Source organism: Corvus cornix, chromosome 10 (genome assembly GCF_000738735.6).
Source record: "Corvus cornix cornix isolate S_Up_H32 chromosome 10, ASM73873v5, whole genome shotgun sequence".
Taxonomy (NCBI): domain Eukaryota; kingdom Metazoa; phylum Chordata; class Aves; order Passeriformes; family Corvidae; genus Corvus; species Corvus cornix.
Window position 1 is genome coordinate 18017366 of NC_046340.1, and position 261000 is coordinate 18278365.

Genomic DNA, 261000 nt, shown 5'->3' on the forward strand with positions numbered 1-261000 from the left:
TGTGCCAAGGCATTTGACCACTGGACTCCTATTCATGTTACTGAGGCTCATTCCCAATGTCCTCTTTGTAAAAAAGGCTGCTCAGCAATGCCTGGGAACTAGGCTGGTCCATGTGGGAAAGTTGGTCCAAAGCAGAGTTGTTGTCTGCAAACCAGAGGTATTGACACCTCACTGGAAGACAGAAGAGGATGGCGAAGTGAGAGAGGACCATAGTCTCAGTCTAGATGTATATTGAAGCTGAAATGGGTGTCAGAGCAGCTTCACCTGGTACTCCAGTGGTATAGCTTTGAATCCCTTTCTTTTGAGACCGTAATTTTGTTACTTTTGTGTTTGAACAACCATGATTAAAATTGACAAAACAAATTGATAATTCTATAAAAATCATTCTGCAATAGATTTAATTGATGGAGGCTGTCAAGTCATGATGGATAGTTGTGAGTCAGTGGTGAATAGAATGCAAACAGAAATACTGTAGGAGATGGTTTAGTTGAATAGGCCCTGGATTCCTGCATACTATTCCCCCCAAATGGCTTGCTGTGTCTTTTTTATATATTCCTTTGCCATGCTGTCCATCAGTTCCTGGATCTGTAGCGTAGCAACTAATCTCTTCTTGTAAAGTGCTTTGGGACCAGCACAAAACTTGCACTGTATTTTCATGGTACTTCTGGTGAGTGAAGAAAAAGAAAACCCTTTTAATTGTGAATAGAGAACAAAACCAATGTAACAAGTACAAATTCTTTAGGGAAGACAGACAACTGTGCCTAAGAACTAGTCTTAGCTCAGTGTTTCCGATTGCTGATTTGCAGGAAGAAGTGATTAATCACAAAGTGAAATCTGTTCAAGATTAGCATAAATTGCAGAAAGTTGTAAAAGACTCCAGATGGATTTGAATTATTTGAAAAAAAAAACCAGACAAAAATACCAAAGGGAATGTTGAGTTGGATGAACACAGACTATATCCTAGTAAAAAAAATAAACTAAATATTCTTATGTGAACATCCAGAATTTTCAAAAGTCAAGACTCTAGGCATGGACATGTCTGCCCAGGACAAGCAAATAGGGTGCTGATGGGCTGCAGATGAAATACATTCTGCCATTTCTACAGAATGCTGACACCCTTACTCCTAGCCCCTCAGCCTGAGCCGAATCACCTCAAAAACCTCCAATAAAAAAGGTCTTGCTCACAGCAGGGAAGAGAGCAGGGCTGTGTGCTGCAGTTCCTACAGAAGGAGATGTTGAGACTCCAAGGTGACGATACAGGGAGAAATGCTTCATCCACAGGGAAATGATTTGAACAATCCATTGCTGCAAAAGAGCCAGGGATGGTGACGCTCTGGATGGTATTAAAACATTTGTAACTAACGCCATTAAAAACATTTGTCATGTAGTATCCCACAACATCATCTGACTTCCTGTTGCACCTTCTTGTTTGAAGCTGAAGCACACCCTGGTGTCCTGTGATTGCAGCTTTAGCAATAACTCCTGTACAAACACAAACACATAAGATGAAATATTAATATGGCAGAACATAAAACTTTTTTCCCCAGTAATATAAATAGAAAAAAGTTTTGAAGGAGACTTTCTTCCCTGGCCAAGAGAAGCTGCGTGACTGGCTCACAGGTTATGGGAAGTTCCTTTTCTTTTCATCATTGCGGTGGTGGTTGTACAGTGGTGGACTACTGGCCCATTTCCAACAGTAACTTGATTCAAATTTAGTGCCCATGTAGGAAGCAGGAGAATTTTATTACCTTGATTTAATTCTTCATTTTCTTTAGAAGAACATTTATGTCCTTCTCCACTTTGGAGAGGTGCAAAGTTAATTGCTTGCTTCTTACAGATAAACTGCAGGGATTTCATGTTTTTTAAGGTTAATCTGCTATTCACTGCAGTTTATCTGGACCATTAAGACTCCAATGAAATCAGGCAAAACCTGGCATCTGACATGAAATCTGTAACTGCCCCCAGCCCCGGTGCACACAGGTACTGTCCCTGGGGCTATCCTGTCTCTCAGTGGCAGCACTGTGCTGTGCAGGGGAGTATGGGCTCCTCCCAGCACCTGGCAGCTGGAGAAAGGAGTTTTCTATGGATTGGTTGTACTAGGGCTCCTGGCTGGTACCAAAAAGAGCAGACAAAGGTAAATACCTTAGCAATAAGCCTCCCTATTCCCATTCCTTCTCTTTTTGGAGGATAAGAAATAGAGTTTTGTGATTTTACCTTACATTATTGTCTGTTACTTCCAGTGCTTCCTTCTGTGCATGTCCTGAGTCTGCCAGCTGTGATGTAACAAAAAATAACACCCTAATGACAGCAAAACAAAGGGTGAGAACAGGAGATGTAATAGAAAATGCACCTTCAATAGCTATTATTTTGAGCTCTCTGATTTTATATAAGCAAATCTGCCTCAGAGCCTCCAAGCTGTTCTCCCAGTGACTCCCCTGGTGTCTGCCACTCATTTGAAAGCACTGAACTGATGGCAAGAAGCCTGCACCCATCTTACATGGGGGTGGGCTAAGCACTAGGCTCTAGTGCTGCCTCCTGAGACAGCAGCAGCACCAAGGGAAGTGCAGTAGATTGCACTAGCACTTTAAAGTGTATCTTTCTCCACAGAGCTACAAGTCTTAGCTCAGAATTGAAACTACAGCCTCTCTCTGCAGAGTAGGTTGTGGCAAATATTTCATTTGAGCAGTTTGCCTTGGGAACCACTTCCATCTGAGGCTGGTTAGAAGCACCTCTGGGTAAGGAGGATGGTGTGATTCCTGTGGGGCACCACAGAACCTCATTAACTGGGGCAAAAGCAGCAGCCTGCAGAGCTCAAGTGATGCAGGGATGTGTTCTACAAAAGAACGGTTTATCATGTAGAACATAGCTTTACTATTGGGTGAATTTCTGAGTTGGTGAAAAATCTGATACAGACATTTTTGCATCAACCGAAACCAGGCATCTGTTCCACTTGTGTTCATGTCTGGCACAAGCTGAAATGAGAATGCCAGACTGCGACCACTTAAGGATACCCACAAGAGAGTTTGCACTAGAACTAAATTAATTTCAAACAGATTTTAGTTAAACTAGTATAATTATCATGTCTTGACAAGGGTTCAGTTTGTTTTTGCATATCTTTTCCCTGCAGAGTGATGATTGCCACTGACAAATGGCATAATCGAACTCTGTTTAGCTTAAGTCCATGGCACTTCGTTGAAGTGAACAGGGATTACTCTGGCAAAGCCAAAGTATCTGTCAGGCTGTTAAATGTGTTGTGTATTTACTGACACCTTTGGAGTCAGCTAGCTTTGTATTTTTCAAAGGGATGAGGACAATAACTTAAACTGTTTTTGAAAGGCTTTCAAACAGTGTCTAAGGAATAAATGTGTAGGGCCGGTAGTAGTTACACTTTAACTAATTCTGATCATTGAAACTGATGACATACCTGTGCAAAGCCACTGTGACTGTGGGTAGAATAGAGCCTGCAGGCTGGTTTTTTGGGTTGTTTTTATTTTTTCTTTCAAGAGTATCTGTGAGCAGTGTGATTGTCATGCAGAAGCACGGCGCTGCTCCGACGTACATGGTGTCATCTGTTCTATGCTAATAAATTAGCATCTGCAGCTACCATTGCTGCCTGTCAAATTTGGGTACAAAATTGAGCTGTTTGATCTCAGTGCCACTGAAGTGTGTCTGCACGATTGCAGAAGATGCATATTATCCCATCTGTTTTCCACAGACCCTCCATCAGGTTGGATGCTTCAAGGTAACGGATCAGACGCAATGAATTCCACTGCAGACAACTGCCTTGGAGGCATCCTCCTGCTTTGTCACTGCATGTAAAAATTTGACTTAAGAGTAATTTTATTCCTTCACAGCAGGTCATTTAAGCCCTGTCCACACTAGGGAAATTTCTAACTTTGGCTCAGCTCCTTACATGCCAAGGGTTGTCCCTAGCGTGGCGGTTGTCATTAACATGCCAAGTCACTTCTCTCCAAGCAGGCCTTACAAGACACTGGTTCAATCAACAGCAGCCACTGGTGGCCGGTTTATTTTTGGGCTGCTGCTGCCACTTGTCCAGATGGAGCTGAAATAGTACCAGCCATAGTGAGGCTTCTGGGGAAAATGCAGAGGTGGGAGGTGGGGCAGTGTCTGGAGCACTGGCAATTCCTGCGGCTGGGATGCCCGGCCACTGCGGTGGCAGCCTCCTTGACCAAGTGTGCACATGCACTGCTGCTGCAAACCCAGCTGTTCTTGGAATAAAATCTTTTGCTGCACTTGCCACATGCATTTGCCTCAGAAATACATGTTTTTGTCTAATTACCTAGGAAGGGAGAAAAATTAGGTAACTGCAAGTTTGATTTTGAGTGTAATAAAACTAGTTTTATTTACACAGTAACATGAATGCCACAGAGTACACAGCAAAGTACCACAGCAAACCAGAGTGTAACTGCCCCTGATCACAAAGGAAGGCTTGAAGTTTATATACTTATTTATATAAAAATGTGTAAATATCAATATGAAGCACCAGATAAAGCAATGCAACCAGGAATTCCAAATACAAATTACCCACAAGAATGGAACTGAAAAAAAAAAAATTCCCTTATTCAAGGCATTTAAAGAAATCCCATTTATAAAAGTCCACTGATTTTGGAATCCCTAATTAAAAAATAAATTTCCCCCTTTTATTAAAAACAAGAACATATTCTTAAATGCTCAGCATAATTAAGTTTTAAAAGAAAAAAACCCAAGGATTTCAACCGCAAAACCTTCTAATACCAACAATCCAAAGGACAAGGAAACAGAAGTTTTGAGTCGTTTTTGAAGAGGTGTTATTTATGAAATGACTATATTAAAATTTACACACTCTTAAATATATATTATATATACAATATATAATATATATATTTTCAAGCAAAAAGGGGCAAAGAATACTTTTGGGATACAAAATTAATATACATACATATATATATTAAAACATGCCCACATGCACTCATATATATATGTATGTATATATATATATATATATTTATGAACAAATATTTCTTCCATATTAAAAAAGCTCCAACCTCTTCTAAATCCCTGAAATCTTCCCCTTGGATTTATGGAAAAAAAAATCTTTATAGTCTGAAGTACAAACCAAATTCTCAAATTCTGCAGAGTGGTAAAATGCTTATGTACAGGTAAGTTGAGTATTTCATTTCTCACTGGCAACTCTGCTTGATCTGAAAGCATTCTGTGGTTTCCAGGTAAATGCTCAGTGGAGCACCAATGCAAGGAGACTTACAGGAAATTATTTAAATTACATTCTACACCTACTCAAAATCACCATCCTTCTAATACTGCATCCAGGTGAATGAAAAAATCCATACAAATGTCTACTAGAAATTCTCTGCAACACAGCAGGGAAAAAGACTTGCTCCTTCTTTCGGAGTTGAGGGTGCCTTAAAGAAATTTCTCCCCAGTGTTTTGAAAAGTATTTTTTGTGTATTCTTCTCTTGAAGTCTTTGTAATCCACATGATTGTTTACAGAATATTTCCACAGGTGTATTTTTATAGAGGTATTTAAGATTCTATGCTGTACTTCTCTGATGTTATCTTACTGCATAACTAAATGATAATCACATCTCGCTCTGCGCTGGCTGAAGGGCTCTGATTGTGCTCTAGGTTTTACAGGAGTTTTAGGAGAATCAACACCACTTCCAAAAATCAGAATAAAGCTGATGGTCTAGCCATGCAGTCAAGTACAGTTTGTACTGAGAAACAGCCAATTTGGAGAAAGGGGGAAAAGAAAGTGCATTAAAAGGTCTGACTCAGTTTCTATTGTATCCCTCAGAAAACTTAAAATTGATTTAAATAAAAACAGGACTATTTAATTTATATTTACATATGGATTTGTTATTACAAACAATAAAAATTAATTTAGATGGGGAATCTCAGCACAAGAATTAAGAAACAGGTACATTTTATTTCAGCAGCAAATACATGTTAAAATTAAGGACCTACAGTGTGAAGCTGCTGAATAAATTCTGCAAGTAGCTGAACCCTAACACACATAATTTACTTAAATAATACATTTTTCTCTATAACACATGGGAATTCTCTTGTGTTAACATGTCAAGATCATCCATTCATACCTTGTGGGTGGGATGTGTGGACCATAAAAGATTTAAGGTGGAACATTTTGTAAATGCTACCTGCACTCTTGTCTGTGGGGCAGCAACATGGTATCCTGGCTGGAGTTACTGATTTCATCATGTCTGAATACTGAAATGAGACCAGGCTTCTATATTGGGACATTCCAGGGACTCCAGAAGAAAATTCTGGATTCTCTCATTCCTAAAAATTTGTAGGCAAGCTTTCACTAGTAGAGTCTCTTTATATTCACCTGGTTATGCATATTGACTGGATCAGATCTGAGGTTTGACAGATAATTAGTAAAAAGTAATTCCCATTTAAGAAATACAAAACTAACCCACTTTCCATACCATCTCAGGAGTAGTTCTTTTAGCACTCCTGTTTTACCAGAGGTTTGCATTTCTCACAACAGACCAAAGGTGGTGTGCAGCACCTCCACCACCTACAGCAGGAGCAGCACATTTTACCCTCCGCGCTTCTCCCAGACTAACACAATCCCTCCCCTCCCCAGTGTGGAGTGTCTGCAGCAGATTGTCAGAGCAATAGGCTTCTCCTGATGCCTGGTCAGTCTGGAACAACTGACTTGTTATCCACTATTACTCTCCCAAATTTGAAAGCCCACAATTTTGTTACTTCAGGTTTATGCTGTACTACAAGCAACTTAAAGGAATCCATTCACACAAATCTTATGGAATAGATCAACCCAGTATCATATAAAGTACAGCATTTAATTTTGTAAAGTCTTTTGCATCTTTACGTGGGCAGTATTATTTCTAGGGCTGTTATGAAAAGAATAAGATTTCCACCAACTGACCAGCTACATTTCAGGTTTTTGACAAGGCACTAAACATTGTGAATCCAATCACTGTGCTCCCTCTGTGATATTAGAGAGGGTTTTAATGGCTCTAAAAGGATCAGAAACCACTCATCATAATTCTTCAAACAAGCATTTGATTTTTCCAGAAATAGTTTCCACTGGAAAAATCTTTAGAGTTCATGTTAAAAATATTTGAATGACAGCTTTTATTAATAGAAAAATATATATTTACAGTCAATACTGTTATCTTAGATTTGCAGCTCTTCCTATTTCTTGAGCTCAACTGAAAGTGCGACATTGCTAAAAAAAAAATTCAAGATCTGTGCACATATTCAAGTAAGTTCTAACATGCACAGCCAGGGGTTTTGTTCCTGCCATACACAGGATCCTGTTACAAACAGAGCGGGTTTTTTTCCTTTTGCTTAGCAATTATGCTGTAGCATTCTTAGGATTTGTTTACAATCAGTTTAATGCATACATTCTTGTGTATTTACGTGGCACAATCTGGTGCCAGGATGGAGAACCACCACAAACACAGTTGCAATTATCAGTTATGGGCAGATCTGCAAAGTCAGTCTCAAGCTCCTCAAGGAAGAGCTCAGGCCAGATCAGGTTCGACTACATTGACCATTCTTTTTTTTTTAAAGAAAAAAACCACACAACATTACAAATTGCTAAAGTTTACCCAGTGCTGCACAAGAAAGAGGTTGGTAGTGAACACCTATCCATGCTTGATTATACTGCAGAGCTAGAATGAGTATTGGTTCATCACAAAAGATACAAACTGAAATTAGATAGCTAGAGATACAAAGGCGTCGGACCAGCTGCATTAATACGTACAGTTGTACAACATTCAAAATCCAACTTTGCATGTGCGTGTTGACATCAAAGCGACACTGGGAACACGTGTCCGTAAACACGGGAACACCCAGAGGCTTCAAGGGATCACCCCACTGCAATGACAAGTGGTCCAAGAGTTACTCCTATGCCTATATGAGTTAGCTGAGAAGTCAGGTGCACACACACTACAGAGCGAACACAAAACCAGACCATAGAGAACAAGAAGCCCTACTCGCAGCTCAGCACACTGTCACTAATAGCTAGTAGGTAGTACACGAGTGACTTGCCATGCTCGGTGTATGTGAACTATGGGAGCATTGCCCTCCTGTGTCCAGATAAAGCAGGGCTGCACTGAACAGGAGATTGTAAAGGATCTTCTATGAGCTGCTCAGCAGTAGTGTAGAAACTTTCTTTTCTGATGTAGTGGAAGTATACTTCAACTACATACATTGCACTTGGGCTTTTAATGCACTGTCCTGTTTTTCTGCATCAATGCCACCATCCTAACCTTTTTGCCAGAAAGAGAAAGAAAAATATACATATCACATTGAAATATATTATCCTTATCCTTGCCTGATCCTTCACTGATACAGGTGAATCAAACAAAAGAATAATCATCAGAAGTTCAAAAAAAATCTTTAGAAAGGTCACAAAGACAGTCTATACTACGGCACAATCGATGTAGGCTTCCACACGCTATTCAGCTTAGCTCTGAGAGGTGCCAGAGAAGAATAATGCAGACATGTCAACCCCTTGATGTAGGCCGCGGATCCAGAGCTACTTTCACTGACTTTAAGCCTGCAGGACTGTTTGTTCAGTTTCCATGCATCTGGTCCAAGAATACATATGCTGTATAAAGTGGCTATTTGTTTCAAGGCTGAATTGATTCCTCACAGTTTTAACAATTAAAATGAAACATCAATCCATAAAAAGAACACATGGATATCTGTGCATTTATGTGCCAGGAAAGTAAAGGAAGGTACTGCAGATCTAGCATCGGGTAAAGGCTGGTGTGTAAAGTGAACACTGTAATGTACAGCTTTAAAAAATAATACAAGAATTGCACATAGATCCATAGGAGAGAAGCACAGGCTCATAACTAGGGCTGTCTGCTTTCCATCACCCGGGTTAGAATATTCGGAATCGCTTTTTCCCCTGCATCCAGATCCATTCTTCAGAGCAACTCAGGAAATAACTCCTAGCCTAGCAATACTGAGCAAAGATATTGTCTGTACAGAGGTTCCATGGGAAGCAGCTGTTAGGGCATGGAAGGAAGTCAGCAGTGCCCTCTAAAAGTGAAAAAGCTCTTTCAAGTTGAGTTTTTAAGAATTCTGACTCTTCAATCCTCACTAATTCCTGCTCTAGTCCAAAACTCTGTCTGTTATGCTCTTTGAGCTCTTCTGACAACATTCCATTTTTAGGGTGTTGTCTACAGCAACATTAGAAAACACTGGTTACAACAGACAAGAGATGGGCAGCCAAGCACTGCTGCAGGAAATGTGGATCATGATGCTGTTGGTCATGAATGCCAAACTTCACAGCTCCCTCAGTAATTAAATAAGTGTTTTTCCCCCCTTGTTTCTACCGTTCAGAGAACTGTGTCTGCAGTAAAAGTGTCTCCATGTTGCCTGTTATCTAGACACAGACAAGCGCTAAACATTTCCATCTCCTGCCAACAAACCTGCAGAGCCAATTTCAGTCTCACTTTGCAGTATGGCACAAGTGACAATAGCAGACCAAAACAAAACAGAAGAGGTGGCTTTTATTTTCATCCCTGATTCATAGCAGTGATTGTCAGAGAGGGTTATGTACATCCTATCCATTTCAAGTCAGGCTTTAGTGCTTTTTGTGATGGAAGGGGAATGTCAATGGCCCACCATGTGTTGTATTTTCTTGCATAAATGTGGTTATGGCTACAGTACATCAACAGTTCAGACTGGTGAAAGTTGCCTAGGAAATAGGATAGACAAAGTGTGCATATTCTGCTTTTTAATGCACCAGTCTCAAGCTAAGGGTAATGGTCTGATTAAGGCAGCATTGATGAAATCATGGATCCATGGTTAGAAAGGATATGGGTAGGCAGTGAGGCAGAGGAGGAGGGAAGAGGACTGAACACAGGTGCTTACCATTCACTGACTTTTGCCATGCTCAGCAGGAAAACCACATCTTGGGATGTGGGAAAGTACAGATGGTGTAAAGTGTAAGAGAAAGATCAGAACCTGTTTAGTTGAGACCAAAGGAAAGAGGAGCACAGCCTGCTTGTGGGGGACTGACTATGCTGAGAGGAAATGCGTGGTATGTGGAGTGAAAGCAAATGAGTGTTTTGTGGCATGGTGGATCATTCATCTCACATTTGCCGCTAATCTGTCTCTGCTTATCGTCACTGCTATTCACTACCAATGCTACATAGGAAATGACAGAAGCTACCCAGAAGAGGAGGGCAATTTGTTTACTGCAGTGGTAGAAATAGTGGTATCAAAGTTTGCTCTCCTTTTCAGCCAGATATGAATCAAGTTACATACTGTCTGATCCAAATGCAGTCATGTGTACGAGATCAATCTCTAGCAGGCCTGGCAAAAAAGTAAAGTTTCTGTCATGCTTGGTACAGGATGAAATTTTCCAATTAGAACCTATTTGCTCAGAGTTGCTGGCTTTGATATCTAGGCTGTTTTGTAACAATTGTACAAAGCGTGAGCCCTAGTGCAGGCTGGAATGAGGGCTGGGGCAGAGGTGGGGATGCTTCATGAAAAGCAACAGGCTCTACAACTAGTGCTGCTTCATGAGTCTCACAATGCGATGAAGTGAGTCTGTAGTGGCAAAAGCCAGATATTGACAACAAAGCCAGTCTTCCAGAATAATTCCACAGTCCCTCTCCAAGGACTTCTCTGCAAACTTGATCATCAGCAGCGTCCTTTTTATATCAAGCCAGTTCTGAAGTATAGCATCTCTCCGTGAGGGGTTGGAAGATGTACTTAGAGCATGGAACAAATCCTCACGCGGACCCCAAAGCAAACACTGAAGGATTCCTTTGGCTTCTGATATCAAGATCCTCTCTGAAGGATTGGGATTCAGCAGGCAGCTGGCAAGTTGTTGAAGCCCTTGAGAGTAGAGGGAACGGCAAGGAATCTTGGGGAGATCAGCACAAGTGTACTCCTTCTCTTTCAGCTCTGGATTCTCATCAAAGGGGTTGGGTAAGTGCAGCATTTCATAGATGAGGATGCCAGTCTGGAACTCATCACACTTCTTGTACTGTGTTGCAGTGATGATTTCTGGAGCCAGGCGGGACTGATCCCGTAGGACCTCAGGATCCACCATATGACTCTTCTGCTTGGCCTGGGAGAAGTTGCTCACTATTAATCTGGCTGGGCAGGCAGTGTTGGGGCTGGGTTCTGTGGCCTCGGGGCTCAGGGGGCTGCCTCCCGCTCTGGAGTGAACCAGCAGCAGGTTCTCTAAGCGCAGGTCACAGTGTGTGATGTGATAGGGTTTCAGGTGCTCGAGGCCCAGGCACAGCTGTAAGAGGAGCAGACACACCTGTCTCTCATACAGGTCGGGGCTCTTGGTGTGGCGGGGTGCGGACTCGCGCACAAAGTCGGCCACTGTCAGGTGCGGGACCTCCCGTGTGATCACCACCACGCGGCTGCGGGGCTTGCTGATGGTGCCCTGGCTGCTGGAGCTGTCTTTATGGGAGGCCTCTGTGGTAGAAGCAGTGTCTCTGTTCTTCTGCTCAGGTTCTTTCTCCTCTTCTTCCCGCTCTTCTTCTACATCTGGTGTGTCGTCATCCTCCCATGGAAGGAGACGAACTGGCACTTCAGCAAGGAAATGGCCACAGTCTTGTTGGATGTTGAAGTTGATAGCCAGGCTCTGCCGGATAGACAGGCTGTGATAATACTGCTGGGATTCCTTAGCCTTGCTCTTGCAAATCTGGGGGGAAAAAAATAAACAGAAAAGACATAATTCTTAAATTTCCAAATTCTAGATACTTTTTTTAATATGTACTTTGTTGATGGGATCTACAGTCTAGGCCTAAACACTTGAATGAACATTTTTTTAATGAACTTACCTTGGCAGACTATCTTAAGGCACCCAAACAGTTTTCACTGGCTAGTAAGCAACTGCAGAGCAATACATGTGGGCATCTCTCCCTCTGCATAGATGATCCAATGGAAAATACAATTCTGTTTTTTAATCAGAACAGCAGCTGATATATGGTAAATGGACAGCAAAGCTTATTTACAGTTACTTGTTTATCCATATCATTTTATTGGAAGTTCTCTCAGCTTTGTGTGAAGCTTGAACAAGATAAAAATAATCAATAGCAATAGGGGATACAAAGAAATATGCATGAAGTATTTGACCAAATGCTTGCACATGGCTGAGCAAGCATGGCATAACAACCCCTGTCAGTTAGGTGGCTGATGTTTGCTCCTTGCCCACTTTAACTGGAAACTGAAATCCATGAGCTGCAGCAGTGTGTCTGCAGCAAGGGGTGTATGTATGCATAGCACAGGCTGCTGCTAGGCAGAACTTGGCTCAGGTGATGAATGGACAATCATTAGAACATGGTACCTTAATTACTTTCAACCATTTGTCAAGATCCAAAGCATATGGTTTGGTTTTTTGCCACATAAAGCTGTATTTATGTCCAGAAATATCTTATTGATATATACATTATCAACATAGTAATTATCCTTATTAATTGCTTGCACTGCCATAACAACTGGCAGCTCCAACCCCTGACAAAAGTCACTGGACAAGCCCTATTAGGGCCTCTTTTTCTAAGGCATTTACTGACTAAAATTAAAAAAGGCACAGCTGTGTTGACCTTTGCATATTAACCTTAGTTCTACTAAATTCAGAGAGATCATTCAAAGCATGTAAGGTTAAGTGTATGTTTTAATCATTTACATGGTTAGAGTCTAAATATTCACTTGCTGTAATGCACCAACAGGTCTTAAGTGCAAAGCTCAGAGAAGAAAAGAGAGGAAGACATCTCTCTCCAGATGAAGTTACAGCTTTCCTTAGCTCATCTCTGAAATCAAGGAAAGCCAGATAACTAAGGTTAGTACAAGTCAGCACTTGTTATACACAGTCACCACCACCAAGAAACCCAGATCTCATCCTAGCCCTAAGTGTAAGCAATAGGTGACTTTTCTTCCTGTTTCTCATTTTTCCCCTTCTCAGAACTTCTGCAGGTAAGCTATAAACCTACCTTCCACTAATGCACACACACAAATTTTTCATATTTTACATGCTTCTGTGGCTAAGAAACATATAATTGAATGGGGGATTTAATCTTTCATGACAGTTCATCAGGAAAGTGCATTGTCAGATAACCACAGGAATTCAGAGAAAAGTTGTACCAACATTTTCATTGTCCTCTTGTCTTTGAGACTGTGCATATTTCCATACTTCACAACCATTTACACTTCCCTACCCATTACGTACACTAAAACTGCCTGTTTAAAACTGCCATGAACATGCAAAACAGATTTGAAAAATGCATTTTCTAGTCAATTTTATTTATGAGAGGAATGTTGATCCTAACCTGGTTTATACAGTGGCTCTTGCTTATTTAAATTTTCAAATGTATTTCACCCTGTTAGAGGTGAAGTGAGTTCTCAATGGAACATGTTGCCCCCTGTTCCCTTCTCTCAAGTGTTATAGAAATTTAAACAAAGACAGCAAAAATATGGCAATAACCTTTGAATTATATAGGAAAAGAAAATGCCAGCTGATTGTCTTTGAGACTAAAGTCCCCAGATTGATTAAATACTTAGTACTGCACAGAAGACAGAACTAGAAAAGCTATACAGACAGAGCCATATATATGTGTTGAATGTACACACATGGTGTGTGTATCAAATCTGACTGGGCAAAGAGCTATTAAGGAAAACAAAATTGTTCCATCTTCTACGCCCTTCAAGTCCATGGCCTTTTTCTTGCACAGCCAGCCATGGGAATATTCAATTCCAACTGTAGAAAAGGTTCAGCATGTTGTAATTCAGCCTTTAGTTTTAAAAATACTTAAGTGACCTAATAAAAAAAACCCCAAGCCTTATTCTGAAAGAGTTTAAAATTAAAGTCAAGTTTACTTGTTGATAAAAAATGTTGAGAACCACACTTGGCCTTAGCTACCGCACTCTATTTCTTCATCCACAGAGGATTTCTAGTGCCACCAGTCAGCTAAAACTGATATTCTATTAGGAATATATAATCCACAAAGTATGTGCTCTGAAAACAATATACACTTCTCAGTTTGGTAAATATAAGGCTTTTTAAAAGGTTTATGAAAAGGATTTCTCCTTGCCAACAGAAAAAGAAAAGCAAAGGAATCAAGACTTTTTCCTTGTTTCTAATTTTAGCCCTAGGCAGCCTCTTTTTCCTACTTACTTCAGACAATGTTCTCAAATTGACTACTGGCATTTCAGTTAAAATTGGAGATAGGATCTGTACCTCTCAAAATGAGCTTTGGTTCCCTCATTTTAGAAAGCATGGCCAATCCCAGAATTGTGAGAGTACAGAAGCACACTTTCATCCATGCTCTGTGGATGTGGTAATGCTTCCTTCTAATTTAGAAATGACTGGCCATGCACATCTGCACCCAGAGGCATCCAGCTGTTGGTGCAGAGGATGTTTTTCCTGAGCCAGTGGCACTGGCCTGCAAGGCCAATCTCATCTGTTTGGCCATCCCTGAGAACCGCCCCTCCAGCCTACTAAACCCATCCCAAAACAGTTATGCTGCTCTGTCTTCTTTGTCTTTCTTCCCACTATTCAATCCTAAGTAAATTTTACTTAAAATTAAAGTGACTTCTCCTTGCTGATTGGCTAAAAATTGATTCCTGATTCTCATCCTTGAACATTATACCTTTACAACTGGGGAAAACATTAACTTTTCCCACCTTCTTTGTTTTAATTTTGAAAATACCCAGCCCTTACTTCTCCTATCTTTATTCCTAATCCTCTGATTTCTGTTGCTCTTTTTTGGATTCTCCCTATGTATTACATCTTTCTGAAGACTGGTACCCTATAATGAATACAGTATTCCAGCGGAGACCTCTCCAGCATCCAGCAGAACAGAGCTTTGTATATAAAGATCCTTGGAACACTTCACAGGAAGAACAAGTTACATTATTAAGTCCATGTGTTCTTGAAAACATTCAGAGCAGTGTCCATTCTAAAGTATGAAGCCACACCAGGGCCAAACTTTCCCCATATCAGTTTTTTTGTTTCAGACTCTTCTCTTTATATCAATAAAACAGAATTTAAATTATCAACAAACCAGACATTAAATACTAAATAGTATCATGATTAAAACCAATACCAAAATGACTGCATTCATTAAAAGAGATTTTCCCTCCTTATTGTGCTGTTAAGGAATCTAACCAATATAGGGAAAAGATCTCTAGTCCCACAAATGGTCAATAGTGATGGCTTTTGGACACTTCCAGTTCTCTTAATACAAAGCAGTAGATGGGTACATGAACCTGAATTCAATATCTACAAAGACAAGAGAGCTGAGATCTGATTAGAGATGTATTTTCTGCTTCTTGCTTTTTGTTTACAAACACCATGAAGTGAGAAGTGGAAGAGGCAGCTGGGTTATTTCAGGCTGATTAAATTGCTAGTACACAAACACTAAAATTTGTACACTGGACACTCTGCAATTGTCAAGAGGAAGGGAAAGCTGTGCTGTCTGGAGGCAGCACCCAAACTCAGAGTGTGATAACAAAGCAGACACCTGCCTGAATTCATAAAACAGTTTCTAGAAGACAGACCTTCAGTAATCTGATGTCCCTGTAAGTGTCTGGCTACTCTTCAGGTAAGTCCTGGGGTTTTACATTGCAGTGTTCAGATTCTTTTACATTGCAGCTTCTGCTCAGGACTCTACTCCATACTACCATTTTGCAACAGCGTAGTGAATGCTGGTGTCCAATACCACCAATGGGTAATAATTCTCAACCAAGCATTTTGTCCTGGAATAATTCCACTATCACCTAAAACTATCATCTGAATGACCAAGATTTAAAACTTTCAAAATGGTTTGAGTTAGAGTCTAAGTTATGTGACTAAACTCAGTATTTAGATTTGAAAAAATTTAGGGAACAAATGGTGAAATTTGTTGGCCTTCCTAGCAAGTACTTTCAACTGCTGGTGATGAATTGCTAAAGGAGTACACACAGAACTGCTTTTCTGCTTGTGGTGGTTAATTCTGTGTCAAAGCTGGGAGAAAAGATACAGCCTAGTTTCCTTCGCATTTTTAAAGCTTTTGTCTGTTCCAGTCATCTACTCAAAAATATGGAAATCCTGTTGCCTTTTACATATAGAGTATGTTGAATGCCTATTTTTTGGCACAGGAAGAAAAGGTGAAAAAACTTTGACTAAAACACTAACACAAAAAGTAGGATCAATCAGTCATTTACCATTTGCTTTAATGAAATACATCCAGCTGAGCTATGAAGATATGGTATGTGATAACAGCTGAAAGGAAGGTGTTGATAAGGCCAGCCTTATTTCATGAGCTGATAAAGAGCTGGTTATTCAAAAGATGAAGCAATGTTGGTGAAAAGCCCTTCCATATGATGCAATAAAGCAATGAGAAAAAAGGAGAGTACAAGCAGGAAGGAATGCAATGTATCCATCTTCCTTTTCACTGGAACGCACTGTCATCATGTATCTTTTCTTTAATGCAGGAACTAAACGTCTGTCACGTTTACAGGGACAGGACAGGTTTCTTTATATCCTGCCATTTCAATTTTCCTCAGTGCTCCCAGCGCAAGAAGCAAGATTTGAACATTTCAGAGCTTCTACAAAATGTTCTGCATTAGCTTTTCTTTTTCCTTTATGAGTCCCATAGCTTACTGTGCCATCAGCTGACTCTCACTTTCCCAGCAGGGAATCTCATTTCCACTCTGTCCTATGCATTTTACAGGGCGTCAGTGAACTTAAAGCACGATGAATATTGTGGGAAATGAATTTACAAGTGCTGAAAATGAGAAACACAGAAGATCACAAAGACTGTACCATCTGTGCCACTTTGTTGTATTGCACAGAGGGACAACTGCAAATGAAATTGTGTAGAATGAAAGCTTGCTAATCCCAAATTGATAGCTTGTTCTTGGCACAACCTTGTTTTCCAAGGAGGCCAGTTTGATCTCTGATTGACCTCATTTTCTTGATCTGACCTTGGAATAGAGCTTTGGCTTTTTAACGAGGTGCCAAAACACAGAATTCTATTCTGCTGTGACTGAACTGGGAGTGGGCTGGAAGTTGTATGTACATTGCTTTGTTTTGATCTGAAGCACGAAGTTTTGGGACAACCTTTAATAACGCTTCTGACAGGAAGCTCCACTAGGAAACCGAATTACCAAATAAAAACACCTTAGCACACTAAACATGACTAGAAAGTAATTGTCAGCTGCAGTACGAAACTGCCAGCCAAGTTCAGCCCAGTGCTGCCTACTTCTGCATTGCTCTGCTTTATACCTGGGACACAAACCTTACCAGGAATCCTAAGGTTTTACAGCTAGGAGAACTTCTGCTGCCTTGCAGCAATCAAAGCAATAAATTTGAACTGCTCCTTTTGAGCTGTTTGCACCTTTGCAATTCCTGTTACCCCACCTGCCCAGCATTGCAACATGTGCCTGTGGCCAGAGCCAGCTGGGTTTTATGCCTATTGTTCCGTGTGGACTCTGACTCATGGCTTCTATGATTCAGCCTGTGATACTGGACAGTGTTTGCTTTGAGAGTTTAATACTGAAAGTGGAAGTAGTTTATGTCACTGACACAGTTATATTGCCTGTTATTCATTCTGAGTAATCTAATTTATTTATTTATTTTTTAATAAAAGAAGTCCCTGCCATATCAGTGCCTTATTCAGTCTGTGTCAGGACACTGAGAACAGAACTCATCCAATCTGCTGTGTACAAAGAGCTGGTGCTCTGTGCTGCTGTTAACTTGGTGTAACATTTTTACCACATATTTGGAATTACTGATAAGACTGTGGTTTCAGGGGAATGTTTATCCATATTACCACAGATCTACCAACTACTTAGAAGGTGGTACTGCACTTAGGTGAAAGAAAAACACCTCGGGGTCTGGAATTTTATGGAAACCTTTCTTGAAAGGAAACTTACATTTTTCCATTTGAAAAAGTACTTTTCTGATCACCACTTGTGTACTGGTTTTATTTCTAATGTTTCAGCCAAAATAATTTCCACATAGCTTCCTGCAGCTATTTTTGCACTGAGTGTTTAGTAGCAGATTAGGTGAGAGTTGAATCAAAAAGCATAATACAGTGCTGTGAAACAACACACCCCTATGAATGTTTCCTCTTATATCCACTCCAACAGAACAAGTTGTGCTCGTTCTCCACCAAATTTATCAGAGCATCCTTTACTGGTGAAGCCGCCAGAATGCAAAAGTGCGCTGGTACATTCACGTGCACAAATCATTCATTGTTCTAAATTAAATTCAGCAGTAGTCAAATGGTCAAAGCTGAATTTTTAGCAGCGCTTTTGTAATTCTATTTTTGGAGATAGAATATTAAAATGCCAATTTTATGTATCAAGACTATTAGCACTGTTTGGGGTTGAATCTCTAATTTTCTATGAAGAGAATAATAATTTAAAAAATCTCATTATGACATTGTTTCTCACATCTAATATTAAAATCATAAAACCTTAGAACTGTCTGAATTGTTAGCCAGTGTTGCTTAGGTAGTTCTACAAAACTCAAAAGAGCTACATTAATTTACACCATCCAAACACGTGGCTCCATATACACTTTCAAAGTGTATTTCTAAGACTTGATCCAAAATAACAGGGAGACTGTATTTTGGATTCAGTAGGCACAGCAGTAATTTTCAACTCACTACATTTTCCATCCTGTTTTGGGGACGAGGGATTTAAAGTGGCAGGAAGACATAGGTTATTTGATGAAGGTAGATTACTATGTAATTTGGCTCACATGAAAAACACCCATGGTAGTAAAAACCAGCATGTTTGTTAAAGTGAAATTCCCCAAATCTCTGTGTAATGTAACAGCAATCTGTGCTTATGAGCTTGTGGACAAATCTGATCCTGGGCCAATGGCTTATAAGTCAAAGATCAACTTGGCCAACACCTTTCTCTATCACATTAAGTGCCAGGGGGCTATTTTCAAGAGGAACTTTTCCTCTCATCATAACAGCACAACAGCTCCTGGTGACCTCCAGCTCAAGGATATTTTGTGGATACTTCACTCACATCTATTACAATGCAATAAACCTTGTTAGTCTGAGAACTATTTTTAAGACACCTGAATTACAAAAAAATGAAAATTTAGCACATATTTGACCATGTTACACTGCTGTTCTTTCTTCTCTCTGCCTTTCTACAAGGGAAATACATTTTGGAGAACAGGATAACAAAATGGATAACAAAACAATCACATAGGTCTTGCCTGCCAGGGAATACTTTAAAGGCACATCTGTGATGTGCAAAGAGGTATCACATTAATGATAACTCAAACCTGTCTATATAGAAAAATACCACTTTGGGGCCTAGAAGCAACCATTTTGCATCATTGTATTAAAGCAAAACCCTCCAAGCCAGCAGTGAGCAATGCCAGATGCTGATTCTGGACCAGAGCTGATTGCCAAATACATTCATGGTCTGGTTCTTCCTTGGCTGCTTTATACCACTGGACATAGCAGCTCCAAGACATCCATATTTCATTTCACATCTTTTCCAATAAGAAGTGCTTAATAATTAATGAAATAGAAATGGTTAGGCCCAGAAATCTGCATTAAAATGATACCTTTTCAGGTCTCAGAAAAACATATTAGCTGCACCAATCTTACCTTTCAGTTTTTTATATCTTAATTGTAAACAGTCATGCAGGAGTGGTAACAACATTTTGTTCCTGTAAAGCACCACCCTTGTGAGAATGTCAACTATAAGGAATAACAGCTCAGGCCTCACACATCTGTGTCAGGCAATAAATGTTTATCTCAGTTTCAACAAGGAGGAGTCAGAAGTTCAGTGATTTACTCAAGGTCACACAGGAAGCCTGACAGTGCTATGAGTCTCAGCCGTCCTTCTCACTATCTTCCTACCAGATAAGCATCGAGAAGTGCAGAGATACGGCACTCAGAAAGAACTAGCTATATAAAAGTCCATGAAATAACAATATCTGGTGAGATAGCTGCCAGCTAGGCATTAATATATTAGCAGTAAATCTAGTAAATCTTATTTCTTTAATGTGTTAGCTGAAGAATTTATAAGGCAAACACTGATGGCTAGGCAGAGATTTTGAAAGGTTGGTAATGAACACTGGTGAAAATCTAAGACCTTGTATGGGAACAAAAAGAACTTACCCTAGAATTTACATTTGAAATTACATGGCTTTGAAAATGGAGAACTTTTCCATTTTTTAGGAAAACTTTCCTAACTAGGAGTGATGATTTAATTTCCTCTGCATGCAGGTGAATCAAAGGATTTTGTTATTGTGAGTTTCCAAAAAACTGCTGACACACGTTAAATAATACAGCTTTTCCTTCAAAACATCATTAAGCAATGACCATAGTATAGACTAAGATGTGTTGATTTTCTTTCAATTATTTTGGAGCTGCAATAAAAACATATGCAATTAAACAGCAGATACCAATGCCACACATGGATCTTGACAGAAGGAAGAGCTTGTATCTTGGGAATCCTACTTCTCACACATCTGCCAGCAGTAGGCCCTATCACTACGGGATGTGGTGCAAAGTATGGCTGTTGTCACATTTTGTCACAGATTCCTCAGATCACCATTTCTCAAGCCCCTCTTACCTTGACTGCATAATTGTTGAGAGGATCTTTTGCGTAAGACGCTGGGTAGTAAACGGCATCCCCCGCCTCGCAGCACGGCTTGTCGCTGGTGAGCCTGAAATCTGACCAGCTGTCCACCCCGAAGCGCAGCTGGTCCTTCTGCCCAGCCATGAACAAGTCTTCACATTTAAGTGCCAGCTTCTTCAGCGAATCAGCGTGAAGGCTCCGGATTTTCCCCACCACCTCCTCTCTGTTTTCGATGCCTCGATAAAGTGCTTGTCTCTGCGGCTTCTGGATGCCTCGGCCCTGCTTGGCCTGCGAGAGGCGCCTCCCCGTCAGGGACTCCATGCTGTTGGAACACCGGTCCTTAATACTGATAGTGGTTAGGCTGGAAACACTGTTAGTTGCTGAGGTGGCTGCCCTTAGTTTCTCTGTTGGCCTGTCCAAGGAATCTCCTGACTCGTTGTCCAGGACCTTGAGCTCCAGGCTGACTGAAGAGCAGGCGCTGCTTGCTTCCCAGTTGGTGTCAATGTCATAGGTGGGATTGGCCATGATGCACAGGTTGTTCTCCAGAGCCTGCTTCTGGAGATCTCGGGGAGTTGGCTCTGTGTTAGCTCTCAAAATTGTTTTCTTTGGCAGTGGAGGTGGTGTTGGCTGCAAGTTGTTCACTGTCTCCTGGTCTGCCAGTCCTCCAAAGGCAATGGCATCATCCAAAGCTCCCTTGGGTTGCCTTGGCTGTTTTGGAGGGATCATGGCTGCTCTGGACTGTCCTGTAGATAAAGATAATAGTAAGAGAAGGTTAAAGTACTTTTATGCGCCACTCCTGTTTGCACTCTGCAAAGAAGTTTAAGGCAAAAAACCCCCAAAACCCTGACTAGGAGCCCCCCAACATTTCAAAAAACCCTAGATACGTTTATGAAAAGATGAACTTATTAGAAAGTAAATTACCAAATCAGCATCACATATATTTAATTACATCCAGCCAGTCTTGATCTGACCTTGGCATATATATTGAAATCAGTTTCGGTGCTAGCAAGGCTGCCATTTTATCAGATCAATGACAAGAACTACAAGCAAAAACCAAACCTCAATTTGACACTTTGGCCAAGTCCAGTTTCAGCAATTACACCCAGCATCCTGTAACTTCTTCTGCAGTCAACTGACTGTAATATTATTCCTTACTTTCTATTCAAATGTGATAAAACTAAGGGTGGATAATAGTCCATAAAACAACTGGGAAATGCACTAGACAGGCTGAAAATCTTACTTCAGAATGGAACCCAGAAACTGCCAGACACAACACAGATGAGATGGTGGTCACATCAGGGAGTCAGGATTGCCCCAGGAGATTCACACAGTGAAATCAAGGAAGTTAAGCCAACTTTCACTCAAGCTGACAGGTGTGTTGCCATCAAGAGTAGGATCATATTTTGACAGCAATAGTTTCTACCTATTAAAACTCACATGCCCTCCCCCTGACTGTAACTTCTCTAATGCATTTCCCTTCCTTACTTGCCATGGGTACCTTTGCTGGCAGTATTACATTCAGAGATAACCAGACCTAGTTATTACATTCAGAAATAACCAGAACTTGAGAGATTCCAAATGGCAGGTTACACACACACAAGCATGGAATTTCTAGTTTCAGACTTCTGTGTGAATCCAGGGAAGATAAACTTCCTGTCATGTGTTTTGGATGGCTTTTATAGAGAGCAATTATGTTTTATAAGTGCCAGAATCCTTGGAAATGCAGAATAAATAAATGACAATAATATAATGGAGAATAAAAACTAATAAACACACAATACAAATGACCAACTTGCTGCTCTGGGACAATTCAACTGTTGTTACTCATATCAAAATGAGATCTTTCCACTCTTAATAATCAACTGCTATTTTCAGAGAAATTATTTTATAAGCTTTCTACTACTCCTGGGAGGTTCACTGACTATCATAGTAAGGTAGGAAGCCAACTCTGACAATTGAAAATGGCAGACCTGAAATGGATGCTCTGAATAATTGCAGCTGAGCATCTTTTCTAGTAAGGGAACAGACACTGTAACTGTTTGACTATTTATAATGTGCTGAATCATAAAATCATTTAGGCTGAAAAGACCTTTAAGATCAGAATCCAACTGTTAACACTGCCAAGCCCACCAAATCCTTGTAAAGAGAGGACTAAACAGGAATGCTGAACCAGACTAGTGGGATCTAAGATTCCAATCTGGATTACATCACTTCAATTAATAATTAATAATTAATAATTAATGAATTTGCAGTTTGCAAAAAGAGAAAAATATTAGCTTCCTTTGCATTTTAAGATATGTTGTTACAGTTTTTATGAATACTACAGAACCCAAAATCCACATGGCCAGGATGTACCAAACCCTGGAATGCAGGGTTAGAATGCTGAAATACACTTTCTAATTTCAGAAGATCAGAGAGGATAGTATTTTTATATGTATCCACAAACAGAACAGCCTTGCACCCTGCTGTCTTAACAATCATTCTCTTTTCAATCATTCCAAGGAGACAACATCACAAATGAAAGTTCTATCCCTATCTTTTGTTTAAGCTCCAGCAACCCTCAGAAGAGCCTTATGGATTTAATGATAAGCCTGGCTATTCCAGCGTTTAAAAAACCAAGTTTTGAGCAGGAAATTCTATCAGTTTTGTACATACCTGATATTCAGGGAAGACACTGAATTGTTGCAAAGGTTGCTAAAAAAAATTTAACTCTTGGGGGACTCAGGGGGCCCTATTGCTCCTTTGTATTGCAGCAAGTGTTTGCTGTGCTGCAGCATTCAATTTTGGTGCAGCGGGGCACTACAGGAACTCTGTCACGGGGGTTCCTTTTGCAGAGGTAGAGTGTGGTATGATTCCAAGTCAAAAGCAGAATTGATGTCTGCATGCCAGACACACATCCAGATGCCTTTTGCTTAATCCTGAGACAAGTTCATTTCTCTTTTGTATGCAATTGTCTTACTCATCCAAACGTGTCCTCTTCCACAACTGCTCACTCTTACAAAATCCGTGACCTATGTACTTCTCCCCAGCAACATTCTGTGCTAAAGATCACTTGCCTATTTTCTCCTCCTCACCCTCTTCCCCACTCTTCTAAGACAGCCTGACTGCTGGGGTTTGACAGAGACGCTATTCAGGAGGCAGTTTGCTAACGTGCCTTGCTTGTGGGACTTGCTAACCCAGGGATGCACAGGTACTAGAGGGAAACAAGGAAACAAATTAGAGCAAGATGAACATCCCGAGCACCAGCAGGAGCTCTCTCCAAGAAAGGTAAGATTTAAAACAGTGTTACTGCTCAATTCTCTTATTTTCTGTCTGCTTTAATGGCTCTGTCCTTCAAAAGCCATTCACACAGAGGAGAGTGTTGAGACTGCAACCAGTGTTGCTTTTGCATAGCTACTGGCACTGTGACATCCAAGCAGAATTGGAGAAGGTTTTCGTAACGAGAAGTTGTTTTTTCAGATGTCTGGAGGGGTGGCAGGATCCAGAGAACTGAATGTACAAGTCATTCTGTAGTTACTGTTTCAAGTACTCTCAGCTGAGAAAAATGAGTTTGTATAACCTGCTATGTTACAGTATAGTTTCTTCCCACAAGAACAAGTTTTCCATATTGAAATCTAACCATCTGTATTACACAGTTGAAAAGTTTTGTGTCTGCACTGTTTCTATGCCAAGTTCTTAACACTGTACATTTCTTTCATAGCTATTGGTCCTGTCTTTGCAGCTCAGCTTTCTCCAAGCATGGCAGGAAATTACACGGCCCAATTTTTACAAATTCATTGCCTAGCAAGAAAAAGGTTGTCTTAAATGTTGTCCCTGTCAAAGGCACAAGAATGTCCTTTTGCACAGAAATACTGGCATAGCATTTATTTCTTTTTCTTACCTATCCTTTCCTTCTCCCCTTGCATGCTTAAAACCATCGTTTCCTTACCTACTGCACAGACTCTCCAACATTGCAAGTTCAGCCTGAGCCACACTTTTGGGAGGCAAAATGAAAAGGAAGAACAGGGACAATATTAGGCTACCACTTAGAGAGATCTTTGAAGTGGATTCCAGACTGCTCAGTGACAGAAAAAAATTTAACTCTTTACAGACAGCAGATTTCTAGAGAGCTTTAAATAATTCTACAGTTCAATAAAATCTTCCATTATAGAATCTCACGACACTATTTAAATATTAATGCTTAAGTCCCCAGGCACCATGCAGAGTTCTGAAACTTTGAAAGACCTTTGAGAAAGGCATTTAAATTTAATTTTTCTGAGTAACTGATTTATCATCAGACTTTGCATTGCAGCCTATTTATGTTAGATGCTGAAACTATCAAATCTGACATCTTAATAAACTTAATACACTTAATAAACTCTTATCCTGGCTGATAAAAATAACTGAACCATGAAAAAACCCCACAAATGCATCAAGTACCTTCCAACCACTGCAAAAGCTACCAGCATGCTTCATAGCCCCAATTCCATGTACACCACTATTCTATAAAATTGTCCTGTACACAGATTTGCATTAAATCCTGCATTGTTTACACATTTATTGTTAATTTAATATATAAAAATCTTACCAGAATGATGATATATGTTACAGAAAGGAAAGCTAACATTTGTTAAGTAATATTGGTGATGCACCTCCAGTGTCTCAGCAATAATTTGAGACTGGGCACAGGTCTCTTCTAAGATGCAGGAAAGAGAAGCTTCACCTTGTTTGCTTGGTGACTTGACAGGTCCTGCTGCCCACCCTCTATTATACCATGTTAAAGACATTACCTGTGTAATTATATATTATACAAGATGCACCAGACTGATGCTGTAATCCCTGTCTGTCACTGAATTGTCAGTTTTACTCAACAATGATCTCATTACCTTATTTACAGCCTGGCTAAAGCACTGTTTACTGCCCTGGTCTAACTGACTGAGGCATGCCCCATGGCAGATGCTGTGATTAGGATTTTTTTCCAATGTCAGCAATCACAAAGCCTGGAAACTTAGTCTCCTTTTTTTCCACATTTCTTTAGGTGTAAAGAGGAAAACGGCTGATAATGAAATAACCTATTCTTTTTTCAATTGCAAAAATACTATCCTGAGTATATTGAGAATACCTTAATCTACTTACAGCCATGCAAATTCAATCAAGTCAATTTCCCCAACAAATTCAGACAAAGACAGAACAATTTGAGGATTTGTAAGAGAAAGGCTTTTCATTATCTGGTCAATTGTCTTCCTTATCACCAGCTACAGGGCTTACCTGAATTAACTTCTGTAACAATAAAGGAACTCCTTACAAAAGAAACATCTAGGCCCTACCTTACACATTTGAACATTTGCTTCTTCATCTTGATTCAAGTGGCAGCCTCTGGAGTTTGTTAAATAGTTGATACCAGAGGTATCTCTCATCACAGTTCTGCTCACCACATGAGCACCCACACTAACTGATTCAGATTCTGAATTAGTCCCTATGAAGTGCTTGCCACAATACCAGGCATTTGCAAAGCTTTTCTTTAGAGCCTGTACAATTTTTAAAACGTTCTTCTTAAACTGTGGGCACCAGGGCTTGACTGTGACTATGGCAGTCAAGAACCTCTCTCCTCCTATTGAAGTTTCCTCCTATTTCTACAGCCAGGAACATACCTTATCCTATCATTATGGTGGGATCTCATAAAAGACCCAACACTTTTATGTTGTAACTGATTCCCGGAGGAGAACCCTCTGTTTTGTAGGGCTTGTCCCTTGGAAGGCCAAACCAAATATATTTGAGGGCAGTACCTGATATAAACTATTACCTGACTGCAGATGAAAATTTACCAAGGCTTGCAGTTATTTCTGTTCATGACATTTCACGTGACATGTCAGAACTGAAGATTAGGTGTTTATCAAAGTAGAGACATATGATCTGCTTTTTAATAAAAAACATAAGAGTATGTATCAGATTAGTTTAAAAAGTGAACATCATGCATTATGCTGCAAATTGAGATGTTCACATGATGTATTTTACAAACTACAAACTGTAGCATGTAGCTCTAATTGCAGCTGAGGCAAGAGTCAAACGTGATGTAACTTCTCATATTATCCTTTCTTCCAGTTTCACATACCAGTATTTGTTAATTCTACCAAAGATAAGATTTTGCTGCCTAGGTGATGCAAGATGTGAAAACAAATAGGAATAATTCTCTGTCCCTACCTAGAAATCTCTCTGTTGCCATCTGAATTGGAAAGTGAGGTTGCTTGAATAAAACAGAAAGCCTTTGAAGGGCAGCCAGGGAGCTCAGTGCCATTTAGGGAAGCATTGCTCCTACCAACAGGCAGCTCTCCCAGCCAGAGCCAGGCAAGCCCTAGAGCTAACTTAACTCCTTCATACCAAAAGGTTACTTTGGAGACAGCAAAGCTCAAAGTGAACCAAGAATGAGGAGATGATTTTAAATAAAGTGCTAAGGGGTTGACTTTTATGGTTTTAAAAAGGAACATTCAAACTTAGGAACAGCACTAACACAGGCCAGGACTGATGGAAGGGATCTCTTGAGATGGTCAGGCAGTGTCAGCTGAAGCAGGTTGTCCAGATCATCTCCAGTTCAGGCTGTGAGTATCTCCACAGACAGAGATTCCATAGCTTTTCTGGGCAACCTGCTCCAGTGTTTATAATGGTATTTTGCTGCATGGGATAAACATGGTACAAGTAGTTCTGATGTATCTAGACCTTAACTGCCTGGATTCTGTCTGCAATGTCGCTATCTTCTAAATACACCAAATACAGATATGTATGTCACTAAATTGAAAATAATTCACTAGATCTATGAGTAATTCACCATACAGGTTTTAGTTTTCCTCCTTAGAGGAAGAGTTTCTTGGTAGACATTAGCATCACGCTTGGATGGGATATTTTTCTCCCTTATGCTTTATAAACAATACCTCATTAATGTTTTAATAGCAGAATGCACTAATAAGCTTCCCACTAATTCACATTTAAGCAAAAAAATGCAACGCTCTCACCGAATATCTAAGGAATGTATGCACCTGAGGGTTTCAAATTTAGCCTTGATCCCTGAAACCTGTGTGGACATGCTAAACCCCTTGTACTCGTGAGCCATCTCAACACAACCAGTTTACTCTTGGCCAAATGCTTAATACGTTGGTGTGTTTACAGGATTGGGATGTTAACAAAAAATGTGTATTTGGATATCCTGGAATATAAATAAATGAGACATTTTGTTCTCAAAGACCTGGCTGTAGGTATCCCTGAATTCACAGTACTTCAAATCGAAATGCTTCAGAAAATTAGGCTGATAATATTGATACTGTGCATCAGGAGATGCTGCTTTGTCTTGCTCCCTTATCTTCCAGAGAAGCCCTGCATCCATGTATCTCTTTAATGAGGCAGGAATTCAGTAATCATTGAATAGTACCTTCAGGACATTCATATCTCATTGGGAAGGAGCAAAAGTAAACTCTCAGACTAGGATAAGAACAGTTTCAGCCAACAAAAGATGGGTACAAATGTTTTAGCAGTTATTGATACTCTAAAATAATAACTTCTGTCTTTTGTTGAAGTTTAGAAAAATACTGAATTCTACTTATTCCTTCTAAAGAAATTAGGTAGCTTGCTCTGCATTTTAAAGCTCTTTGACAAAAATTCCTCCAAAAAGATAAAACAATGTTTCTTTTAAAAATCATTTGAGATATTTATCACTAAGGACAATTAAAAGACTGTTTTAAATTACAGGAAAACAAACCTTTGAGTTTGTTGAATCGTCACTTTCTTGGTTATCATCTCTGAATGAGACAATATATCTTTATTTTCTATAAATCAATATTAAACAGGCATTAAAAGCTACCCTTATGAAGATGTATTAAGCTGTTCAGAAGAAAAGCCTCTTCACACCCTGGAAAGGTATCCAAGATCTCATCCAGTTCCTGTGTTTTCCTGTGAGAGTTCACTCACCCAAATTGCTGTACGTAGCACTGCAGGTATTCAAGTCAGGAGAATTTGGAGCTACTTCTTTTTCTTCCTCCCCCGGTGGCCCACGGCTGGAGGACACCACCGGGATGACTGAGGCGCTGCCCCCATTGTCCTGCTTCACAAACACGGCTCTGGGGACACGAGGGGACAACTCGTCCAGGGTCGGGTCATCAGGCACTTGACTGAAACAAACAAAACAACATCACCTGGAGACCCAAGCTGGGTACTGGATCCTGCTGGCAGAAATGCCAGGTTAGGCACTAAGAATCTTCAGGAAAGGGAATGAACTGGTAAAGACGTAAGTTCTTTCACCCTCCTTTTCCAAGAACAATTATCTACAGTTTTTATTTTCCCTAATGAGAAGAAACAACTTGTGACTGAAATAGTAACATGTTAGTTACTATTATCATGAGTATAATAATACATATTATATAATAGTTCATGCCTTTGATATAGAAGGTGCAATAAAATGCTTTACAGCTTGATTATCATCAACATCTGTACTCATAAATATGTAGGCATGATTCTGAGTAAAGTGTATGGGACTCAGGACAGCAGCAGAGTTTAAGGTGCTTTTTACCAGTCCGAACAATTGTGTTTCAAACAAAGATAAGGAGGTATAGCAAGGGGGATTAAGTCCCAATAAATGCATAAAACTTTAGTGATACATTTTCATATACTGGTAGGATTTTGGGAACTGACACTCTGGGAAACAGACCTCATTTAGGCCAGTAATCTCTTTCCCATATAAAATTCTCCACCATTAAAATCCATCTGCATTAGGCCAACTGCAAAAGGCACTGAAGGCATTCCTCTGTGCCTGCTCTTAGCTATGAAGTTTTAATCAAACTGTGATGACTTATAGCACAAAACTCTGAAAATCGTGCATTCAGTTGGTTTCCATGGATATATTTATTGCAGTATAATTTTAAAATTATGCATTATATACATGAAAAAATGCCGAGATTTAATAAAACCCCCCAATCATACTGAAAATATAGCAGCAATTATCAATAATATGCCACAAAAACATGTCAGAGCAAAAATATTTCCATGCCTTTATGTTCTCTCACTTGCAGAAACAAATACTCATTACAGGCCAAATCTCAAGAGCATATGTGCTGTTTGCTAGTTCTCATTACTACAGCCTGATCAAATACAACAGCAAGAATTTTAACTACTTGTGACTTCCATTAGGGACAGAAGTAACACACTTCCATCAAAAAATGATCAGCACATCATGTATCTGTAGAGATACTTATTTTTTGTAATAAGGATTTAAAACTTCCACAAAGAGTTAACATAAATGATAGGTATATGTCTATGGCAAAGCCAAAATCCTGAAAATCCTGGGACACAATCTTGTAGCAATCCCCGAGTACAAAGATTAAAACATGCCAATGCTCTGCATGACAAGACTCAGGACAGTGCAGTGTGCACATGCTGTTTCTGCTCAGACTCATGAATTTTAACTGCAGGCTGACACAAACCAAACTCATTAGAACTTGTTAGTAAAAGAGAAAAAATGGCGTAAGTTCAAAAAGATGTAATCTTTAATCAGCGTAACATTTTTTGTTCAATTTTAGTACCATGCATAGGAATGGCGTGAAGAACATTCCATGTGCCGTAAATATATCCACATTAAAGAGTTAACCTCTGTAATTTCAGAGTAAAGCAGACATAAAATTAAAGCAGTAACAAGGCTCTCAAGATAATTTAACTAAAGACTTGTAGTTGCTGTAAATAATATACATACCTGCATTCCTCAACAGGAATGTTTTCTTTAAGAAGAAATAGATTCTAATAGCTTCACAGTTCTGTCATTGCCACAAACCAGGAATTATCACATCTCAAGTAACTTTTTAGTATCACTTGGCGAGGTAAGAACATACTCATTCTCCAAACCAGACACATGCAAGCACATACACTAAACCTAAGCTCAGAAGCATTTTGCCAAAGTAAACCAACAGCTAGAAAGGAAGAAAGAAAAAAATACCAACTCACCCACTGTACTCACTCACACAATTCCCCATTAAAGGAAATTCTTTCAGGGCCTTCTTGAGTCTTTTAATCATGTCTTGAAACTCTGGCGAGCCATTGATTCCACAGTGTTCTGGTGTGCTACAAGTTGTGCAAGCTGTGAGCAAGAGGGCTGAACTCTGCACAGAGTGATACACCTACTGCACCTTAGTGTTTACCTTCGGGGGCTGGGCCCTGCCAAAGGCCCCAGGAAGCCAGGCAGATCCAGCCCTGCCTTCTTAACTCTTGCACTGCCTTCCTGCAGGGAACACAGGGCACAGGCTGCTGCATCACTGCTCTGGAATGACGGCTATGGCCTTAGTCATGGCTATTGCTCCAGGAAAAGCACGTTCAAGTCTCAAGAGGAGTTTTGGGAAATAACACTAACCTATTGTTAAGAGTAAGACAGTATCTCAAATCTGTATTCAGTGCCTCAAAAGAATACATTTTAAACCACAGCAATTAAGAGGTCAGGTCATGAAATCCGTGGGGAAATGCTTCCCAGTATCTTAACACTGAGGACAAAGAGATCAAGCCTATGTACACAGTGCAAATGTCAACCCCTTCGTTGGCGTTGGCAGGACACAGGAGGAACAAAAGGGGGAACCATTCTCACTCAGGGAGCTACAAGAACCAAATCCCCAGTTGCTCCATGAACTAAACAGTAAAAATGACATCCCTTTTCAAGGGAAGAAGAGCAGCTGATAAACAGGCAGTTCCCTCAGATTAGAACCATTAAAGCCTGATTTTGTATAACTTTCTATCTGCTTGTTGGTAGCAAGTCATACTTAAAGCTATCTCCTTATTTGGGATATTTATAGATATTTTGCCAGGATGGATTCTTTGATGCCTTGCATAAGAGCACATATTTAGCATCTACCATAGTGGGCGCAGCCTCCTCTGTCCAAGTCTTTTTCTCTTCCCTTTTTTATTTCAAAAACAAACTTCATAGAAATTAATTATCTTAGAGAACTCTGCTCCTCGGGCACAAGTGGCTGAAACTAAACAACTATTCAGTTAGTGGAGGGAGCAGCCCTCTGCACGCAGAGAACGTTTGTTTTCCTAAGAAGCTGAGATTATGTGAAGCAAAAAAACTTGCCATAAAAATGACTGTCCTTCAGACAACACCCCACTGAATTCAAGACCCGTCATTCACGTGTGCACAGGCTCAAAACTGTTTAAAAAGTGTTATTTTTTCTGCAGGGACAAATGCCTCTAAATCTTTCCTTCAGGCTCTCCTCCTCCACAGTTTCTGGAGGATAGCCAGAAGATGATGCGGTCTAACTTGCCTGGGTCTTTTGGGAACAGTAGGAACCAGAAAGCTGCCTGCGTAGCGTGTTAATTTTGGTGAGGACACTGGAATCACAGCTCTTGTGTGACCTGTGTTCTCCTCTATTCAGAGCACGCCTGCTCAATTAGAGTGATTAATAAACAGCAATGAATATGAGGGAGATAAAGTGGAATGCTTATAAGAAGTGATTGTGAGAGTGTATTCCTGAATTAAGGTCAGATCCAGAGGTCAAGGTAAGGGAACAGAGTTCTGTGCAAGACAACACATAATCCCAGTGGCAGGAATCAGTGACAGAAACAGAGAAAAGCTGATGTGGCCTTAGAGCCAGCAGAGACTGTGATCTCCTCCCTGAGTGGACATCAGCAGCAATCAATGGCAGCTGTATAGTTGGAGATGACAAGGAAGATGACTTCGTACACACACAAACCGACTGTGTCATTTGTAGCTATATTAGTTTCAAAGACAGCGCTTTGAGATGCCCTCAGGCCCTGTACTTTTAAGCTAATAAAGCCAATATAAAGCCTAAACTGACTGAATAATGCTTGAGGAAAAATGCAGAGGTTAATGGAAGGAGGGAGGTCAGAGGCCATCTCACCCAGGAACTTCTCCTCAGAACACAGACTACTTTATTCCTGCAAAACACTCAGCAGAGACAGCCAGTGCCCAGGTTTCAGTCAGAGGGCACTATGGATACAGAAAACATTCCAATGGCTCCTGCAGTTCAGTCCCTCCTCACCACCACAAATAGTCACTGAAGAGGAAAGTGAAACAAACTTCTCAAATGACAACCTGAAACAACTAAGCCATGAACGTCATGTTCATTCCTAATGCTCATTATTGAGAAGCTGGCTTAGTCCTGAAGCATGAGAATTTTATTTTTTTTTTTAGATCTTGTATAATGCGATGTTTGCACGGATAACAGGAGTACACTTGATAATCCAGTAAAGACATCCTGCTAAGCTCTTTAGTGTCACTGAAACTCAATGACAATGAGTTTCACAGATTAACTGTGCATTATAAAGAATGCATTTTTCTTTATCCATTTTAAGTTCTCAGTCTTTCCATTTTACAGACTGTATTAGAGGAGTTAAGAACAATAATACATGATTTACCATTTCTTAATCTAAATTTATAAAATAATAAATGGTAAAGTCCCTTCTACTTGGATCTTTTACAGTGCTTGGTGTTTACAAGTTCTCACATAAAATGGTACCAAACTTATTGCTTAATGCACATGCAGAATTTCCAAATCTGTTAGAATTGGAAAATGGTCTAGAGAAATATCTCAGAAGTTTTTAATTGATGAAATGGTAGAAGATAGCTTGTTAATACTTTTAAAAGCACTGCTAAGCACTGCTGAGTAAGGTAGATAAAGCTTGCTGATACCTAGATTAAAAAAACCCTAACATGGATTTGACAAGAAGGGAGAGTTGATCTACTTTAACTTTTCCAGGAGAATTTCTCCTATTTCAGTAGACTTGCTCAAGCAAGAAATTTCTTTTCATCTATAACATCCTTGAATTCTCATCAATTTACTTGGGCTGTCCCTAAAAGGTTTTGGATTCACGTGAGAACCACACCCCAAGAGTTATATCAGAAGCCCTACAAACTCGGAAGGACTTTGTTTTAAACAGAGCCCTACTGTGATTTGACAGATTTTGTTATCTTCCCAAGCAGTTTCTGAAGCAGCTGTGGAATCTGCAGGACTGGATCAGTGACAATGTGAAAGTGGAATGTGGCAGTGGTGGTTATTCCTGCCTGTCTCTGGATGAAATCCTGATCTTAATGTATGGCTACATTTTTGAAGAACAGTGATTCCCATTGTTTCTACTGAGTGATCTGTCACAACATTCATATTCCTCTATACAGAGCTCAGATCTATCAATTATGAGCTGAAATGCTTTTGCAAAAATTAACACAATCTTAGGAATTAGATTGGTAATCACAAATTTAGCTATGAAGAAAGGCTTCCTTATCTGAACCAGAACAAAATAAATATACAGACCTCACTACCTGAAGGAAGTATTTCAGGAAAAACAGAGTTTTATCTTCACTTCGTCCAAGACTGGCCCAGAGATCCCATAAAGGAAAGTTATGGCTGACTTGCAGCTGTGAAAGGAAACTCTTGAGTTTAAACTGTAACTGAAATGGAGATGGCTGTGCCCAGATCAGATTAGTTCAGCTCTGATGTACTTTATGAAGACAGCCAAGGAAGCAGCAGGACACTGTACCGCACTTTGCTTTTAGGAAATGTCTCAATCTAACAAGTTGCTGCTGGGTATGAGCAGTGATGTCTCAATGAAGGAGAGGAGAAGCCTTTATCTTGTGAAACTCCAGCAGCAACGCTCTGATCTCTAAGATAACAAAGCCTCTGAAGGATCTTTTTATTCAACTTGTGATGAGTGGATTGGATTGCACACTGTGCTGTACCACGTTCATCAGTTACAGTGACTCAGGCCAGAAATATCATGTTATCTTTTGGTCAATTTTAGGTTTTGCCTCAGAACAACTGCTGCTTCATGAACTACAGGTGTTCTCATTCTAATTAATGATAAAGCTGACATGACTGCTGATTTTTAGCAAAATTTAATCTATCTACAAATTTTTGGTAAATTTATCATTATTTGGTAGCTCCTTTTGAACCAGCATATGTGCATCTTGCCATCAAACAGAAACAATCACACTGAGAAATCAAAACCAAGTTCCTTTGTATAACAGAGAGATAATTTTCAGCTTTCCGAAAAACTGGCTATTTTGCAAGTGCTGTTCAAAGGGAAAACTGACCTTTCTAGTGATAACTTGAAATACCTTCAGCTGTTTCGTGGTTGTGTTATCAATCTTTAGCAGCTTTGTAATCCACTGCAAAGTAAGGAAACACTGTATGTTCATTTAATTTGCTTTCAAGACCCCCCAGTAATCTGACATTTTTAAAGCTTATCTTACTTTCCAGGTCATCAGTTTGTTTTTTCAGAGAGCTTGCTTTCTTGGCATTCTGAGTCAGAGAAGTGTCCCATTCACTGATTCTATCTTCAGGTCTTCCATTCTCCTCTAAGCCTCTGCAGGCTTAGAACATTCTAAACATCTTCTTCATGCACATATTTTAGCCTGAATTACAGCTAACTGTGTATTAGTATCTGGAGGGTTAACACAAAACAAGCATAGCTTCTCATGGGTCATGCCTCCTGCTTGTGCAAAAATGGAATTTGGAAATCCTGATTCTCACCCACCAGGATATTAAAAACAAAAGCCAAACCCCTTAAACAAGAATAAAAACCCCTTCAATTTTGTGGTACTATAAGGTTTCACTTGGTCTCTTTAACAACATTAAAAAGTATTTTAAAACCCCAAATAACTCAAGGCACCAGGAATATAAGAACTGAAACATAAAGCTACCCACTGTCTAGTGCTCCCACAACTCAACACCTCCGTGTAATTTCTTTGAAATTTGTAGAAACCAGGGAACAATATTGTCAGAAAGAAGAAATTCTAATTCTAACATTTGGAAAATCCCAATTTTCACTGGGGAAAATTCTGAGATACGGCTTTAACCAGTATCATTGTGACTTGAAGAAAACTAAAGAGTAAACATGCTTTTCGGAATAAGTGAATGAGAGAACAGTGACCCACTGCCTTCAAAAGGAAGGGCAGAAGGTATCCCAGTCGCAGTGCAAGAACAGGACACGTTCCAACAGCACCATCTCCAGGGCAGTGCAAGAATCCCTGACAGGCTGTTCCTGCCCTCTCACCACCCGGAGAAGCAGCTGCTCCTTCCTGCCCCAGCCCCTGTCACATCAGCCAGCTGACGTGGCTGAACAATGACTGCGAAGTTCTTTCGCACTTGGATCTCTGCCCTGGTCTGGTTCACCAGAGCACAGGAACTGTCTTGCCAGCACAAGAGCAGGGCACTAGAACAAGAGAATCTCCTGATGGCACTGTAACCTACCTCACCTTCTTCAGCTTCCCCTGGAGACAGGACAAAAAACTAGGCTCCTGTAAAGGGGGTTGAGAGCACAAACTCCTGCAATCCTTTAACCTGCCCTCTAAAGGTAGCTACTTCTCACCAATTAATTTAGGGTAAATCTAGAGAGACTGCACTCCTATCAAGGGTTATTCTAGCACTTTTCTTGTATAGACAATGGAGAAAGAAAACCAAGTTGTTTTACTTTAGGACAAGTGGCAGTCTGTTTATGGTGACGTCTAACTATGCTCACACAGAGATTTCTATTAGCTTAAAACTGTTTTAGCTAAAAAACACTGCAGTTTTCTTGTACAGAATATAGAGAAAGAAAACCAAAAAACACTGCCATGATGCATTTTCTGGGGCTCACACGTCACAAAATTTTCAATTTCCTACCATTAGGTTGTTGTTATAATTAATTAAATAATTCAAGTTTGAGGCTACTTTGGAATTGGTATGTGTAATAATATTGGAAGACAAATTCTAACACATCCACAGCTGTGGTCAGCAGACAGGGAATTTAACTGTGCCCACGTTACTGACTTCAACTGATGCGACCAGCTCTGCTGGATCCAATACTGTCAGGGGACAAAGCACAGTCACTGCCAAAGGCCTTGCAAGACAGAGATAAGACTATTGTATAGGTACTCTAATTCTGTGATTACTTTTTTACAAGGTTTATTTTGGGAGTGCTGCAGTGATGTTGCAGTGTGGTTAATTAGCATTTGTCATATTCTTAGGCATGTGAGGTAAAAGTTAGCATAGCACCTTCCATGAGTCACAGATCTTTTAATTTCTGTTGTACTTCTCAATAGTTGCCTTCTATTTCTGCTGAGAAATTCTGAAGTTTCCCATAACATAGAAACACTTTCTTAAAGTAGAAATTCAGGAGAATGGATCTAATTCAATGGAACATGGCTATTGTGACATATTCTGGAAGACAAACTCTAAACATCAGGTACTGCTTCTAGTAAATGTTTTACATCTTTTCTGATATCTAACGTAACAGAACAATTTTAAAATACGCTTTAAGTTACCTAAAATAAATGTACTTTGAAAAAATTGCTTTAATGTAATAAAACTCCTTAGTCTCTCCCTTTTCAGCAGCATATACAGGACAGTTTGCAACTGAGTAAGTGACTAAAAAAGCTGAGTGGTACCTGGGGATTTTCTTGGGAGCCTGAGGTGGTGAGGAATGGCTCACTGTGTTCTGTTCCGAGCTCTCTGGAGGCTTTTCCTGTGTTTCTCCCTTGTCTTTCACCAGTGCCTCTGCAATAGCAGACTCCACCCCACCCTTGAGTGGGAGCTCAGCCTTTGGCTCCGCTTGTGCTGGTTCACATCTGTACATGAAAACGATTGACGGCTTCTCGCTGGAGTCCGACTTAGCCTCGCTGAACCAGTGGTGCCGCTGGACTGGAGGAGGGGGGAGCATGTGTATAACAGTTCCATCCAGACCCACCAACTTCCCTTTCTCCCTGTCTTTCTCTCTTTCTTCCTCATCGTCAGCTTTCCTGCGTCGGAAGAAGCTCTTGAACGATATCCAGCGTTTGGGTTTCGCATCGGGACGCCGTCCCTCCGAGTGCAGGATGGACTCGGCCTCTGTCGACCTGGTGGGGCTGTTGGGTTTGGTCCAATTGCTGAAATGCCTTTGCAGCAAGTTGCTGGCATGGTAGGGAGAGGAGGTGGAGCGTGGAGGGGGGAATGGCGGTGCCTGCTCTGCCTGGGGACTCGTGGCACTCGGGGTGGCTCGTGCTGGCTTTGGAGAGGGAGTGGCAGCTGCCTGTGAAAGTGGATCTTTCTGCATTTTAATGGCTGTGTTTTCCGTCTTGGAGGACTCCACTTCAGGCTGTGACGTAAACAGAGATTTGGGTCGTACCAAGGTGCTTTTAGTAGCATCTCCCTCAGGGGGTAAGGAATACAGTTCTTCTACACTACAGGACTTGGGAGCAGACTGAGGTGTTTCTGGAGGAGACTGTGGAGGCTGGATAGAAGCCACAATCTGTGAGAGCACCGTGCTTGCGTTCTCTCTGCCGCCGCTGCTGCCAACAGAACCCTCCGGGGTTACATCTGGTTTTGCTGCAGGCTCTTGCATTGCCTTTTGAACTCTGGATGGGGAGCTGTGGTCAGCACTGTGACTCCTCTGTGGGGATATCTGGCTTTTACTGAGGCAGCTGTTGAACTCTTGGACTTTTTGAGCCACAGAGCCCAGCCTGCGCTCGGAGCTATTGGCCACCCCCTTTGCTTGGGACAACTCAGTGGGTTTGCTGCCTATGGCTTCAGTCGCTTTACTTTCAGTTTCTATTTCTTCATAGGTATGGCTTATCACACTTGTAGTTTTATCTTTGATGGACAGCTCCCCACTGGTCCCTAGAAAACTTTTATAGATTGCCAGGTTATCATACGCATTTGGATTGATTACAATAGGAACTTTAATAGCATTTTTAGAACTCTTAGCATAAGTGGGCTCATCATGAATGATAATAGGAAAAGGTGGCATGCCAGCATTGTTGTAACTGTTGAATTTTATCTCAGATAAATTAGGAGACTTAACTGGGATAGTTTTCGAGGAAATGTTTGTAGCTGTAGGTGAAGTAGGAGCTGACTTGTGGCTTGTCTTCCTGGGAGGAACAGAAGGTCCTGAGCTGTTTCCAATCAGTTCCACCTTAGGTATCTTCTGTCTTGGACTAGTACTAGAAGTCCACACTTCTTGGTATCTGATTGCACTGGATTTTTTCAGGTTAGCATGTACACGTACAGGTGATGCTGCAGAAGATGCAATAGGTGTGCCTGGGGTTACTGGTGAGCTTGGGTTAGATGATGCCTTTTTGGTTTCTGAGGTTTCAGTCTGATTCTCTTTACATTCACTGGTCATGGCAGCTGATACATCCACTACGGTGTATGGCTTGCACACTGGTTGTTCCATATTCACCACCCTGTAAGGTTTAGCTTGCTCCTCCACAGGCACCAAATTAATAGTTACGGCTTGACCAGCAACATCTGAAGAACTTTTATTCTCCGGCATATCAGTCTGCACAGCAATTTTGCCATCCTTCTCCTCCAGGCGAAGCGCAAGGACTGCCTTGTGAGTTTCCAGACTTTTCAGAGCATTTCTGGGTGCTTTTGGCACATCCTTCACTTGTTGATTGTCACAAAGACTTTCATATTCTGGTTCAATCACTTTGAGGTCCTGAGGAGTGCTAGGAGATAACCCTCCATTACAGAGCTTCTGGGAAGAACTGCTGGTTGTCCCAGAACGAGACTCTTCTGTCAGAGAAGAATCAGGAGATGTAGAATCAGAGGATACCATGCTCTGCATGCTCTCTTGCCCATAAAGAATCACAGTCTCTTCCCCGTAACCATTTAAAATTTCATCATAACTGTCGTCATAATCCACTGCACAGATCCGCTGGAGAGACTTGTTCCGAAGGGGCACAGTATTCCATTTTTTGTCAACACAGAACGGAACAGGAGACAGGGTGTTAGCTCTGAAATTAGCAAAGCGAGGTTGGCCCCTCATGCGGATTTCCATTGCTAACAACTCTTCATCACTTTCATCCCAGCTCTCATGCTCTTCCTGCATGCTGCCAAAAAACGTGTCATCCTCACTCTCATCTCCACTAGAGAACTCTGGATAACAGAAACGTCCACCTTCATTACTTATGACTTCAGTGCTTCCACTCAGAATAACATGCTTACTCTGTGAATCCTTCATTCCACCCACCATGCAGCTCGGAGGGATCTTCCTTTCTAATGATCTTTTGTAACAATTATTTATCCTTCCCAAGAAGGTTTCTCTTGAGTTTGTTACATTTCCAGTGAGCTGAGGTGTGGTATCCAAACCTGCAATCTCCTTCAAAACTTCTGTCAGTCCATTATTATTGTTATTTGGTATCTTACCCACGCCCTCGCTGTTGCCATAAGGCCTAGGAACATGGCTGTAACCTTCGATCTCCTCCTCATTATTATTGTTCAGTGGTTTTTTGTTCAAGACTGCCTTGTTCCGGTTCCACCCCGCAGGCAGGGGTTTGTTCTCGCACTGATCCAGCATGGTGAGCTCGCCACACAGCCCCTGCCCATCTGCCACCATCATGGTGGGTTTCACAGCTATCGTGGGCTTCTTGGCCACAGGTGGGCGGAAGCTGCCGGTGTTTCTCCCACGCTGGCTGTTACTTTGGTTCGCATTGGGTTTCAGGTTTCCATGCGAGAGGGGCTTTTTTTCCGACACCGGGGGTAACTGGTGCAAGCTCTTGGGCTTGAAGCAGTTCTTACATTCACCGGGTTTCCAGACGTGCTCAGTGAAAGTGTTGCAAGCAGACATTTTCCCAGAGCTCGATGCCGTGCTGCTCAGTGCATGGTAAGAGTCTCATCCATGTGGTTCCACTCTGTTCACATAGTATGGACACTTCTTTGAGCAGTGATCATGCTGGAAGAACACAAAACAGATATCATTCTTCTCATAAAGAATTAAAACTTTGGCAGCTAAGTCCTATGTTACTGAAAGCAGAGAGAGGGAAAAATGGCAATGACTGAGAATTTAGAGTAATTCTCTTGACTAGTTCAGGACCATTGACCTTTAATTTTGTCCAATAAAACAAATGCAGGAAGAGGATATAAACTCGAAGATTACCGCACATTATGTTTTCACCGTAACTACTCAAACATGAGACAGAAAAGTAAGAGTATGTTTACTCTCCTAAATGCAATTGAGATAATTTGTTTTAGCTTTGAATGTGAACAAGCTGAGCTTAAGTGAGAAAATATGTTCAAGCAATTCCAAACTCTGCCATTTTAGCACTTTTTCCATCAGAGTCAAATGATAACTGGAGAGATATTTTGGCTGAACAGATAGGCTGTTCTGATGCCCTGGAAAAGCCAGATAAAAATACAGCGGAAATCTTTCTAGAAAGTAATTGTTTTTTCTCCTTTTGCTTACCACTGCGGCAATAAACCATTCTGATATACTCAAAACAAAGCTAAGGATTTTTAGTCCCTGATTTGTTTCACATGTAGCTTTCCTACCTAACCCCTCCAGAAATAACAACTGAAGAAGAACTGAAAATCTCTTTCGAAGTGAATCTTTTTATTTCCTGAAACAATGAGCCTTAAGTAAAAATCAAACACGAATCTGCTGTGCTTTATAGTCACTGGAGTATCCAGGATTTGAGAGTTTCATGAATTAATGCCTGAAGATTTTAAACCTTCTGAGCCAAATCCGCAAGTCTGTTCTCTTCGTCACTGTTGCATAACTCAAATTATCGGAGACATTTTACTGAGGTGAAAGAATCTCTATGTCCACTGCTACTTCTGTAAACAGAGGCACTGGAAATCAGTAATTTTCAATTCTTACAGGCCTTGGGGTGCAAATATCCTTGCTGCTCACCCAGGTACACGGCGAGGGCATTGATGACCCTGTGCAGGTACAGATGCAGCTCCCCACAGAGCCCGTGGTGGGAGCTCAGCAGCAGGGAGGCTGTGCTGGAATTCACCACAGGCACCACTGGCTTTCATCAGTGTGGCGAACAACAGGATCATTCGGAGAGCTGACACCAGGAGGGGTTTGTCAGTCTCCTCACGTCCCACTCTGTGTTTTGGCAAGGGCTGTCCTGTGCTGGCAAACCAACAGAGCAATCCCGATCCAACAGCAGATGGGGCTGAAGCCTAACTCTATTAGTGTCTTCAGACACAGCCGTGCTACCAGGGCTATCAGATTTCATATGCTGACTAAATATGTTTCCAGACAAAGCTTTTTGCCAAAAAGCCACTGCCAAAAGCTTTCTCTGTATGACTTAAGAGATAGAAAGTCTGCCAGACTGAGATCTGCCCAAACTTTTAGACTTTGTTTTACATATACAGAGTAAAATGCCTTTGTATGTTTCTTGATCTCTCTCATGATTTGTTGCTTCAACACTTTACAAGGCCATACACTGTAAGCAGAAAAATTACATTAAGAAATAGTTCTCCTAAAGCCAGAGAAAGAGCATGTACAAGAATTTTATACTCTGGTTAGCTCCCTCTTTTCATGTGTTTAACAAATAAAAGGAGTAAAGTTACATTAATGGGAATCTAAACTAAATGCTTTCTTAGAAAATGTATTTCTCCATCACATAAAAGCTCTGAACAACCAATTTAAACAAAAGGGTTAGTGCTTGTGTGTAGGTTTTAAGATTTACCCATGTGATCTTATTTCTCTGAAATTGCATAAGCTGCACTTGCTCTAGAATCCCATCACAAGGCAGGCAGCTTTATGGTGTTCCAGGTTAAGCATTTTCTGCTAGGAACAGGGGAGCACTGAGAAAGCTCTGCACTGCCTGCCTTCCTGTGGCTACATCCTGATGTGTCACCACTGGCTGTGTCACAACACACTGTTCACTCTCCTTTGCTCTGACACTGATGCTGACACTTCCTCTAAGCCAAAGGAGGGTTACACTCAACATGAGAATGGGAACTACAGGAAACTCAGGAGAACCACAGTTCTCCAGTGGGAGTCACAAATACAGCTCTGTACTTGATCCTAAAACACTCCCTGCCATGTAGCAGCAGTGCTGCCTGCAGCAATTTACCTTAACAGTCACACACCTGGTGATTGTGGAAATGCAGATGTGGAACCTGTACACAGAATATATGTAAGCCATGTGTAGTTATTTTAGCTCTTTTGGTCTCCAATAGCCAATAAAACTGGTTTGAACACAGCCTTGATCCCTAGGATGATTTGTGACAGTCTGGAACAGAAGAGTCACTGACTTCCTGGGTCTGTGAACCCCAGCTGGGTTTCCAACTGGCTCGGGCACAGCAGGACAAGCAGTTCCTGTCGTCTGCCCTGAAACTGCCTGCAGCTGCACCACAGAGGAAACAACCACCTTCCAACAAGAGGAAATGGATCTTAAGGAAACAACCCAAACAATTCCAACACTGTGCTACTTTTGTACTTTGAAATCAGAAGCGCTCCTACGCTATTTCAAATTAAACCCACAGTGACCTTTATATGTCGAAGCAAGCATTTGCGTTCTAAAAAAAAAGTCAGTTTCTTCCTTGCTGTACAACTAAAAGCAATCTTTCTGCTGCTTTCCTCTCCTTTAAAAAAGAAAATTTACTTTTTCAACTACAGATTCCCTATTATGAGTGGTAATTATGGTGAGAGTGATTAGGAGTGATAAGAGAAATGAAATCTTTCAGTAGGCTGTTGTTCCCATGGCTGTCACCAGCAGCTGCAGCATGGCAGGGGGCAGCAGAGGCCATCGAAGGGACTGAAAATGCACACAGATACAAGAAGAAAATCACCCTGACATTGTTCGTTGCTGGATTCCTACACTATTTCCAAAACAAAGCAGGGCAACGAGAGACCCAGGCAGTCACACCTCAGATCCCTTCAGCTGCAAGTGACCAAGTATCTTTTCTTCCCTAACTTCCCTGCTTCCACTGATGTTCCATGTACTTGCTAAGGAACAGGAATGTGCTCCCTGAAGAGCTCCTGGCTCTTCTGAAATGAGTAGTTCAGATGACAAAACTTATTTGAAGACACTCAATCTACGCAAAAGCAAGGCAATGACAACTGCAGATGTTACTTACAAAACAGCATTAGACTTGTAAAGAAAGTATTAATAGCAAATCCGTAACATCAACAGTCTGCATTTCATCCCTGTATCTCAAAGCCTTTTATGTAAGTTGATAAACAGAACTATTGACAATTTATACAGGGAACCACTGCAGTGCTGTGACGTTAAGGAACTAAAATTCACCCAGTGAGTCAGTGTCAGGAGCAAGAACAGACAGACAACTTCTGCTCCCAACAGCAGATCGTGATACTTCATTCACTAAATGGTTGAATCAGCACAGATAATTTATCAGCCTTAAAGGCCAAATCATCCTTTGTGTATATGAGACTAATGCTCCTCATTCCAGCAGGTACACAACTGTGCACAGGAGGGCTAAGCCTGGCCCTGGTTGAGTTGGTATCAAGCAGTCAGGAAGGCAAAAGCATATTTTAGTTTTTGGATCAGAGGGAGAAGATGACAGATTCGGAGCTGCAGTGCAAAGATGAAGCAGAGATCAACTGAGATACCCTCATGTCAGGGAGCTTGCACAGCAATGCAGAAGTGTTTCTCTGGCTCTTTTATTTGTTGACATCATCTTTGCTGAGTGCATGAAGATAGTAATAAACATGCATTTCAGGCATTTTGCCTTTGTTCTAGGTAATTTCAGGCTGGCAGGTCTCCTTTGGATGCATGCTGGCTGAATCACAATGAAGGCCTTCTCCAGTACTACTTTATACTAAAATAATCCAATTAAAAGGAACTTAATTGGTGTGCAACATTCCCTACAATTTCAACATTTTAAAAATGAATAGTCTTGGTAAGTACCAGATGGTGACATGCACTAATTAATCAGGCCTGCTCAATGAACGAGCATATGAAAATGAATGCACCTATTAGACATGTGTTTGCAATGCGGTGTGCTGCGGAAAACTCCCCCCACTGAAAAGCTGGGATTTTCCTGAGCTGGTAACCAGCACCCTCTGGTCTTTTCTGGGATCACCACGTCCTGACACAGGTTTCCTTTGGTTTGTCCTCCTCCAGGGAAAAGCCGTTTACCTTTAGTGCTGCTGTCCCTGACAACAGGATTGCGATTTTTATGCTGCAGGATAAACTGCATTGATCAGCCTTCTTCGGCACCAGTCCAATCAAGTGCTGCTGCACAACCACAAACCTCTTGCCACTGCCAGGCATGTCCTCAGACTGAAAAAATCAGCAGTGGGAATCCAACCTGGGTTTCCTATACAGGAGTGCCCAAAGGCCACAAAACCACCATGGCTTTGTGGTTTGTCTGAACCACTTACAGGCATCTGGACAGTCACTGATCATCATAAACGATAGTGCACATCTCCCATAGCAGGGAGAAAGTGATGTTATTCTTTGCCAGCATTTGATTTCTGTTTCTTTTAAATTTTAAAGTAATCATAAACATTTTCACAGACTGTTTTAAAAACTGAGACTCATGCAGGTCCTGCTTGGGTGGCAATGGGCTGTGGAAATGCTCCCAGAGAGTGTCAAGCACTCACTTCACTCGTGGTATGCCAGGAAAACCCATGAAACTAAAGAATAGCAAGCAGCATTATGGATTGGCACAACTTTATTCCCAAAGTGAAGGATATTTGCTAAATATCAGCTCATTGCAGTACCAAGCCAGAGCTCTGACTCTGGCAGAGTGCACAGATGGACATTTCCATAAATGCTGGGCATTATCACTTTTGTTAAAAAAGAAAAGTTTTATCTTGCTGTAGATAGGGTTATTTTTCCTGTTTTAATGTCTCACACTGTATTTTTTCTCCTTTAAAAAGAGTTCAAATGACATAAATATTCCATAATACTAAGTAAGGGAAGGAAACCTTTAAATGTGGGGTTTTTTCTTCACTAAAACTTGCAAGGATAAAAAATAATAGAAATAACCAACAAACTGGAGCATAAATCTGCCCAGGGCTAGACAATCTGTGATGCTTTAGAAGAAAACAGGCATTTCTTTGCAATTTACCTAACCCAAAGAGATAATGCCATAGAGCAAGGAAAAGGCAAGGAATATCCTCGGGATCTGCCCAGGTAATCTGAATAGATTCTACATCATCACACAGGGAACACACGAAGCTGTAATGAGGCCAAGCTCTGCCCTTTGGTGCTGGGGCCCAACGGGCCAGCCAAGGCAGGTGTTTGAATATGAACTCTTTTGAGTCCCAGTAATAAGAATTCTTGACATTCTTAACTGGAGAATTTTTTTTCCTTTTGGGGAAAAAAAAAAAATCATCATTTAGCATTAATAACATTTTAAATTTATAAGGTCCATTTAGACATATATAAATTCTTATAATAATGATCACTCAGACAAGGCTGTACAGTATCTTCTTTAGGAATACTTTTTTATTTACATGGAAAACGAATTTTTATTTTTTACTTTATGAAAAGTGAGGTAAGCCAGACTATAAATTGTTTGCTTTCTAAAAATGGCTGTACAAGATTCTAAGACCTAGCAGCAAATTAAGGGTAAGCGTATCAGCTGACAGGAAAAAGCACAATAATAATTTCAAAAAAATATCCTCAATTCCAGTGCATTTCAGTTTCTCCCAACTCTATTTAAGGAAAATGATGAAAATTAAGCCCTTCACAGCATCTTAAAAGTGCACCTGTATGACTATCTCTTGACCAATCTAATTATCTTTGATTTACCCTTCCTGGGCTCACTTGAAATTCTGCCCTTTGATCTTTTTTTCCTTTTCTTTAAGCACATGCAAACACTCATGTGGAGCAGAATGAACTTTACCAAACCTCTCCAGAATGTGCTCACAACACACAAAAAAGCAATTACCTGAGAAACATTATAGTGCTTTTATAGTCAGAAACCTGGTAACAGTTGGGGTTATCCTTCTGCTGAGCACAGCTTGAGAAGGAAAAGAGTGTGGATCATCACTGGATTGTGGAGTCCAGCAATTCTGCAACTTCTGTTTGCTTAAACCTTTCTCCCTTGCACTACTGCAGCCCCTGGCTCCAAAGATCTTAGTGCTGAACAATCTGATGCAGCAAAACCCACAAGTGCCAAACCTGACCCCTCCCCCCAATCCATTTCAGTTTCACAAATAACTTGTGGATAGCAAAATACAAAATGGCATTGGAAAGGATGGGAAAGAACTGACTAAAAAGTAGCCAAAGACACACTGGTGGTGTCAGGGCAGAGAACTCAGGAGGGAGGGGCTGGCTCCCAGCCAGGGTAAGATCAGCTACAAGACGGAGGGTACAGCACAGTGGGCACCCTCCAGTGGTCTCAATCCCCCCAGGAGCCTTAGGAGTCACTAAATAAAGACTTGGCAGAATTAAGTTTAAAAATAAACCACAATGATGCATTATAAAAAAATGAGGTATTAAAAATACCTGATAAATTACAAGCAACAGCACAGCAAGGCTGGACTGTGTAGAGCCAAGAATTGTGGAGAAATTCAGGAATCAGGTGGCTGAGCTATGCAAAGTTATCCAGTCCTCTATCAGAACCAGGCATCAGTACAGCACAGGGTGAAGGGACGTGCTTTTTATCATGACTTCTGGGAAGGAAACCTGCTCTTCCTACCAAACAATGAACCAAAGGGCAAAAGAGAAATGGCACAATTTTATTTTAAGCTTTGAAGAAGTTCTCTCCAATTTCTAATGGCAGGACATGCAAATGGTGTCACAGAAAACGCCAGGCAACCAGCAGATTACATGCTTTCTGTGTGAGAAAATCAATGACATGACTTACTGAGTATTGTGCTCAGTTCTATTTATGACATCTCAGGAAGAAATGCTGCATAAAACAGCCACAAAAATATTTTAATATGGAAAGCTTTTCATCCCTTCAGTGAAACAAAAAGATTAGGATAGTTTAGTTCAGATTTGAGACAAATAAAATAATGTAATAGTATATTAAATGATCCGTCACATAAAGAAGACAGACTGGGTGTTCCCATTTAGTGTCTATCTCAAAAAAAGGCAATAAACTCAATGCAGCATATTTACATCTCCAAAAAGAAAATGATTCCACATAAAATGCTTCCTGAAACAAGCTGGCACTGAGATCAAGGGGTCAATGGATTCAGAGGAACAACCACACATTTATACGTGGGATGAGCCACTGACAGCTCTATGAGGTGGGGTAAACCCAAAGCTCCCCATTTCAGTGCTTAAAAACAGCATTAACCATTTCAGTGGAGCAGAGGATTTGCTCATTAACAGATTGTTCTCGTGCTGTCCATTGGAGAAGTCTGGGCAGCAGGGACTGCTGGAGGCTGGGCCTGACTGCTTCTCCTCTTATCAGATCCTGCTCTTTACTTCCAGTGGGTTTAGTTTGATACAGCAAAACAACCAAATGGCGCAAGAACACTGATATCCCATCATCTCTCAGTGGTAAGGTCAGGCCTTTCTCTCCTCCTCCCACACCTTGTCACTCTTGTCCCAGACTTATAACTCAGTCCTGGATCATTCCTTGTCTTCTACCTTTTGTGACTTCATGATCATGTTTGATACTGGGCAGCGGGGGCCTCAGGCTGTCAGGTACCTGGGCCAAGGGACTGTGTCACACCAACAGGTCCTGCAGGGATCTGGACAAATCCACAGCAATACCCAAGGCAGGCAGTGGTAATTACCAAGGTAAGGAAGACAGATGGAAGTCTTAGGAAAGATTAGTAGTTTGAAGCTCGTCACACCACAGGATAGAAAAATCAGGGTAAGGTTACAGAGGAATGAGAGAGAAGGGATTTTTCTCTAAAACTAACCTCATCAATCTAACTTTTGAAGACACATACATTACTAGTTTATGGTGGAAAATATAAATAAAAATAAGCCCTATACTGCTAACTCATTCACTATGTGGTAGAGCAATGCCTGGAAAGGGCCTGAATCTTTGTAAAATCTCCAGTTTCCCATTCCACAGCAACCATCTCCTCCCACTGCCATCTGCTTGGTGCACTCGTTTTGCCTTGTTCCTCACATCTATGATCAAAGACACATTCTAATTTGAGGGCCTCTTTGATAATCTTGAGAAACTAGCTACAGGTAATTTTTTGACCATCAAAGCTGGATCCAACAGCTTACTCTCACTCAGGCTACTCTTCTAATTAGGATGTCATTTATTCATCCCAATAAGCTACTTCACCAGGCAAGATGAATGTAAGAAATTTTAATCTGCAGTCATAAGCCAGAGCAATGAAATGAGTGATGAGCTCCAAGTCACAAGGTTAAAGATATTAATGTTTACTAGTGTTGAAGTTTACAGCAGATAATTTCTTTGCTTATTTTCCTTATGCTTTGCCTAAAATCCATCCCCATAAAATGGCAAGCCACCACTGATAAGAATGTTATTAGGGATAAAAAGCACCAGCATAGATGAAATTCAGAAAAGGAATTAGGAGGTACTGGCATTGGATGCTTTTAGCATACATAATGAGAATTGATTTTTTCCTTATTCTGATGATTAAGTGTTGTGCCTGCCAGTCCACAACACCCCAGTGTTCCAGGCACATCATGGGGGCTCTGTGTGCAGCCATTTCCCTTCACAGTGACAGAAAAGGACTAACAGCCAAACCCAGGACATCTAACAGTCAGTAACCAGCTTCTAAGGCTACCAAAAGAGGCAAGATGTAGGGCAGGAAAAAAACCCCAACAAAACCCCAGTAATTTATTCTAGTTCCCAAAATCTGATTCCATACTTTAAAATAATCCACACACGGAAGAACTATGCAGTGAAGGCATCATTAAATATAATCAAGGACAGAATCAGAAAGGAAATGCAACAGAAATCCTGTGTTAGTTTTTATCTTTACAGTCAATGACTGGTTTTTGCAGCTGGGGAATTTGCTCAATTTACTCCATGAGAGAAGAAATACCCTGCGTTTTCACAGACAGATGTTTAAACCTATCAAGTGTGTAAACCTCTATAATTTTTAGCCAGTGCTGTAAGTGGAGCAAAGGGGAAGCAGGAATTGCTTGCTGCTCCCAAGCAGGCTGATTCAGGCAGGAAGAACCTGCCCTGGGAGCCCATCTGCTCTGTGGGCAGCAGGAGCAGCCAGCTGCATCCGGCACCTAAAAACCAGAGGTGGCTTATCACAGAGCCACAGCAGCAGAGCCCAGCCTGGCACGCCCCTGCAGCTGGTCCTGCCACCTCTGCCCAGCCAGGCTGTCCCACACTGGGCACTAATTAAGAGGCTGCTCATCATACCTGGGAACGCCAAGCTTGCAGCCCAGCCAGCGCTCACTCCTGGATCAGGACACAGCAGGAAACAACAAAGCTGAAGCACAGCAAATGAGCTCTAGCAAAGCAAAGAGAAAGAAAATCATCACCAACATTCAATTCTCTTTCTTTAGTTCCTCTTTACAGATAGAAATGTTTTCCTAAAGGAGCTGATTGCCAAACATAAATTTTGCTACTTGTGCTTGACAGAATCCTGAGAATGCAAATCTTTTTGTAGCCAGAAAAAACACAATGTGAATTTTCTACTCTTGTACTGCTGAGATGACTCAATACCAGTCCACAGGGGTCTGAAGGTAAAAGCAGAACCACACTCATCTGAATTCCTTGCCTTTCAAAATGAGATTTTTATGACAGAATACTTTATTAGCAAACAGGGCTGCTACAAGCCCACACCAGGAACCACACCAAGCCCAGGGCAATTACGTTTTGTCACTGCCATTCTGAGTGAAATGGGAAAGGCTGCTATTACCTGCTCTCTTGGAGGGTCTTGAGGGAGGTTTATTCCTGCCATGTGCAACACTGTGGCATTTGGAAGTAAATTGTTTATAATAAGAAGCAGTCTGAGACAATAGCCACATCAGCAGCATCAAGTTGCACAGCACCAGGAAAACTGCCCACTGCTCCTTGCTGAGGTCCTGGGTCTCTACAGACTGCTCAGGAGACAACACCATATTCCACTGCAAAAGGAAAACTGCTCAGGAATACAAATCAGGCTTCCTTGCTACTGCTTCACCACCACTCTGCAAACAAAGGTGAATTTTATGCCGGGTCTCCCCAGGATGGTCATAGAAGAGACTCCACACTCTCTGTAGTGCTTAACCTTGCAATTTATACAGGAAAAAAAGGAGGTAATGGCAGATTTCAAGGTTATGGGCTCAACCTTGGCTTAATTAGTCGTGGTGCCATATGTTATGTGATGGTTACATAAACAGGGGATGGGATCCCAACCAGTGGCCAATGGGTTGCCATGGTGACTGTGACAGCCATCAACGCTGCCGTTACTCATCGCTTGTGCCCCCATACTTCAGAAGCACTACTGGTTCTACTTTGCTATTTTAAAATCGAAATATGAATAAACTGAGCTCTCTAGCCTTCTCTGGAAAGAAAGCTGCCCAAACCTTTAACCACAAGTGACTTTTGTGAATTGTTAGCAGCATCCTTGGGCTGTTGCTCTCTCAAAGACAATGCAGTGTTTCTGAAGCTTCACACTGGGGACAAACACAACAGAACAAACCCTGCCACTCGTGAAATAGATCCCTCCACACATGGAGTCCAGGCACTGTCCTTTTCAGTCCAGACTGTTAGCCAGGACTCATGATAATGGTGTGCTCATGCCTTCCACAAGCTTTTGAGGATCTTCACTTCTCTCAGTGCAATCAGGCAAGCCTGGCCTGAACTCTTCTATTCCCAGTTTACAGTCATACATAACAAATAATATGTATTTCCTCCATCTTTTTTTTCCAGTATAGCCAGTGCATTTTTCTGCTTTCAAATCTCCTACTCTCCCTATTTATATTTTCTTTCAGACTGTTCATAAAAAACCCTGACTAATTTTAGGACAAAGATTAATACAGAGCATCCTGCTCAGTAACAGCCTCCTACCTACCACCAGTTTCAGACCTGTCACCCATAGCCAGGCCTAACCCACAGAACATACACTGCATTTTCATCATTTTGGTTTCTCAGTAACAACACAGAAAAATGAAATTAAAACATACTAGATTTAAAAGTTAACTTAGCCTTTTGTATACCTGTTAACCAAGTTACCTATTTATACCTCACTAAAAATCCAGCATCTGCAAAGACAACGTAAAGAGGCACAAGGACGACAGGAAACATGGTTTTTCAAATACAATGAATTTGTGTTTTATTTTAAAGCTGTTTTAAAAAGCAAGCCTTTTGTTTGCAATAGTATCCAGCAGTTACTCGACAGAAAAACCAGTCTGAGTAATCTGAATAAAGATTAAATTCTAAATTTTTTGGATTTCAGTGATTTGCAGAAATAATTTTTGGCATGACCAGAAAATGAGTCACTACTAACTTCACCTTCTATGACTGTTTCAAGTACAAATCATTTCTCATCTGACAATCACTCAGCTTTTAAAGTCAGCTGTTTTATAAAGCCTTTTGTTGAAACCTGGTATGTTAACAGGGATCCCAAAGCCTTAATTTTGAGAGAAATTGCAGTATGTCACACTCAATAAAGGCAGAAGACTTGTGTTGGGATGCCAGAATGCAGTATGTAAAAAAAAAAAAAAAAAATCAAAAATGGTGAAGATTCAGTAACATGAGATTTATCAGCTGCCTGGATATAGGTATAGGACTGGCCTTCTTGGTTGCTTCCTACAGCAGTGCTGAGAAACTGAAGCAGATCTGCTCTGTGCTGTGCAGGTCTTCAAAATACATGTTAATACAAAAATTTTTGCTACATAAAAATATTTGTTTCTCCTTCCTTTCTTGAGAGAGCAAAGTAATTTCCTTACTTCCCTATGGTACTGCAGGAACAGGAAGAGTAAAGAGAAAAGTGGAGAGACAGGGGTTGTAAGGAGCAGTTCTGCACGACTTCCACTCACCTGTGGCTGTGCCAAAACAAGGTTTGGTTGGGTTCCAAGAGAAGCCCCTTCCCCTCCCCTCCCCTGTCAGGACGCAGGTACCCAAGCAGCCACACTCCAGCCCAGCGCTGCTCCTGCTCTGCTGCCAGCCCCAGCCAGTGCCAAACACCAGGCAGCCCCAACACACTGCACTGCTGCTCCAGCCCAGAGCTCTTCCAAGGCTGAGATAATTCAACACACTTAACAAAAGGATGGGCCCATAATGCTAATTAGCATTGTGTAGTCAGGAGATAGACTGGAGCCTATAGCTCTAATGTCCTAAGTTAAATCTGTTCTCTCCACATAAAGACCGCTACATTAACCATGTCTTATTTTCCCATTTTTCTTTTCAGGGAGCCTGGATGAATTGTAATGCACATGGATAGACTGAAATGCTCAGCAGATGATTTTGCTTAAATCTCAAGTAAGACAAATGTGACGAGATCTTCAATCACTGCCCTGGGATGTGTGGGCGATGTATTACATTTTACAAGGAACAGCATTTGGAAAAATTCCGTTTTCACTCCTCAGCCACTGCACTCTTTTAATTACTTGCTAAACTTGGAGAAAGAAGAACTGGAAAGGAAAAGGGCAGAGGAGACTTCACCAAGATAATGAGATGGCTGCCTGCTGAAGTGAGGCAGCAGCATCATTAATGCCTGAGCTAAAGGAGGCAAAGGCAGATCCCTCACCCTGCCCAGTGCCTCCGTGTCAGCAATGGGGTGTCTGCAGTCACTGGTTTTCAGTAAGATATGAAGCTATAGCAGCAAGTTCCCTACTTGAGTGAGGGGCTTTGTTTCATAGGGTATGATGGAGGATTTCAGTTTGAGGCTCTGTAGAAGTAATAAAATAAATTCTGCCTCAAATCTCCATGAACCTTTAATATGCCAGGATCCAGAGACAAATGAAAGTCTCTAAACGTCCCTGGAACTTTTACCACTTGATATGCTTATGCATTCCCTGGTGCACACTTCATTTTTACTAAAAATTCAGTGCAAAGAAATAAATTAGGAAGAGCTGTAATACTATTTTTTTTTTAAAACCAAATTTTGATCTCCCCTATGAAAAATGTGATTTGAAAACTCTTGTACTTATTATTGTCCAAGGACTACAGTTTTTTCATCTGTTTGGGTGGATTTGTTGAGATGCTCCACACCAACGTGGACAATACCTTTGTTTCCTTGTAGATGCAAACATGGGAGCGTTATCCCAAAATCCAGCATCATGTCTGCTGCTAAACACACTCCAAGAGTTCTCAGGTGAGTACATACTTTTCCTACAGAGGTAACCAAGTTCTGACTCTCACATGCTCAGAGGTCATGCATCAGGTTCAACAGTTTTGCACAATTAAAGCACAACTGAGAGCATTATTTTCTTTCAATATTATTATTGTAATATTGAATGATAAATGTAATACCACAAGTGTACAGCTTTAATTGAAATGTAAACCAAACTGTTTGATAGTCTCCTTCAGTTGTCCTTTGCTACTTATGAAAATAATTCTAACAATTACTGTGCCCAAAAAATCTGAGAAGGAGATAAAAATCACTATCTGAAAGTTAAGTAGTAATTCAGGGGTTAAAGTCATATAAATAGTGCCTTCTTTAAAAATACACCTCTATAGTTTGCATACTGCTGTAGCAGAGAAGTACATATTAGACATATTTATAAACAAACACCCAATGGGAAGAAAATACAAGTATTAGATCTGTTGGGATATTCTGAGATATTCAGATTGAGAACTACGAAAGACATACACATCACAGGCAGAAAGCTAAAGTAAGTGTGACCAGATAAAAGGGGACCTAAAACTGAGAAAATATGATTACAAAAATTATACTATTAATGAATTCCAGGAAGAATAAACTTAGCCAGTTTTTTGAGTGAAAGATGTTAAACTCCAGACTGTTTAAAGCCATCCCATAGCAACCTGTCAGAACCTACTGGGGAGGATGTGCTAACACCCAGCCAGACCCTTCTGGACACCTGCTCTAGCAGACTCCACAGGAGATCACGGGCCTTTTCCCACAGCATTGGCTTTGGGAATGATTCCCACGCTGCCCTTGAGTGGGTCTGGTGTACCAGCCCTAGCACTGGGGGCATTTCACCACCCTGTTTGAGACGGTCACCACATCACACAGACCCACATATCATGTACAAAATTCCAACAGGTAACTTCCAATCCAGATAATGCACTCCATCTTTTAAAGAAACACTGTAAGTCTTCAATCCATATAGTAACCTTGTGGACGTGAGAACATGCAATTTATGGCAATTATTTTATAAGGGAGAAGGAGAGAGGTTATAACAAGATTATGAGCAACGAACTGCCAAACCCAGTTCTAAAATTATCTTCAGCTTTAACAAATCACAACTCTAACCCCCTCTCCCTTCTGTTTATTCCTAAAGCCTTTCTTCTTTCTCCTCTTGTGCTTAATCTGATCTAAATTCTTTCAGGATGTCAAGGGGATAAATCTGCTATTAAGAGCTACTAGTTTCCATTTGCTTTTTAGAAGTGGGTGTGTGACAACACTCTGAGGCATTACACAGGCAATTAGGTATGCACAGGATGCCCTGCTCCACAGAGACAATACGCAGAGAAGTGGAGGCTAAAACACTTCTGCATTAACAGGAGGACCCTTCAAGTGCTTTGCAGAGTGTGCTCCAGGGCCACTCAATTGTCCCACAGTGTCAGTATTCCAAGCAGAAGACATTTAACTCTGTTCCTTCCGAGACCAAAGTATCAACACAGGAATAGGGTATTTATGCAATGCCAGTAACAAGATTTCTACCTAGCAATTTTCTGCAACTTAAATGTAAATGATGCATGAAAAATGTGTTCTTATGAGGTATTAAACACAAGCCAAGTGCTTTAACAGAAAAGTAGGAAACACCCCAATGATCTCTGTGTTTTGTCATCATCAATGACTGCAGCCCCAAGGAGCCTCCAGCTCCTGCCAACCCAGTAGCAAATAAGGACTCAGTGCAGCTTCGAAGAAATTATGGTACTTTCTTATGTGCATTCAGAAAGAGACAGTCATGAAGCATTGCCTCGCTAAATGTTATGAAAGTTCTTATAAATATTCATGTGCAGCATTTGTACTCTGAGTATTTAATCATTTCTTTACATGAAAGGAACAGGGAGAAGGGGAGAGGAAGAAACTACTGTTTCTTCAATTCCAAAGAGATCAAGGCAACAGAAAAGGCAAACTTGTGCACAGGTGATCTATAAATTAATCAGCACCAAACCCAGAAACCTACAATAAAAGAGAATTTTTTCAGGTAGATTTTCTGTTTTCATTCCATCTAAAGCTACACGATAGTTTGCAGGTATTAAACTAATGATTTCTTTTCATCATTTGAATTACTTGAATTTTGATCCTTTGAATTTTTACATCATTGGCTTTTAAAAAAGAAGACTGATCTGTTGCTTCTGACATTTGCATGAAGACAGATTCAGCTGGCTGCACTCTGCACCTCAAAGCCCATTGTCCAGGTAAACCCAACATCAGAGCAGGAGCCAAACATGGCTGCCTGGCTGGAGAGGCTTTGTGCCACTGGACACTCGATCCATCCCCTCACAGCTGCTGGGCACTAAAATAGCAAGACTGAAAGCCCTGTCAGCATCCTGTGCAAGCACTGCATGTTGAGCTCCATCCATTGCACACAGCCCTTGATCGAGCCTCTCAGACCTAAAGTTTATCAATACTGCTGAGAATGAATATAGATTTCTGTAATACATGCTGACAATACAAAAGCCTGTTCACAAGTGGCTTGTGCACAAAAGAGAAAAGATATTGCAAAACAGCTTTGACATCAAATTATACACCTAAGAGAAAAGCAAAGAGATGTGGAGCAACAACACCTGAACTGCTCAGAAATCACCCAGCAGAGACAGCAGTGAGGGCTCTTGCCTTGTGATGTGGCCTCCAAGCCAGACCAAGAAAGCCCCTGACATTCTTTTCCCTATCCTTCTGCACTGGGAACACCAATTCTTGCTGGAGACACGTGTTACACTCAGGCTTTGGGTACGAGTGCCTTTGCAGACACCACACTCTGGACGTACCTCCCATCCAGGATGCTGTAGCTCGAGGAAAAATTAACAACGTAAGATGTTTATTACTGCAGGCCCAGCTCCTTCACACATACCTTGGCTGGCAAGCAGACCTAGTGCTGGCTGAACAAGCTGGGACAGCAGCAATTACAGTGGAAAAAGCTTATTGCTACGGTGCTTCTGGTTCCCTATTGTATCAGTCAAGGCAGATTCCTGCCAGCTGTACCTGTCTCTGCTCTCAGGTGTATTGGACCAGTCTCAGTGGAGTCACTCCAGGCCCATACCATGTTTAGAATTACAAAGCAAAATGAAAAGTGGTGCTGCCTTTTGCTTCCCTCAGGAAAACTGCCTCTCGCAAATGGTTTTATCATTTTCATTATATCCTGTTTGATTTGCTTTACCATCTTGACTGGAACAATAGCTAAGACATAATAGAAAAAGATTTTTCCACAGGCTGGTTCTAATTACATTAAATCTCAAGTGAGATACGACATTTAAATAAGAAACAACAACTGCAGAGTCTGAGATAATGACATACCGAGATACCAGGCTTTTTGAGAGTGCCATTAAAATGATGCATGAAGCATTACAGTTAACTCCAATTGGGTTTCAACATGAAAACCATTCCTTCTGTGGCACAGTGCTGCAAAGAGAGGTCAGCATTTACTGCACTCAATGTGCAACTCAACAATTAGGAACCATTATCCCCTATGCTGAAGTTGCAACACAGACACAGGCTTAAACTTCTGTATGAGGTGAGGCAGTTGGGAAGGCAGGGTCCCTGGGATTAATCACCTCATGAACCACAAAACAGAGCAGAAGAGGTTCTGAAGAGCTCCGGGATTTTGCTGCAAGTTGTACCTTTAACATTTTGTCATCATAACTGAGTTCTCTTAAGTTTCCTGGAAAACATATCTTTAGATTGGCTGGAAACCACTGAAATATAGACATGCAAAATGGAGACTGTAGCTGTGTGTCCTACAAACACAGTAGAACCTGTCACAGTCCCATTGCTCATTTGTTTAACCTTAGAGGCACCGCACAGCTGTGCTGCCAACACTGGTGCTTATGGGGCCCTGCAGCAAAGTTCCCTGCTGGGAATCAAAACTGAGGGAAGGGAACTTCTGTGGGGAGAAAAGGACTTCAGTCTTTCCCTGTGCCTCCCTTTCCTTTGGCTACTAAGTGCTAACCCAGGCTAAAGGGAAGGAGAAGGGTTGGCCTGAGGGGATTGAGGGCACCCTCAGTCAGGTCACAGAAAACACTAAGTTGGGTGGGAGTGTTGATCTGCTGGAGGGCAGGACGGGCCAGATCCATGTGCCAAGGCCAGCTGTATGAGGTTAAACAGGGTGAAGTGCTGGGTCCTGTCCTCAGGTCACAACAACTGCCTGCAGTGCTACAAGGCTGGGGGCAGAGGGACTAGAAAGCTGCCCAGCAGAAAAGGACCTGGGCAGCAGCTGAACGCGAACCCAGGTGTGCCCAGGGGGGCAAGAAGGCCGATGGCACCTGGGCTATTCCAGCAATGGTGTGGCAGCAGGACCAGGGCAGTGACCATCTGTCTGTGCTGGGCACTGCTGAGGCCACACCTCAGGTCCTGGGGTCAGATTTGGGCCCCTCACAACAAGGAAGACATGGAGGGGCTGGAGCGCGTCCAGAGGAGGGAATGGAGCTGGGGAAGGAGCTGGAGCACAAATGTGGTGAGGAGTGGCTGGGGGAGCTGGGGAAGCTCAGCCTGGAGGAAAGGAGGCTCAGGGGCACAACTCCAAGACAGGAGGGTACAGCCAGGTGGGGTTTGGACTCTGCTCCCAGGCAACAAGTGCCAGGACAAGAGGAAACCACAGTGATGAGCCACAAGCTGTGCCAAGGGAGGCTTAGGTTGGGTATTAGGGAAGATTTCTTCCCTGATAGGGCTGTCCAGCCCTGGCAGAGGCTACCCCGGGCAGTGGTAGAGTCACCATCCCCAGGGGAATTTAAAAGCTGTGTGGATGTGGCACTTGGGGACATGGGTCAGTGGTAGACCTGGCAGTGCTAGGTCAGTGGTTGGACTCAAGGATCATAAGGGTCTTTTTCAACCCTAACAATTTTCTGATTCTATAATGAGGGGGAAGAATTTACCAATTGCCCTTGCTCATAGCTTGTCACTAGGCTGAATAACATCAAACCATGGCTAAGTGCTCCTCTGCTGTATGGCTAGAGCTGAAGCCCGTCTGTACATACACAGTGGCTGTCAGTTTCTTATCTGTCCAGCTGGTTTTGCATAGCTGTCATAGGAAAGTTTCAAGGAAATTAGCAAGATACTGAGGGGATTAAGACACTTTGTTTCAGTCAATACACAGAATCTGTGATTCTAAATCCTATACTCAGAGAATATACTTTCACAGAAGCAGGTCAGTAAGTAAAGCATTCTTGTTGAAGTAGCAAAATATTGATTCTCTATTAATAATCAAGTGCACAAAAGAAAATTTACAAAGTTTATTTCAGCACACAAAATAAAATTATTTTCTTGAGTGTATATCCCACACTTCAGCCTTGCCCCACTGAAGTGCTCTGACACACAGATTGTCTGTGTTCACCCAGTGCCAGGGCACTGCAGGATGATGGCTCAGACACAGCTCAGTACTTGCAGTTCTATGACCACATGGCAAAAGCATTTGCTAAATGCAGCTCAGGTATCTGCACAGCCACTGCTGGAGATGCCTGTCTGGATAGAGCCAACCTGAATGGAAAATACACATGCAACTATTACTACTTATGACAATATTTAATTTGCATTAAATAAAGAAGGAATTTAACGGGTACACCTTTCCCTGTCAACTACTGTTTTGTTAACTTCCTTTAGGCACTTATGCTTATAAGACATTTGTAAGCTAAAATTAGATGGCCGTGCTCACCTTCATGTACCCTCACCACTTCTCCTGACACCTCTGAACAGCCCCAGCTTTCAAACTGCAGCAAATCCACCTGTGGGAGGGGAGGAAGGGTCGATTTCTGTCAGGTCAGGGAGCTGAGAGGGCTGATGAACATCAGCAGTGAGCACCAACACTCAGCCCAGAGGAACAAGGCTGTGAGGCCACAAGGGAGGCCATCGGAGCTCTGTCTCCCTCTGCTCCCCAAGAATTGTCAGTGGAGGTTTCAGCAGGTGAGGAGCAGCGGGTTTTGTGTAGCATCATGGCCTGAACAGATCCTGTTCTAAAGGTCTTGGGCTCACACTGACTGTCCTTTTTTCCCCCCAGTTCTTGGCATAGACCTTCCACACTGGATCCCACTGAAATGCCAACATGCAGTTTTACATGGAGACTACACAAAAGGCTGTTTCTTCCCCAAATAGAGGAATAATTTGAAAACTTGCCAGTCTTGCTCATGAGTTGGAATAGAGGCTGGTAACAAGAGGCTGCACAGGTCACGATGACCTGAGAACTGAAGGGAGCTGAGGAGTGTCTCCCAAAGCCAGAACATCCCTAGGATCCAATGCCAGCACTGCAGTGCTGGTAACTCCGCAGCATAAGGGCAAAACCCAGAGCCTGAATTCAGCAAATGGGCTGTGATCTGTGGCACTTGCAGTGCTGTATCCCATGGCTCCTCATCAACTGTTCTGTCACATACACACCTGATTTGCCATCCAACTTCCTTCCTGCACAGGCTGGTGGTCTCTCATTAAGACCAAAATTTACAGAGCCGATTTCAGCTTTTATAGAACCCACTGTGCTTTCTAAAGATCCACCTTTTCTTCCAGTCAACTGAAATAACACTTCCTGTCTATGGCTCCTGGGGGTTGTTTTACCTTTTCATTTTTTCTAAAATTTATTTAGAACTTGCAATGCCTATTTCTCAGCCAGACTGTCACGGATGTTAATGAGATTTATCTGCACAGTCTCTCTCACTATCTGCCCCCTTTCATTCCTTGACATACAAGTGCTTTTATGTTGCAGGAAATGAGGACAACAGAAAGCTGCAGATCCCATGAATGTAAAAATTGTCTTGAAGGCATGGAACAATCCAGCCCTAATTACAGCCAGCTGGAGCCTGCTCTCTTTGCACTGATACTTAGATAATTAACTGAATACTGACTGATGCAAGACTCAAGTATGTCACTACCACTCAGATATTCAAGGTTAATTTTTGTATCCATCACCAATATCAAGTGTAATGGATATTATCAGCTAAACTCTTGAAAATCAGTAACACAGAGTCATAGTCAGGCACGGATTATTTCTCCTTCAATGAGCTTGGTGCCATCTTTCTTTAGCTGCATGTCTTTTTCATTAACAAGGCAACCTCATAAATTTTGATTTATTCAACACCTGTAAATTCACTCACTTAAAGCCCTAAACTTAAATACACTGAAACAACACTGATGTAATAAAATAAATCCCAAACTGTCCCAGTGGGCATTACTGGAGTAATACCTGTTTATTTCTCATAGTATGGCATCTTTAAATTGGTGGGTGTGTGTATCCTCCTCAGTAAGCTTTACATGGATGTTGAAAGCAAACAGTACTATGCCAAAAATCAAACACCCTTATTTGACTGTCAGTGCATATATCTGAAACTATTACAGGCGAGGACAGCAGAGAGAGTGCTCAAGAAGTCTGAAATGTCCGTAAGTCAGAACTGTTGATGCACTTATCCTCCCGCATGCAACAATGCATGTTTAAATTGTGAGGTACCTGAACTGTGCTTTCAGCAGAAAACCTGAAAGAGGAAGTCAGTACCAACAAGAGAAAGTTGTGTGTCTTAGTTCCACTTTCAGCAGTGCTTTCCCTGAAAACAGGGATTTTTGGACAGATCCAATCCCTCTGACTGGTTTACAGCTGCACTGATAGGAGAAAACACGGTGTCACTGCTTGTTACCAAGTGGTACTTTTATTTTTAGTTGCTAATTCAAGAAATCACTGTGAAAAATTTGAAGTATTTTAACCTGGTAGAGATGTTCATAAGAACAGCAATACAGCACAGTAAAGGCACAATAAAAGAGAAACATAACTAATCAGTAATTGTTGGATCTTGGGTAGGGCTATACAGCAGATAACCAACATGCATCTCAGCTGCCAGCAGTGCTCTCAAAATATCTGGGTGGGGAGGCAGGAATCTAAAGAATCCGGAATAGGGATTCTTTTTATTTTGTATTTTATTTGTCCTTGCACCTTCTTATCTAGTAATGGAAAAATAAACAATCCCAGTTATGTTTGCACATGGCCTACCACACTCCTTCAGTAGGAAAAGTCTGAATTTTGTGAAGTATCTTTGGAATGCCACTGTAATATAAATCACAAAGCACTGCCACCACAGTGCAAGTTAAAGTGTAACCTGCAGTTTTCCCCAAGAGAATACACAGAATTTATATCACCAGAAATGGAAAGCAACAGAACAAAAATAAAAGCTTAGCAAAGAAAGTAGGTTAACTCATAGAAAGAATGATCCATAAGACAAGGCTGAAAAAGAAAGCAAGGCAGGTATTTTTGGAAATATTTTGAAGTCTCTTTAAAGCCCTGCCTATTTGCCTGTGAAGTATTTCTGCTTAAAATATAGATATGCTAATGTTCATATTTAAGATAGAGATGATTGGGCTCAAAGAACGCCTGCTTTGGAAGAACAAAGGAAGAAAGACTGTGCACCATCAGCAGTTGGTTCTGAGTGCATTTTCTGAGTTATCCTGGGGAGAGTGAAGGAATCACAGAATCGTTAGGGTTGAAGGGGTCTCTGGAGGTCATCTAGTCCAACTCCAGGGAAATGGATGTTTGAGAGGAAAAGTTGCATTCTGGATAAATTGAAGAAACCTTCTGAATCTGAGAAGCCTTCAAAACTCCAATTATTTTGTGTTAAAGGGGGCATAAGAAGTGTTGCTGCAGCAACTCGCTGTATGAGGTGGGTGCTGTAGTACCCAAGGAAATCCAACACCGCCCAGAACCTGGGGACAGTGGGACTACCTGCACGGAAATGATTATTGCCTGCATCAGGTTCAAGTGTTGATTATATTTTTCACCTAGAAGTTCATAGTTTTCTTAATTAGCAGGATCTGAACTGTATGCAGGTTTTGGCTGTGGGGTTTTTTTTTTTGGGGGGGGTGGGGGGGGGGTGGTTTGTTTGGAAGAATGGGAATGTGTTTCTTGCCAAGGCCACATCACATAATAACAGACTAGAGAAAAATGAAAGGACCCAGTATAAAAAATACAATGTAATTATCACCAACTGAGCAACTGATAAAAGAAATGACAGAGTAAAATACACAAGTTGCACATGATGGAAATTCAGGGAGAGTGAATTTGTTACAAAAATGGAGCAAATGAAAAGAGGAGACCTCACCATAAGCAAAACCTCTCACCTCCCAATCACTGAAAATTCCCTACTCCTGCAGTAAGCAACTGCCATCCCATCACAAAAGGAGCTACAAGACACCCAGCAGCAGAGCTGCTTGGATGTAACTTACAGGAGCATGTCCAAAATGAAGAGCGGGAGCCTCACACACTTAGAAGACGATTTTTCCATTCTGTCCTGTTTAGTTGAAATTTCCAGCCATCACACCAGCATGAGTTCAGCAAACACAGCATCAGCTGCCTTCTATCAGCTAAACTGACAAGGACAGTATTTTTAACATACCTGTGATGGGCAGATTTCAGAGATAAGTCTAAGTGAAAACAGAGACTATCACAAGCATGAAAAATCTGAACTGCCCTCTGGAAAGAAGTGCATATAGGGACACGGAATAAATATTATTAAATTATTATTGCTTAGTCTGTCAATGTTTCCATTTTGAATCAGCCTTCAGCCATCAAAACCTCAGCTGGAGAAGTCTGGTTGAACCTGACAAATGAACAAGGCAGGTCTCAGGAAGAAAGAAGTCTTTTTTCCTTACCCCGCAACCCAAACACATCCAGACTTCAGTATCAGCTTTTTTTGAGATAAATATCCTCAATTTTGCATCTTTCTTTTGTACACATATAAGTGCAGCTAAAATGCTCCCCTATCTGTTCCCTGTTTTAGCACTCTAATTCTTTGATTCCTGCAACCCTGACAGGGAAGGCAGCTGGCCTGTTCCTCACAGGGAGCACACACAGCACAGTCCTCTGTGCCCAGTGCTTCTCCAAACTACAAGCACACAGAAATTGATACAGCAGTTGGAGTCTGGAAAACTGTTCAGGAATGCACAAAGGAAATGCACTATAGAAATGTAAGATCATCAAAAGAATGTTATTATGGTTATTATCCTAAAGAACCATCTAAGCCAGTAGCCCCTCCCTGCCCCTGCAGATACCTCGCTTTATCTACTGCTCCCATAGATCACAACAGGCTCCTCTTCAGTGCCAGTATTTTCTGCTCCTTCCTTGTTCTATGTGCCAAGCCAAAGAGAGGCAACAAAGGCTGGTGTTGTTCCTGGAAAAAAAGGGGTTCTGCAGGAGTCAGTGGGCAGTTTCCTTTCATGCACACACAGGATCGTGTTCTGTATGGTGAGGCAACCTATGCAAACACGTTCCTGGTGCGATGTCTTTTCAATGGAAAGCATCCCACGGAATGTGTGTGGGTCTTGCACGTGGGACACGAGCCTGAGAAGGGTTTCAGAAGAATCCTCTGTGATGGCAACTTGCTGTGTGGCTGCAGAGCCAGGCAGGCTGAGGTGTGTTAGCTGCCCACAACCTCCCATTGTCCCTGGGAAGGTGGCGACTTCCTCTTCATAGAATCTTTCCCCTTATTTTGCTCTTCCTTCCTGATGATAAATGCATTTTCTATTATTCCAACCAATTCAACATTACTTTTAGAAATTTTATCACTCATTCAGATTTCAGTCAGTGAGTCAAGCGGAAAAAATGTATTCTCAAGCTGAGAGAAAACCCTCCCATTCAAAATCCCCGAGCCAAGAGCACCTCCCAGGCAACATCCTCCAGCTGTTCTCAGAAACAGAAAGAATATGTGCACTCAGTCAGTTCCCACCTAGACCACTCCAGAGCATCTCCAGCAGGAAGGAGATCTATCTGCCCAAAGCAGAAACCCGTGGCTCTTCCCAGGCTACCCAGCTCACCCAGCACTTCCCTCAACTACAAAAACCCCTTCGTGTTCAGCTGATTAACATCTTCCTGTGCCAGCAGGAGAATCTATCCCATAGCATTGTTCTCCCTGTTCCTGGGTCTCTGATTGTCACTTTTATCAGCTAAATAATAGTAATTTGAAGGCAGAAACAATTATGGGAACCTGTTTCCTCAGCTGAAGCCCTTGTCCCCAGCAAATTTACAGTTGGTGCTGTTTTGTCAAAGGCTGGATGCATGAAGAAGTTGCTCTGCCAGGCAGGGATGTACAAGGAACAAACAAAACATCACTTTCCAATTTTTTAGAAATGTTTCCTCTAAAACAACAGTGGTTACAATCTGTTTGTATCTTCTCCTGACCTGCTGCATACAGACAAGCCAAAGTGGTGCATTTTCCTTAGTAAGAATGGGCAAGAGTTTGTGACTAGGACTGCTTTTTAACTTGTGCTGCTCATATTTCTAGCTCTAAAGTGGCCTACAGAAACCCCAAATCCCACTGAAGTGCTCCAGCTCCAAAACTTTCGCAAAACAGACATGAGAGCTGGAACTGTCTTTTTCTTGTTCTCATTAGACACATGAGTGAATCAGATCTAAGGATCTGTGCACACCTTCAAAGAGAAAGGACTGCAGGACTGCAGGGAACAACAGAGAAAAGGCATTAACAAGAGCACAGTAAATCTGAAAACTTGAAAGAAGAAAAACATTTTTCTTTTAAGTTCTTTTTGAGCTTCATTTGTCACCACTGCAGACAGATGGAATCTGCAAGCCCTCCCTTCCTGCCAATGCAGCAGAAGACACTGACACAATATAGAAACAACTCTGGCAATAAACCAGACAACTCCTAAAGATGGGAACTCTGTGAGGGAAGAACCTGGCAGCCTTCTGAACACCTGATGCACTGGCTGAGCTCTAAGTTCTTGGTAGTGCTGGCCTGAGTGTGCTCTCACAAGAGACACAGAAGCCTTACTGTGGATTACAGACAGAACTGTGCCATTATTCTGCCCATTTTCTGAAATCCCACCCTTAACCTCACAGAAATTAGGACAAAATCCTTCTGGGGCACTGACTGTTCTCCCATTGAAGTTCTAACGCAGCCTACGATACGGGGGTGGAATGAATATCTTACCTGGACTGGTAAATAAGAACAGGTATATTTGTAAGGTTCAGAAATGCAGGTCTAATTTTTCTACCATTGGTCATATAGAACTACTGTCAGATCTGTTCACTCTCCCTCTAAAACACAGAGGGTAGAATAAGAAAGAAGCATTTCTAACAAAATCACAACATGTAACAGATTTCCTTTGTTTTATTCATGGCAAATGAAAGAAATGTGGTGAGATGCTGTTTTTCATAGATGCAGTTACGTTACAGTTTTCAAACTAAGGCAGGTTCTATTCTGCTGGGGTTCTGTGAGGCTTTGAGGAGAGCATGAACACCTTTCACTCTCCTGTCTCAAAAGACATGGAAACATCATCTTGATGTGGTACCAAAGATGTGGTAATTCCCCTCTACCCTTCTTAAAGCTTCTGTTTTTAGTGGCCAGTTCTACATTGTTACAGAGGCACAGAGCCCAAAATGGGATAGCAAGAAAGAGCTGGGGGTCTTTCTGCTCCCAATTTAACTTTGAAAAGTAGCACAGTTTTGTATTCCTGACTAGTAAACTGACCCTAGGAAGACAGGCATAAAAGTATTTCAGATGTTTAATACCCAGTTATGAATGGCAGAGAAAAAGATAAGCAAATAAGAACAGCAAAGAAAAGAAGAAAATGGAAAAAGATTTTTGAGGAAATACTCAATGTCAGCAGAAACAAACAAACTTCCTAGTGTGCCATGTAAGTGTGTCTTCCCACATGTTTCAGGAGTCACATGAAGTACTTAAAATGTAACAAAAAACAGGGACAACAACAGCTTCTACAACCTGTTCCAAACTGCAGTTTGCTGGGCATTGGGTAGGAAGACAGTCAGTAGTGGAGAAACAACAAAATCTCTTTTTGTTTTTCAAAGATGAAGAGATGGGATGAACCCACTGGAAGAAATTTCAACTACTGAATAAAGCACCAGATACTAAAATTCCAACTTTTTGCTAATGAATGAAGCTCACAAAATCGTATGTTTGGCTCTTGTAAGATTTCTCTATTTAAACTCTGGTAGTAGTCAAACAATATCCTCTATAATCAATACAAATTATCCTATGGTATCGTATTGGAAATAAAAAGATGACAGAAAAACGAGTTACCGCTTAAGTCCGAGGCATTGAATTCATTCTCATGTCAATGGCTGGCTTGGCTTCACCTCCTGCTGAAAATTTCAAAACTTCCCACTTCTCCAGACAAATTCTCTTCACCCCCTTCTCTTCATGACTGCCGGTCAGGGCAGCAACATTTTCTGTGAAAGACAGACAAGAAGGTTATTTCAAATCGAATTTATTGTAAATTTTCCTTCTTGAGTGACCTTCTGATCTCTTAAATGCTATGAGAGCTGTGCAAAAAGACACCTGAATTCTCTTCAGAATTCTGTCTGCATAGCTGGCACCCCAGACTTTTGTCCTCGTCCTCAACATTCCCATTTCTTTTCCATTCCCCAGGAGGACACTGCTGCAGCCTTCCTTTAGTTTTATCTGCCCAACAGCCAAGCTGCAGCTTTGCAATGATAATGGGCTGGAGGCACAGGCTGAGGAACAGCCTGTAGAACCAACTGGAAGAATTAAGGACTTTTCCTAGGAAAAGGAGCAGAGCTCTTTAGAGTTATTCAAGGAGACAGCACTGTCCAGTTCTTCTGGGGTTTTGCTTGTGGGGTTGTTTTTTTCCCTCCTCTGGTATTCTGCTTCTTGGGACTTCAAGTGTGAACACATTTGTGGGTGACAAAGTTGGCAGAAAGAAAGCAAACACAAATTATTTGTATAACGGAAGCCACAAATAACAAGGAGCAAAGCACTTAAACTTCTGTGCAAAGCAAACACAGCCTGGTGAGGGCACAGACTGAGCAGCACAACCAAAACGCCTTGACAATGATAATCACCACAAAAGGACTTTTTAGGACATTTGAAAGGAAGATACTGAAATAGCCCTGCAGATGAGTAGCAACAAGTGAGATGAATAAGAACCATCCTAACAGAAAACACACATCATGTGCTTGGAAACGGACTGAATGAGAAGGGTGAATACCCTAGAAATGAAGGCAGGGAAGGGAATAGCCACTAAATTAGACTTCAACTTGTGGCTCATTGTCTAAATGGAGATATTAGAGATGAGTCAAAAGCTTACTCTGGACAGAGAAGATTGAATCTTCTCCTAACCCAGGTGTTACCAACCAATTTGCTTTTGCAGATGGGATTAGCCAGAAATAGGATGCAGGAGAAGAGAAGGAATGAGAATGGAGCCCTGCAAAGCCTCCAGAAAGAATGTGGAGAGAACACCACAGTCCCTAGCAGTTTTAAAAACCTCACAGAGAAGCAGAATTTTTTTTTGCATATTATCAAGTTCTTTGAAATAAGAGAAATAGCCCTGAAGAAAAGAGAAATCAACCAACACTTCATGGCATGGAATGGCTGCACTGAAAGATTCTTTAAAGTCTCTACATAAGGAGATGTGTTTGTGTAAAATTTTAACCCCTTCCAAAAGTTTGAGGTGGCCCCGGCTCCAACAGCCTGCAGTGCCTGTTCCCAAACTGCGGGCACCTCTGGGCACGTCTCTGTAGGGAACAACAAACCAGGAATACATTGCCAGTGTGTATCTATAGAATAAAATACCAACAGTCACACTCATTTTTTAATTTTAGCTGCATGCAGGCATTTATACTTAGTCCTAAAATTCTGCAGGCTTTGCCCAGCAAAGGGCTCTGCTTGCCATTTGCCTTTGCTTGTGGAGCTGCACTCCAACAGCTCTGGCACAGCTGGAGATAGCAGAGATTCACTGCCACAGCTGTATATAAATCTGGTGTTCCTGTGGCTCGTGAGGACCACTGAGGTGTTTTATAGGTGCCACAGAAAGCATTTTATCTCCAACATCATATTGCACATTAAATGGTAGCTAAGGCAACAGGTGGTACAGAGATTACAGATACAGTTGTCATTGTGCTCACAAGCAGCACAGGGACTTAAAAAACACAATCTACCACTCTAAAAGAAAAGACTCAAAGCACTCCATATTCACTTCTGTTCCAGTGCCCAGTACTACAGATGAATTTAAAACATTTTAAGTTAATTGATAGAGATGATGTGCAATCCTTTTTAGCTGCCGTTCTAAAGAGGCAATTAACATGGATGGAGTAAATGAAGCTGCAGATGAGTCCCTGTCCGTTTTCCCCTTGGCTTTCCGCAGAGGCTCAGGCAGGAGAAGCTCCGGATGAAAAGAGCTGCCCCGTGACTCGGTCCCTCCGCGCTGTCCTCGCAGCACAAAGGGCGAGGAATGCTGAACCAATGAATCACAGGCCACTGCTGCAAACATCCCGAGCCGCAGCAACTGCCAAGGCTGGGAGCAGCTCCCTGTCCTGTCAGTCTGAGCGACAGCCAGGGATAAAGGGGCACCTCTTCACAAGATTAGGAACAGGAAGACTGTTCCAAACCCCACCATCTGAATTATGGTTGCTGACTGTGTAAGGAGGCAAAAACGGAAGCAAATCCACAAGGAAACAAAGCATCATTTGGGAAAGGTTTCTCCTATTCGTGTTGGTTGCAAGTGAACTCTTCCCGAGCTGTAAACAACTGGTGATGCTTTAGCATTCAGTACATGGCCTGATTTTATCATAAAACCCCCTCTTTGCCTTCAGCTGGCTGTTAGATTTGCCAAGCTGGTAGGATTCTGGCAACACTTGTGCTGTTTAATGTCTCAGCATGTTGTATCTTGGACACGAACCCCTGCAAAAATACTTAATTATAAATATTCATGTTCGTTATCCTTTTTGCATGATACAGTAAAGAGAGGGGGAACAGATTTTTTTCCAAATCGACTGAATCAGCAAAGCATGACAACATCACACGGTCAATATCCACGACAAAGCATTCCATTAAACCACGGGATCCCCTTCAGTGGAATTCCACAGGCTCCCCACACACCGTGTGCATGACAGCTTTGCCGAAGAGGCTGCAGGGATCACCTGGCACAGAAAACACTGCACACAGGAATTCCCAGGCCCCCCGGGCAGCGTGAGGACACTGCTCTGGGGTTGTTGCTGAGCTCTGGAGACGCCACTCAGGTGGTGGCATTTTGAGGTGGCATTACCCATTGACCAGGCAGTGGAGAGATGTGCTCTGTTTTCAAAGTAGTAACTTCTTCGCTTCAAAACTGGGCAAAGAAATGCTGCACACAGAATATATCCACTCTTGAAGGAGATAGGGAAAGGGAATGCATCAGTACAGGGAATGTGCAGCCCTTGACAGATATGTTTTTAATACAAATTCATAGAGGTACACAAGAGACTCCAAGAAAGTTTAGAAGTAAAAACTTCTTATACTTTTAAAAATATTAAATACATGATGACTGTTTAAAATAGAACTGATTCATGGGGAGAAAGGAAGTACTTAATGACTTGCTCATGCTTAAGGACTCTTCAATAAAACAAGTAAGTATCTGTTACTCATGTGTTTGAAGGATTTGCTACTCCCGAACTACTGATTTGAAAAGCTTTTGACACAGCAAGATGAAGACACATCCCAAGGGCTGCTGTGTAAGCTGAAAGCCTGTGAGCTCTCAAACACTCTTCCTTTCATTGAAGGAGGGACAGATTAGCAGGATGAAGAAAAAAATAAAGATTTAATTGTTTTGGCTTTGGAAATGAGGTGTCAGTAAGATTTTCTGGCCTGAAGAACCACCAAAGAACCCCAAATTATCATGTCAAGAAGTAGTGATTGAATTTGAGACCATCAGAGACTATCCAGGCCCTCAGCCGCATCTCTCCTACTGCAATTGCCGGCCTAATATTACAGACCTAATACCACTCAGTAAGAGGAGAAAATTAGCAGAAAAGACAGAAATTACTACTAGTCACCCTTCATCCTTATGAATGAATCATGTACTACAAACTTCAAACACAGGGTTTATCAAGGCTTGGCCAAAATGGACTTTTGGCTATGGGATAGCAGGCAGGAACAATGAAGCAACACAAGCCTCTGCTCCATTTTTACTGCTTTGTGCTCTTAACAAGCACAATTTCTTCTTTCAACATCTACTGAAAACCTTGACTTTTAATGGTATTTCACATTCACAAAAATCCTATGAATATTTGAATGTGGCTTTCCAGAGGAGGGCTCTTGGCACAGCAACACAAGCTCAGGTAGCAGCATGGACACAGGGGTACAGGGAGAAGAAAAAGCTGGCAGTGCAGTAGCAACAGGAAAAACTGAGAGCAGCAATAAACTGTCCCCAATCCCAAACCCTCACATGGCTGTTTATGCGACTGTCTTTCACAAACTAATGCCAAAACTTGCACTGGGATTACAGTTTGCATTTCAACCCATTCTCCCCCACCCCCGTTTGCTGTTTGCCCAGTTTTACTAGAACCATCTGCAAGATCCTCCCCTTCCAGTTTCTTGTGTTGGTTAATCTGGCAGCTGCACTTTCTCATCTATTCAAAAAAATCTTTGTTTCAAAGTTGTTGAGACAGAAGGTCTTTGACAGGCTAAAAATTATCTTGAAAATCAACACAGAAACCACATCATATGCTGCTGTGCTTTACAGATTGAAGGGGAAGAATGGAAGCTGGAGAATATATATGTATTTTTAATGGAAAGATAAATGAGGGTTTTGGGGATCAAGAAAAATTTTACCAATTTGATTTATCTGACAAAAGCCACAATTTACTGAAGTACTGCAAGTTGCCACTGCAGAAGAGTTTCAGGCTCACTGCATTCAGAAATGCAGAGAAGTATTTCCTTACAGCAGCTCTTGGCAAAAGATAAGCAAGGGGAGTGCTAAGGAAAGGAGGAATGTTGGTTAAGTAGTAGAGTTTGTATCATGTTTAAAGAAAGTCATTCAAATATTACAAGTTTTTGAATATAACGTGCTTGCAATCCCCTTCGTTAGCCTGTGCATGGTGCTGCTTAAGTTTCCATCTTTCTCTGTAACCCTCCTGAAAGATCTTGGTTCCCTTCTGTGTACAGATAGCCCTACTGTCACCAAGCTGTCCATCCCCATGGGACAGCTCCTGCTGCAGCACAGGGCAGGGTACATCAGCACTGCTGAAAAATGGCACAAATCCTGGGCCTTTAACTGGTTCCGATATTTTTCTTCTCCAAATTGTTTCTGCAGAAGCGTTCACCTTGTTGCACAAGAATGGACCAACCTTCGCTTTTGGAGATTAACAGAGAATTCTCTTCCAGATTTCTCCAAATGATCTCTTAAAACATTTCTAATAAAGAAAATTCGCTTCAAGTATGAACACAAAATACTTAAGGAACATTACTCCTACTGTCCAGTTTAGATTAGCACCAACAATTTCTTTCTTTGTTATGTTGCTGCTATTTAAAAGGTAACAAATAACTACAGACAACATTGAACTGCCACCAAATAATGTTTGTACATGTGCAAATCTGAAGAATCTGTGACATGAACTGAATGATTTAAAATCTCCCCAGAGTTCCAGCAATGCTGGAAATAACTTTCTCCACATATGCACATGAACTGCCTTCAACTATCAATCACATCCAAGCCCTGCTGTCATCTCCCATGACCTTTCTGATTCTGTTTTATACAACCTCCAGCCCACATCTTCCCTAAGCAAATTCCTAATTCCTTGTTTAACTAAACAAGACCATTTAAAGTTTCTCAAGCACTCTGACAAGACTTCTACAGCTTCTACATTGGGATATGCCATTTTCTTCCCACACTTCCCTTTCAATCCTAATAGACCATTTTAAATAAAAGTATTAAGCAGGATTTCAAAATTGCCATGAACAAATTGGCTTATCTTCTCCCTTGAACTTTATCATATAACACAGACAAATTAAAGTGGTTTTAGTTGCACAGGTTGTAGAAAAAGAGATGCAAATGTAATAATTTGAGTTGACAGATCATGCAAGGCAGACTTTAAAAGTATTTTCAGAAGCACTGGAAACAGCATGATCATAATCTAACTTTATATGCAAATAAAAAATTAAAAACAATGCAGACCTGAAAATATTTAAAGAAAATCCATATATTTCAATGAATTGTATAAAAAAAGTAGATCTGCTCTTGAAAAAGTGTCCTGGAATCTCACAGGAGAATTAATGGAGTAACCACAGAGTTTGTGCATCAGCGATCAACTAGCAGGAGAGATTTTTATTGAAACACTTAACAACACTTTTGCATATACTTCACTCCAGTGACTAGAAATTTTGATAAAAATATTACATCTTGTGAAAGTAAGAAAACTGAACAAAACCGAAGTCTGAGAGAACAAGTTTGAAATTTCTCTTCCCACCCTCCAATGTATTGCAAAAAAAAAAAAAAAAAAAAAAAAAAAAAAAAAAAAAAAAGATGAATAATCTCTTCCAAATCGTCTTTCCCAGTCACTTTTGATCTTTACAGAATATATACATTTATATAAGCCAGAAACAACCACAAAAGCAATTTCAAACCCCCATCTCCATGCATATCCCTATTTCAAGGTATCATGAATATATTAAGCTAAAACTGCAAACAAAGGAATGCTTGGGATCATAAAAAAATATTTACACCCTGCTGTAAATGCTATTTTTCTTGCTCTTGAATGCATGATGTCGATTCCCTGGTTTCCATTCAAAAATAAAGCTGTGAAATGGCAGTGGATTTCCTGCTCCAAGTCCAGGCCTACATCCAAACAAGCCTGACACTAAAACTGTGGCTGCCAGCCTCAAATATTCGCCCCCACAGGAACAAACATTAACAGATATACAACAGAGGTTATCAGAAAATCGTACTGATTTGGGATTAGAGGAAAAAGTGACAGATTGAATGTGTGCATGGCATTCTCCTCATGAAATCTGTTCCTATAAAATGAAGTTCCTGAGAGCAGAGGCTGTTGTGAGCCGCTGAACAGTTTAATGCCATGGACAAAGGCAAATCAAGAGGCCCCAGCATCAGCGGGACTGCAAACTTCTGCACAGCTGCAATAAGAGCCCCAAGATAAGCTCAACACGAATGCCACCCCTCCTGCCTGGGCACACCACTTACCAAAGGGCAGGGGGTCAATGCAGCCTCTGCAGCCCCTGTAACTTGGGGGGATGCCATGAGGCTGCACCCCTGTCCTGGCATTCACCCACAGCTTGTTCTTTCCTGGGCTAAGGCAGAGGATCCATCTCTTGACCCTCAATTCTGTACTCTCAATTATGAGCAATGACCTCGATGGCTCTGTCAGAACAATCCTGCCATTTCCCTGGCTTGCCAAACACCACCCCTGCTAAAACACAAGTATCTAGCCCAGGAAGCCAACTCAGCTTGAACACAAACCATCGCTGGAGTCCAGAGCCAGCATGTCCCGGGAGAGAGGGCTCACGGCCGCAGGCAGAGTGGGAACAGCATCCCAGACAAAGCTGGAAAATTCCAGAGATGTGTGGCACTGAGCTCTTCCCACAGCTACAGCCAGACAAAGACAACTTACTTCAGCAGGAAGCTGCAGAGAAATGCTTTAGCTGAATTCTTCTCATCGCTCAAGTCAGAAATGCAATCTTTACTTAAATGTTAAGCCATATACATGGGCCATTAGTCAAAGTTCCTTTTTTTTTTTTTTAATAGTTTTACCAGGTTTGACATTTTGTAATGCTATTATTTTAAGTCTGGTCTGGACTAGAATTCACGTATTAGGAAAATGATTTTCAAAAGACTGTGCTAAAATATCTCCCACATATTGCTATCATTTGTCAAAGTTTTGCTTAAAAGCAGGTATTAAGATAAACGAAATGGATCAAAAATGGAATACTTCCAGGAACATAAATGATGGTTAAATTAAGCTTGTGACAAGAGCCAATCCACACATTTTGACTTCTCAATGAAGTACCATTTGACCTTGCAATGAAAAAGGCACTCATATACTATGTAAATCTAAAGGAAGAAACTACATCAGAAAGCAAACTGAACTGGTTGAAATAGCCAGAAGGCAAAAAAAGGCAACAAGTGGTGAAGGTGAGAGAGAACGTCAGAAATCAACCATGAGATCAGTGAAAGGGCCAGAACTGCAGGTCAGTCAACAGAATAAGCAGAGCTTGAAGACAGGTCACAATGTACAGTGCTCTGAATATAAAACCTGACTGACCACTGGCAAATTTAACAAAACCAGGACTATTTGCTGAAAAACCTCCTTAAGGCAAACAGCACTCAGGGTGACAGTAGTGCTCCCTTGCAAAAGCCTGAGGGGATGGGAAAGAGGCTCTGTGATTCCTTCCTAGGCTATTTCTCTTCCTCAAGTACTTAAGGCATTTTCCCTTGTTCTGACTGCAGTTTAAAAATACTGATGGAAAACAACTAGAGCTGTAACAGGGAACTTCAAGCAGCACTTAATATTTCTGAAGTATTAAGATACAGAGTATGCATTTAAATAGCACAAAATTCAGCAAGTGTTCAATGGTTCCAGATTTTTTTCCCCAGTTATCTGAAATTCTCCTGCCTGAGCTGCATACATAGCACTGCACTGCTCAACACCAGCCATTTACCCACTCCACCATAGCATAAGATTGAATGCACCAGGCAAACTACATCATAACCCAGAGCATTTCCATCTTTCAAAACACTGAAGAAAAGGAAGATTATTTCTTTAAACTCTCTCTTACTAGAGACAGGTTGGGTATTAGTGGTTTTGGCAGCTGTATAAAACAGCTGCAACTGGAAACAATCGGTACTAAGCCATCGGAAAGAGGCAAGGACAGAGGATAATACACTGCAAGCATTGCTCCAGTTCTGGCTTGTCATTAGACACATAAGAGAGCTTGCTGCAGCCTCACTTCTACAAGGGCAGAGCATTTGCTTAAAAAAAAAAAACCAAAACAAAACACACAGAAAGACAATAAGACTGAAATTTAGCTTCAAGATCAATGTAAGAGTTATGCACTTGCATTGATAAAGTATTGGTATGGAAAGGGAGACTGAGAGGCTTTAATTCTAAACTCACTTGCCAGAGAAAAATGGTTATTTGAAACCTGCAGTTAAAGAAAAATGAGGCAAAATCAAAAGAGGGTAGTAAAGGACTATTAAAAGAGTAATGCAAATGGTGACACTTGCCAGGTTGGTGCAGATCACAGGGCCAAAGGAACATGGTTCCGTGTGCTAAAGCAACTGTCCAGGGTGCAGTGACCTCAGTGAGTGTTGTACTTCAGTAACAGTTACCAAAGCTACAGAGGAATCTGTTAAATGCTCCTCTGGAAAATGATTTTATATGTTAGTTCAGAATAAAATTCCAAACTGAAAAGGCTGAAGCAGCAAGTTACTTTTTCAAATATTTTACTCCTGAACACAAATTTAAGGACAGAGGAGTCAACTGCCCTGGAAAAGCAGGAGTGCTCCACATCTGTGCAGGATAAATTATAGACTTCATCTGAGAAGGGAGGATTCGATTCAGCTGCTGACATTTGAAACAACAGAGGTAACAAACTGCAGATTAAGCAAAGTTGCCAAATATCAAAGATGTTGAGAAGATCAGAAGGATCATAAATACCCCAAAGAGAGCCCCAGAGAGGACAAAAGTGGTTACAGGATGCCAGCAGCCTGGCAGATGAGCCCCAAATCCAGCGTGTCCATTAGGCTGCCCAGAGCATCAAGGCATGAACAGCACCACTTTCTCCAAACTCGCTCCCATCTCCAGCCATTTGCAGCTTAGAGAGTTCCTGTAAAAGAACTGGGGTCTCTGTACTTCATAGTCTCACATGGAATTTTCCTTCATAAATTTATCCAATTACCTTTTGAACCCATTTACAATCCCGTATCCAAAACATCCTGTGGAAGGACATTCCACAGCTTCTCAGCTTTGTGCTTTTTTTTTGAGCTGCCAGGTTCTTGTCAGAAAAAAAAGAAAACAGATAAGAAACTTGGTTCCTTTATCACCTCTATTTACTTTTTCCTGTGCCATAACGACTTGTGATTTCTTTCACAGGCCCCCCTCAATCTGTCTTGCAGGGGGAAGTGTCCTGTTGTCTGTATTCCTGCCGAGTGGATGCTGCTCCATACCTCCAACTCCCCGCCCTGCATTCCTCTTCTGCATTCTTTTCAAGTGAGACTGTGTGTCATATTCAGAAGCTTTTGAGAAGAGGATGAAAGAATTCTAGAGCAGTGAGAACAAAGAGGCACGTTTGATGGTAGAGAAAATTTATTTAGGGAAAAACCACAGGAAATAAAAGAAGGTTCACTGTGATTCTACACATTTGTAAGGAGAACTGTTCACGCATTATTAAAAGATATGAAATAGGGAACAAACTAAGATTTATAGTGGAAATCACTTATTTTTCTGTGCCTTCATGCTTTACAGAGCTGAAATAATTTCAGTGAGGTCTGTTTCCCCCTCAAATGAGCATCTCACTGCCGTTTGTAACTTCCTACCTCATCTAAAAAGGGGCACCCATGCTAGAGACAGACACTAATGAGCCTCTGTATTCTAATTGTATGGATATATTGAAAGAATAGAAATAAGGGCAGTGAAACAGATTGCAACGAACTGGACAGTGGGTGGTGGTAAAGGAGGCTGAAGAATGATTACCGGTCATTTTACACTTTTAATGTTGTAGGAGTAATACCTGGAACTCAACTTTTATTTTTCAGTGTTAAAATCCAAATGGGATCTTCATCACTCACTTCCAAAAGTACAAAATATTCCTGAAACTCTGGAGCAGTATTCTGATCCAGTACCCAGGTCAGGCTCCCCTCAGGCGCCACTGAAACACTTTGGAGCTGCTGTTACAGGTAAAGTTGCTTTTCTCACCTTATTACCACTACCTGGCTGGACACTGGATCAGGACAATGGGGGCACAGCAGGAAACAGATCCTGGCAACATTTCTTTACTAAAGGAGTAGTCAGGGAACCCCAGCTGAGGGCAGGTAAGGTCACTGCAAGTACAGTTCCCCTTGGGGAAAACATCTTGTATTAAAAACTGCTTCAAACCACACCCAGTCAGAGCCCTGCTCCTCTCTGGAACTGCTCCGAAGATTTGGTCAGTCCAGACATGGACATTGTTTATTTGCTGCCACAAAAAGTGTTCTATTAAAATTTTTGAGGAACACCCCACTTCTAATCTCTGGTAAGCATCTCGAATACCAAAAACAGTATTATTAAAAAAAAAAGGGCAAAAAGAAAAATCCCACAGGAGTCACACATGAAACATTCCATGTTATTGCATCCCTGGGCTGCACAAGCCCACACAAGAATTTTAGAGAATATTTTTCCAGATCACAAATGTGCTTGTAAATGCTGTAAGTAGCATTAAAAATGTTGGCTTCCATTATTTAACAAAAAATCCCTGCAGGTGTCATTCATGAGAATATTTAAATTTTTGTAGCCTGCCACAGCAATCTCAAGTTTTTTGTTGTTAAGTTACACCAAGTGTATTTTAGGTTTTCCTAAGACAGAGAAAAGGGAAAAAAGGTATTCCAGGGCTATTCTATATATGCATATAAGAGCTTTCCTGCTTAGAAATTCACTTTATAATTGAATTTTGGTGGCTGTAAAATTTTTGCCTTCTTCATAAAATCCTTCTAATTTGGCAGAATTATGAAGGTTTGAAGAAAAAACCCAACTTTGTTTATATTTTCAGTACATCATCTTAAGTGTTGATAATATCTAGTATTTACTAAATACATTTCAGGACACTGGAAACTAGGGAAGGGGTATTTGCCCTCGATTATAAGACTGGAAGAAACACAAGGTCTTCCACATAGGAGTGTACTTGCAAATAGGCACATAAACGGGAGAAAGCCCACTGATATTTGCACATCATGTAACACTTCTGATATTTTAAAACTCTTCAGCATATATGACTTCATAGACTTAATGCTACTATGAACAGCTACAGGCAGTGGAAATAAAACGAGTGCTGTGCTGGTTTGCAGAGGGAATTCTTCCCATCTCCCTGCTGCCCACTCTGCATAAACCCATCAAAGTCTGATGCTCTGCCATGATTTCCCCACTGTAATCTGCTGCCTATTATTCTCTCAAACCCCATCTGCAGGTCATTTTTCTATCAAATGAGCTGGTTAAAATTCCTTCTCCCTTTTTATTCAAACCTAGGGGAATTTCAAATAGTCCAGCACTAACCGACAGGAATTTATTTTAACCATTATTTAAAATACCAGCAGCTTTGCATTGCTACAGCTTAACAGCTCTGATGGGTTTCATGCAGTCTCCCTTCACTTTATCTCCTCTGACACAGGCATTAGCATCCTGGGAGCCCAAGGACAGCTCAGAGAGACATTGCCTTTATTCCCTTTTAGGCTCAGACCTCTTTCCACACAGAATTTTGAGCATTACACAAACTTTCTATAGACAGAAAAGCATGTACTATGGTGGAAATAGCTCTCTAACAAGTAAAAATATTTAGAAATGTATACTAAGGTAAATCCTCTTTCCCTTTATAATTTAAGAGATCTTGAAGTGAATTTTCCTTACGTAACGGGAGCAAACTGATTATTCCCTGATCTTTGAGGAAGGTGATACTTAAGAGTTAAAATTCTGTGTATGCATTTTGAACTGAAGTTTTTTCCTCTAGGAGATACCACTCTGAATGAAAGCATCACACTTGTCAGCACTTTCCTCCATGCCAGAGGGCTGAGAGGGAGCGTGACCTGGATAGGATCGCTTCCTAAAGTGTGTATTTAAAGTAATCTAACAGGGCACTCGGTCCCGTGCAGACTGACTGGTTCCACACAGGCTGCCATGTACACTCAAACCTTGCAGTCAAAAAGAAGCCGTTTAGTATATTTTTGCTGACTACAGTTTGAGAACCTCTTGTAGGAAACCAACAGAACAGAAGACAATGGAAAAGTGTTGGCTGTGACGGGGCTTACAAATAGTAAGTTTAACATCTCTTATTTTTCTTGTTTGTGTGATGGAAGAGAGGCAGATGAGAGCAGCATGATGGCTACTGCTATCACAACATGCTTCCCTAAAAACCACCTTTGGAGCACTGTGACAAAGCCACCTAACCAAAGCATCAGGTGTCTGCATTTCACTGCTCATTGCATATACTTATTGGTGAGTTTCAGAAGTTACACTTAAACTACAGGTTCATGATTCAGCACAAAAATCAATCACCAAAAACACCCAGTACATGCATCAGGGTCCTCCTCCTTCAGCAAAATGCCCTTAAGCTGTGGGTTTGTAAGCTAAAGGGAAAGTAATTTTTCCTTTTTGAATTCTGAGCTATGCACAAGCTTACGGCTGTGCTGCAGCTTGGTTGTGTAGCTTGTGCTTCTGAGGTAAAAGCCTCGAGCTGATACCCAACACAGAGCAGTAAAGGCGTGAGCAACACACAGCACTAATGCCACAGGCAACGCTCCTTATCTGCATCACCTGTGCCACTAAGAGCGAAGTCACACGAGGCTGTCCTGACAGATGAAAGACAGGATTCACTCCTTTCCCTGCCTCTGCTGTCAGCCATGTCATTCTGCTTCCTCTTCGTGCCCACCCACTCCCTAACACAGCAGGGCACTCTCTGCCCTTGCCAGGTTCTGTTCATGAGTTACTGCATTAAACTGGCTGCAAAGACCTGAGGTGGTGGCACCACCGTGGGTGGGGAGGAAGGAGAAGGGCAGCGTGCTCAGCAACTGCCCTAGCAGCAGCAAGTTCTACATTGGATTATGTCCTTACAGAGACCTTGAGGATGCTCTCCCAATTGCTCTACTCTAACTGGATCACTGCTACAAGCCACACCCTGGTACATACACACCAACAACTGCGCAGCTGCAAGTTTGTCTCTAGCGTTATAGAAAAATAAAGGGAAAACCAAGTGGAATACTTGATCCATGAGGAATCCTTGTCTTCCTCATTTGCCCTGACAGACCCAAAGCTGAGTCAGTGGAGCAATGTGCACATGGACATGGGACACAGAAGCTGCTGGTGTGGGTCAGGGGGCTGGTCCTGGTCCACAGGGGCTGCACAAAGGGTACCAGTGACCAACACCTGCAGGTCAAGTACCACCTTTTACCTTGCTCCTCAAAGAGGCTGCAAGCTGCAAACCTGGCTCACAGAAATTGCGTCAAAAACCTCATTACACGGAACTTCAGCAGTCAAGTCATTTGCCTGAGCCTCATCAGCATCACTCGTAGTGATATGCTTTGACTTAATTTATCTTAGTAAGGACCTGACCTGGGCTAAACCAACATAGAGATCTGAAAAAAGAGACCCTGATGGTGTTGTCTCTTTTGCTGTGTGTGTGCCATTTACATATCACTTATTTTTAGGCAAAACCTGAATTGTGGAGGCTGTGGCTCCATTATAACTTTTTCAGCAGGAGAACAAACTTAAACAAATCCCACCTTTTTTCCCCCAGCTGTTTGTTCCCATGCCAGCCCAACCACCCAAGACCACATGCATTTATGCTGGCAGTTGTTCTTTTTGGCAGGATTTTCCTTCTCCAGCTGAATCACTTCCCTGGTTGGGTTCACCAGCATGTGCTGGCATGGCACAGGAGACAGAACAGAGGGGAAAGGAATGACCAGGAAAGAACAGAAGTCAAGCTTTACTGGGCTGCAGTGCCACCACAGATGCAATCCCAGCTTTGATTTGCTTTCTGTTCTACACATGAGATAAGCTACAGAAACATTAAGAGATGGGAAAGAGTGATATTAAACTAAAGCTGAGGGAGGGATACAGCAATGACGAGTAGGGAGCAGATTTAGAGTAGCAGTATTTAAATGGTTAAATCTTGAGATGATATCTTTTAATCATCCCCACAAGTCACACAAGTTCTGAGCTCCATAGGGAATTTAAACACACTTCACTTTGCCAATGCAAATATACTATTTGGTATCAGTCTTCAGAACAGTGCCATACGAAGTTGCCCAAACTAATGATTTACTACTCAGTGCCCAAAAACATTTCTAGGCTTTGTTAAATTCCAAGTTTGGCCACATTATCCTCCCAAATGTACAGAAAGAAATATCTCTTTTGTCAATAATGCCATTACTGAATGGTATCATTCCAAAAATCCATGAAAAGAAATATCAACTTGGGTAAACACCAGAGTTCATGAAAATGCCTTAATTTACAATAAAAAGTGGCTTTGGAAGAAGATGGGGATGGGTGTGGATTTAAGTATTTTGTATTTTTGGAGACAATATGCTTTGGTGTTTGCAAGAATGTTCTTAGGGATGCCAGAGTGCTGGCTGAGTTACAGCAGAGCTGAGCAATATCCTGGCAGTTGCTCCAGGAGCAGTGAAGGCCGTTGGAGGCCATTACACACCAGCAGCCCGTGAGGGAAGGGTTTCCCAAGTTTCCAGTGACTGTTGCCATCCACCGGGAAGGGTGATGGGGACAGCTAGCTGCCTGGAAGCCAGGCTGTAAGAAAACCCTTCCCAGTCCTCAACTGTCCATTAGCTCAGAAGTCAAACATTTCCATAATTCCCTGCTTCTCAGAAGGGCTGTGTGGCCCACAGCTAATAGGTACGAGTTACTTTGGCTTAGGAAATCATCTAGCAATAAATCTAGGCAGAAATCCTTCACAGTCTCATCTAAAGTTCAACATTAAAGGGACTCCAATGAGACATTTGGACATCATGACAATCTTGCAGAAGCTTTGCAGAACATGTCTGACTGCTGAGCTGCACAATGATAAATATGGCTGACAAGGAAAACCAGACACAGACCAACCCGAATGCCCCATATCTGTTAGACACAGCCATTTTGCCAACATATAAAACCAATAAACATTGAATAAACATCAGCATTTAGCATACCATCTAAGGTGTGTTGTCCAAAAAAGCGGTCATAAACTACTGAGTTTTATGCTAACCCTAAGTTTTGATGACTAATCTGGTTCTTTTATTCCAGCAAACTGAAAGTACAATGGACACAGTGGCTGATTGCATGCTGGAAACTACAGCTCGTCTGTGAACTAATCCTCGGGATCTCAGCAGTTCTAAGCAGACAGAGAGGGAAGGTCCCATGCTTATGACTCATGCTACCGTTTTTCTCTCCTATTGTTTTGCAAATTCTCTGCTTAATCTAAAATCCATTTCAACTAGAAACTTCCAGGCTCAGCGGAAACTTAAAGATAATATATTCCAAACAAGTGATGCTTCAAAAGGGTGTGGATCTACAACCCTTTAAATCAGCCTGAACCTGGGCTGGCATAGCCCTGCCCTTGTCACTGGCTTCTGAGCCTCTGCCCCTTCCTGTGCTCACATGATCCCACAAAGAGCAGATCTAGAAACTGACCAAGCTGGAAACCAAGCCAGTGCCACCACGAGGAACCAGAGGGAGCGGGAGTGATACAGGACATGTCTCAAGATAAAGTTGTGGCAATCCAGATTTAGACAGGCCTAAGTGGAGGTGTACCACTAAGAGTTACTAATCATCCTGAATGAACCATGTCTTAAAGGAAATGGGCATTCTGAGCTTTGGGTTTCATTTTAAGGTATTGATTTATGTCCCTAAACCATTTTAAATCTGTACATTAGCAGAAAAGTTATCCTACATATACTGGCAATATATTCTCTTAATGGAATACATAGTAATGAAATTTTGTCTCACTCGATCTTTAAGAGCAGATTCAAACTTCAAGGATTATGAGTTCAGGCAGGATAATGCCCGTTTTCTCTGCCTGATGGCTGGCAGTAACACTTTGAAGCTGGTTTTGATAATAGGTAGGATACCACAGTAGCCACTCTCAACTTTAGAAATCTTTTCTACTTCATTGCTTTAGCTTTGTTTAACAGCCCATTTTTGAGTGGTAAAACAGTAGCAGAAATGGCAATATATTTATGAAGACACGCTAAATAAAACTGTATTGCTTTTATAAGAATACACTCCAGATTATATCAAAGTTATAGCAAAAATCTCATGGGTCTGTAAGAACAGTGAGAGCACTGCAAGACAGGATTCCATCAGCTTCCCAGTGACAACTTTTCATGCTGGGTACCCCATGGCATGAGGCCAAACACACCTTCAGAAATAAATGCACGAAGTGTCAAATCTTTCAACATCACCTTTCTATGCAAAGCATTTCTATCAGCCTACCACCCTTTTCCAGACAGGGAAATTCCCACCAAGTCATCAATAATACATACAGGCAGCCATCAGTCCACCTACTAATGAGCAGTTTTAGCACACAGCACCTATTCAGAGAAAGCAGGCCTGGAAGATGAGAGCATAGCCCTTAATAATTTACAAGGCTTACAAATTTACAGACCTTATCCCAAAAGCCAAACAAAAAGAATGCGATATCTACTCAGATTTCCAGAACAAACCAAGACACAGCATTTCAGAAGCCATTAGGATCTATCAGTCAGTAATACTCTCCAAATGTTCTTCTGTGGAATAACCTGTCAGCCAAAGACCCATCCGTCTCTAAAAGCCTGTATTATTAGAGATACAACATCAGGAACCTTAGGAAACTTGCACTGCTGAAAATTAGCTTGAAAAGGTTTGAAAATTATTCAATATGGCAAATGCTAAAAATCTTTAGAATTTGCTGTTTGAAGTAGACAAAACTGGTCTAGTCTGGTTCTGCATAGAATAAATACCAGCCCTCTACAAATGTCAAGCGTGCCCAGGGACAGAATTCACATCCAACATCAAACACTCACTTTGGCAGCACAACACAGAGAACCAGGAGCAGGGGAAAAGACAGCCCATGGTCTTGTCCTGGGACTAAACACTCAGTTCTGTACCTGGCCAAGCAGGTAATCCATATTCCCACCAGCCATTAGTTACACAGGCAACACAGGGATTGGTAGGAGCATCTGGGAAGGAATTATGATGATGCAGTTTGGTCTACTTATGACAGCCAGATCTGGAGTTTATATCTGAAAACCAACAAAACAACCCTAACACCAATTCCTTGATTTTCTTGGTGTCTCCTACTACAAATAAACACCTTATTGCTGTAAAACTGCTCTTCTCTCTGCACCAGTAGCTATGAGGGTTTGCCTCCAGAAGGAAGCTCTCCAGTTACATGTCCTCTTGTACCTGATCCCGCATTCAGTTACCATATTCGTGAGCCTGCTTTGAAGTCTTCCTAAAGGAGATAATCTAAATGCTGGAGGAGCTGGCTGCAACACCCAGTCATGCTCTGTGAGAAAGGAGGAGGTCCTGTGTTCTTCCCTGGCTCTGCTAAGCAGGTGTTGGAACATGAACTGGAAAGCTTTAGGTGCTCCACCTCATTTCTCACTTCCTCTACACTGATCATGTGGGTCTTGGAAGGGATTTTTTCCAGACATTGTAAATGAGCTGCTATACCTTCCCTTCCCTATCCACATGACCAGTGAACTCTCCCTTCCACCTACAAAATCAAGATGCAGAACTGCTACATGATGTAGGATAAAAACACTTAAAAACCACATGTGCTTCTTAAAGCCCATGTCTATCACATTCCCTCGTGAAGCAGGACACAAACCAACATTTTACTGTCGATCATTCCAAAATGACAGCAATTAAGGAACATGCTATTTCCCTAATTACAATTTCCTTTATTATAAAATGCCCCTTTACAAGCAGTGAAGCACAGCCCTGCGCTGCCTTGTCAAGGCTGAGTGTGTCTGACACTTGTTCTTTCCTAAAGCTCTCCCTCACCAAATTAACACCTTCCCCAGAAGGCTTTCCACAGTGGGCCATATCACAGGGAGTATTCAACTGTTTGATAACATTTTGGGACTACAAGGAGAAAAAACAACATTTAAAATAAAACAGAACTATGAATTAATTCAAACAAGGAATGGGTAACTATACATTCCATAAATAGTCAGCGCTGACAGAAATTATCAAAAGAATAATCGTTATCTTCCTGTAAACAGAGTTTTTACTGAGGTTTCATATTGCATATTCCTTTGAAACAGGACACAAAGATGAAGGAAGAGGTGGTATCTTTTCAAACTTTCTTTTGCAAGTAGAGTGTATCCTTAATGCTTAAACCTAATTAAACTCAGAACAACTAATTCCAGGCAGTAAAAAAAGCCCCATCTTAAAAGAAAGGGGATCTGATAGGGCAAAATTATTATTTCAGTGCATGATCTGGAACATGCTGAAGATTAAATATTAGCAGCATATGTTCATGGAAGGAAAATAAAAAGATGGCATGTTAACAAATACAGTTTTTCCTTCTGGCTTTCATGAGGTTACATCAAGTTCATTATATATAAAAAACTTAAATACTTCAAAATAAAAATTTGTATGTATTAACTTGTCAGACCAACACAAAAATGTCTCAGCCTATAAACAGCACTCCCTGACCTACACAGTTCTGGCTAAATAAACATTATCCCTGTTTCCAAAGAAAAAGATGCAGCTCTGGATGATCTGCAGTGTGACTGGGGCCAGGCTCCTGACAGCATTCCTGACTGCTCAGCTGGGGCACTCACTCTGTCACACCTCCTGAGATGAGCATACAGAGTTAGGGTGATCAGTGGATGAGGTATAAATACTGTAAGAAAAGCAAGTGTTGCCAGAATAACACTGGTATTGTAAACAGTAAGACATCTCTAGGGTTACTTTTAATCAAAATTAAAACCAGTAACTGGTGTAATTTATCTGGACATAAGTTCAGTAGTGCCATATTTCAGTCCCAACATATCTTTCTTCCACAGAAAAGTGCTTTTCTAGTATCCAGAATTAAAAGAATTTTTGAAAGACCATTCTGTCTCCAAAGAGACCATTAGGATCAGTTTTCCATTCTAAACAGAAATTCCTGTCTTCTCAAACAGCTCCAGCTCCTCCAAAATAACCAAACCATCCTGAGCTTTCTTGCGTACTCACCTGCCAAAAGCAACAAACACTTCTAAAGGAGGAACAGCAGAAAACCAAGAACTATTCTTTAATGGCAGTGAAGTTTGAACGAGTGAAAATTATTGTTGCTTTTCCTGGAATGACAATTACCAAAGGTTTAGCCCAGAAATTCTCTTTTTTTTTTTTTTTAATTAGGCAGTAAGATGTGCTGCCTTTCCCCATTTGTTTTTTGTCACAGATCTTTAAAGACCTGCTACCAACAAGTTGGAGATTATCTATGTTAACACTTTAAAGATTCATATTTGTACATGCGAATGTTATCCAGAATTTTCTAAATCAGTATTTCCCAAAGTTTTGAGGTTTCTACTTCAAAGTCTCAGTCCTCAGTAAATATTATTTGCACATCCCATTATAAAGTTTTTAATTTAAAATCTTAAGGCAACACAGTCCTGTGAGGCATTTCCTAACATAGTGACAGGCCATAAACACCAGGTATTTTGTGGTACATGCCGTCAAGAAATGCACATACCATATCTGCTTATTGAGAACGGGGTGTAATTATGCACCAGGGTATCTCACACCTTGCCCCTTCCCAGCCTGCACACTGCTCAGCAGGGATTTGTGCCATTGGGAACCTTATTTTTCACACACGCTCCTCTCCTCAGGCACTAAAGTTTTAGAACAACTTTCTCATTCATAACAGGTCAGAACATTTTGCCTACAGACCACACACAAAATGCTCAACTTGACAGCTCGGGTGTTTTGGAGGCTGCTAAGACGCTGCTGTATAAATTACAAAGGCCATGGCACTTTCAGCCCCCCTCCAGGACCTGCCCAGCTGAGAATGCCAGAATCCCCTCTTTGAGTCCAGCTGCAGTGGGAAAAAGGGTTCCCAACGCACATTTATTGTCCTGAAAGTTACAGCACAAACACATTAACTTACAAGGGGCACACAGAATACAGGACATAAGTTATGCCTGAGGAGCCCCACGTCTTCTTATAGACAGGTGAGAAGGATTTCATGGACAAATTACTCTTTCAACTGGCCTTCAGGTCAGTCGTTTTCAATACTAACTTTTTATTAGATACTTCATTAAGTTATTGACAATCCTTATTTTCCTTTCTGAAACTGCAGAGATTTAATTTATTTTCTTAACAGGACAAGGTATGCATTCCCTGAGGATCTTAAGTTACTTCATTGCTGTAAGATTAGTTTTCTCTAATCTTACTCCTTTATAACTCATTCCTCTGTTCAAGAGGTTTTCTCTCCCCATGAGAAACTAATACAACATCAAAGCTGCAATGCTGTGCTTTTCTCAGTAGTAAGAGAAAATGATATGAGATACCAAATTTTTTGTACTAGAATTTTGTATCTTGTGATATAATTTATGGCATGAAACCTTACAGAACTTTGAAATTTTCTATGTTTTATGATTTGTAGTTACTGTATATAGCAACAAAATGAAATATATAAAATATATACCCACTTGATAAAAAAAATCCAATGTTAATTTCTCCATTTTAAACATAACACAATGTAAACTCCTCTGCAAATGCCAGTCTGTCTACTGTAGACACACACAAGCTCATCTCTGTACTGCTGCCTCTCTCCTCTATTGAAGTAAACACTGAATTCAAATAGGAAACATTCTGAAGCACAATTGTTGAGCTGTTCCCAGGGGATAGTTACAGTTTCATGGCTTAATCACGCCAACTTTCCATTTTGTTAATAACATAGTTGAATAAAAATGATCTGATGCTACTTGTGCATTCATTTTAATGAGTCCTTGAAAGAAATGCCTACAGTGAAGCATGCCCAGATCTCGTGAATCAGTGGGAAAAGTTCTGCACAAAGATTAGAAACATCTTCAGCTTCTATACATCAGTAACATCTTTTTGATTCTGAATCCCAATTCTGCTCTGAAGAAAAAGAAGTTTTAGATAAAGTTTTAGTTAAATATGAAAATCAGTGCCTGAGCTAGCATAATCCTCCAACCCCAGCTTCCCCTTCCAAATCTTAGCATATTAATCTCCTTTCCTTTTAGCTGTTCCAGTTCTTGCACAACAATGCCATTTCCTGAATTCAAATCTCCACAAATAAACCTCAAAGCTGAATAATACATTATTAAGCCCTATGAATATTCCCTTAAGCAGGGCATCCTTAAAAAACTGGGCTACACTGTCACAATTCAGCATCATTTTCTTCGTCCTTTCGGGGTAAAAACAAGAAGCACTGCAGCAGCCAATAACCTAAAAATCCTACTGAAACATAAAACTTCTACTCTCTGCAGAAGAGATTTTTAATAAGCTACTAATGCTTTGTTTAAATCCTCATCCCTCCATACAGCAGTCATTTATTTCTCTGTGGATATGTGATTTGCACAGGCTCACAGGGAAATCCTGGACCGGTGTTTTCAGGGGAAGGAAAAGCATCCGCACCTTCTGGTACAGCCCCAAGCCACACACCTTTCCCAAGTGTTCAAACTATCAATGCTCAAACATTAACCTAAATGATTGTTTCTGCAATATGAAAAATTTAGAAGTATTTTACCTAAGGATGCTCAGTTTTGATGTGCCTGCTCTCTCAGTTTTGATCTGTTCCTTTCCTAGTGCAAATGCTCACTAGAGGCTAAAAATGTGTGTAATTACTGTGTTCAGGGTCCAACCTGAGCACAGGCTGGAGACTCTCTGCATTAGATATTATCTCAAATCAGCTCTCTCAAGTGTGACTTGCTGGATGAGGAGGATGACAGCTGATGGCAATGCAGATTGCACATGGACATGGTCCACAGGACACTTTTCACTAAAAATCTATCTCAAGCAAGGAAAAAAATAAATCATCTTGAAGAGCAGCTACTACAGGGGAAAAATGGACTGGACTTCAGAGGGCAAAATTTATTTCACAATTAACTCCATTAAAGCAAACTATTCATTATCACTGCTGTATCATCCACTCAAGACCCATGAGATACTTTTCTCAAAAGGGTTGGAGAATACAAACAGTATTACTAAGAGAAGATTAATTACCTGTTGTAGGCTAAATATTTTAAAAACGTCTTTGCAGTAATCCCCAGTGAAAAACACTGACGAACATTCAACAGGAGAAGACAGTGTTTCTCACATTGAAATTAGACAAGTTCATTACACAGGGAACAAGAAATAAGGAATTGAGAAACAAAGGGACATAATCTCTCAACTTAAACCATTTTTCAATCATCCACACAGCAATATGCACACAGCCCTGCCCCTGCGTGATGGAGCAAGTGCTCAGTACCTTTATCAGCTCAAATATTCAGTGCAGCAAGTGAATGCTGAGCCTGGAGCATGCCTTGGCAAGATGAAATGCCAAGCAGTGAAAAGAGCTGAGCCAAAACCACTCTGTGCCAGTCCAGCCTAAGCAGTGCTTTCCTAAGGAAAAAGGAACAGAAACCAAAGCAATTTTAAAAAACTGATCCTGAAAATTTACAAACCAGGAAACAGACTCACAGCTCTTGGAGTGGTGCCACTATCACCAGCATCTTGTCACCTCCCTCCCCATGCCCTCTAAGATACGTCCTCAAAAATGTCTCTGAAAAATCAACTGAAATGGAAGTGAAGAATCTAGAATGACAGACTAGATCTTAAGGTACAGCTATTTTAAGGAAAAAACAAAACCAAAAAAGGAAGCCTGAAAACAAAATCACAACTTAATCCACCACATTTCAGTTCACTGTGTCACACTGACACCTCTAATTCCAGTATTTTACAAGTCTAGACATCTGTCTCGAACTTTTAATCTGAAGCTAAAAACTGGGCAAAATTTATGCAGTTTGAATACAGCAGTGTACCAGACTTTATGAAGAACAGCCCTTTTTACATTGCTAAGGTACAAGACATGGTTACAGGGTATTCTGCTCCGAAACATCCAAATTTACTCAGTAGTAAGTTTACTCACAAAATGATCGATTACTCCCTACCCAACTGCATGTAAAGCAAAGCTTCTGGAGCTTTGTCTTTCTCTTTAAATAGTAGGGAAGCAGCGGAGCCATCCTGAGCCCATCTGCATGTTAACAAAACATTTCTTAAGGTGCAGATTTACAATCTGTGTAAGAAGATAAAAATCTGCACTTTTGGTCGAAGGGACTATCCCTGCACTTCTCTGGCAGCTGTAGCTGATGAAAGTGCTTGTGGGTTGTGTAATCAGCCTGATAGATGTGCTTCCTAAGCTGGCTGGAAGCTAATCCCCCACACAAGAAAACTTCCAGCCAGATTGGGAACTTCAGCTTCATGCTTTTCATATTACTTCAGTTCAAGATTATATACAAGAGGCAACTCTAATTTCCTAGCATGTCATTGCTTTTTTTTTTTTTTTTTTTTTGGTAAGTAATTTCTGACCATGGAAACACATTTAGAGAAAGGCTTTTCCAGAACTGCGGTAATTCTTAGGTAAAAAGTTGAGTTGGGCATGATGATATAACATTCTCAATAAACTCTAACACTTATTCCACTGGACTAATTTCCTATAAATTGCATGTCCGTACTGGTATTCTAAGAAAATGAAGTTTATTGCTATGTGCCCTCCCTTAACATCTGCCAACCAAATAAAAGGAGGGTCTTAAACTCTGCAGATTTTGCCAGGGGGAAAGTACCACCTAGTAAACAAAGACTGCTGAGGAAGGCTTGACAGTTTAAGTTCTGTCCTTGGCAGATGCACTTGGTGTGACAAGGGGATGGTGGTGGTAGAACAGACTAGGACAGGAAAATGAGGAACCAAAGGGAAAGTGCATTGGAAACTAAGCTCTCTCCTCTACTCAGAAATGGTTAAAAAACACCCACAAACCCCAGTTTTCCAAGAACTTGTTTTCTGCCCCAGAGAGGAGTAAAAACATTTTTTTCAAGGAAATTAGATATTCCACAGCTTTTTTTCAGTGTTGTGCTTACACAAAGTGATACCACTACACAAAACAATCCAAAGTCAACAGGTTCAACAAAATATATTTCAACTCATTTGGAGAAAAAAGGGAAAAAAAGTGTAAAGTAGCTCAGGACAATTAATGCACTTCTGTGAATTGTTCTGGTCATAAAACTGACACTTTCCACTTCAAAAACATCTATCCACCTTTTCCAAACACGAACAGACTTGTATTTCTACCATAAATCTTATCTTTCCACCCTAACACTGAAAATTTCCCACTGACCTCAAGGGCATCCATTTCTCTGCAAGTCCCAAAAGGATAATCAACAGCATAAAAGCTCCAGCTGAGCAGATACCAGATCCATTACTGTAGAATGTATTGGGTAACTGATCCATAACTATAAAATATTTATCTACATTTGGCATGTGGCTATCAAACACCATCAAGTTCATTAGGCAGTTTGGTCCAAGGACACATTTCTTGCAAGAATTATTCCCAGATTTCACAAGAAGTTGGGGTATGTTTTCAATCACCACATCTTACTTAGAATATAATCAATCTATAGAAGAATAATTAGTTTGCAGATCACATAATCAAAAAGTTCTGACAGAATCACCTCATTAATTCCTCTCTCCTACACACACAGAGTAAAAGTCACTGGAAAAAATGCTCACACTGTTTTAAATTGGTCACTTCAGCTTTGGTTTGGGTTTTTTTTCATCCTGAATAGAAAAATGGAAGTAATTTTCTTAGGCTGGCAAGAGCTTGTCTCTTGAATCCACATTAATAGTTGGCTTTCAGCTTTGAAGATCAGATTTGATTAGTTCCCTGAACAAAATCCAAAAATCAGCAGCTAGTCCCTAAAGAAACCTTCTTCTTTTGGGGAGAGATTTTGTCCCTTTTTCCTCGAGCCTCTCACAAAAAGGATGCAGTCATTACCAGACACAGGATTCCAGACTGGCATTTTTTTATGTGGCTCTGAGTTTGGACTGATTTATTAGAGTAAGAGATTCACTAAATCCATCTCCCATATTAGCTAAGCTGAACTTGCTGGAAAATGACAATTTAGCACCTGGAAGCAGGTGGAAACTGAATTTCTCAATATATGGATAAAGGACAACCTATTTCTATTTATGTATATCTAAGAACCAAGGAAGGGAAGAAAAAGAATAGCAAGTTACCAAAATACAACTGCTGTGCTACATTACATAAACAAATATTTACAATCCTAGCCAAATTTATTTGTTAATATGTGACTGTATTTGACACATCAGAATGAAATCACTAAATAATCCTGCCAAAATGTTTTGGAGACAGAACTCCTTCTATGAGAACGTGGTGGTAAAGCAGACAGGCTTTTTATTCTGCTTTTCATTAATAATGCAAACCCAGCAAGAACCAACCAGAGACTGCAACAAGTTACAGCCTCACTCGTTACAATGAACCATTCCCAAGACTACAGAGATAATCAAAATCATCTGATGGACAATGCAACCTGGGAGAAAGAGTGGTTTTGTAGGCAGGGATTACAGTTTGACAAGTTTTACTTTTGTTTGTAGACAGCACAGGAGAACAAGTTAAAGGTACCCCAAGAAGCAGTTTTCTAAGTTTCTAAAAATAAACAAATCTTTTCTGTTGTACTCCTAATTCCATGAAAATGAAACTCCTAAAATTTTGAATTGTTTTAAACTCGCAAAACCTGAACAAAAATGATTTTTCCAGAACTGCAGCACCACTTGCAATATACTCAGAAGACAAATTCTGCTCATTTTCCAGCATTAAAAAGCAGATGTTCTTCCGTGCATTAACAACACTTGATTATAAAATAAATTTATCCTCTATGCAAAGAGGAGTGAACATAATGGCTCCCTGAAGGCACAGCTTCGAGGTATGAGGGCTATTAGTTCAATTTCTTTTTCAAATGCTGCAGAGAAGGATGACAGAAAGAAAGCTTCCAGTTGTGATTCTCCTAATCCGTCTGGTCCGTGGATGCCTTCACTCCAGATTTCCCTAATAAGCTCTGTTACAGCACAACCCTGCCCTGTCCTCACAACACACAAACTGCAATCTGTGTGGTCTAGTTATAATAGTTCAGGGAAAGCATTTTGGGTTTCCAATGATTATTTTTTTAAAACCTGGGATAGCAAGAGAAGGTCATTTCATTTAAAGAACCCACAGGAATCTCATAACATTTCAAATATTTTTATTTGTGTGTGAAGATAGACATTTGTGTGGGATGTGGAAGGGAAACTTTGGGTTTATATATTAGTTTATTTGGGCAGAGGATGATTGCTGGTTTCCGACGAGTGTTTTTGCTAAATTCCTTTGCTAAACTCTCTATAGTACTGATTACCTGTTAAAAATTTAACGTGTGCAGTTAATGAAGCAGAAGTAACACAGCAATGTAATCAGTCAACAGCAAAAATTCTCAAAAGGGGAAGCAAATCTGTGGTGTTTGGGAGTGGGAGAACAAGTACCACTGGTACATTTAAATAGCAGAGATACATTGAGGGAAATATATATGCAATCAACCATATAAGAGGGAGGAGGAATACCAGGGAAAAGCATAAAGGGCAGAGGAATGAACAGAATGAAGCGTGATTGAGTAACAACCCATGCAAAGAGGACCATCTTGGAGAGATCTGCTCTAACTGCTACAAATTCTTCTGCAGAGAACAGATAGCCTTTACAACAGTCCACAGACTTAAAATTCAAAGCATGCTGCATCACTAAGCCCAAGTTCTACAAATAACTTTATTTTAACCACATCCTATAGGCTATGTTTAGCCCATAAATGTTTCATTGCATTTTTGAACAACCAGTTACTGGCTATACCTCCAACTTTTTCAAATAAAAGCATCAGAAATGTACACAATGTGGGAGTATGGGTACTGAACATTTTCTTTTGTGACAAACTGGACTTGGAACAGTCACCTCCCCACCCAGCTCTCCCAGTCTTGCTGCTGCTGTTCTGCAGATCTGCTGGTCCACAGGCACCTCCCCAGTCCAGGTGCTAAGCCCACAAGGCTTCCATGGCCTCCTTTCCAGTATAGCCCTATGAACCTGTTTTCTGCACAAATGAGAGAGCAACACATTCGTGATAAGCAGATGGAATGCAATATGGCCAAGGGGCTGTAAAAAAAAAGGTCTGACATAACTCATTCCTGCTGCTGCTGACATCCTTCTGTACGGCCACAGGTTGAACTCATCTGGGTAAACAGAAACTCAGCAAAATAAGCACTTGCCTCATTTTTTCTGGGACCCATTTCTGGACAGAGGTACATGAGTACATGTGCTAATGTAGCATGAAACCAAGAGACAGGACAGGAGGTGCAAGCAGCTCTTTAAAATGGGTTGTGCAAGACATCTGCCAAAACACTACTCTGATCTGAGGGTTTGGGTAACAATTAAGGATTACATGGGGAGGGATCCTAGAGCCATTCCCTTCTCTTCTGGCCCCACAGCATGCTCTGTTACCTTCTCACATGCCTCAGGATAAGCTCTTTCAGGGACAAAAAGCAATACAAATCTTTAACAAAAGTTATGGTTAAGCAGAATGAAGAGTTTACTGTAATTTCCTTGTGTTAAATATAGAGATACTGCACAGATCCCTCTCCCTTACCGTGTTCCTGGTGCCAGTGTGGCCCCCTCCTGTGTGCTGGTCCTGATGGTTACAAGCCTCATCACTGAGCCAATTTGAACTGCAAACCTAGTGTCAAAACTGTCTTCTTCACTGAAGTAACTCTGTTGCTTTAACAAGTTAACTCAAATTCAGTGGAGGGCCCACGGGTGCTGGTGACAGGGGAAGAAGCAGAAGCAGCTGGGGAGAGGAAGGAAGATAGGAGGAAGAACTAAGCCATTATTTTTGGATTAATTTAGGTGCTGTTCCATGCTACAGTTGAGAGAGGGAAAGGAAATAAGACCTATAAAGAGAAAAGTACTGCTGCTGGGTAATTAAGACCTAGGAGTAAACATGCCAAATGGTGTTTGCCACATGACAACAAACAAATGTGAATCAGAATGTGAATCAGTACTGAGCAGAGGAGGGAATGTTTTCTCTGCTATTTAGGAAGCACTTCAATTGTTTAGGAAAGGTGTGAGTCATTAACTCTCGCATGTACAAGTGAGACATCCAAAGCTATAAATACTTGACATACTTCAAGGGCTCTTTAGAATGGAAGAATGGAAATCTATATGTACTTTTTCAAAATTACAGAAGCGTGAAGCCATGCATCATTTCACAGATTTTGGTTTGTTGTGTTTAGGCTCTTCTGAATTGCGTTACCCAAGCATGACGAGCTCTAACCTTGAAAGGCCCTGCTTTCTTGCTTCTGATGCTCTGGGTAGCTAAACAGTTCTTTGTGATAAAAGATGAGAGGTGCACAGGAACTGGCAGAACGCTATTTTAACGCAGCACTTTTGTATGTCTCAATTGGTAGCTGATCACAGCCATTAAGCAAAATTATCTTTCTGATGGCAACCAAGAATCTCATGGCAACAGTCACATGCCATAAAAACAACCCTCCTCCTCTTTGATTTCGCATCTGCTTGTAGGAGCTCAGCATGAAGGCAGTAAGGAAGTTTTACTGCCATCTTGCAACATTGACTTTTATGGATTCTTCAGACTATAACACACTGAAACTCTTCTTAACCTATTTCTAACTCCTAACATAATTTATTACTTTTAGACAGGTAAAAAGGCTGGTTGGGCTCCAGCAGGGTTTTCATTCCCAGCTGAAACCCACCACAGTAACATCAGTGCAGTGGGATTATCAAGTCATGGCAAAGGGCTTGGCTCCTGAGCTAGATTTAGCCAGTCTGGCAGCCTAATGGCAAATATTACTGTAATAATCCAAGTATAGATCCCATTCCTTCAGATATGCAGCTTTCACATTTTTCCCTATGAAAATCATCAAGTTGAGATGGTATAAACGCCTACACAATCCTTCTAAAGAAAAATATGTTTTTTTCCCCATGATGTGTTCTTCAAAACGATTCTTGCACTGCCTTTTACCTTGGGGTAAGGGATTCCAAGGAATACTGACAGACTGTACAGGATTACACTACAGGCACCTTCCAGAAGGGAGTAATGAAATTCCCCAAGAGTCCTGGCTAACCCAAGTTCAGGGAGTAAATGCATTATTCCACTGTGACTGACAAACTCCTGGGAAAACTGCACAACAGGAAGAGGGTAAAACAGAGCTTAAGAGCTTGGACACACATGAGTCATTCATTTACCCCAACCCTGAATCTCAGAACAGAAATACACAAGAGGAACATAAGAAGAACACTTGGCTCTGTGTAAGCACATGGAAAGTATGATTTTTTCAGTATCATAAATATTTAATTATACTTCTAAGGATGTCACTAGTTACATTCTTAATTCAAATTCCTTTAAAAATTCCTGTTAACAAAACTCTTTAAAGCTATGCTACTATTTTCCTTAATTTGATAAAAGAATTACGAAAAAATATTTTTATGAAGAACTTATTTTCTCCCAAACACATCTAAGTTCTCTTGTCCTCAAGAGAGACTGATCAGGTATTCTTCCAAGCCAACTGATCTGTAAAACCTTTGATGAAGAGTTTTTAGAATGTAGAAGTCTAACTGCCCAGCCTACGGCTGCCTTTAAAACGCTGCAGTCTGCATTAAATTGGTGCTACATCACACCCAACTTCCTTAAAGTTGGGAAACCAGTGTAGTATGAGGTGATATCCCTTCCTTTGCTAGCAAGTTCCAAGTTTTATTAAATTTGCTCACTCATTGCAGGCTTTCAGTTGTTGCACACTTGGTATTACAGTCTTTTCACAAAGTGACCAATGCTCTATAGAAACCTCCCATGTTTTAAAAACCTACAGGTCTGAAACAAATATTCCCACTTACTGCTTCAGAGGAGGTAAATCAAGAAACAGGAGCTCATCATGAAAGGTTCTGCATGCCAGAGCTGCCCAGACTGCAATGTGATAACACAGAGCTTCACAACTACAGCTGCATTACTCTGTTGATGTATTTATGCAGTCACCAAGGCAATGCTGATAATTTATGTAATAAAAGACACTAAAAAAAAAAAAAAATTAATTACCTTGTACTGTGCCATTGGTGCATCTTCTCTCCTCTGTCATCCCAGGAAGCAGAAGCAAACTGCTCCTGCCACAGTTACCTGTGTCTGAAGGACAGTGAGGCTTAAAGAGCTGCTGCTGTGAAGTCACGAGCTACATTTGCAGCACAGTACATACAGTGGTTCTCTAACATGGCAGCAATAAGAAAAACATTAGTTTGTCTCACTTTCAAGAAGTCTAAAGTAGCAGTAGGGCTTTCCAGGCTGGAATCACAAATCACTTAGCACTGTGCAATTTAAGAAGGATCTAGGGGATGCAGGTTTTCCACAGCAGGGCCCCGTCAGGCTGCAGAGCCAGCCAGCAATCAGCCCTGATCTCCCTGAACACGCATCCTTGGACTAAAATGCACAGAATGGAAAAAGCTAAATATGCAAAGGAAGAGACACACATGTATAAACACATCTAAGTGTTTCAGAGAAGTTGCTCCTGAAAGTGTCACTCAAATGAAGGTATCATATTAAAGTGATTCTTCCCAAAGACACCTAGCCCAGACGTCCCTTCTGGGGTCATTCAGCAGAGGTTCTGTCCCCCAGGGGGGCACAGCCAGCTGCTGCTCCCTCAGCCTAACAAATTCTGTCTTAAGGAGTGGGGCTGACATTTTACCACTGCATCCACATATTCTTTTCTCACATAAGCAGACATCTGAAGAATGGAAAAAAAACCCACCTCATTTGTGAGTGGGCTGAAGGGTACCAGTCAAGAAGTAAAAAGTTGCTCTTGTCAGATAGAGTGATTTATCAAGCTGCTGTCTCTCAGCAAGAATATGAAGAATGCCTGTGCAAGCTCACTGCAGTGCAAAGGAAAACAACTTAGATTTAAGATGTTTAAATTCCTAAGAAAACTAATCAGCTTCACTCTGTATTGAAATCTAGTAAGAGGTATTGCAGCTCTGTCCTGCACCGTGCAGGCAGGGGCAGTAACCTGTAGCTGAGGGATGACTGACAGGTAAGGGACAACATCCCTTTCATGGATTCCAACTTGATCTAGAAAGAATTTATCAGTCTGCATCAACAGAGTGCTGAACAGAACTGAAGGAACGTGGCTGGCAGGTCTAAGGACTTCCTAAGCTTCTGAACCAAAAATAAAATTATCAGTGTATGAAATATTCTAAAAAAATTTTTGTTAACCAAATTTTTTTTATTTTGGTAAGTACATAGCCTCATTTTTAGAAATAGTAGTGGCAATGAGACACTCACAACGGTCAGCAGAACTCATCCACAAGGAATTTTTGGGAACTTATCAGTGTTCCAGGCTCTCAGCTCTGCCCCATTCCATTTTCTCTTTGATGTCAGTAAGTTATTCATCTTATTAGTTCAAGTTTTATCTTTTGATCGAACTTTTGTAATACATAATTTGGAAATTAGTTTCTTAGAGGGACAAGAGCTGTCAAATCAGATCAACCCCAACAAAGCGGTAACAGCTTAGGACAAGTCAGAGCTAAAGCTGGAATTTCAGAGCATACGTGCAAGTTATTATTTTCTAAAAACCACAGTGTTGACATTACAAGGGAAGAAAAGAGAGGAAAGATCCTATCTCCTGAGCCCTTGATCAAATTACTTCATAATTCACCCACTAACCCTATCCCCTGGTTCCCATAACAGACAGCAATCTGAGACAGAACAAGCCTGTGGATTTTAGAGCATTAAGGGAGAAAAGGGAACAAACTACAACATTGCAACTAAATCTCTAGAGGATGTAGAAACACTCAGAGGTGTTTTAAACAGCAGAATAATTTTATGGAACCTTGCAGATATAAAATACGGGGACAACTTGAAATTAGTCACAGTCCATGTGCAATATACAAAAAGTAGGAGCCCTGAACTATGCAATGTCTGCAGTTTCCTATGGTTTCTTTCAGCAAACTTTTTTCAAAGTAATTGTCAAAGATATTAGATTCCAGTATTTCGAAGATGGTATCTACTAGTTCTTAATTTATCCTAGCCTCTTATCTTTGAAGCAATTCAGTTTCTGTCTCAGTGCCTAATTTCCATTTTACACATCTTATAATTGTGTTTGTCCTTTTGTCCTTTAAAGTTGACTTCTAAAGATTTCCATCATTAACACATCTACAAGGAACAAACAACTTGCTCTTTCTGTGTCCTTTGGTTGAGATCTAATTATTAAAGTTATAATTACTAAAATATGTAAGGAGAAATAAGTTGGAAATTGCTTTAAATTGCTCTTTTACTGAAAGCTGTGGGCTTGGACATTTCTTTCATTAGGAAGGGATATGTGCTTTGCAGAGGTTTCAGATCCTTAACCTGTAAACGAACTTGTTGCATGAGTTACTTGTTCACTTTGCCTTCTATCAAGTCCTGGTTATTTCTAATCATATTTAGTTTCCCTTTGCATATTTAGGAACTACTCCTCTAAGCCCAGAAATTTTATGCAGTGTTTCTAGAACTATTTACCAAGATTTTAAAACATTTCACCTTCTCTCTCCTTTCTTCAATATCTATCTTCTTAATGGGTAAAAAGCATGAACTTTATCTTCTTAGGATATGGACATGCTAACAGTTTTTAACATGTAAACCCAAGAGCTGGCAAGCCCTCTCCAAGATTAAAAAAACATGAAAAATAACTGACAACACTGAGCTATGCTTATTTCATGATGCAGACTCTGTTCTATACAGCAAAGTATAAATAGTGTCCACAGCTGTGCAATTTATCCTCAGCCATTAAATGTCTCCACAGTTTTACAATTTCTAAAAGTGTCTGCACTGCCTACAAATGAGCTGCATTAATATAAACAGCGTGTGAATGTCCAGAGAGCCTATAAAACAAAAGCCCTAGGAACAGACCTTAACTAAAAAGTGGCACTTCCAGATTTAAAAATAAGAGCTTGTAAGTATTTCACCATTGATCAATTTGCCAAGAACCCTTTCCAATGTTTTGATCCCTCAATCTTGAATCCCTGGTTTAGATGCCTCGAGGGAAAACGAGAGCTTGTTTGAAAAGGATGGAGCCAACCATCCCCTCTGCACTGTGCCTAAGTGCTGGGACACCGGGCATCCTGCTCCAAGTCCCAGAACTGTCTGGTTTCACCAAAACATCCAGCACCCACCAGACAGAGATGATGAAATAACCTGCAAAGACTGACAGATTCAAACAAAGGATCACTAACAGGTATGCACAGGAAACACAACTAAACATGGGTTCACTGGCTCAAGTCCTAAATAAACAAGTTCATGATATAGATATATATTGTTAAAAATCCAGCACTGTTCACTTACAGCACTTTGCAGAGGAATACGTGAGACTAAAATAAGCTGTAAGCTGTATCTTATCTCCATTTTAAGAATGAGCAAGTTTCTTAACCTCTTTGTCTCAGTTTCCAAGGCTACAAGTGAGGCATGACAAAAGCAGGAAGAAAACCCAGATATTTTTTGGCTCTCAGTTTTTTCTTTTTCTTCGCTATTCAGTCATCTTATCTTCTTAAACTGTGGGATTTAGTTATTTAAGCATAGATATTATTCTATGTTCAGCCTGGTTTTTTGGTGATTCTAATCAGTTTTTCTCTATGCAAATCTGGCCAATTGTTTGGTGATTAAATTTGGTCACTTCTTGCTTATATGCACGTAGAAATAATCAAGGAAACAATACCCTGAAGAGCACTAGTGGAGGAAAGGACAGATTCCTATAAAATAAAGTTAAACCAAGCTGTTTTTAAAGGTATGCAAATGACGTAAGAGAAGACAGGAAACCACATTTAAAGTGTAAATCAAACCCGTTGTTTTGTAAAATTTCTGGAAAAGCTTTGAAAAATGGCTTTTTCTACTTTTCTCTTGCAGCATTTCTTTGTTCACTACAAAAGAAAAAACAAAGCAACAGAAAATGAAGTGATGTTCCTCCTCTGGCAGAGAAGTAATGAAGTCTCCTCCCCCTTCCAAAGTGGATCACAGTTTGCCAGCTTTGGCAGCCACCGTAGTATTTAAAATAGAAATGAATCCCAAAATGTGATTTGGCAAAGACCCGCTGAAATATTCACTAAGTCTGTTTTCCCTCTTTTTCACTTCCTTTCTACCATTCTAATAATATCAAGAGATGTTTTTGGGCACCTCGGGGATGAAAAGCACCCGTGGCTGACACCCAGACAAAGAGCCCCATGAACTTTAACACACATGGAACACATGGATCAGACAGACCAGCTTTGTACAGAGAGGGCTCCTTGTATGGCCACGGCCCAGAGCGCTGGGACACTTCCAACAGCTGCTCTTATTCTTACACACAGCTTGAGTTCGATGGAGGCACCCTCTGTGCCTCCCCAGACCTGGAAGCATCAGTTCCTCTGGCACTGGCAAAAGCCAACACCCAATTCTGCCACAGGTTCCAGCAATTTTTCAGCACACACAGACAGAACTATGATTTTCATAACACTTTTGTTTTCACCTACATCGAGGTGAATCCTACAAGCCAGAACACACAGTATTTTATAGATATGCTGTGCTGAAAGAAAACAAAGAAAATACAAGTGCATAAGATGAGAGATGAATCAAAGATGTGAACCCTTCACAGGGATATCTGAATCCACTGCCAGACTGAAGCATGCTAGCTGGAGTCAGTATGCAACAAACTCCACTCAAAACAATTGCTTTGGAAAAAAACTTACTTAATATGAAACACCACTTGGCACTGGGTGGGAACAATAAGCCAGTTGTCACAGATGCTTGAAGCAACAACAGAAAGCATGTTTTATTAATGGAGGTACTAAGCTCGATATGAGGGAACCATGACAGTTCAGCTTTAAAGAACTGTCTTCAGCAAGAGCAGCAGATCGTGTGGCACCTATAACCACTGCTTCATTGGGCTTTAAAACTACTGACTTCTCTCTAACTAGGAAGTGCTGTATATAAATTAATCCATCTTATTCATTCACAGCATAAAAGCAATTAAGCATCTCTGAACCCACAAAATGTTAGCTTTAACATGCAAGCAGCCAGCCAGCTGACTCATTCATACAGTAGTTTCAATTTGAAAGGTGGGCAAAATGTCTTCAATATATTTATGCAATAGCACCACATTACCAAAGTAATCCTGTTCAGGATCTTGTGACATACCTCCAGAAAATGTCAGGACCAAAACTCTCTCATTCCAAGGGTAAAGAAACTTTCCAAGCATCAACATTTTGTCTTCTGTATGTTTTAAGCTTTAGAATTTTTATAATCACATTCCAAAGCCTGAGTCATTTCTACTTTGCCATCAATGAAACTGTTCAAAGGCAGCAGCAGGAAGACTCAAAGATTGATTTCACAGATCATTGGTCCAGGCAGTGTTTGTAAACTGCTGACCCCCAACCATGGAGAATTACTGGGGCCTTGCAGGTCGAAGGGAGACTTCCACCCTGCTAGACAGTTTAAAACTGATTTGAAACCTGAGGTTAGCCTGTCAGTTTTTCCTAAAAAAAAAACTTCTAAAGGAGTTCATTCTAAATGAGTCATATTAGCCCACACAAGCAAATCAGCACATTGTTCTGATTTCCCCTCCCTAAAATGCATCGTGTCCTCAGTACAATGCTACTGCACAAATAACTCAGGACTTGCCAAAAGCTACCACCAAGCTTTGATTACAGCAGTCCTATTTTGTATATTCTCAAATCAAACAAGAACTAAATCAGCCTGCTAAAAACCAGCCAGTACTTCAAAATCTCCAGTGAAGATTAAGAAACAAATCTCTGCAATAACGCATTAGCCAGCTCAGAAAGAGCCTCATTTTCTCGCTTCACGATAAGACTGTGGTACACATGAAAACCACTGTGCAAAAGAAATGACAAAAAGCACCAATTAATTGTACCAAATTATTTTAATGCAGATCATTGCTACTAAATGTTTCAGACAACAGTATTTCCACTTTGCCCGTTTGGCTGCTCTTTCCAATTGATTCAGCTCCACAAGTGAGAATGTTTGCATTGTCAAAGCTTTTGTCACCATTTTGTTGAGAACACTGTGCCCCATTTTAGATTTCAGTATATTTTACACAAGAGTTAAAAAAATTGTGAGTGCATGTCATTTTGCTAATCATTCTCCTCTTATTAAGCTTTTGTCATGGTCTGACAATACCAAAAGACTTGAATGCATTTTACTGTTTTGCAAGCAGACTGCTTTATCTCTTGTCATAAATGATGGAAAATGTGATCCTGAGGTCAACGAAGAAAATTGTAAAAATGAGGCTTCTTTACTTACAAGTATTTATTCAGTCTCTGACTTGGGAGTTTAAAGGCAGGATCTTCCATGCTCTAAAAATAGCAAAAATCTGTTTTAATCCAAAATTTCAATTTTTAGATGGAAGAAGAGCACCTGGATTAAATAATCTGAAAACTGAGCAACAAACAAAGCATCATCCCAGTTTCCAAGTTTTTTCCCATTGCTGAACAATACAGAAATTAATTCCAAAGATGACTCCCAAATTACATGTTAAGTATTCGGCCATAAGAAAAGCAAATACTCATCAACAGGTTGGGCTGCAAGCTTCTGATATGCAAGACAGCTCTTAGAGCTCACAGAGAGAAATATTTAACTGGCAAAATGTACGCTTGCTCTGAACTGACTGTAACACATGACCTGGCATGTGCTTTGACAGCAAGTTGTTCAAGAAAGATGACAATACAACAGAGTTACAAAAACAAAACACAGCAGTGCCAGGATAAGCCTTTGGAAATACAATTTGTGATGTAAAGCCATAAATCTTTAACATTCAAACTAAAGACTTGAAGTTCTTAGAAGCAGCAGCCTAACTGCTGAGGTTAGAAGACATTCCCATACTGTATTATGGCAACTAAATAAATATTTACCATGGCTGTTTTCAAAAGGCTGGGTTAGCAAAGTGAGTAAGACCATGAGAGTGTTCTGGGTCCTCTTTTAAACACTAGAATAATTGACTTCAGGCAAGCCAAGCTTTTACTTCTCTTATTTGTAAAATCAGTAACTTATGGAGTTCTGCATTTTGATAGGAGTTGACTTAAAAAGCCATTTCACTCTGCTGCCTCCCTGCTTCCAATACACAGACAGCTGGGATGCTCGTTAAAAGTCTCCTCAACCAGCACTTTAAAGGAAAAAATACTTTAGCAAACCAAAGCCCCAGCAAATTTCTGGAAAGATGAGCACTGCAGTCACACTCCCCAGACAGTGAAATGTTTCTAAATCACCACTACCTTCTAGTGTACTACTCTGAAGATAAAAATGGACTCTTCCCAAAACATGAATATAGCAGAAGATTCAACATTAATAGCTGCTTCAAACAAATATATCTGTAAGATATACATATACACGTCCAGATAAATCTGAGCAAAGACACACACTATTCTCAGGATGACAACAGAAAATGCCTCCTCTTTGAATGAAAGTTTATACAACATTTTTCCCCAATAACACTAAAAAGTTGATTTTGAGATAGAAATAATTTTTAAGCTGTAGATTTCAGAGCAACATAGTGTAGAGTGATCACATTTGTCCAAATCTTCATGGCCAAAGATATTTACAAAGAGTCCTTTTGAACTGTTGACAGAAATTTTATAGCTTAACTTCCACAAATACTAAAATTGATCAGTCAGTAACTGTTTTCTATGGAACTATAAACTCATTTATACACATAAGATATGTAACAGTGGAAGTTGGTGCATGGGAATGCCAGAACTGACTTGTCTGCAAAGCCAAACAACAAAATAAACCACAGCACCTAGAACTGTTTCTTCAATTCAAGCACTTTTTTTTCTCCACCCAAAAGACATACTCTTTTTTTCTAAGTGACTCCCTTTTTGTCAGATTCCAAAGCAGGCCCTTCAGCCCCAAGTTTGCTTTGTCCACCAGCCTCTAATTATGAGGTGAAAGAAGAAATAAAGCAGAGAAAATGAGTAATTTGAACACAAGTTCCAAAACCTAACAGCTTCCACAGTTTGTGCCAGTATTTCTTCAGAAAGTCATAATTTTATACAGAAGGAATTCTATAAGTACTAAAGAAAATATTTGCTACTCAAAACACTGCAGTTAAGCCTCCCAAACAAACTGTGGGGGACTAGAGGTGTTACAGAGCTAGAATATAGGGAAATGCTTTTACATGGCTACAAGCAGCAAATACTTTGTGAATGCAAAATAAAAACTTGAGGTCATGCTCAGAACTTAAAAAAATTAAATGTTATGTAATAAAAAGCACAAAGCTCAAGAGAGTTGCTCATCTGAAAAATATGAAAAAACCCTTTCAAAACAACGTATTTATTCCAACACATCTTAGAGAGGCAGAAGAGACAATGTTCCCTCTCTTTACACATTGTGTACAGCTTTTCCAAAAGACAATGTTTATCCCAGGTCCCGGCACATGCTGTGAAACAGTGCAGACACATTAGGGTGACACCAATTAGCAAAGCAGCATTCAGAAAGACCATTACCTTCATCACGAGATGCCTTCACTTTCCTCTCTCATGGTAAAAATAAAGAAGGCAGACTTCTATTTCAGTATTTTTTCCTTATCTAAAGGCCAGATTTCTGATTTTTCAGGTGCAGCACAATTAACTTCAAGATTGACATCCCTTTTGTTCTCTGCATATTCTGTTCTTAAATGGCACTGTCACACGCACCCAAGGACATGGAAGTGATGAGTTCACATGGTTTACAGAGTGCATTCCTTATCAGCCTGAGGAAGGCACTTCAGGAAGATACAATTTTCCATTCTCCTATTTTTTAAGATCTCAGAATACCAACTGAGTCTAGTTCATCTCTCAAATTAATGAATAGAGTGTCTTTTTTGTGGTGTGACAGCTCTCCTTTCTAACCTCCATCATACACCCACTACCAAGAAAACAGCAAGAATGTTCAAGAAAAACTTACAAGTGCAGACTGATGACTGCAAGTGCACCTCTGAGACAACAAATCCCTTCCCACTGGTCTCAGGAAGGATCCAGGAGCTGCCCAGGCTTTGAGCTGTCCTCTGGCTGTCATTTTCAGAACTTTGTAGCAGATTATGCAGCTGGGGCAGATATTTTACTTTGCATCATCCAATGAACATTTTTATGTCTGATACACATTTACCTTGCCTGCAGAACAATTACTCCAAGAAGTCATGGAAAAATAGTGATGGAAAAGAAACCTTGACCTGTGTGGCAAAGTGAATTAAACTAAAAGTAGCTGAAATATATGAATTTTAAAATACCTTAGAGACATTTGTAAACTGGTATGTGAAAGCCAAATCAAAATTACAAAAAAAACCCTGCTATTGCCTCACATTCACAGTAGGAAGGAAACAAAGTTTTTAAATTATAACTGTTTCCATGTAGTTTGAAACACTTGAATGGACAAGCATCTTGCTCATTATCAGCAAGAGAAACTCAAGACGCCACATCCATCTGCTGTAGAGAGACAGCTGTGCTCCTCTACAGTGTCTACAGTAATGACAATGCTATCGTTTTTGGAAAAGCAGAGCTTACCTTTGTTTAGAAACTGAGACTGATTTTCAATTATTTCACTTTTTCAGTAATTTTTATCCACAATGCAGGTATTTGCATCTAAGCACAATCACTGCAACTATGAACTGGGTACTGGCTGCTTATTTTTTCAATATATTTTCAAACTTCTATTGTGATTACTTAATTGAAAAAGTACACCAACTCTTTTAGTCAGCAGAACACAAAAAAATATTCAATGTGTTATCCATGCAATACAATTTAGTGACTATTGACTGAGCTTATAACCCCCTCAGTAAACAGCGATTGCTGCTGAAGACAACAATATTCATTATATGGATTCATATTTCCTCCTGTGTTCTACAGATTTCATTCCATTTGGGTGTTTAAAAACTTTTCAATGAAAGCACCTCAAGTTAGCTTACTATGTAGACACTCCAATATTTAATATGCAAAGAACTGCAGAAACTGAACTCTGGGGGGAAAAAACCCAATTATGTAACATTTGATGTATTAAATCTAATTCCCACTTATTTAAATGCTGTTGCTTTGGTATATCACCTGTTTACTGTTATTTCCCCTGAGAATTATTATTATGCATGAACCTTCCAGCTGTGAGGGCAGTTGTGTAGGAGTATTTTAGAAAATGCCATTATTCCACAGCATTTCCATCATCCCCTCTGGGGGGACTGAGCAGAACTCCCTGATAACCTGTGCCGGTTATCTTTTCCAACATGTTTCTATACAACACTGTTTCTCGCTCTGCAAATTTGGCTACAGAAGGTCTGTCTGTTGCTATCTCCACTGTTCAGGAACAACACTGTTGATTTACACTGATAAACAAAGATAATGTACAACCATAAGCAATGAAGTCAATCTGCAAAGGACAGAGTAGAAAAAAATCCTGCAATGTTATCACTGTTGCATACTATAGAGAAAAGTTACAGTCTTGTGGAAAAAAGAAAGATGAGGGGTGAGAACTGGGCACCTTTTTTATGCACCACTTCTTGCTGTTTACAACATTATGCAATCCAGTATGATTTGCAATTGTGTGTGTAAAGAATGTAGTTACTGAATCCCCTTCTGATGCTGATGGCAATGCCCATCAGAATGGAACCTGATTGAGCTTCTCTCTTTGAAAGCAACAAACAATCAAACACTTCCCACACTCCAACAAGCAGAACAATGGAGAATTATGCAGAACACGGGAGAACTCACCATGACTAAAGCTCCAGTGAGGTTGAGGAATCTCCATCTAAACCACTCTGCAATCTCACCTTAATGCTGTTGCAGGAGGTTTTTCATGGCAACTGTTACTAACAGTGTCTCTCTATCACTTGCTAAAAACAGGTACTTTATGTACCAGAGTGCAACACTCCTCCTGATGCACCAGTTACTGAACAACTTGACTAAAAGAACCACCTTTGGAAGAGATTTGCTGCTGCTCTGAGAAGGTAAGTGGGTTAACTTGTAAGGAACCATGACCCAGCACCCTGCCTGCCAACAGGTTCATGGAGCAAGATGCCAATTAGGATATGGCAGCTGGAACTGACACAGCTCACAGGGTAAATGAAATACAGGGGAAGCTCTCAGCTCTGCTTGTACTGACATTTTCTCTCACAGGGGTGCTGCCTTTGCTGTACAAGAAATACTTACCAGGCAAAATTCAGAGGCACAGGAGCCTCAGCAAGCTTTGCCCTAACACGCCTTCGTTTTTTGCGCTTCCCAAACAATCTTCTCTAGCCAAAAATACTGTGCTTTAAATCTGAATCTGTCTCACTTCAAGGTCTGCAATAACACTTTCAAATTTTTGTTGTTAAAATTGAAAGGTATGTTATTGACAGCTTCATTAGCAGCAGAGCAGGTTTGAGACTTCCTTGCTAATAATATGATATTCCAAATTAAAAAAAAAAAATCACAGTATGAAAATACAATTCTACATATATAAAGTCCTAAAATAGTAAGCATTTATGAGTTGGATGTATGTTTAACACCAAGTTCATTGAATTCTTCCACTGACTACAACATACCACAAGCTGTTGCACAATCACAGCATGTGTAACTGATCACGTTGGCAGCTTTTATGCGCCCCTCACTCTCTACATCTTTACTAGGAGCTGTCTCCCTGCTTCTAAAAACTGAAAATGTCTACAGTTTACAGAACAAAAGTCATTAAATAAACTATCGCCTCCAAAGATCATTCCAAATGGCAGGAGTCACACTCCTTAACCATATAGTTACAGACTTAAAAGTCTGAGACTGGGGAATATTGTGCAACCTGTTTTTAAGGAAAACTACCCAATCTAGATGAGGAAGGCCCAGAAGGACAATTAGCAAAGTTTAAAGGAAATGGAAAAACAATTACACAACATGACTTACTCCCCCGTGGAAAACTCCTGGACTAATATTTATTCTCTCTGAGCTTGTATATATTTGCATTAAACTTCAAAGTTTATTAAAGCAATATTGATGCAACTCTGAGCCTTTAAAGAAGGAATCAGTGATTTTAACAGGATTCCAAACAGGCTAAGAGGGCACTCTGCAGAAGACTATTTGGGGCTAAAACAAGGTAGAGAGAAAGGCAGAACTGAGGGGCGGAAAAAAAAAAAAAGGCGCTAAAACAGTTACCCAAGGACAGCTTCAGCTCTAGAGCCACTGAAATTTTAAGTGTCTCTATTACCTTCAGCCACACATGCTTCTGAATTTCCCGGCCAATTTGGGGAAGATTACATACTTTTAAAACTGTTCTTCCTTCTTCTTGCTGCATCACAAAAGCCCCCAGAAAGGACACCAACAAGTATAAAACCAGAACAATGATACTCACTGAGAGGAAATTTGGCAGCTGAGACAACAATAAGAGCATCTGTGATATGTACAGAGACTTACACTAAGAGGGAATATACATGAAGTGTGGAAGGATGTCTATATTTGTTCATGTTTATAGCATAAGATTTAAATGTCTTTTAAATGTGTTTGAAGGCTTTTCTGACAGTAAGACCCTCAGAGCTGGAAGACTGGATATAAATATATACATGCAGAATTTACATCTCCTGTATTATAGACTGTCTTCCTCCTCTGGTGAGCTTTGTAGGGAGGCCTGTATAAATACAGGCATGCATCCAAGAGGGAACATTTTAGTATTGAGATCAGTTTTACAAAAACATGGAAGGTCAAACTGTGAACACTAAACAGCTTCCTACAGAACCTCTATCCAACAATACAATAACCCAAATCTGCTTGAACACCAATAACGTTGCATTTGGCAAACTCTGTGCTAGTAGCAGTATTTTCTGAAATAGCACTAACTTTATCAAGTCAGTGATCTTACTTTTTAGCGCCACACTGAACTGGCATCTCAGACAAGATGTTACTAAAACAAGTATTGCTAGGAGCCTACAATGTTTAGCCTGGCATGATTTTTATCCATTTGTTTACTGTGATTTCAAAAACTTTGCTAAAAATGTCTCCTGCAGTCAACAGTGACTGCATTAAGACAGTTGAGCATTTTTCAGCATTTATGTTTAAGCACATATGAGGCTTTTTAAATTGAAATATTACTCTTAAGGAAAATGTGGGATAAAGTCTACAAATGGAAAAATGCCTTTCCCAGATATTATTTATATTTTTTGTACTTTATATGGAGAAAATACTTTTTTCCCCCATTTCCCCAGAATCAAAGATTTTAAAAAGGAAATCCATTACAGACTGATTACAAAACACTTCTCCAAGTGGTGTGATTTAAAACTGATTTTGTCCTTATCCTGCACAGCAATATGTGATTACTAAAAGGAGATAAATGATGAATGAGGCTCCCAGGGGTTTGAAAATTCTGTTGTTCTTGTTGTCATCTGAACAGACAAACCCCAAAACATTTGTGGTAAAACCATTTTGTAACTTGCTGAGTTCACATGGTAACTTTTGTAATAGCTGATGGGGTCCCAAAATAAATTCAGTTTAAAGAAGGTGATCTCAGAGTTACACTCACTGTGTAGTTTTCCTCTATCCACATTTTGCACTATCAGGCAATCTCAAATCAACTCAGTCCACTTAGAGAGACATGGGGAAAGAAATTGCTTGAGTCACTCAGCTACTTATCTATATCAGGAAAAAGGAAGACTGAAAATTTCTTACATGGTTGATAATTTCTGCTTATGATTTGGAAAACACAGAGCCCACAGCACTAAACCACAATTTATGGAAATTGCAGCTCAAATATTGGACAACTAGTTAGAATTGTTACCAAGTAAAAACAAGTCATTTATCCTTGTCACTGATGTCGAAGAAATTCTAAAGCTGTCACATTCTCCTCAGCGTACACTGCTTCACTTTACCCTGCTTTAAAACAGTGAAAGTCAACTAGCAACTCTTATTCCAGTTTGCAGCCTGTATTTTTCCACTCTAGATTTAAAACTGTATGGTAATGGAAATTCTGCATTATTGTGCTGATCCACGTGAAACAATGGAAGCATTTCAGCCTTAGGCCAATGTAAACCCCAGTGCAACTCTCAGTCCTTACACAGCGGTTGTGTGTGGGAGCACAGGAAGGTGGGAAGACTGGTAATGCCAAGAAAGGCTCTGCAGACAAGGTCCCTGCACCAGCCTGTCACAAGTAACACGCTCAGAACATGGCACGACACTCCATCCATCCCTCCAGGTATCACAGCATGGAGAATCCAAAGCCTTTTACTGTGGGTCTGGGGCTGCACATGTCCTTCTCCAAAATCCATGTTACTTTACATACATAGAGAGTGGAACTTCCCTCACTGGCAATTTTTGGCTGCCACTAACAGCAAGGAAATGCTACATATGGCTGCAAATAACTTGACATTCTCTCTCTGAACTTTGCTTCAACTACTAAACCAAAACATGTTCTACAGATTATTATTTTTGTACTCAAAGTAGGTTAAAAACATCTGGAGGTGTTAATAGCAGAAAGATAAGATTATAAATTACATTTTCAGTTTCCCTCTCAGGTACTTTCTTTACAATCTCCCTTCACATCACAGATATTCCACAACCTTCTCAGTGCTTTTCACCAGCGCAGCACTATCTCCTCGTCATAGCCGAGGCATTTGCATTTCAATACCCTGCCCGTACCCGAATGTCAGCTCCGACACACCGACTACACGGGAGGGAGCAGCTCGGCAGGATTCCTCGGGAGCTGCAGCAGCACAGGAAGTGGGAACAGTGTGGAAGCTGGCAGGAGACAGACCTCATCTCGGAGCCGTACCTAGCAATCCCAGGGTGGACTTTGGGGGCTCTCTTTTCAGGAGCTGGGCAAGAGAGGGTCCAACAGCCTTACATACAAAAAAAGAAAGAGAAAGGACTATTAACACCGCCTGAAATCCAATCTCATCAGAAAGCAATCAGAACAAGAGAAGCAGTGACAAGGAGAAAAGCTGCAGATCCCTTCAGAGAAAAGGGCAAAGAAAACATGGGCAACTAGAAGGGATGGGAGAGTGTGATTCTAAACTGGGATGAGGAGCAGCTGGAGGGAAAAGGGAGCCTAAGAGCAAAGACTAAACAGGAAAAGGGAAAAGGAAAGGAGACACACAGGAGTGTAAATTCAAAACAAGGTAGAAAAAAACATGTTACAACTTGTTAACTTAGAGTAAGCTTTTCACACACGTTTTTTCTAGCATGATACAGAAGGTTAACAGTAATTGTCAATGTCTGTGGACCCTAATCAATAGCTTACAATAGTTATCCTAATAGTTTACTATCCTGTTTGGGGGGGGGGGGGGGGGGGGGAAATCAACATTTAAGAGTCATTTAGCCAAATAGCATCCCCCCTTTTTTTTTCCATTACATGGCTGATTCCAACCAATTCCTTTACTTGAAAAGTAAACAGAAAAGAATACATATTTTGGTAAACATGCCTGGAAATAGATTTCCTAAAGAGCTGAAAAGTCAGAAACACGAATTACCCAAGAAGTTGAAATGGTATTTTGCCTCTTTGATCTCTCTTTCACTAAAACAACCATAAAACTTGCAGATACATAGGAAATGCTGTTCCTTCAAACTCACTGTACGTTTCTTTATATGTATGTTCAAAAGTCGAAGGAAATGCAAACATTGCATCCATTATGAACTGCAGCTGGGTGAAAGTGCCTACCTGCAGCCAGGCCAGGCAGCCAAGTCTGCTGGCTCCTTGCTCTGCAGCTGGTGCCTCCTGCCCAGGCTCAGGAATCACACCCCACCTGCCACTGCTGTTCAGGTGAGGAAGGTGTAGTTGAGCCAAACAGATCTGACCAAAAAGGTAATTTAGGAAGTCTGTGAATTAAGTTATCTACATGGGATATCCTAGCAATAAGGTAAAGCCATCAAGAAATGAATACATAAGATTAATCATGGAAAGTTACTCATGGAAAAACTGGTAATGCCTTCTTGCATAGTTCTGTATTTTAGAGAACAAAATGAGGTTTTCCTGAAAACACACTGAGCAGTAACTGCCAGGAAGATGCTTCGTCTGGATAAAACATCTTAGCTACTTTACAGACACAACCTTTTAAGCCAGTGTGAAACTAGATTAAGAGCTCTAGCTAGTCCAAACGACCAAATCAAATCTCCAGAAGTATTTGCTGCTCTTGCTACACACCTTGATTCAGACTGTCTAGATGAGGTTGTAAGTCAAACAAAATTCACACAGTAGGAAGTAAATCTAGTTTGTCACAAAGGTAGCTGTTCAGCTAGCAATTTTAAATAAGTTAAAGTAAACTTTCTAGCTATAGAACCTAATTATTGCAATTCCATAAAGTCTTGGTTCCTAAAACAACTACGTGTTCTTTCCTTCCTGCCCATATATCTCCGTATATTATTTTTTCTGTAAATATCCGAGAATAAAGTGTTTTAGCAGACATTAGACAGCCTTTAAGCTACAGCAAGTAAGGGGAAAAACTTTGGAGGCACTTATGAAGCAATTAAAGAAGAAGGAAAACCAAGCTCTACAAAAGTAAATGGCAAAAACCTAAAGTAAACAGAAATTATGTTCTCTGAAAAGGAACCCCTATTAAATTCGAGGTCAGAGATCCACCAGGCAATGCTCCCCCTCGCCCCTGTGCTCACCTCGGAGCAGCCTGGCCGTTCTGCATCAGGTATCAGCTGCTCCACAAGTAACCGACCACTGCAAAGTATTCACATTGTTCCACTTGCTGTCCCAGCGCAAATCCCAGCCTTCCCAGCCCAGCCTAAACTGGCCGCAATAAAAACTAGCAAACAGACCAACCCACCTACAAGTCCAAAATAACCTTCGAGAGAAAAGGAAGGACCGAGAGGAGGATGGAATGCAGCAACACACGTACACGCTAACACGTAAAGCCTTTCAAGTCAGTAATTCGTAATAATAACAGAGCAGGGACAGAGCCCCGGCAGGAACAGCATCCACCTGGCACCCACAGCGGCTTTATCCCGGGAAATTCCTCGAAGGTGTCAACGCGGCGGCGGCAGGCGCTCCCCAGCAGGGCGCGGGATGGCGCCGCACGCTCCCAGCCGCGGTGCGGGCTCGGGAAGCGCCCGGGGCTGCCGGCGAACACCCTGGGGCCCAGCGCCGCGACCGGGGGCGAGGGCGCCGCACGGCCCCGTGGGGGCCCCGGCGCGGCTGCCGGCGCCAGACGGGCTCTGCGGGCGCCGCTGCGACCGGGACCGCGGCGGGGCGAGTGGAGCCGGGGGGACCCCAAGGGAGGGAGGGACGAGCAGGCGACGGCTGCTCCCCCGCCGCCCCCCCACGCCACTCCGGGGCCCCCGCCCGCGGCCCCGCTGAGGAAAGCTGACCATCGCCGCCGCCCCCCGGCCTCCCCTCACGGCGCGAGGGGCCGTCACCCCCATATCGCACCTCACCTAGCAGGGGCTCCCCAGCCCCGCTGCGCCTCCCGCGGCGGCACCCAGGAGGCCCCGTGAGGGCTCCAGGTCCGGCTCCCGCTCCCGCCGGGCCCCGGCGAGGACGCGGCTCCCGGGACGGGGCTGCGACCGCCGCGCCCGCGCGCAACAACCAACTCCGGACACCGCCCCCCGCGCGCGCACCGCGCCGCGAAGCCCCGCCCCTCACCGCCCATTGGCTGTGGGTGGCGAGGGGGCGTGGCTCCACCGCGGGGCGGTGCGAAGCCCTCAGGGGGCCAGGGCAGCCGCCGTGAGAAAACTACAACTCCCGGTGTGCCCTGCGCGCGGGCCTTTAAAAACGCGTCGTCAGGAAGCGCGCGCGTGTTGAGAGAGTGTGTGCTTCTACCTGCGGTGGTGAAGTAGTCCCGGTGAGTGGTTTGAGCTCTAGCCCGCGCTGGGCCGCTGAGGGGAGCGGGACAGCAGACGCTGAGTCGCGAGTGCTCCCGGCTCGGCTGGGCCTTCTCCCGAGGGGCTTCTCTGGGGTAGGCGAGAGGGCCGCGCTGAGGCGGGAGCGGAGGGATTCGAGCAGGCGGGGCTCTAAGGTGGCTGTGCGCGTGCGGGAGGCGCGGCGGCTGCGCGGGCTGAGGGGACGCGGCTACCCCTGGCGACCCCGGCCCTGCGCGGGAGCCGCCGCCGGCAGGTCAGTAGGGATGGCCGCGGGCCCTCCGCCCCTCCTCGGCCGCGGCGGGCAAGGAGTCGGCGGGCGGCTGTGGGTGCTGTGGCCCACCCGTGAGGGGGGCTGGGGGAGCCGCCGGAGCTCACGGGGGGTGAGGGGGAAGAACCGGGTGAGGGTCTAAGTGCTTGGCTTTCGGTGTTCTCCATTACATATCTTTCCACGGTTCCCCCAAAACGATTATGTTTCGTGGCGTCTTAGTTCTATTTATTTGTTCTTTCTTTACGTGCACTTAATGTTCCCTTGTCAAGCAGGTGATTTTCCATAGCGTGGTTTTCTGATACCTCTGTCCACGTTTCCACATTCAGTTGCCTGTTCCTGGGGAACTAAAGTCTCTTTTTTCCAGGTGGCAGAAAAAAAGCCCCGACCCTGGGGTTGAAAACACCGGGGCCACGTGCCTTGTGAGGCGCCATTCATTCCAATCCTCTGGAAAACCAGCGCTAGAGTGGAAAGGAGGAAGGGCAGGGCAAATTTATAAATAAAAGAGCTTCTGCTCTCTAGGGGAGTGGTCTCCAGCTTTTTTGGCTGCCCATTCCTATCAATAAAGCACACTTTTTATGATGCACCTCTCATATATGTAAATTTATTGATTTACCAGTTATATACAGGTACTAATGTACCGATATGTACGTTATAAAACATACTCAGACATAGAAATTGAGAAAGCATAAGACAAAAACGAAATAGTATTTTAAAACGTTTTTTCTTAAAGCTACAAAAAATGGTTTTTCCACCCTTCAGTGAATTGCCTTGCGTGTGACCCCCTTGAGAGACCACTTTTATAGCACATGTATGTTATTCTGAAGTGATCATTCTTAATTTCTTAAGAACATAGATATAAACAGCTGAAGAAAACGAATATTTTTTTTTTATCGGGTTTGTTTGTTTGTTTTTTTGATCCTGGCCATATGTGTAGGGGCACAACCTGTTTGAAGATAGTGAAGTGCTGGCTGTTTTATCTTCTCTTGGTTTTTCTCACACCTAGGCATATATCATCTACAGGCAGGTATCATATGCCTGTTAGAAGAGATATTCAGTATTTCTAGAACTATATCACTTGTTGGCAAATACTGTAACTTCAGAGTTTGGGAGATTGAGGGAAAGTGACAATTTTTTTTTCCTGTGCTGTCCTTAGAAATCTGGCATGTCTTGAAATAGAAGCTGAGAAGTTTCGCTTAGAAATGGTGCCTAAAACAGAGTGTTTGAATTAGCCTTTAAAATCCTAAATTAGCTTTTGTATAGGATCCCAGCAGTTTTCAAAACAGAAAACTGGGAGATTGTATGATCTGACCACACTGTCTTGGTAAGGTAATTGGTGCACCTTCTATGGCTCAGAAAAGGGAGAAGAGAATCATGTTTCTTAGTGATGCTTCTTTAGTACCTGAGGGTTGGGTCCAGCTCCTGTGTGTACCTGACTGTTAGAAGGTGACTATAATAATTTCTGGTACTTCGTAATAAAGCGACCACGAGGAGAGAGATTCTGACTGTCTTCCACCTGCTGCTCTTGCAGGGTGTCTTCCCTGGCCAGGCTCAGTCTTCCTGTGTCTGATGGCCAGGACTGCCCCGAGACCTAAGGAGAGGTGCTGATTTCCCTGGTGCTGCTGGACTGCTGAATGCAAGCACTGACTGTGAGCCGTGGTTTTGCTTATATCACATTACAATGTTACTCTAAGTGTCAGAGCACAGAAATGGAGAAAATTGTACGCTAATGTGTTGGGGTTAACTTGTAGTCTTTGTTAGTGTGTCTGTTCACAATGCGTTTAAATAAAGGGTCACTCAGTATCCAGGTGTTCCCAATTAGCAAGGTGTATCTCCTCACCTGCCAAGGCAGGCTCAGCCTTCCATACTAATTGCTTCTCCTTGATTAAATAAGAAGTGTTTTAGGACCAGTTCTTGAATGACGTTTTTCTCAAGTTTACAGGCTCATACAAGTTTCTGAATTCTTGCTGTACTTCCTGCCCTCTCCAGGCTGTGGTTGAAAAATTTAAGTATTCCTGCTCATCATTGCTGCAGTGCACACAGAGCTGTGCTCGTTTTCTTAAGTGCTGTGGAATGTACTGTGAGAAACTGTTAGAGCACAGGTGAAGAGGCTGCACTTAAAATAATGGAGACACTCTTGACAGTGATCTGTGGGAGAGATGAGTAACTCAAGGGAACATGCTTTTACAATTTTGAGGACAGTAGGTGAATACAGAAAGGTTGTCTTTTTTCTTCTTTCCAGTTGTTCATATGCCTTTAATAACATGCTGTTTCAGTCTATAATCTGATTGGCTTGGGAGTCCCAAAATGAGGTTGTTTTCTGCATTCCTTCTAGCTTTTTTATTTTTTTACTTCCATTATTTCCATTAGAAAGAGAGGGGGAATGTTTCTTGCGTTCATGGGAGCTGTTAAACTTCTGCTATTTTAAGACAAGAAGAGTGATCGATAAAAACACTTCAACACTAAGTGTTCACGAGGTATGGATTACTAAGAGTAGTTTGTTTTCAGAAACCACTATTTTTTTCAGGGGATTAGTTTATGAAAGCAGCTAAGGCTAGCTGATGGCTGTTTGAAATATACAGTCAAGTGGTAGCTAAAGCTTTTATTAGTAATATATATTTGAAATACACAGTCAAGTGATAATTAAAGCTTTATTGGTGCAGGTCAGGTTCTGTTGGCAGGATCTGCAGTGTTGCTGTCTGACTCCAGGAGTGACTTCTTCCTGTCCAGTGGCATCAGCAGCACAGCTGTTGGCTCTTATGGCAGCTGGTAGTTTTTACTGGGAGCTGGACTTGGTGGTCCTTGTGGGTCCCTACCAAATCAGCTTATTCTGTGATTCTGTGGTGCAAACCTGTATTCTGATACTGGATCTTGCATTCTGAGGGCAAAACAGCCAGATCTGAGTTTGTCCATGCACTGCCAGTGTTACTGCCAGTGGGACAAGTCGGGTGATAAGCATTTTATTGCCAGACTAGTCTGTTTTAATCTCTTGCATAATGGGATTGTTGGGATATATATGTTAAAGCTTTTTGTATGCGCATTAATCCCACAGAGGGTTAATTCTTATTAAAGGAATAACTTGCACTGTTCATAGCTGTTGGGGGCAAAGCTGAGACTGACATTTGGTTTCTGAAGGTCTACTTGATACCAGTTTGACAAGGACAGCTTTTGATGAATTGCAGCTACAGCTACTTTGAGTGACTGTGTTTATTTGGAGACATCTTCATTCTGTGTTACAGGGAAACAAAACCACTTAGTGTGGAATACCTGGATTTCTTCCAAGTTCTGAATTTATTAGGAAATCTTTCTTGTTCCTTGACCTTACTTTTTCAAGTTCTGATGTACTTGGAAAAAAACCTATCTTTCAGAAACATTAGGCACGTTATTGGCTAGAGTGTTTCAATAGTAAATATGTTAAAAGGAAGCTGTGCTGTGTTGTCTTTGAAGGTGGCTTATTAACAGTTTTAATCCTAGAAACAAATAATCCTGCACTGTTTTGCAGGAGACTGTGGCAAGAGCTGACTTCGGCTGATTGATTTCAGTCTTTTGGACAGTACTTCTTACATACAGTGATTGCAAAATAAACCTTATATTTCACTGTTTCTGAAATTCTTATGACTTGGATTGTTTATACTGTTTCTTCATGTAAAAGGAAATGTAAATCTAAGACATTGGAACGTGCCTTTTGTGCATCATGGCTGGGATAAGTAATGAGGTAAGCAGTGGACACCCTTAGCCTGCAGTTCAGGATACTGTGATAGCATGAAAATGGCAAAGCATCTTTCAGTCACAAGATTGAGTGGCATAAAGCTTTGTTCTGACAATAAAAATGTGTGAAGTGCATAAGAGAATGAGGGTAGTCAAAGTGTTGGTTATTAGTTGACTTCTAGAGGCGTAAGACTGACAGGATTTATTTCTAGATCCCTTTTCCATTTTTTCTCTTCCACTAACAAGTGCAAAACACAGAGGATTTCTTGGCAATGTAGTGAATTACCAGGGGAAAAGTCTACTTTTGTTTTATTTTTGTGTTCAAATATGAAAAGATGATAAATTCATAGCTTTAATTATACGGTGGTGTCTGAGGGATTGTTTGCAGCCAAAAGAAACTCAACGAACTGTCTTCAACTGCCCTTCAAAATGTCATCTACAGAACTTGCTAGGCTTTATTTGGAGGGGTTCTTAGACAGTCTTAACCAAATGGTGGTTAAAGCAGATCTGACTTAGCTGTGTCTGTTCTGTACTTCCTTTTGTTTCAGGTAAATGGTATGGCATGAATTAGTGGCAGTTTTGTGAATTTTTGTGTTTGTTACTTAAGAAATAAACCATTTGTTCCTCTTGGAGTTCCCTTGGCTGTTTTGAAGCCTTGGACATAAGTTGGTGTGTTGTTTCTTAACTTTGGGGTATTGTTTGCTGAAATCTAGTAATTGACAAAACATTTAGTAATGGAAATGAAGGATGTTTTGGGAGAACGGACTTCATCACTTGTATAAGAAGAGGCGAAGTAATCTTAGGCTTGTGTCTGGGCCGTAATTACATGTTCATCAAAGGCTGAATTTCTCATGTAATGGAGTTTGTCCCCCATACCAGTTTTGAGGATATGCTGTGCCTAACAATATATGGAAAGTGTCAGTCTCCACGTCTGGAAAAGCAATGGAGAGAGAGCTGTGGCAAAACAAGTTCTGGTAATAGTATGAGACTGTACAGGAGAGAAAACAGATCAACACTGAGCAAAGTACTAGAAGCAGTAAACTGTGAATCTTCTTTCACACTTGGAAATCTGGAGTTTGCTAACATTGCATTTCTGCCAGGAAAACTGGGGAGCAAGGGGCGTGTTCCCAGTGCAGGATAACGGCACACAGAGGTAAGAGAAGAAAGCCTGGAGTACAGTTTAGCTTTAAGGGTGTTGTTGTCTTACTTGCATTCTAGAGATTTTCTGTGGGTACGGTGCTGCTCTTATGTCCCAGTTTTCCCCTGCTTACTTTAAGAATGGTCTGCCTTGTTTGCATTTTCACTTACCCAGAACATTGACAAAGATATCTTCTGATACCTAAAGGATAAAAAATGTAAGACTTCCTAAAGAAGGATGTTCTGTTTAAAGCTACCATCTCTTCAAATATGCAAGCATCTTGTTGGAATATCTCAAGAATCACAAATTCTGTGGGATTTCTAGAACAGATGAGCAAATCCTCAGAGTCTCCAAAAGACCTGAAATACAGGCATATTGGAATGCGTTTTTTTCCAGCCCTGACATCTAGTCAGTAACTATCATAGGTCACCTACTAAAATCTTTTGGAGCAGAGTGCTGGCTCAGGGTGCATTTACTGCAATATGTTTTAGCTGCTATTGCACATGACTCATGCTGCTGCTGAAATGAAATCGAGATAACCAGTATTTGACTGAATCCTCACTGTTTCAATATGTGGGAAACAGGACAGAACAGACTCCAACTACTCTTTGCTGAGTTTGAGATAAGAAATTGCTGCAATTAATGTAAGATATGACAAGCCAGTGTAATAAATAATAAGAAGAAATGAATCAGGATTGTAGAATTGAAGTTCTTTTTCCAGACTTATGGGGAAGAATCTCATCTTTCATCAGGGGAATAAATGTTTAGCTTTAGATTGGAAAGGGGGAAAAATAGTCATATCAGCTTATGATATTCTAATTTTTTTCTGGTAATTGTGTTTTGTCCCACTTAAGACTATTTTGGGGCCCTCTGTTACTGGAATAGCTTCAAATGTTCTTCATTTCTGGCAGCAGTAAAATTTTAGGGGGAGTTGAATTGCAGCCTATGGAGTTATAGCAATGTACATCACTAACTCCTGGCTGCGTTACTTCCATCCCTTTTTCTTCTGCCAGCTGCTTCTTGGATCCTTTGCTGAGCCATTTCACCCTTTCATTTGGCATAAACTAATTTGATAAATGAACTAAATGCTCTTCTGTTTCTTCAGCATGCTGAAACACCATGTGATTTGTCCAGGGAACAGGTGCCGGGCTGAAAGATGATGCTCTAGGAGTAGTTGGTAGCTCAGCAGGCTTAGGCTGCAATGAAACTGTAGCCTTAGGCAATGGACAGCTGTTGTCTGCACCTTCCAGCACCTGGCTTGTCTTTATGCAGGCAGAGGACCTTTCTGGATGCTTCTCTTGATATCTTGTGAAAACTACAGCCCACTGCTGGCAGAATGAATCCAAAAAGTTACCTTGGGTGATTGGAGGTGGCTCTTAAAGCTTAATATGACTTTACCACACATGACAGTGGGAGTTTCCATACACATTCTTTTTTAATAAGCTCTGGTATTTCTTTGAGCCCTTCCTTTCAGCTATGTCTAGTTGAAGATACCCAGCCTCCTCGCTTTCCCAGGATTCTCCCAAAGAGAAGAGTTAGGGAGTTAAATAGCTCTATAAAATGTCCAGTAAGCTGTGGAGATTGCTGTAACCAGCTGAGAAAGGAGGAGAGAGCAAGACCTTCCCCTTTTAGCAGCAGCAAGTTACTCCTTTGTAAGTTATCCTTAAATCTAGGTTGTATCAAAATATGCAAAGCTTGAGTATTAGAGAAATACAATTTCAGGCCTCTTCCAACTTATGCAACCAGTATTTTGCCAGTTTCCCATTCTGTGTCAGTTGACAGCAGTATATAAACCATTGTGTGACATCACCAGGATTCTGTAAATTGTTCCTAACACCAAACATTTACTTGAAATGTAGAAGCAGAAATATTTTTTCTTAAAGCTCTGAGTATAGGAAAAAGAAAATGCGAGAAAAGCTTCTGAATCATATTAGTTTGATCCCTGCTTCTTAAATGTCAATTTCAAGTAACAAATAGTGCATGATTCATACTGCTTGCTGAAATTTGATGGTTTTGAACAAAATGCCATCAATTTAAAACTTCTTGGTTATTTGTGGAGAGGTAATGTGACAAGTGCTTTTTCAGTAGTTGTGGTTGACTAACCTGGTTCAGCTTTTTGCTTTTAAAGAGTGTACTCAAGCAAACCAGACTTGATATTTGGTCACATTAAAACTAGTATAGCTCAGGACGGGTGTAGGCTGGGAAAGCCTCCTTGGGAGCATTGACTTGAAGAGGTGTTGGAGGTGACTGGATAATCCAGCTTGGGAACATTAGCATTTAGTGAAGCTTGAGCAGCTAAGCCTTAGGTATAAATAAGAGTACAGAGGAATCTTAACAGGCAAGGTATAACACGTGTCTTCTGCAGCTGGCACTGGCACTGCTACAGCTGCTTTGGAATTCAGAAAGGGTTGCTAGCACACTGGAAAAAGGATCAGTTTGAACATGAGTTTAAGGCATATTTTCACTCCTAAAAATAAATGCAGGTGCAGCTTTGTTTAACTTCTTGAAATGATACATTTATCAAATAACAACTTAATCAGAGTTTTTTGATACAGGCTCTTATCTTACAGGGTTTAACCTGTGAAATCATAACAAAATCTACGTGACTGCTGCAGTAAGAAGTTGTACAAATTTACTGTGTGCATAAAAGCCATGTGGGACAGCTGCTGCAGTGATGCTTCTTACTGTTAGTCTTTAAAACAAGACTGGATAATCATGATGTAGGTTTGAATTCCTCTGTGTTTCTGTTTTTTAGCAGAGAGTAGTGCCTGGTGTTAAATGGGTCACAGTGATCACAGTTATCCCCTCTAGCCTGTGCCTGTACTGCAGCTTTTTTATAAGGAAATTAGCTTTTTTGGTTCTAGCCCAGGAGATTTTTGGAAAGTACAAAAACTTTGCAGGTATTTGTATTAGACTAACCCAAGTTGTCTTTGTCTTGACATGAGATTTGATTGCTCTTCTGTTTACATTTGGATATAAAAAGCTGTAGAATTATTAACTGCATATTGGACTGTGAGAGTTTATGTGAATTGTTTTGAATGTGCAGTGATGTGAAAATTGTCCAAATATCAAAGATACTTTTCTTACTTGAGAAATCTTTTCTGTTAATGTTGTTTTAACCTTAAAAAACTTAAAGTTCATTGCAAGTATGAAAAAATGTGAACTCTGTTACAGATGGCTTACTTGCATTTTCTCTATAGAAATACACTTTACATGTCTGGAATTTTTTAGGCAAGTTATTTATATAATTTTATCGCTACTTGTAAAAACATACATTCTGTCCCAAAGTCATTTCCACAGAGTATTTCTCAAGGGAATTACAGAACAGACATTTATCAGGAGGGGTTTGCAAGGCACATAGAAAATAACTGATCACAAGGTACTTTTCAGCACATTCCTTGAGTTTTTGTTCTCACGTTGCTGTTACATGGAAGAGTCTTGATATTCAAATAACCACACACAAAGGATTTGCACTTTTATAGTGAGGAAGAGTGGGAAGACAGATCTCAAATCCATAGTAAAGGCTGGAAACTTTTTTTAAAAGATTAACTTCAGCTTTTACCTTAGTGCCTTTATATTACAGACATCTGGGAATTACATTAGAAAAGTTTTTTTTCTTTATGATGCACAGTTTCTTATTCTCTAGTCTGAGGTCACTAATGTTTGTCAGCTAAGTGTCTATAATTGACTTTTAATGGAGACAAATGATTTGAGTATTGCTATATAAATGTAGGGACCTACTGGTCTTCAGCTCTCATGCATGGTTGGGTTTTTTCCTTCCAGCATGTGTGAATGTAGATCAGTGACTGATCAGTAGGGGATTCTGGGCAAGTGATGCGTCAGGATTGTGGTAATGCAGCAATATATTCCTCCAAAGTTAACCTGGAAAAGGTCTGTCATGTAGATAAATTTTACTCAAATCAGTTGTCAGTGTGGAATAGGAAATGTATCTGTCGTATTTGCAGTTTTGAGGCTTGAGTGTCTTGGTAGCATCTCAGTTCTGTGGATGTATTTGTATACCATTGTAATTAAAAATACAGAAATTTGAGCAATTGGAGGTTTTGCAGATCAGATAAAGGGGTTTCCTGGCATTTGCTGTGACTTGCTGCTGCTAAATAATTTAGTGTTTAAAAGGTAAATGAAATGCAAAGAAGCACGACAGCATCAGCAAACCCAGACAGGCAATTAGAATGGCAGTTTATTGAAAGAATACAGAAGTGTCAAATCAGTGAAATAGTTGACAAATCAGTTGCTTTTTGGATGTTGAACATAGATGGGGGGTTGCAAGTGTGTTAAGTACTGCAGTGGTTATTCAGGTAGGGCTTGAGTATCACTGCAAAGATGGTTTCATGCTGCTGGTGGCAGGAGTGTTAGTTGGTGATTCATAATCCAGCTTTGGCACAGAATGTCTCTTCAATTTTTCATGTAGTGCTGACTATTTCTTTTAAGATTTAAAGCCCTTTTGTTATGCAAATAACAGTATATCCTCTGTCAGGCTAAAAATGAGAACTTCTGCTTATATGTGATGAAGGGCTTGATGTTACAATATCTTCTTGGTCCCTCAGTCATCTGTCCCTATAATCTTGTAAAAATGTGTGCAGTTCATTTGGGTGTGCCCTCCACTTGAAGGACAGAAGATACTGAACAAGTGGACTAGTTAGTGGAGTGGCAAACACAGCAGCCCTGAGCTAAGGTCTCCATTTGAAGAAAAGAAAAAGAAGCTGCTTAAAGCTGCTACTGAATTAAACCTACTTGAAATTGCTGGAAGTTGCATTCTGTGAAGTGAGCCTAACACAGAACTCCTCTTGGAAATGGCAGCTTGTCATTGTTTTTTAGTTTGTTGAAGTGGTTTGAGTTGGGGTAAACACTGCTTGTTGTACTCGGAGTTGAGAGTAAATCTGAGCTTAATTCGAAGGGTGAGGGAATCTTTGATTCGGGGCTGTATTGGAAGTCCAGCTCTAGCTTCACTAATGGGAAGAGAAGATCCTGGATTCCTTGCTAAGGTTGTTCTTGATGGATTTTCTGGTCAATAGATGAATAAAGTGAAAACTTTCTCTCTGTTCCAGTGTCCTTTTACTCTCCTGTCCCTCCAGCTTTGTCAGGACTGGGGGAGGTGTTGTCTGATACACCTCCGTTCCTGTGGCCATTTTAAGGGCTTTCTTCAAGTGCCTTTGTCTTGTCTTCCATCCATCACTGCCTGTGTCCTGAGAATAAGCAGTGCTTATTTCTTTAGGTCTTGGTAACCTTCCTATCAAAAAACCAAAGCAGTTGAGGGCATTTGATGATTTAAATCAGTGTTCATCAGGATTTGAGCCAGACAGTGTAACATGGTGTCTGCCATAAAGATGATCTTCACCTTGGTTTTGAGTAGGTGTTGGGATCAAATGACCTCTAGAAGTCACTTCTAGTCTAAACTTGGAATCATGAAATGTGAATGATGCCAGAGATGTATTTCTTGACTTCTAGGAGTGTGTTTAATTCAGTATAGCAGAAAATGTGGACCTTTCTCACATTGTTTCCTTTTTTTCCCCTGCAGCCAACAAAGAAACTGTGGTGACTAGACACATGCTTTGCTGGGTGGATCTTAATCAGCAAAACTGGTTGGAATCTTCAGATTTTTTTGTATGCTTAGGAAATATTTATATATAAAATGTGTAACTATTGGGTGATGTCAGCAAGTGTTACTGAGAAAGGCGTTTTAAATAGCAATACAAATGAATCCATGCTGATTAAGACATGGATACTTGAGTAGAAGAAATTTTCATTGTGAAGTGAATGAATGCTTTTGCTTCTTGTTAATTGAACAGTTAGCTGTAAATGAAATACACTTCAATTGTCAAAAGCCACAATTTTTACAAACTAAAATTTCACACAGGGCTTCCTATTCAGCTTGGTTACTTGGCACAGTTTCAAGTAATAAGCTGCTTGATTTTTACATGCTAAACTCCAAGACCTGGGCTTGTTGTGCTGTGGATGGGAGGTGTTAAGTTGAGATTGGTGCAATTTCTACTCTCCCAGGATTCTTTATTTACACAGTGCAACCTGCTCTGAGGTTTACTCATTGCTGTTACTGATCAAGCAGCAATAGGACTGGTGATTGGAGTATTTTGGGAATGTGTTCTCACTGCTGAGGGATGTGTGTGTTACTTAAAGCAGCCAGGTAAGGCTTTACTCAAGACTTACTTAACACTTTCTTCTGCGTGTCTGTTTTATCATGAAAAACAAAGCTCAGCTGAGATGTGAACTGAACCTGCTGAATTCTTTTTGGTGATCTGACCATGGAGCTTTGGAATGCTATGGCCATATTTTGTCTAGAGTTATACATAGATGACCCTTTCTAGAGGTCAGGAAACAGTTCCAGGGTGGGAATGAGCTGTTTTGGGAGACTGTTGAAGACCAGGAAAAACAAGCTTCCATTACTATAATAAATGTTTTATCTTGGGACATCTATAAGCTCAAATATGATTGAAGTTTTCATAAAATCTGAAGACTTTTTATTTTTAAAAATAAAATGCTAATAAAGCAATATTATGCTTTTTTTCCTTTGTTTTGGGATATGTAGAGAGGAGCAAAATATAAATGAGTGCTTTTTCAGAGGAGTCTTTTTAAATGAAAAGGGAATGCTGGTGGCTGAGAAGGCAGTTGTCTAACTCAAAGCCCTTGAGCTAACTTTGGGGATTAAATGTGGTATTTGATCCTCAGCTAATCTGTGTGCCTACTTCTAACAGACTGCAAAAGGTAATCAAAGAAAGTAAGTTTTCTGTGCTTGCACTTCTGTTGTAAAATGTTTAGGCTTCACAAATCAAAAAAGACAGCGGTGCCTGAACTCTTGTTTTCCAGCAGTTGGCTTTGTCTGTTTCTGCTCAAGGCAATGAACTTCAGGTTATGATATTATACTGAGGTGAAATCTATGTTGTAGCCCTTTTGAAAATAGAAATGTTTTTCCACTTTCCCACTATTTAATGCTGTGTAAACCAGAGTGTTTCTGACCTTTTGCAAGGATCACAAAGACTTTAGTTCTTATTTCTCTTTGCAGTAAGAATTGCATGATGTGTGTTCAGGTCAGAGTCTCAGAGCGACTTCGAGATCTCTGAAACCAAGCAAAGACTAACAATTAGTTGAGATGTCTAAAATAAAGGTTAAGATTGGTAGTGCTTCAAAGTTTGTTTCTGAAGTTTGGTTTTATTCTTAGCTTTTAGAGATTTCCTTTATGACCTTTAAACCCACTATACATCTCTACCCATATATAGGGGTGTTGGGATAGTATTTCTGCTTTAGCTCAGAGGAACCATATTTACTTAACAAATATATATAGAAATGAAATCATGCAAAAGAAATGTAAAAGCAATATAAATCTGCTGTTTGCTAAATATGGTAAATACTCAAACCTGAATGCCAGATACCTTTCAGAACACTTGTAACTAAACATAAATTAGTAATCTTTTCAAATGTAAGTGCTTGAAGACATTGTGTTGTGTGAGACCTCCATCCTCATGTCTGTTCAATCATCAACCTCTTTGAAAAGATTTACATTCTCTTTTAGGGTTAAATTTATTTAGTGCATAGATCAACACTGTTTTTCAAAGCTTGTGTGTGTTTCCCACCTGCAGTTTCTTGTTTCCAGCATATGAGGAGCAGCTGTGGAAGAGGGAAGTTGGAAGAGCAGATTGAGTCCTGGAAGTGCTTTTCCCAGGTTCTTCTTTGCTCTTTGGCTGCAAGCTCTAGGCAGTGATACTCTACTCTTAGGGTTTTTCCCTCACTTCTTTTGCCTTCTTGCCTATGATATGATAGGAGATGCACAAAGAAGAGGTTGCAAAGTCAGTAAAGGAGATGGTGGGAAGAAGTTAACCTCTGCCCTCAGAGCAGTTTCTTTGGGCTACTGGAAACAGTTTGAGGATCGGATCCAATATTGCAAATGTTTAGTTGTTGTTCCAAGCACTCAGCCTAGGATATTTAAGCACACTGCTGGCATGGATGCTTTTTTCTCAATCCTACTTCAGCTCCAAAACAAACTATTTTCATTACATATGCTACAGGTGTTCCAAAAATGCCCTCTGCCTGCATATTCCCATCCCTCACATGCACCTCTGGATCTCTTATGTATTGCTTAACACTGGAGAGCAATCAGACCACTCCAGTGGGTTTATGCTTTTGTGTCGCAGCGGGGATTACTGCAACAAGTATATTTCAAGCCAGGAGTCCTGTGGAAAGCGAAGTATATATGGACAGATTTGTGGTAGATGTTTCAGAGACGTTTATTTCTCCAGCCGCATGGCCGGGGCTCAGCTCAGGAACTCTGCAGTCACTGGACCCGAGGGTCCTTGGTGTTATCAGGGAACCCAAACCAACCAATGGGGAACGAGGCTGAGCAGGGGCAGGGAAACCCCGTGTCTCCCCTCAGGGCCCCTCTCCCAGGGCTCCATGGCAGGGGAGGAGACCCCAACACTTTTGTTGCTTTTTTCCCCTTGTTTTCCATTCATGATGCTAAATATTCTAATTTCCTCTTGCTTTTGGATGCAGATGAGTATAGGGAAAGCTTTATTCTAACTTGTCTACATTCTGCTGTTGATTTAAGTTAACTGTTTTATGGAGCCATGGAAGTACGTGGGTTTTGTATGATTTTAAAATTTTTCTCCCTTTGGTGCTGAGAGGGGAATCCTGGTATGTGCCTAGTTTAGAGCATAAAGTTTCTTTTTAAATTTCCCTAAATTTCCCTAAATTTTTAAAGTAGTCTTTTACTCTAGTATCCATTTTAACACATTTTGTCTGTGGACTCAGACAGCTTTCAAATCTTGTTAACAGCGGTCAAAGGAGCTGTCTGCTGTTCCTGGAGAGAATGCTTTGGCAGGACTGGGCTGTCTTTTCTGTTTCTTTTCTTTTCAGGAATCCAGACAAGGTTTTGTAAGCAATGTCCACTGATGTATTGATACTTACTTGAACCTTTGTCTGTTCTTTTGTGCTCACTTTCCTTATTAGTTTTTCCATCAATGTGTTTCCAAGGTCTTTGCAATTTTTATCCTGTGATGCCAGTGGTACCATGTGGGACTGCAAGCCTTGGCTGAAAAGGGGTTTTGGTGCCCTTTGTGCAATGTTCCTCCAAACTTCAATTTCTGATAGATACTAAACTATTACCAGAGAGTTTTAAGACCAGATTAGAAACAAACAGCTTAACCCAGTTCTTCACTATTCTTGCCATTAGAAAGGATCTGCTAATAGCAGTTCTTTTGTTCAGGTTTATATGCCTGTTATTTTGCGCATCTAAGGCTATCTAAAAAGTGTGATTTCTTCTACGTGACAGGTTTGAGTACTCAAACTCACTGGCTTTATGTTGGAATCATGCATGGCAACAGCAAGAATATAAGAACAAAAATGTATGGAAGCTGATGTGTCATATTTTTTTCTAAAGATGGATCTTCTCTGAAAACAAGCAGAATGAGTTGCTTGTTTTGTGTGAGAATCACTGACTCTTCCCACACTTCATTTCCTCTAACCTTTGTCCCTGTGCCCATATCAGTGCATTTAAAATACCCAGTTCCATGCTGTCTTTGTGGCTTTTGAGGTCAGAGTAGATGCTTTTGTGTTGGGTCATGATGCCTGTGGTGAGTCATTCTTTTAAGTATATACTCAATCTCTTTCTCAGTATATTCTCACATCCAAAGTATTTGACCCCATATTCTGTAAAATGGCTGTAATGACTTGTTTTGGTGGCTATGTGCATGAAAAATTCCAATCTGTATTCCTCTGTGGCAGCAGCCAGAGTTTCCTCTTGCAGAATATAAGTAAGCTTGGAGTATATGCTGTACTCCTTTACCACTTCTGTGATGAATAAAGCTTTGAGGGAGAGCAAAAGTGCTAAAATAGCTTTAAAACTATTTCAATCTCATCAGGTGTATGCAGTCTTCAATTATTTTATTTTCAAATATGTAACTTTGCATTTCACTGGCCAGTCACAATCAGGATTCCTTGACATTCAGTTTTCTCTAGTTCAGAGTACTTGTTTGGTATTTTAAATCAAAGTACTCCTCAAGCATTAATTAATACTGTTTCTTGTTTCACTTGTGTGATGCTGGTAAATGTTTGAGCTGGGTAAACACCATGAAAAACTTCAGTCTGTTCATTTACATTTTTTAATAAACTGCTTTGCCTATGGCACTTTTATGTTTGCATTGCACAAACAGTGAGTGATTGAGTCTTACAGACATAAATGATCAGAGGAATGGAACTTCAGTTTTGGGAAGTAACCATCTGCTCACTGCTGGGGAAGTTACCAGGCTCTGGTGAGGTCTTGGGTGATTTACAAGCGCTGTGGTTTGAGAAGTGTCTGTGCTTCAGGCGCCCTTTGTGACGGTACGTGGCTGCTGGTTTGTGGGGTTTTATGGGGTATCCCTTTTACCTTGTTTATGTGGAAGGAGCTGATGGAAAACTTTGTCCTGTGAAATATGAGATCCTCAGATCCCAGAGAAATTTTCAAATGGTAGGTGAAGAAGTAGGCTAAATTGCCTATAGTAACTGGAAATTCAGAAGACGTTTTTATGGGCAGATTACAAAACCCAGTCCCATCCCTGGTAGTCATCTATTGGACTTTAGGTAGAGTGATTAATGAAAAGTAAAAAATTCTCAAGATTTATTTTGAGAGTTACTTTTTGTGATTGGAATGGTTTCTGTTTTCTCAAGTGAGATCTGTAACACGAGAATTAAATTAATTTTGTAGAATTGTATGTGTTGATGGTATTATCTTAAATGGCAACTGAAGCTATCATGAGCAAAGTTAATTCAGAATAAAATGAACTGTCCTAATCCATAGGTATGTAATGCCTGCAGTGGAGGGCTAGATAGCAAAGCCTTCCCTCTGGGTACCAGAGGTAACCACAGTTACTGCTTTTAGGTATCCAGGGATTACATACACATATATGTCTTGTATGTGCCTCATCCTAAAGCTTTTATATGACTGAGGGTAGAATGCAGAATTGAACACTTGTGTTTTTAATGTACATGTTTGCAGATGTTTGACAGGTGTTTCAAAGGTCAGAATATGAACAGCTTTGTTAGTGTTTGCTGCAAAGACCCAAATAAACCTAAGCTTTACATCTTTCCCTTCTTTCCTTAAGCTGCTTGGAAATGCAGTGGAACTCTGGAATTTTTTCCGGCAAGTCTCTATTTTGGTCTGTAGTGTTTCTTTGTTTTTACTGGCAAGAAGTAAAAATAAAAGCAGTTGGCTGTTCTCTGGTATATATTTTCTAGTTTGACAGAAAAACCTTCATCCCATTGGGTTGAGCTTGCAATTTTCCTAGTCACAAAGACCTTTGTCTAATGAGTTGCCTGTAGGGAAAAAGTCAAATGTGATTTTCTGCAGCCAAGTATGTTGGATAACATGCTTCTGCTCAGCATGATGGAAGAAAATGCTCTGCCAGAGGGAATCTGAACTTCCTCTGACTGCTCCAAAAGCATTGTGGTTTTAATAGAAGATGGACTTACTTCAGTTTTGTTTCTGATGTTCTGGCTGCATGTGGAAAGGCAGAGGAAGTGATGGTTCTGTGGGTTTTTCTCTCAGTAAATCATCTGAATTTAGATTGTTTGCATTCTGAAGTGCTTGGACTCTGATGCTGAGATAAGGAATACTGTGGCTCTTCTGTGATGTAGCAGATTTTTTTTTTAATCTGTTATCCTCTGAATGGTAAAATTTGGACTTATTTACTCTGGCAAAGGGGGATGAGAGACTTCAGGAGAAAAATTCTTCACTCAGCAGTAATGTTTCTAAAACTAGAGCTGGAGATGAGGTAATTGGAACTCCTGCAGTGTTTTATAATCAGCCTGCAAGTTGGATTTCTGATGCTGACTTCATATTTAAATACGCTTAACTGTAATAAATAATATGTACTTATAATCTTACCTTGTAATTGTATGGCTAAAGAGTTTAGTAATTTATTTTTTTTTTATTCTTAAGATTATCTGTTGTAATGTAGTCATTGAAAAGGCAACATTAAGGGCTGTTCACCCTTTTCCCAGTGTTCAGGGGCATCTTAAGACTCGACCTGGCCTTGGAATGAGGAGGATGTCAGTCTGCATTTGACAGTGGCTTATGACATGGCCAGACCTGTGCAGACACTGCAGAGCCCAGCCTCACATCACTCAGTTGTGAATGACTGTACACAGGCAGAGCAGGTTACGTTTTGTGGAAGCAGTGAACATTTTGGACAGTGCAGTGATTGCTTTGCTTAGGCTCTGGAAGAGATCTCACATGGGGCCAGCCACGGGACAGGAGTGCCCGGTGGGGGAGAAGAAATGCTACCTGTAGCTTGTGTTGGGACAGTGCGGCCATGAACTTGTGCTGCTCTGACTTGAGTTGGCTCCTGACAGATAAGTGCAGCTGTGCTATGCTGAGGTCGTCTGTTTCATCCTTCTGTGTGTATTGATGTGTGTAGTAGCATTTGGATCTTTATGCTGTAGAAGTTTTTCTTTCATTTCCTGAGTAATTCTGTCAGACCATGTTGGTTCACTCTGTACAATTTTGTACAGGTATGATCTCTGGCATGCAACCAAAATGTCCAGCTGAAAAACTTGAACTGAAAGTTATGAAATACTGTTGTCCACTTTCTATATCATGAAATCATGATTGATGAGGGAAGAGAGGGAAAGAAAATGATAAATTCAGCCACATTTTTGATAGCATAGGATCTTCTCTAGGCTCATAAAGAAGTGTAACTAATGCTAGTGTATGTGTTAGTTGAACCTTTGAAATCCTATCAGATACTGCTCTTAATGAATAAATCAGTCTCTCTATTCCTGCTTAGCTGATTGCTTTCTTGAGCCAACACAACCAGTAGTGTAGCAGTACAGTGAACTCAGAGCTGCTCCAGTTTCAATTAGTTTTATTTGGAGGAGATGCTTCCTTGCATTGAATTGTAGGGCTGGTAGGGTTTAGAGTTTTAACAGCAGTTTCAGTTTTCTTTTTGCATTTGGGTAGAAATAGTTAAAAAATGAAAATAGGGGAGATGTGCAAGCCATTAGAAAACTAAGTGTACATTGTTTCTTTTGCCCTGAATTTAGTTAACTGTGTTTCAATAAACATGTAGCTCTGCAGTGGGGTTGAAACTAAGTGGATAGCGATTTTGGAGCAAAGGTTCGGAGCAAAGCAGGGAGGGCTATCCCTGAGAAATGGGACTGAAAGACTTGTGTAGGTTCCCATCTGCTCTCAGTGAGCTTTAGGGCAACTGTTTTGTTTTCTTGCTCTCTGGAACTGATTAGAAGCCATTTTAAATTCACTGATGTTACTTTTTCTTTAGGATGTGGGTCAGTGTCATCTGAAAGAGTTACTATCTAAAACATATGGGATAAATAAAAAAAGTGTATGGTCTTCCCAGCTTCCTGTGTTCGTGTTCTGTTTATATGTTGTTAAGGTTGGTGTCCAGCTGCCTCCCTGCAGTTTGAAAGTGAGCTTGGGTCAGATATGAGCAGACAGATCAGGACCTGGTGAGAAGGTCACAATGGGCATAATTGCTTAGGCTTCCTTTTTTAAAAATCATAATTTAAGATTTTTGATTGATGAATACTGTGTAACATGAAGCAGAACTTAATTTCCCTGTTAGTTGATAACTGCATGAAGCAATTTATATTGTATATTTAGAAGCTGTGCTTAAACAGCTTCCTGGACATCAGTGAAGAGCTTAATTTTCAAATTAGTTGAATTTTCAGATTTCTTGTGATACATAAAGTCCCAGCCTTGATGTAGTTTCTTTTCTATGTGTGTAGATTCTTTTCTATGTGTGAGGAAGTATTGTTTGCACTGCCTTCTTTAAGGATTAAAATAATATTTGTTTCACCAGAGTATCTCACTACTTTTCTTAACAGCATTATATTATTTGTCTTTCTTTTCCTATCAGAGATGCTAGGATTTGAAAAAAAACCCCGTAATGTGGAGTTCTGATTCATAGAGCTGCAGATGTTGCTTGCAAGGGACATCTGGAGGGAGGTCATCTTAGTCCAGCCTTCCTCTCAGAGCAGGACTATTACCAACACTAGTTTAGGTCAGTTACAGCTTTCAGCATTTAAAATCTACCAGGATAGACTCCACCTCTCTGGGAACGCTTCCTGGTGTCCAGCGTGAACCTCCAAAGCCAGTATAACTGGCAAGAATTTGGTTCTGCCATCTCTGCCACTGCCATCCAGTAGCTTTAAGCTCTGTTAGATTGGCCCTTGGCCCCCTCTGCCAGACTGAGCAAGCCCAGTTTCCTCACCATTCCTTATCAGGCCAGGTGCTTTAGATCCCTGAGCATCCTGGAAGCCCTTTGCTGGTCAGTCTCCAGCTGTGCCACAGCTCTAAGGCTGAACCCCCAAAACTGTATTCAGTCCCTGGTTTGTAATGGCAGCACAGGAATTTGATTTCTTCACTCCTGGGTGAGCCTTTTCTATACACAAGTAAAGGTGTTCCTCTGCTAGAGATCAGTGTCTGTACCACCATCTGCTTAGCTTTAATTATTTTCTAGATAAGGAGTCAGGATGATAGGATCCTTGAGGATGGTTTAAGGATCTCAGCAGCTGGAAAACGGAAGAGAAAAAGGGTGAATATCATCCATGTCATTCTTGTGATAGAGATCTGCAAAACCTATAGGATGTAAGAAGCAGTAACCTTTGTAGAAAAAACCTCTATGTTTGGACCTGGGGTGGGATGTGGGAAAACACATATAATATTAAAAACATGGAGCAGGATTTTATGTCTCAGATCAGTTGGATTTCAGTGCTGAGTGGAAAGCACACCAAGCCAGGAGAAAGCAGTACAAGATGATAGCTTTCCTCAGCCCCTTGAGGCCCAAAGCCCGAGTGTACTGGCCGAAAGGGATAGCAGTAATCAAGTTGAATATCTGCTGCTCATCAAGGGTGACTCCTAAACTGAAGGAACAGGAATTTAAGTAGAGTGGCCCTTCAAAATGGCCTAAACTGGCGACTCATAATCGTGCAGTGAGTTTGTTAAGGGTTTTTGGTTTTGTTTGGGTTTTTACCACTAAAATACAACAGTTTTGTATTTTAGTAAGGAAGGGGATAAATAGATTGATTAAGCTTTGGGTTTCATCTCTCACATTAAATTCCCGTGACAGGCCACAAGGTTACAAATGGAACTAATTCTAACTTGGGGGCAGTTGGTAGTGCTTCAGTAACTGTTCTATGGGATTGAAGGTAAAATACTCTAAATAGCTGTGTTCTCTTACTTAGCACTCAACTGCACACATAGATTAATTGTGAAAATCTGGACAAGGAATTATTAGTACAATCTTAATTTGAAACTTCAGGGGGGACTTGGTTTCAGTTTTTTTTCTGGGGTCAACACAAACCTGTGGTGAAGGGTGCACAGTGAAGAATAATCAGGCAGGTGGACTGGAAGAGCAGGATCTACCTACCTTTCTGCTGAGTATGGTGAACGAAGATTTATCTTGAGGGATAAAATAGAATTGCAGGAATTTCCAACAACACTGTGGCGTTGGCACAGGGCTCAGTTAAAATGGAAACCTGGAATTGAAGTGTCATTTACGGTCTTTGTGGTCTGACCTTAAGCACATCTGCCCTCAGGATCTGTCCTGAAGTCAATCAGCTATGACTGGCCAACTGGTTCATGGGGTAAAAAATTTGTGGTACGTTATGATGTTTGAGTTGAAGTGCTGCTGAAGGGTAACAATGACATAGTTAGCCTTTTTTACCTGTATTTTTTTTCCCCCCAGAGATATGGAGAACTTGGTAGCTGGCTCAAATCTTCCTCCACTTTTTACAGATGAGGATGGAACTAAGGAAGGTAGTGAAATTAATGTAACTGGGTAAGCAACTCCTTTTTCACCTTTGGCTGGTAGATACTATCTCTGTACTTATCAAGGAAATTGTTTCAGTGGGAGGAGGGCATTCTCAGTAATTTCTAAAAAGAGAAATAAACCTGACAAAATTCAATCTTGCAACATTCCCTTGGCCTTGATAGAAGTTCACAGGATGCTGTTTAGGAGAAACCTGAACTCATCTGAGCTGATGGAAGTGGTCACAAACTGTTCTTTAGTATCTCTTAGCTTTAAAAGGTAAATCTCTAGGATTTTGGTCTTAAGACAAGTGACTTTATGGGGACAGAGTGGGAGGAAGCATCTGTTGGTCATAGTGGTCCCTGCTAAGTAAATGATTTCAATTAAAGACATACTGTTCATCACTGATCTCTGAAACTGATGTCTGAAACTGATCACTGAGACTGATGTCTCATTTTTGTCAGTCTGACTCTGCTTTTGCAGACTGCAACAATGGCCTCTTAAAATCACAACGCCGAAAGAAGTTTTCTTTTAAGAATACATGAAATTCTTGCTGCGTTTTGATAATTGAAACTTCTTTTCTGTTTTGTAAAGTACCAAGAAGTAAAATTCAGACTTGGCAGTCAGGTAAAGCCCTGTGAAAATGAATGTGGACACTTTCACTTCAAATGGGCCTGAATTTGGATTTACTTATCTGGGGCTTCAAACTTGTTGGTGCCAAATTAAGTCCATGTTCCAATTAGGCTTGTGTTTAAGAGGTATTAGTGTTTTGGCTGAGCTTTCATGAGTCGTTTGCTGCAAGCGGTTGCATCACGTGAAGTTTTTCCTGTAGGTATAGTTTAGAGAGCTTCTCTGCTAAGGGGGAATGGAGAGGAAAACTGAAATACTCTTCAAACCCTAACAGCTGCGCTGTTCCTATTCTTTCTGACAAACTCCAAATATAATTAACTTATGGGAGGGTGTCTGCTTTGTTCCCTTGCTCCCTCTCTAATTGTCAGTAATATGAACTTAATCTGGTGTCTCGAAGTCAGGCGTGGATCTCACCAGCCGTTGTGTCTTTACCAGTAATTATGTCACAATTGCTGATTGTAGTGAGTAATGAAAATATGCTGTTCTCCCTGAAGACAGATATTCCCATGGGCATTCAAATAACAATTCTGTTAATATACATCAAATTTTTATAGCTGTATTCTACATCAATAGGAACAGTTATTTTGAATATTTAAAATTTGCCATAGACATGAGTAGCTTTAGACTGGTATAAATGAGCAAAGGAGACTTGAAGCATACCCTGCTGTTAAAGGAATTTTCATGACTGTAACTGGGCAAGGGCAAGTAATCTTTAGCCTCAAGAAGGGTTTAGAATCTGAGATTAGTCCAGAAATCTTATATTAACTTGCCCACTGAGCACAGTGCTCAAAATGTCCGGGGGGTTGTTGCCCCAAAATGCGTGTCCATCACTCAAGTGTACCTTCAGAAGTATTTCTACATGTTTGGTCTTCTTTTTTGCCTCCAGACATCTCGCCCTTTTTTGGAGTAAGGTAGATTGATACAGCTCTTGCAGCAAAATTAAATAATGGCCATTCTGGAGCCTGTTGGGAGCTAGTCATGTGTTTAAATACCCATATGTATGAACAGCAGATTGTGTGGACTGAAGTTCAATCCAAGATCATACACAACCACAGACCTCTAAATGTATTTGTGGAGAAATACATTAAACACATCCAGAAAGCTGTATCTTGGTTGATGATGAAACTTTTAATGTCAAATTCCTTATGGTATTTTTGAAGAAGGGTAGATTCATGCTGTCTGGATTCTGATCCAAACATACACTTGCCTGAAAGTTGTGTAATCAAATGCTTCACTAAAAATGAAACAAAATACCTCTTTAAAAATCAAACTGGGTCTGAACGTCCATAGGCACTGTGGTAGTTATAGTGGTTGCTTGGATGGAACTGCCAGTTCTTCAAAAATCACTTTTAAATCCCCTTTTTTCTTACTAGTGTGAGAATGAATATATTTGCAACATTTTTGCATGTTTTAGGAGATTAGGGAGGAAGTGATATAGGAAAGATGATTAAATTTTTTGTTCTCCTCTTCTGTGCTTTTTCAGATTAGCTAATTCGGAGAGTTCATTCGGTGGTGGAACTTCGCAGCCTGTGAATAACCCAGATTTGGTGGAGGACTTGTCACAGGCTCAGCAGCTGCAAAATGAGTCTTCTACTGCTGCTGAAACCACTGAGCAGAAGCCTGAGGAGGAGGTGAGATGAAATAATAGTAACTATTCAGTGAAGCAAAGGCATGGAATTTTGTCATTATATTTGTCTTATGTGCTCATACTTTTTTTTAATAGAATCACAAATTTTTATCCCTTTGCCATTTTCTTCTTCTGATTCCCTAATTTTCTCCTGTGCTGCACAGCTGCACACAGATAGCTGGCAGTTGGAATGTGCAGAGCACAGCACATGGGTCTCAGCTTAGCCAGAGGGGCCCACAGGCTGGTGCTGCATTCAGGACTGAATGTTCAACTGCCACAACTTATTTTCTCTCTTGTGAGCCAGCAAAGTGAGACCATTGTACTGTTCTGGTAGTAACTGATGTCTTTAAAACCATTATGCTGTAAACTATGTGTACCATCCAACTCTGATTTTTGGTGACTAAATCATGAAGGACCTGAAGTTTGACTTGGAAGTGGTTTTGGGGTTTTTTGGGGTTTTTTTTGATAGGTGCATTTGGTATCCCTCCTTGTAGTTTGTTTTCAGCTCTGATGTCCTTTTTAAATTAAGTAATAAAATTCCAGGAAGACAACAAAAAGTAACACGATGGCAGGAACATGTTGATCTGGGGAAACATTAGAAGTACTGAAAATAGTTGTATGTACATAGCATTAGAAAGTAGTGTTGTCCAGAGATTGCTGTAGAAATAGCTTGAAGCCAAGACGATGAGTGATAATGATGTTATTCCTGTGAACTCACAGTATGCCCCAGGCACATCTTAAAATATTCCCTCCTTTGGAGTTTGTTTGTTACTCCATTGGAGGTGATTAGTGGGAAAGACAATCTACTGAACAGATGAGAGTTGGACAGCCTGTATACTGTCCTTAAACCCACATTTTGGGCATATTGTGCATGAAGGACAAAGATCTGGAAGGTGCAAAATGACTAGTTATCAATTATTAACTAATGCACAAGATCTCTCCAAAAAGCCTGTTGAAGTAAATGACTTGGGTGGAGGGTATGTGAGGGTGAGAATAACCAAAACCAAGCAAACAAGTAATAAAAAAATATTTGCAGTTGCATTAGTTAAGATGATCATGTTGAGGATTATCAGTCCTTGTGATTTTGCAATCAGAAGTTGATGCCAATGTTATTTTGTTGTCCCTGTGGACTAGGAGAAACTGTAAACTGCTTTTCACAATGAGACTTGTTTGGCTTTGTTTAGACAAAAGTCAGGATAGCTCTAAAGTAAGGTTTGAAACCTGCATCCATGGGAGAGGAGGTATTTGCAGCAATGTACTCCTGATGAAATTGTTTATTCCTTCCAGATGTGCTTATTTTCACTCAGTCTGAATTGTCTTCTGTTTTCATTTTGCAGCAGCAGAGAACCAAACGAGGAGGCTGGGCCAAAGGGAGAAAGAGGAAGAAACCCCTTAGGGACACCAATGCCCCCAAATCGCCCCTCACAGGGTACGTGCGGTTCATGAACGAGCGTAGGGAGCAGCTGCGAGCAAAGAGGCCGGAAGTCCCTTTCCCAGAGATCACCAGGATGCTGGGCAATGAGTGGAGCAAACTGCCTCCTGAGGAGAAACGGGTACTGCTACACTCCCTTGTCCTTGTTGGGTATGGTTACTGTTAAATGGGGATGTTGCTTAGTGAGGAAGGGAGCACAGGCTTTTGGTTGAAATCGTGTTTGGGAGGATATTTCAAAGTAAGGGGCACAGGTTCAAACGATGAACCCTGGCAGGGCCGTAGCATCTCCTCCAGGTGTGACTCGGGGAGAACTGTATCCTCTAGGTAATGCAAGAATGCATCCAGAATGGGGGGATTGCTCTAATGAGACATCCCATAGTTTGTGTGATCCATCTGGATGTAACTCTGCTGTACCAGCTCAGATAGAGCTGAGACTTATAAGGCCAGAGTTTTTGGATGTGATGTCTCCTAGTTGGGAGTCCTATGGCCTTTTGCACTGTCTGATAAGTAAATGGAGCTCAAGGCCATATTTGGGCTGATTAATTAGGGCCTTCTGGAGTGGACCTTGTTAATGGGTTAATTGCTAGTGGGTATCTTACTCTCCACACCTGATTGCCAGCTGGAGATTACTGCAAAGCAGTTTCTAAATCACAGTGCAGCTGAATGCTCTCATTAATTTAATCCTGATATTTGAACTTTGAAAAATACTTCTAAGGGTAAAATGAAAAATGGGATGATGCAAAAAACCAAGATTTCCTTTTGTTGCTTTTTACTAAGCTTGTAGAATACAACTTAGAGATGATGTAAAATGGTGCATAGGCACTGTGATTTAACTATAATGGAAAATGTGTGGCAAGGCAAAGCAGTTGAGTTGGTGTCAGGGATAGTGAGAATGATGTTGCTTAGAGAAAAGTCAGGATTGCTCTTAGGTAAGGTTGGAAGTATACATCCATGGAGAGGATGTCTTGTGGGAGCATACTCCTGATGAAAATGTCTACTGGGAGAGAACGTAAAAAGGCATTCAGCCCCTCTGTCCCCTGCATTTTAACATATTCTTATCATGTCTGAGGCAGATTTTTAACCTAGGAAAAAGGAAATTGAGCTCAAATCTCTATTCTGTATGCTGCTTTTTCAATCCCCAGGGAATCTGTCCTTGAGTAAAGCTGTAAGCTTCTAACTCTCAGAGCAGGTCAAGGGAAGACTGGTGAGCCCTTTCAGCAACACATTGCTGGAGATGGAAAAGAAGAATTAATATCTTACAGACTAATAACATGTCCAAAAGCAATGGCAACCCAGCATCACCAAATTTGCACCCCAGTCCAGAATGTTAACACTGGGTCAGTCAGTGTTCATCAGCAGACTTACTGGGGGAGCTGCACAAGTCTGTCTAATGTCATCAGCAGGGTCAAAACTGTGTTGCAAATGTAAGGAAATCATAACTTATATGTATTGTCATGATGACTTAATGAAAACACCAGGTGACTAAGGTTCACTTTGATTTAATTCTGACATTCACTGAATTTTAAACTCATTTGGAGAAAAAAATTGAGAAAGCAACTTTTTTCTTGAAGGGATCCCATTAAGTAAGCATTGTGACCATTCATTAAATGTTTTGCAGTTAATCAGTTCCCCTAAAGAATTTTCCAGCTAAGCTCATTCTGTCATGCAGATGTGTGAAATACCTTCAGGCTAATAAAAAATGACTTCTATTAACCAAAATGCAGATAGATTATGTCAATTAAAACCAGGCTCTTTTATTTTTATGCTGTTCTTTGCAATAGCCATGATGTTTTGTTCACCTCTCAGATGTGCCAAGTGTGTGGTGGTGCTTTTTTGTCTGTGGGGCATGAAAACAAGAGTGTATTTGGAACCCCATTGTTACAGGTCTGAACCATAAAGCATCATCTGTAAAGATGTTATTGTTTAGCAGAACTTAATCCTGGCCACAGAACAGGAATTCTGAAGTGTTTGGTCTGTAGTGTAGGTAACATTCAGTTGAGTAGAGTAGCTTAGTAGCAAGTTACTCCTAGGCCTAACAAAAAAAAAGTTAACAGAATAGTTATTATAAAAAATTGAGAGAAAAATGGGACACCAGAATACAGATTTATCCAGAGATCTTATGTCTTTGCATCTCATTGTTTCTTCACTCCTTTCCTGTTTGCATAGGTGAAATGGATCAGCACTTCATCTGACAAGTTGTTTTTCTTCCCTTCCTCCCGAAGGGGAGGAAACTCCCTGAAACTCTTGGACTTTTTTGTTTCAGCGATACCTTGATGAAGCAGATAGAGATAAGGAGCGTTATATGCGGGAGCTGGAGCAGTATCAGAAGACTGAAGCCTACAAAGTCTTTAGCAGGAAAGCACAGGACAGACAAAAAGGCAAATCACACAGACAAGGTATTGAATGGGACAAAAATATGTGCCTAGCTAGAACAACAGAAGATTCCCAGCCAGTCATGTAGTCTGGCACTACTTTAAAGCCTTTCATTTAAAGGCTTGTTAAAAAGTGAATGTGTTCATTCTGTGGCATTTACATCAGCTGCGTGTAAAGGGAGTTAGACTCATGTGAATTTAACTGTATCTAGATTGTGTTGGAGGATGTGCATTAAGAGCATCGAAGTTAGACACAACTTCTCTGTGACTTACTAGGAGAGCTGCACAAGTCTGTCTAGAACTGTTGTGTAATTATGGTTGTGTAACTACTTTAATTCTTTGGTTATTTTCTCCAGTTTTGTTTATTTTGAGAGACTTGTTGTTTGTTTTTCTTTCTCAGATGGAGCAAGACAGCCAGCTCATGACCATGAGGTAAACTTCTTCATTCTACACTTACATCAGTGGGTAGACTTTCAGGTGAAAAAAAACTTTTAGTGAAGACAAAACCCAGTTTATCAGAACTTGAGTGTGAATTCTTTCTCTTCCTAATGCAGGTTTGGAAAAGTTAGAAACCACTGAGTATACTTACACTCATTAGTATGACAAAACTAAATTTGGTAAGTCTTGGGCAGGTACAAATGATCTGAGATGAAATGTAGCATAGAGTACACTTAAAACATAGGTCTGTTTTGTACTTCAATGTTAAGAACTTAAATACAGTGTGAGACCTCAATAAACCTGCCAAGTTAGCACCTTTAGGTGGCTGTTTTAAGTACTGATTTTTTGCAGTAACACAAATGCTTGTGGCTTCTTTGAGAAGAAAACGGGTAAAGCAACCAAATAATTGGAAAATCTCTGGCTTAAACCTCTTCCTGCCTTCCCTCTCCCTCTACATATGTAAATATTGGAAAAGAGTGATAATGTCTGGAGATAGAGCTCATCAACTACAGCACAGGCATCTTACCACGAATCTTGTGTGTCTTGGCTGACTATGGTTTCTCTCCCCTTGAAATGCTGCAGCTTTCTCCAGTTGTATTACCTAAGGCCACAGAGTTATTTTCATGGTTACCAATAAATTGCAAACAAAGAGCAATGAAAAAATCTTGTTTATACACAGCCTCTTCACTTGTAAGCAGTAGGGCTGTCTGAAAGATCTGTTTTTCTTTGTGAGGTTTTTTGCCTTGGGAAAGCAATCCACTTGGCTTCTAATGTGTTCATTACATCAGTGACAAGGCTGAGCACTGCTGAGAGGCAACTACTGGTCTTGTCTACTTGACAGAAAGTAAGTTTCACTTTCAGGAAAATGTTTTGGTAGCATGTTTTTATATGCCTTTTATTAACTCCTAAAGGAAGTGCTTGCAGTGAGATTATCCTTTAGAAGTACATGGTCCCCACATTTTCTGATTCTACAGTCGCTGAATCCAAGTTTGTCTTTAATTGTACAAAAACTGAAGTCTTCAAGTTCTAGGCTGATTGACCGTTACGTAACGTTTAAGTTATACAGGTGACAAACTACAAATTTGGAGTCTTCCCTCTTACCCTTCTAATTCAAGTTATCATTGCTGATCTTTCACATCATAAATGCAGTTAAAAAAGAATTCTCCTCACCCTGTGGGACTTCTAAGCTTCATCAGATACAGCTGAACATCAACCTGTCAGTCAGGCATCCTACTCTGAAACTGTGCCTTTGACTGCTTGATGTTTTTCACCTTTGTATTTATGAAGTCCCACATGCTTATCACCTGATGAGCTTTCACATCTTTTGTGTGGGGAAGCCAAGTATTATCATCCTGTATAGGTTGGGAATAAGCAGAAAAAACTTAGATTGCTTTTAGAAGTGTCTATCAAGTTGTTACTGGAAGTGAGGCTAAAGCTTTTTGTTGTCTTGCTGCTTTCTCCTGTCCGCACTGACTTTTGTTGTTGTGTTTGTGATTAGTAGGTACAAGCTGATGAAGTTATTTTTTGAGAGAGTATAAGAAGATAAGGTCAAAGAAACCTTTTTCCTTTCCCTTGCTTCAATTAAGTGTTTATGATGTAGTTTCTGTGAGTTGGTGTTGAGGTAATTTTAAATATTGTACATAGAGTTGACCTCTAGAGAGTTTCGTGATGGGCAATTCAAATACTAATTATAATAAAATATAACTAAAGGATGAGAGAGAACTTTTAATAGATATTGCCTTGAAAAACATGCACACATTGTCCTATGAGCTCATCTATGGGCATGAAATAGAACATTTTTTTCTGTCAAATTCTAGTTTCATAAATATGACATATAGCAATGTGCACTATTGTCATCAGCAGTGACTAAACCCCTGAATAATTGTTCTCTGTTGTTCTGTTATTGTTTATTTCCTCAAGCTGCTTGATTGCAAGTAGGTCTGGCATCGTGCACTCTGTTAGAGTTGTTAGTGGAAAGCTTTCAAAGATTTTTGCACACAGGTTGAGGAGAGCAGGGGTTGCCTGGTGGCACCTACTCTGAGAACATTTAATGGCATCGTATATTTATTATATCTGTTCCTTCTATTGTCTGCAGCCTGAGGGTAGCAGGAAGGGTGAGCTTAAACCCCTGCAAAATCTCAGCTATCTCATTACCTTACTTGACCAAGTCTCTATGAACTTCAAGTCTGATTTGTTGCAGAATCTTCAAAGTTCAGCCTCAGTCTTAGTAACCAGATAAGATTGTTGACTCTTGAAGCATTTCAATCTTATTTAAGGCAAATGATAGAAACAATTTTGATTCTCTTTTGGTTTGAGGGATGACTAAATGATACATGAGCTGAACAGACTGGGTCCCTTTCAATAGGAGGTAATCAAAGCCTTATGATTTTAATCTTCAGTGAACCTCAGAGTGGCTTAAGTACTTGAGGGTTCTCAAGAGGATCTTTTATGTGCTGAGTAATGTATTTTGTAATGGGAGAGTGGTGATGGTTTTAATGATCACTCTTCTGCTTAGTGGAATTTCTTGCCTTTTGGAAGCTGGACAGTTACATCTAAAGGCCTTAATATTTTTTGGTTTTTACCTGAAGAACCTGTATCCTAGGGTTGCAAAGAGAATATCTTCTTTGCAGTACTCTCTCCTCCACCATCTATTCTGTAGGAGCCAGTGGTGATCCAAGCCAGTGGCTCTTTGCACATAGGTAGTAGTAGTGAGCATGAATTAGACTGTTCAAGATGGATGTTCTATAAGTGTTCTAACCAAGCTTCATAACTGCCAGCATTTCTTAGTGCATGTTAATGTTGAGATCCTAGATTTTGGGGTCAAATTAATTCTTAGTCATCTAGACAGTGTTCAGACAAAATTAATGCATTATTCACACTTCTGTGTATGACTTCTCTTTCTAAATATACTCTTGAGACATTTGCCCTGTAGCAGCATGTACAAAAACTTCAGTGAAAAGCACGTGTGATCACGAACCCCAAATAAACCCTGCTGTGCCTCACAGAGCTGGGAAGGTTTGTTACCTTTCCCTCCAGTCTTGCCTGATTCTAGTGTGTGTTCAGTTGATTCAGGCCAAGTGAGGTTTGAGTTCTCACTCAGTAAATACAGAGCTCCTCAGCTGTAATTGTGCCAGACAATAAAAGTCAGCTTATCCTTAAAAGCAATCAATGGACAGTCTGTCTCCTTAAGTAAAGACAGGGTAGCTGTAGTTCCATCTAGTCTTGTCTGTGTTGGTTGACTGTCAAATGGCATTCAGTTCACCCCATGTAGCCCCTCTGTGTGGCAGGCACCAACGTGATACTCTGAACTCAGGGACCAGAATTCCCTTATCAGCTGTCAAACATTTAGGTTGTCTGCTGGAGGACACCAGTCATGTGTAACACTGCGCTTCTGGATGATAAGTTTGTGGCACATTATCAACCATGGTGTCTGAGAGTTTTGAAAAGCTTTTGTTCTCCATGGACACTCTTTCCTGCTTAACTTTGTTTCTGTGTTAAGTTACAGGTTGATTGTAGTTGCTGCAGCTTATCACACCAAATTTGCATTGACTTTGTCCATAATGATTCAGGTGCTAAAACAAGCATTAATTCTTGTTAATTTAGAAGTGGTGACTGAAGTATATTATAGTAGGGGGTTTTTGCCTTGAGTCGAAACACATTTTGTACAGTTTTCTGACTAAGTTGTAGAGCATTTCCTGATTTAAAAGTGTTCTTTGCTTTGGTGGTGAAAGACCAAGAACCATGAAACTGACTGTGCATTTTGCTCACTCTGTCTCCTGTTCGTTGATGTTTCTGTAAAGACTGTTTCAGAATGTGTCAGTTGGTTGATGGTGGAAAATATAAATGCATCAAATAGTTTTTAAAACGGAGTAATTCTCACATATGTTGTCATTAGGGTGAAAGAGTGTATTTTAGTATGTTATGTGTTATTTCTTAATGATGATGTTTTATTAAACCTATATCTTGAAAAGCTGACACATCCTTTGGCTTTTCTTGGTAGGAGCTGGAAGTGTCTTTGATCTGTACAGTGTTTTTGCTGCCTCAGGACTCCTTGGCCTTTTATTCTCATGATCAAAACAGTTAAATGAATTCCTGAAAACAAACTGTTTAGCTATGTTATTACTCTTTCTTTTGTAGAAAGAAGCAGATACAAAGGAGAGATCTGTCTTTGATATTCCAATCTTCACAGAAGAGTTCCTGAATCATAGTAAAGGTAAGCTAAACTTTTGCAGGACCCTTTCCTCCTTGCTTTTCCAAAGTTCTTGGCAAATGCTGTCCAGCTGAAGAGTCTTTGCACTCTCCTGTCTCAGCTCAAGTAATGACTTGGGTATAGTTTCTGCTATTACCTTACTTCTGTATATACACAATGGCTGAAAAGCAGTTTTTCCTGACACTGTCTTCCCAAATTAGCCTTTTTTGAGACTGTTTCTGAGGCTTATTCCAGCCAGTCCTAGCTGTATCTACTGTTCTATAGGACTAAGAAATGGCTAAGATGTAGCATGATGATGATTCAGGCTGGTTAGCACTATTTTATTTCCCCCCAATATGTGGAAGATTACACTGATACTCTGTTACTCTGTTTGGTTTTCATATCTATGTGTCTCAAGAGTTTAGGGGTTTTTTTGCCATATTTCCTGAAGACTTTCTTGACTGAACAGAATTAAGATTCAGATACTTTCCATGGTCAATAGAAAATTATTTTTATAACTGGTGTCTTGTTTGCAGGATTCTTAGCACTGCTGCTGAGCTTTTTCATTCTGATTGCATTTGAATTCAGTCTTGCAGTCTTGCTCCCTGATCAATTCCCCCATTCACTTCCATTCTCATGCTTTGAATGTTTTCTGATTTGTCTCACTCTCTAGGGGTTAACTCTATTTAAGTGCTACTGTAGGTGCTATTGTCACTCTGTGATGGGATGCTTTTTGTCTATAAACCACAACTGCACCATTTGTAATGATCAGCTGAGCACTCCAGAACATTCTGCCTCATTGCCTACCACTCCTAGATATGTTTTTAGCAGTTTTTTGACTCTCTGGGAATGGGTTGATGTCCACAGCACGTGAAGCGGAGCTGCGGCAGCTGCGCAAATCCAACATGGAGTTTGAGGAGAGGAACGCTGCCCTGCAGAAACACGTGGAGAGCATGCGCACGGCCGTGGAGAAGCTGGAGGTGGATGTGATCCAGGAGCGGAGCCGCAACACGGTGCTGCAGCAGCACCTCGAGACCCTGCGCCAGGCACTCACCAGCAGCTTTGCTGGAGTCCCACTGCCAGGTGAGACTGTTAAATTTAACTGCTCATGTTTATATGATGTTGTGAGCTGAGAACACATGGTCTGCTGTTGTAGTTCTGTGCTCTTGGCTGTTTCTGAGCTTTCGTTGCATTGGATAATGAAATATTAAAATGCATGCAGGGGAAAATGTAGAGTCAGTGCTTTATTTCAACATGACATTTATTTTCTTATTGCTCTTACTCTTCCTGATAAAGTGAGACACATATTCAGTCCTGGCTCTCCTTTACTTGTTTTATGAAAATGTTACTAAATAGAATAGACAGGACCTGCAAGTTCCTTGATTAAAATAAAGGCTGTGTCTGTATTGTCAGCTGCCAGGGAATCCACTTAGATTCTATGAATGCCCAGCTGAAAGAGTTTGTTATAATCAACTATGAGACCCCAATCAAAGAGAACCATGCTTCGTTAGTCCTGATATCCTTGGAACTACTCACTTCATGGAGTTAGGAAGACATGGTTTTGCAGAATCTGTCACGAGAGGTGGCGCGTAGCAAAATCACTTCCTATAGCAGTTTGTGTGTTGGCACAAATTACCCTTAGCACAGTGTGAACTTTCGGGAATTGCTGTGGTCATCAAAATACCTTGTGGCTTATTTCACTATGTTCACTGTAGGTAGCGGGGAAACCCCCACGATGGAAACTATTGATTCCTACATGAACAGACTGCACAGTATTATCCTGGCCAACCCACAGGAGAACGAGAACCTCATCGCCACAGTGCGGGATGTGGTGAACAGGCTGGAGCGTTAGTGACAGGGTAAGTGTTCTCTCCCTGGCTGCTCTTGGTGTCTGCTCTGTACCTCTAGCACCTGTTCTGGTGCTGATTCATGTGCTGATCACCATATTGTACAATCAGAAAGGTTTCTTCCTCAAAGCTGCAGGAGCAGGTTGATCTTTGAAAGTCAAATTCGGTTGAAAGTACTCCATGGCATTAAAGGGTTCTGAAATTCCCTTTAGCTCCAAGATCTTTTTGTGTTTGTGTAAGGTGAGTAAGAGTTCTGACAGAATGGTAACAGGGTGACTAATTTAGAAGAAGGTTCCATTCTTGAGTGTAGTAAATCTGAAAATTTCAGCAGTAATTGTAGAAACTGATGGCCACAGGGAAATTCTATTTGTCTCAAGAGGTTGCAGGTGAACTCAATCCTGTTATAAACTGAAAATACCCTACCTCTGCTCTATAGCACCTGTAGTCAAGCTGTTCTGAGTATGAAGGTTTACATGTAAATGGAACACTGAGGTATGGTTTAAGCTATACATAGCATTTGCTGAGACTAGTGTTTATGTGGCTTGTGCATAGATTATTATTGATCTCATGATTCTGTATTTTTGCTGCTGTTTAACAGCTTAGAAAACTGTAATAGAGAACAGAGTGGAAAAACAAATTAACAAAGAAGTAAATACCAGTCTTTCTGCATTAGTGTGCTGCTTTGCATGTCCCCCACCTCTCACTTCCCCATGATGCACAGCACTAGGCAGCCATGAGGAGTTTGCCTATTACTATTTTAACAAAGTACATACCTTCATTCCTTAGGCATTTATTATGTAGAGATCTACTGTACATGTCTTGAATAGTGTTTAGAAATGCAAATAAAGCTGCCTTGTGCCATCTGCAAATATGAAGACAGAGCTTTTCATCCTTTCTGATTCTGACCTTTTGTGATACTGTGTAGAACAGTTAATTACACATTTCCCATTATAGTGTGGCTTTAGCTGGGAGATCATTGTCCTTCCGGAGGGTAGCCAGATGGAACGGACTGTAGTTCTAAGAGATGACTGAGCTCCCAGCAGAATAAAGAAGTGCCTTTACTGCTGCTATTTGTGAAGGGAACAGCTTGTCGATCCAGGTCTGGGATTTTTCAGCAGCTCATCAACCTCCTCCTTTTCGTATACTGTTTTCAATTAGTTCTCAGGCTCAGAAAGAGAATTGGGGGAGGGGAGGTTTTACAGAATGGCTAAGAGGGAAAGCAGTTTCTTATCCATCAGTTATTAGAAGGGTGTGCCAGGCCCAAAAATGGATATTTGTCCTTTAAGCATCTTGCCAGAAAAATCATATCTCAAAGCTACTAAAATCTAGACTTTCACTCTCTTGCCAGGTGGCTTCATCTTTCCTAAAGGATGGACAATTTCTGTGTTCCTAAACATGCAAATACAGTTTTCTTGGATAAACTGGATTTGGCTGTAATTGATTTAGAAAAAGTAATTTTTGCTTTAAAATTCTTCTTTCTACCCTCTATTTGAAAAATAATACTCCTTTCCCTTCTTTCCTTTTCCCACCAATGCCTTCCTTCTTTTCAGCAGCAAAGCAGTGTGAAGCAATTAAAAATGTGATTAATAATCACATAGTTTCACTGTATAATGGCATGCATGTAATGGAATATAAGGATCAAGTAATTAATGGGACTGTTAATTACACTGACTTTCACTTGGCAATGATTATATTTTGAGGCAAAATTTTGGAAGGAAGAAGGTTGGGTTTTGTTGGATGCAAACCTAGAAAACGGTAGAGATTCCCTAGAAAACAAGGAAGCTTTGGATAAAAGGTTCAGCTGGCACATAATACACTGTATCAACAAGCTGTCATCATTGGTGTCCCTTTGTTAATGTGCATGTGAAGTATATTAATTCTGAATGTAATCTCTATCAACTGAGTGGTCTGTCCGAGGTTGAGACACATTACAAATCAATTCCACAGAAAACTGTATCATGATGTTTCTGAAAGCAGCTCTTTCACAGATCTGAGGTGAGTTTTGGTGGCTTAGTACATTGTGTTGAGGGATTGTTTGACTATACTGGTGAATATTTTGGTTTTGTTGTACTGCATGGTAAAAACCTTCTTTGTGCAAACAGTATATGGGAAGAAGAGGAAGGGTTTTGTCATTTAGCACTGGATGGAAACAGCAACTCAGTTTAGTTCTGTCTCTAGAGGCTGCTTTGCTATGCTTAACATTGTGTTTTCAGATCAAACATCCAAAAAATCATGTCACGGTGCCTGTTAAGTCCTGGCAGATTGTAGTCTTCTAACCCTTATTTCTCTGTTTCGTCTGCAGGTCTCGTGACCCGGGGAAGCTTTACAAAATATTTTTGGCCAGTGTGGAATAAGAAGCCATGAGGGAAAGACGAGGGTGGGAGGCAGGATGGCGGGTTTGTCCTGGGCCCTGCCTGTGTGTTTTGTCAGGGAGACAAACAGATCAATGCATTAAGAGACCTTAAGAAGCCACGGACACCGCCCACTAAACATTTGGAACTGTCCTCTGTGTGATCATTTAAGAGCATGCAACTTTTGTGCAATCTACATTTTTTTTATGGATTTTGCTGGGCGTGAGGGTGCCTGCGTTCTGTGGACTGGCTGACTGTGGAGATGAAATCTCAGCTTGTGAAATGGTGTCAGCATATATGTTGTAGTAATAACTTCGATGTGTTATATTGCCTAATGTCTTCTAGTGTCTTTTATTTTGTTTTCATGTTTATCCTGTGGGGTTACCTTCCTTCAATTTAGTTTCCTTCTTTTGATCTTGTTCCTTGATTTTTGCAGTACTGGATAGCAGCGCTTGTGTTCTCTGCTCTAACAGGGAGTTTTCCTTGGTGCACTGTCTTGTCCTACGCCTCTTGCTATGTTGATAGGAGCTTTTCTTAAGCAGAATCCTGTTTTCTTTGTGTTAGCCTGCAATTCCTACAATGTGAGTTTGCTCCCTGCTAGAGACTGGCTGTGGTTGATGCTTTGTGACTTGATTCTACTATGAGACAGACTTCCTCTCTCCCCCCCCTCTCTTCAAGTACCTCTCTTGCACGTTGCATCCTGCTCTTCTGTGAAGGTCTCCTGTTATCTCTTCAAAATGTTTGCTGGAGCATTTTACTATCACAAAGATCAGTGGAAATCAAGATAGAAAGCAAAACATTAGTTCTCAGCAGGGAAAACGGGATTCTTTGGTTTAGACTAAACCCACAAAGCTTGCCCTTCCTCTGATACATTGTTCAGTCTAATTTGATGTTATTGCCTTGTTTTTTGAGAGAATGATTTCATGGGGAAAGCAGTTTTCTATAAAAAGAGAAATGGGCACGGGGATTGCATTTTTTCCCCTCCTCTGCCCTCCTGAAATCACTGTGCTGGGAAGCAATGTCTGGAAGCAGCACATATATTTTTGCATGAATTAATAGAGCAGAGAAGGTTATTAGTAACTAGGTCCGCAGAGTAGCCCACAGAACTCAGCATTACAGCTTGTTTGTGCTCTCACCTTTTGTACAGTTCAAGTACTGCCCATGGAGCCCATAGCATTCAGAATTTTATGTTCCAGGTGACCAAAATGGCCTTTCACTTGCATTGGATAGAGCTCTGCAAGTTTGAGTCTGTTCTTGCTGAGCTACACCACATCTCCTGGCAGAGCTGAAGGCACCCACTGTCTGCACTGGCTTATTCAAAACTTTCACTGCCCTTTGGTTCCTGTCAAATTGTTGATTCTGACTTGGGCTCGTCACTTGTTTGACATCTCTGGGCTTTATGGGGGTGGTTGAAATGCTCTTGCTTCCACATGACAATCTCTTTGCTCCTGCTTAAGACATCTGTTGAGATTCCCTGTTATGAGTTGGAGGTTGCTTTCTTTGTTGTGGGTTGCTGTCAGCATTGCTTTAACGCACCTGTGACACAAATACGTTCCTGCGCTGTACACACGGACTTCATGCTGGCCTGGAGCCATCTTCAGGTCAGCACCTTGTATGCCAGGTCTCAGCTTACTCCTGGGATTATTGCTGTAGCCCAGTAGCAAGGATTTTCATGTAAATCAAGTCTTCCTTCAGGGAGGAAACTCCTTTCTCTTGTTACCTGTTTTGCTTTCAAGACTTCACAAAAAGGAACCTCAGTTTGCTGCATTGACTTCCACTCTCCTTAGTATGGATGAGACCAGCTGATGCTGCCATGAACTTTTTTAATGGGTTCTGTAATGAATGTTGTAAATCCTAGAGGTTATTAATGTCTCCAGAAGAAGCACCTACACCTTCATCTCCTGTGTGTATCTTGGTTTTTAAGAACTGGTGATGTTTGACTCTCTGTTGAAGTGGCCAAAATGTACTGCATAGCCAAAACTGATTTACAAAATCCTGAAGTTCTGTGGCATCCTACCTAATACCTGGAGTTGTATCCCATAAAGACTCCAGAAATTCCATGTAATGTAGGATGCTATTCCAGGCTGTAACATATCCAATCCGTCAGTAAAGTCAGGTGGCTTCAGGCTGCCCTGCTTACAGAAATCTGCTCATGGATGCTGCTCATCCATCTCTGCTGAGAAGCATGCAAGTGTTGTAGGATAGGGAAATTTAAGGTGGTATTATTAGCTGGGGGCTGACTAATCTCTTGCTTTTTCCCCGCACGGAAGGAGGTGGGGTGGATTATCCATCTTGAAGCATCTGGGGGAAGACTGAGATCTTGCTCACTGATGATGTGACAGATGATGTTTTGTCTCATTAAGAAGCTTCTTATTTATGTTGATTAACCCTATAAAAATGGATTTTGTCGTTCCAGTGTTTTCAGAGTGTCACTTCAGTTTACAGTTTTCAGTGTTGACTGATAAAAAAAAAAAAATGAAGTGGGTGTCAAGGAGAAGAGCAGAATAAAATGCTTTTGTCACTTAAAGAAATGTTAAGAGAAATATATGAAAGCAGAATCCATTTGCTGGATTAACGTGTTTGGAATTGTTTAGATGCCAAGTTTTCTGTACAATGTTTTTGTAATTAAACTTTGGAGCTCCTTTGTTTTTAAGAAGTTGATGTGCTTGTTTGACACTTGCTTCATTAAAATTGTTCAACGTTGAATCCATTCTGATTCAATTTTAACTGCATTTTCATGAAAGAACTGTTGCTACATTGATCTCTTGTCAGAGATTTTGGCAACTCCACATTAACCTTTGAAAGCAAGTAATGTGCCTCTTCCCCTTTTCCATCCTAAGTGTCTTACTAAAGGAATTTAGTTTATTATTTATAGTGATGAAAACTTCAGAGTCTTGGTTATAGCTAATGATTGTCAGGGCCCTTCCCCAACTTAACTAACTTTAACAATGTCATATCTCTCACTCAGCTCTTTTTGACATCCTTGTCTTCCTTTATCCTCCCTAATTTCCCACCATCATAGTGATTTTCTTTGAGAACCTTCTGTATCATAACTATTGCTCCGCATTTGATTTTCTTTTCCCCTACTAGATTTTTATCCTGTCTCTTCCCTCCTGCTGGCTGACAATGGAGCAAACTGTAGCCTCATGACATTTGTACTTGGTGTAGGTGCTCTGTGGAAGAGTTTGGATGACTTCTGCCTCTACTGGTGCTCTTTCTGAGGTGACAGTGCTGTGAGCAACCATGTCTTTATGTTACTTTTGTGGTCACATCTCATTATTTTGATTGCCACATTAATGCCTGGTCTGTCTATACCAACAGGCTTGGTACTATCTTCTTCCTGGGATAGACTATATTTAGATTTAGAATGCTTTGGACATTTTTTAAAAATACTAATTATGAAATGGTAAAGATACTAAAAGTAGAAGGAATGTAAGGAAAATCTGCACAGGAGAATTAGCTGCCATGTGACACTGGCTGGTTTGGAGTGGGAGACAGGAACAGCAAGACAGGTGCACACCCGGAGGAAAGAGTCAGAGCAAAACAGCAGTGAGTTCATAACAAGAGAAAAACCTAATTCTTTTCTAACCTGTGGTCCTGTTTGTGGCACCAGGAGCAGATGGTGGTAAATCATGCTCAATTTGAGACAATGTAGTGTAATACTTCTGCTGTTTGTTCCTGTTTGTTCCCCCCTGTTTACTCTGCAGCTGGTCAATTGGACTGGTGATTAATTATCGTCTAAGGGAAGTTGGGGGATATGAGGGTTTCGGGCTCTTAAGAGGAAGAGATCACTTCCTCTTTGCTCAGGCAGGTTCCTGTTGGTAATGTGGAATGTGGATTCATTTGGAATCTGAAGTTGGGTCTTTTTAACTTTCTGCTTCATTTCAGTTGAAACCTTCAGAGTCAGGAGTACGTTGATGCCTCTCCTTTACTTCTACCATAGACTCTTTCTGCTTGTGAACCATGAAGAGTTTTGCTGCTTTTTTCTTCTTTATTGCTCATAGTATTGAGGTTTTTTTAAACTTTACCTTTTTTTTTTTTTTAATGTATTCATGATTTGCTGTCTTAATTGCAAAATCTCTGGATTTTGTATGAACCGTATCATTTTGGTGTGTGGTGAAGTATCCACATCCATTATGTAATACAAGGCATAGCATTTATACAAACTGATTTATGGGTTTTATTAATAAACCTGTAATTCTTATGCTGTGGGAATTTGGTTTTTTGCCATTTACTGTGCAAACACTAACGGTTTGTGTGTCTGAAGATACAAAAATGCAAGTTATTTCAAGATGTAAAGTAATTGTAAGGGTCTCTGCCGTCTCTTCCTGTTGATGAAATGGTTCCTCTCCTAAAGCTGTTAAGTATTGTGTTTACTGAACGGTCATGTATGCTCTGGAAGGCAGAATGCATTCTCACTTTTCCCTAGAAATATGTCTGTGCATTGAAGTTCATGTGATCTTTTTGTTTATAAATTTGGATTCTAAAAACTTAATGTATAAAGAGTTCTGCCTGTCCAAATCCTTGGCTGCTAGATACCATCTGGTTTCCTTCAATTGAGTAGAACAATGTTACATCCACTGAATACCTGACTGGCTGGAAATCAGGGAGAGAGTTCTAGTTTTTGTTTTGAAGTAATAGCCCTGTGGGATTTCTCTTTCTGTCTCATATCAGCAGTTCTAGTTTTATTAAATCTGTTCTAGTGTTAATCAAGAGAGAATTCCCTCATCTAATTTATTTGAAATACTGCTTAAGCCCAAGACACTTGCGAAGAAATCCCCAGCTGAAAGCTGAGGCCTATAAATGCAGTGTTTCAACCCCTCACCATTCAAAATGGATGTTAACAACTGTATCAGTATTTTGATTCTTCTCAGAGGAAGTTTCTTTTCCTCAATAACACTTCAAATTCCTGCCTATGTTGGTTTTGTTTCTTTAATATTGGAGGAAGAGAAGTAAACTGTTTGGGCTGGGGGCAGAGATGCAGGAAGTTTATCAAAAGTGCAGGCCAGCAGGATGGCTGAGTCTGGGAGAGTGAAAAGCTCTGGAAAATTAATCTAACGCCTTTCCCGGAAAGGATTGTGGTGCTTTTAGCATGAATGTTGTACATGCAGCAGTACACAGGCTGTGTTCCTTGTGTTTAAGAACTGGTTATGGAGAGTGTTGACATTGTCCTCCAAAGATTTCAGTTCTCTTAAATTGCTTTTACCCAAGCAAAGCCTCTGCTCCTGTAAAAGGAGTAATTGCTGTATAGTGGCATGTGGCTTTCAGGCACATACATGAACTTGATGTGTAGGAGGAAGGGTTGAAGTGTCCTTTTGCTTACTGGCATTAATGATGAGTGGCTCTGGCAAATGTAAATGCACAGAGTCAAATTCTGTTTACAATCCTCTTTTTTTTTTTTTGATGAAGGTGTCAAGAATTGTGTTCTATCTTCACCCCATTAAATATCTGTGAAGGGACTTCGTATGGTAAGGGTAGAAGAAGATACAAGAATAGAGTTTGCCTTTATTCTTGAGGTTAATGTTTACTTACTGCCAGTACAGAAATGGTTGGGTTTTCAGCCTCAGTAAATTTGAATTCAGACCTGCAAATTACATACGTTCTTGAAGTGCTTTTGAGGAGGAAAAGTAGAAAATGTGAAAATGAAATTCCAGCTGCATCCTAGTTTCAGGACTTCACGGTTCTGCACATTTCCAGGTATCTGAAATCTCTATCCACTTAAGAACCCATTTCCTCCTGGGGGAAGCAGTGCCCTCTGATGATCCATCTTGGTATCTCGGAATGAGAGTGAAAAAGCCTGGCAGTGGAGGCCAGAGCCAGAGCTTCTGCATGTGAAAATTTAAGTCAGTTTCCTGGTTTTGTTCTCGGCAGATGGCAGTTTTGTAGGATTTTAGTATATGGGTTTTTAAAATAGATCTGTATTTTTGTTTCATGCAGATACATTATTCTTTTCCTACTACGCTTTGGGAGCTGGTCAGGGTGGAAGTGGTTCGGCAAGAATTCCTGTGTTACAAGGAGAACAGCATAGAAAACATGACCTGCGTTTGCTTGTCTTTGAGGTCATCGTTCTGACAGCAAGGAATGGCTGTGATAAAGATTTCTGGTTGGCTAAAGCTGTCTCTGTGTGTTGGCTGATCGGCAAAATCACTACGGCTGACTTGGAGCTAGCAGGAGCTGTGAATACATAAATCCCTGGAATGGAAGCTTTGCAACTGTTGGTATTTACACAGTTCAGTGTCTTTGCAGAACTGGTTTTCTTTCTGGAAGCCTGCAGCAGCTTCACACTTAATCAGCCCCACCAAGCTCTCAGGTGTACAGGAAGGCGGGAGCTGTTTCTCTATGGCCTTACTCCAGCTAGAAACACCCCTACCCAACCCTGAGCTTCACTAGTGCATCAAAATACTAAAAAACTACCCAGCTTTTGGTTGTTGTTGGAAGTTTTCTGTATTTTATGAACTGGTTGAGCTCCTGTAGAAGTCTGGCAAGTACTAGGGTTTTTGTAAAGTGAGCAAGAGGATCAGAGAGGAGAGGAAGAGAAGCAGGAACTCCTTTCTGGAGGTATCCTGCTTGCATTTTGGCTCTTAGTTTCATGAAACTGCACACTCAATTGATGTGGGAGCACAGACTGTAGGGAATTATCTCCTTTTCAGCACCTAGGGCTGTCGGTAAATACATGACAATCAAAATACAACTCCTGGCTTCATGCTGTTGCCCTTATCTGTATATTTTCCTGTCCTGCCTTCCTTTCTCTCTCTTGCCCTCTTCCCTTGTGCTGAGCTGTTTCAGCTAAAATTGACTTAAGTGGCTCTGCCAAGAAAGATTTTTCTTATAAAGTCTTTTATATGAATGTTACTGGAAGGATAGTGGATTTAGAAGGGGCTCACAACTACTGCAATTGAAGTATTTAGAAAAGGCAAAATTACGGAAATAAGTATTTTAAACTATCTTGTCTTTTGAGAAACAGGGGCAACAAATCAACCCAGCAACAGTGCTCTTCTATCTGGTACCAGTTTCTAAGCCAGATACTGACAAAACAAACTGAAGGGATAAAATCAAGGCTGCTTAATCTGGGGGAGGGGGATGAGGGGCAAGATCATGTTACTGATAAAAGAAAATATGTAAGATAACAAATTCCAGGCTTTCTCCCTTGGGATGTGCGTTCAACTGTAGAAGGAATGTTTATGAAAGAATACATTGTACTATTTAAGCATGCTTCAAAGAACAAATCCTTTCTTACCTTGTAGAAATTCATCTCAGCTTTTTCTTTTCTTTTTTTCTTTCAGACTATAAGTCAGTAGAAGTGATGTATGTTACCCATGGGCCAGTTTGTACAGGGGTAGCTTAATCTGGGCACGTCCTTACCTTGGATTGGAAGTCTGTTGTATTTAATGGGGTGTTAACTCAGTTTATTCCCTGGGATTTCTGCAGTAATTTTATTGCCTGCAAAAGGAGCAATTTGAAGCAGATGAAATGAAGGTATGCTTTGTAATATACCTGCTGAGCTTGGCAATGATGCCTGGACACCTTACTCTGGTGTTTCTGTTTTCTTCATCACATCTCTTGCATGTATTTTACTGGTAGTCCTGCTTTGAGTTTGAGGGTTATCTCCCTTCTTTGAGGAAATAGATCCGTAGGCACTGCATCTGGTCTGTTCCCAAATCTGTGTCAAATGTTCTTGGCAGTGCAGGCAAGCATAAGAATAATGGATTCTGAAGTCAGATTTTACAAATGAGGCTGTTTGGTAGTTGAGTTCGGTGATACTGCAGCAGAACCTAAAGTGAATTACAGTCCAAGACATTTATAATGTTAAAGAAATGGGTTCCTCTAATGCTGAAGCACTAACAGAACAAAGAGGAAAAATCAAAGACAAAGATAAAAAATCAGCTTAAAGTGGACAAACTGTGCAGTGTGACAGACTTTTATAAAGACTTCTCTCAGATGCAGCTGTTTTGTGAGGGAGGATGGTGTAGATCAGCATCGATGCCTTAGGACACAAAGCTCAATTGTTCAGTCCTCTTGCACAGGTGGTCTTACAACTTCTATGTGATAAAAGCACAGACAACAGTTTCATGAACATTAGAAAGCGTTTGGATGTTAAATTACGGGGCAGTATGTGTTTAGTGTGAATGAGAGACACAATGTCACTTGTGCGTGGTGTTTTGGAGGACAGACTGCAGTAACTTCATCAGATTCTTCTGAAGCACAACTTTGGCCTGAACTAATATGAAGTATCAGGTTTGTCTCAGTTCAGTTTGTTGTCATGTGGTTTTGACATATTTATCTAGTAGGAAATACTTCACATTTAGATCAACTGGTTTCTAAAGCCAAAGCTTCAGTGGAAAGGTTTTGGCCCCCATGAAATTAATGAAAATTTAGTTATTGACTTTGCTGGAGCCAGGATTTCTTCTGCAGTTATATATGTGGTTATGGATTATCAGTCCATATGGAAGCTGAAACTGTGTCTCCAACTTTTCCTAGACTCATCCAGTGTCTCTAATCCTGCAGCTTCAGAGAGAAATCTGCGTGGGGGTTCTTCCTAAGGAAAATCCAAGAGGAACTCCTACAATGTATTACCAGGCTGACAAAACATATGTTTCTTCAGCTAAAATAGCAGTGCTCTTTCACATATAATGGGGTCACTGTTTCTCTGCTGTGTTTCTCATGTTATTGATACTTACTAGCTGGGCTCCAATTTGATGATAAAATATCAGCACTTCAAAATCCTAGCTGTGAGAGGGCTTCACATCACCAAAATGTCAGTCCTGTCACTTAAAGAAACACTTCTGTTACTTCCTGTCGCTGCTGCTACTTTTTCTTAACGATAGGAAATTTCAGTTGGATTCCCAAGTTCTCTACTAGCAATTTCTCTGAATCCAGTATTTCACTGCCATGGCAAATGCAATGAAGTTGTTCTCAGGGTGGGGTGGGAGGACTGAGCCTGGATCCAGAGGAGCTATGTTTGTTTTCCAGGCTCTCAGATAGGCTCTCTCTGTGTGACAGATACTGTTTCTGCTTTGTGCTCCAGTCAATGTATTAGTGAAAGATGCTCAGTTCAGTGATGAGGATGTTAAAAGAACTGATGTAGGCAGAGTTCTTGGACAGTGGGCTGTTTTCGCTCTGCTTCAATTCTTCATTGTGCAAATGAAAAGAATAAACATCATCCATTTAGACGGAGCTGCCTGAAAAAGGGGTTGTGTCTTAGCATATGTGTCCAGAAACTACCACTGTGATCTGAATAGGAATCTATAGGCTTTGTTCTGTTTAATCATATCCAATTGGAGGTAGATGAATTAAGAGGATTTGGGGTTGGAAATAGTAGTTTCTTGTTGGCTTTTTAATTATTATTTAAAGTAGACTTGTGATATCTTTTTTCTGTTTGAGCTGTACTGCCTGAAATAGTGCAAATATTGCAGTTGAATCTTATTTTCATTTTTCTTTCTCAAGCTTTGACCTTTAAGAACACAAGTGGAACTGCTATCTATACAAGGAGGTGGCAAAGGTCTCGTGTAGCCTTCTGAAAACAGTCCTGTTTTGTTTGCATGACATAGTAGTCAGAAAATGTATCAGGAAAGAATAGTGGATAAGAGAAAATGAATGGCATGGCTGAGTGCAGTAGCCAGAAATAACCTCCTGCCTGGGATTGTTCACCTCACCAAAAATTATCAATATAATGAAAGTGCAATTTTACACCATCTTTAACCAAAAGGGTGTAGTCTGCCTAGACATACATTTATGTCAAAATTCTTCATTTTGGTCTGGATACATTAATAAAATGATCCAGTATAAAAGTCAGTATCCGTATAAGTCTTACATAATTTAACCATATCAGCTTAAAAGCTGTTTATTTAGCATACTAATGAGCCCTGACTGGGTTTGTTGTCTACAGACAAGACTGTGCATAGTAAATAATAACCACTGCAAAAAATTTGTTTCTCAGGGTCCTAAATTCACCAGTCTCCACAATCTATATTTTCTCTTCATGGGCTACTTAATTTCTCCTGAATTTCAGTCTTGTTCCTCACTTGAGTCAGTGTGAAATGTGTTTCTACTGGGTTTTTTGAAGATTTAGAACAAATGACAGGCTGACCCAAGGGGTTTAGCTGGGGAGGGAAGAACACTGAGTGCTGCTTTCAGCTAAAGAAATCTTGTTTTATTAGCCTAGTCTGATGTTTGAAGAAGAGAACAGATCAGATTTGGGCTTCACTGGTAGATCTAGAGCTGGCTAGGTTGCTGCCCTAGAGGGAAAGGTTCCTGTCAGCTCCAGATCTCCCAAGAGACATTATTTGCTGAGCTGGTGTGATGAGAAGGTTCAGAGGTAGTGTCAGTCTGGATGGTTCATTAGTTTAAATGTCTGGTGTTGGGAGGTATGTTCTCAAGCAAAGGCTTCTAAATATAAAATAGTCTTGTGAAGTTTTCATCTTATGAATATTCACTTGTTGAATTTACATTTTGTTTTTCATCTCTGAGCTCCTAGAACAGGGCCTTTCACAGAGGACAGCCTTCCCATCTGTCTGAATAAACTGACAGAAAGTTTTTGCAAAAACAGTGCCTTGTTTAACATGTCCGTGCCCTCCAGCTAGTTTCTTTCAGAACACTTTGAAGATACAGCCATTGTCACTTGCAAGCCTGAGTAATCTAAAACTTGAGCAAAAGTTTGATCTGTGCACCCTTGAATTCATTGACTGTAATTGGTGAGAGTGGAGGTGCAGGTGGAACCAATAATGCAGTTTTGCCTCGAGAGACTAAAGCAGTCTGGGCAGTGTACTCAGCACAGAAAGTTCTCGGTGAACTTGGGAGAGAGCAAACACATCTGTCACATGCCTGTAGGGCATTTGGAGTGTCTGCTTGGGGGCTGCAGGGATCAGCTGGGATGGAGGGTTATCACTTGTGCTTGCAGAGATACACGCTGTGGTTCATGACCTTCTGGCACCATTATCTATGGCTGTCACTCCTCTGCTTTCATGTGCATTGCAATCACGGGAAAAGGAGTGAAATACATAAATAGGGGGTATGCATTCATCAACCCCTCAAATGCTCTTGGGTGCTTGATTGCTTCTAGGCAGTGGGTTTTGTTGTTCTGTTCTCATTTACTTTCTTTTTTCGACTACATATCAAGTTATTTCCTGATCCAGCTTCATATGGTGGCTAATGGAACAAAATTGATGCAATTGCTCCAAAAAAAGGCTTTTAGCTAGTAGATTCTAATTAAAGCAACCCTTTTTTATTTTTCAGAGGAGAAAAAAAATATCCTTCCAAGAGCCCACTTTCTTTGTATCAGATGAATATATATGCAATAATTCCCCAGCCTGATGGAGACAGAAGTTGAAATATGCTTGGAGCAGTTATATTCAACCATATGTAAGTGCTGGCACTACCTGGAGCTTATTTCTCCCACAAGGTGATATTTCTACCATGCTAATCTTGCTGCTTCCTGCTGTAGGCAGTATTAGGGAGAATGTGTCAGAAAATTTGTCGAAATGGCTTTTTCTCAGAAGATTCCATTTTAGTTATGCCCATGGGAAAAGAAATGCATAGATTTAGTTGAAAATTCATAGTTCTGTGGTTTGACCAGCATGAGTTTTAGGGGCAAGTCCATATGCCTAACTGCAGCAGCTCCTGTATTTACGAATTCTACTTACAGGTTCTCCGGAGAGATGGTATCTTTGATCTTGCCTGCTTCTTCCATGTGCTTGGTTGCTTAAACAGATGGAGGTGAGGAGATTTTCTCTGCTTCCATGAAAAAAAAAACCAACAAACTCCACACTTACAAACATGATTAAAACTAACCAATTAAATTTCACATGTGTGGTAGGCTCTCAGTGACCAAAGCTAAGTGGAACTGTGAAAGGGTGTAGCTAAGGACCTGTGCTGCCTTGATATGACATGGACTGCTCGTTGTGCTGGCTGGATCTAATCTGGTGGTGGGGGAATTACCTTATCTCTAAACCTCATCTCCCTTCCAAATCCACCATAATGTCAGACTGAGAAATCAGTGCTTAGGAGAACAAAGACACATCACAAATGCAGCTTCCACTCCAAGTGCCAGGAGCAGGGTTTTTTTTTTTAATCTTCCTTCTGTATTAGTGAATCTTCTTAATAAGCCTTCCCAAGGTAAGTCATTGCCTGATCCACAGCCATCCCCAGGAGGAAAGAGTGATGGAAGGAATGAATTGTAGCTAATACATAGTAGCCTCAAGACCTGATGAAAAGACACGGTGGGTAAGTGGTGCAGGAGGCTCAGTACATGAGAATCTCTGATTTTCTTCCCTCTATAACTGTCCCTGTGCTTCAGAACAGCTTTTCATAATTCCCTTCCCTTACTGTCCTAAAGACCAAACAGCCTCTTACTCCCCATTTGGAGCATTTAGGCTCTCTATTCATGGAGAACCATTCCCTATCACTCCCTACTGAACCTGAAAATCTTTCCTGTCCAACATTAAAAAAAAAAAATCCTTTCTCTCTCTGTCCCATTGCTGCTAGCCCCCTGCTCCTGAGCTGGCTGTATCTGAGAGGCTTGAAGCCTGTAAGTGATGCTGTTTGCTTCTGAGTCAGAGAGGCTTTTAAATCTGAGTGTAAAATGAGCCTCCTCCAGCAGTGAACAGCCGATCATACACCTCCTTTGAAGTTCCCATTTAAATAACCTCCAGGGCTTTACTAATGCGGGAAGCCAGCAAGAGGAAGTAATTCCCTCCTTCTCCCCTCTCCAAAGCAGGGAAAATGAATTCCCTGGCAGAGGAGGGACACTGGTTTTCAGGGTACTGCAGAGGAGATGAACAGCTCTCGTTTGCAGCTTAGTTAGTGAGTCAGCACATATTCATTCATGGGCACAATTTGTTAACCCATGAACACTGTAGATGATGGTGTTATCACTGTCAAAAAGTAATTTTAATTTGTTATATAATTTATAAGGTAGCTGCTGCATCAGAGGGAAGCCTGTATCTGCTCATGTGTCCAGGTCCTAGGGTGGTGCTAGGAAGGGAAGAGAGGATCAGGGAAACAAAAAGGAGGGGTCCTGGCAGGACTATGGGAGCTGACCTGGTTGCAGACCATTTTTTTGCTGATTCCCCACCCTGTGGGTTGTTCCTGGTGCTGCTAATTCATTTAAAGGTGGATGTGTGTTTTCAGGCCTCCAGCTCTACATGTGAATTGATGCTTGGGCTTTTCCTGAAGGTGGACAGACACATAGCAGGAGCGCAAGTGAGTTTGTGTGGCATCTGACAGCACTGGAGGGGTGTTCAGTGGTATGTTGGAAAGGAGGGTATCCTGTGCTGGATGGGATACCGTGGTGTTGGATGTCAGCATTTTATGTTCTTGAGATTATAATAGGGTCTTCTCTATGGACTGATGTCATGTGGCTACCAAATACGAGAGTAGTAAAGTCTTCTGAGACCTTTGTAGATGCTATGTGCTGCAATGATTTAATGGGACAGCTTTCTAGTGAGACAGCAGGTTTACCCATTACTGGAAGGACTGGGAACTGAGGAGCCTGGTGAAGTAACATTCCTACTTGCCTGGATATTACTCGTTTGCTAGGTAGGTTAAGCAGTCAATACCTAAACGAGTTCATTCCTTTGTTAAGTGATTTATTAAATAGTAAAGTTTATTCAGATAATTAAATAGACTTCATTAGTGCAGCATGTTAACTAGAGAATGCCCTAAAGACATCTTAAGTAAGTCTGAAGCTAACCAAGCTGCATGAGGTCGGTTCCTGCTGGGCTCAGAGGTGCAGTACTCAGGGATCCCTGTATTTTCTGACTGCTCTTAAACAGGGCTTATCTTTCTCAAGGAGAAATACGTGCTTGCCTGAACATGCTGTTAGTCAGTCCTTGGCCTGACTGAAAGTGTGGGGAGTTTCAAGGCAATTATACCTGTGCTAATCATAATTTGCTCCTTAATCTAGGAGTATCTGCCTCTATGTCCATGTTTATGCTAAGTTGCTGAACAATTTGATTAGGTGCTTTGAATAAACCTTGTAATTATGCCATAGATACTCCTGATGCATTATGTTATTTTTATTATCTAAGTTATCACTGCCCATTGTTGTAGCACGGTAACACTTAGAGGCTGCTATTAGAGCTGAAGCTCAATTGTGCTGAATACTGCACAGACATGCAGTAAGCTGCAGTCTCTGTCCTGGAGGACTTACAGCTTGGCTGTACTATTGTGCATCAGCCCATTAGAGCACCCTGAGAGGCATTAGTGCCCCAAATAGTTCCATGGGTTCTGTAATGGAAATGGCCTCACAGACCTTTTAACCTGTGAAGGCAGCAGTGTTCCTGAATTCAGCTTTGTCCATGCTCTTCCATCATTATCAGTGCTTGTTAGACAGAATTTTGGGAAATGATAGCTTCAAGTGTGGTTGGAACTGGCCAATTCTGCTTTCTCAGTGAGTCCTCCTGAGGGTGGAAGAGTAGAGCCAGGCCATCCTCTTTCATGTCCCCAGCATGGGTTTCTGTTTTGTTGAAAGCATTACACTGCAAGCTGAATTCTTTCCCAGCTGTTCTGTACTTCGCCAGATTTCCTTGACCTTGTGCCAGTCAATGATGAATTGTACAAGTCCCCATCAAAAACGCTGCAGAAGCCAGAGGAATGCCAGCCTCACTGTGTAATACATTAAGTCAAAATATTTTAAGCCTGAGACTGATGGGTATGATTCTTCTATTTCAATCTGCTCCTTCAGATTAAAAAGCTGCTAAAAGCTTCAGCTTGTCTTGATGCATCTGCTGCTTCAAGACCAATGAATGGCATGTCCAGGACTGGAGGCTGTGGGTAGGAGGATGATATTTTGTGATAAATGTACCTGATGGTGTTTTATGTTCACAAAGCTTTTTAAAATCCTTCTACAGGAAATGATCAGTCTGTTAGAGAATACTGAAAGAGCATCTAGCACTCCTTTAACTGTGAGGAATAAGTAATGTCTAAAAAGACCATAGACCTCTAACCTATGCAAATTTATGTCACTTTTTGCTTATGTTTCCTTCTTACCTTGCCCTCTGTGGTGATGTTACTGTTAGATTGGCAGGATATTATTTTGTAATATTTTATGTTTCTGTTCTCTTACTAATTCTCTAACCCCTTTTTACAGTTTTGTGGCTGAAAGATTAAGTCTGCAAAGCATTTATATGAAAAAACGTAAAATAACAGATTAATGTTATTTTTCTCTTGCTTTGCATTAGGTTTTCAGTGTCAAAGTTTCAGTGAGCCAGATTCTGTGGTGATGGGAATCAGTGGTGGTAGAATTGATTGATTTGAATTTAATGGTATAAGAATATGAGGACTTTCTGAGTAAGCTGGAAGGTTGGAATCATGCTCAGAGACATAGCTGGTAGAGCCAGTTTGTAAAACCTTTGAAATAATGAAAAGGCAGAAATATCATGCTTCTTCCTGTTAGACTACTGTCATCTGTCACAGCACCAGTGGTAGAAGGAGGAGAGGTGCAGACACTACAAAAGGCAGCTCATATTTCTGGATGTGGCTGGTGGGATTTAGAACTGGTTTTAGCTCATGTGAAATTTTGGGACTGAGGCCAAGCGTTATTTCCATAATTTGAGGTTGACCCATGGCTAGGATTAAGGGTTTGAATTCGATTTGCTTTAAGTCTGAGGCTGAACTTGGTTGACACCTGCTGGTTGAGGTTCTAGGAAATCAAAGGAAGCTCCATTGACTGACATGAAATTCTGTTTTCAAATACTGGTGAGAAATCAAATACTTTTCGGCCATTTTTCAACAACAAAATGAGAACCCAAACTGGTGATGCTTAGGTGTGACCTCAGCACCCTCATTTCTCCTGAAGGAGAAATGGAAGCTGGAGCTGGCAGAGAAGAGAAAGAAGACGTCTGGCAAATAGACATTCAATTGGCTTAATATACAGACTATTTTGCTGCAGTGTAACTGGAGCCTCTTATTAAGAATCTGATGGTGCTTCTAAACAAGGAGAGCTGCTCCCTTGGTGGGGGCAATCTCCAATCATATGCCAACATTGCTTTTGACATATTTATGACTCCAATAAAATCTCCCATCTGGTATATTTTAAAATAAAATTGAAAATTTATCACTTTGCTTTAGTTGGTTTGTCGTTCTCCCTGAGAGAGGATAGCCAGGCTGAGATTATTGCATTGGCAGCCTGTCAGCTGAGGTTAGGCTGAGGTGTGATTTAAATTTCAATACTTTCCACATTACAGCTGTCTGGGGTGGGGAAATTACAAGGAGAAAAGCAAAGAGTCTGTTATTTTTATTCATTAGTCTCTCCTGATTTGTTTTGTTTTTCTTTTGGTTAGCTCTGCTTACTGCATAGAGCACCTGGAAAAACAGATACTCCCTATTTTTTCTGAATTTCCACAAGCTTTGTGGAGGCCTTTGTCAGAGGCCTTTGGGAGGGACATGGCAGACCCCAAGTTCTGTCTGTCTCCTCTGTGGCTGTGCCATCAGGCTGGGCTGTGATAGCAGGACGAGATTCTTCTCCATGTGGAGTACTGTGCAAGTTTATAGCATTTAGAGAGGCTGCAACTTTCGGCAGAGCTAAGGGACCAGTGTTGATTCCCATTTCCCTGACAAAGGACTAAAGGAGAGGTGTGGAAGGCATTTTGTTTCTCTTAACATGGACAGCTGTATCTAAGCAAGTCTAGATTTCATCACAGCAGAGAGAAATGTACATTTCTGGAAGCAGAAGCAAACATGCTGTGGATGTGCCTTGCTGTTTCTAAGCCTTTATGATGGGGTTAGGTCAGGCACTTAAAAACAATGTGCAGTAGATGAAATAAATCACCTGCCACAGGATTTCCTTGCGTGTCCACAGCTGGAGTAGGTCTGGAATGCGGAGCAGCGGAAGCTGAATCTGGTGTTCAAGCTGCAAGCCAGAATCTGTCTCCCAGTGGGTCACTGGGATTTCCCATTTAGTCTGTAGTGGACAGGAACTGTGGAACAAGAGTGGTTTCTCTGTGTGCAAACCTCTCTGAATTGGAAGGCTGTCTGTAGGCCTTGGGCATGCAGCAGTGTGTTCTGCCTCCTGCTTTTGATTAATGCTGGAGTCACGCCTGGCTGGCTGCTCTGGCATTGCCCACTGATGCGTTTGATTAGGTGCATTTGTTTCTGTTTAGGTATTCGATAGTCTGACTGTAAAATTATCAGAGGTCTTATCTGGGCAATAAAAGAGAGTAAAATGCCTTTATCCTCTACCTCCAGCAGTTCCTTTGTTGCTCAGGTTGTGATTGGTGCTATAGTGGAACCAGTGGCTGCCCTCCACTGCAGCTGTATCGGTAGTAAGGTAAGAGGGCACAGGGCTAATTGAGATGCCCATGTGAAGTTTGCAGTAGTTTACCCTCCGTAAAATCGAATTGTTGGGTCCCCTAGACAGGGGAAAAAAAAGGGAAAATTTCCAATGAATCTCCAAATGGATTTTGGCTGCAACAGGGCAGTCCAGACACAGTAGCTTATATAGTTCTAAGATGGCTCTAGGGAATTAAAGCAGCAGTGCAGGTGCTTACTCTGGGAGAAGATTAAATTCTACACATGAACTGTAGGCATTGAACCTATGTGGGGCCAGTTGTGACCTCAGCCCCACTGCTCTGTGTGCTGTGCTCTGAACTACAGGGTAAAATGCAGCCCCCAGTGCACCAGGATTACTAACTGCAGCCTGCATTTGAGACTTAGAAATTATTTTCTGTGGAGCACATATATAACATGCATGAGTTGGGTATTTGTGTAGGGTGTTCCTCATTTCTAAAGTGTGCATTTTTGACTCCTTATTATGTGTAAGGGGCTTTTGTTCTTCTGATACATATTGCAGGTGAGTGTGTGGCTAAGGATCTGGCTGTGTGCATTTGAGCACAACATAAGTGTATGGATAAGTCTTTTGGGAATACTGTGTTTGTTTATGGTGGTCTGCTTTTTCCAGTGTACATTCCGTGCACATACAGTACCTGTGTGTGTGGCATTTCATTTGATTGTTCTGTTTTCCTGTTTTCTGGGCTGAACAATTAAGGGTGTTTTTTTGAGTGCATCAGATGTATTATTTCTTTTCACAGCAATTGTGCATTTGCTAATGTCAGATTTCTTCTAAATGGATATACAGGTGCAATTCTTCATTTGGTAGATGTAAATCTTTGTTACATGGAGTGAATGGATGTTTTGTCTGCATGCTCAGTATACATGTGCTCCCTTGGTACCATGCTCCTGTTGCTTATAGAAAAAGGTGCTTTGCACTGAAAATAATCTGTGCCTGCCTTATGTGCTATAAATGTGTTTTTGTGAGTGTGGGGGTTACAGCATGTGTGCATGGTGTGTAGTGAATGTGTGGCTCTAAAAATCTATGTGCTCAGTTTAGTATTTGTGCCAGGTAAGCACATATTTCCCTGCATTTGCTGGCAGGCTTATACAAGTGTTGAGTCTTCATTTTGTTAAAATAACAGAAGAATTGTCCACATATTTTCTAATTTTAAAAAAATGTCCCACAGCTTCCATGGTTTAAATTTCTAAATGTCTGTCCAAGTGATATATGTCAAAACATCAGGAAGGATATTTAAGCAGTTATGTCAATGGAATGAAACAAAGTCATGAGTTAATGCTTTTCTGATGCTATATAAAAGGGAAAATGGTGAAGAAGGGCCACGACTAACATACAGAATGAACAAGATCAACCAGAATAAAGTCAGGAGGTTTGCTCTTAAACTGGCGACATCTACAGCAATAGAACTCACATGACTGTTTTCCTATTTTTATGCCATCCTATGATCACACCATCCTGTCCCAGACCTCCCACCCTCTAGGGTCAGTCCCCAGGAACCAGGAAGGATGATGGAGTGCTCCTAGCTGTGTTGCTTCCTTTTGTCTGTCCTGCCAGGTGCTTTGAAAGTGAGTCAAGGCATTCATTATCCCACCAATTCTTTTCAATGACATTTTAAAAGACCTGATGCAGTAGGAATGATTGAAGCGCCTGCTGCTTTTCTCTGTAATTATCCGGTTTCCTTGTTGGGACTGAAATTATTGCCCTGCAAGAGGGCAGTGTCCCTATTGCCACGTAAGAGCTACCCAAACACAAACCTGCTTAGCTGCCACTAGCTCCAGTCCATGTATTCAGACATAAAAACGGTTTTCCTTGGCTGCTGGGCTGTACTGTGGAGTGTGTGACCCAGACTCGACTGGTGAAGCTCCAAGTGCAGTTGGGCAAGGTGGTGGTGTGCTGGTAGATGGTTACAAAAAACTTACCCCTTTTTTTGTTTCGCTTTTCATTACGAAGGTAGTGCACTGAAACAAGGGACAATGGTCCCTGAGCTATAATTAGTCCTCAAGCAGCCTTTGCTGTAGATTGCCCAACTGAAAGCCTTGCCTGTAGTGGCAGGAACAAAAGGACAAAACCCCTGTGATCATCGGCTCAACTGGTTAGAGCATGGTGCTAATAACACCAAGGCTATGGGTTTGGACCCTGCATGGGCTGTTCACTTAAAGACTTTGACTTGAGGATCCTTGTGGGTCCTTTGCAGCTCTTAATATTCTGTGGAAGAACAAATTTAGGCAAAATGGAAGTCACAGGAATTGGATGATGGTTGAGAAAAAGTCTCACTCAATGATGGAGCATCTTCTGTAGCATTTGCTTTTTAGAAGGTGTTCAAGAAGTGTGTGCAGCTATTGCCAAGGGAAGTTAGATCTGGAGCCACCAGGAACCAAAAAAACTGGGAACAGTTGAAATTTCCTCAGCAAAAGGGAGGAGTGTGCCAAGGATGGTGTGAGACACCTGCAGGAGCTGACAGGGATTCCTGTAGGTACTAGTTGGACAGCTGCTATTCAAAGCCTGAAGAGTCAACAAATAACTAGTCTTGATGCTCAAGGACTGCCCCTCTGCAGTCTGTTGAGTTCTTGTCTTCACCTGGGCTGTAAATTCCTCTCCAGAATGGATGCTGGAGTGTTAGTGGATGAGCAAGGTGAGAGAAGGGGGGAAAAAACCAGGAAGATTAGTTTGAAGGATCAATGAGGTAAATGATCCTTCAGCCTATGCTAAGAGAGCTATTTGCAATAAGCAAGGAGGAGAAGGATCCTGTGTAGCCTCAGGTGTGTGTGCAAATCCTGTCTCAGCCCACGGAGCTCAGCTCACACCCCAGCTGCCTGGCCCTCCCTTCCCCCTTCCCTTGGCAACACATGCTGCCTCTCCCCTGCCCCCTCTCCCTCCAGTTCCTCGTGACAGGCTTAGAAATCCTGGGACCCCTGATGCTGGAATGGCATTTTGGCCTAGCTGGAATTGTTTATAAGCACAGAGCTTTGATGCTGTCTCCAAAGCCTCTGGAGAGCTGAGAAGGGCTATTTTTCATGTGATGCTTTTGGAGAATGCTATGGGAAAAGGTCAAGGGACAGAGTGGGAACGAGTAGGTCACATACTCATTGGTTTAGGGCACCACGACAGCATTGGTTCTTTAAGATCTAAGAGCCTGCTTTGTAAAAATAAGCACCTCTCAGTGAGCTGCCTGGGAAAGAACAGGGACACGCCTCCCACAGTGGATGTTCCCGCATTCCTCACAGTTCCTTCTCTTGCCTTGGCCTTCGCTGCATCTCAGTATCCCTGCAAACCAGGCAGATCCCACAGATGCTGTGCAGCATCCTAAAAAGCCTCTTTGCCTTCTGCTTTGACCTTTGTAATGCAAGGAGATGTTCTGTAAGCAGGGGCCTTCTGCACCTGGCACAGATGGGGGCTGGGAGCAATGCTGCAGGATTCCTTAGTCTATCCCTGTGTCACCACCCTGGGTCTGTGGGCAAAAAGAGCTCAGGCCTGAACAGCTGGTTGCCCTTTGATTTGGCATGTTATCTTTCTCATTTAAATTGGGGTGGGGGGAAGCAGTCTGACAAGTCCTGTTTCCTTTTTCCTCCCCGATTCACACATACTACAACTACCAGCCGGAATGTGGGGGCTATGTGAAGGAGCAGGAAGCAGAGGGGTGAGGTGGCAAGTCATTTACATTGGAAATATAAGCTGAATGTGCATTTCCCTACTGCTGCCATCAATCACTCAGATTTCCTGTACACTACAGAACAGAGAAATGGAGTTTGCTTGCTTCCCATTTCCCCCGGGAATGGAAACGCTCATTTGTTTCACTGCCTAGAAATGCTGATCACTCCAAACATTTATTGTTTCAGAGCTACATGCAGTTCTGAAGCTGAATTTTTCAGCTTTCTCTGATCTGGTCTTCAGAAATGTCTTCAGATGTCCTGCAGACCTCTACTCTCCTCTGGTAGAGATGTAAAGGTGCTGCTGCTGCAGTAGCACAGGAAAGCCCACAGGCAGCAGAGCAGATGCTTTACTGCAGAACCCTGGCAGATACCCTCTGGTCTCCATCAAAACAGTTGCTTTAGCTTGTTCATGTGGTCTGGCACCTGATCCAGTGAGATGAGTTTTTTCAAGTCCTACGTCCTGCTTGTCATTGGAAACCTTTCAGTGACTATTTTATGGGGCTAACAAATCTGTTGAGTAAAAATTATAGTGGGGAATTACATGGAGCAGACAGATCAGCACATGTTCACTGTTCAGCTCTGTTGGAAGGGATGGGGACAACAGAAGAAATAGAATGCAAAATGTGGAACTGAGAAAGGAATAGAAAAAGAAGAAAACCAGAAGGAAGCTGTAGGACAAACTGGAAAGTGAATGAAAAGTCTATAGCAAATAGCAGAAAATAATTAAGTGTAGAAGAATCCAGGTAGCCTTGCACAACGAGAAGGTAAAATAAAAATGCCTGTGTATTCATTGCCCTTGTGATAATGTGAAGGTCTGGCATACTTCTGTGGTCTTTGATGGGGTCTGGTCTCTGGCTAAGAAACATCTTCCTTTCACTTAATAATCTCTCAAAGCCAAATTCTTTTTTCTATAGAGGAAATGCTGTCTTAGTTCCTACATGGGGACACTCAGTCTATGGACAGTTTGGGACTCATGGATAACCAAAGGGATGGGGCACTAAAACTCCCGTGTGACTCTTGCAGCCCTTGTTTGGTGTTGACAGGGCACCTCTGAAGCTTCTGTGGTTGCTGGGACTGGGATGTTGTTGGTATTCAGTTCAGTTGCTGTAATAAGGGAGGCTGGTGAGGCACCATGTCCTTGAAGCATGGTCATGGCCAGCAAACCCCTCCTGGCTGCAGGGTCCTGGAGCCCTGTTTCCTGGGGGTGTGAGCTCAGCAGTTTTTATGAGCTCAGCCACTGTGGGTCTGGGCAGTAACTCAGAGGGGACCTGTCGGGAAACCCAAGGGCTGGAAGGAAATGCTGCTGGATGACTCAATAGGCAGAGCTCTTCCCTCTGTTGATGTTGGAGCTGAGCCACACAGACACATCCCTCCATAATTACCCACCGGTTACTTACAGTCCGTGCTTTGTAACCACTGGCATTCTTGCATGTGGACTTGTAAGGCTCAAATCCACCCCAGGAAATCTGATATCACACTGGTGCTTGCAGCCTCTGAGAAGCAAGGATGTGTTTGCCTCTAGCATGAGGTATGTTTGGCCCATGTGCCAGGCAGGTACAGATGTTGTGACCATGCAGACAAATCATGGATTCATTGCTGCAGCTCTGTCTGTTCTGCCTGCCTGGGAATGGTTGTGTGTGGGATTACATGCACATAACCCCAGAGATGTGTCATTAACCACTGGGTTTCAGCCTGGTGAGGAGCTGTGAGGTGTCAGTGGCCTGGTGTCCGGGGAGCTGTGGGATGGTTGGGTAGCACGAGGGGGGGAAGGGATGGGTTGGGATGACAAACATCCTGCCAGGACAGAATTCCCCGCGGTGGGATTGAGCGCGGGGGACGCCTGGCGGTCACCGGGGGAAGCAGCGGGCTGAGCCCCGAGCCGAGCGATCTTTTCCGCGTGTCCTTTTCCATTCGCTCATTTCAGACATGAAGTCATGCGATGACTTCAGCTCTAGACATAAAACACAGTTTCATCTGCGTTAACTGCAGTGAATAGTTGCGCCTTTTTTTCGTTTCTTAACGATCCCCTTGGAAATAGGGAGGTGCTTTGTAAAGCTGACACATTTTCGATCCGCATTGACTGCCGTGTGATATTGGTGTATTTTGTTGCAACTGCTGCCTTATGCTGAGAAGTTCCTGCTTCAAACTCCTTGTAAATGTATTTGACCTGCCCTTGTGCTTCCACCAGCCACAGTGGCTGCTTCTTCTCCTTTGCTCCCCACCAGCCCAGAGTGGTTGAATTTGGTGAATGCCATTAATTGATTTGATTCTTCCCTGTGGGAGTGGTGAGACTCTGGCACTGGGGTCTTACAGATCCCGTGAAGCTGAGGATGCCCCATCCCTGGAAGTGTTCGAGGCCATGGGCTGCCCTGGTTTAGTGGAAGGTGTCCTTGCCAATGGCAGGGGCTTGGAATGAGATGGAGTTTGAGGCCCCTTCCAACCCAAACCATTCTGTGATTCTGCAACCCCCCTATCCAGATAATTTGGTAGCAAATGCACAGATGATCTGCTTGCTCCTATCAGAGTTATTTCTGTGTAATTATTCTCTTTACTGTGGCTGCCAGAGGGATCAACCCAGCCATGCAATGGATACATCCTGGCTCTGCAGCAGCACTGCCTTCCTGTCCTGTTTGCGAGAACAATGTTCTCTAGAATTTTCTCAGATAACAACCAGCAGCAGGAAAATCATCTCAGCTCTCATGCTCTTTATGAGATTTAGTCACTGCCATTTCAGAGGTCAGGGACTGTAGTTTTCCATGGATCTGTTGTTGTAGCTTGATGAGTGATAGGCTGAGAATTGGAAAAGATGGGCTGGACATCTTGAAGGGTAGCTCATTTTGGGTAAGTCACTTTGGGCTAATCACATAGAGATGTGCAAAACAAGGATAATGGTCTGACTCACCTTTGCCAAGAGCTTAGAGAACGCAGCTGACACTGCCTTTTTCTGCCACCTCCCAGCTCCGGCAGTGGTTCAAGACCTCCTTCAGGACTCTGACAACAGGAATTCTACTGGTCTATTAGGAATCACAGCAATATATTGCAGGGCTCTTCCTTCTCTCCCAGTGATGCTCAGTAGCTGTATACAAGTTAGTACGACATCATCATCATTAGGTTGCTATGTGAAATCACCACTTAGTGTGTTCACTGAGTCAGCTCTTTCCTGGCTTCCACATTAGAGCTGACTGATCAAAACTAAAACTATCCTGCAAAAAAATCGAGAAAGCTGAGATTTCTTTTCTGCCCAAATTCCCTTCTGCATTTTTATTATTATCTGTCAGTGCTCTAAGTAGTAAATTTTCTGAGGTCATGAGCTGTTACTGCATAAAGACAAGCTGCTAATGATGCTGTATACAAAGAGCTGATGGAAAGATCGGCTTAGAAGAACCATGGGATCCCAGACAACTTCTGGATAAAGGATTCCAGTAGAGACTAGACCTTGAAGTTAATGTCTCAATCACTGTTGGACCTCTTCATGAAACTTCCATCTCTCATGTCTGTAGGAGACAATGTGTATAAAGCAAGGGGTAGTTGTTTCTTTAAAGCCCCCCTGCACTTCTCCTCTCTTGATTTTCCTACTGACACAGATTTTCCTCTCTTGCTCAATTTCAGTGCACCTGCTCATATAAACTAGGCTGCGCTGGGTTCTCTCAAGCTGAGCTTGTGTATGGTAACAGAAGCAGCACCCAAAATGATGTTCCTAGACTGAGAGGAGTCATTAGTATGCAAGGAGAAGCCTGGCTTCAGCAGCTCCACAAATGACCCACAGAAACTAGTCAGGTAGTAAAGATGTGCTTTTAGTTAAAGGTCAAGTCACCTGACATAGGAAAATGCAGGGATATTTTGGAGAGATAGCATGGAACAGGGGGCTTCCATATCAGATCTAGGTATTCGCTCTGCCTTTATATCATTATTATTGTTTTATATACTCAGTACAAACCTGTCTACCTATGCATGCTAAAGGCTTTGCACTCAGATTCAATATCACACAGGACAAGTTGACTTGAAATGTGAATTCCCACATTATGTTCTACTTGAGCCTCCAGGCCAACCTGCCTTTTCTTAATCCTGCTTTAACCTGAATTACGTAATGTGGGTTAGTCAGCCTGTATTCAGCACACATTTTCTTGGTTTTTAAAACCCATTTTTGTGTAACCAGAAGGACTTAGAGATGGATAGGAAGGCCTTTGTGGTCAAATTTCAGGAAGCCAGAGTGTGCCAAGTGGGAACTGGTTAGAGCTGTGGAGGAAGCTGGCAAATAGCTGGAGAAGCCTTAGAGTTTGGGGGCTGCAATGTCCACATTTCCAGGTTTTTGTAGTTGTGATGAAAAAGTCTCATAAAGTGTTTCTGTGACAGCTTGTTTTGTCATTCTGCATGCCTGGAGAAGGGAGTTGCTTGGTCAGAAGGATAGGTGCAGCCAAATTTATATCTAACTTCTGGAACATAGACTTGATCCCTGGCAGGATCTTGTTCCTCTCAGCTTTCTGTGTGGCAGACCTCCCAAAATGCACCTCCTGGCATGTTGCTGATAGCATTCTGTGTTGTTGGCTGTTCCCCTAATCTGCCCCAGTGCACATATGTGAGCAGGGCTCCAGAGCTTTGCATAAGGCCAGTGCAATCCAAGGACAAGCCGAAGTGCTCCCCAGGCCTTGGGAATGGACACAGCAACTGTGTTGAAGTTCCAAATTATATTGCAGGAAGGGAGAGTTCCTTGGAGTCTGGGTGGGGGCTAATCAATGCACATTCATCATTAATTTATGCATGTAAGGGGCTTTTGGAGTGGAGTTGTCGTGCTGGTTTTGATAATGCTAACTCTATCCACTCTGCCAGCTGCTGCGATGTCGTGGCAGTTTGTGTTGCTGCATGCAGAATTATGGTGCTTTTGTGGGAATATTATGTTCCCTGAATAGAGCCCCACAGAGCAATTTGCTTCATCCTTACAAACCCATCCAAATAACTGGCAGTGCCTTACAAATACAAAACAATTGAGAAAATAAATGTATTATACTGTACATCTGTGACAAAACAATGCTTTCATGTGCAAAGAGAGAAATGTGTTTGTTTAACTTACGGTCTCCCATTTGGAAATAAATGCATTCATTTAAATCAAAATGGGACGTTCTTCACTATTACAGTATTTTGCATGCCAGATGTAAGAAATATGCTCCTTGAGGAGCAGATGAAAAAGTTGGAGTGGTTGATCTTACCAAAAGCATGTATGTAGTGCCTTATTCTAGACCCTGCCTCTCTTCCTGCAGTGTGTCCTCTACTGGAGTGGGAACCTTTTGGCTTTGTGCATGAAGGACCTGTGTGCAAAAGCTTTGGGAGCGTGGCAGTCTGGTGTCCTGTTTGCACACAGGAGAGCTTATTTTTCACCTGGGTTGTGCCCAGAAGAGAGTGCAATGTGCTGCCACACAGCAGAACTTTGCATTGCCATGATCATGAGGCAAATTCCCTGCAGGAGTTGTAGCAGTCCAAAAGATTTTTGATCCTTTACAGTTTTTGTGTTAAAGAAACATTAGTTTCATTTATATGCAGCAGTAGAAGTGTTAGATGGGGAAACATAATCAATAAAATACAGGTTGAATGTTCCAATATTTGTTTTAAAAATGTGCCCCATCTTGTAATTTTCATCTTTTTAAATGGTTGAGCTCTTGTAATGAAAGTCTACTGCATTTCAGTTTACACATAAGCTTAACATCATCAAGCAAAGTTTGTTCTGGGAGTTAACATTTGCATTTTTGAAAGCAGCAGCTTAATCCAGAGCAAAACCAGATGAGAATGTATTATAATATAGCACATTACCAGCTGTCTGTCGGTAGGTGTGAGAATTGTCCAAAAGGTGCTGAAATTTGATTCCGGTGGTTTACCAAGTCTGGAGTTTCTTCCAATTAAGTTTGAAGATCACTGCTACCAGGGGTAGGAGTTGTAAACAGGAGTTCCAGGAATGATTATTAGAAGGAAAAATAGCAAGAAAAAGAAAGTATACACCTGATCTTTTAATAATAATAATGCTCAGACCACTTTCTATGCTTCTTGTTATTCCTTAATTGAAATCACTTCTCATATTATAGATGAGAAGGAAAGAGTTAGGAGTTTCAGCCACCTGCCAGTGTTGGCTGACACACACTGCTTGGTAATGGTATTTTTCAGGTGTATCATCAGGTCTGGCCAAGCATTTGATTGTATTTGTGTTTTAGTAGCTGCAGGGCCACAAGTTGAGAATCCCAATTCAGCAAGTATAGCATTAATAAATACTCTTTAATTCAGCTGGAAAGCATCGTGGTCTGCATCTTCCCCATCTGAAGTGTTATATCCATCTTACTGCTGTATCCAGCCAGCCAGAGGACTTGTTATACCCAGCAGGAAACGTGTCACCTTTCTGAAAGCCAGCACCTGTGTATTGACTGATTGACCAACAGGGCTGTGCAGCAAGGGTAGTTTGGCCTAGCTCTCTTTTTTCCTCTGGATTGATTAATCAAATACTTCAAATAATTGCTGTAGTTGTGATTAATGTCAACTGCATAGCTAATCACCCAGGAGAATAAAATGACTCTGTTTGAAAAAAAAAAAAACCCCAACAAAATCCTGTAAATGAGTTAATTATTTACTCTGCTCACCTCTCTAACCTTGTTGTGCTTGTAAATGAATAGAAATATTGATCTTGGAGCTGATTTTTGTGTTATCCATCTTTCCTCAGTTTAATTGGGGGGTTCAGTGTAACCTTGTGCACTCCTTTTGATGAAAGACACGCTCCTTCTGCTTTCATTTGATATGACCTGTGAGAGCGGGGCTGCAGGACCATTGGGGTTTAGTTGACTGCAGGATTTTTAGGGCATCCCTGTGTTAGTAGTTCCTACTCTCCATGGACCACTGTGGCCCCTGGCAGCGGCACCTCCTTGGCCACCTCTCTCGGTAGCAGACTCTACCACCCAGTGGCTGCCGCTGTTAAAACAATCTTGTTTCCTCCCATTAGCTTCAGCTCACATCCGATTTTTCCATGTTCTCGGTCTGCGCGCACATTCCCCCTCCCTCCCCCACGGACAAACAACACTTTAATTGCAGCCCTGGCTGCTCGAACAGATCTCTGCCCTGTGGCAGCCGGCAGCGGGAGGCGGCAGGCTCGCTCACAGAGGTGCCTGCCCTGTTCCTTCCCGTGGGACAGAGACCCCAGTGCCTCCCCATGGAGCTGCTTCGGCCAGGCTTGTGTGCCCCAGCACTCCTCCCCAGCTCATGAGTTCCTGGCAAAATGTGGGACCCTCAAACTGACAAAAGAATGCCAGTTTTAAGAACATTATCAGGGATGTTCCACCAGCTGAAGTGACAGCAACACAGAAAGCTCCTCTGCTCTTATATCTATGCAAATATAAGTAAAAGAACCTTTAAAGTCAGCTACTGTTTGCAGTCATGTCAACTCCCCATACTTTAATTTCCTTGCAATTTGGATTCCAGAAAAAGGTTGGGTGTCTCAGCTTTGGAAAGGCTGTTTTAGACACTGTCCAAAGACCATCAGCTTGTGTAACACAGAGTTGAGACAAGTCCTGTGATGCACAGATACTGTTTGCTGGCCAAAATGTCACATTTTCCTTGCAAAAACTCAGTTTCAGGAAACCGGGAAAAGCAGGTGAACAGTTACTACAATATCCCTGTATCAGATAGAACCTGAGAGGAGGTTGTAGCCAGGTGGTGGTCGGTCTCTTCTCCCAGGTAACAAGCAATAAGACAAGAGGAAACAGTTTCAAGATGCACTAAGGGAAGTTTAGATTGGATGTTAGGCAATTTTTTTTCATCTAAAGGGTTGTCAAGCCTGGCACAGGCTGCCCTGGGCAGTAGTGGAATCACCATCCCTGAAGGGATTTAAAAGCTGTGTGGCACTCGGGGGATGGGTCAGTGGTGGCCTCGGCTGTGCTGGGCAAATGGATGGACTTGATGATTGTAGGGGTCTTTTCCAACCTATACAATTCTGTGATTGGGAAAAAATGAGACACCCCAGCATAAAGGGAACACAATGGTTTTCTCTTCTGCATCAGACTGTAGTGAACACAAAAGGGCAGCAGTTTCTAGCAGAGCTCCTGAGGAGAGGTTAATATTTCCCATCAAGGTGGACACAGCTCCACCAAAGCGTCCTGAAGGCCAGACACAGGAACGAGTGTATCAGAGCCAGCCAAAGACTTTGTGCCAGGCTCCATCATCAGTCCCTGCCCAGACACAAATGGTCTGAGTTGGTGCTGAGAGAGCCAAATTCTCTTTTTTTTTTGTCAGCAGGAGGCTGAGTTATATACGTAGCTTCAGGGCTAGATGGACGTGGTACAGGTGTGGCTGGTGCTACAAAGATAAAATACGTAAAATAAACAAGAAGCATTTTTGCTGCTGGACTCAGTGGCTTGTAGTACTCAGTGCCATGACTTTGTTCTGATGTGGTCAATGCCAGGTGCCATCATGGGAACTTGGCTGCAATTCACTTGGTGAAACTTGATATGGTTTTTTTATAGCTTTTGAATGTGGCTGTATTTTCTGGCAGCTGGGGAAAATGGTTTTGAAAAATAATGGTAGCTTTTAAGTCAAATTTTTGTCAGTATTCACTGCATGCTACTAGAAGCCAATCAGTTTAAGTTCCTACATGGCAAATGAAATTTTTGTCTTGCTGGCTGCTCTCTGTAGTCCAGTTCTCATAACTGCTGCTTGCTTTTCATTCCCTTTCTTTCCTTTTAGTGTCTGGTTTAAGAGATGTTTGGTTGCTGAGGTGTAGAATCTGGTGTGGTTTTTAAGGTACGTGTGCTTGGGCCACTCTCCTTTTGTATAGGACCAGTCTTGCAGGAGCAAAAGTTGGTGAAGCTTTAGCACCTGCCTTGGGCACAGTTCAGCTCATGAAAACCACCAGTCCCTGCCCTCAGCAAGGCTCCTGATTCCAGCTGTCCTGCCTGGACTGAGATGGGTGGGTAGTGAGGATCCATGGGGGAGCCATTACAGGCTATTCCAGGTGAACAGAAAAAGGAAAGAAGCAAAGCTGCTTGTGAATAGAGGGAATCAGGAGAGCAAGAGGTAGATGGGCTGATGAAAGAATGCTGCCTTTAACTGTGAATAAGTAACAGCATCACAGGAGGCATTCAGGGCAGCAATTTTGGAGGGTTAAAAGGAAGGTTAAAGATTACATTTAGGATTAGGATTAGGAAAATCGGGACCCCTAAGGCACACTCAATGCTGAAGATAAAGGCATAGGCAAAACTGGCTGTGTCTGGAGTAACGACTGGTAATTAGGTGTGTATGATACACGTTATCATTTTTTGTATTAACATCTCTGTATTTAATATCTATTGCATGTGCACATATAATATACAATACCCACGTTATTAGCAGATTAGATGTTATGCAGACTAATTCCTTGGATTTATGGAAGTGTTAGAAGTTGCCGTGCCCAGAAAAAGGTTTCCTCTGGCAGCTCTTTCCATCAGCTCCGATGCAGGAGCAGCTTGCACATGAGGCTTCCCTGTTGTGCTGAGTGGCTGGCTGTGAACGCAGCCTTTGCTGAGGCCGTGGGTTTGGCTGGAGCTCCTCCCGCCTTCCCTGAATGCTCAGGGATAGTGCAGGCTGTGTCAGCACGCAATGCAGATGCTGGGGAATGAATGAAGTGGGAAAGGAAGAAGGAGTGCGCCTGCCTCTGTCATCCTTTTCAGAGACAGAGGAAGGCATTAGCAGCCTCCAGAGGGAGTTTCACTGCTCAGCTGGTCCCTAGGCATGGACAAGTGGTGCCTCAGGGAATCTTGTGATGGATGAGCCTGTTTTACTTAGTTCTGTCATGGTCCTTCAGAAGGCACTTGTTTCCTGTTTGGTTTGAAAAGATTGGGTTCACTGTTCGCTAATTTTGTGTGAGGCATCAAACCTTGCAGAGGATGCACCAGAACAAACCCCCTCCCATCTATGCCAGGGAGCCTGTGTAGCGCTGTGCATGCCAGCCCTGGGCTCTGCCATGTGGGGCTCAGGTAACCCCAGGTTTGAGGCTGATCAGCTGTATCTCAAGAGCCATGTGCGTGGTGTGGGGATCAACTCACACAATAACTCCTTCCCACTTCCAGAGCAGGGACAGCTCTGCTGTGTAAGGGTTGACTGAGTTATTTTGTAAATCTCAGCAGTAAAAATGTGTCCACAATCACCCAAATAATGGAAGGAAAAGATGAGAGCATAAAATGATTATGCTGGTGGAAGAAAGGAGGAACTAGTGGAGTCTGAAAGAGATACAGGCAGGTGACCAATGGGCCTTGTGAAGCAGAACGAAATGCATTATTATTTTTAATCGAAATTCAGAAAAGGCTCTGTAGATGCAGTGGGCAGAGGGTGAGTAAAGAAATCACTAATTCTGTACTGTTGGAAGTGAAACTGGCTTTGTTCCACTGCTCAGGCAGCTGGAGAGGACTATCTGGCAAGGGATGGGAGGAACATCATGTGGGGATTGCACTTCACACCTGCCAGGTTTTCTTCCCTTTTGTGCCACAGGAGTCCATTGTGCTGGTGTGAAGCTCTGGGTCCCCTGCAGAGGATATGTCTCAGAAATTTCAGAGTGACACAGATTCCAGGCTCCTTTCTGCCCCTCTGGCATGCACATCAAACCTAGCCACACCACATGCTCCCTGCGGTTTACTTAGTCCCTAAGCAACCTTTCTGACCTAGGCCATCCTCCATCTAGTATCCTCCCAGTGTGCTCGAGCCTTGCTGCCCTCAGAAAACTTCCTGCATGTGGGATTTGCAATAAAAATGTTAAGATCTCTGGTAAGCAGGTTAACTATCTCTTCCAAATTACAGGTAGCTAAAGCTATGCTTACCTTCATGCTCGTAAATTAAGGGAAGGTTCTGATGCCACCACCAAGGATCAGAACCGAGACTTTCACAGACACTGAGGTCTTCTCTATTCTCCTTTCTTCTGGGTGGGGTGCCTAAATCTCAGTTTTAAAAATGACAATAATGTCACTAGGATATGTGATGGAGTGTCATACAGGACATTCCCATTGCGTTTAGTGCTCCTTAGAAAATGGTGCTTATCACCTATTCCAGAGGCTAGAGAACGTGACACATGTAAAAAATAAAATATAATTAAAAACCGAATCAATCTATGTACTTGGGGAGAGCATTCCCAAAAATGACATTTGCTAAGAAAAAAAGAGCATTTACTCTGTTTCAGGCAGAACAGAAGTAATTAAGGCACAGCACCTACCCAAGGCAACCTCCCAAGGTTGATGGTTGGCCAGGTGGGTAATGTAGAGGGATTTAGGTGGTGATAGTGGTCTGTGATGGTATTTAATAGAAAATAGTGGTGGGGTTATTACTTCTGGGGGATTTAACCATCCCAGATGCATGACTTAGCACAGCACAAGCTTTCCTGGCATGAAGTTATGCTACATGTCTTGGAGGTGCTGAGGACTCCTGAACCACTGTATAACTCTCCTGTGCACAGCTGCCTGCCAGCCAGGGGGTACACGTGAGGGTAGCACTACTTTCACCTGAGGGGAGGTAGGTAACAAATGGTGTATCTCAGGGTGCACCTGATTACTTGTGCCAAGTCCTCTGACTGAGAGATACCTGTGCCAGGGTGGGCTGGACAGTCTGTTGAGCTGAATGTTCTCATTCTGGCTCAGACAAATTTTCCATGCCTGTGTAGTCTAAATACTGGGCATTCAGCCTGCCCTTTGTCTGGCATTTCAAGGGTCAGTGTGATCAGTGCCAGGGTCTTCATGGAGAAACACTGTGCCCTGGTACAAAACCAGGAGGGTTTCCTTTATATGCACAGCTCGAGCTGGATCTTTAGGTGACAGGACCAGGCTCACCTCCCTTAGAGCCCACCAACATTAAGCATTTGCTTTATAACAGCCAGTGCCCAAGACCTGATTTCTATGCCGGGTCTGTAGGGAGGGGAAGCAAGAACAAAAAGAGAGTGAGGTTTTAGTAGTTGCTTTCTCAGTGACAGTTCCTTCTGATCCTTTGTGCATGTGCTTGGGGAGTGCAGGAGTGAAGGGGATGCCACTGCTTCATTCAGTGCTCCAGAAGCCTAATGGACCTTGACAACTGCAGCACAACATGGAAACTGTTAGAAAGGGAGGACTCATTAAAGCCCCAACCATCCCAGCATTCCCCTGGGCTCTTAACCCCGTGTTAGAGCTGTGCAGCCCAGCAATGCCTCCTCCCAGTCTGCACAATTAACATCTCTTGTCACTAATTGATTCCTGTGGTGCTCACAGGACAATTAGAATTTAAATTGCCTTTTACAAAGGTCATGAAAACATGATAAAAGACGAATCTATTAGGGAGGATCACTCAGGAGTCTCTCTCCTTTTCCGCAGCACTGGCTGTTGGTTATCATACAGACATGAGTGAGGGGAGCTGGGAGGGAGGTTCATGCCTTGGGTTCATTTCTTGATTATAGTTCATGGCAGAGGCTCAGCTCTTTGACTTGTGAATGTTCTTGCACTGATGATGGCATTTAATTTTTTACTGCCTCTTTTAGAAGGTTTTTGTGTCTGTATGTGCTATGTCTTTTCTGATAAACTTGAAATGCTGGTTCTGTGCATCTTGAATTTACTGCAGAGGGGAACCTACAGTGTTTGCAATGTGTGAGCAAAGTATTTGCCTTTACAGGGCAAAGGTGTCCTAGTACCAGCCTGTCTTGGTTCCCAGAGGGTGGAGTAACAGATTAAAACCTGGCATGACTCCCTGGAAAGCACAGGAAGTGAGGAAAGGGCAGCTGAAGTGCTGTCTGCGTAAGGGTGCATTGAGGATCTGAGTACTTGGTTCAGCAGTACTGTCACTCCAGCTTTCTGTAAAGTAGTCCCCAGCAAACAGGTCCTAAAAGAGTGCATAAATGCAAGTGTGTGAAGGCATCACTTCTAAGCCCATACTTGCAGCTTTCCCCATCTGCAGCCGGTACTTCTAGGAATTGCTTGATGACTTCAGGAACCTCTGGAGCTCATGCCATCACATGTGAGCTGGTGCAAACCCTGGGTACTGGTGTCTGTATCTTTGTGGCTCGGCAAGCTGTCTGCGTTTTGCCTCCAAAGGAGATCATGGCAGTTTGGGGTGAGCTTAGAGGGGGTGCTGGTATGTCGCTGGCACAAGGAATATTCAGAGTTGTTACAGCAACTCCCCTCTGTCACCCTCAAACCTCAACAGAGGGAAGATATATAAAGCCTTGTGTGTCAGGGTTAAGGCAATGTCTTGTAACTGCAGCAAATTGGCCTGGCATGGATCTTGGCAGGTTACCTAATTCAGCTGCCTTCTCCAAGGCAGGATCAGCTCTACCTGTATCTATAATCTGTTATCCAGGAAACCTCTCAAACAATGCCTTTGCTGCAGTGAGGATTGGGATGGGGGGCAGATTACCTCCTGCAGGATTTACCACATCTCATTCTGACACACCTGGTCCTGCTTCAGAGCCAGAATTTTGGACTAGCTGTATTTCAGGCCTGGATACAGTGAAAAGCAGTCTTGAATCCTGCAGTTCAGTCATTTCTCTTCTGTCTTGTATGCCCCAAATGTGGAGTTTGACAGGAAAAACAAAGTTTGAGAGCCACTACTGTGGTCCAGAACCCGCCTCATGTAACTACAGCAATATTTCATGCTGAAAGAGAAAATCTAGCCACAATGTCCAATTGCCCATCCCATCCCATCCCAGTGGCATACCCATTATAAAGAAAGCTGGCTGGCTATTTGAGAAGCTCATGTCCTTTCCAAGTCCTGCCTTTGACTTCTTGCTATTCTGGTTATTGAAATTGATTTTGCAGTCCAGGCATGGGATTTTCCATTGCCAAGTTTAATGTCGGAGATAATAGAAATTATGTTCCCACTCGCACATAAATCTCAGGGCTGTTTGTGCTCAGATGACTGGACAGTAAGTACAGGTGAAATTGCTCCTGTGATTGTTTCAGTAAAAGTGTATTATTGTTGTAAGGTTTTATAAAGTGTGTTTAACTGGTTTACACATATTTCTAGCAGTCACCGAGTAGGTTTTTGTTGATTTTTTTTTTTTCTATTCCAATAAATATAAACCTCTAAGCAAGGCATCTAATTTCTCTTCTTGACAGGGTGGTAAATCAGCTGGCTTTGGCAGTAGGCCAGAGAGTGAGCAGCAAGCCCACCCAGCAGTTGTGCAGTGCCCCTCTGCTGTGCTTGCCCTGCAATTTTGGGCTCGGAGAAGCCAACCTGTGCAAAAAATCACAAGGATCTCTCTGCTTTTGCACACCTCCTCACATGGGACAAGCATCAGGCTTTGTTCTGACTGCAGCACAGCCTGGTCTGCACTAAACCTTGCCATCATTAGTCAGCCCACTTAGGACCTGGCTTTAAAAAGCTTGGGAAGGAATAAGCAAAGGTCAATCTCTTGAGCTTTAAGGGCAAAACAGACAGAGAAGGTTTCTTCAGCTCCCAGGAGCTAGTGAACATAGTGGTGTTAGTGTGAGACCCACAGGGATCAGTCATGGAATTGTGGCCTGAAGGCACTCAAGCCTTTGGGGTCCCCCTGTCCTAACCCAGCAGCTTTTTCTGTTCCCAGGAGGAAGGACTTTTCTTTTGCAGAGTGCATGAGATAATCTCACACTTTACAAGGATAAAGGAGTGGAAGGAAGGACTCCAAAGTGATGCAGCAACTGAAGCTTACATCCACTTCAGCTCCTGGCTCCTCTGGTTAGATGTGAATCTGCTCAGCTCTCCAGTCCTCACCTGGGTGACATTCCCGTGATCTGGAGGCCTTGGTCAGCTGCCCAAACAGCTCTGTGTAACCCAGCCAGCTGGCTGCCACCCAGCCCTGCTGCCATCTGCTGCCCTGTGCCTCTGTTGTGTCTGGGCCCTGGATGCCAAAGATGTTGATAGCTCCTTCCTGAGGGAAGCCCAGACCCTGATAACTCAGGTGTTCAAACAATATTCTTCCTGCAACAGAGGGCCAGCTCCAAGCAGCCAGGCCATGCTGTGTGTTGATTAGAGCACTGCAATGCCCGCAAGACGTTTCTTAGGTGGTTTCCTGCCTGTCTTGACCCCACGCTCTTTTATGCTTTGCATGTCTTGTGCTCTTGGCTCAAGGAATATCATTAGTGTTGTCAGGTAGTGCCCAGCATGGTGAAGCCTCAGCTGGAGCTGGTGTTTTAGGTATTGCTGAACAGTTAAAAATATTACACTTGCCTTATTTTTGTACTTGTATGCATTAGACAGTGCTGCTTTGGTGTATTACATTGCTTCCCTCCCAGAGATCTTAACTTTGGCTGGGAGCAGAGGGACTCAGTTTATCTATTCCTTGCCTTGCAGGGGTTTGGTGAAGCTCAGCTAGCAAAAACTTGTAATTTGCTTGGAGATCATTAGAGGAAAAGTGCTGTAAAAGAGCAAAGTATTATTTATTAATGTGCCTCTGTCTTACAGTGCCATAAATATCAAGGTTTTAATTGTGCCGACTTGTAATCTGAGTAACTTCCTGGGGTTTTTTTTCTTTGTTTTCTTCTTGGATTGCCTTGGTAAATAAATTCATGGAGCAATCACTGCACAAAGTGACACACAAGGGGTGGTGTTTTAAAGCCAGATCTGTCACACAGAAGGCAATGGGATGCCACAGTATGACTTTCAGCTTTCCTCTGGCTGCTCTAATCTCTGCTGCCTCAGTCTTATCTTCTGCATCTAAACTTGCTTTTCCTCTGTCCTGGTTTAAAACCTGACCTCTGCTCAGGAGAGGAGTGTGTGACACAGTACTATGATGGTGAACAGAGACCTGCAAGGATCACTCCATCAGCCATATGCAGCCACTGATAAACTCTAGCCATGCCTGAAAATTTGCACCATTCCCACTTTTGGGCAGGAGATGAATGATGTGGCTGAAGGGCAGAGAAGGGAGAAAATCCTCCCCTTCATCCCACTTCAGCTGGCCCAGGGAGGTGGGAGCTGGCAGTGCTGTGGGCCTGCCTTGCTCTCCAGACCATGCCAACAGCTGTTGCAGCGAGTTTGAGGCGACAAGGATGGGTGTGAGCTGAATGTAGTTACTCCAGGAGGAGTTTGACCAGTCAAGATGCAGTTAAATATCTCTTGTGAAAGTGCTGAAGTCAGGGTTTTCCTCTGCATCTGAGAGCTGTCTCCAGACAAGTGTAATTAGGGGCATAATCAGCTGCCACCGTGCCCATTCCACCAGGATTGGACAGGGATATTTCTCGTACTTATGTCTGAGATTCTGAAAAGGCGGAAGCCTGGTATTGCAACAGGCTGCTCTACAGAGGCTGATGTCAGATGCTGTGGCTGGTGGGATGATATCGAGTGATCCACAAAGAATGATGGCAAACACTGTGGTGTGTGGGTTTAAAATTGAACCTTTGTGTAGTACTTCGAATGTGCAATGAGGAAATTCCTTCCCCCCCTCTCTCAATATCTTTCTCCCTTTGCCTGTTTTGTTTTTAATTGCCTCAGAAACATAGCAAGACTCAGCCTGCTCCTGTTTTGCCAAGTGGATGGGCATCTAGCTGCTTGCTCCTGCATTTCTAGGGTCTGGGATTGGCTCTTTGAATACGTTGTTCATAGGCCTCTGAGATCACCCCATTTCATACAGAATTCACCAGAAGCAGCAGCAACTCTCTGTGTGTGTGTTCTTACTCTTTTCCAGCTCTGGCTGATCAACACCAGGTTTAAAATGTTCATATTGGCTGTCAGTGAAATGTAGAACTGGTCTGAAGACTTTCCTTTCTTCTGGGCTACAGAATAGCACAGTGTTCTGCCCTCCGTGTCTCCCACACTGCTCTCTGCTTCTTCCCAAGCTTACTATGGGATTCTGAAGGCTGCAAGATAACAATTTCATATCAAATTCAAGGGGATGAAATCCCATATACATCAAAGCTACAAAGAAACCTTCAGGCTAGGTGGTGAGCATGTCTCCAGACAGTCCTAGGGGGTTATGCCTCAGGTGTGGTGACCAGACAGCTCCTCTCTGGTCATCACCTAGGCATGGAAAAGAGAGAATATCCACTGATATGACCTTCACACTGAGGCCATCGCTGAAATCCCCCAGTCTCCAAGGGATGGGCTTTCAGTTGGCAGCAGAATTTAGAACTGCATCTGACTTATCCCTCAGTTGTAGCCATCTGCCTTTTCTGCTGGCTCAGACAGTCACTTCCCATTCAATTAGCAATATTCCCCAAGGGACTCAAATATGCCACCTGAGAGAGAAGGGGAACAAATGGTCTGTGCTTCAAGCAAGAAAAGGGAATGTCAAGTCCTAATTCAAGTGCTGTGGCAGACTGGTCTTTCCTCATGAGATAACGCACTCTGTAGGAGAGGAAGTCACTAATACCTGCCAGTGATTTCCAGAGGGTCCATAAGCAAAGGGGAACACATCTGCAACTGCTGAGGGCCATGAAATGTGCTCCAGGGGAATGTCTCCAGTAACAGCTGCCCATTGTTTGGGCAATATCACTCAGGCCTAGACCCTTCAGCTATGCTAACAGTCTTCAGTGCAGGGATCCATACGCTCTCTATTTTGTTTCTAATATGTGGCTGATACTGAAAAGGTGCATTTTAAGCATAAGGGATCTTTAAAGAGCTGTGTTTATGCTTGAAAAAGGAGATCCATATTTCAAAAGTGTAGATGAAATGCCATCAAAGTGGAAAAGGAAGAAAACAGCACATTTCTTGACTCTACAAAGATTTCAGAAGTATTTTGAAACCTAGAGAAACTCTGCACTGTGAATCTGCTTTCCTCATGTATTCTGGCTGAGATTTCCAATTATTTTTGCAACATGAGCACAATCTGGAGACTGAAGAGAGAGTGTGGCGGAGTGTGCTGCTGCATTCACTGGGCAAGCCTTGGGTGTTGCAGGAGGGACATGTAGGTGAGGGTTCCAGAGGAAGTTGGTATTCACAAGGATGCCCTCCCTGTACATCTAGGGACGGTGACTGGACCTGGCCTGGCTTTTTTGAGGATGTGTCTGCAATTCAAGAGTTGACTGAAACAAACCCTGATGAACACCTGAATTCTGTCTCAAGATCCTCAGCACAGAAGTGATCTCTGTGCCTTAAGCACAGGTGGGATGGCTCCTGGCCTGGTCTTTGAGCCTGTTGCTAAAGAGGTGGAGACTGGTGAGGGCCTTGCTGAAGTCTCAGTTACTCCCTGGCCCAAGAGCTTGTGCAGACTGGTCAGCAGTGATCCCACCCTGTCCTGCTCAGCCCAGCTCTGAGCAAGCCAGGGTCTCAAAAACATCTCTATATTCAAGTTATAGAAACTTAACACTCTTGCTTCCATGGCTTCTACTCCCTTCAGCTGGTGGCTGGTGACTGGTCCCTTTAGTGAGGGGCCTTTGAAGTAATTAAGGTGATTAGGTGAACCGCATGGTTGAAGCCTACCAGGGGTGCTCGTGTGGCCACCTATGTTCACACTGGTGCATAGAAGGCAAGAGGCAGCATTTTGTCTGGGTTCTTGGGAAAATACTGACACCTGTGAGCACATTGTTGTAGCTCTTGGTGATTGCTGTTGCTGGCGGAAGACCCGTGGGCAGGCTGAGGAGCCTGGTGGTAAAAGCTGTCTGGACTAAGGAGTCTACCAGCATTCAGACTGTAGCTGAAATTAGTACCAGTCCCTTGAGTAAGGCTCAGCTTGGGACTTCCAGCACAGTGAGTGCTGCAGGCATACTCATAGTCATGGCTGGAATTAATTGCCTTTATGTCAAAGAGCAGATGGAGTAAGTCGAGAGGGAGAAAGTGAAGGGGCTGTGGGACAGATCTTGTTCTCTCAGCCTAAAGATCCCTGGAAGCCTGTGTGGTTGCTGTGGCTGTGTTCAGCTGAATGGGTGCTGCAGAGGAAGACGGCAGAGAAGGGGTTACGGTGGTGCTTTAGAAATCCAGTGTGGGAATAACAGGGGCTCTTAAAATGGGACTAAATTGTTACGACAGGCTTATGTGGACAAAGCCAGTGGGGAGACTTCATTTCACCAGTGCTCAGGAACAGAAAAGAAATGAAAACTGGCACATGATTCTGTTTCCACTTATGAAGCACCCATCTGCCTTTTAAAAATTCAATTTATGGGAATGGTGAGTAAGGCTGGGCCAGTTCGTAGCTATTAGATCCATGCCATTAACATCCCAGCCGCTTCAGAGTATCAGTAGCATGCACAGGGTGAGGGACATCTCTCATGCAGGATTGGCAGAAATTGATATTAATAAATGGATCTAATATTCTTAAATTTGTATTCCTTCCCCAGCCTCACAGTGACCCCAAAGGGCAGAGAAATAATAAGTAAAGGCCTAATTCATTATTTATAACCAGGCAAACCGGGGAAGTAACTCTGGGAGATTACCTGGATAATCCAGCATTAGCATCTTGTTTCAGATATCTTTATTAGGACTCAGGAAAGGCTTCTGGGAGACTGAAGACAGCACAGTAAATTCATGTGCTAGCCTTTGGCCTGGCCTGGTGCCCTGGCTTTCTATTTTACTTTGGGATGTGTGTGAGTTTAAGAGAAAGATAAACACCTTTGGGTGAGGAGAGAGGAAAGGAGGCTGAAGAGGGGCAGTACCATTTTAGGCTGCTCGGAGTGGATTTCAGAGTGAAGTACTCCTCATCTTTTAGACTGTTTTACAGAATGGAAAGAATAATATCACATCCTAGAGGTCAGGCTGATGGGCTTAATGTTTATGTGATGCTTTGAGGTTAAAATACATTAGTTCTTCTAGTCCAATGTCTCTTATTCTTTCCCAGGGCAGGGCCAGCCTATAGGCCTTTTGGAAAATTATTGCCTTACTGTCCTCTGCTTTGTTGCTCTCGTGTATGGTATGTGGATGATTTTACAGAAGGAAGGGACCAGTTGCTGTCTAAAGGTTGAGAAATATTGTCCTCACTGGGTTTTTGTTCTTTTTTTCCTGCAGAGGATTAGAATGGTCTCAGGTTGCAGGAATGAAATCAGCTAAAAGGTCACAAATAAATTTTTGTGAGAAGATGTAGATGAGAGTACCATGGGATAGAGGGTGAGATCCTTCTTCTGAGATTCCCAGATTCCCATCTGCTCAGCTTTGCAGGTGTGAAATGTTTGAATAAGTTACGGGAGAAGAATTTAGTGTGTGTTTAGTCCTGATAATGCCTTCAGCTCTTTATGCTTTGCTGAGCAGCCCTTTATTGCATGAAGAGGTTTGCTTTTGTATACCAATAGCAAGGAAGATGGGAGACACACTCCTTGGAAAAGTCATGGGGACTCCCCTCTGGATGGCTTTTTGATTGGGACTGTTCCTCCTCTTAATTCTTTGCATTCATTGTTGGTTCAGGTCTGTGGTCAGGTAGTTCAAAAGCAGCAGAGCAGGCTGTCAACAGTTAATAGAGTAGCAGTGCAACTGCTTTGCATTTATATTGTACCTTCCCTCAGAGGATCTCAAAGTGTTTCCAAATATTAGTTAATCCCCACTAGACACCTACCAGGTAGGCACAGTCAATAATAAGCCCATTTTAGATGAGGAAGTCTGAGGTGGAGCAGTTTAATGGTTCTGTAACAGATCAGTGGCAGTGCTGGGAATAAAGCCCAGGACTCCCAGATGCTGCTCCCTGGCTCTGATTCACTCTTCTTTGCTTCTTTTTCATCAGAATGGATTTATCCATCCCTAATACAAAGCAGATCAGATCACCTACCATGTCTGCTTACACGAATTTCCTTTAAACACTAGCTGTCAGTGGGCCTTTTTGTGAAATTACACACAGAGAAAAGAGGGAATATTACCATCTGGGATATCATATCAGCACTTCTGGAGATACTCAGTACAGGATGTATCCAATTATAAATGAGCTAGAAGCCTGCAGTCTGACAAAAGCACGTGGAATCTTATCAGCAGCAATGAACAGTTAAGGAAAGGAGAGTTAGCAGGATTATTAACCCTCATGAAATAGATTCTGTCTTCCAAAAGGGAAAATAATAATGTCCAATACTGAAATAATTAACAGAAAAACAATTTGCAACACTTAATTAAATGACTTAGAATATGCTAATGCAGAGTTAAGACTGCACAAAGGCTTCTACTACACTGCATGCTAAATATGCAATTTTCATACACTCAGCTTTGTTAAATCAAAGCCCAACTTTTTCCAATTTAGGAAAGCAGAGGCTCCTCATTGAGGTGCCATGTGTCAGGTCTCAAGCACCAGCAATGCTTTCTGGCTGGAAGGCTTTTGAGATTTATTGGGGGTTTTTTTCCCCCCAAAGTGTGCTTTTCATCATTCTGTAACTCACATGCAGCTGAAGAGGTTTTTCAGAGATGATTCAAAACTCTTCAGCTCTGGGAACACATGAAATTATGAAATAGTTGTTCAGGAGTGTGTTGAAATGGCCTGGGAATGAGAAGTGTCTCCTGGCTGTACCTGCTGAGGGTGCTGCCAGCTCCACCTGTACGAAGCCTGTCATGATGGGGATTGTACTGCTGCTACAAATTGTGCCTGGGAGCCATGGGCACTCTGCTCTGCCCGAGCTGTGCTGGGATCCCAGACATCCCTGCTACCAAATGGCACTGAAATGACTCAGTCTTTATTGTTATGGTGCCAGTTCTGTGCCACTATATGTGACCCAGCTGTCCCACTGGCTGATGGGGCCTGGTCATTTCAGCTAAGGACTGGCAGGAAAGAAACACCCAGTCTTTTCCCTGAAAAGGGCTTATGCTTGTGCTGAGAGAGGGGGATGAAGTCTAAGACTCTTTTGGGGGGCCTTGAAATGCTCTGTCTGTCAAGGAGTGCAAGCTGTGGCCTGGTTCTGTTCTGTTCTGCTGGGGTGTCCTGTGTGTCATGGAGACAGCTCTGTCACAGGATAGTGGTAAATTAGGGATGTCCTGTAATGGGTCTGTGTGAGTCCTGATATGGTGACAAAACTGAGGTGGGACTGAATCTGAAAGGTTCTCTGTGAGCAGAGCAGGAAAACGTGCTGCTTGTCTCTCAGGATGAGGTCCTTTCTGCTCCAATCACTGACAAAAAGGAACTAATAGGAGAACATTTTAAATCTGCTTTTGCTATCTTCTTTTCTGGGTTTTCTCCCTTGCCAGCACAGGGGCTGGAGGTGCTGGTACTGGATTGCCTGTGTGCATTTTCTGGTGTCAACCTCCAAACACTACCTGGTGGCACGTAAAATGTCCTAATAATCATCATTAGGCAGTGTGTGCTTTTTGGAACCTGTTTGCCCTGCGCCGAGAGCTCTTTGGGGTTTAGATTTGCTTTGTCAGTGGTGAGGAGATGCCATTCAACACAAAAGCATTTCCAAAAAAATAGGACCCCATTTCCAAGTGAGCCCTGTTCTGGGCTAATGGTATTTGAAGTCCAACACACCTCCTTACGTTTGCAGGGAGTGCAGAATGCTGGAGCTGATGAGCATACGTGAGAGCAGTGATGTTATTCCGGAAAATGCTATTAAAGACAGCCCAGGAAACCGTGTTCTCGACACATCAATATCTGCTTTGGGAGGAGATGCAGGCCTTTTAAACTGATTCCTGATATTGCAAATTGCTCTTCTGAGAGCCCCAGTGGCATTCCTTACATCTGCTCTTCTTTTATGCCCAGAGGTAGCTGCTAAACAACTGGTTGTAAGGTTGGAATGTGGGAATAGGGGGTTTTCGTTAGTAGGGGTGGGTTGAACTGAGTAGCACATGAGTGGAGGGCTGGGGACTTTCCAGGATGAGCTTAAATCCCTGCTCATCCTCCGCTGCTGTTCACAACACCCAGGCTGGCTTCAGCAGGTGGGGACCGTGGGAGAAACATGACAAGAGTGTGGGAAGAGGCATATATGGTTCTTGTGCTTTCTCTGCTGAGCTCTGTGCTTGCTTTTTATTCCGTATGAGAAAGTTGGGAGAGAAATTCCTGCTCAAGTCCCAGGCACAGGGATTTTTAAGAGAGGACTACAGTGACAAAAGGGAGACAAACACCTGAGAATGGATTTTAGCAGCTCATCTGAGTCCACGTGACCCAAACCAGAAGGCTCTGGCTCTAGCACAGAATGACTTATTCCCATGCTGCCAAAATGCACACTTGGAGTACGCTATCTGCTGCTTCATGGCTCTTTTAAGGCTGAAATGATAGAGACTTCCTCTCCCATGGTAAATGATTGCTGGGCTGGCAGGCTGTTTGGTGGGTCTAACACATCATAAGTGCAGGTGCTTAGGTAAATATTGCCGCTTCCTTGCCTGAATCAATACCCACGCTGATCACTTTGTAAACGGATGCCTTTTGATGAGAGAAGAGGGTGCAGTTTGCCATTTCACAGTCATTCTGGAATATCTTTCTCTTCAAATTGTTTTGCTTTTATGGGACTCTGGCCTGTATTCTGCAAATAACCCTGGAATTTTAAATAGTTAAATGGAGTTGGCCAAATTCTTCCCTTGGAGATGCCCATGTGGTTCCCATGGCATTGCTGAGAATTCACAATGCATTTCTGAGGACAAGCTTAAGCCCAACAGAGCCATTTCACTCCAGGCATAACACTGTTCAAAGTCAATGGAAGCATGATTTGAGCACATCGTGTTTGTATTTTTACAAGTGTTTTTCTATATTTCTTTATTTCCAGGCTAGAATCCAACTATGCAAATGCCAGGCAGAAAATTGCTGTTTTCTTCTTAACCCTTGTTTTCTGTGAGCTGTGCATGTTTTTGGGGATGACTTGGACTTCTGGATATGTTAAGGTTATCTGGATTTGTTCCTACTGAAGCTGGCTTGTAATGTTGGCTTCCCAGGGGCTAAATAAAGCTGGAGTGGAATGCCTTGGAAAAATCTCATTCCTGCCTGAAAAAGATCAGTTTCTGACCAGTTAAAATAATTTTCTTCCCAGATTAGCTGTCTGTGGTTCGCTCTAAGTACTGTTAGCCCTATTCTCTTGGCTTAAAGCACCCACTGCCTTAGTTTCACAAGATTATGCACATGATTGCCAAAATTTAATTGATGTGTGTTAAAAGTTCTTTGAGGGGAGAGCCTGTCTACTTGGCCTGGGAGGTACTTAGGCTGGGTCAAGCTGTCTGTGCTAAAAGTGTCCATCCTAGAAATTGCACCTGCAATCCTGAGTCTTTCGTGTTTGGTCTCTCTTGCTGTATTGTGTATTCAGGGTTTTTACATAGTTCTCTGTGCTGAGATGCTGTGGGAGCTTTGTGGCCAATTGCGGGACAACGTGTCTCTTGAAAGGAAGCTATGAAAAGGCTTTGGAAGGCTACCAAGATAGGAGTGATTTGGACTGTGGAGAGGAAGCAATATATGGCATCTCATCTCTGCACACACCCACAACAAAAATGTGTCCAGACTGGGGCTGAGAGCTGTCTGAGGTGAAATGGGTGATTTTATGCTAAATCCTGTGTCAGAGGCAGTGCAGCGTGCACTGTGTGTCCATGCTTTAGTTGCACAGCTCTCCTGACTCCACTTAAATAAGTTTGGGCCTATCTTGGGAATTGATGTAACACCTGTGTGGTTCTGCTGGGAGAGCAGTTCAAGATGAGCAGAACCAAGGTAGTCAGTGCAGTGTGGCATTTACAGTGTGTCTGGGCTTGTGCAGCAAATCCTGTTCTTGGATATTAAAAAAACCCACTCTTGGCAAATTCATCTGTCTCCCCAGCAACTGGCAAGATGACAGGAAAATTGGCCAGGCAGATTTCCAACCAGCTTGTGGCAACCCTGATTTAAGATGAATATTCCCTGTCAGATTTATTTAGAAGCTCGAAGTAGCTCCTTCCTGGTCTCTCCTCATCCACTTCTCATTGTTTTGCTGTCTGCTTCTCAGCATCTTATTTTCTGTTAAGGCAACCATTGTTTAGGGTGAGTGTAACCTGCAGTTATACAACACACCTTGTGCCTTGCTTAGCGTTCTGTGCTCACACTTCCCATAGGAAAGGCTCATGCCTTGGGAATATCCCTGCCTCCCTGTGCCATGGTACTTCTGGGGTGGGCTTGCACTGGGTGGCTGAAGTGCAGTTTGGGGTGCACCTTGCTCTCTGCAGGACCCTTGGGCTGGCAGTGCTGATGGCTGGCGGGGCAGTGAGGTTAGCTCAGAGTGCTGCTCTGCTCTGGGGAGATGCCCTGGGTGCAGAGACCTGGGGTCACTGTGCCCTGGCAGTACTGTCTTGACAAGTCAATGGGGGCATTTAAATCCTGTGATAACTGTGCGTGGAGACACAGAAATGAAGCCAGTTCTGCTGGAGAGGAGTGGCTGGGCTCTTGGCCTGTGTTAATAATAGAGCTGCTGCAGCAGGAGCATGCACTGAGGCTGTCTTCCTCCACAGCCTTCAAGTTTTTGATTGGTACACCTTGTGAGGTTTCCTAAGTGAGGTGTTGAATGCTGCAAAATGAGTTCCAGACGTCTGACAGTGGGCCTGCTAATATGATTCCAAAGTAATTCCTGGGCTCCCAGGGGCATGAGGAACATGGGCTGAACCCTCCTTGTGTAAGCTGATATGGAGGGGGGGCTGTGTCCTTTTGAAACCACAATACGGCTGTGCTTGCCCCATGCAATTTCCTTATTGTTCAGCCTGAATTCAGGCCTTCAGGAAAGTGCCAGAGATGCTCCAGTGACCACCTTGCAGTATATCCCAGAGCTCCACAATCTGATATTAATTACAGGGAGACTATATTAAAGCAGAGATTTGCCAAGTTACCATAAGGTTTTCAATATTTGATTCACATGAATTTAAAGTGGAATTTAGAAATCCTCCCCCAGCAACTTCGGAAATCTCATAAAAGCAGAAATGAGGAATTTTGCTGGATGTGCCCTGTTTAGCCAGGGAGTTATCTAGCGGGCACCTGGCTGAAGTAAAAAGGATTGTCCATGTTGCTTAGTGTTTGCTCTGACCCTGGTTTTTTCCTTGTGCCCCCCACCTGTGGGCTCAGCTCTATTACCTGTAGCTCTGTTACTTTGTAGACACCCTAAAAAGTTGTGATGCCTCCATATACAAAGCCTGATTCAGCTCTCACTCGTTTCAGTCCAGTGGTTCATGCTGCCCTCTTACACTCAGATCTCTGATATAACTTCTTGGCTTTTATAGCTTGGGAGGACCTGGCAGTGAGTCTCATGGGGCTGGATAACTGTGTAACTAAGGAGTGATGTGGCTTTGTAGGGCTTCCACTGGGATAGAAACTGATCCTGGGCTGCTTCTGCAAGGTAAATCCTTTTTCCAGAGAGAACCCAAATTGCAGTCTAAGCATGGAGATCAGCAGGTGAAGCAATGGTCATTGGACACGTGGGGAATTTGGCTTTGTTTTGAATCCTCCAGGAAAACAAGGGCCAATTTATTTCTAGTTTAGTGAAGTAAGCTGTGTGAAACAAGAAAATCTCCTTCAAATTCCCCTGGAAGTTGCTAGGAATAAACTTCAGCTATCTGCAGGAAGAGCTGGTCACTGTAACAGAACATCTGCTCAGCATCCTTGTGGGATCTGGGTCACCTCTCCAAAGGCCTGCAGCAAAATTTCTTCCTGGGATTCAGCAGAGGAGATGTTGCCTCTGTGGTCCTAAGACAGATCCTCCCACTATGCTGCCTGCTGAAAGTTGTCCCTTCTCTTAATCCCAGCACTGAAGCAGGAAATGGGATCAGTGGGTCACAGAGGTGCTGTGTGTCACAGGTGCCTGCCTGTCCTGTCTGCACTGGAAAGTTGCTTTTGTGGCACAGCAGTGCTGGCTGAGGAGCTCAGTGGGGCTTGGAGGAAGGCACTGGTGCGAGTGACTGTGTTCTGTGTGAGCAACAAGGATTACTTTTGCCTGATGATTTATTAATAGACCTGTTTTTAACTGCTTGACTCACGTGCTGTGGGACTATATCCTATTGGGGAGGTTGTTGTCCACACCTCTGCTTCCAGGCTTGTCTGCATTTACGGAAGAGCAGGACCTTGCTGTTTCCTGACACTCCTTTGAGAGCTTAAACTTGGAGTAGTTCTGTCTCTCAAATTAGATATGGACAAAAAATAGCTGTAAAGCTTAGTCTTGCTCATGGACCTGGGGCCTGGTTTTGCTCTTCTGTTGATGGCTTGATGACTGTGCTGTGTGTTCTGCCCCTGAGCAGGCAACTGTGAACTGGCAGGCAGTGGCCACTGCCTGCACTCCCTTACTGCAGTGCTGGGAGGTGATCCCAAGCAGGACTAAATTCCATTTTGCTTATATCTACAAAAGCTGATGCAGTCAAATAAACCTGTTCTGACAGCAGCATTTAATAGCCTTGCTGACTGCAAAACCCTGGGTTCCTGTGCTCGCTGACAATGAATGTGTGTTTTCAGCAAGCTGAATTTATTGTCTTGGAGCTGGACTTACAGCTCAGCATCTACTGAGTACCTGTACACCCAGACTGCTATAAAAGACAGTGAAGGGGAGAAGGGAGGGGGAGGTGTTCCATGGTCAAACAGACCAACAGGACAGAAGGCAGCAGCTTTTGTGCACCTTGGCATCCTGAAGTCGACATACAGGTGACTCCTCCGTGCTGGGGTGAGGAGGGAGGCCAAGCCAAGCCAGTAGCAGCCAGACATCTCTCCTCCCACAGTGCTCTTGTTTTCTGAGGCGTGGAAGGGATGCTACAAGTTGCAGTGTGTGGAGCAATGCCTCATACCAAGTCCAAGAGGCTCTTCATCTTCTGGTGCTTTGCTCAGTCCTTACAACATCTTCAACCCGTGCCACGCTTATGCCAGTGAGGAAGGTGCAAATGGTTAGTAATGCAGGTGTCTTCAAGATGGGGTGTGAGCCTCTGAGGTGCCTTTAGCCCTCAGAGTCACTAAGGAAGGGTCACTGTGCATCAAGGCCAGAGGCAGGGTTAATTACAAGAGACCTGCTTTTGGTTTCTCTCCTCTAATTTTAGGAAAGTTGTGGCAGGGAGGAATTTTGGCACTCTCTGCCTTGTTTCACTTCTGTCTCCTGTTTTGGCTGGTACAGTCATGCTTGTTTGTGCCTTTATAGATTAGGTGCTGTCACTGCACACAGTTGCATCCCACCCTGGGGGTGGCTGCATTTTGGTGATTCATACTAGCCCAGAGGACTGCCTTCTTCTTATTCCATCAATTTGATGGAAAGAGGCAGTTGAACTTGTTGTTTACATGATTACTAGAATGCCTGCATGGCAGAAAGCTGTATTTGTAATTAATAACTGTACCAATGGCCTAACAGTTAGTCATCTTTCATTACTGTATGGGCATTCTCTCTTCTGCAGCTGGCAGGGCCTTTCCTTGATGTTGTGGCTAACAGCCAGTGAGGGCAGTCAGCTGTTCAGAGAGCTTTTGGGCTCAAGCAGAAGTGGTTTCAGTGTGCTGCATGACAAAGAAGGCATTGCAGTGTTCCTCTTCTTGCTTCATATCTAAATGGAACTTTGAATGAATGCCTCAGGGAGAATATTAGAGATTTGCTCTGGCTAGCCCAGCTAAGGCAGAGGGTTTGTTCTGGTGTTTTTCCTAGGAGTATCTCCTTTCCCTTTGGTGGGCAAGTTGGTCTGGTGAAGACACAAACACTTCTCCAGGCCACAATGTTCTCTCAGGACCAGGGTTTCCTGGCCCATTCTAGGAGCCAAAGTTAGTGGTAGGTAACTCATTCTCATTTTAATATCAAGGAAATGGGACTGATTTAGAGATCATTTCTCCAAAGATTTCATCAGCCTCTTGCTTCTTTCCTGCTGCATCCTTTGCCCTGCACTGAGGTGCACTGCTTCACTCCTGTGTTCCTCCTGCAAGTCCACATTGTCTCTTCCTCCTGCCTCTGCTCTTCCTTCTGTTTTACTTTCTTTTTTTTTTCCTCACAGCTGTTTGTATTCAGGGCTCTCCTGCTGTGCCAGGCTGCTGGGTTATCCCTGCATGAGTTTCCTACAGCTCTCCTAAGTGTTTGTGTGCCAGCACATCCACAAATCATATGGATGTGTGGGTGACAGCTAGGGATGGAGCAGCCACTGGCTCCCATGGCATCACAGGCTCTCAGAGCTAACAGAGGGAAGGCAGGGCCTTTCTCCAGGGTCTTCATTGCCTAGGAAAGGGGAAAAGCTCCCTGGGTGCTGGAAGCAGCCTGTCAGCTTGTCAGGGAAAAGGGAGGGTGGAAGCAGGTTGGGAAGGAGAGCAGCCAGTGTTGGGCAGGGTGGGGCTGGGGACTGACTGGCAGTGTCAGGGGCAATGAGGGAAAGGGTATGAATGAGAAAATGCCTCCCTTTGAGGGTGGGAGTCGTGTCACACGGAGCCCTCGGGCGTTTTCCAGCTCAGGCACGCTTCTCCTATGTCTGACTGACTGCTGCCCACGGCCTGGCAGGGGATATGTGCTCTTCTCTCAAGGAATCCTCTCCACAAGGTCAGAAGTCCACAAGCATGACACTCTCCTCACTTTACTTCAGGCCTAGTGAGTTTTGTGTCACCCCTTTCCCCTTCAGCACTCGCTTCTGCCTTCTCCGCTGGCTCTTCCTTCGCATCCCTTTTCCCAATCACTCCTGTGGCTGCCACAGAAATCGTGTTCACCTCTTACCCCAGGCTATGGCTCAGGCTGAGGGAAGCACTTTCTGTGGGCCCCCAAAAACATTTTGGTCCTGTGTTATTTGTTGGTCTGCTGGAATTTCAGAGGTGCTAAATGGAGGCAGATGTGTGAGTGAAGGAGCTAGAGGAGAGGTGGGAAATACTTTACTTGGGAGAGCAGTGGAAGGGATGATGGCCTTGTATGGAGTTCTGGGGCCAATCCATCATGGGAACAGCCTTGGGTAAAACAAAAATAACAAGCACAGCTGGGTAGGGCTGGGCAGCAGGCTTGTAACAGGTCTGCCAGAAGCTTTGCTTGCAGACCTCAGACATGCTGCCATTCTCACCCGTTCCCTTGTGTGTGTTTTCCCATCTCTCCCTCTTCTCCATTCAGAGTGAGCGCTCTGGGACATGAGCCTCATCTGCCAGTGTGTTTTGCAAACACTTGATACATACTTGGTGCTGAGTAAATGACTGCTATTGTTGTTATTACTGCATCAACTAGCTCGAGGCCCCTTTGCACGTACAAGACCAGTTCATCATAGCAATTTGTTTATAGTGCAACCATTGAGGGCTCTCCAGCAAAGCCCCGGGCCTGCTATGCCAGGGCTGTGCCAGGCAGGAGGGGGCTGGGCTGAGGTGGGCTGGGTTGGTTGCAGTATGTCCTCCTGCCCCCCGACTGCTGCATGGCAGCTCCCACACCAGCCAGTGACAGTCCTTTGGTACTTCTTTCTGCACTGTTCCTTGATTTCCCCCTCTTCCCCAGCTGGCTCACAAGGTCTGTTGAGCGAATGCATTGTTTGGCCTAAGGGTCGGTGTGACTTGTCCAAGACAACACACTAGTCACAAATAAACCCAGGGACTTTTGCTGTCCAGTTGTGTATTTTAACTGTTCCATCTTGCTCCCCAGGACACTTGGATCCTGTTGGAAGCACAGCAGATGGAGCCAGGCAGCAGGTCCAGCTCCAGCCGCCTGGCAGGGAAAGGGCGAAGCAGCAGCACCAGTGACCTTGTTGATTTATTCATTAGACAGTGCTTAGAAGAAGGGGAGGATTGATTTGTCTGTCAAATACAACACCAAACCATGTGGCCTGCAAGGGGAGGACTAATTGTGCCGCTGACACACAGGCCAGAACTGACTCACACAGTCAAGCACCTTTCTATTATGTTTTCCTGCTAGTCAGCTCTTCTTTTCATCTATCCTATTATCTTGGGCAATTTATTGATGCAAAGTCAAATTTAAGTGGTTATTTTGCCTGTGAAAATGAGCAAAAAATGTCTAAACTGAATACAGTGAGGTGTTGAATCAATCTCTGTGTTATGGAACCAGTTTGAAGCCATCCAGCTATAGGATCCACAGTAACAAAATGTCTTCAAGGGGCTGAGTCCCTTGTTCAAAAGCATTTTCTGGGCTCTTAATAAGTGTCCCAAAACATTCAGGTTCTTGATTCTTGAATCCAAGGGATTCTTGAAAGCACCACACTACCTGCATGACTTTGAAATCAGTGCCAGAGCTGCTTTAAAAAAAAAATAAAAAAAAGGGAACATTTCTGTATGTGCAGCTCTGAGGCTGCTGTTCTTGAAAACAGGCAAGGGCCAAATTTAAATTGGCTGTTTCACATGCAAGTAGTGGCACTGCTGCAGGAGCTCTCACAGGCAGCACAAGTGGGCTCTGCCTGTTCTGTGGGCAGCTCAGGCATTGTTGAGCCTACATTAGCACAGTGCTGGGATAACGTGTGCCTGGCTGGGTGGCAGCATGGGACAGACGTGAGCTGTGGCTCGTGTTACGCCATAACAGCCTCCACTGCTGCTCCCTGAACTGCCAAGCAAGTTGCTCTTCATCTTTGCAAGAAAGATGTGGTATTGTCCTTCCTAAAGACAATGGCCAGTCATGCAGTCAGAGAGGTCAGCCTGCTTTTTTCAGTTTCCTGTCTTGATCAGCAGCTTCGCCCGCACTCCAGCAGAAGGCTTTGGCCTGTTCCCCACAGAGCTGAAGAGATTCCTGTAGGGATCCTGTGGGATCCCTTCAGAGACTCCAGGTTTGGTTGGGCCCTGGACAGCTGCTGCTAGTGGTTCCTAGCCCATGCCTTGCTGGCAGGCTTTGAGGGTCAGTGCAGTCATTTGGAAGATTTCCAATAGCTGCAATGGGTGCTGAGTTGAGCCTGCACGGAGCGCGCAGGGAAGAACTCATTGTCTTTACTAATTTGGTTTTCAGATTCTCCCCCACTGCTCTGCTAAATGGACCTCAACCCTGATCTTGAAGCAAGTACTTTGCCAAAATTTGCACCCCTACAGGAACTGAACAGCCTCTCCTTTCCTTGCAATTTCTGTTCCTCCTCCACCAATTTTTGAAGGCCATTTATCCTCTAGTTGCAAAATGTGCCTCTCTCCCCTGCTTTAGCTTCTTGATATCAACAGGATGTTGAACATGATTCCATCCTGTGTCGCAAAAATAATCACTTTTTAATTATGTAGAGGACAGAAAGTTGTAAAAGCCTTTCAAAGCCCAGAGTCCTCCTGCAAAGCAGAGGCAATGTGAGCCTGGCAGTTGTTTATGTGTTGATAGTGAGCTGTTCCTTTAAGCCATGTATTGCACCTTCCACCAGTGTTCAGTCATGGACAAAAATGCCAACTGAGAGATTCCGGGCTCTTTTGAAAGCAAGGGGGGATTCATTTGAACAAGAACTGGACTCCTTTCTCTTGGCTCCTCTGATTCCCACAGAGATAAATTAGGGATACTCTCAGCATGAAGGCAGCACAGCTGGAAAGCCAACTGTTCTGCAGCAGAATTTCAGAAAATCTTGTGGATTTGGCATGGAGGACATCAGTAAAAATGGCCAACTACCTCCCAAAGGGTAAAAATCCTCTGGATCAGGGAAAAGCTGCTTGCAGGTTGTTTTGGTGCTTTCTGTCTCGCTATGGGGCTTTTAGGACTTCAGAGGAAGTAATGAATCAAGAGACTCAGCTTACTCTTAAGATTTCCTTTTTGCTGTGATGCTCTTGTGAGAAAGTAATAGCAAAGGCCTGTGAGAGATCCATTAATGTCTCTTACTCATACTGCCTGGTTTATGGGTAGTCACTAAATTGGATGCTTGCTAATAGATGCCACCTTGTGCTTACTTCTCTTATAGCTGTGCCCTGCTGCTTCTCCCCTCGTAGTTCCTGTCCAAATCATCTATAAGAGAGCAATATTCTGCATTCATGTAGCACCTGGCAGTCACAGATAGGCTTAGGGAGCAGCAGTGGAGTCTGCCATGGGACCCTGACCCTTTCCTGTATCCCAGATGAATGTTCCACTGGGCTGAATTATTGAGTCATTGCACAGTTTTTCTCACCCTCCTAAAAAAAAAAGGAGTTTATAGAATAATTGCAAGCATTTATTACAGGAGAGAACACCTTTTTACCTGAGCCATTCAGGTAATTCAAGGGCAGATAGAGAAACAGGTCTGGGATCTCTAATTGCTGGGTTGTGTGTCATAGTAGATCACACTTTCTGAGATGAGGTTGAGAAGGAGCAGCTCCAGGCTTGGATACTTACCTGGATTTCTGTGAGTGGCTGCTCAAAGGGGAGATCCTGTGTGACCACAAGTTCTGCTTATTCTCTGCACCTGAGCTGTGACAAAGTTGAAAAAGCTACAGAAGTACAACTTTCCTGCCAGCATCCTGGGGAGGCTGGGGTGAGAAAGCCCAGGAATGGGTAAGCCTGAAAAACAGACAGGCCTGGCAAAAAACGACAAGCTGAGTTGAGCTTCTGGCATGAAGGTTTGGGGAGAAGGTGAAAGGGGAGCTAAGAGGGTGAGGGACAGGAAGGAGGGATCTGAAGATTTCTATCCCAGCTCTGTACCTGCCTAGAAAGACAAACTTGAATTGGTATGTTCAACCTGCCTTGCCTCTGCTTCCTATTTGTGACACATGGTGAGTGATTCTCAGCTATCAGATGGATGCAGCTCTACCTGGGGGGACTGGTATCTGCTCAGTGTTGTGATCCTTGGTGTGACAGAAGGGCAAAATCCCCTTTATTGACACTATATTGTACCACCAGTCAGCAAACAGCAGTGTTCAACTTTGGAAGTCTTTCTGCCCCAAGAGAGGCCCATGATTAAATCCTCATCCACTATCCTGAGGACAGCAGGGCCCTGGAGTTGAGGCAGTATCTTTCCCTGGCCAGGCTGTGTGCTGTAAGCCTGTGTTAGCAGTTCATTTACATATTACCCACGGCTGCAGGCCTCACTGCAAGCCTGGGAGTCAGCCAGAGCAGTGATGCGTTCAGCTGGCATGCCGGGCTTCAAATCCTGTACAAGTCAGTTCATCTCTTGATCTCTAAAAGACAAAAGTAATGAACCTCTTGAAAGAAGGTTGCTGTTTTTCCTGTTGTACTACCACAATGTTTGGACACCGGTTAGAGGAGGCTGGAGTCAAAGCAAGAAACTGTTGAATGAATAAATCGGCTTAGAGGGCTTTGTAGCAATTTATTCCGCTCTTTGGTCCTTTGGGCTTGTGTGTAGCTCATAAACGAGCTTATTATTCTGTTATGATTCATAGCTCTGTGGCAGAAGCAGAGGGTAGATGTGCCGCCAGGGAAGACAGAGGGGCAAGAGATGGAGCATTTGAAGTGGAGATCAGGCAGAGGTCACCTGGAACGTGGAGGGAGAGGCTGTGGCTGCAGCCAGGCCATGAGCGACAGGGCTGATGGATCACTGCACGTGCAGCGTGGGCAGTGTGGGAATCGACCCTCCCTGATCAAGGTTTAATTTTGTGGCTGCTCTTTGGCATTCATTTTAGAGATCTGAGATCTCCCAGTGACAGGAAAGTGCTGATCTACATCTACTGATAGGAAGCTTAGCGATGGGTTACATACAGGCTGTCTTTTGGGAGACTTCAACCCTCCCGTCTGTATCCTGGGGCTTCTCTGTTCTACTTCACTGTCCACAACAGCCATTTCAGCCTTTCCTCGTATCAGTGGCAGAGTTTCTTACTGGGGTGTTCTGTGCTAGCATGCACCAAGGCACCTCAGAAGTCCCTCATGCTCCCCTTAGCATGTGTGACATGATGTCCTACTTACAGTGCTGCACAGCTGGTTTCTGCATGTTGGGGGGCCCTCTGTCACTGGAGATTAATGCTGTAAACAGGAATCATCTTGAGATGGGGCTTCAAGATGTCCCAGCCCATTATCTGTGTGTCTGATCTAATCTGTCAGTCAGTCTCCCTGGCAAGGGAGTGACAGCATACGCCAGGCTGCTTAGCCAGATGCTGTGGTATATTTGGTGTTTCAGAGCTGTCAAGGAAAAAAGGAGAAGTGCTGGCCTTCAGCACCTCCCTTTGTTTTTCCAGCATGAGGGCTGAATTGCCTGAATCTGAAGGGATGGTGCACAGCTCTGTGTGCAGGGAATGAGCAGGTGGGCCTTATTCTCTGTGCCCAGGTTACAGGAGCCTGAAACATGCTGTCCATACCTAGTCCCTGTGCTCAGTGATGTCCTTTATTTCCCAGAGACCTCCTGAGCAAAGGCATCTTGGCAGAGCCTGACAGCTGCTGCTGCAGCTGCGGATGTGCTTTCTCAGCCGTGACCTTGGGAGGCCTTCTTTGCACATCCTTCTCCCTAGAATTACAGTGAGACTGTGGTGTTGTTTGCTTTTCCTTTGGTCAAAAGCAGGGGTGATTCTGATCAGGTAACTTGCCTGCAGTGGCCCAAGACACAGGAGTGTTTGAGAACAACCCTTCTCAGGCTGGTCATAGAGATGCTGTCTGTAATTCCTCAAAAACAATTTTGATGGGAGACTGAGCCTCCAGCAGTGCATTACTTCATCATACAAGGCAATGAGGTGCAGGTTCTGTTCTCTGTGTATATTGTTGAAGTTGGGATTCATCCCATCCAAGCTGAGGAATGCAGATAAACTAAGAGTGCAGCTGTGTGTGTTGGTGCTGGTATCACAGCCACTGCTCTCAGGGAGAGAGAGAAATCAGCTCATCTGAGGCCACTTGCCTTCTGGCCATGCTCTCCACTCTGGGTGGTTGTAAAATGAGCTTGGGATGACTATTCTCCTGTACTCCCTTGGGTGTTTAAGGTAATAGAGGTAAATGCAGGTCTCTAACCCCAGACAGGAGCTCTCTCTGAAGTGAATCAAGAGGCAAATCATTCATCATGAGACTGTGGTTCTTTGTTGTAGTCCTGGTGCAATGCGGTGATGGTGGACAGGCTTGTGAGGGTTTGTGTTTTGTGAGTTCAGGTGTACAGGTGTATTCAAGGGTGCTTTGCTTGCATTAGCCTAAATAAGAGCATCCATCTAGCCAAGTGTTCTTTCTCCTGCAGTGGTAAATAGTGGGTGCCTGAGGACGAATGTAGGAACAGGATAAGCATGTAGTGACACCTCTTAATATACTCTCCATCTCCAGAAATTTACTACTATCTTAGCCAAATGTCATTTTCTACATTCAGTAGCTCTAGATGGGGTTTTCTCCCTTGAATTCATTAACTTGCTCTTTCAACTTACAAGAATTTATAGCATCCAGCCCCCTGAAACAAGGAGTTCCACTGCTCAAATCCTGTTGGTGTCCAAAACACAGGATTTTTGTGTTGGCTTCTCTAGCAAAGCAAACATAATAACTCATAGAGCTGAAGGTCCCTGGGTAGATATCATTGATGCTTCTGAAAACTGAATGGCTTTCAGTGGAAATGTGAGTCAGCAGAGTGTTGCTTGTAGCTTAGAAATACTTTCAAGGCTTCTGGCACAAATATATCTTCTAAAAACCAGGCTCTGGTTTGTATCTGCGTGTGCTCCAGGACTCTGGGAGTTCCCAGAAGATGAATCTGCAGACAGGCATTTCTTCCAGTCAGCTGGGAACCAGGCTAGAAAGGAGAATCAGTTCATTTCCCCTTCTCATTGGGTTACAGTTACTGCAACAGTGCAGTCACAGGTGCCTCCTGCCAGGTACAAGCTGTAGGTGCAAGGACAGGCTGTGTCTGACTGTCTCCACCGTCTGTGTAGTGCTGTAGCAAGAGTGGTGCAGAAAAGTCAGATATTTGTTGTGTGGTTGACACCTTTGCCGGGAGCTGAAGGGAGCACCGTACCCTTTGGGCTGGGAAGGGACTCAAATGGGAGAACATCGTAACGGGACAACAAGGGAGAGCACAAAGACTGATTTGGTTGTGAGAAGTGTAAATGAAGGCTCTGCTGATATCACAGGAGCTCTCAACAGCCTCATCAGTCCCTCTGACTCAACACCCAAGCTGAAAAGAGTGCAGAAGAGGGAGAAGGTGTACAGAATGAGGCAGATTCTTCATTTGGTGATCCTTGGTTAAAGAGGCAAGAACTGCCTCCTCTCCTGTGCTTCAGTCACATGTGCAAACCATGCAACTGTGCTTTCAGAAATGCTTGGGATCAAGATGTCTCCATCAGGAGGACAACTCCAATTCAGGGTGCACACAGATTGATGTCACTTTGTCAGAGCTGCACCTGCTTATGCCAGCTCTGAGGGTGGCTGAGGGCCAGGCAAACGCTTGGGTAATCAGATGGGAAATAAGGAAGTGACTTTGATTAAAGCTGAGAGACAACATGTGGGGGAACAGTGGGAGGACCCACTCTGAGCCACTGGAAGGGAAATCCACTGGAAAAAACGATGAGGAAGGGATTTCTGGTGTTTGAATGGGTGAAGTAATAAGAAAAGAAAGGCTCTGAGAAGGCTGCAAGCATTTTGGAGACATGATTGTTTGGGACAGTAGCAGGAAAACAGGCAAATTCTCCTGTCATCATGTTTCAGACCCCCTGTGGGTGAGTGGCACAGCAGTTTCTGGAAGAAATGACAGAATACTAAACCCCAAAGACTCTTCTTAGCAGAGGGGCTGCCTGCTAAGGGGGGACAAGAGGAATAAATGATGGGTCTGATCCTGGGATGTGCCAACCACTGTTGTATGTTTAAGGTCCTCCTCAGCCCAGAGCTCAGGGTTTGGCCTTGTGCTGTGGAAAGCTTATGCTGGGTTATTGATTGAGCCTCTGCTCCTTCTGGGATCCTGTGGGGAGCTGGGGACTCACGGAGGACAGTGACATGGCTGGAGTGGTGGAGGCAGAACTACCTGGGAATGCTTCTGGGCGTTGGTGAGCACGTCAGGCTCTGGGGCCATGAAAGCTCCAAGCCTTTGAATTTGTTCCTCAGAACAGCTTCTTAGCTATAAATTTGACTTCCCCAAAACAAGTTTGCTTGTTGTTTTAGTGAAGTATATTCCCTCTGGTAGCCAAAATGTATATAAGATGGCAGATGTGCAGTGGGTAAAGGAGGAAACTCTGGCTGAACAGACAGAACAGTCACCCAACCTTCCTCTAAGCACACCTATCAAGGTGGGACTTGTTAGAGCCATTGGATTTAGATGGGAGGAGAGATGGGGGATGTGGAGCTCTGGGGGGGACACAACCTGCGTTAAAACCTCAAGCAAACCATTTGAGACCCTGTATGATTGAGTCACTCTGAAGGGAGGTAGAGTCTGTCACACATACCCACTGTAATGAGTATGAACAAACCCAGAACAGCTGGCTGGAGCATATGGAGCATCCAGAAGGGAAAAAAGCTGAAATAATTCCCTTTTCTCTGCTCTTTGCTTATCCTGGCCCTGATTCAGGAGCACACTGGGGACTGTGCTCATCTTTAGTCCTGCACTTTAGATCCCAATGATTTCCTTTTCAGTTTTACTATCAACTTAATGAGTTCTCTGTGCACATAAGCACCTGCCTGAGTGCAGTTGGGGTACAGCATCTTTAATCACAGATTCCACAAGGAATCGGGCTCCCCCATAACCAGCTGGCTCCTCTGTGGAGTCGGGTGGGAGTCCAACCTACACCCTTGCTCCTGGATAGGAATTGGGTCTGTAGATGGGCCTTCATGAAGAAGGCAAGGAAGAAACACAGGAATGAAGTCATCTTGTCACTCACAGTTAGCTAATGGTCCACTTTCTGGGCTCTGATGTTTTTACCTTTCCTTAGAGTTTATCGGGTTTTTGATTTTGGAATCAAATAGCTTCCTTCATCTGTACACTACACATGTAGGAATAACTGCTTCAGGAGGCTCAGAGGTGGCAGGTTTGCTTCAGAGAGTTTGGTAAATCTTTTTCACTCTTTTCCATGTTTTTTTCCATCTCCATCAGGAGGGACAGAAGGGCACAAGCAGATAATTGCTCCCTATTGCCAGTATTTCTGTAGCAGAGCAGTGACAGAAGGACTGAATTGTGCCATAAGCAATGTATAAGTGTGTATGAAAAATGGGCATGTGGCATAAGTGATCTCACCCATCATTTCTGGTTTTGATGCCCAATAGAGGATAATTATCAGCTGCTCTTGCACAGGATGCACTGGTGAAACTGGGGAGAGCCTGTCAGAAACCAGTAAGAGGAGCAGAGGAATTCGCAGAAAGTTTCTTACTCCTTTTTAAAAATCCCTGTGTGTATGTGCACATAAGCACATGTGCATGGGCTTTGCACTTGCCTCAGTGTTTCTGGGTGGGCTGTGAAGCAAATTTCCTAAACAGTCTGCATGTCCTGCTAAGCAAAAGCTGGCCTGAACATTTGTTGCCTTAGTAAAATGCATCTTTGTGGTACCCTTAAAGCAACTGCCTCATTTTAGATAAAAATCTATTTGTGGTTTTTGTAGGGCTCTTGCAATTTATTGGTTCCTCTGATATCCTAAGCCTATTAGTTCTCTACCCATCCACAAAATCTTCCAGAGAAACAGGATTGACAAGACTTGAATGTCCAATAAAAAAGCCCTGAGCAAGAATGAAAACAACCGAATAAAGTTAAAAAAATCAACAAAACAAAAGCTGGCCTAAGGGTTTCAGGCTCTGCTTTGTATGGCATAAGAAGGGGGTATAAAAGTAGACCTGTTTTTACCTCTGCAGCTCCCTTTTATTTGGAGCATCCCTGAGCACTCGAGCTCCCAGTGGATGAACTGGGATGGTAACCTGGAAGCAGCTTGTGAGGGGTTGGGGCAGCACTCACAGCCTTGAGTGAGTCAGAGCAGCTGCATCTCATGGTCATTCTTAGCCAGAAAGTGCTGCAGTTTGGGATCCTGTGGCTCCCAGCTCTCTGTTGGTTGCTGTTGAACAAAGGTGGAAGGAGACAAGACAACACAGAGAACCTGGAACAGGAAAGAATTTTTCAGCAGCCCTCAGCATTGACATTACAACAAATTTCTCAGCCCACAGGCAGAAGCAAAGCCTTGCTATTACCTGCTATTCTCAAAGGTGCATTTCATCTCTATTCAAATAGTCATTTGACACCAGGTTTTTTAAATACAGTCTCCAGAAGACTTTAATGTTAACATTAAAAAGATAATGAAAACAGGCAGACAGACAAATCGTGATGCCCAGTGCTCTGCTTCCTCATTGATAAAACATGAGAGCAGCTCCCCCCCTGCAAGATTTTGCCTTTCCAGACTGCTAGTCATTAATGGTTTTATTTATGAAAAGAAGAAAAAATGAGTTTCCCTCACAGCCCCCAAGCATAATAGAAAGGGAAAGCTTTCATGCATTTGGCATGGGGCTGTGCTGTCAGGCTGTGCAAGTGGGTAATAACATGATTTCTTTCGTTACAGCCCAAAACCTGCCTTCCAGTTTGATCACAGAGCTCAAATATATGTTTGCATTTGATAATATCCCTGTTCTGCTCACCCACAACCTCCTGCTTTGTACTTATTTCCCTTTGCAATGTTTTTGGGGTAGTGCATCCCTGTCCAAGTCACTGCTGCATGCATTGTTGCTGTTAACTGCTGTAAGGCAGATAATTACCATGAGAGGCCCCAACTGTTACAGGCTCAGTGCATGTGAGAGACAGTCTCTGTCTGAGGAGCTTAAGGTCTAAATAGGCAAGGCAGATAGGAGAAGTGTTATCAGTCTTATTTTTACTGAGAGCTTAAATGACCTGCCGAAGGTCACACAGGGAGCCTGTGGTGGAATCGTGCCTGGAATACAGATTTCCCAGGTTTTATTTCAGCATTTAACCCAGGCTCCTCGTTAAGGAAGGCAGCTGTGAGAATGCTGCCTTTGTGTTTGTGAGCCTGGGTGCAGTTCTGGGCTGTGGACTGGATTTGCACGTGACCTCCTGGTCCGAGCACATCTGTGAGGAGTTTTGGCTGCTGGAATAAAGGCACTGCGAGCAAACAGCAGCTCCAATGTGCAGCTGACCTGGATTGCAGAGCTCTAAGCAGCTCAAGGACAGAGCCTTCAACAAGCTGGCAGAGGTTGGTAGTGCTTGTACTTTGACTCTCACTGGTTTTGACTGTTACACAAACCTGCGGTACTTGCGAAATAGAAAGGACATCGATTGTTCTGATTTCAGGTTGATGAAGAGCACAGTCTTGTGGCTGGTGTGCTTAGTTGTGTGGGCCTTGATGTTCAGAAGCAGCTAAAAACCTCAAATTTTGCATCAAAGCAAATGTTTAAAGTGTTGTTGCAAAATGTTGAAATGTTATGATAAAATACGTGGTTTAAAACCACTCCAGTGTGCACAGGTTCACCTGTGATGGGAACCACGAGTGATGAAAGTGGAGTCCACCAGAAGAATAACTGTCCTACAGAGCTTCCTTCTGCCTGAATGGTCTGAGGAGGCCTGGAGGAAAGGTGATCTTCCCACTAATTCCATTTTGCCAGGTCAGGAAAGTTCCCTGGGCTGTGTCTCTGCTGTATTTGAGGGTGTGGAAATGGCTTCTCTGGAGCTGAAATCCTGTGCAGTGTAAAGGTCCTCTGCTCTGTTTGGCTGAGGAAATGCTGTACAATAGTTTTGTCTGTCATTGATTGGAAACTAGACACAGTTGGGGCCCTAGTATCACAGAATTAGCACAACTACCTTGCTTAAGTAATTGTTTTAAATGATATTTTAAAGAACTATTTTCCTTAACATTTCTAGTCTGCTTTTCCATTGCCTGAAAGTACAAAATTCAATTTTCCTAAGTGTCAATTTTTATCTAAAATAAAATACTTATTAGCAGTCCCAATGCATTTCAACGTAACTTTGTTTTTTGAAATGATTTCACAAAACTCTTTACATGTATAATTGAAATTGACTTTAATTTGAAACTCTGCCTTAACGGAGTCACTATTTCTGCAATCTACCCTAGCTCGTTTCTCAAAGACGATGTTATTTCTGTTGCTGCAAAGGGAAGGACATGAGGTGCACCACTAGAATTGGAGACCCAGAGTTCAAAGAACTTTGGCCAGCTGTGACTGTAGGATTTTCGAAGCCTGTGCTCATGTTTTCAGCTCGCTCTCAGTATGTGCTGTGGTCAAGGTACCTCTCCACAGAGCTTTTTGTAAAATTTTGGCCTTGGAGTAGTAATGTTCGTGATTTCCTGAGAAGTAAACAGTTTTTATCAGTGGCTGAATTGGATTAAGGCTCTAGAATTAATTGAAATGTGAAGGCAGACATTTGAGAGCTAATGCATAATGCTGAATGCAATTCCTTTCCTTTTTTTTGGATACAGTGTGTTCTGAGATTAAAGTTGCCATTATGGTCAAATAATTTCTCTTCAACTCCCTTTTGTAACTTAGCTTTAATGTGTTTTGCCATTGTTTTAATTTTAAAAGCGCTATCATTAAAAAGCTTTTAGCATGCTGTGAAAGGACCCTTAGTGTGGAGTACTGGAAGTGCCTTCCTGTGTTGGACAGCCTGAAAGAGCTTAAAAATTGCTGCTGAACAATCTGATTCTCTTCCCCTGCACCAAAGTCACTCCCAGCAGCTTAAGGACATTAAAAAAACCCCTTTTCAAATGTAGCACGTGCAAGGGCCCTGTGGGAAAGCTGAATCACTTTGGGAGGCAAGTTAAAAAAGATTTAAAACTTTGCAATGCAGCCTCCTTGATCAAAGGATGATATATCCATGGGATACTTGCTATATGATATATTCCTGTATTCCATTAGCCTTGGGAATTACATCTCCATGTACAAATGAACATTACCAGTTACAAGTGGAGACACTTTGCCAATATTGAAATAATTGCATTACAGTAAATCTTTAACTTCTAAAAATATTCCAAATGAAGTTTCAGCGCTGCTTGCAAAGTCATCATGAAGACAATGGGTTGCTTCCAATCCAGCTTTGGAGTTATAAATGATTATTGAAAATACTTTTATATTTTCAAAGGTTGTAGCATCAGAGACAGCAAATAAAACTGTCCTTCTCTAGAATGTCTTTATTTCCTGTACTGTAAAAGTTAATATATTTTTGTCAATAGACAAAGATTTTGTCTTATGAAGATGCAGCATTTTAGCTACGAGTTAATCTTGTAGGAACAACGTTATTTAATTTGCTACTGATTCAAGAGATCTGTGCAAGCAACTAAATAGTGATGTTGTGTGCCTTTGTGGTTTCACAGAAGCCACTTTGTTACTCTGTATTTGCAGGCAATAATCCATTTCAGAAATGTTCTGTTCTAACCTTTACAAGGTTTTGTTTGTGTGCTGTCTCTCATCTGAGTCCACCACAAGGAACAGAGAAACTTCTGCAAAACCTATCATGAGTCTTGTGACAATTATAGGTACCTTCAATGATTCATGCAAAATAATTTCTCCACTCGGTTTAGAAAACACCAAATCTTCAGGAGATCTGTCTTGAGTTATTGCTGTAGTGCTGCTGGCAGTGCCATTGAGGTTGTTACCCGAGCAAGATAAAGGGAAGGAAATAATTCTCAGATTAATTTTTTATTATAGATCTCTGGTTTTTTGTTCTGGGTTATTCTGGTTCATGGACCAGCAATCCTCCAGATAGTGAGACTTGGGATTCAGACCATGGTAAATATAGGGGCAAAAATAATATTTAGAGATCAACAGGCTCAGAAAATATGATAATCTGGGTGAATTTATCTTTTAAAAGTCTTGCTGTGATAGTTGAGGTGATTTCTGTATGAAATCTGTGAAGACTTTTAGGGTCTATTGGTCTTAAGGATATTGTACAAATATGAACTACTGCTGTTTGAGATCACTTACCCAGCCCTTGATCTCAAACAACAAGGAAATCTGGGGAAATGAAGCAGGCTTTGCAAAGCAGCCTGAGTCACTCCACACCGTCTCTGGGGGAGTGAGCATTTGAAGTACCTTTCTCAGTCAGTTCCAGTCCTTCAACTTGTACTCATTGATTTTCTTCATTCTCAGGCTCTATCCTTTCTGCAGGATTGGAGGGAGGGCCTGTGCTGGCTTTTGAGGAAATCTTCCTCCCTTTTGTCCCCAAAAACTCCTGTCCATTTCTCATCCTGAGCTATAAGAGAGCTCATTATTTCAGCTGTGCCACCGGCAGCTCTCCTGCTGCACTGGGAACAGGCAGGAATTCCTGGCACAGGGATGGAGCTTCCCTCCATGCAGAGGCAGCTGAGACTGGGCAAATATTGTCACAGGGCTCTGGGGCAGCCTTCATTTAAAAAGTTTGAGAGCCCTCAAACCCATTTTGCACAACAGCATTAAATCTGTGCAATAAAATGAAATAATACTTGCTGTGGCAGTTGTTTGCTTTTCATATTGTCTTAGTAAACTCCTGCAGAATTTTTCGTTCTCGCCTTTAGGAGGGTTACAAAGCCAAGAGCAGAGCTCTGGGGTAGCATTGAGCAAAACTACCTTCATGGTTCTCATTTCTGGTCTCTGGTGCAGGCTTCACACAACGATTAAAAAGCTTTGTTTTTCTCTCAATGGAAATGTGTAGATTAACTTTGCTAAAATTTTAGATATGTTCAGGTTGAACTCTTGACTGAGACAAGATGTAATCAGCAGTTACACTGCTTAGTAGGGTTTTTTGCAGTTTTTCTCTTTGTTTCAATCTTCTCCTTTCTCTAGTGATAAATGAATAAAAAAAAGATATTTTCTAAAAGAAGTGATGCTGGGCTACTCTTTGCATTGAGATTAGCTGGAGGGAGTGAAAATGTACCCCGTGGTTTCTGTCCATTTCTACTGTATTGGGAAAATGGATCAAATGTGCACCAGATTTCAAAGTGTTCTGTAATCCAGGCAAAATGTCTATATATCCAAATGTACCATTATTTAAAAAATCCCAATCAAAACCCCCAAACAAAAAAACCCACAAAGTAAAGGGAAATGTAGGCGGAGAGCTTAGACTTTGGATTTCTCCTAAGGCAAATAGTTTAACTGCCCTGGATTTGGGGGATCTAGAATGAGCAAGGTATACTGGTAAAATTCAGAATTTGTTATCATTGAATCACTTAAAGCTAAAACAATATTCTGAGAAAGAATCACTCACTCAAACATGCCTGAGTAAGAAATATTGTCTCTGTGTGCACCAATCCTTCAGCTGTCCATGTCATAAGCTGGACTCCTTGAGGGGTTTTGTTCATTTGTTTTGTGGAGGTGCTGGAAACCTGCAGCTTCTACTGAATTTGGCAGGTTTCCAGTGAGGTCCCTGGTGAGCTGACAAAAGAGGACAAGGATAGTTGAAACATTTTTCCATCTCAGGCTTGCCTAAGGCACTGGTTCTGGAGTGTGGGGGTGCCAATTTGATTTTGTTTTATTGGTGGTGTTAAAATGGGGACTCAGGCTTGGAGTAACTGTTGAGAAAAGTCAGGAGTTAGAGAGATTCATTGCCAAAGCTGCCTTTTGCCTGGCTCTGGTCCTCACAAGTATTAAAAGTTAACCAAAATTTTTTGACAAGAGAAAGATGAAAACCAGCCGAGACCTTCCCTGAACGGGTGGTTGCAATGGAAAGCAGATGTGCAAACCCCTCCCAGAGCAAGGCACTGCCAGCAGTACCCACTGGAATGTTAAGAGGGAGAGAGAGAGGACAATTTTCTTGCTGATGAAATGCTGCTTTGCTCAAGGGACCACATTATTGCCATTATTTATGCACTGCCAAAGGTGTGCACAGTGCTTTATAGTGCAATAAAGCAATGACTGGTGTCCAGTCCCTTGGGGTGCTGCGCCACTGCTGAAGGATGGCAAAGGGGCAAGATGAAGGGTTGATTGTCCCTCTGTGATGATGCAGAGCTTTGTTATTGTCACAGCGTGTCCTCTTCAGCCGCCTGGCTGGGGACATTAGAGTGGCTCTGTCACTGTTTTGCACAGTTGCCTGTGATGACAATTCCAAGGGCATGTACCCTGTTTGATATGCACTCGGAGTCTGGTGGCACTGGGAATAAGTGAACAATACCTGGGGCTGTGACAGTGGCACTTTAAAAATTTTTTTTAACTTTTACAGATTCCCAGCCATCTGCTGCCTCACCAGCTGCTCGCAGTGCAGTGCAAAACTTATCTCCATTCAGGAACTCAGCCCCTTGAGGAGGGCAGGGGCAGTGGGTGCACAGCTGACCTCCTGTGCACTGTGTGTGACTGCAGGACAGATCCAGACCCAGTGCCAAACTCCAGAGAGAGGGGGAATTAATGCAAGGAAAAGGTGGAAGAACGAACACATGGCCACATGAACTCTTGTTCACCCCTTCCCAGATCCTGGCTGTAGAGATGCGCTGGCCCGGAGAACTGTGGGAGTGAGTTTGGGGACTGAGAAGACCACAGGAGGGTAGCCCAGTCCCCGATTTGACACTACTTTAGCCATTATTAGGTTGCCAGGAAGGAGGAAAAAACATTCCTTGAGGGCATGGAGAGGTTCTGGCTCTGGCTGTTGTGCAACAGTTGCTTCGAGGTTGCTTTTGCTTGGGAAGGGAGCCTAGGCCTGTGCCAGCGTAACTGGAGGCACTGGGGAGAAAGCAGCAAGTTCTGCCTCAGGGAAGTTCAGCAGCCACCAGCATGTGTAGGGGAAGAGAGAAAGACACAGCTACTGGAGATTTGTGGGGCCAGAGGGCCCAAGGAATCCTCCTGCCAAGCAAGTGGTATGTGTTATTACTTGCTGTCTTTGAGGCACCTGGGTGAGAATTTCCTAATTTCGTTAAATCTTATTTTTATAATCCCCTTGGGATCAAGATGACTGACCTGGATGCTCTCTAATCCTGTGCCTCAATCTCTCCTCTGCCTGCTCCCCAGAAATGGGGGTGATGCTAGAGAAGAAAAGGCAGGTTGGCCACACGAGCCGGGAGGGAGTGACCAGGTTTCTTCCTCCATTTCCAGAGAGCTCCTATGCCTTGTGTGTGCCACTTCAGGCCACTCAGAGCACCCTCCTCCCTCCTCATGCTTTTATGCATTTTCCAATTAAATTTCCTCCGCGAGAAGGAGAGAGGCACTCTGAATCCATTAGCATTAGTAATTATGCAAATGCTTCAGGGAGTTGACTGCCCATCATTACATATAATTAATGTTTCTGGTTATGAATGAAGGGTTTGTTACTCTTCTTCACCCCCCTCCCTTTTTGTGCTGGAATGGGGCGGGGTAGAAGCGCGAGGGGGGGGGAAGGTGTGTGTGGTGTGTATTGGCGGTGATGATGTTACTGTATTTAATTTGCATAATCAGGAGGCCTGATTGGGTATGCATGAGGGTAGGGGCGGGGGGACCTTCTCCAACGTGCACTCTATTAAGCTGGTGGCAAATCTCAGGAGGGAGACGAAGCATGTGAAACGAGGGCAAGCGCAGCACAGTGACTGCAGCCAGCAGGCATGGATTTAGGGAGCAGCACCAAGCAGGAACAGAGGTGCCCTTGGACTGGCAGGGCTCTCTGCACAGGTGTTCTTTGCCTGGAAATGCTCCTCCCATCCTTTTGCTTTGCTTGCCTGCTAGAAATGACACAGGGATTCTGCAGAGAGATGCTATTCCTGGCTCTTTTCTTGGGCAGCACACATACACTCTGTATGGCAGAGCTGCATCATTGATACCTGGGACAGCACCGGCGGAATGGACTTGGCACCGGCAGCAAAACTCGGCACAGCCTCATCTTGTGCCCCATTTCCCAAAGCCATGCACAGACATCTGCACAGAGTGTCTCAGTAGGCGTGCTGGTTCTCAGAGGAGCTGCGGATGGATGCTCCGTACCTCCGGAAGGCAGGGGCTTAGAGGGGGAGTGTGTTGGGATGGACTTAGCTGTCCATACAATAGTGGTCAGGACAGACAGGGAAGTGGTAAGGTTTTATCTCAGAGCTGTACCTCTGTCAGACTTTACCTCCCACATCAAACATTGCAAAAGTTGGGGGTGGAAATTTCCCGTGTGTGTTTTAGCTACAATGGATGCCTGGGAAGCCTTCCTGGAGATCTCCCTGCTTCCTGGTCCATGTGAAACAAATGCTTCCTGTCCACTGTAAAACATCTTCCTCATGTTCTTCCCATTCACTGTCACTATCTTTTCACTTTTTGTCTCTTCCTTCTCTGTCTCCTTCCCCAAGAAGTCTGTCCTTGGTCTCCATCTCAAGCCTATGTTGTGTCCTTTACCACAATCCCTGGATGTAGGCAGCCCATCACTGGCCTCTCCAGACTCCCTTGGTTTTTGTCACCTGCTGCGTTCCCTCACTCCTCCATGGAAGGGATATAACCCTTGGTTTTGGCTGATCAAAGATGTACAGGAATAGATATTCAGTGAAGGGGATCTGGAGTGGGGGAACAAAAGATTCTGGAAGCAATATATGCTCAATGGGATAATGCCCTTGGGAGGGCACTGAAAGGATCCAAGCCAAGGAGAACACAGAGATTCTCAAAATAGAGGGAGATGAACCTAAGAGTACCATGGAGATGAGAAAAGCATGCCTGCACAGAGATCAGATTGGCCAGAGAGTCTCTGTCAAAAACCAAAAAGGGGCAGCAACTGCTTAGATGGAGTCTGGGGAATTGTGCCTGAAAATGCACAATTACTCTGTAATTATCATTATTTTCTGTCTTGATTATCATCCATTGTTTGCAATGCAGACACTGGAAATTGGATAGATCTCTTCTGGCATCTTCCTCTTTGGTCACCATGGGCAAGGTGTGAGCTCTTCCCAGCAGTGCAGGAATTTGCAGTAGCTTAGCAAAGGTTCCCAGAGCAGGCAAGTAGGGAGAAAATCAGTTTTATTTCCTGCCATGCTATCCCCACAGCTTCTAGAAATGTGCAATAGAATTCCACTGTTACTGAGAAGAGGTGAGGAATGGCACACACATAAAAGAAAGAAAATATCCAGAAAAAATGAATGTGTTCCTGTGTATATGTCTTTGTGTGTATTTGTTCTTAAAGCAGAAGAAAGTTCTATGTGTGTTTGTGTATAAGCTTTTAAAGGAGGAGAAAAGTGGGGAAAACCTGAAACATTAAACTTCCCAAAATCCCTCAGACTCTTGATAGATGGCATTATGAGCGGATGCCAGTTTTGCTCTAAGGATTGTCTTTTGGTACAAGAAACTTGAGGCGGTGCTGGGTTCTGTTATTGCCAAGGTTTTGTTTTCTCTGACTTGAAGCTGCTTTGGAGATTTGTAGTTCTGAGGTTTGTGTTGTTCAGTATTTTGTAAAGCATTTGTGCACTTGGCCTGCTGCTACAGAAAACCACTGGGGATGAAAGGTAGAAGCACCTGTAAAATCTTCAGTGTACACAAAACCAAGAGCTCTGATTCACTCAGGCGAAGAACTTCTCTTAAGGATGACAAAGGTACCAACACTGATGGGAAAGGTGATCCCTGAAGGATTGGGTGAAATCCCAGAAGGCACCTGCCAGGAGTAGAGTGGAGGTCTTGGGGAATTATGTGATGAATAAGTGCTGTAAAATCATAGCAGCAAGTGGTGCTTCCTTTTGTGATAGGCAGTTTCTCTCATGTGAAAAGGGAAGATGTCAGTAGTTCTGCTCTGGTTTTGCTTTCTGTGACATTCATCCCACAACAGAATGTGTGACCAAGGCACCAGGACAGTAGTGACCCATGGAAACAAGGTGGGCACAGGCTCTTGAGGTGGTCCATTGGCCCAAGCCTGGGCTTGTGTTTCCTGAGGTCAAATCTGCTGATTGTGCTGTGTCCTCAAAGAAGAGACAAGGTAGAAACCTCGCTGTCCCCCAGAGCCACTACTGAGGTCAGCAGGGCCTAGAGAAAGGATGAGGGAAACAATTGTCAAAGCAGAAGAGAGACTGTGATTAGAACAGGGGCAGTCTGGAGTCCAACCAAGGAAAGGAAGGGAAAGGACAGCAAGCAGCATGATAGCACCACAATCCCAGACTGTGTCCCATCACCCAGAAGGGTGTAGCCATGGTCCAGGGACTATTATCTGCGGGAACGGGGCTCCCAGTACACACCTGACCTTGTGCAGGGTGTCAGCCTCCTGTCACAGGCTGTTCTGTATGCACTGATGTTAACAGATGAAGTGCTTGGTGATGTCACTGTGGGGGAAGGCAAAGAACAAGGTACCCTCTGAGCTGTGCTCAGTAGTAACTCCATGAGGGTCACATCACTCTTCTGCGTGGTCATGGCATTTGCTATGTTTCCCCTTCCCATTTTATTAATTTTGTTGCCCACATGGGTGGGTCAGGCTGTGTCCGGGCACAAGGACACACAGAAACACACCATGGGCACACGCTGGCACAGTGCATGATGCACAGACACTGGAGATTGCTAAAGGCAGAAGTTAAATCCCACATCAAAGCACAGAGCTCTCGGAGCAGCACTGTTCAAAGGCGCCAGCTTCCTTCCCGGGAAAGACAGATTGTCACTTTGATTAAGAGATTTTAACAAGAGAGAAAAAAGGAGTGAAAGAATGGAGGAGAGAAAAGAGGGAGTTTTCATTTATACCTTTTTTCCCCTTCGGCTATCCAAAAAAGGTTTTAGTTTGATCAAAAAGGGACCCCAATTTAAAATAAGTTTATTGTAACAATGAATTATTTAAAGAAGAAGAAAATACAAGCTGCTGCTAAAAAAAAAAATAGGAAAAGCTATTACTGAAATGTCAGAACAAATACCCAGCTTGATCTGCATTAATATGATAAATACTAATATATTCATTTCCCCTGGTGCTTCTGGGCTTGCAGAGGTACATCTGCAGTGCGTTGCTTATGGTAATCAGGTCACAACTTCAAAAGGAGACACGCAAGGTATTCTGGGGGCTGTTGTGCAAGCAGCAGCAGTTAGAGACCTCGTGGACCATTGTGTAGACTTGAGGTGTTCTCATCAAGGGTCTTCTGGAAGTTCTCTGATTGCGGAAGGAAATCGAAAATCTTGTCATGTTCTTCAGTGGCCCACCAGTTGTGGGACAGCACTGGTGTCTGGCTGTCAACTTCAAAGTTGCCATTTTCCTGTAGGCAATTTATCAAGAGAGACAAAAAGACTGAGATGGAGATAGCAAATGAGCTTCCCACCTTCTATCGCCACAGCTTAATTCCCAGCCCCTCTGTGACTGGGGAAGCTGTAGAACATAGCTGTAAATCAACTGTGTCAGTCTTTGCTTTCAGAGCTGCACAGTGAAGATCTCAGGAACAATTCAGGGGAGCTGATAGCTTGAACCTTGAAGAAGCTTTGTATAAGTATCCTTGTGTTTGTAGAATCTAACAACCTGGGAAGGATGGTTTTGGTAGGGACATGTACTATTTTCTACTAGGTGCTGTCTCTGCCTACCCCACCCTTCTCGTCTGCTGGACAAGAAGTTCTGTTGTAATGTGCATCAGGCTCACTGGTATCAGCTCCACGATGCCCTTGAAAGAGTAACCTGGAGATCAGACCCCTTTATGGGGGTCTTTTCTGTGGCCAAGGACTAGATTTAGACCAGAGTGATGCAACCAGGTACCAACAGAAGCCAATAGTTCAGACTTAAGAGAGCTTATTTAGGAGTGATGTGGTGTGAAAGGTGTTGAAGTGTTGTTTCCTAACATTACAGCTGACAGTTGAGTGACAGATTGAGAGTGTGGTTAAATTAGGATGCAAATGAGTTAAATTGGTCTTCTGATTGGTAGAATAATAACAAAATGTTGGAGAGAAACAAGGAAGGGCCAATTTTACATGAGAAGTTTGAAATAGAGAGCTCAAAGGCAGGGAGTGGAGGAGTGTTTAGAAAATAATATAATATAATGTTACCTCATGTGAACCTATCATAGAATGGTTTGGATAGGAGGGACTTTAAAGATCATCTGTCCAAACCCCCTTCCTCTAGACTAGGTTGCTCCAAGCCCTGTCCAGCCTGGCCTTGGACACTTCCAGGGATGGGGCAGCCACAGCTTCTCTGGGCAGCTTCAACACGGCAAGGTGAGTTAAGGTAAAACCATGAGATATTCAGTTAGATTTTGACCTTCTTCATCAGGACGACTTGTTAAGCATCATTTCATTTGCGATAGCTCAAACATAATTAATATATTGCTAATCTACTGCCACACTGAGGCTGTTATCTCGTGAGACACAGCCCTTCCTCACGGCAGACATCTAGGCCCAAGGCTGCAGCATGGTGCTGTGAGTTGGCCATGTGCCCACCTCAAGGAAGGAGTGATTGCATCCAGGGTAATTTAGCTGGTGCTGGAGCCTGGAGTTCCCAGGTAGATAGAAGTGTGCCCAAAGCCCAGACAGGGCTAGTCAGAGATCTGCAGGAACCATGCCTGAGAGTCTGTTGTAATAATCTGGGCTCACTTGAGAAGCCCCTCTTCTGCATGCGTGTGTTTCTCCATGAAATGCTCTAGTTTCCAAGGAGCTCTAATGTGCTTTTCCGGTAGATTTTACTCACAAATGCAGAGAGTCTTAGTCCATCTGCTTCTGTCCCTCTTTCCCTCCATTGCCTGCATTTGAATGTATAATATTGGCTTTTGGGCATGAGTGCACCATGCCCAGTCTACAGACCAGTTCCTCAATTAAAAGCTGCATAAGCTTTATTATTTATGCCATTATTTTTCTAATTATTTTCTTTTCCTGGAGATGCCCCACAGGGTCTATAGTTTGCTGGAAACCCTAGCAAGAGCTCCTGGCTTTCAACTTCAGAAGGTTAACACTCCCAGTGGCCATTTTTGATCCATTCACTGGGAAAATGTGATTACTTCTTATTTACTGACGTTAAGTATTCCTGCTTGTAGCCACTGTGGTATTAAAGTAAAACGTTCAGCATTTAACACAATGAATGCAGAGACATGAGGCTAAATGCACTGCATAAAATCTTTATGGGGCTGTAAACAGACGCCCAGAATATTTCCAACTGTTTTGTTGTGAGTCAGGCTGGGGTCCCCTCTCTGCCAGGCAGCTTGCCCCACATCTCTTGGGAATCAGCCAAGACGTGTCAACGCAGCCTTGGCCTCCAGAGGGGAAGGGGCCTGGGGGCCAGAAAATGAACAGGACTGCTTCTGGCAGGTGTTGCACTTGCCAAGACTGGCCTTGGCCACACTTGGTGGCTGTTGCTGCATCAGTGCAGATCTGGGGGGTAAATATAGGCTGTGATTGCTTCAGAGCTGCTTTCTTCAGTCTCGGTCTCGGATAAACAGAGCTCAAGAGAAAATCAGTTCAGAGTGAGTTTTGTCAGCTTCAAAAGAGATTCATTCCTGGTGTTGTCAGTCATGGAAGACTGATGGCTGAGATTACTGAGGAAAGCAAGGCCTGTGGGCATTAGAACAGATACTGTTACCGGAACTTGGGGCTTAAAGATGAGATTTAATCTGGAATGTGGATTTGTACAACATGCCTTCCCCCTTCCAGCTTCTCACTCAGAAGGTCTGGTTCCTCTGAGCACACAGCCTCCAGAGCTCCCTTTGCACTCATCAGCTGTCTGGTCAATGCCAAAATCTACTTCTGACCTCCTGTGTGCACTGAACACCAAGGGCACGGGTAAACTGAGAGCTGGGCTCTTGCTTGACCTTGTTCTCCGTTGGGGTGTGGTGTTTGGGCTGTGTCCTCACCCAGGGATAGAAACTGGGAAATTGTCAGCAAAATAGGCACCTCATGTTCCCAGGGAGCCTGTGCCAGGCTTCCCACAGCTCAGCAGCTCTTCTATGCTGAAACCCAACCAATACCTTGTGGTATTGGGGCATGATGAAAACCAGTTGTGCCACCCAAAACACTGCTTGCCAAATTTTACTTGGGGTAATCCGTGCCACCATTGGGCATCTTGGCAAGTTCTAGGTATGGTTCGTGGTAAGTGAGGAGGCAGAGCTGAGTCACAAGCTCTGAGTATCTTTATTGCTTTAATAAAAGGCTGTGGAAGGTATTTAAATAGCCTCCTGAGAAGCATTGAAAGAGCAAAGTCAAAGGCCACAATTCCATATTTCATGATACGGAATAAAATTGGTTGTGTTTGTGCTGCAGGGAGGTTCACACAGCACTGACCTTCCAGAGTCCCTTTCTGCCATATGTGAGGCTTAATGACAAACCTGAGAGAGTTTCTCCCAGGGGCTGATTTATTTTTGATTGTTCCAAAATTGTGTCCTGAAATTTGGAGTGGCATATCCCTAGAAAGTTAACATTTTGCAAGCTTTACTCTTGGTTAAGTCTAATGTGCCTATTGGGAACAGCCCTGCCTATCTGCAGTGTGGTGATTAGGACAGTTTTACATCTTTGCCCTCCCTGATTGCTTTGGATGCTTCACATTGGGATTCCCAGCACAGGAAGGACATTGACTTGTTGGAGTGACTCCAGAGGAGGCCTCCACATGATCAGAGGGATGGAGCACCTCTGCTATGTGAAAAAGTTGAGAGAATTGAGGTTGTTGAAGAGAAGGCTCAGGGGTGACCTAATTGCGGCCTTCCAGTACCTGAAGGAGCTGCAAAAAAAGTCAGAGAGGGACTTTTTTACAAGAGCCCGGCATGACAGGACAAGGGGAAATGGAATAAAACTAAAAGAGAGTAGGTTTAAATTAGATATTAGGAAAAAATTCTTCCCTGTGAGGGTGATGAGGCACCAGAACAGGCTCCCCAGAGAAGCTGTGGCTGCCCCATCCCATGAAGTGTTCAAGGCTAGGCTGGATGGAGCTCTGAGCAACCTGATCTAGTGAAAAGTGTCCCTGACCATGGCAGGGGGCTGGAATTGGATGGTCTTTAAGGTCCCTTCCAACCCAAACCATTCTGTGATTCTACAGTTCTGTGCTACGAAGGTTTCTGTCCCACATCCATCCTGCCTGCCTCTTCCCCACTGCCTTGCCCTCCATTCAGTGTCTCTTGCCTCTAACATACGGTCAGAGCATATTCTCAGCGATGCTGACACTTCTGCTTCTTCACTCCAGCAGCCACAGTAACGGTGGGGCAGGAAATCTGTCGTTTAACTCCACTGTTTGCAGTCAGTCACGGAAGAGAAGTAATTACAGTGGCTCTAATTGGCCAACTGCAGAGCCCCTGCCCGAGCAGACCTAAATACTCCATGCTTAGGGAAGGGATCACTGCCAGGGTCTCTCCTCCTCTTCTTCCCGTTCCCTTAGAAAGCTAACAAGAATGTCAGGCTGCTGCCTTGAGGATCTGACCCTTCTACAAAAGAAATGCTGGTCAGCTGAAGTCTGGGAGGTCTCTCCTGAAACTCTTTCAAGGGATTCTGGCAGAGCAGGCTCTTGGCAGCTCTAGTGCCGCCTGCTTCTGCCAGGGTTCCCTGCCTTCCCCTTATCCCACTGCTGCCAGACTTGAGCATGTTTTTTTTCATTAGCAGTGATGCAGGCAGAGCGGGGCCAATTACTCACTGCTTTATGCTTGCTGGAAAACCCACCCAGGACTGGTAATAGCCATTAAGTGAGGGTGCAGCTTTAACTATGTGCCATTACATTAAGTTTCAAGTTGATATATGGCCAGAGCAAATTGAATTCCTGCTGCTATCCCGACTGACATTTGTTACATTACAATGCCTGCTCTTTTGTTTTTGAGTCAATGGCTGCTGCTTTCGAGAAATATGGATTATTAGAATTTATAGCCCGTCCTACGCGTCTTTTCAAACACTCATATCCTTTTATCATTTCGTTTTGTTGTTATTCTGCCCAGCACAGTTTGTATTTCTTCAGGTTTTAGCACCTGGGACTCTTGATACTTGTGCTAAATCAATACCCTTTGTCCTCATTGCTTTAATATACACAACCATTTGTGTGATGCATGAATTGCAGTGGGTTTTCTGCCTGCGATAGTCATTTACTCCTCCTGCTCAAGCATTCCTTCCCCTGTCTGTGTACAGGTCGTGCTTTGCAGTAAATATCACACATCTACATTTAAATTCCTTTATATGATGATTTCTAGGTACCTGGCTGCACATGGAAAAGTGAATTTGCTGGCTCCTTATCCGGAGGGGAACACAGGTTTGACAGTATTCCAGGGCCTCCTGGAAAGTGCTGGTGTGCTGAGTTTTTAAAAATCCACATTTTTCTCTTATAGTGGGTTCACACCTTCCAAATCGTCAATTTAATGCAGTTACACCTTTTCATAAAGCAGATGTAAATAATCTCAAGATCAATAAGAAGGTAAAAAAGGCTTTTGGATTTTTGATCAGATGTCCTCAGGTCAGCAGCAACTGAAGTTGTCACTCATCAGCTGGCAGTTCTGGAGACTTGTGGATGAGGAATTGCTCTTATTACTGTCCCACTGCCAGTTGTACTGGCGTGGAGAACCCCAGCCTTGTGACTTGGATCCACCCCTGTAGCTCAAAGTGGATTTACAGCAAGAGCAGAGCACAGCCAGTGCTGTCACTGCATCTGCTCTGCCCTTCTGTGCTGAAGGAGACACTCCTGAGGCTGTTCATCTCACACTTTTTATGTGTGCTGGACACTGGAGCAGGCCACCAAGGTACATGGTAGACTTGGGTCTTTGGGTATCACTTCATCTGCTGATCCTTCTGGTCTGTTCCACTTTTCCTCTGCTGGCTGTGGGAGTCCAGGATGTACAAGAGCAGCAAAGCTGCTTGTTCCCTCTGAATTTTATCATCTTTTTGTCTATCAGGAAGTGCAGGAAAGAGACAGAAAAGATGAAAGCATACAAGATGAGACCAGAGAGAAGGCTTAGCTTGACCAGTCTGCATTTCCCACACAAGAAGGAAAACCTTGCGCTCTGGCCATTTCCCCTTTCCAGATGTTTTTCTTTTCCTCTGCTCCAAGTACTGGCAGCCACACACCTACCCCTTTATCCCCCAGCTCCCTGCTAGCCCCATGGCCATCCCATGAGCTGTCTGTACTTCAAGTCCTTGGCTCAAGCTGCTCAACTTTGTGTTTCAAGGCCCTGTGCTGCTGCTTCCAACTGCTGCCAGCCCAGCCCTGCCATGGGCCCGCAGCCCCATTCTCCTCCTGGGCTGAGCAGCCATGCTTTACTGCTTGAGAGGTGACAATTTAACTGAGTGCGATTTCTGAGAGTGATGAGTGTGATTTTGAATGTCTCATTGAAACACAGGGCAAATCCTTCATCCCCAAAGGAAGATGTGTTAAACACTGCTGCAGAATTAATTTGCGGAGCGTGAATCTCCCTCGCAGCAGTGGGGAGAGGCACCACAGTGTCCTCCTTTGTCTCCGTGTTCATGGCAGTCTCCTGGTTTATCTCTGCCACTGCTGCTCTTCGGGGCTCTCCCTCCCTCTCCTGCCCATGAAAAATGGGATGCCAGCTCCCTTCAGGGCATGGGTATTCCTGATAATATATTTTCCATGTAAATAAATGGCAGTGATTTGCCTATCACTTACATTAATTGTAGTAGAAACTGGGAGAAGCAGGACAAGGGGTGACCAGATCCTCTGCTGGACTGACCCCCTGCTGCTGCATCCTGCTCCCAGGGGGCTGCAGTTTGGGCATAGCTGTGGTCTTCTGCATGGAGCATCAGAGCTGCTGTCCTGCAGATTTGTAGGAACATCACTAGAAGTGGAATCTAACTCCCCTGGCTCAGGGATGAGGTGAACCAGCCCAGCATCTGACCTTGACGGAAAGGTTTTCTATGATTTTCAAGTCGTCCCCTCAATCCTTTTATATTCCCGGAGCAGCCCTTTCCTTCATATGCGGTTTCAGACCTTCAGATGAAGCACCCATGTCGCAGACCCAGGAGGCAGAGCCCAGCAGGGATGTCAGAAGGTCCTTCAAAAATCTGTCGGCACAGGCGGCACGTGCCTGCGTATTCCATGAAACATAAATGCTCCTGACTATAAAGATTATTTACATTCCCAAACAAAGCTGCCAAACACTTTTAAAATGCGCTAACGGTGCCTCTCTCTTTCCACTGCACTTGCTGATAAAGGGCCATAAACAAGCTTGACACATTTATAATAACCTTTCTCCCCTCCCTCTGCCTTGTTCTCCCCTCTTCCTCTCTTGCCTCACTCGCAGGCTGCATTGGGTAAGTTTTTATTCTACTGCCATTAGCTGGGATATATTGTTTGATAGGGGGAAATAAAATGTCGAATCTCATTTTATTTTTATTTTTATTTTCTTGTTCTAGTAGCAGCTGCTTCAAATGCCAGCAGTGGATGTTTGGTTTTAAAATTTTGTTTCCTCCAGCATTTTTTCCTTTTCTCTGTTCGTTTTCTACCCCTTTTCCTGTGTCTCCCTTCTCAAAGGTCATCTTAAATGATGCAAGGATACATGCTTTTGCAGGTTGTTTTTATCACTTATCAGCCTGTTCCAAAGGCCATTTAGTCTTCTAGGCAAAGGTTGCAGCTTTCAGCCTCCACTTCCCATTTACAAAGGAAAAATGGATGTTCCATTTCTAGGTATATAAATTAGGTATAGATATAGATATAAACCAAAATGCTAACCCATCGAAAAGAAAAGATCCTTGTAATTTCTTTGTCTCCAGTCTGAAGAGGTATCAGGTTCACCTTTTTTCATGTCACCTGTTCCTCTCAGAGATATTGATGGAAGTGCCACATCTAACGATTCCTCCTCCATCCTGTATTGATGGTGCTGTAGAAAGGCCTGTGTGCTGGAGATGAAAGGCAGGGTACAAACTGTTCCTTTGGGGCTGCTCTGGAGGCTTTTTTGCTCAGTAACTTGTGGCTGTGAGGGAGGGTTTGTGGGCAGGGGGGCACAGGGGACTGAACCAGAGTTGAAAGTCTGTGTTTCTGGATCCATCCTGGTTTTGCAATTTTGTACCCATAATGACAAAGCAGTTATTTGTTTCATCTTCCTTTGAAGCCCTGGCCAGAGAGAGAGAAATGGATGTGGTAGACCTGCCCTGGAATTGCTCATCCTCTGGCAGCAAATGAAGCCTTGGTGAGCTGCACTCAGCTGCTGACATTGGGTTAGCCTGGCTTGGGGGGGTGTTGACTCCAGGAAACCTGGCAAAGATGCAGCAACTAAGCTATTGTGTAAGAAAACATTACCTAAGATATGGTTAGATAAGGTGAAAATGTCCCTCACCTCTCCCCACTTTGTCTTAGTTACATAATATGTGTATAGTATGTATGTATATGGTACTGGCAGGGCAATTAATCATGGTGTACAGACCTCAGCTGGAGCCACTTTAAGAGCTTGAGTCATTCAGATGAGAATTGAGGAAAGAATTTTTTATGATTGATAAATTAAAACTGCTGCTTTTCCTCTTCACTTGGTATATTTTGTTGTACGTGGTCAATAAATTTGCAGAGATATGCCTGTGGTTATGGAAATCACACAATGGAATAATTAAATGGCCTTATTGTAAAGTTTATTATCTTCAGCATTGCACTCATCAGCTATTCTACCACACCTCATAGAGGAGGGCAGTAATTATGAAAATCTGACACAGACTTCCACTCAGCAGGTGAATCCAGCCAAATCCAAATTTGATGAACTGATCCCACCACCCGTGGGGATGGATCCTACTCCTCCCTCATGGTGGTTTTTGACACGGTCAGTGACTGAAGACATTGAGGGAGCAGATGATAATATACAAGGGATAAATCATGAAGCATCTGCAGCACAGAGAAGGCTGGGACCATTTTAATTTTGGTACCACCTTGGCCTTCTAAATCTGTTCTGTGGAACTCAGGTTTGCGTTGAGTCCAAGCATTTCATCCTCTGTGGTCCTGGCTGGAGTTCTGTGAAAATATGCCTGTGGTAGATATCCTGGGGCTCCTGTCAGCACTAAGGGCTGATGCTGTCTAAAAAATGAGGAAGGAATGAAGTGTCCTCTCTAATATGACACAAAACCCTCATCACCCAAGCCATTTTCTAGCGTATTAATATTAATTTTGCACTAATGCAGGATGAATACATTTCAGTGTTTGGCCAGAGCACATTTGTCATTTTTATGTCATACTCACAGAATGCATCAGTGTGATATATTGTGTATTTTACCATAATAGTAGACAATATACCTCAGTATTTCATTTGGACAAGTAGCAAGTATGAGGCAAGGAGACAGTCACTGCTGGACCAGGGCTGAGCTCAGGAAAACAGAAATAAATTAAAACATATTAATCTGGAATGAGAAGTCATTTCTCCAGTAAATTAAAAGCAGAAGCCTTCACCTCTTGTTGAGTTGCCCTATTAGGCTGCCTTAGCAAGGCTTGGCCAGGAGCTTCCTCTGGATGTGACTTTAGGCATTGTGAGTTTGGAGACAGGTGGCAAAGGGCAGAACCTGAGAGTGACAGTGCCTGGGGAAAGTGCAGAGCTGGCGAATCTGAGATGGAGCCAGGTGGGCTCAGCATCTACTGCCTGTTCCCAGAGCACAGCTGTGGCAGGGTGAGGTGCCTCTGGGTGCTGGCAGGGAGGGAAGGAGGATCCCTAGGGTGCCCACAGAGAGGAGGCTGAGGGGCAGCAAAGGAGGGAGAAGGGGCCCCACAAGCACCAATGAAGTCACAGTTACTGAATGGACTTTCCCCAACTGCTTTATTTGTTCCTATGTTTTGCCCTGGGCACTGATGCTTAGTAATTTAGACCAAAGGGATCTAAAGTGTCGCCGTAAAGGGTAGTTCAAAAATCAATGGATGTTAGAAAGGGTCAAATGATGCCATAAAGAGCTTAACAGCAGCATGGAGAGATAATATTCCCCCGACTGCAGAGCTGGCCCTGAGAGCTTCATGACAGGGAAAGAGCAGAGGCAGCCCAGCACCTCTTTCCCTGCTTGACTTCTCCCCCTCCTCACAGCTCAGGGCTGTCTGGGGAGAAAGAGGGCAGGACTGCTGGGGGCAGTGAGCAGGGAATGGCTGTGGAGATGGGAATGAGAGGAGACAGGCAGGTGGGCCATGCTGCTGCCTGATGAATTCTTCTAATCCAGACAAACTGCAGCTCTGTGGACAGTCTCTGCTAAATCAGCCAGGAGGAAATGACTTACTCAGCAGTCAGTCACAGGTTTATAGCATGAAGGTCAGATTTTATGGGGGTCCCCTGGAAATGCATGGGGGAAACACAACATGGCTCTGTGTCACTCCCCTGGCACGGGACCTAAAGCCAGGGCAGGCAGTGTGCTAGGCAGGGGACAGAGCCAGCCACAGCAGCCTTTCCCTGTCACTTCCTCCCCAAACCCATCTGTACGGCTTCCTCACGAAGCTAGGGAATAAAATCAGGAGCCCAAGGGACCTGAGAGTTGAGGCAGAGGTGACGTTTGGTTATCAACTGAATGTCCTTGTCAGGAGCAGGAAAGCTGCTCTCTGGGGATTTGTTTTTTGCTTTGTTTTCAGCTGTTCTTTGGTTCCATGGAATGTTCTCAGCACTGACAATGCCCCCATGTAGGAGCACGTTGGAATAAGCAGCTCTGTTTTCCCTGTCACTCTCCTGGGGCACTGCCTCTCTCTATGGGGACAGGCACAAAGAACCACTGGCATTTTTTGCTCAGAAAACACTCTCGATGCACAAAGATCTGTTCAGGACATGTGGAAGGGCTGCTGCCCCTCAGGCTTGCAGTTGACTGGGCTCATGGAAGGGCCCTGAAGGAAGTGAAGAGGCTGAAACCCACGCATTCAGCAAGAATTGCCTAGGAAATCTCAGCCTGACCCTCCCAGGAAGGTTTTCCCCTTGGAGAGAAGCCAGAGGCAGCTTCCCCACAGCACTTGGGAACCCTGGGTAGGAGCCAGTGATCTGCATACAGGGATCTTCCCTCAGAGCATGTGCAGTCCTTGTACTCACAGCTCCCTAAGCCTTCCCATGGTGACAGGTTATGGCAGGATAAAGCCAAGGCAGATAATAACTTGCTTTCCTGGTGTTGCACTGTAGATCTTAGTATTGCAGGAAATTAAAAATCACACCCAGAGGAACCTGGTGTTTCCTGCATGGAGGGTCCTTTCTCCTGGGTGCTGCAGGTCGCAGGCCTGGCTGGCACCCAGAGGGACAGGCTCCTTTGGGGTCTTCTAGGGAACTCTCCAAGGTGGGAAGAACACATGAAGAATGGAGTAGCATTTGGTGCTGCACTTAAGCAAATCAATGTGTGAATCGATGTGACTGGAAGAGATGTGTTGAAGAGCCAGCAGACTGATGTACCATATTAGCAAATCTGAAGGGAAAGGAAAGAGATGGCTAAACCTTGGGAAAAAATGACCTTGATCCACTGCCCTTTAAAGCCTCTTACTGGAAGAGACAGCTGCCATTTTATGTGGGAGCACTTGAGTCACCACGTGCTAAGAGGTGACATTTTGAGCTCTTCCTGCTGCCATGTTTGGGTGGCTTTAGGCCAGCTCAAAGCCCACTTCCCTCAGGAGGAACCTGCTGTGATTCTCTTGCCCTTGCCAAGGGGGACATTTTTCTCTCCCACTTCCTTGCTGAATGCAGCAGAGACCCCAGTGGCCATCAGGATGCCTGGTCCATCCCAGGGGAGCATTGTCCCTGCTGGGGGCACAGCAGGGCATCCAGTTTGCTCTGGGCATTCCTATACCCTGGGACAGAGCAGGCAGGAGCCCTGGGCAGGGCTTCCAGACCCTGGCATGGAGCAGTGGTTTGACATTTGGTCCATCTCCAAGGAAAGCAGTATTTTACTGACAGGCTTTAAAGTGATGTGTGTGCTGTATCATCTCTTCCCTCTCTCGCTCTGTTCCTTGATACCAGGGTGCTGTTTTAGCTTGCTCCCTCTCCGCATTTTCCCTCCTTCAGAAGCTCTGATTCTGATTCTTCTCTGCTTCCCATGTTTTTCCCTTTTGCATCTCCTGCTGACCCCGATCCTGCTTACCTACTAGCCAGCCTCCCTGGGACTAGCTCTTGGGTGACTCTCTGTAAGGATTTGTTTTCTTGCCTCACACCCAAGTGACAGCAGATGAGAGAGTAGTGTGCTGCTATGAGATTTCTGTGCTTGCTTCCATCAGTGCTTCCTGCAGAGTCTGGGCGATTATTATCTCTGTAAATGACTGAAAGAAGTATAGCGATAAAAGGATTAAGCGAGATGTATTTTATTTTATTTTTTTATATCTTGCTGTTCCTTCTCCCATCTCCCTTGACAAGCTGTGGAGCATATTGTGCTGCAGCTGTTCCAGGGAGAAGCGGTGACATGGAGACCAGGGCATGGTACAGAGGGGTCTGGGAGCAGGCAGAGAGCACAGATGGGTGTTTGGGCAGGGGGTGCAAGGGGCTACAGCAGGAGAGCAACAGACCCCACTGTGAAGGGGCTGGGGATGCAGTGAGGCAGCTTTCATGCAGTGTCTTCTTTTTTCTCTCCTAGTCCTTCTTTTCAAGACAGGGATAGAGAGCCCATGAGAATGCAGTCATGGACCTGGAGCTCAGAGTGAGTTTCAGTGAGTTATGAACCAGGAGGGCTGACAGAGTGTCTCTGGACAGGAATTGTTGCACAGAAATCCCACAAATTGCTGCTTGCCTGGGGCCCCCGAGTGCACAACGCAGTGGCACAGCACCGTTCCCATGAGCAGTGCTTGCCAAGCTGTTCCTGCAGCAGATCCCTACAGATGCTACTGGAAGCAGCCTATTCCCAGCTGAAGTTTATTGCAGGTCTCCATGTGTGTCTGCTAAATAGCTGACAACTCATAGGGACAACTGAGTCCTGTCTGGCAACTCACAGAGCCCTGCCTGTGTCTGTGGCCTCACTAATGGCTCTTGTAAGGGTTCCCATGGTCAGAAGTCCAGGTGACTTCCAGCTGTGTTGGTGGCATTAGAGTTGGATGGGGCTTAAACCAAGACAGAGACTCAGAGTTATACAAAGCAATTTAGCTTAAATGCTCAGGTTTTGGTATTGCACCCCCTCCCAGCTCCTTGGCACAGAGGGAGCAGTACATGATTGCAAACTCTCCTTGGATTGAGCCCTAGAGGAACGAAGCTGGAGATTATATTCCTGGCAAAGACTCCTCTCTAAAGCTCATTTGTACCAAGGCTGTATCTATTCTAGTAAATGTTAACGAGCCAGGATCCAGTCTGGTCCTGCGGGGGTGTGATGTGGTGTGGTTTGTGCTGATACAACTGAGCTTTGGCCTCCCCCATGCAGTTCACTGGTGACAGTCCCCAGCTTGTGCCATCCCCTGAACTGTGTCCAGGATCCTCTGGGAGAGTGCTGGCTGGAGCAGGCCAGGGAAACATGTCCTGGCTTGGATAGCCATGACAATGTCTGAAGCCTGCACTCTGGCCCTGGCGTAGTTACCAATATAGATCTCTCCTGAGACACTTTCACAGGGTAAAAGGAGTTTCACGGACCTACTGGGTGGAGCCAGGCATGTGGGCTTTGTCTGGAGTGCTGCTCTCTGGCAGCACAGGGTCACCACATATGGAGCAGGAGCAAGGGTGGGGTTGGAAGGGAGTGGGGGAATTTGGATGGAGAGGGAAGAGCGATTTGTGGCACCTCAGGAAGCCTCAGCAATCAGGAGTGGAGGCAAGAGGACCCTCTCAGTCTTTTTCCCGGAGTCCCAGTGCTGGCATGATCACACTGCCTGTATCAGCAGGAAGAACTTGGCACCCGCCATCTCACTGAGTGCTGCGTGGAGACAAATCAGCTGCTGTGTTTGTGTGACTAAAGAGACCCAGGAGCACAATCAGTCAGGAAGTGAAACAAAAGGATGGCAGCATTTGGGCCAATACCTTCAGCAGTCCTCGGGATATGGGAGATCCTCAGGCAGGTGAAGGAGCAGCTAGAACTATGTGTAATGTTTGCATATTCCCCATGACCTCTGGGAGCATGAACTGGCCCTAAAGGGGCAACAGCTGCACCGTGATATTCCCTTAAGAAGTCCATTCTCTGAGGTGGCATTGCAGATATTTGCCTGGTAGGCGTATGGTGGCAGCAGCACCCCTTGATTAGCTCTTGCCATTTGTTCTGCCTCGTGCTACAGCTGCAAAGCAGCTGATGTTCACTGGGCTGTTGGTGCTTCTGGACCTCAGCCTCCATCTCTATGCCCAGAGTTAAAGGCCCTCTCTGGGTTTATGGTCAGCAGCAGAGGCTGTAGGTGGGACATGGCCCATGAGCTGTCACTCTGAGAGGCTCAAGGCCAGGGTCAGTCTGCTGCCTCCTCTGCCTAAGGCCCCACCCACAGGTCTAAGCAGAAGGAACAATTTGTCTCTTCAAGCAAGGCCTTTGGGAGATGAAGCTACATCAGAAGGGTCTCCCATGAATTCCTGCCCACCCTTGGAGAATACAAGGCAGGTGAGATGGGCAGCCATTGCTGAAAGGTCACCTGAGGACATCTCACAGCCCAACACAACTCTGCCTAAAGTCAGAGTGATTCCCCTAGGCTGACTCTTGCTATGGTGCCTTCTCCCCATAAATCCCTTCTGGCATTTGCTTTTCCCTACCTTCTCTGCTCTGCCATCTCTACCTTCCCTTCCACCAGTGCCCACACTGAACAGAGTGAGCAATCCAGCATGGGCCAGTTTAATATTCCACAGATCCTCACACACTGATAAATGAGAACAAGAGAGGGAAGGGGGGGGGGGGGTGGGAGGGGGAGCCTGGTGCATGGGGGGGATATAAAGCCCTGAGCCTGTATTCAGAGCAGCAGAGATAACAATAAGCGAGAATAATAGTCTAACAAGTCGGAAATGTCACACGCGATCTGGTGCCATTAACACAACATGGATCTGAAATATCACATAATTAGTTTTGTGCCTGTTGTTCTGATTTGGAGAGAAAAAATATTAAAGGGAAGAGATTTGGGGGGAGCAGAGAGGGAAGTGCCAGCAAAGTGAACTCATAAAAGGGTGAAGCCTACAGCTTCTAATGTTTTTGGAATGGTATAATAAAGCTCTATCTCCTTACCCATGTTTGCGGCAGAGATTTTTATCTGGCAGTATGGGATAAAAAGAAATGAGAACTTGAAAAGGGTAGATAAAATTGCGATTGATCTCTCTAGGGCTGCCTTGCCTCCTTTCAGGGAAGCTTGTGGGCCTCATGAATTGCTCCACCACTGAGACACACGATCCCCACCCCTTCCCATGCCACCTCACTAAAAGATGAAAAAAATCAGTGTTTTCAAGGCTTCTTACCCATCTTTTTATAACCCAGTGCACAAAGCCCTTGTTTAAAGGCTGTACAGTGACTCAGGAGCTTTTCGTCCCCCGAGAGCAGGCTGATGCATGGGTGTTTGGGGGACCCCCACTGCTCTGAGGCATGTGAGTACCTGTGCCTGCAGACAGGCTCGGAACTTCAGGGGCTGGTGTCTGCCACCAGCTGCTGGGAGCAAAGCTCCTGCCTCTGCTGCAGAGCCTGCTTCGTGCTGGGGGCATTTTGTGTCTTTCTGAGGGATACAGACACTATCAAAAGAGACAGAAACGCCCAGGTCTCAGTGGGATGGGCACTGCTTGGGGATGGTTGTGTAAGGATTGGAACATGACTCTTGCTTTTCTCTGAGGTGGTAGGAAAAGGGAAAATTGCAAATATCACAGGAGACAAACACTGTCAGTCCTTTCCTGCCCTGTTGGAGTGTGAGGAAAGTGGTGTGCATCCAAGCTCTTGTGAGTCAACTCTGGTTGTGTCAACTCTATACCTGATTATTAGGTGTCTATATTAGGTGACTGATTAGACTATGAGGTGACTGTACGCTCTTCTTTTTCTGGCAGGAGCTGCCCCTTTCTGCAGGGCCCACACCTCAAACACACGTCTTTGAAGCAGGAGCACTTGAAAGAGGAGGTGGGGATTGCACTTACCCACCCCTCTATCCTGGAACACCTTCAAGGTCAAATTGGATGGGGCTTGGAGCAACCTGGTCTAGTGGAAGGTTTCACTGCCCATGGCAGGGGGTGGGAGTGGATGATCTTTAAGGTCCCTTCCAACCCAAACCATTCTATGATTCTATTAACTTGGCATTTTCATCATCAACAAGATCATGATAGGGATGGGGAAGGATTTCTTATCCATGCTTCATTTTAAGCTTTCCCCTTTCTACACGCCTTTCCAAAAAGCCTTTCAACTCTGATGCTCACTGGGACATGAACAGCAAACTCATTACCTCTGCGTCTGGTGAGAAAGCTGGAGCTGCTTGTACAGAATCAGGCATGGATTTTATTATCTCCTCTGGCAGAGGCATCCCCCTCTCCATCCCCCAGCTGTGCACTGGCTGTGGGAGATTGGTGGGTGCCTCCTGCTCCTGTAGGCAGGGACTAATCACCTATTGGTGCTTTTCCAGGCTGAGGAACCTTGTGGTGCACAGCAGCCAGAGCTGCTTTTGCCAGGTCATTCCAGGGACCGTATTTTGGAGGGGAGATGGGAAGGACGTGTGCTCCTGCTACTTGCTCTTGCCCTGTCACTGCAGAGCAGCTTCACACCCATCCAGGCCTTCGTGTCCCCTTTCCCTGGTCTCTCCAGCGTGTGTGATGGGAGAGCAGAGACGTGCTAACCCCAGATTTGAATTACAGTGCATAACCAAGCTTTGGTCACTTGTTTACCTGCCATTTGCTAATCACTTTTAAACATATTCTGGGAAAGAGGTGCTTTCAAACAAAAGCAGCACTCGTGTGCCAAAGGCACGTGTAGCTGTGTCCTGCTCCTGTCTCTGGAGGATGCCTGTAGGATTGGGATTCAATTAATTCAGCCCCAGCGGATCCATCGCTTTGCCCGCCAACAGCCAGGCACTGACAGCAGCGTGACAGCAACGCTGATCTATTGCTCGCTGCTCTGGCCAGTCGTGACAGGGGGCTGCTGTCACCGTGGGGCTGTCACCTCCAGAGCCAAAGCCTTTACCATGGAATGAGGGATTCGCAGAGGGCTGAAGTGCAGCTGCCTCTGGGCTGGAGTGTGGCAGCTGTGTAACAGAGCTCCCCTCATTCACATGGGAAGTGAAAAGTATTTCTGCATTTTGTTAACACTGAGCAGAAGTGATAAATATTAGGATTAGCGAAGAAGTGAGTTTTCCTTTTGACAAGAAAGTCTGTGGCATCAGTTTTTCTCTTGACTCCGAAATGAATGTTAAAAATTCTGATGAAGCATATGTTCTTCCAAAATTAAACATTTCATTTCTATTTCAGCCTTTGCAGCTTGCCAGTATTTTTAAAATACCAACCAAATGATTTTGTTTGGAAAAATCATTTTGAAGAAGGTGTTTTAGACTGCTTAAAATGCTTTGTTTCATTTTAAGTGGAAAGGCTATGGAACAGTCTGTGTGGTATTAGTATTTTCTGAGATGTGTTGATTTAAATGAATACAATTGATTGTTTTATTTTGTGGTAAGCAATTGTTGATGAAAAATTTCTGATCTGCTCTAGAAAGATGGACAAGGCCTGTATTATAAATTGCTCTTTATCTAGAAAGTGAGGCATTGGCTATTGCAAGAAGCAAAGGGAAGCTTGTGTGATCATTGCTATCAAAAAATCCCTAAAAACACTCCTCTGCGTCATATGTCAATGCAAAACATTAAGTTTCTTCTAGCAATTTACAGGGAATTTTATCAGAATGATGCAAGAAGGAAATAGGCTGCAAGATGAGCTAGACAGTGCTAGTTCTCCCATCCATTTCAGTCTGCTTGAGTTCTCAGCAGATCAGCTCAGCCTGGAGTTGTTACGAAGGTTCAAACAAACCCTTAACACTGTGTTGGTTTGAAAGACAGGTGTCTGCCAAGGAAGGTGGGAACCTCCCTTGGAATGGAGAATATGACCCCCTTCCCTCCGAATTATTATAACGCTGAAATTAAGGGGCTTTCAGGCAAAGCTCTGTGAAAAGCAGGAACAGTTCTGTACTAGTGTGTGTGCGTGTGACCAGGCAAACCAGCAGCACCCACGGCAGCACCAAGGCACCAGAGCAGCGGGCACAGGGCCGTCCCTCCCCGCCCTCTGGGCCCTTTCCCTTCGCTGCAGTTCCGCTCGCAGCCGGCGGGGGCGCTGGTGGCTCCCGGCCGGGCGGGAGGCTTCCCGCGCCTGCAGGGGGCGCTGTGGCGCGACTTCGCCACCCTCACGCCCTAATGGCGGCCGGGCTGGATGGCGAGAACGGGCTGCAGCAGGAACCCTGGAGCAGCACCGGAACCGCAGGGCGGGCTCACCCGGGCAGCAAGCAAGAGGCAGCAGAAACCCGGCAGCTGTGGCAGGAGCCGCGGGGAGTCCCGGCAGGCAGGGGGTGCGTGGCCAAAGTGTAGCAAAAAGCCCGGAGCAGTGGCAGAGAAACAGCGGGGCTGGGCGGCGGCAGCCCAGCTCCCGAACACGGCCAGGAGAGGCTCCCCTGGAGGGGAAAAGGGCCCGGGGTTTCCCCTGAGGCACCTGAGCAGATGGTGAAAGGGTCCCCCCCAGTGAGGCAGGGTGTTAATAAGGCTCCAGCACAACAGCCGCTCCCACAGGCAGAGCTTCATTCATGGTAGGAGAAGGCAGTGGGAGAAGGAGCCTCGCAGTGGTGGCAAATTCTCCCCACAGCGACCGCAGCCTGCTTCCCCTCCGATGCCGAGAGAGCAAGAGAGCGAGGAGCTGCGTCCAGCCCCCTTTTCCCCAGCCCAAATTTCACTGCCCCTCCAAGAGAAACCCCTCAGGTAAGAGAGTAGCCAGCCGCATCCTTCCCGTGGCAACTTCTTTTGTCTCTCCTAAGTATCGGTCGTTATGGTTTCTTAGCGACAGATGGGACAAAATTCCATGAGAGAAAGAAACAAAAGGAAAAATCCTAACCCCTAACAAAAACACCAAGTCGAGTGTCTGCCTAGAGTACAGGCTCCAGGAAACTGGGCAAACCTCACCAGTTCTGTGAATTTGAGCTGCAAGGTTGAAATCCAGTCAGGATTTCAAGAGGCTTGGAAAGGAGTGGGTAGCTGAGATGTGTTAGTGCCCAAGTTTCAGGTGGTAGCAAGTCCAGGGCAGGGGTAGGCCACCAGTAATGTCCCTGGCTCATCCCTGGTAATTGCAAACAGGTGGCACCAACAGGGAGGTTCAGCAGGTGAGCATTGCAGCACCTGGAACTGGTAACGAGGTAATAAACCTTGCTGACCAGAGGAGCTGAGGTAGTCTGGGCACTAGGGAGAGGTGTGTAAGCAGGGAGGAATTGGGGGAACAGTCCTGGTGTGTTGCTTCAGCTTTAGGGGAGAGAAACCTCTACAAAAGCCTGAGGAGAACTATGGATGTTTGATCATTTGAGCAGGAATGGCTCAGGAACTGAAGGTATGCTTTGCTAGGTGTATTTTGGTGGCGGTTGTGGCTGGAGAAGGAGCTCTCCTAGGCCTCATTCCTCCCCTTGAGTTGGATTGTGATGATGGATGGAACGACACCAGCCCTGTAGATAGGGCTGGGTTGGTGGGTTTGGGCTGGGGGCTGCAGGTGCTGGCTGGTGCCTGGGGACAGATGTTCTGTGACCTTGGGGGGCTCTGCATGTGCTGCGGCTCCAGGGGACAGAGAGCTTCACTGCCTGGGGCAGTGGGCTCTGGGGCTGGCTGCTTCCTTGGCTCAGAGCAAGCATGCCTGTTTTTCCATGTTTGTGGAAGCTGTATTACCAACTCTTCCCTGGGAAATGGCCTGCAAATTCAAAGAATAAAGAGAAAAAACTTGTAAACTTGTTCCATATGGCTTGCAGCCATTTAAGGACCACTCTTTCCCCCTGTAGCCATGAGGACTAGAAACATCCTGTCCCCTTCAGTTGATGCAGAAAGTGATGCAGTCAGTAGTGCTGAAGATTCCAGGACCTGAGGATATGCAGTTCCCTGAACTCATAAAATCATGATTTGGCAAAACTGTGCTAGCTGCAGAGCCGTTCATGCTCTTAACCTGTACTTTCCCTAAGCCAATTAGGCTGAGTTTCTGGAGAGGGCAATAATGGCTGGGCACACTCCTTTGAACCAATAATGTAGGTGGCTGGAGCCGATGAGTGGCCTGCTAATGAGGGACTGCTGCCTGCTTGCTGTGCATAGCTAATGACCCTGGCTCCAGCAGTCCACAGAACAAAAAATCTATTTCTACCCAGGTCCTTCAGTACTATCCAGTTGCACTCAAGTGAACAGCTCAGTTTGGTGGGGAGAGGGGACAACAGCATGGCTGTTTTGGGGAGTGGTAGCATGTTTTTTCCTGTGCCACCCTGGATCAGCCTCAATTCCTCTTTAGGCATCGCTGTTCTTTCCCCTCCCTGCCTTTGCAGTAGTGTTGCTCCAGGGATAGTGTTGGGAGTGAAATGGGTTGTGATACATGCAGGTTATGGTGGAGAGGAGGAGTGCCAAAATACAGACATTTTAGGGCTCCAGTTTGGAGATGCCTGCCTGGTTAGTGTCTGTCACCTCCCCAGCCTCTTCTCAGGGGATAATACCCTTCTGCATTTGGGGAGGGAGCTTGGGAAGCAGGCAAGCCTCAAAATAAAACCTTGTAGTCCTTGTGAAACACAGATTTCTTCAGGATTGGTCCTTGTCTGTTGAAACCAGCACCAAGGATACAGGCAGGCCTGGGCTCTTGTGCCTGGGCTGAGTCTGCTGCATCTCTGCACTGGGAGAAGTGCCCACCTCTGTAGCTGGGATGGATCTGGTGTGGTGCAGGGGCAGGCACTGGCACCTATGTACCAAAGCCCAGGTGTGCAGGAGGCTGTGTCAGCATCCTTGGAAGGGCTGGGCTTGCTGTGTGTGAATTTCCTGATATGTGGTGGCAGGGAGGGTGGGTAGGTGGGCAGGGTACAAAATCTGCTGAGAGAATTCTTCTTTCACCAGATTAAACTCTTCTTGTGGAGCTCCTGTGCATCTTCCCTCCCACTTGAAATTATAAATATGTTTTTTCAGTGATATAGTGAAAAATCCAAGCTTTCTACTGTAAAGACCCCATCTTCAAACCAAGCCCTGCGAGATCTACATGTGGCAGTTGATTTAGCTTCACTGGACTGCTGTGGTTGGTAAAAATGTATTGAGATGCTTCCAAGATGCTAAAGAAATATAAGTGATTGCTGTTAGGCTAATTTATTACTATTTAGCAGAGAAAAAAAAATACATTTTTAAATGGATAATGGCAAATTAAAATTCCTATTAAGCAAATTTGCTTATCTAGTGATAAGTAAAAAGCTGGGCTTAGATCCTACCGTCGTTTAAATGCACACACAACCTTATGCAAGTGTGTAGGCCCAAAGAAATCTTAAATCTCTGTGGGATCAAGAACATGGATATTAAATGTGAAATAATTAAAAACAGAAAGCCCCCACCAAATTAGTCTTTTGCTCTTGGCACTGCTAGTCTGCTCCTTACTCGTGGCCTTTGCTTGGAAAATGAAAATTGATGAGGTCAGTTTTACTTCTGTTTCTAGTCCGTGTCAAATCATTGGCCTCAACACTGGTTTTAGCAGGAGTGTGGTATTGATCCCACCTCTGATCTGCAGCATTGGGCATCAGCCAGCAGAAAGACACAGGCAGTGCCCGTGTGTGCTGGGTCAGGTGGGCTGTGATGGATCACATCCGCGGGATGTGATGCTGTGCCCTCAGTTACACGAGGAAGGATTTGGGGAGCTGGCTGCTGCCATCCAGCACAGGTGGGCTGTGCAGCCCAAAGCAGGATTCACTAGTGAAAAGTTATCCTGAAAACTCTTTTCTTGGGCTGCTGGATGAGCACAGTAACCTGCTTCAGCTGTTTCTTGGCTTATCTGCCACAGCTGTGCAGCAGCTACAGCTCCTGTTCTGCTCTGTGTAGTTCCCACGTCCCTGTTGAGTGAGCTAAAAGGGAGAGAATTTTGGTGAGGCCATGGCACAGGTTGCCCAGAGAATCTGTGGCTGCCCCATCCCTGGAAGTGTCTAAGGCCAGGTCAGATGGGGCTTGGAGCAACTTGAGGAAGGTGCCTGTGGTAGGGTGTGTGGAATGATACGATCTTGAAGGTCTCTTCCAACCCAAACCAGTCTGGGACTCTATGATTCTAAGTAGAAGAAATCGGTCTTGCTTTCCTTCAGGTTCTAGTTTGTACTGCAAATCAAAACAATTATCTTTCTGCACTCCTGAATTGGAGACTGGCATTTATTTATTTTGTTAGCTACGGTTTTTCATGTGTTCTGGTGCAGATAATGGAACTGATGTGGTTTGCAGTTCAGTTGTGAGCAGGCTGCTTCCTGGGATGGGATGTCACAGAGATGGCCCTGCAAGGGACTGACTGAGGTGTGTTGTGGCAGAGAGACACCCCAGAAGTCAGCACAGGCCTGCGCAGGTGTGAGCAGTGCAAAGATGGAATACTGCTGGGATTGGTAATCCTGAACCAGGGAGCACATATGAAAGTGTTTTGATCAGGGATGTGTGCCTGTGGTGGTTTGTTGTGAAGGCGGCTCGAGAAGGTCCTACATGATTCCCTTGGTTCCACTGAAAGCTGGTAGCTGTACCAACACAGAGAGCTGTGCAAACCTGTCATGAGGGCAGGAACAAGCTGCTGGAGGGGCTGGCATTGAACAGGGAGGTTGTGGGGGGAATTTTAGTGGGCTTTGCATGGCCAAAACAATGCCATGAAGATTTTTTGCCTTTTCTTTTATACCCCTGTTATACCTTTTTACAACTTCTGTATCCCTAGTGCTTTTTGCCTACATTCTTGGACTTCTTTGTCAAGCTAAGAGACTAAACATTTTAGAAGCTTCATAGCTAGGGATCAGTGTGCCCCAGACCCCAAGGTCCTCTCCAGAACATATTCTGTAAACCAAGATAGAACCATCCAGGGGAAGCTTCCTTGGGGAGGGGGGCTCACTTGAGCCTCTCATTGGGGAATCTTTGATAGATATGCTAATTAGTATAACCTATAATGTTATACCCAATGTTGGAGGGGGAGGCGGACAGAGATAGACTCGGTGGGGTGCATCTCGATGCATATAACCTAGATGTGTACACCTAAGGATCCTTAAAATAAATACCAAGGTAAAACCCCTTTTCCCCTTCTAACCGTGTATGACTCTTGATTTTAAGACCAAGAAAAGGCATCAAAAAGTGGTATGGTCTGGACTCGTGCCCTGGGATTTCTAGTCTGTGGCTGGCAGGAGTTGATGTCTACTGAGACCTTTTAGGTGATCTCTGGCCTAAAAACAAAATGTGTAGAGCAGCCCTTGTTCCATTGATTGGAATATGAAATTGTGGAGGCAGTGTGAATAAATACTCGCCTAAAGCAGCCATTTACCTGTGCTCTCATTGTAGTCACCAGCAGATTGCTTTTCTCCACATGAGCCTCATCCCTCGCAGATCTTGATGCTTGCTGGAGTCTTCCCTCTCCTGTCCCATTGTGCCTGTCACTCCAGGTGGCAGTCTGAGGCGAGGTGAAGTCTGCCCTGCCCACGTGGCGTGTGGGGGCTGCTCCCCTAAGATGGGTGGTTACGAGCTCTTCATTAGCAGTTGACGTGATGAGGAAGGCCTGAGGGGAGTCTGGAGGCGATTCTCGCCCCAGGCACCCACAGTTTTGTGCCTGCTCTGTCCATATCTCAGATTTGAGATGGGTAGTGCATGTTCTGGTTGGAAATGACATGTGTTATAATTCCTGTAGCAAAAAATATACTTGTGAATGTGTTCCCTGGAAAAAGTGGCGAGTTCAGATGATGGCTTTCAAAAATCCTTCCTCACTATTTGTACAATGACTTCTATTTATGTGAAAGTACAGCTTCTGTGAGCACCCTAAATTTGAGAGGAGTTAGGGAAAAGGTTTTTTTCAGCTGACAGATGAATTTCTGATAGTCAAAACACTTTGTTTCAGATCTATGAAGAAGTTCTAAATTACTTTTTTGTCCAGGTTTCCCTGGAACTAATCCTTTCTCTTGGATATGACATAGTTTAGGGAAATACTTGGATGCTTTGCTACAGAAACAATGTTTTTTGATTGGGAACAGCCTGGGGTGTTTTTGGGAAGGGAAGCATACTCATTCAGCAGTCAAGGATTAATACAGCTCTGCCTGCATCCCTCTTAGGTGCCAACCAGTCACTGCCTTCCAATTCCACAGGAGTGGTCATCCAGGCAAGGGAAAAATACCATGCAGAGTGTACCTACTGAAAGCCAAGGGAATTGGCCCCAGCTTCCCCAGTGTGATTCTTACCCAGCTGCAGAGATACTCGGTGGCCCCTCATGGCCCTGGTCGGTCTGACTGTACCTTAAATTTCTATGCACTGTAATTGAATTTGATAAAAGTCAAACCAAGAGATATTTTGATGCACAAGTAACACCTTCCTATGAAAAGGAATCACTCTTTCTGTTTTTAGTGTGCAACAGTGTCATTGCAAGTGTCTGTGTGATGCTTTTATTGTGATAGATCCACCGGGTAAATATACTTCAAAATAGGCTTTTTATCTTCTGTGCCACAGGCAGCTGTTAGCCTTGGTGTGTGGGACAGCAAAGAGAACTCTTGTGGGGAGAGCAGGAGCCTGTTGGTGTCTCAGTGCCCTTGCCAGGCTGGTGGGGTGGGTTGTTTTCTGGGATGTGGGAGTGGGTAGGTGTGAGTCATGCCTTGCCCTTGTCATTCCCTTGTTTCCTGAGCCATGCTCACTCATCTTTCTGAGCGCAGGATGTGGTTGGCTTTATTTGGAATGTTACAAGCATCCCTGTCTGAGTTAATTGACCAAGACAAATTTTGTTAAAAAACCTTGACATTAATAATGAGAAATAAGAGCTGGGAGGTAAAACACACACTTTCTAGACAAGCATTAGCAGTAACCCCACCCTTCCACACTCCTCCTGAGGTACTATGGCAGAGAGCTTAGGTCAGTTAGTTTTAAAATTAACTTCTAGTCCTCAAGGCAGCCTTTAAATAGAGTATTTGAACTGTGACTATTGCTAGCCTTTCTAGGCTGTATAAGGGAGAGGTGGAAGAGCATAAACCCAGAGAAATCCATAACTCTGGTGACCGGCCTAATGACTGATCCTGGGCAGACCCTTCATCTCAAACCCCCAGGCCCTGCAAGCTGAGCTGGGGTATGGTGCACTAGTTAGCACCAGGAATGGAAATACTCCTCTCTTCCAAGGGACGCTCTCCACGGGCTGTTAGGCTGCCCTTTGCATCTGTCATAGGTTAGCAAGCATAGTCCCGGAAGGGACGTCCTTGCTAAGGGGTGCTTACAGTTTCCTCTGGGAACTGATAGAACCTATCAGCTGGCCAGTTTGAATATGGACAATTCTCTAAGCCACTTAAAGTTGTGATCACCTCTGTGATCCACATTTAAGAATAGGCAAACTCCCCCTCCAAGCTCTCTCTCGTTTCCGGCGCTGGGACAGGTGGCTGCGGGGCCCGAGCAGGGCCCAGTGGGCCCGGCCAGGCCCTGCTTGGGCCAGGCCGGGCCACGGCCATCCTGAAGCCATGGACCTGTTCCAGCCGTGGAACCCCCCCCACTGCCTTGCCCGTGGGCAGCCGGAGCGGCTCGGCTCTCCCCCCTCTGCACTGCGATAAGAAAAATTCAACATTCCCAGCTGCAAAGCTGCAAGGCCGAGGTGAGATTAACCCTTTTTATTGCTGTGAAGAGCTGAAAACCTGAAGGAAGAGAGAGAGGAGATGCTTAAAGCTGAAATTCTGTTGTGAAGCTATGATATATCAGAGTATCCTGTTGTAATTTCATGAAGATATGGGGGGTGGAGTGTTCAACTCGTGAGCAGAAGCACCTGCGCTGAGATAGGCAGATGCTGACGCAGCTGTAATTTCATGAGAAGTTTGGACAGGGAGAGATGAACCAGATGAGGACTTTTGCTCCAAATGGGAAAGGAGAAAACCTCAGTCCCTAGAGATGAACCAGATGAGGACTTTTGCTCCAAATGGGAAAGGAGAAAACCTCAGTTCCTAGAGATGCTCCCAGAGATAGTCCTAAAGATGAAGATGATGAAGACCCTTTGCTCCCAGGGAAGGAGAAGGGCTCTGTTTTTGTGTCTGAACAGCTCAACCTTAAAATTGTACCCCAAAAAACTTCAAGAGTGGACCCTCGAAAGCAGTTGCGGGAAAAGCTGCAAGTCGGGGGAAAGGACTCACACGCAGGCAGAGAGACTCCTCTTCCTAAATGGACTGAACAATATTTGGAAGTGGGCGGCTGTCTCGTTGTGATAATGTTTTCATAGCATGAGCAAGAAGAGACTTCTCTTTCTAAATGGACTGCACAAGGTTATTATGGAAGTGGTAACAGACTGAACATCTTAAGGGTTGTCTTTGAACATTGTCAGTGGGAGAAGGGAGGAAGGTGGGGGGAGGAGGAGAGTTCTGAAGGTGGTATAATTTTTTTTTTTCTTCTTTTAGGTCTGTTAATAAACTTCTTTATATTCTTTCAAGTTTGGTGCCTGTTTTGCATTTCTCCTAATTCTTATCTCACAGCAGATAAACAGTAATGAGTATTTTGGACCAAACCACTACACTAAATTGGTGTTTCCGCCCGGTTACAAACCGAACCCGCGACAGCATCCCAGACCCATCAAGGCAGTCATGCTAATGAAAATGCAATCCAAGTGGATGTTGTTCCTGCTCCTCTCACCCTGGGCAGGAGTGTGCTGATGTAGCTGTGTAGAAGGCTTGGCCTTGCATGTGTATGGAGGGATCAACTGATACTGCTTTGGGTACCAATCATGCACTGAGAAGCTGCATCAGTCCTTCTGAGAGGTGCAGAGCTGTTCCCTTCTCTTGAAAGAGGGGGCTAAGCCCAGGAGATACACAGGTTCCTTGCCTGAGATAATTTTAAGATGGAAAAATTCCTCAGGTATAAAGGAAAAAAACAAAGTACCAGATATTCTGAATGCCTGGGAAACATGGTGAGGCTCCTGAAAGAACACCTCTTTCTTGGCTGGGGCAGTGATGGGACAGTCTCAGCTGCAGGGACCCAGTGTGTCCTGTGTCAAAGCATGGCAGTGTTCATCTGCCTCTTCACCTTCCCTTCCCTGTCCATGGGGAGGAGTATCCAACAGGACTGTGGCTGCTGTGCTGCAAATCATACATCTCTCCAAGAAAGTAAATCTTTTTCTGTTCCCTGCTTCCAGACCGAGATAGGAATTTGGGACGAAAAGATACTCCTGAGGCTATCAGGACAGCAACAAAAGGAACATCATCATTTGCTTCTGAAAGCAGGCAGAAGCTCAGCGCTTGGGATGGCTCCTGCCCGGAGTCCCGGCGCTGTCCTGGCCCCTCTTGGGACGCTGTGCTCCCTTGCTTTCCCCTGGTGCTGTGGCCTTGCAGGCGATCCATTAGCCGGCGTCTCTGCCGGAGTGGCAGGGCTGCAGCCGCACAGCTGATCGATACCGCCCAACCTTGACACGGAATCAGTCACTCGTGGCCAGCTCATTACTGCTGCTGAGCCGCTCGCCTTGCAGCAGCCCCTTAATAGCCCTGCTCGGCTGCTGCCGAGGCACAGCAAAAGTGTTTGGCTGTCTTATTTACATGCAGCATTTCACCAATCCTCCTTCCCCTGCTCGCAGCTTGCCATCTGCTCCGGAGCCTCAGAGGAGACAGAGGTTGCAGAGTGGGGACAAGAGCAATCATGCCTGTGCTTTGTCTCTATGGTGACTGAGTGCCCTCCCTTGTGGAGGCTGGGGGGGCTGGTCCCATGCCTGCCCATTTTAGGCCTTCTCTGCGAAAAACCTTTCTTCGTCCAGAAGACTTTGGTAGTGTGCTTGGCTTTTTTTCTGGCTTTGAAGCTGATTTTAGTTACGGCTGTTTTAATCTGCTGTGTGTTTTGGTTGTTTTGTCGTTGTGTTTGCACTCTCCAAGGGGTGGCAAAGGCTTAGGATACTCTTCCTAGATAGCAGCTTTAAAATGGCAATTTATTATTTATAAATTAGGGGATGGATGAGGTCTGGGAGTCGAGTTCCTGTGAGTCTATTAGCTGGGCAGGTTGTGCCCTGTGTCCCTGCAAAGATGCCTTCCTCTATATCAGCAGCAGAGTCTTAGACTTGACTCCTGACCTTGGTCATGAGCCATTAATGATCTCTGAAGGAAGAAATGCACTGACACATGCACTTTGGGGGATATTTAGTACATCTGCTAGCATGCTATTGATTTCCATGAGCAAACTCACAAGGACAGGTTTCTTTTTAAATAGCTTTTACCTAAACTGGAATCAGTTCTTAAACTGGAGATCCTCTGATTTTCATAAGAAACAATTTCAGCCTTGGGAGTGAGGATGTGGAGGGTGGCAAGAAATGATGTGCGTGTGCAGCAGCAGGGCTGGAGAAGCAGCTGGACCTGTTGGTTGTGGGGGACTGTCAGGGACCTCTTCTCTTCCTCTTCATGCAGTCTCTTACAAGGCAGTGTCACAGGCCAAGGCAGCTGCGGCAGAAAACCAGGCAGAGCAGTATGGGGATGTTTGCTGCTTTGCTGGCTATTGTGGTAGTTGTGATGCTCGTTTATGATATGGGAACCCCAATCTCTGGCACTGCAGTGGCACAGAACTGAGGTGCAGCCCTACCCTCAAACTCCCTACATGAGCACTGAGGGTCAGACCAAGGTATGTGCCATGCTGGCCAAATAAAGTTGAGGTTTTCATGACTCTTAACTAGTTCACTAAACTACTTCAAGTGATTATCCTGTTTCTTTCCTGATTAGGGAAAAATCTTTAAATACATAGAGCATGAGACTATTCTTAGATGTTTGGGGAGGAACCAACAGTGCTGTAGAGTGAGTTGTGTTAAAGGTATCTTTATCTGGAATGAAGGCGGGGAGGCTTGCTCCAGGAAGCTTATGGGCAAGGAATGTTTTCTAATCTTGTGTTTAGAACCACTATCTTAGGGCCTCAGTTTATTTTCAGTGGTGAGAAAGAAATGCATGGTTTAATTTCCTCATTTCAGTGTGTTGTGGTTTAACCCGGCCAGCAATCAAACAGTGCAAGCAGTGTTCTGAGTATTGAGGTGCCCTGGCCAAGAGTTTAATGCCAGGGAGGGAGAGGCCCTTTGCCCAGATCTTGAGCTTGGTGGGGGGATTGGAAATTGGAGAAGGCTGGCAGCTAAATGTTTTCCTTCTTGTCAGGGTCTGTGGTCAAGTAGCTGGCAGACTCTGGGAGCTTGATTTCTCCCTTATGGTGGGGGACAGCCCTTTGCCATCGGCATGTCTGCACTACACTCTGTGTGCTCACCATGGATGTGAGGTACCTGACTTGGTGAAATAAGGTTTTCATGCCCATGCCTTTCCATGGCTCCTGGGAAAGCTGGGTCCCTTGGAGCGTCAGACAGAGTACTGCCAGCCTCTGGGGATTACTGCTTGTCTTGTACAAAGACCAGGCTTTTGCAGGTGCAGAGGCTGTGCTCGCCCAGCTCTCTCCACAGACCCTGTGGAGCTGTGAGTGCTCCCACCAAGGGAGAGGCTGCAGTGGGAAGCTGCACCGTGTTAGCTTACAGGATTACAGAGAGGATTATGGAGGGGAGACTCTGAATGCTGAAATCACAGGAGCACTTCAGTCAGTCAGACTTCAGTGTGCTTCCTGCCAGGACAGTCACTGAGGAATGAGGCGATCGCAGGAGATGGGGCTGAACACAGTGCCCTGAACTTGCCTTGGTCCTATTCTCTTACCTGTCTGCCCTGCCCTGAAGGACTCTCTCCTCACATCAGTTGCTAATGAAGGAGAGTTTCGTGTTTCAGAGTAAGATTTGTAGGCCTCTGTTTCCCCTCTTGATTTCAAGAGCTGGATATATGGTTTCACAGGCAAGGACTTTGTGCTGGCTTCTTTTGTGTACAAATGCAGCTCCAGAGACTTGGAGGACAAAGGCAGCCTGCAGTGGCTTTGCAAACCAACTTCTGTGTAGCAAAGACTGTCTGCAGTGCAACCAAAGCTATTTTATTGTGTTTCTTTCCAAAAAGTTTCCCCCATCCAAGTTGGAATTAGATAGCAGATTAATTTTCTTTTTTATGGGAAAAGTTGGAGCTTCTCTGTGGGGTGAAGTAAAAACATCATTTTGACTTGTTGTATCTTGCATAATTTCCTGGAATTTGTTCCCCTTGGAAAGGTTATTGGGAAAATAAAACACCCCTCCTTGTCTGGCTGAATGGCATGAAGATGGAAGGGCTGGGCTGGGTGGAGGGAAGGCCAGGCTAACAAATCCCCTTGCTTCCCTGAGCTGAAGGTTGGCATGTTGTGGGAATGCCAACAGCCTCATTAGTGGTTGGGCAATGGATGGAGGAGGTTGGAATATCTATATTACTTTCTTTATTTCAGAGTCAGAAATTAAACAGCCAGGTTATTAGGCTTCTAATCTTCATGTTGCCAGCAGTTGGATTGGTACATCCTACCTGCAGGCTGGGCACTCTGGATGAAGTGGGGCTGCACCAGCACAGGTAACACAGCACTGGGATATAGCGCTCTTCCTCTGACTGAGGCTGGGGAGGTCCATGCAGTCCTGGGAGCGCAGGGTGATCCATGACATCAAGGTCTGAGCAGCTGCCTCGTTCATCTCCTCCTCAGCCAAACCTCAGCTCCCTCCGCTGCAGTAATCCAGATGCAATCAATCTGGCACTTTCAAATATTTATGAATCATTGATGGATTTATTTTGAAGTTTGAAGTTGTAGCTTTCATGGAATTTGGTTTGATTAGCTGGAAAGTCAATATTTTCACTGCGCCGTGGCTGAGCAGCATTAATTCCAGCCCAGGCAGCAGCAATAACAGCACCGCAGTGCTAATGGCTCTCTGCCTGCCCTGGCTGGTGTTTAGGTAGTCTGGGATGAGCTTGGAGAGTGTGGAGGAGCCTTAGAGAGGTGATAATAAAGCAGTACAGCTCATGGTGAAAATTGGCAGAGGCAGGTAAAGAAAATGTCTATAGCACTGTTTGGGAGTCTGCAGGGTGAGGTGTTGAGGCTGCCTTTCTTCATAAGTCATCTGTTCCAGCACGTCCAAACAAGGTGGATTGCTTTGTGCCACAGCTCCCATTAACTTGTCGTAAAAGAATACGGCACCTTCATCAGAGTGAATCAGAACCTCATGGGACCAGACCTCTATTCTTTTTAGCTGATGCAAATAGGAATTTGATAGGTGAGCCAAGTTATCCTTGTCTTTACAGATGAGGGAGTGAAGCCATAGGGGAATTGTATGAGCTCAGCAGAGGCACAGACACCATATCTGTCACTTCATGCTGTGATAGTCATTGCTTGCACTGGAGAGCCCACCTTTCCCTTTTATGTCTCTAATACCTGTCCTGTTCTGAATAACCTGTCCCAGTCCTGTTCCAAAGGAACCAAACAACTCCCATGCTAATTTGATGCGGCTGAACAGGCTGACTGAGAATTTATAAGATCTCCACCATTACTGTGGGCTGCAGACAGAGCTTCCTGTGCTCTGAGGGTGTCTATCAGAGATATTTGAGTTGTGCATGACAGTGAACGTGTCTGCATCTGTCAGGGTCTGGATATTTCAGTGTCATCCCAGGGGTTAAGTGCGTGCAGTGGAATGTCATGTTTTAGGATTTTACCTTTTAATCCGTGTCATGGTGCATTTCTGTCAGACCAGGTAGCACAAAGAGACCCAGTTGTTTGCAGCCGGAAATACCAGATAACCTGGGCAGCAACAGCTCAGCAGGGGCTGAGGAGGTTCTGCTGCATATGGATGGGATCAGCCCCCCAGATCCTGTGGCACTCTGTGTTGTTCCATGCTGACTTCATCCTGGGAAGCAGCCTTGCCTCTGATGCTGAGGCCACAGGGACATGAGGGCCAAGGCCTTGAGTCAGATTTCTCCTGGAGCTGAGAGGCAACCGACCAGCCCAGTGTGGTAATGGGATTACAGAGCACTCAGGGTCCAGAGCTTATTTCAGATAGAGCTTCTTACACACTTCGGGGCTGTCAGATTGCTGTGGTCTTTCTGAGAGGTGGCAAAAGGCATGAATAGCTGTGGCTGCACCACTGTTCTCAGGTGGGAATGAGCTGACATGCTGGTGTTAATAGTGTTGATCTCAGGTGCTCTGACATGGAGTTTAATGGCAGCAAGGGATGTGAGGAAGCCAAGAACTGAACTGACTGTGCCAGTGGCACGCTAACCCTACCTTCCAGTGCTCAGGGCCATTCTTGAGATGAATTTACATCACTTGCAGCTTCCATTCGGTTCCCAGCTGATCTTGTGTAAATTCTAGGGCACCCTTGTGGTGTTGGCATCTCTGAGAATGACAGAAGCGATGACAATCTTGCTTTAAGCTTCACAGGCTTTTTGTTAATGTTAATGATGCCCAGTCTCTTCTGAAGGAGAAAATGCAGTGGCAGGCTGTGGAGCCTCATCTGACTGTGCCAAGGTTGTCAGTGCTATGAGCCTTTAGTCTGAAGGAGAGTGTACAGATGTGTACATGCACAGCCCATCCTTCAGGAGAGAAATCACGGTAAGTACTGGTGAGAGAGATGGCAGGTCCTCACAGATCGATGCTGATCATAGAGGTGCTAATGCCTTGCTTTTATGGCTTTATCTTCTTGCTGTCTTTTGTGGTGGGTAATAAATACAAGCAAGTTCATCCATTTTGTCCCTTCTTTGGACCTTTCTTTAAATTTGGTCAAGTTCCTGATACGTGGATTGTCTTGACCCTCACCATGAAGAGACCTGCCCTGGGATGACCCTGGGTCTCAGTATAATTTTTGCTTCAACACTTTGTTTCAGACTTTGTTTTGGAGGGATAAGACTGCATTCAGTCATGCTCCACAGGGTGCTAAAAGCCTGTGCTCCAGTGGAGGGGGTTTTGCCAGCTGACTGGGTACTTCTGAACCTGAAGTGCAATGCTGACTTCCCTTACCTGACCTGATTCTCATCCTTTCATTTCAAGGGTTTGTTTCCCCTTCTGGGTTCTTGGAGTCTGTGGCAAAATGCGTCCCTGGGAGATGTACAGGTGGGGAGTGTGGTACAAGGATTCCCTCCATTACGTTTGAGGGAAGTGTCTCTGTACCAAGGCAGCTGTGTGGGGCAATGCCATCTACTCCTTTGCCATAGCTGTGGGATTGTGTTCCCATTAGTCACCTGCCCAGGAGCCAGATCAATCCCCTGCTACTTTGCAGTTTTCCCTGCAATTGCTGCCAAAGGAAAAGAAATGTCACTTATTTGGAAACTCTCCTTTCTTACTCTGGCAGTGAATGAATTTACCTGGAACATCAAAGTTCCCAGGGCTGCAAGGTCCAGTTCCCCACCAGCTCACAATGAGATAAACCAAATGTGCCATCAAAGGGGAAAGCCCAAGGATCATGTGAAGAATGGCTGCAAGTGTCTCTTCCCTTCAGGCTTAAAATGTAGCTCATTTAGGGCTTGGCCATGGTTTTCCATAAAAAGACCATATCTGGAAATGCTGGCTCATTATTCTTGTGGGGCAGTTGTGCTTTGCTGGCTTCCAGTGGCAACCCTAACTGGAGATGGGAAGTCCTTGTCTTGCAGAAGACTTGCAGAGTCTACAGGTTGAAATGGTGTGAATTATCACAGGGGAAGAGGAAGGACACTTGCCAGCAGAATTGGGTGCAGCTGATTATGGGGAGGGCTTGAGCAGGCAGTTGGGACAACTTTATGAAACATGTATGGCGTGCACAGCAGTTGGATGCAGCCTGTGCTTGGCTGTCATGATTAGCATGATGTGCTGCTGGCACAGCAACGCCTTCCCTGCTGAAAGCAGCTCTCGCAAGAGGCGCTCCGCGTGCCAGTTGCAATGAGGTGACAGTGATGCAGGAGATAAAGAGCAGCCTGGGAGTGGGAATTCATGTTTTCTGATCCTGTTCTGGGCCTTTGAGCTTTTATACTGATTGTGTTTGCAAGCTGCTGGGGGAGGGATCCCTGATGCCTGCCTAGTGCAACATGCCTTGAACCCTACATGGAACTGTCATAGGGTTAAGAGCAAGAGGCCTCAGTTCCTTACAGCATCAGTAACCCTTGATGTGCAAGAGTAGTGAAGCAAGACCCTGAAAACTTGTTTTTTCTATTTGGACGCTTGTTCTTGGACAGCTGATTATTCCTGCTGGAGAGAAAAATCTGGCCCTTGTATCTGCCCTGGAAAAAAGAGGATGATTTCTTGAGATACCAACATTTTCTAATCCTGTCTTCTAAAAGAACCTGCAGTTCTTCCCACCTCCATGCTACCTGTGAATTTAATAAGTTTCCTTTTTGCTCCTTCATCCAGGTCAGTAGCGAAAGCTCTGAAGAGGGCAGGTGTGTGACAGGTTCCTACAAAATCCTGTTTGTCAATAGGCTATGCCTTTGTAGCAGAGGAGACTGCTGATATCTGCTCTTTACACATGGCTCTCTGAGCAGGTTTGTGCCTGCCCTGTCACTGTTTTTCTTAAGACCACGTTTCCCTTGCTGATGGGAATGGCACACTGGGCACTGTCAGAAGCTTTACTGGAGTGGAGGTGTCTGACAGGGAGTGCAGTGCCCAAAGCCTGTTAGGCTCTTGGAGGAGGGAGATAGATGGGAGTGATGTGATTTGCTCTTGACAAATCCATATTGGCTGCAACTCATCTCCTTGTTATCTCATTGATTTTTGGAGGGCTTGGAATTGGGTCTTTGTGGAAACAGGGCAGTGTGTGTGAAGGTACAAGAGCTTCCTTTCTGCAATATGTGTATTGTGTTGTTGGCCACTGCCCCTGAAGTGTCTCTCCTGTACCCCAGATGGCTTTTTGCTCCTCAGCACCCCCGTGGTGATGGGGTGGGTGGTTGTCTCTGTCCCGTCGGTGGTGTTTTGTCACACCCTAGTGGCTTGATGGCACAGTGGCCACAGATGTGGCCCTGCCACAGGCTTCAGGGGACTTGCTTTTCCCTCTTCCTTTGGAGGAGTGGTCTGGGATTCAGTTCCCTCTTGCTTACAACATGCCTGGTTGTCTGCTTGGGAGCACCAACAGCATTCAACCCTCGGATCATCCCACCCACAACATCCATTTGGGTGCTGACCCACTGTCTGAAGTGGAAGGCGAGCTTGTCTGTGCTGCTGTAGCAGCAGTTCCTTTTTCCTGTGTTAAAGATGCTGCTTTTTCCCCTCCCTCATGAAGAGGCTTGGCTATGGAAAGGCAGGATGAGGCATGATTTCGTTCATCCCTTTCTTCTGAGTTCCCATCAAAGACATTGCAGTGCCAGAAAGTGACTCCTGACAATGCCAGCAAAAATGGCAGCACCAATTCCTGTCCATCTGGAGGAAAGTCTAGATAAGGCAGGTTATTTACTACTTACTCTTCTGCTGTGGGATCATACGCGTGGTGCTGGGTGAGATTCCCATGGAGGGGATCTGCTGAAGGCTTGAGGGGCTGAACCTAAAGCCTGTTGCTGGCTCAGGACTCTTGTAGGGAGGGGATGGGAACATTTGTAGATGATACAGCTGATATGTGGGACCTGGTGGTGGCTCTGCTTTACCAATCCTGGCCTCACCAGGTCACAAAGCAGCAGAGGGATGCACAAAGCTGGCTTTGTTAGGAGGCTGTTGATAGCACGAGGAGTGCTGGCAGGCAGTGGGGCCCATCTCTGGGAGCTAGAAGTGACTGGATCCAAGGGTATGGGGGCAGCAGGGCAGAGGAGAAGGTCATTCCTTTGTTCTTTAGAGCCTCAGAAATGTAGCTGAATCTGGAGCAAAACATCTGGGCTGTGCTTGTTTATGCTTCTTCCTACCCATCTCTCTGATCAGGAGCAAACTGTGCACTTGAATAGAGTAGAAACTCAAGATATGTCTTCACACAGGTAGCACTAGTGATTCAGATTCCCCCAGAGATGGCTGAGGTGATCTGGTAGACTTGCCCTGCAATGGTGCTCAAAAGAAATGTCAGCAGCCTCGGGGTCACTGAAGTTTCCTGCTGTCCCCTGTGGGGTCAGTTTGTGGGTGCTCAGTCCCTGGGCTTGCTTGGCTGACATGCTCTTGGCTTCCCTCTGCTCCTTAGCCACTGGAGAATGAGCAGAAATTCTGCAGTTACCAGCCACCGGGGAAGGAAAGCACTGGAATACTTAAAAAGCAATTAATGTTTGCCACCGCAGATCTAGCAGTGCATTGCTCTTTCCAGTCGCATTCCCTGCCTCTGGCCCCCTCACCACCTGCTGCATTTTGTGGGTTTTCTTTTATCAGTTGTTTTTCATTTTCATTTGAGCTGTTGGTGAGAGCTGAAGTAAAAGTTCAGATTAAGTTGCAGCTGAGATGTGCTTTGCTGGGGATTATGGAGCTGGCTGTGTGTGTAGCTGCCAGGTAGGGCAGGAAAAACAAAGCTTTTTAGCATGCTCTGAGCAGACAGAAGCCTCTGCTTTCCAGGGCTGAAAATGGTGCTCCCAGGCTCCAGTCTGCACTGGTGTAACCAGTACCTCTTCCTTTATGGAACTGGTTGATTCAGTCTAAATAAGATAACTGGTCTATGCTGACCTCCTTGGTGAACTGAAGCCTCTGGGCTAGCCCAGAGAGCTGCCAGCACTGGTGGAGGCTCAGGCAGCACCTCAAGAAGAGCAAAGTCTGCTCCCGCTGGTGCATTTTGGTCTGATGCAGACTCTAGGTGTAGTAGAGAGAAAAATTGAGGCTTTGACATATATCTCAGCTTGTTGTTGTTGTGGGGGTTTTGTTTGTTTGTTTATTTTTTTGTTTGGGTGAGTTCAATTCTATAATGGCTTCCTCCAGGAAGCTCCCTGGCCATGTCTGTTGAGAAAATGCATCACCTGAGGCATAAAATGCAACTGCCATGATCTGGGAGGCAGAATGGGCCAGAGCCATCCCTGGAGGCTTGGGCACCAGCAAATGGAGCTGTAGGGCTGGTCTGAATTAATGGACTATACAGAGTTAAAATAACCAACACCGAGTGGCTGTTTTTTACAAAATGTTAAAAATATCCCAGATTCTCCATAAATCTAAGGGATGCAACCACAGTTGCCTAGCACAAGTGTGGATGACTGTCCTCCCTCAGAGCCCTGGTGGGAGCCGTGATACTTGTGCTGAGTTGATATTTTAGGGACCCTTACAAAACAAATTGCCTGAATCTTTAGTTTGGTGGCTGGGCTGACCCAGGGTGAGATGTAGAGCAGTAGTTCAGGGTGCCCTGCTCCTACTGGTGACAGGGGGGTGAACTGACCTCATTCATTGCTCTCATAGGGCAGAAAGTCCAGTCCATGAACTTGCATCTGACTGGCGCTACATATTTTGAGCAGACTGCCATGCTTCCCGAAGAGTCCTACAGAGTTGTGAGAACTTTGCCATCCCAGGGTGGAAGGCCCTGCTCTTAGGTTGGCGAAGGCATCCCGCTTTGCCCATCTTTGGGGCTCATTGGGTCATCATGCCACAGCCCTGGGGTTTATGTTGCTGCTGTATGACAGGAGCACACTCATGCTCTGCCCCTCATTTATGTCATGTCATTGCAGCCTGTTGCCAGGTGCCACTGGCATCCCCTCCCTCTGAGCCCTGGATGATGGAAGCCTGATTTCCATCCTGCCACCTCCAGGCCTTTCTTTCCTTGCTGCTCTCATTTGCCTGAGTCTCTCCAGGAGAAATTCACCAAGGAAGCCTGCTATTGCTGGAAGGACTGCAATTTTCAGAGCTGTAACCTCCCACCTGCCCTGTTCTGAGCTGCCAGTGTCATAGGCACAGCCTTGCTTGCTGGGATGCACTTGGCAGGAATGCTGCACAGCTTAGCAGTGGCCAAGGTGATCTCTAGAAGCATCTGTGTGTTGTTGAGATAGCACTTACTTGTTGGGAGAAAGTGAAGGAGTGAGCAGGCCTGTCCTCCAGAGCACAAATGAGACTAACACCTCATACCTGAATCTCTCAGACGATCTCCTTCCACCTACAGAAACATGAAAAAATCAGTAAATAAGATAGCTAGCTGCTAAAAGATGCTTGGTGGAAAGATGATTGTCCTAACGGGGAGCAGTGTGAGGTAGTGTGGTGCTTGCAGCCATGAAGGATGCTATAAATTGGGTCCTGTGTGATGATGAGCCACTGTCACAACATATGACAGCCAGTGTGGGCTGTAAAGTCTGAGCCCCTCGGCGGGTGCCTGCTGCCACCCAAAATGGCTCGCAGCCATCTGCTGTGACTGCTCCCACGTCCTGCTGGAGGCATGGCCTGAGCCTGTGTTTCCTGCTTGGAGCTTTTGCAGAGCAGCCCTATCCTTCCCTTGGAGGGTTTTGGAAAGCTGTAGACCCAAATGTTTCATGTAAACCTTCATGTCAACAGCATGTCCATGTGCTGGAGATGTAACAGATGCTTCCTGGGCTCCTCAGCTGTATGCTTCCCCTTCTGAAAGGGGTTGGGGTGCTGCAAGTCCTGAAGGTTCATGTCCAGTCTGAAATTCCTCAAACAAGGCATGACAGTGAAAGTTTGTTTAAAATTCCCTACCATCTAATCTCCCCAGATGCTGGTGAGATAACAACATTTTTTGTGGGGTTACTCAGCAACGAAAAAATATTTGGGTCAAGTTGAGCTGTTTACATTCATCTTGGTTTATCCATCTTGTAGGGAATGAAACAAGTTTCTTGTTAAGTTTTTCCCTCTTCATTTTATTTTTATCTTGGTGCTTTGTATAAAAAGTGTTCCATGTGAATCATGGGTATTATGATTCCAGTCATGATGAAGGCCTTGTGACATCTCTCTGCTGTGGTGGTGGTACACGAGGGATGAGTAAGCTGTGCTCAGTGCAGTGAGACCCAACCTGGTGTGCATGTCCTGCAATTCCTTGACCTTCTCCTTTTGAATGGAGAAGCCCCAGACTGTGAACGCGTGTGGGTAATAGGAGTACATTTATCTCCTGTCTTTTAATGAGGTGCCCAGTGCCCCGGGGTTTCACACGTGATTCTCCAGTCTGTAAAAAATGCTCTTGAGGGACCAGACCTGTTCTTTACGTTCATATTATGTTTTCGTGGACTCTTCACTTTCTGATTCAAAGTGAAGGTTCAAGTAACAAAATGCCTTTCAGAAGTCAGTTTCTGCTTTTGTGTGATCACAAAGTCCTGAAAAAGAGACTTACCGAAGGATTGTTTGTGCACACCCTGGTCTTACGGAAGGCTTAGTTTTCTATGGGGTTCCTAAAAAATGTAATTTGAGTAAAGATTGTCCCATAGCTTTAGAAGAAATATCCTATGCCTGTTCAATGTATTGGCCTCTCTGATTTGTGCTCTGTCCTGGGGCTCTGTTGGTCTCATTGAATTAAAATGATGGAGGCTGTAAAGCTAGAAGTTAAACCATCCCTGAAGGAGCTCATCCTGTCTGTGAGCCCTCTGTTCTCACCAGCCAGGGAAGGTGTGCCTCTTTGGAAGTGTTGCCATTGAAAAGGATGGAGAAAAAGCCCCAAAAAACCAGGCTGGAGACAGATGATGCTGCACTAGCTCCAAGGAAGTGCCAGGCTTGGCTGAATGATGTGAGAGCCTTATGTGTCATTAAGGTCCAGGGTGTTATCCTAACACCCAGGGGCCTGCCCCGTGCGAAGAGCTCCTGGTGTGACACAGGGTTCTGGG

At 43.1% G+C, this 261000-nt stretch overlaps 2 protein-coding genes and 1 long non-coding RNA gene across 11 annotated transcripts; 2 read left to right on the forward strand and 1 right to left on the reverse strand.

Moving 5' to 3' along the window:
- Positions 1 to 4337: 4337 nt before the first annotated feature.
- Positions 4338 to 114433, reverse strand: PEAK1 (pseudopodium enriched atypical kinase 1). Of its 6 annotated transcripts, XM_039557940.1 has the most exons (9): positions 114277 to 114433; positions 111538 to 111737; positions 66465 to 66613; positions 49536 to 49626; positions 36971 to 40233; positions 30547 to 30663; positions 28525 to 28724; positions 20584 to 21332; positions 4338 to 11692 (listed from the first exon to the last, which is right to left on the reverse strand). In XM_039557940.1, exons 5-9 carry the CDS (start codon positions 40126 to 40128, stop codon positions 10538 to 10540), a joined length of 5379 nt encoding a protein of 1792 aa, XP_039413874.1. In that variant the 5' UTR covers positions 40129 to 40233; positions 49536 to 49626; positions 66465 to 66613; positions 111538 to 111737; positions 114277 to 114433; the 3' UTR covers positions 4338 to 10537. The 6 variants fall into 6 exon arrangements, with proteins under 6 accessions (XP_039413874.1, XP_039413872.1, XP_039413870.1 ...); XM_039557938.1 differs by lacking the exon at positions 49536 to 49626 and having other exon boundaries at positions 111671 to 111737; XM_039557936.1 differs by lacking the exon at positions 49536 to 49626.
- Positions 114434 to 114582: 149 nt separating this feature from the next.
- On the forward strand, positions 114583 to 153182 carry HMG20A (high mobility group 20A). Of its 4 annotated transcripts, none has more exons than XM_039557571.1 (11): positions 114583 to 114683; positions 116499 to 116616; positions 135524 to 135616; positions 137700 to 137847; positions 139181 to 139396; positions 141539 to 141671; positions 142048 to 142079; positions 146223 to 146298; positions 147142 to 147357; positions 147990 to 148133; positions 150424 to 153182. In XM_039557571.1, the coding sequence occupies exons 3-10, from the start codon at positions 135528 to 135530 to the stop codon at positions 148124 to 148126; spliced, it is 1047 nt and encodes a 348-aa protein (XP_039413505.1). In that variant the 5' UTR covers positions 114583 to 114683; positions 116499 to 116616; positions 135524 to 135527; the 3' UTR covers positions 148127 to 148133; positions 150424 to 153182. The 4 variants fall into 4 exon arrangements, with proteins under 4 accessions (XP_039413505.1, XP_039413507.1, XP_039413504.1 ...); XM_039557570.1 differs by lacking the exon at positions 114583 to 114683 and adding an exon at positions 114852 to 114955; XM_039557573.1 differs by lacking the exon at positions 116499 to 116616 and having other exon boundaries at positions 114595 to 114683.
- A 4415-nt stretch (positions 153183 to 157597) lies between these two features.
- On the forward strand, positions 157598 to 167824 carry LOC120410538. Its single transcript, XR_005602752.1, has 2 exons — positions 157598 to 161830; positions 162114 to 167824. It is a non-coding gene; the product is annotated as an uncharacterized LOC120410538 (long non-coding RNA).
- The last annotated feature ends 93176 nt before the right edge of the window (positions 167825 to 261000 follow it).

Excerpts from the sequence above, each read along its gene's own strand:
- PEAK1 (XM_039557937.1), bottom strand. The coding sequence starts at position 40,128 with ATGTCTGCTTGCAACACTTTCACTGAGCACGTCTGGAAACCCGGTGAA. Across the intron at positions 28,725-30,546 it reads TGTGTGAGTGAGTACAGTGG|TCAAGTGCCTGATGACCCGA; the intron begins GTGAGTTGGTAT and ends TGTTTGTTTCAG. Across the intron at positions 21,333-28,524 it reads TGCTACGTACAGCAATTTGG|GACAGTCCAGAGCAGCCATG; the intron begins GTGAGTGAACTC and ends CTTTATCTACAG.
- HMG20A (XM_039557571.1), top strand. The coding sequence starts at position 135,528 with ATGGAGAACTTGGTAGCTGGCTCAAATCTTCCTCCACTTTTTACAGAT. Across the intron at positions 135,617-137,699 it reads AGTGAAATTAATGTAACTGG|ATTAGCTAATTCGGAGAGTT; the intron begins GTAAGCAACTCC and ends GTGCTTTTTCAG. Across the intron at positions 141,672-142,047 it reads AGGCAAATCACACAGACAAG|ATGGAGCAAGACAGCCAGCT; the intron begins GTATTGAATGGG and ends TTTCTTTCTCAG.